Source organism: Microcebus murinus, chromosome 1, assembly GCF_040939455.1.
Source record: "Microcebus murinus isolate Inina chromosome 1, M.murinus_Inina_mat1.0, whole genome shotgun sequence".
NCBI classification, from domain to species: Eukaryota; Metazoa; Chordata; class Mammalia; order Primates; family Cheirogaleidae; genus Microcebus; species Microcebus murinus.
This window is the reverse complement of record NC_134104.1, coordinates 143,944,541-144,187,953: the sequence shown is the minus strand read 5'-3', so window position 1 is coordinate 144,187,953 and position 243,413 is coordinate 143,944,541. Positions and strand designations below refer to the sequence as shown.

The following is a 243,413-nucleotide window of genomic DNA, read 5'->3' as shown; positions in this document are numbered from 1 at the left end:
CCTGTGGAAGACACAGATTCCTGGAGTCCAAATTTACTCCTAACACCTGCAATCAGCCTACAGGATTCTAATATATATATATATATATATATTTATTTTTTTTTTTTTTTTTTTTTGAGACAGAGTCTCGCTTGTTGCCCAGGCTAGAGTGAGTGCCGTGGCGTTAGCCTAGCTCACAGCAACCTCACACTCCTGGGCTCCAGCGATCCTTCTGCCTCAGCCTCCCGAGTAGCTGGGACTACAGGCACGCGCCACCATGCCCAGCTAATTTTATATATATATATTAGTTGGCGGATTAATTTCTTTCTATTTTTATAGTAGAGACAGGGTCTCGCTCAGGCTGGTTTTGAACTCCTGACCTTGAGCAATCCGCCCGCCTCGGCCTCCCAGAGTGCTAGGATTACAAGCGTGAGCCACCACGCCCGGCCAGGATTCTAATATTTATGTGTGTAATTCATTTGACACCATGAACTTTGACCGCCTGTGAATTCTCAAATCCATCTCAGCAATCTCCCTTTTTTTTTTTTTTTTAGGCAGAGTCTCACTCTGTCGCCCTGGCTAGAGTGCAGTGTCCTCATCATACTTCACTGCAACCTCAAACACCTGGGCTGGGTTCAAGTGATTCTCCTGCCTCAGCCTCCCGAGTAGCTGGGATTACAGGTGCCCACCACCACACCCGGCTAATTTTTTTCTATTTTTTTGTAGAGACGGAGTCTCCCTCTTGCTCAGCCCTGTCTGGAACTCTTGAATATAAGGAATACTCCCGCCTCAACCTCCCAGAGTGCTAGGATTACCATGCCTGGCCCCTCAGCAACCTACTTCTGCATGTGTACCTTTGGTGTCATCTGAAAGTACTTACATTGCTTCAGATATCAAAACCTGACAGTATATGCTGATCACATTTTAGGAAATTTTGTTTACTGGGGATAATAGGAACAACTCTCTTAAGATTCCATGTTCTGATCCCCAAATGTATTAGAACCAGAGGGGGGCCTGGAACACTGACTTACCACCTTTCTTAAGTTCCCTTATATCTCACAGTGAACAATTTATATAATTACAGAGAGGTTTTTCTTTTTCCAGTAGTACTTATCTCTTAGCAGACTAAAGGTCGATAGGCCTTCAGCTGCTCCCAACTCCAGACAACGAATATGCATTCTCACCCCAACATTCACAATTATACATCAAAGATTGCCAATTTTACATTTATACATGTGTATATATTTGTGTGTATATATACCTATATGTGGACCCTAAAAATATATATATTTATACATATATAAATATATATTATAATATATATATGACTATAATAAATAATAAATGCATAAGTAGAGTTCCAAGATATCACCTAGAGAAAGACAAAAATCAGAAGAGGGCTAATTATGTTACCAAAAAAAAGGAAGAAAGAAAAGATAACCTTGCTAGGACACAAAAAAGAGGGAGAGGGAAGACAGGTCTGAAACTCTTCATCACGTTTAACACAATGTTGTTGAAACATTAAGCCTCTCCACGGCGTCATGCTGCCTCAGGTCTCTGCAAATTAACAGTCTGTAAACCTGTATATCCATACCATGGAATACTACTCTGTAGTATAAAGAATGGACTGTTGATACATGCAACAACCTGAATGGATCTCAAGTAGGTTTCGCTAAGTGAAAGAAGTCAGACCCAAAGGAAGCCATACATATTATATGATTCCGTTTATATGACATTCTGCAAAGGCAAAACTATAGGGAGGGAGAACAGATTAGTGGTGGCTAGGAGTTGACTGGGATGAGGGTGTGGTTAGCTACTAAAGAACAGCATGAAGAAATCTTTGGGGTGATGAAATAGTTCATATCATAGCTACAGTGGTAGATGTACAACTATGTATTTGTCAAAACTCAAAACCTATATGCTGCAAACTGAATTTTGCTATATGAAAAATTTTAAAGTTAAAGATCTAAAGCTCAGAGAGGTTAAGAATCTCACTTAAAGTTACACAGCTTAGACATGGTAGAGGCAGCATGTGAACATAGATCTTTCATGGCTCTAAAGCCCATGGCCATGCCACCATCCGCACCACCTCTGGATCTTTTACTGTGGAGGAATAAACTCTGACTGACATTGATTTCTCTATGCTCTCCAATTCTTTGCTCCAAAATGATTTACTGATTTATACTCAAGTTTCCTTGTCATTGTGAACTTTTTCTTGGTTGCAAAAAAATATATATGTATACATATGTTGTACACTCAGAACACTATTCTCAAGTGTGAGAGCACCCCAGTTGTGTTGTTGTTCTTCATGTACTATATTTCCCAACACTTGTATCAAGGAAGATAGATAGATAGATTAGATAGATAGATAGATAGATAGATAGATAGATAGATAGATAGATAGATAGATGGATGATGAGGGTGCGGTGGCTCACGCCTGTAATCCTAGCACTCTGGGAGGCTAAGGCGGGCAGATCACTCAAGGTCAGGAGTTCAAAACCAGCCTGAGCAAGAGCAAGACCCTGTCTCTACTAAAAAATAGAAAGAAATTAATTGGCCAACTAAAAATATATAGAAAAAATTAGCCAGGCATGGTGGCACATGCCTCTAGTCCCAGCTACTTGGGAGGCTGAGGCAGGAGGATCACTTGAGCCCAGGAGTTTGTGGTTGCTGTTGAGCTAGGCTGACACCACAGCATTCTAGTCCAGTCTAGTGGGACTCTATCTCAAAAAAAAAAATCAATAAAAATGATGAGGAGAAAAAGAAAAAGGGAGAGGGGAGAGAGAGATACTTTGATTGTAATAAGTGACAAAGACCTGGAGATTGAAATACTTTATTACTACAATGTTTTAATGTATTAGAACACTTCAAAATATGTTTTTAATATTTACTTTTGCAAGAGAATATTGTAAGGATATGTAAATTATAAAACAATTGGAAAATCTCCCATGGAAGAAAGGTCTACACATCAGAATCTAAACAGACTCTCTGGAATTTAGCCAACTTTTCATCCTGGTATAAGTTTAGGGTTTTGTGTGTGTGTTGTGTTGTGTTTAATTTAATTCCCATTGTAGGCATAAAATAAGTAAACTAGGGGAAAGTGTGGGGCTGTTTGATTACTGCTATTGGCCCTGTTTGAAAGTAGGCACAAAGAAGAGAAAAAAAAAAAAAATGACTTGCCCAGAGTCAAGTCATGTGATGTCAGTCATAGAATTGGAAAATGACCTCAGGCCTTCTTGCCCTTTATCCTGGTCTCCAACTATAATATATATAACACTTCCTTCTTTTCACTGAATCACATTCTGCTAATTTTTTAAAGCTGTTCAACTTAATTTTTAACAGCTTTGTGTTTGTTTACATGACATGTTCTAGAGATATTTATACAGCTGATGAGTCAAAACTTTAATGAGAACAATCATCTGCAGGAAAAACCCAACACTGAGCTGAGAAATAAACCTTATTTCAAGAACGAAGTCTCTTGGTAACAAAGAGAACTGTTGATAAAATAGAGGTGAGAAAGTGTCAAATTCTCCACTTCTTACTAAGTAACAACTTGCTACTCAGACTCCTAAGTAAACAAATTTGCTCTTGCAAACATTTGGATACTGTGTTTGACTTGTGACTTAAAAAAAAAAAAAAAATCCCAGAGTGTGGAGCCCCCAGCCTAGGCCAGGGAGGGAGGGAGGGTGGGAGAGGTGACAAAAAAAAGAGTGTTTGCCTCATATTGATATTGGGTGGTGGGTTCCTGTAGAAAGGCCGAACATGGTGGGCACAGTGGCTCACCCCTGTAATCCCAGCACTTTGAGGGAGGGAGGATGAGTTAGGAGGATCACTTGAGGCCAAGAGTTCAACATCAGCCTGAGCAAGGCCAAGACCTCATCTCTACAAAAACTAGAGAAATTAGCCAGACATAGTGGTGCTTGCCTGTAGTCCCAGCTACTAGAGAATGTGAGGCAGAAGAATCACTTGAGGTCAGTAGTTTAAGGTTGCAGTGAGCTATGATGACACCATTGCACTCTAGCCCAGGTGACAGAGTAAGACCCTGTCTCAAAAAAAAAAAAAAAAAAAGGAAAGGAAAAGAAAGGCCCTACAGAGTAATGAAAAAGCAAATTGGCATTAAAGTCAACTGACTATGTTTAGATCCCACCGACTTTGCCATTTGTTATTTGTGATGGGGAAAATTACTTGACTTCTCTGTTTCTGTATCTTCATCTCTAAAATAAAGACATGTAATTATATCAAACATAAAGCTCCAGTAAGGATTAAAGTGTTTGGATAATAGGTTGATATCTTGAAAAAAAAAATTAAGTGGATTCATTCTTCATTCCTAAAAAATGAAGTTATTGAAGTACTTGAAGAAAATGTAAGAGGATATTATAATCTTGGAGTGCTAAAGGACTTTCTAAGTATAACACAAAATCCTCAGGAGGCTGAGGCAGGAGGACCACTTCAGCCCAGGAGTTTGAGGTTGCAGTGAGCTATAATGACACCAATGCACTGTAGTCAGGGCAACAGAGAGAGACTCTGTTTCAAAAAAAAATTTTTTTTTTTTTTTTTTTTTTTTTTTTTTTTTGAGACAGAGTCTCGCTTTGTTGTCCAGGCTAGAGTGAGTGCCGTGGCGTCAGCCTAGCTCACAGCAACCTCAAACTCCTGGGCTCGAGTGATCCTTCTGCCTCAGCCTCCCGAGTAGCTGGGACTACAGGCATGTGCCACCATGCCCGGCTAATTTTTTTCATATATATATCAGTTGGCCAATTAATTTCTTTCTATTTATAGTAGAGACGGGGTCTCGCTCTTGCTCAGGCTGGTTTTGAACTCCTGACCTTGAGCAATCCGCCCGCCTCGGCCTCCCAAGAGCTAGGATTACAGGCGTGAGCCACAGCGCCCGGCCCAAAAATTTTTTTTAATCTCTGTATATTTTAGAGTAATAATAGTTTGCCAAGAAAACTAATAAATAGGCACCAAAAAAAAGAATGAGGCACCTCTTTGTATACAGATATGGGAAGATCTCAAGATTTATTGTTAAGTGAGAAGTCAATGTGCACTATTGTATATGTATTCAATAGTATGGCTACCGTTAGTATGACTAAAAATTATATGCATAAATATACATATTGGTGAACACATGGATATTACAGAATGTATCTAGAAAGACACATGAGAAATCAGTAGGCTGGGCAAGGTGGCCCATGCATATAATCCCACACTTTGAGAGGCAGAGGATCTCTTGAGGCCAGGAGTTCGAGACCAACATAGCAAGACCCTGTCTCTACAAAAAACTTTAAAAATTAGCTACATGTGATGGTGCCCACCTATGGTCCCAGCTACTCAAAAGGCTAAGGTGGGAGCATCGCTTGAGCCCAGGAGTTCGAGGCTGCAGTGAACTATGATTCCACTTCAGCCTGGGTGAGAGAATGAGATTCTGTTTCTTAAAAAAGAAAAGAAAAAAAGAAAGAAAGAAATGTAAACTATTAACAATAGTTACCACCAATGAAGGAACCTAGGTAGCTAGAAGGACCAGTGGGGAAGAGATTTACTTTTATATCCTTTTTACCTTTGAATTCATCCTCCAAGTGTGTATTAACTACTCAAACATTAATTTTAACATGTTAAACAGGCCAATACCTTTTATACATGTGTGTATGTGTGTGTGTGTGCATATATGTTTTAGAGATAGGGTCTCACTCTGTCACCCAGGCTAAAGTGCAGTGGCACAATCATACTAAGCTTCAAACTCCTGGACTCAAGCGATCCTCCTTTCTCAGCCTCTGAGTAGCTGGGACTACAAGCATGCGCCACCGCACCCAGCTAATTTTTTTTTTCTTTGTAAAGACAGGGTCTCACTATGTAACCAAAACTAGTCTTAAACTCCTGGCCTCAAGCGTTCCTCCTGCCTCGGCCTCCCAAAGTGCTGGAATTGCCAGTGTGAGCCACTGCGCCTGGCCCCTTCAATATTTTAAAGGAAAATGATTTTCAACCTTGAATTTTTTTTGAGCCAAATAATCAGTCAATTGTGTATGTGTCTATAAATGTTTAGGAAAATTATTGAAGTATAAACACCAAACTAGGCTGGGCGCGGTGGTTCATGCCTGTAATCCTAGCACTCTGGGAGGCTGAGGCGGGCAGATTGCTCGAGGTCAGGAGTTCAAAACCAGCCTGAGCAAGACCCCATCTCTACTAAAAATAGAAAGAAATTAATTGGACAACTAAAAATATATATACAAAAAATTAGCTGGGCATGGTGGCACATGCCTGTAGTCCCAGCTACTTGGGAGGCTGAGACAGGAGGATCGCCTGAGCCCAGGAGTTTGAGGTTGCTGTGAGCTAGGCTGATGCCATGGCACTCACTCTAGCCTGGGCAACAAAGTGAGACTCTGTCTCAAAAAAAAAACAAAAACAAAAACAAAAAAATACCAAACTATTAGTTGCAGATAGGTTAAATCTAAACAGTGTGATCAATCAAAACAGGGAGAGTGAAAATTTCACTTTTTACTTTGTGTATTTCTGTATGTTTTGAAATTTTAAAATGAGAATATAATACTTTTATATGACCAGCATGTAGCTGACCCCCAAGGGTCAATAAAAGCTGTACCCTTCCTGCCTCAATCTCAGAACAGCATACTACTTTAATCAAATCTCCAAAAAAAAGCACTCTACCACATACTACTGAAAAATGGATATTTTACTCTTTTTTAAAAATAAAATTTTAAATAGGGTCATAGATGTCTCTTCTGTTCTCGGTTCTTGATGCGGTCTTGGCCAAAGAACGACCAGACACACCAAAAGCAAGGCAAGCATGAAATGAAGTTTATTGAGGAAGGACAAGATAGATTTACAGAGCAAGAGCAAAATATGTTTGCCTCAAACAATCAGCTGACCCCTCTGTCTTATGAAAAGTGTGATATTTTACTCTCGAATCTAGAATTTCTAGAGTCTAGATTTTCTATAGGGAACAAAGGGCATAGTTTGCATTGTAGAGTGCACAGTATTTCACTTCAAATAATCTTATTAAAGATATCTTTTCTCCCCAAATAACTCTGCCCACTGCCCTCTGGGTTGCTGTCTTAATCCTCCCCATACAGACTTCGGCCATTTGGCTCAGCCTTCTCTACCCAACCCAGGGATTTTGGCTATCTCTGTCTCTCCTTTCCTGAAGCAGAGCTTTCTCTTTCCTACTTCTCCAATCGTGCATTTCTACATTTGTCACTTAACTCTGTCCTCCTGTGCAGGAGAGGCAATTGCTACAAGGAACTTGCCAGGAAGATTCTGCACTTAGCAAACAAAAGATCCTCTGGTTACTAGGAGCTGCCTCCTTAGGAGGAAGGGTAGAAATTGTAGACAATATGTTTTTTTTTTCCTGTCATCAATAATTTTTACAGTGTTGCAATCATAATTTAAGAAAATTAAATTTTAAAAATGAAGACTTTTTGTTGACGTTTTCTTAAATGTGGAAATTTATTTTCAGCATATAAGCCAAGGATTTTTATCTTAACCAAGGTTTCTGGGTTCTAGGCTCCTATAGGAATAAATGAAGAAAGTTCAAGGCATTGAGGTATTACTAAAAGGATCAAGCTAGACTTTTGTTTTGTTTTTGGTTTTTTTTTTTTTTGAAACAGGGTTTCACTCTGTTTTCTGGGTTACAGTGTAGTGGCATTATCATAGCTCACTGCAACCTCAAAATCCTGGGCTCAAGGAGTCCTCCTGCCCCAGCCTCCCAGATAACTGGGACTACAGTTGCACTCCACCACACCTGGCTGATTTTTCTTTTTCTTTTTTCCTTTCCTTTTGTGGGGCGCGGTGACAACGCCATTACAAGATGGCGCCGATTTCCGGTGGCCCGCCTGTAGTAAACAAGTTCAGCGCATGCGCAGAGTAAGTCCTGGCCCGTTCTATAAGTATGCATATGAAGGATCTTAGCTTGGCCTATCAGTAATAACCCTCGCACGCTTTTAACCTATCCCCATCACTTCCCTCCTTCCTTAGAGTATATAAGTGTGTGAGAGCTTGTGCTCAGGGTCTTCCGCATCATGCAAGTTTAAAGGGAACCCCATTAAAGCACGGTCAGAAGAATTCCTGTTGCCGCGTCTTCCTTGCTGGCGAGGCAGGCGCGACAAGTGGTGCCGAAACCCAGGAATTGAAACAACTTTGAGGCACCAGCGGAGACGACCTCGACAGAGGTGAGTTCAGAACTGACGTGTGGGACGGCCAAAACTCCCCTGCTTCCAAAAAATGGGTAATATTCTGCTGCGGCACCTTTTGTGGCCTATTATCATGAAATGCCTGTATGATGAGACTTCAGGCCCGCGCGTAGCAGCTAGCCAAAGTGCACTGAGTGACTTGCAAGAAGCAAGCTCAGAGAGAAGCAGTAAGGGAGGTACCGCGGTAAAAGGTGGAAAAAAGGAATATAGAGCTCAAAAAAGGAAAACGCAGGGAGGGAAAGCGCAGCCCGACCTGCAAAGGGAGAGAAAGAAGAAAAGGGAGAGAAAGAAGAAAAGGGAGAGAAAGAAATGTAAAAGTACCAGGAATAAAAATAACAAAGGAAAGGACAGGACAGAAGACAGAGGAGATAGCCTTTTTCTGTCAAAATTTAAAAAATTAAATATTTCTGAGGATGATTCCTCTTCTTCCTCTTCTCTTACTTCCTCAAGTTCAGGGGAGGAGGCGGGGGAGGAGCTAGATTCAGAGGAGGAAGCTACTTTGGAACAGGAAGCGGCAGGGTATGAGCGGTATCGCCCATCTCCGTCTGCCCCGCCTTATGAGGAAATAAGCGTTAGCCCCAGGCAGAGAGGCGCACTGTAGGGTGCTTCATTCATTCACCCTGAAGAGCGAAAAGAGCTGTTTCTTACCTTTCCTGTCTTTGAGAATGATAATCAAAGGGGCTGGGAGCCAGTAAACGCCAAGCAATTAAAAGAGCTGGCGGAGGCTGTCCGAAACTGGGGACATGGGGCCTCCTACACCTTATCTTTGGTAGAGAGACTGGGCAATTCAGCAATGACGCCCAGAGATTGGAGTTAGCTCGTCAAGGCAGTACTGACTACAGGTCAGTATTTAGATTGGAAGTCCATTAACCAGGAAGAGTGCATGGAGCAATCCCGGAGAAACGCCCAGCGTGGGCAACCAGCATGGAATTTTGACATGCTCACAGGGCAGGGGCAGTGGGTCAACAATCAGGTCGCCTACCCAGAGGAGGTATATGCCCAGATCAACTCCATAGCCATTAAGGCGTGGAAGAGCTTGCCCAATCGTGGGGAGGTCAGGGGTAACTTGACAAAAATTATCCAGGCCCCTGCTGAACCATTCTCAGACTTTGTAGCTAGGCTAGTAGAGGCAGCAGGAAGGGTATTTGGGGATCTAGACATAGCCATGCCGCTCATTGAGCAGCTTGCCTTTGAGCAGTGCACTACGGAATGCCGTAATGCAATTGCCCCTTGGAAGAATAAAGGCCTTAATGCCTGGCTAAAAGCATGCAGAGAGATAGGGGGTCCCCTGACCAATAGTGGCCTGGCGGCCGCTGTTTTAGCAACTCAAGCAAAGCAGGAACGCAATTGCTACAATTGTGGCAAACCTGGGCACCTTAAAAGGCAATGTAGAGCACCTCCTAAGCAAGGGAGCTCCTCTAACAAACAGCCAGGCATCTGCCCTACCTGTGGCAAGGGGCGACATTGGGCTTCTGAATGTCGCTCGATGAAGGATAAGGATGGAAATCCCATAGTTCGGGATCAAAATGGAAAGCCTGTACCTAAGCAAAAAAACGGATGGTGGGGCCCCCGACCCCAGGGCCCGCAAATATATGGGGCCATGCAGGGGAATACCCAGGAGAGGTCGCTCCTAGCACCTCCGGGGAGCCAAGGAGAGCCACTAAAGGTTCTGCAGGATTGGGCCTCTGTGCCACCACCACAACAGTATTAACCCCCCTCATGGGGTGCCAACCGGTCCCATCTGATTTTAAGGGACCGTTACCTAATAATACGGTAGGACTCATCCTCGGCAGGTCTTCATCAACTCTGCAGGGATTAATAATTCACCCAGGAGTTATTGATTCAGATTTTGAAGGGCAAGTAAAAATTCTTTGCTCTTCCACTAGAGGCATAGTTTCCATATATCCAGGAGACCGGATAGCACAGTTGCTAATTTTACCTAGCCTCCATTCTTTATTCCCTAGTAAACAAAAAATCAGAGGAGAAAAAGGTTTTGGCTCCTCTGGAGGAAACTGTGCATATTTGTCATTGAATTTAGATGAACGTCCTACTATGGACTTAACCATACAAGGAAAGACATTTACAGGCCTCCTAGATACAGGAGCTGACACTAGTATAATTTCTGAACGCTGGTGGCCAAAAACGTGGCCATTGGCCCCCTCAGCTCAGACTCTGCAGGGATTGGGATATGCATCCTCTCCAGTGATCAGCGCCCAGACGCTGAAATGGAAGGATAATGAGGGTAGAGAGGGTAGTTTTCAACCTTATGTTCTGCCTTTGCCTGTGAATCTTTGGGGTAGAGATTTGCTACGGCAATTGGACTTCAAATTGACCAATGACTATTCTGTTCAAAGTCAAAAGCTGATGAAGGGCATGGGCTGTGTCCCAGGTAAAGGGCTTGGGAGGAACTTGCAGGGAAGAACTGAACCTATAGAGCCTGTGCCATGACCTTCTAAGCAAGGGCTGGGTTTTTCTTAGGGGCTGCTGGGGATCCTCTGCCCATACCCTGGAATACAGAGGAGCCAGTGTGGGTACCTCAGTGGCCCTTACCCTCTGAAAAGTTACTCGCGGCCCATAAGCTAGTGCAAGAGCAGCTTACTCTTGGGCATCTTGAACCCTCTCATTCTCCTTGGAATACTCCTATTTTTGTGATTAAGAAAAGGTCTGGTAAATGGAGACTGTTGCATGACCTTAGAGCAATTAATGCCCAGATGCAGCTTATGGGGCCTGTTCAAAGAGGACTGCCCCTTCTCTCAGCTTTGCCTAAACATTGGAGTCTAATTATCTGGACATTAAAGACTGTTTTTTCTCTATTCCCTTGCATCCACAAGATAAAAGCAGATTTGCATTCACGCTTCCTTCCATAAACCATGAGCAGCCTGATGCAAGATATCAATGGCAGGTTTTGCCTCAGGGCATGGCTAACAGTCCCACTATGTGCCAACTTTATGTGGCCTCAGCTATCCAGCCAGTTAGGCAGAAGTTTTCAAAGGTAAGAATTATACATTATATGGATGATATTCTCTTGTGTCATTGTGATAATGGCGTACTTCGCCAAGCTTATGCGTCCCTTCAGGCTCACTTAAAGGAAAAAGGCTTGCTGGTCGCTCCAAAAAAGGTGCAAGAGGGAGAAGTAGGCGCGTTTCTTGGTAGTAGCATTCTCCCTGACAAAATTGTGCCTCAAAGACTGTCCATCCGAAGAGATGCCTTAAAAACATTAAACGATTTTCAAAAACTGCTAGGGGATATCAATTGGCTTCGACCTTTCCTATGTCTTACCACAGCAGAACTGAAGCCATTATTTCAGATTCTAGAGGGAGACTCACACATCACGTCTCCTAGAACTTTGACTCCTGAGGCCCTAAAGGCTCTTCATAAGGTAGAAGAAGCCATTCAAAAGGCGCAACTAGTGTGCATTCAACACCATGATCCTTTCTCCCTCTGTGTACTCCCTTCTCCTACGCTCCCTACGGCAGTGCTTTGGCAGGATGGTCCCCTTTTATGGGTGCATCCTCAAGCCTCTCCAGGAAAGGTGATTGGCCATTATCCTACCTGTGTGGCCGAGATAGCTTTAAAAGGTATTAGTTTGGCTGTGTCCCATTTTGGACGTCACCCTGATAGCCTGATTTGTCCATATACTGCCAATCAGGTAAACACCCTATGTGCCACTCTTGATGCATGGGCCATATTGAGATGCACCTTTCCAGGGAGCATTGACAACCATTATCCCAAACATGCCTTGTTGCAGTTTGCAATGCGGAACGAGCTTATTTTCCCAAGAGTAACTTCACTGCTACCTTTGGTTGATGCCTTGAATGTGTATACCGATGGCTCTAAGACAGGTATTGGGAGCTATGTCATTCAGGACAAGGTGTATACAAAACAGTTTAACTATTCTTCTCCTCAGCTAGTAGAGTGTGCCGTAGTCGGTCTGGTTCTCAGTACCATCACTGAACCTATCAACATCATCTCAGACTCCTTTTATGTGGTCAACGCAGTTAAACAGTTAGAGAACTCCTTTCACATTCTTGCCAAGAGTACTGTCTTTTCTGTATTTACAGAAATTAGGAATACTATTCAAAATAGGAAAAACCCATTTTCCATTCAGCATATCAGAGCTCATTCCTTGTTACCTGAACCTATGGCTGCGGGAAATGCTATGGCAGATCGCGCCACTCGCGCCCTCTGGGTGTCTGATGGCCACGCCGCCGCCATAGACTTTCATAAACTTTATCATGTGCCAGCTGAAACCTTACGACTTAAGTTCAGCATCACGCGTGCAGATGCTCGTGAGATTGTACTGCAATGTCCAAGTTGTGCTCCTTATCGCACTGTTGTTCATACGGGCGTGAATCCTAGGGGTTTGCGTCCTCTACATATGTGGCAAATGGATGTAACTCACGTCCCATCCTTTGGGAAGCTTCAGTATGTTCACGTATCTGTTGACACGTGCTCAGGCGTCCTTCATGCCACGCCTCTGGCTGGAGAAAAGGCAAGTTACGTTATCATTCACTGCCTAGAAGCTTGGGCAGCCTGGGGCAAGCCCCGGGTTATTAAGACAGATAATGGCCCAGCTTATACCTCAAAATCTTTTCAGCAGTTTTGCACTCGCTTGGGTGTGGAGCACCGTACCGGTCTTCCCTACAACCCTCAAGCACAAGGCATCGTGGAACGTGCTCACGGCACGCTCAAAATGTACTTACAAAAACAAAAAGGGGGAGATGCCCTACAGCTAGGGCTATCACCCAAAGGACGCCTTTCCTTTGCTCTCTTTACTTTAAATTTTTTAAATTTAGATGTCAAAGGACGTTCGGCAGCAGACAGGCATGTCACGCCTGCTCCGCCACAGAAAGAATTAGTGAAGTGGAAAGATGTGTTGTCTAATCTATGGAAAGGCCCGGATCCAGTGTTAATGAGATCCAGGGGAGCTATTTGTATTTTTCCACAGGACCAGGACAATCCCATCTGGGTGCCCACGCGGCTGACTAGAACGGTGCAGCAGCCTCCAGAGCAGCATGGGGACCCAGTGGCTACTCCTCCTGACGACAGTATGGATGATCGCGAGGATGGCAGTGGAGCCACGCTGGGGGATCCTGTCAGTGCTTCCCCTGCCGTTGCCTGTGACACATGACGCATCAGTTTTCCCCCGCCTAGGGAAATAGATCCTTCTCCTTGAAGGGGACTTTGTGTTTTGTGTGGGGTTAACGGAAGCTGCACGGACTTGGCCCCCCTGTCCATTGGTGGCTGGGGGTATGGCAGGGAATGCTAGTTTCGCATGGAATCTTAGCGACTCTTTTGAAGATTCTGTGAGGGTGATTGCGGGAGGGCGAAACTCGACCTTTGCCCCTACACCTGTCTGTGTTTGGCCCCCGTTTATCTGGGTGGTATCCACGGAAAAACCCTCTGGTACACATGTGAACTGTTCCTCTAATACGTGCAATTATACATTGTGTTAGAATGCCACGTTTCACCCCTCTGCCATTGTTACCCGCTTGCCTAAATATGACTCTGTTTCGGTCTTGCAGCCACGGCCGTCTTGCTGCTTGCTGCGGCTGGCTGTGGGCCATACTCTGTGTGGTATTGGCACAGGCATTTGCTGCGCTTGAACTGGGACAGCCTACATAGGTGTGGTTGACCATGCTTAAGGGTTAGCCTAGTTTTGGGTTGCACGCGCTCCTACCCCCAGGTATTTTGGCAGACATGGCCTTTGCACTCTGAGGGATCTCTCCCATTGCACCAGATAAGGCATGTCTCCAATCCCACAGCCAGCCTTTGCACACCTCCGAGTTTTCCTCATTGCACGAGGTAAGGTGGTTGCTGGTGAAAGTGAGGCTCTGCAACCTTGATCGCACGGTTGAAGGACGGTGCTGAACGGTTGCTCAGCTCTCATTAAATTAATAAAACAGGGGGAGATGTGGGGCGCGGTGACAACGCCATTACAAGATGGCGCCGATTTCCGGTGGCCCGCCTGTAGTAAACAAGTTCAGCGCATGCGCAGAGTAAGTCCTGGCCCGTTCTATAAGTATGCATATGAAGGATCTTAGCTTGGCCTATCAGTAATAACCCTCGCACGCTTTTAACCTATCCCCATCACTTCCCTCCTTCCTTAGAGTATATAAGTGTGTGAGAGCTTGTGCTCAGGGTCTTCCGCATCATGCAAGTTTAAAGGGAACCCCATTAAAGCACGGTCAGAAGAACTCCTGTTGCCGCGTCTTCCTTGCTGGCGAGGCGGGCGCGACATCCTTTTTTTTTTTTTTTTTTTTTTTTTTTTTTGTAGAGACGAGGTCTTGCTGTTGCTCAGGCTGGTCTCAAACTCCTGGCCTCAAGCAATCCCCCCACTTTGGCCTGTCAAAGCGCTGGGATTACAGGCATCAGCCATTGTGCTTGGCCAAGCTTGACTTTTCAACCTACATGCAAAAGGACAAGTGCCGTTCCACTTTGGAAAGGTCTGGAATGTTTATGGCTACACTTTACAGGCTTTCGGAGGAGAATGAGCATGTATGCCTTCCTTCTATCAGGGGTAATTACCCAATAGCTGCCTGTTGTCAGCCAGAAGAGGGTTGGGTCACCCTCTCCTCACACTGGGCAGATAGTTGGGCCTCTAGCCTCAGCCTAAAGCTCCACCTACCCCGCCCCAAGCCAACCTGCCTCTTCATCCTATGAAAGGTGGAAGAGAGGCGTTGCTTCTCCTGGAGAGTTCTCTTAACCCAGATGGCTCTTGTACCAGTTAACTCCCCAGTGAGGCACACCCAAAGACTGGCAGTTCCAGATCAACCTCCAGAGAACTCAAGAGACACCTTAATTTATGGGTGTCCTTATTTATGAAACTTCCCATCTGCCCAGCACTCTCAGCCTCAGTATTGTCTATACTTCATGCACAGTATAATTCTCATCTTCTGTCTTCATCACAGGACACTTTAAGGGTGATAGATTTTAACACACATACACAAATATTCATGCAATATTCTGAATAAACATATTTTACTAGTTTGAGACTTTAAGGCTTACATTTCATTGCAGAATCATCTTGCAAATATCGTGCTCAGTAAACTGGCATCTCTAATTGTCCCTGAAGCAACATATGGTTCCAGAATTCTATTCTTTCCCCATTTGAAAGGGCATTATGCAGAGTGCACTGACCTACCACTAGTTTGAACACTCTTTGAAAGAGGAAGACATGCTCTTATGTATGAAAATTTGTCCCAGGGCCAAGGGACAAATGCCATAGCATAGCAGTGTAGGATGACTGTGAAAATATTGACATTCAACAATAGGCCCCAGCCACCTAGTGTGACAACTAGCAGCTGTCCCAACCCAGGACAGGTTATAGATGTAGGCAAAGGAAGTTGTGCCAAACCTGTCCCCAGATGAAGAGGTTTCTATTGAGGGTCAACTCATCTAATCCCCACCACATGCAGCTGGATGGCAGCCCTGACTTATTTGTGGCTTCCTGACAACAACCAGAGAGAATCACTCATATGCAGGGAGATGAGTTGTCCTCTGTAACCTTCCCTGTTTTTCATTCATAAAACCTTACCACAACCCCTAGTGTAGAGAACATTAGCTTTCAAAGGAAAGTGCTGTTACAGTGATGGCTAGGTAAGAACTCATAAACATGGATGTACTACCATTGCCTCCTGGTCTCCACTCCTTTCCCTGCGGTGCCTTGACTTCAAGGTATTCTAACAAGTCAAGTAGAATTTGCCTGTTTCTCAAATATTCTCCTTCCCACCATCCCCTGTTTTCTAATACCACATGTGTCATCATCAGACAGGGTCAAATCAGGAAAATATAACCCATACCAGGTATGGGGAACTAGTTACATAGGTGTTGAAAAAGCCAAAGAGCCAAACAGGGGATGATGAGGCAACTTAAAGATTAGCAAGAGCAGGGAGCTGATACCACCCATAGGAAAAGGAGGTAGAGAGAACATTTGAGAAACAGAAAATTCGTGAGAATGGAGGGGAGGATAGGAGGGATTGCCTTAGGTGGAAAGAGACAGGTCTTCTATGAAAACAGGAGGGAATAAGAGAAGATATATACTCAAGCAAGAGATTTAGGGTCCAATCATTTTGAAAAATCCTTTTGATCAATATTAAGCAGATTTTAGTTCATATAGGTTCCTTAACTGCTCTTTCTTTCTGAACCTTTAATATACTAAAGTGTATTGTGAATCATTCAGTGGCTTCCCAAGCATAATTCACCACAAAACCCCTCTTTATGGGTCACCTAGGGGGCTTGTGCTCTGGAAAACATACCTTGGAAAACACGGACTTAACCCAACCTATGCCTGGACCTCCCTAGCTATTTATTAAATGGAGAAAATAAGATTTTATCTCACTGTAATTATTTTATAATGATATTATGAAGATAAGTTTGAAAAATATATATTTCATAGATAAGTTCTCAGTGTAGAGATTCAACTAGGGAAAGGCATATTCCATCAACACAGTCTAGGTCAGGCGTCCTCAAGCTATGGCCCGCGGGCCACATGCAGGTGTTTGTGCCTGTTTGTTTTTTTTTTTACTTCAAAATAAGATGTGCAATGTGCATAGGAATTTGTTCATAGTTATTTTTAAACTATAGTCCAGCCCTCCAACAGTCTGAGGGACAGTGAACTGGCCCCCTGTTTAAAAAGTTTGTGGACCCCTGGTGTAGGTGGTCATCTGAGGAAGTAGCCTGTTATCCAGGAAACCCCCCAAAGTGGCATTTAATTACCTTGCTGAATTTACCAAAGCTCTCAGTTTTACAGGCTCAGAAACTGTTTCCTCAAAACACTGAAAACAGGCATCTCTCCGAAGCAAGTGCACATGAACCAGCACCTTCAGATAGAGACACACACTAAAATTTATTAATTTACAACAATAAGAGCTGTATCTGTCACACAGGCTGCTATTATTCATGCAAGAGTGTTTATCGATTGTCTATTATGTGCTGGGCCATGAAATAGGCATAAGACTCAGGCGGCACTATCAATGTCCTTCCAGGGAAGTGCCATAGATAGCTTCCTGCTGGTATCGTTAAGGTAGAGAATATGTAACTTTTGGGCTGCTGGGGGAATTTAAGTTGTTGTAAAGGCCTGTCTGCCATCAGAGAGAATAAAATTAATACGGAAAGAAAAGTGGTGACAAACTGTGTTGAGAACTGGATAGAGAGTCTTGGCAGTGAGTCCACAGTTCCAGTCCCTGAGGCCTTAGATTCTTCGACTCTTCTTTCTACCCTCTAAACTAGCCCAGGATCCTTCCCAGTAATCCGAACCAAAAATTCTCTTTCTGCATAAGCTGGTTTTCCTTGGGTTTCTCTCACTTGTAACTGCCAGAGTCCTGGCGGATCAGGGCAAATTTTAAGTCATCGAAAGCAGCTTGTGTTCCTTCTTGATTGGTGAACCTTAACAGAGAAAGAGGGAGGAGGCAAGTTAGGCTTTTAAGGCTAATGTCTGTAAAATCTGAGAAAAGGGAGTAATGAATGGTATTTTCCTTTCTGTGGCTGGACAAAGCACATTGTTGCCCCTCTACAAACAAGAAGGATAGAATTGTGCCAGTCTTTTGAATACTTGATTGCAGAATCTATCAGTACCAGCCTGTTTTCTCCGTTTCTGTCCACAGCTGGGTTTACTAAGTCCCCAGCTGCAGCCCAGCCTCCTGCCCCTAGACCCAATCGTGGCCTGATAAGGAGGCATTTGACTAGCTCTTGCCCCACAAGCTATGCATCAGTGACCCAGTTCTAATAATTGAGCTCTAGTCTCATCAACAGGATTGCGAAACAACACCATGTGCTCTGAATATTTGGCTTCAGCCTTGTCTCTATTTCTAAATTCTTACGCTGGTATGCTGCCTACTACCCCATTCTGCCTCCTCCTTTACAGAGTGTGGATTAGGCCAGTGGCCAGCATCTGGCCACCTTCTGCCCCATCTCCCTGGATTTTGAATTCCTATCTTTTTACCATGCTTCTTATTAATGTAACAGTTTCAGGAGGCTCAACTAATGACTTCCCAGTCTCCTTTCAAGTTGTGAACCAATTGAGAGGTAAACACCGGAGTCAGACAATGGATAAGAATGTCCTAGCACTCTGGGAGGCCTTGGTAGTAGGATAGCTTGAGTTCAGGAGTTCAAGACCAGCCTGAGCTGGGAAGCTGAGGCGGGCGGATTGCCCGAGGTCAGATGTTCAAAACTAGCCTGAGCAAGAGCAAGACCCTGTTTCTACTATAAATAGAAAGAAATTAATTGGCCAACTAATATATATAGAAAAAATTAGCCGGGCATGGTGGCACATGCCTGTAGTCCCAGCTACTCGGGAGGCTGAGGCAGGAGGATTGCTTGAGCCCAGGAGTTTGAGGTTGTTGTGAGCTAGGCTGCCGCCAAGGCACTCACTCTAGCCTGGGCAACAAAGTGAGACTCTGTCTCAAAAAGAAAAAAAAAAAAAAAAGACTAGCCTGAGCAAGAGTGAGACCCCATCTCTACATAAAATAGAAAAAATTATCTGGGCATGGTGGTGCATGCCTGTAATTCTACCTACTCAGGAGGCTGAGGCAGGAGGATCGTTTGAGCCCAGGAGTTTGAGGTTGCTGTGAGTTAGGCTGATACCATGGCACTCACCCGGGCAACAGAGTGAGACTCTGTCTCAAGCAATCAATACTTTAAAAAAAAAGAATGATATGGGAGTGACTTGTATTATAATCTACTATTGTTAACAATCTTTACTCCAGACTTAAATTAACCGTTCTGAAGATGTGAAGGTACAGCATGCCAGCCTGGTCTCTGTGCCCTGCTGATGGTCCTAGGGCTTAAGCTAGGCAGCAGGCTGGCAGCATGATGCCCACATCACCCAGTCCCCAGTGACAGCTGCCTCTGGTGGACTTTATACAGTGCCTTAGTTGAGTATCCCCAGAAGCAGCTGCTGAGACATGACTCAAGTGCAACTCGTTCATTTGGGAGGCAAAGAAACACCAAAGGAGGAGAAGGTGGCAAAATAAAGGAGGCATGGATGTTATCAAGCCAATTACCATGAGGACAACTGTAGCTCAGTCACGATGGGAACTCTTGGAGCCAGTGTAGACTCACATGCTCAAGTATCCTACCCAAAGCATGAAGAGCTTTGGTATTGCCAACCTAAAATAATCAGAGGTCAGAATATAGTTTTTGTTCTCTGTTTTGTTTTGTTTTAAGAGACAAGTTCTTACTCTGTGGCCCAGGCTGGATGGAGTGTAGTAGTATGATTATAGCTCACAGTAGCCTTGAACACTTGGGCTTGAGTGATCCTTCTGCCTCAGCCTCTGAGTAATTGGGACTACAGGCAAGTGGCACCATGCCTGGCCAGTTTTTGTTGTTGTTGTTGTTGTTGTTTTGGTAGAGATAAGGTCTTAGTGTGTAGTCCAGGCTGGTCTCAGACTCCTCACCTCAAGCAATCCTCCTGCCTCAACCTACAAAAACGCTGGGATTAGGGTCCCTGGATTACAAACATGGCCAGAATCTAGTTTAAAAAGAGTTTATTCAGCTTGAAGCTCTGACTCAAGGGGAGACGGGGGACATGGGCAATATACACAACCTTAACATTTGTACCCCGATAATATGCTGAAATAATTTAAAAAAAGAAAAGAAAAAAGAAAAAAAAGTTTATTCAAATGCAAAAGTTGAGGATGGCCACCCAAGAGCATAGATTCAAGTTGCCTTGGATATGCACTATGATTAGCAGCAATTACAAGTGGGTTTTGGGGGAGGCTAAGGAGTCATAGTCTTACTCTGTTGCCCAAGCTAGAGTGCAGTGGCATCATCATAACTCAATGAAACCTCAAACTCCTGGGCTCAAGTGATCCTCCTGTCTCAGCCTCCCAACTAGCTGGGACTACAGGCATGTGCCAACACCCAGGCAAATTTTAAAATTTTTTATAGAAAAGAGGTCATGCTATGTTACTCAGGCTGGTCTTGAACACCTGACCTCAAGCAATCCTCCCACCTTGGCCTCCCAAAATGTTGGGATTACAGGTGTGAGCTACTGTGCCATAAGTAGGGTTTTTTGTTGTTGTTTCTTGGTTTGTGTTTTCTTATTTCAAAATATTAAGGATGTTCAAATGTTTTTGTTACATGGATAGCTTTCATAATGCTTAAGTCAGGGCTATTAGTGTGCTTATCACCCAAATAGTGTTCATTGTACCTGTTAGGTAGGTTTTTACTCCTCCCCTTGATTTCCAATGACTTTTACTTCTCTCCATGCCCATGTGTGCACCTCGATTAGTTATAAACTATTAGAGAGTACATGCCATGTTTGTTTTTCCATTCTTGAGATACTTCACTTAGGGTAATAGTCTCTAGTTCCATCCAAATTGCTGCAAAAGACATTAATTCATTTATTTTTATGGCTGAGTAGTACTCCATGGTGTACATAAACCACATTTTGTTAATCCACTCGTGAATTGATGAGCACTCAAGTTGATTCCACATCTTTGCACAAGTAGGTTTTTAGAGAAGAAAAGAGGCAATTTCTAAGTTGTTTACCAAGAATTTACATTAAAATAACATAACCAGTGGAAGGGCACGCCTCTAATCCTTGCTTGGGTGAGGCAAAGTCATAAAATGTAACCAAAATATTTGTACCCTCATAATATCCTGAAATTAAAAAAATAATAATAGCATAACCTATAGATGGGCTACATATTCTCTTTATATCATAAATTCCAGAAACATGAAGATAATGGTTAGGGCAGCTAGCCAGGACAAAATATCTTTAGGCATGGATGGGGAGGGAGGGGGCATGATTGTAGTCCTGCACTCAGGTCTCTCTAAGCCTGATAAATTTGGCATACCTCACATAGCTCAGATAGCTATTTCCTTTCTCAGTATTTATACACTAACTCCTACTAATCAATCATTGGCTGAAAGCTACTGGGGGACAGGGGCAGTAATTCCTGGTCATCTGCAGCTTGCCACACGGGTGAGCAAAGTGGGCTTCAGTGACAGCCCCTAGGCAACATTGCAGGTGGACATTGGGCTGATGTGCACTGAGTGGGTATGTCAGTCACTCCCTGGATTCTTTGACCTCAAGAAGAAGACTCTGAATGAGAAGCTCCTCTGCTTCCTGCTCAGGGGCATCTATGACTCCTCCCTCCTCCTGCACTCCCCCACCCCTAAACCAAACCAGTGATGGGACAGGGCAGTGAAGATTTGACCTGCGCTGGACCAGCTGCTCTGGTAGCCGCTATTCACAGGCCATGGAGAGTGAGATCACGTGGCTGTTTCATCTGAGAACTTTACGCCAGGCAAGAAGGGACCCCTGAGCAAGGAACTGAGGAAGAAGAGAGAGATGTGGCATATGCCATAACAAGTTGTGAAGCAAAAAGAAATGTTTCTAAAGTAGCAAAAATAAAAGCCAAATTTTGATCAACCATGCAAGAGGAGAGAGTGCTGCAAAAAACAAAAAACAAAAAAAAACAAGAGGAGAGACTGAATTATCTTCTATTCTTTTTATAGAAGATGGCATTACAAAACTGGTGTCACGCTGTGCACAGTGGCAAGTGCCACAGTCTCAGCTATTCAGGAGGCTGAGACATGAGGACCACTTGAGCCAGGAGTTTGACACCAGCCTGAGCAATATAGTGAGAACCTGTTTCTAAGAAAATTTTTCTTCTTAAAAAATTGGTGTCACATGAAAAGGTAACCAATGTTTAGACACAGGTATTATATTAATTGAAGCATGATGAGCACTTAATAAAAATTTATACCTTCATCTTCTTTCTTATAGGATACAGTAGCTGGATGAGACAGTTCCAGGGTCAGCTCCAAGTTCTGTCCAGAGTCACCAGCCCTCTTTGATATCCAGGCACTTTTTTCTAGGTCTTACTCATTGTGCCAGGTTCCTTTCTCTCTGAGAGTCTTCTCTCTGAGCTTCCATTGTCTCTCCTGCAATCTGGGCATCACTAGAGAAACCCATCCATCAGATATGCTTATATAGTTAGTATGTGTCTGAATCCCAGGGGGATTGTTAGGGATTAAAAGTGCTTCTCAGGAGCAATCCAGGGGATTCTAAATTCCCAATGTGGATCCCCAAGGAAGGCGTATTGCCCAACCACTCTGCCAATAGCATTGCATCCCAGCTTATGTCTGCTTAGACACCAGGGGTAGTGGTCACAGTTGGTTTTATCCCCAGATATAAAACTTTTAGCTGATGATGAGTTTGGAGCTAGTATGAGTGCTACGGCTAAAGAATTTACCTGTGGGTTTCTCCTGTGGCCACTGAGCACTTGGCATATGATGAAAGAACTGAACTTTAAAATTTTAATTCCTTTTAATTAATTTAAATTTAAATAGCTACCTGTGGCTAGTGGCTATCCTATTAACAGTGTAGCTCCAGAACTGAGACAGAGCAGGAGACCCCTCTTAAAGGGCTGTGGATAGGGTGGGCACAGCATGGAAATAAAAGAAAAATCTTGAGTCCCTTTAAGGGAAGTTCTAGGCACCTAGCTAGCCTTAAAAAGTAAATGAGCAACCTGATAAACAAGAAGATAGTAATAATAGTCTCCCAAGCAAGCCAGAGTCACAAGGTGTTTTGATTCTCTATAGAAACTAAAAGATAACAACTTAACATATGTTCTTGAATTGTTTTTCAGAAACTCCCACCAGATTAAAATTGCCATAGACCTCAGATAAGGGACAACTGAAAACTGAACTCTGACCACCACCATTCTTCGTTCTAAATTTCTTCCTGAGGGGCCTGGAGAGAGCCACATCCAGGTGCCAAACCAATGTATAACTTCCATGTATTGATTTATATTTTTGCCTACAATTTCTGCTTTCCTGGAATGTATCCCTGCCTTTAAAACTCCTTGCTTATAAGCCATCTGGAAGTTCAGGTCTTAAGAGTTAGCTGTATGGTCTCCTTGCTTGATGCCATGCAATAAAATGCCTTTTTCTCCTGTTGTAAATTTTGGTGTCAGTGTCTGACTTTACTGCACTGGGCGAGTGGACCCCAGTTCATTATGGTACCGGAACCTCCCATGGATCAGGCCAAGACCAGACCTTGCCTGAAACCACATCGTTGCTCATCTCTTCCCCTTTTCCTATTCCATTGCACTCCCTCCTTTACTGGTTTCTCCTGAGGGCATAGTCTCAATAACTCACATGCATTAAATCCTGTCTCAGGCTCAGCTTCTAGGGAACACACAAGAGACATTATGTTACAATTATGTAATAGTAAATTACAGAAATCTTAACCCCTGAATCAAAAGTGCACATACTAATTCAATACCACTCAGAATTTTTTTTTTTTTTTTTAGCAGAGAGTATAAAAGAATCCCATACCCATCTGGCTGAAACATCAAGTACATTTATTATCCTACATCTAGAAGTCCAAGAATAGGACAGATCCAGGGTTGGATAATTCCATGGCTCGATGACATGCTCAAGGTCCAAGTTCTTTCCATCTTGCTGCTCTGTCACCCTGGTGAGCAGGCTTCATTTTTGGGCTAGCCTCCCCCTCCTTGACAGTCAGGTGACTGTCCCAGTGCCAGACTTTACATCTGGATACAACCATGTCCAGAAGAAGAAAAGGCCATCCCCCGCAGACTTCTCCTCAGTATGATTGGTCAGAGCTACGTCACATGGTCAAGTCTAAACCAATCCCTGCAAAGGGAAACAGGAAAACCATGATTGCCTTAGAACAGTCCGGATACAGCCCCTGGGTCTCCGGCCAGCCTCTCCTGAAGCACGTGACTGAGCAGAGAAGGGTAGATACATAAACACAATACAACATCTGTTGTATGGGTTGGGGAGCTGGATAAAATGAACGTTAGAGAGATAACCACTGTATCGATTACAGGTTTCTTTAGGCCAGCTCCTCCTACAATGTGTTCTCTAAACCACCTGCCAAAAAATAATTCAGAGGGTTTGTTAATATGCTGATTCCGAGACCTAAGGCATTGTCTGATGCATGGCAGGAACTTAAGAGATATTTATCGGGAGGAAGGAAGGGAGGGAGACCTTTTGAATTAGAATCATCCTCAGATGTTTTTTCTGCTCACTGATGCTGAAGAACCACTAACTTAAGCTGAAAAGTGAAGATTCACCTCCAGTCCCTTCATTGCCAATTACCCAGCAGAAGGGACTGTATGTGATCATGTTGCCACATGCACGCCTCTTTGCTCTAACACTCTCGGTGATGTTAAGATGACAAGAGCGCCTATCAGTTGTACTTAACATGCATTATTAATAAGGCTTTCAGCTTCCCTCAGGATTCCTATTACAGCACCTCATGAAAAATGAATGCGATAATGGCTTCCACTTTGTGGAGTAATACACTGAAAAACCATCTGTGAAGTTTGTGGAAAGCAGCATCTGGGACCTTTTTTATTTTGATGCGATAAAAGATCTCAGGGGTGATTTTGGCATCTGGAAAGCAGCTGCCACCAGCAGGAAAGGCTAGCTGTTTATCTTCTGGACTCTAAATGGAGTTTGATAGAATGCTCACTCTCCAGTTAACTAACATCAATCATCAGTGGAAAGAAAGCCTGGGCAGGGACAGGCATTAGGCCAGAGGAGAAACTTGTTATTGCGAAACCAAACAGTGATCAGTTACATTTTATTGATTGTAAATAATTTGACTGTTTTTGTCAACTGCTTGCTTAACTTCTTCATCAGATATTTAAAAGACATTTCAAACGTAATATATCCAAAATAGAATTCTTTATTTATTTTCAATTATTTATTTATTTATTTAGAGACAGGGTCTTGCTCTGTTGCCCAGCTTAGAGTGCAGGGGTGCAATCATAGCTCACAGCAACCTCAAACTCCTGGGCTCAGGGATCCTCCCAACTCAGCCTCCAGGTTAGCTGGGACTACAGGTATGCACCACCATGTCTGGTTAACTTTTCTGTCTTTTTTTTTTTTTTTTTTTTTTTGTAGAGGCAGGGTTTCACTATGTTGCCCAGGCTGGTCTTGAACTCCTAGCCTGAAGTGATCCTCCTGCTTTGGCCTCACAATGGATTAGGGTTACAGGCATGAGCCACTGTGCCCAGCCCAAAATAGAATTATTGATTATATGTTCATTGCTGATGTTCCTGTCTAAGTTTTTCTCTCTTCCTTGTTCACTCTTTCACTTCTGCTCCCTGGATCATCTCCCTAATAAACTGCTTGCATCCAACTCCTTGCTTCAGGCTCTGCTTTTGAAGAAACTCAAACCAAAACAGGTGACATAAAAGGAAAAAAGATTTCTTAAAATATCACTAGAACACTATTTCAAAGAAATGATGAATGTAGTATTCGTAATTATAATTATAGCACAACTGATATCTACTTTGAAGGATATCTGTGATTAAGGATGCATAAGTAGCTGGCAATACCATTTAACTCTGGGGAAAGGGATTGGAACTAGAAGAAAAGTTGAGAAGGAAACTTACTTTTCACTGTGACCTTTTGAAACTTGAATGCTTTGGCCTGGTTAAAAGATAATTACCTAGTTTAAATACAGACAGACATGGTGACTCTAAAATCAAGTACCCAGGTTGAACTATCCCAGTATGGAATTTGTCTTGTGCCTGCATTTGGGGGAGTAAATTCAATGCTAGCTTGTTCCTCTTCTCTGGAATCTCTGTTTGATGCCATAATTGCAGTTTGTTTAAGTTGATTTGTAAAGAGAGCCCAATCATGTAAAGACCTATTAAACTTGGTGGACAGGGTAACAAATGAGAGTATTTGTCATATGTAAAGCTCCATGTCTCTTAACTAGGAAAGAAAAAGGCTACTTCTTGGTTCAGAGGTGATATCTACTGTGGTTTCCACTGTACAGTCTCACTGCTCTCAAGGTTTTTAGGGCTTTGGTCTGGGAGAGTGGGGGAATGGAATTACCATAGAATAATTAGATGATTCTCTACTCCAGAACATATGCTGCAAATGGCGTTTCCCAAAGGTTGGTGGGACACATATTTTGGGGAGTGCATAAGGTGATTTTAGATGGTCCTTGGTCTGTCCTAAGTATATCTGCCTTTCATGGTGATGCTTTTCATCCATTGCCCTTTGGGGAAAAGGGTATGCCAGTTCTGGACCAGGCTGGCAGGGAGAAACATGCTTGCAGGGCTGCCCACAGTCATGGCTCCTTCTGCTGATGGAAGCCTGGGGAAAGAGGGCTATACCCAACACCTCAATCACAGTCAGAGGAGAGGTAACTTTCTCTGCCCCCGGGATGATTGTGTAGAGCACTGGGGCTGATGGGAGGAGGGGGAAAGCGTCATGCTGCCTGCCTCCTCTGGGTCTGATGCTGCAATGATGCTGCAGTTGGATATACAGAAAATGTTATCCTAGAGGATGGATAATTCTCTATAAATCCTAACGTTCAAGGTTATCATATACCACCGTGCACCTTATTTAAATGAGTTGAATATTGGTTAAATACATTCCCTAAATTATTTTCAGATACCTCCTCATCTCCTATCAAGCTATCAGAACGCTCAGGGCTACTATGCTGATATTCTCAAGTTTTCTACATTGGTCACCTAACATTGCCTGTGTAACTACCTGGGTTCTAGGCTGTCTGCTTATCTCAGAATCATGTTTCTGTTAAACCTTGGCTGACTCTCTCGTGCCCTGGCCTCAGGCCTGCCCCCGGTCATGTTCAACCAAAGTTCTCTCTGTGGTGCTGAAAGAGGGGCAGCAACGGAATGGAAATTATTAGGCAGGGCAGTTAAAGCCAGATATTAACAGATGACTAGCCATCAGGCATAAAGAACAGATGAGGAAGTTGAAAGTTACCAAAGAGATCCATTCATCAAGACAAAGCAGAGAGTGCTGAGTCAGACAACGAGAGTTTAGATTCAAAGAGAACTCAGTTGGCTCAAATGTAAAACTAAAATGACAACATTAAATTTTAAAGGAATAAAAGTGTTTGTGTTTTTGGTATCATCATGCAATAAACACTAATGGAAGACACTTGGCTTGGGGGCATTTTCATGTGAAAAATATCTTGGGGTTTAGATTAGCACCACCAGAATGTAACCCTAACACTATTAATTGTAGGCTAAGGAGAATGAGATTGAATAGTCCCCATGAATTCTATCCATCAGACCACATCTGGGATATTTGGGTCCTGGTCTGAGCATAATGACCTAGGTGGGATATTAGCAGACTGTATACAGATCCCCTTTCCCAGGCACTCACTCCCCACATGCTGTGAGCATGGCTGTTAACTCTTGAGAATTGCCCTTGCCCAAACGGGAACCACTTCACTCAGGTTGGTTCCCCCTAACTCTCCTCACCTCCAGAGCCAATGACTGAATGACATAGAAGAAAAAAGACTGAAGTCCTTGCGTGAAGGTGGGACTAACTCTTTGGTGCCCTTCCTGCCCCAGAGCTCCCTGCTGGGACTACATCCTTGCTTAGCTCTACCCTCTTCTCTGACCTCCTTCCCTCTCTTTTACTCCTGGTAGGTTTCGCCTGAGGCCACTCCCCAGTATATCACTTGCCTGGGAATCACTGTCTCAAACTCTGGTTGAAGAGGAAGTCATATCATTTAAGGAGAGATCAAAGAGCTGAAATATTTAGTCTAAGAAAAAAAAATTGAGGAAAATATGATAAGCAGCTGCCTTCAGATATGAAAAAAAATTAGAAAGTAGAAAAAGATGGACATATTGGATAAAAAATTAAATCTAGGTAGAATTTGGCTCAGTATCAGAAAGAACTTTCTTTCTTTCTTTTTTTCTTTTGAGACAGAGTCTCACTCTGTTGCTCCAGCTAGAGTGCAGTGGGCGTCATCATAGCTCACAGCAACCTCAAACTCCTGGGCTTAAGTAATCCTCCTGCCTCAGCCTCCTGAGTAGCTGGGACTACAGGAATGCACCACCTTTCCCAGCTAATTTTTTCTATTTGTAGTTGTCCAGCTACTTTCTTTCTATTTTTAGTCAAGATGGGGTCTTACTCTTGCTCAGACTGGTCTTGAACACCCTGACCTCAAGCAATACTCCTGCCTTGACCTCCCAGAGTGCTAGGATTATAGGCGTGAGGCACTGCGCCCGGCCAGAACTTTCTAATAATCAGAGTTTTAGACCGCAGGTACAGATTGCCTTGCAAAGCAATTGGCAACCTGCCATTTGGAAGTATTTACCCAGAACTCAGAGGGAACTCCTACATTGGTGGTTCATTGGGACATCTTTCTGTGGAGCAAAGGCAGTATTCTCATTGTTATTACTACAAGTGGCCACAAGATGGCAGCAGCAGAGAATTCCTCAATCGCTGATTACACAGAAAATTCTAGCTGTTTCCATAAATTTGAATCAGATCGCTAGCCATTATAACAGTTGTTGTGCCTACCATTATAAGCCTTTATAGATTCATAACATGCAAAACTGAGAAGCAAAAACATTTCCCCCAAAATGCCTACTTTACTATTAGAAAAAATGGAATCTCAGAGGTAGAAAGAGGTAAACTCTGATCAGTGAAGTTTACCCTGAGTTAGAGAAAATATATTTCTTACATTCTGATCATCGTGCTACATCCATCTGGTTACACAGGTCCAACCATTGTGTGCCTTCCAAGAGAGGGAGTCTGTGTTTGAAATAGCGTTAATAATGAGGTTGCATGTGAGGCCTCAGCCAATGCTGGCTTATAGTTTTCACAGAAAACATTATCTACATTGCTAGGCCTCTTCCTCCACCAACCTCAAAGTCTACAGAAAGATGTCTCAGCACTGGAGCCTGATTGACAACTCTATTGGGGAACCTAAGTGTACCTGTGATTCCATGAAGCAGATTAATATCTGAGTTATATTTACAACCCTGAGGGCAGTTCATCCTACCAGGCCCCCAACCCTACCATGCCTGGTCCGCGTCTGTGATAGCCAGCCACCAAGATGACCCCCAGTGATCGTTTCCTCCTGGTATCTGTGCTCTTGTATTGTCCCTATCCAGTCTGAATCCTAGCTAGTCTGTGTGACTGATAGGATATATAGAAGTGACAGTGTATGTCTTCTGAGGCTAGGCCATAAAAGATACTTGCAGCTTCTGCTATGCTTTCTCTTGGATTATTCGATCTGAAGAAAACCACCTGCCACATTGGGATGACACTCAAGCAGCCCTATGGAGAGGTCCAGATGGAGAAGAACTGAGGCCTCCTGCCAACAGCCAGTAGTGACTTGCCAGCCACATGAGTGAGCCACCTTGGAAACAGGTCCTCTAGCCCCATTCAAGCCTTCAGATGACCACAGGCCCAGGCAATACCTTAACGGCAGCCTCAGTTAGGCTGCTCCTGAATTCCTGGCTCACAGAAGCTGTGAGATAATATTTATTGTTGTTTTTAGCTATTAAGTTTTGGGGTAACTTGTTTTGCAGCAATAGGTAACTAATGCAACACGCAAATGCTAGCCTCCCTGGCCATATATATTCTCTCCTCACTTTCCTCTCTATACTCTGCCTACTGTCCTTAACCACTCTGGTTAAGTAACAATAACCTGTTTACTTTGAAACACAACAGGCCTTTTCCAGGCCTCACATTACTGAATCTCTCTGCTTTATTTAACAATACAACTCCTCTTGAGAATTCCTATTCCCTGGCCTCCTTGACATTTTACCTGTCTTGACCTGTACTTGACCTGGTTCTCCTGATTTCCTCATTCAAGAATGATTTCCTCATTCATTCCTGCTTCTTTCTCCTTCAAAGAGGCTGCTTTTCCACATGACATATGAAATGTTGGTGTTGTTTCAGATTCTATCTTTGTTCCCTTCTATTGACCCTGAACCAAAGTTGTCTGACTGCTCCTCTGGCTCCAATGATCCTCACTCTGAAGATGACCACCAAATCTATGTCTCCAGCCCATGTCGAACTCTTAAGCTTCATACCCTTAAATCCACCTGCCACAGGCAGTGGTGAGCTGGAGTCTGCGCACATTGGCTTGCAAGAGCCAATTTTACTCATCTCTCCCCAATCCTATATTTAGCAATACCACATTGGTAGTTTGAAATTGGTCTAGGTGTAGGTATTTGTACCATGGAATTCAATAAATGCTACAAATCAAGGCTTTCCCTTTAAGAAAGCCAGTTGAGGCTGGGAGCGGTGGCTCACGCCTGTAATCCTAGCACTCTGGGAGGCCGAGGCGGGTGGATCGCTCAAGGTCAAAAGTTCGAGACCAGCCTGAGCAAGAGCAAGACCCTGTCTCTACTAAAAATAGAAAGAAATTAATTGGCCAACTAAAATATATATATATAGAAAAAATTAGCCAGGCCGGGCGCGATGGCTCACGCCTGTAATCCTAGCTCTCTGGGAGGCCGAGGCGGGTGGATCGTTTGAGTTCAGGAGTTCGAAACCAACCTGAGCAAGAGCCAGACCCCGTCTCTACTATAAATATAGAAAGAAATTAATTGGCCAACTAATATATATACAAAAAAATTAGCTGGGCATGGTGGCACATGCCTGTAGTACCAGCTACTCGGGAGGCTGAGGCAGAAGGATCGCTTGAGCCCAGGAGTTTGAGGTTGCTGTGAGCTAGGCTGACGCCATGGCACTCACTCTAGCCTGGGCAACAAAGTGAGACTCTGTCTCAAAAAAAAAAAAAAAAAAAAAAATTAGCCAGACATGGTGGTGCATGCCTGTAGTCCCAGCTACTCAGGAGGCTGAGGCAGGAGGATGGCTTGAGCCCAGCAGTTTGAGGTTGCTGTGAGCTAGGCTGATGCCATGGCACTCTAGCCAGGGCAACAGAGTGAGACTCTGTCTCAAAAAAATAAAAAATAAAAAATAAGAAAGCCAGTTGATAAACTTTTATCAGCACAGTACTGCTCTACCAGTTGCTTCTGCCTTCTGTGTCCCAAACTGAACTTTACTTTATCTTTCATTCATTCAAGAATATTTGTTACAGGTTTTTTGGGTTTTTTTTTTTGTTGTTGTTGTTGTTGTTATTGCTGTTGCCATTGTTTTGAGACTGGGTCTTACTCTGTTGCCCAGGCTAGCATGCAGTGGTGTCATCATAGCTCACTACAACCTCAAACTCCTGGGCTCAAGTGATCCTCCTGACTCAGCCTCCCATGGAGGGGGGACTACAGGCATGCACCACCAAACCCGGCTCATTTTTCTATTTTTAGTAGAGACAGGGTCTCATTGTTGCTCAGATTGGTCTTGAACTCCTGGCCTCACGCAATCCCCCTGCCTCAGCCTCCAAGAGTGCTAGGATTACTGGCATGAGCCACCATGCCCAGCCTACAGTTTTTTCAAGTTATGTGTGGACGAGAAATATTCTCTGCCTTCAATAAACTTAAGCTCTGTTGGAGAAGGCAGAAAGGTAAATAGGCAATCTCAGTAGCATGGTAAATGCTACAACAAGAATAAGCACAAGATGCCCAATGAGCACGAGGCAGAGGAAAAGCGGAAAGGAATTGTTTCATCTCAGCCAAGACATGAAGGATTAATAGGAAGTTTCCATGCACAGGAAGAACTATGGAAAGGTACAGTGTTAGGAGACAGCACCCCATGTTTGGGGAACTGCAAAAACTTCAGATAGGGGTGGGCTTGGCATGAGACCAGGGGAGTCAGCTTATGAAAGGCTTGATAATTCCTGATAATTGCCTTGGACTTTTTCTGAAGGCAGCAGGAAGTCCTTTAAGGGTTTTAAGCCTAATGGTATGACTTGATATGCTTTTTTGAAACATTTGCTGCAGTTGCAGTCTTGGAAGAGGACTAAATAGACTCACTCTCTCTATTGAGAGACTGTCTTCACTTGCCTTCCAGGAAAAGGGACTCTGGTTTTCCTCTGACCTCTCTATCCATTCCTTTGCTGATGTCATGTCTTCTCCCTGACTTGTTTATGTTGGTGGGCCCAGGGGTTTCTACCCTTGCTCACTACAGTCTACTCCCAATACAGCAGCCCTAGTTATTCTTTTAAAACATGAGTCAGCTAATGTCACTTCTCTGCTCAGAACCCTCCAATGTCTTGCTATTTCATTCAGAGTAAAAGCCAATGTTCCACGGGACCCTACACAATCTGCTTTCTTTATCTCTCCACTCCCTAGTTCACTCTGCTGCAGCCACTCTGTCTTGCTTGCTGTCTCCTGCACACACTAGGGATGCTTCTGCCTCAGGGCCTTTGCACTGGCTCTTCTGTCTGCCTGGAATCTTCTTTGCCCAGATATCCCATGGTTCAGTCCCTGACCTTGTTCAAGTTTTTGCTCAAATGTCATCTCAGTGAGATTTTCCCTGACTGCCCCATTTAAGGTTGTAACCTTTGGCCCTGTGCGGTGGCTCATGCCTATAATCCTAGCACTCTGGGAGGCTGAAGCAGGAGGATCATTTGAGCTCAGGAGTTCGAGAACAGCCTGAGCAAGAGCTAGACCCCATCTCCACTAAAAACAGAAAAATAAGCCGGGTGTTGTGGTGTGCACCTGTAGTCCCTGCTACTCAGGAGGCTGAAGCAGGAGGATCGCTTGAGCCCAGGAGTTTGAAGTTGCTGTGAGCTAGGCTGACGCCATGCAATCTAGCCCTGGCAACAGAGTAAGACTCTGTTTCAAAAAGTAAAATAAAATAAAATAAAATTATAGCATTTCCCATCCAGACACTTCTGATATCTATTTCCCACTCCCTTCTTTTCTTTTTCTTTTTTTGTAGCCCTTGTAAACATTTAACATCTTACATAGTCTGTTTATTTCTTATGTTTATTTTTTATTGACTCTTTCCCCCACTAGAATATAAATTCCACAGAGATGGGGGTCTTTGTGTCTTATTCACTGATATAATCCAAACATCTCTTAGGATAATTCCAGACCTATCCTGAGGTTTTCCCCAACAGTTCTCCTCTACCTAGAGGAGACTGTTGCCCAGACCCTGAGTCCAGAAGCTCCCTTAGAACACTACGACCTGGAGATGACAAGACTGCCCAGAATATAGCTGAATATGAAGGAGAGCACCCTGGATTTGAGGCAGATGAGATGGATGTGGAATTGACTAAACATTTGTCAGCTCCGTGATCTTGATGAGTCATCTCATCTCCCTGAAATTCAGCTTCCTTGCCTGTACAATGAGATTAATATTAGTTTCTCCTGCCTTGCCGGAGTGTGATGAAAGTGTGGCCCTTTAGCTTAAATCCTTATGCTTCAATGACCCAAAGGAAAGACCACTTGTTAGCTTATGATGACACAAAGGCTATGTCCATGTTTACCAACTTGCCTTTGTGATAAAATATCATATCTGGGGAGGACACGTTTGTGTTTAACATTCAGAGATCCTGAGACCATCTGGATGAGGTGGGGAAGAAGTGAAATTAGGGTCCTCAGGAGAGAGTGGGCCATATTCACAAAGGTGGAGGAGGGATGGCACACCATGGTCAGGTGATCCCAAGTTTTGAGAAGATCAACCACTTCCCAGAATTCCTGATAGACCTTCTGTGGGCTCCAGGACTTCTAACTCCCAAATCTGCACTTTCTCCATCACTCCATCTTCCTGAAGAGTGATAAATGAAATTATTTTCATAATACAGTTATATTTTCAGGTCCAGTTCCTTAGGCTCAGTGCCCAGCACTTCATGGACCATCACACTCCTGTTCAAGCAGCATGGGCTGCAACTGCGTCCAGTTTCCAAGGATCTTATCAGAACAGGAAGTAATCCCAGGTTCCTGTCCCAACTCTGCCAATCACTTGGTCCCTGTCTACTCCATAGCTCTGTGTCTTAGACCAGAGCTTTTTAACATAATGGTAAAAGTTTAAGTACGTTGGGATCTTTAACTTTATATCTTATTGGCTTTGTCTCAGGTTTATTAGTCTGTAATTTCAGGCTGGGCCTCAGGGTTATTTCTGAAATATAATTGTGTGTTTTGTGTGTATGTGGGTGTACATGCAGGGAGAGGCTGTGGCTTTGAGTCTGAAGTTTAACTGGAAATAATTATAATAATGATAATAATTAATCATTAACAATTTAGATTAATATAATAAAAATGTTTGATGAAAATAATAATAGCCATAATTTATTGAGTGCTTATTATTTGCCAGCCTCTATATTAAATTGAGGTAAGGACCATTTAAGGATAAGGAACTCAATCATACAAAATCAGTGATGGAGCCAGGATTGAAATCCAGGCAGAACAACTCAAGAGTCCATTCTATCCTTTACAATCACTGCATCTCATATACTCCTTTCCTCCAGAGCTCTTGTTTTTCTTTAGTAATGGTTCCCAACTCTTTGCTGCCTTAACAAGCTAGACAGATGCTATTTAGCCGACACAATCCGCTTCCTTGTCCCATCCCCACTTTTTAAAGTGTCCTGCCCAATTCTCTGTTGGCCAGCTCAACTTTCATCTGTAACTCTCACTGATTATGGCCTGGCCGTGTATCCAATAACATCACCAGAGCCTCTGCTCTAGGAGAAAGTCCATACGCTCTAGGCAGGTAGAAAAGGACTTTTCCACTCCAGCCCCACTTCGCTTCTCCTACCTGATCTCTCACACTTCCTCCCTGGACGTCTCTCCTTGGGCCAGGCCAAGCAGAGCTCTGGAGAAGCCTCACTCATGACGTGTTCCTCACCTGGAATAAGCTCTGCATCCTTGCCAGCCATTCACATAGGTTCACATCCTGCATTTTCCAGGAACCCTTTTTTTATCAAGCAAGATTCTCAGGTTGCCAACAACAGAAGCTGACCTTTAAAAGACCTTGTTGGAATGATATGGGAAAACTCACAGAACTTACAGAATCTAAACTGACAGGCCTCAGGAGGAAGGGCAATTAGGGTACCTGAGGAAACCAAGTAGCAGGAGTTAATGGGAAGTCACTTCAGGGAGCTTCCATCCTGGGTAGATTTTCCACCCTTATATTCCTGTACTCGCATTTAAATCCCTAGAAGAGAAAGTATGAATGGCCCTGTTTAGGTCACTGGGCCACACATATCCATTGGCCAATAGTCCCACCAAGTCTGCATGCAACTGGTTGGGGGAAGTTTCTCAAGGGATAATCAGGTGCTGCAAACAGAAGAAGGGAGTGGGAATACTGAGCAGGCCAGACACAAGGGCCACAGAATTCTCTGCCTTCTCTCAAGCCTTAGATCCACGTTTGCTGTTTTCCTTATTGATAGCCTCTCACCTACCTCCCTTGTCTGGGGTTGTCACTTAAAATTTATGTGGCAAAATCACTGACATAGCTATCATTGTGCTTGCTTCAGAGCACATATATTACCTTCCCTCAAAGTCAGTAAACTCCTTGGAGCCAAGAGCCGAGGCTCCTAATTCCTTAGTTTTGCTCAGAGCCCCACTATGGGCCAGGTAATAGGTCTTAGTGACGGGCTGAGTGACCAGCTGCATGTTGAGTGGAGGAATAGGATACCAAGAAGGTGAAGGGCTCTAGGTAAGTGGAAGCTTTCCCAGAGAACCTCTTAGCTCCAGAATATACCAATTCACAGGTGGGGACAACTAGCTCAAGAGATTCTAGGAGAATTTGATTAAAAAATCATAGCTAAAGACTGCCTCCACTAGGTCAGACTCTTCTAGACTTCCATCATGGTCATATGTGCTTCTGAAAACTGTCCCTATCCTTGAATTTCCTTTTATGCTTTTTTTCCCCCTCTTAGTTTCTTTTTAAGAGCCATTATGGAAAACACTGACATTCCCTCTGCTAACCCACTTTGGGAAAGAAGCTGGTTAGAGATTCAGGACATGTGCCATGTGGGACCAACTCTGTCCTTAACTGCGTAGCTGGTCCTTCATTTGACAAATAGGTACTGGGAACCTACCATGTGCCAAGCACTGTTTAAGGCATTGCTGAGGATATAGTGGTGAACCAAAGAGACCAAGTCCTTGCCCTGCTGGAGCTTCCATTTTAGTGGGGGATCAGACAGGAAGCAGATTATAAGGCAGGGAGCAGGTTGCCCAACCATCTGTGTCTCCACTTCCATTCTCTTGGAGGTAGGAGGCCTTCTTCATCAGCTCTCATGGCTTTCTCCAAGCTATCATTCTAGAGTTATATGAATGAAGGGAAAATAATTTTCTATACCTCATTCAAGGCAAAGTGTATTCAGGGTATCACAGAAGGTAAAGCATGGTGCTTGTTTGGAAAACTTCAGAATCTGGAAGAATGGAGCAGGGGGAAGAGAGAGAGAGAGAGAGAGGGAGAGAGAGAGAGACCGACTATATAATTAAAGGTCCACATAAGTTTGTTCATTGCTGTATCCCTAGCCCTAGAACAATGCCTGACATGTAATGAACACTTACCGTGTTTTCCCGAAAATAAGACCTACCCATAAAATAAGCCCTAGCAGGATTTCTAAGCATTTTGCGCAATAGAAACCTGACCCCGAAAATAAGACCTAGTGATGGGCATGGCTATGCAGCGCGTCTGCATAACCCATGCATTTCGTCGAGGAGCAGTAAAGAAGAGGATATAAGACCCTGTCTTATTTTCAGGGAAACGTGGAATTAAATACCTGTTAAGTGAATGAATTGTGTGGGAAAGGGGAAGGGGACTTAATGGGTGGTTCGAGGGAAGAATTTCCTCACCATGACTCTGTGCCCTCACATGTGCCTCTTTTCCTTGCTCCTGTCTTGGGGATACTGCTCCTTCTGTAACTCCTCCATCTCCTCAGGCATTTGGCCCAAGCAGGGTCCAGGCCCCAAGAGTCCAAATTAAAGTGTGGAATCTGCTTCTTCCCACTCTCCACGGTGCCAAGAGGCCCCGGCTTGTTATTGACTATAACCCAGAGTTTCCCCTCTTCTGAGGGAAACCTTCCTTCTCTTAACCTTCCTGTTTGTTCCTAAGAGAGAAGAATGTTTGCTTCCTCAGTACCTAACATAATCTTCCTTAATGGGTTTAAGCCTGGGGTCACCGATTCCAGTTTACACAGAAAGTGGCCAGGCAGGTAATGTTAATTGTGACAGACAGTAGGGAGTATAAGGGACTGGGGTGAACTAGAGAGTTGAGCCCTATGTGACCCAAATCATGCTTTACAAAAGTACTACTGTGTTTCCCCGAAAATAAGACAGGGTCTTATGTTCATTTTTCCTCAAGAAGACACCCTAGGGTTAATTTTCAGGGGATGTGTTACTTTCTCCTCAAAGCCTCAACTTGCAGCACGCACAGGATAGCCGGGACCTGACAGGGGGAGCCGACCTTGTTGGTGGGGCTGCCCACACCTTTCCGGTCACCTCTGGGATAGTGGCTGTCCCAGTGGGGCAGATGAGAAGGGTTGCTCATGTTCTTTACTGCTCCAGGACAAAATGCATGGGTTGTGCAGATACCATGTTTCCCTGAAAATAAGACAGGGTCTTATATTTATTTTTCCTCAAGAAGACTCCCTAGCGCTTATTTTCAGGGGATGTGCTATTTTTTTAAAGTACGATATAACAATCTGCATTTATTCAGATATAGTTAAGTCGTCTTCTTCTGGAACATCATCATAACTCTCCAAACCCTGAATTCCATCCTGAATTTCTTGTGACTCTATTTCCTTTAGAACCATTGGCCCCAATCTCTCATGTCGAGCAATAGAGCTCTCGTGGGGCAGATGAGAAGGGCTGCTGGTCTTCACTGCTCTGCGATGAAATGCACGGGTTGTGCAGATGCGCTGCGTAGCCACGCCCATCACTAGGTCTTGTTTTTGGGTTAGGGCTTCTATTGCGCAAATGCTTAGAAATTCTGCTAGGGCTTATTTTATGGGTAGGTCTTATTTTTGGGGAAACATGGTATGTAGGCCAGACAAACCTCATCTGTGGGTACTGGGAGACCCATGAACTATCAGTTTATGGTGTCTGTCATTTAGAAACAAGCAGAAAGACTGGTCACTTTCTCACTCATCACCCTGTAGCATGAATGGAGGGAAGGAAGAAATGGACATGCTCACTCGAAAAGAGAATGTAGGTTAATATCTTTAACAGTATCCTACCATAATCCACATTTGCCTTGGGTAGAAACTTGTCATGAGCCAAACTGCATAAAATTGCTATACAGGCACCATTACTGACTCAAACAAAAGCTGCCTTTGACTACTGAGAAGGGAGAGTCTGGGTCAGAAGGATCCATTTTCTGATGAATCAGTGAACAATTCTGAGTGGAACTAATCAGGCTTGTGTTGTGTCACCCTTTCTTTATAACCCATAGTTCCGAAATCTGACCACTCCTCCTCTGACTCCCCCACCCCCACTGCCTCTTCCCATTTTCCTCCTAACATGTTTGCAGATATACTGCATGTGCACGCACACACGTAGAGAGAAATATGAGAGTGAAGAAAAGCACATTTTAGGGACAAGACGGCTCAGATGCTAAAGCCTTCCTGGAAACAAAGAAAGATGTGAGAAGATGATGGCCAGTGGAAGGAATTTAGCTCTCCCAGCCTCCAGGGAATCACAAGGTCTCAGGGAAACATAGCCACGGTAACAAATTAGCTTCCAGCAAGGCAAATTCATGGAGGATTAAACACAGGGAGTGTTTCCAGCAACACTTCTAGTTACGGGTGCCAAGGGAATAGGAAAGGCAATCAATTAATTTTTCCCTCAGGATTCCAACTGATGTTATCCCATAAAAGCAATGGGTCATATATCCAAAGCCATGTTAGGTCAAACTTGGATGACCCATTGCATTAGTTAAGGTTATAATGGTTTCAGGGAAGAAAAATGGGCTTTGGCTGACTTAAAAAGAGGGATTCTTGGGAAGCTCCTGGAGGTATTGATGAAATTAAAAGGGAAGCCTAATAACCACAGCTCAGCTGGGGAAGAAACTGAGCACCAGCAGTTTATGGTTGTGTTGCCATTGCTGTGATTCTGTTTCGGTGTGCCTAGGCTCTCTGGCTTTTTGGAATAAGAGCATCTTATAAGCCCCACGACTTAACGCAGTTTCTTTAGAAGCAGAGGGATTCTGGTGTGATTTATTAGGGAAGTGCTCTCAGGAGAAACCTATAAAGGAGTGAGGGAAGCAGGAGGGGGCAGCAATGCTGCACCCCCATATCCACTAGTCATTGGCTGTAGGCAGCCGCCAGGGGGAGAGCGTGATTTCTCAAGCATTTGTGGACAAGGCAATTCAATAGAAGAGGGCAGCTGTGAGCTGTTAGCAGTCAGCATTACAGCAGCTGGGAAATGTGTACTGCCCAGTCAAGGAGCTCCAGCTAGAGCACCAACTGCATCTACTACAAGTGGGCTGGGGCAAGGAGTCCACCCAAGAGCAATCAGCCATTGAGAGAGAGAAGCAAAGCATTGAGGTCTAGACATGGCAGCAGGGGCTATTTCCAGAGGAAAGTAAACAAAAGAGTGATGGGCAGCTATGTCAAATGGTGTCCAGTGTACTCTCTTAAATAGCTTCTACTGGCTTCTGGCCATCGTGTACAGCTGGCCAGGTGTTTCGTCCTCAGAAGAATGATTACTTTCCAGACACTTAACACAATCTTTCTTAATGGGTTTAGGCCTGGGATCACAAATTCAAATACAAACAAAGAAACGCCAGCCAGGTTATGTTGCTTGTGATAAACTATAGAGAGTGAGGATAGCTCTCCAGTTTACAACAGTCCTTGACACTCCCTATTGTCTATCACAATTAAAAAAAATAAAATTTTAGAGACAGGGTCTCACTCTGTCACCCAAGCTGGAGGGCAATGATGTCATTATAGCTCAAACTCCTCAAACAGCCTCAAACTCCTGGGCTCAAGTGATCCTCCCACCTCAATCTTCTGAGTAAGCTGAGAATACAGGCACATGCCACTATGCCTAGCTACCATTTTTATTTTTTGTAGAGACAGGGTCTCACTATGTTTCCCAGGTTGGTCTTGAACTCTTGGGCTCAAGGGATCCTCCTGCCTCAGCCTCCCAAAATGCTGGGATTGTAGGCATGAACCACCATGGTCGGCTCTTTCTTGTCTTATTGCACTGGCTCAAACCTCTGGTACAATGTTTTTTGTTTGTTTGTTTGAGACAGAGTCTCATTCTGTTGCCCAGGCCAGAGTGCCATGGTGTCAGCCTAGCTCACAGCAACCTCAAACTCCTGGGCTTAAGCAATCCTCCTGCCTCAGCCTCCCGAGTAGCTGGGACTACAGGCATGTGCCACCATGCCCGGCTAATTTTTTCTATATATACTTTTAGTTGTCTGGCTAATTTCTTTCTATTTTTAGTAGAGACAGGGTCTTGCACTTGCTCAGGCTGGTCTCGAACTCCTGAGCTTAAGTGATCCTCCCACCTCGGCCTCCCAGAAAAGATTTTCTTATTCTCAGGAATTCCTGTATAACATAGGAGAATGCAGAAAAATCATACTAAATACTCAACTTCTTTGTAGTTGTTTCATCTTCTTTTTTTCTTTTTTAATAGTTTTTTTAAGGCTGGACAAGTAAAGCATTGGGAGTGGAGAAGGAACAAAGGAATCTGTAACTGGTTGTGATCAATGAATTGTAAACACCACTCGGACCAACCTGTAGTTGTTTCTTGTCTGTCTAACTTTATAATATACTAATTAAACATTTATTGTTAACATAGAATTAAGGGAAATAAGAGGCTTTAAGATGTAAATCACTTAGTCACTTACAGTAATAATGATGCCTTACATTTGTATACCATTTGATAGTCACGAAAATTATAGTTTTATATATTATCTCTTAAAATCCTTACAGCAACTCTGGAGATAGACAGGCATGGTATTATTATACTAAGTTAAAGAAGATCAACCTGTTCAAGATTACACAAGGGACAAGGGAGTGGGAGGAATACTCCGGTCACACCTCTGAATCATAGTCAAGAGTTGTTTCCATAAAATATAACAATATGATCATGCAATTCGAGAACTGGGTAATGAGTAAATTCTGCTTTACCAGCTGAAGAACACGTCGTCTCACCATAGGGACGTCTCTGGCTTGTCAACTCAAGCTCCACCTGCCTAGATTAGCGGGCAATCTGGACCTTTCCTTCTCTCCTCTTCACTCCACGTCCTTCCCCCAATATATTTAGGAATCACAGTGGTCACAACCATGGCTGATTGCTCTAGAAGGTGTAACCCTAGCTGCTGTAGAAGCTGGGAGCCTGGTGTTACTGACTCTGGAACATTCCAAAGCAATACTTTTGTCAAAGCTATTCCCTTGAAAAGGAATGCCCTTGTTAACATCTACTGCTGCCCACAGCATTTGTGCACAGTGTCCTTATATCTACTAAAGCCCCAGTCTGAAATAATTGCAGCCCAACTCAGACCCAAGCTCCAGCCACCACTACTGTGACCCTTGCTGACACTCAGGCCATCTGAAAAAAGTGACTTGGATTGAGCTTCGTGTCCTCACTGTAGCTGATACTGGTACACCTGCCCTCAGTGCGTTCACCAAAAAGAAAGGGAGATGCCCCTTTTCTTAGGATCACACATTTAAATAAGAGCACCCGACACCAAGTGGATTAGGGATCCCAATATTACAGGTTCTTTGGATCCATTTAATCTGTCTCTTTCCCAGGGTGTGAGCCAGGTATGGAAACAAGTTGCCCTAAAGCCTTTATTTATTTACTTACTTGAAATTTAACTTTTTGTTATGGAAATTTTTAAACATAAAAACAAAATGGGAAATGTGGTATTATGCTCCAGCCTATCCACCCCAGTGTATCCATGAAAGCTGAGTAGCTTTAATACTTATCAGCTCTCCCCTCTTCTTCTTTCTTCTGTCTTGCCACTACCCCCCCTCCCCTCTGGAGTATTTTGGAGGACATACTGGAGATAATATAATTTCATCCTTAAATCATTCAATATACGTCTCTAACAGAAAAAGATTGTTTTCAAAAACATAACCCCAGTATCATGATACTGACAAAATGATTAATCCTTAATTAATATTAATTTTTTAGTATCATGCAATATGCAGTCTCTAGTCACATTTCCCCATTGTTTCTAAAAGGTCTTTTTATAATTGCCTTGGCAAATCAGGATCCACATACCATATTTGTTTGTTATGTCTCTTAAATCTCTTTTAATTTATTAAGATAATTTATTTGTTGAAAAAAAATCTTATCATGTGTCCTATAGGACTTTTCGCATTCTGGATTTAGTTGATTGTACTTGATGTTGTTTGACATCTTCCCCTCTATTGTTTATTCTCCCTTCTCCTAATAAATTGGTAGTTAGATTTAAAGGCTTGATTGGATTCAAATTCAAAGTTGGGGGGAAGGGTGGGAAAAATACTTCACAGATGATTCATATGTTTTCGACTGTACCACATTAAGATGCATATGATTTATGATTGTTAGATTTTAGTGATGTTAAAATTGATTAGTGGATCCAGGTATTGTCAGCCTGATCCATTCATTATAACTCTACTCATCAATCTTTCATTTAATGATTTTAGCAGCCATTGATGATTGTTACCTAAATGTTATTTCATTAAGGGTTTCCGAAATGATGATTTCTTAATTGCATGGTTCCTTTTATATTTATTAGTTGGAAACGTCTTGTATAAAAAGACTTTTCCTTAACAACTCATTAGCTACACTGAAATACAATTTTGTGCAATAAAGGCAGAAAAAATGTCTGATTCTTCCCTTTTATTTACAATTACCATTCCCATGTAATTAGCAACTTACCAAAGCAACTTATATAGGTGAGTAGTGAGTTTTTTTCCTTAGTTCTTAGTATCATTATAAACTTGTAGATTTTAACGTCATTGATATGATGGTGATTTAGAATATATTCTGTTGGCAATGGTGAAGCCACCACAGTTCCCAATTTTCAAACATAAATTACCTGCATATGTACCTAAAAATCAAACAATAAACTTATTTGTTTTAAAGAGAAATGCTTTCCTAAGAACTAAAACGTAAGACCAAAATCTCTAAACATACATAAACTTTTAGGCACAACCTTTAATAGTAAGTATTTCCTGGATTCTGTACCTGTTCTCTGATTTTCTTCTTTTCCTTCACTCTGTTTACTGGCCTTCAATTAACAGATGTCTGTTTGAGGCTAAAGATTCATTGTTTCTAGCACACCTGATAATAATTTCCATCTTTCAATCATTCAAATTACATTTATAGGACCTACATTCCCTATAACGAGTATTTGCATTTTCATAAAATAAGAGCAAACATTAAAATAATTGAACATTAGTATGTGGACAACCACAGGGACATTATGCAAACTGAAGCTATAACCAACAGTGCCACTTTGTGTGAGTTCCACATGCTTCTCAGCTTGTGTACCAAAGCCAGCATTTGATGCATAAAAGATGAAGTAGGCATTTTGATGGACAATACATGAAATTCTGTAATTGACTGTGATATGCTGGATTGTTTCTGTTAGCTTATTTGTTGTATCTCCACTAGACAGGTAGTTTTAGAAGGGCAGGAGCCACATCTTTATGTTTATTCACTTGGAGCACCCAGTACATGATTTTCTTTTTTCTTTTTAGAGACAGGATCTTGCTCTGTTACCTAGGCTGAAGTACAGTGGCATGATCAAAGCTCACTGAAGCCTTGAACTCCTAGGCTCAATCAATCCTGCTGCCTTGGTCTTCTAAAATGCTGGGATTACAGGTGTGAGCCATGATGGCTGGCCCAGTACATGATTTTCTAAAATGAAAGAATAAATGATGTATGCAAGAGAAAAATCTACAATAGTTTTCAGCAGTAAAAATCATAATTAGATCTAATTTTTAGTTATATCTTTTGCATATTTTGACTTTGTGGTATTGGTATTTGTCATAGCCCATTTGGGTTGCTATAACAAGATACCACTGACTAGGTGGCTTATAAACAACAGAAATTTGGCTGGGCACAGTGACCTAATCACCTTTTAAATGTACCACCTCCTACTATCATCGCCTTGGTGGTTAGGATTTCAACATGAGTTTTGGGAGGACATAAATATTCAGACTATAGCAGTATTATAAACCATTTTTCTTTAAAAATTAACTTATCTGATTACAGATATAGTACTTTCATTTTGGAATATTTAGAAAAGCAAAAAAAAAAAAATTAAAATCACTGATAATTCCATTCTTTTAAGGTTACCATTTGGGTATCTTTTCTAGTATTTCTCTATGTCTCTATAATGTGAAACAAAATTGGGGCTGGGTGTGGTGGCTCATGCCTGTAATTCTAGCACCTTGGGAGGCTGAGGCAGGAGGATCACTTGAGGCCAGGAGTTTGAGACCAGCCTGAGTAAGAGTGAGACCGCTGTCTCTAAAAAAATCAATCTATCAATCAATCAATCAGCCCAGCACGGTATCGAGAACCTGAGTCCCAGCTACCACTCTGGAGGCTGAGGCAGGAGGATCACTTGAACCCAGGAGTTTTATGTTGCAGTGAGCTATGATGATGCCACTGCACTTTAGCCTGGGTGAAAGAGCAAGACCCTGTGTCAAAAAACAAACAAAAAACAACACCCCCCCCCCATTGGGATCACCTAGAACTGCGGTCCCCAACCCCCAGGCTGCAGACTGGCACTGGCCCGTGGCCTGTTAGGAACTGGGCAGCGCATTAATGCTCTGACTGCCCCACCCCGCCCCCATCCCGTGGAAAATTGTCTTCCACGAAACTTAGGAACTGGGCACACAGCAGGAGGTGAGCAAGTGAGGGAAGCTTCATCCCTATTTACAACTAATCCTCATCGCTGGCATCACCACCTCAGCTCCGCCTCCCACACCCCGACCCACTCCGAGAAAAAATTGTCTTCGGTGAAAGAGTCCCTGGTGCCAAAAAGGCTGGGAACACCTGATCTAGAACATATTGTTTAATGACCTACTTTTTACATTCATATATATGGTAAGCATTATCCTGTGTCACCTTCTCCTACATAGAAATTTTAATGGCTATAGTCCATGATTATTTCATTATCGTATGTGTTTTTAAAGTGACCAGACCCAATTTCCATAACACAAATTCTGAATGGACAAAACCACGGAGCAGGGATTTTGATCAGGATTGTGCTTGTTGATAGAAGCTGGCTCTTCCATGGCATACACAGCTCCAGGATGTGAGATTAACTCCAATAACTATTCTTTTAGTTTGGTTTGATTTTCTGCCAGTCTTATGACCAAACTGAAGCATGTCCTAGAACAGAGAACGTTATGTTTGGTGTCCATGGAAGCAGCAAACTAGAGAAGCCAGAAAAATAGAGTTCTCTTTACACCAAAGTAGTCCATTTTCTGCAGTAAATTTTCAGCTAAAATGTTTAAAAAATGTTATATAAGGTAGGCCAAACATCATGTGGGGTAAATACCCTGTTAGTGTAAAAAGGAAAGAAAGCTGAATAGAAAACAGACATATCTGTAGATAAATTTTCTTTTCAAGATTCTATCCTGTGTAATTTCCTTCTAGTAGAAGATGAACTTAAGCTGATTCATTGTCACTTGTTTCTGCAGTGGTTTCCCAGGCATCTTAGCAGCCACCCTGCCCCCAGGTACTAAGGGCCAGTAAGTATATTTTAAGCAGACTGACAATAGGAAAGAATTATAAGGACAAGAAACTACCTGCAGTACCAGGTGGGAGTGTCCTGAAGAGTGATGTGCTGAAATACTCACCTTTCTAGCTGGTTAACTTTTACACTCATGCATTTACTTTTTGTGGTGTTCACCCATCAATGACAACTAAATATATTACAGCTGATGATTCAGGGGGAAAAATGCAGTATTGTGTATTGAATTGGAAGAGATTCAAAGTGAGCGTCATGGCATGCATTACTAACTTCTTTTAAAAGCTTAAGGAAGAAACAATGCTTAGGCCTTTGAGTTACTTGGTGTAGTAGGTATTGTTTTTTTGACCATCAGTATTCATTTCCTTATTTTGGTGACAGTACCCCATTCCTTTTTTCTTCCGGGCGTCACACCTCTCGGCTAGTCCATGCTCTATGGGTGAATCACAGGTAAAGCATATGACTCAAATTTGGCCAATCACAGCAGAGAATTTTCCTTGCTACAGTGATTGGTTAAGGCAGCGGTCCCCAACCTTTTTTGGCACCAGGGACTGGTTTCATGAAAGACATTTTTTTCACAGTCTATGGAGGGGGGAATGGTTTTGGGATGATTCAAGCACATTACATTTATTGTGCACTTTATTTCTATTATCATTACATTGTCACTTGCCTCTCACTGATAGGGTTTTGATATGAGTCTGCATGCAATTGATTTATTATGGTCTCTGTGCACTTAAACCTCTCTGCTATTGACAATCTGTGTTTGTAGCCGCTCCCCAGTGCTGACATCGCTGCCTCAGCTCCACCTCAGATCATCAGGCACTAGATTCTCATAAGGAGAATACCTCGACTGCGCAGTTTACAGTAGTGTTCGTACTTCTATGAGAATCTAATGCCACCGCTGATCTTATAGGAGGCAGAGCTCTGGTGGTGATGCAAATGATGGGGTGGGGAATGGCTATAAATACAGATATAGCTTCCTTTGCCAGCTGCTCACTTCCTGCTGTGTGGCCTGGTTCCTAAGAGGCCACAGACTGGTACTGATCTGTGGCCCAGGGGTTGGGGACTGCAGTGTTAAGGGATGGAAAGGTAACTCATATTGGTTCACTGAATCCAGGGGCTACTGGCAAGGATCTCTCTCTTGCTGGACTTGGACTGGGGTGAATGTAGAACTGAAGTTGTTGGGAATTGTCTTACTACCACATGGAGTCTGAGTATAAAGCCAATACGGAGAAGAGCTGGGCTTTTTTGTTTTTCTTGTTTTTAAAAGACAAGGTATTGCTCTGTTGCCCAGGCTGGGTGCAGTGGCTATGCACAGGAACTATCATTGCCCAAGAGCCTCAAACTCTTGGGCTCAAGTGATCCTGCCTGAGCCTCCTGAGTAGCTAGGACCACAGGTCTTGGGCCTTTTTCATTGTTGTTTTTTGCAGAAGGCTCTCTCTCTCTCTCTCTCTCTCTTTTTTTTTGGTCTGACCTGAAATGGGCATGAGTTGCAACAGACTGAAAATTCTAACTCTACACTTATTTTCACAGGACAGCTAGAAGCATCTAAATTAAATATTTATAAGAAAATTGGTGTTTTATGAAAACAAAAGCAATGAAAATTCTATATTCAAATAGCTTTATTTTATGATCGTTGTAAATGTCTTCTAGGGATATGTCATTGTGGGGTGTATACAAGAAAATAAATCTTTTCTCAAAAAACATGTAATCTGCTTGGTAAGACAAGATCGACATTTTAGAGAAAAACAATGAAAAATAAAACTCCCTTAGAATATATGTAAATTGCAGATAGTAATGCATATAAATAATCTGAATGACAATATAAAGTAACTGATAACTATCTACAAACAAAACCAGCCTAGAACAAAAGCATGAGTATGGGGCTAAACTCTTGAGTATTTCCATTAATCTCTTTCTATTCTTAGTAGAGATGGGGTCTCACTCTTGCTCAGGCTGATTTTGAACTCCTGACCTTGAGCAATCACTCCTGTGTTGGCCTCCCAGAGTGCTAGGATTACAGGTGTGAGCCACTGCACCCAGCCACTCCTCTCTTTCTTTAGAACCCCTTATTAGAAGTTTTCTCTGACTCTTCCAAGTATTAAACTGAACCACCTGACCTTAATGTCACAACAATGGGATTGAACCACATGAACCTAATGTTTTCAGGTCAAAATAATTATATTTAATTTATTTTATTATGGTTAGATATGTTTATTTTTTTTTGTTTGTTTGTTTTTATTGAGACAGAATCTCGCTTTGTTGCCCAGGCCAGAGTGAGTGCCGTGGCATCAGCCTAGCTCACAGCAACCTCAAACTCCTGGGCTCAAGCAATCCTCCTGCCTCAGCCTCCCGAGTAGTTGGGACTACAGGCATGTACCACCATACCCGGCTAATTTTTTCTATATATATTAGTTGGCCAATTAATTTCTTTCTATTTATAGTAGAGACGGGGTCTCACTCTTGCTCAGGCTGGTTTACAAACTCCTGACCTCGAGCAATCCGCCCGCCTCGGCCTCCCAGAATTCTAGGATTACAGGCGTGAGCCACCGCGCCTGGCTGATATGTTTATTTTTATTTCAGCATATTATAGGGATACAAATGTTTAGGTTACATATATTGCCCTTGTCCCACCCCAATCAGAGCTTCAAGCACCTATCCCCCAGACAGTGCTCACCATACACTTTAGATGTGACTATACCCATCCCCTCCTCCCCACTCCCACCTGCCCGATACCTGATGAATGTTATTACTATATATGCACTTAAGTGTTGATCAGTTAATACCAATTTGATGGTGAGTACATGCTTCTTTTCAATTCTTGTGATACTTCACTTAGTAGAATGGGCTCCAGCTCTATCCAGGATAGTACAAGAGGTGCTTGATCACCATTGTTTTTTGTAGCTGAGTAGAACTCCATGGTATACGTATACCACATTTTATTAATCCACTCAGGTATTGATGGGCACTTGGGCTGTTTCCATATATTTGCAATTGTGAATTGTGCTGCTATAAACATTCTAGTGCAAATGTCTTTTTTATAGAATGTTTTTTGTTCCTTTAGGTAGATACCCAGTAATGGGATTGCTGGATCAAATGGTAGTTCTACTTGTAGTTCTTTGAGAAAAATAATTTTTAAAAACCAGTAATTTCATATGGCTCAAGCTAATAAAATAGCAACCCACCCTACCTTTCATTCTTACCCTGTTCCAATATTCTGTATAACATAGCACTGCCATCTTACATATTATTGGTATACTCTCCGTATGTTAAGATCCTCAAAGATAGGTGATTTGTCTGTTGTCCACTGCTATCTCCTCTTTGTATAGAATAGTATTTGGCCCATAGTAGGTCCTCAGGAAATATTTAAAGAATGAATTCTTCACACTGAAGCTAGAGTGATCCTTTGATAATATAAATTTCATCATGTAACTCTCACTAAAAATTCTTCAACTGGTTTGCGTTGATTAAAGAACAAAGATTAGAATCCTTACCAAAGCCTGTAAGACTCTGAGTGGTGGATCCTTAACTTAGGTCTCTAGACTCATCTCACATTCTCACTCTCATTTCAGTCCTTGGGCCTCTGCTGGTCCCATTATGAGGTCTATATATGCTCTTTCTTGCTTTTCTCCCACTTTTTTTTTTTTTTTGAGGTAGAGTCTTGCTCTGTCACCCTAGGTAGAGTGTAGTAGCATCATCATAGTTCATTGCAACCTCAAACTAAACTGCTTTCAGCCTTTTTCTCCCACTTCTGCATCTAGGTTACTATGAGGCACTTTTAATTCTTGGCTTAGGCCAGGTGTGGTGGCTCACACCTGTAATCCTAGCACTCCGGGAGCTGAGGCGGGTGGATCACTTAAGCCTGGAGTTTGAGACCAGCCTGAGCAAGAGTGAGACCCTGTCTCTACTAAAAAAATAGAAATTAGCTGGACAACTGAAAATATATAGAGAAAAATTAGCCGGCACATGCCTGTAGTCCCAGCTACTCAGGAAGCTGAGGCAGGAGGATCGCTTGAGCCCAGGAGTTTGAGGTTGCTGTGAGCTGGGCTGACGCCACAGCACTCCAGCCTGGCAACAGAGTGAGACTCAGTCTCAACAAAATAAAAAAACAAATTAATTCTTGGCTTAAAGTATCTCTTCCTAGAAGAGACCATTTATGATACCCCAGATTAGGTTGAGTCCCACCTCTTTCATGCCCTCATGGCAGTTATACCCCTTAGTAATAACTGTTAGATTGTAAAAATTAGTTTTGTGATATCTCCCTTATCAGACCGTAGTTGCATAAGAGAAACACAGTTCTCTTTTTGCTTTCCTTTGGATCTCTAGCATTTGGAAAGTATCTGGCACACAGTAAGAGCTTAATACTTACTTAAAACATATAATATATTGCTGAGCATAGTGGCTCATGTCTGTAATCCCAGTGCTTTGGGACACTGAGCAGGGAGGATCACATGAGGCCAAGAGTTTGAGACCTGCCTGAGTGACATAGTGAGACGTCATCTTCATTAAAAAAAAAAAAGAAAAGAAAAATTAGCCAGGCATGGTGCCTTGTGCCTGTAGTCCCTGCTACTCAGGAGTCTGAGGTGGGAAGATTGCTTGAGCTGCAGCAAACAATGATCATGTGACTGCACTCCAGCCTGAGCAACATAGTGAGACCTGTCTCTACCAAGAATTTCCAAAGTTTCTTTATGTGTATGTCTATACCATGTCTATATACATATACATAAACTGTGGAATTCTAGCTCCTTAAGGCCAAAGATCCTGTTTCATCCCTGTATTATGAGTGCTTAAATGGTTGCCTGTACATAGCAAGTGAATAGTTTGCTAAATAAGCCATACTATGAAGGATGTTTTATTACTCATTTACAATGAGTATATAATGCAGAAGAGCCATCACTTGATTATCTGTGATTAGGTGTTCATAACATAATTGATACCTACACAAAATCCCAAATTATCCCCTCCCATCAACCTTTCCTTACCACTAAGACTGAGGAAAGTAATTTACATTTTGTTTTCTCCCTCTTTTTATTCTCTGGTGGAGTAAAGGGTGAGCTGCCCTGGCTAGAAGCATCCATGTAGAGCCAGAATTGGCCATAAGTGAGATTTTACATATTGCCCAAGAGACCATAGCACTCTTGTTTGGACAGTTAGATGTTTAGAAACTTTTCTTTTTCCAGTTAAATGAGCAGCCTTGTATTCTTTCTCCTTTTACTTTGATAACAATCTCTTTGAAAATATTTCAGTGGTCAGGGGATGTATTAAAATACACAAACACGGGTTGTATAAATTTACAGGTTTATTAGGACAGGATGACATGGACCAGTATAAGCAGAAAAAGCAAAAACCTTACAAATTAATCACTTTCGATTGTGTTGACCCACAGAATTTTTTAATAAACTTGTAATTCGAGACAAGCATCATGGCAAGCTTATTAACTATTAACATTTGCTAATTTAGAAAAGGGAGAAGAGCCAAATCAAATGTAATAGAAATAAATTATTGCAAAATGATAACTTTTTGATACAGTGAAACATAAAAAGAAACTAAAAACCTAAAGAAGACAGAAAGATGTCAATTTCCTAGTTTTAATAATGTATTACAAGATTTCCCCACGTAAGATGATACCAATGGGGGAAAATGGGTGATACACAGGATTTCTCTGTACAATATTTGCAACTTTTCTGAGTCTGTAATTACTTCCAAATATAAAGTGAAAGAAAGAAAGAAAGAAAGAAAGAAAGAAAAAAGAAAAGATGACAGCAAGAAAAAAGAAAAAGTAGTAAATTTAGATAAGGAATTTTTAGAAAGAGAACTTAAAACAAATATGCATTGTCAAAGACAGTTACATTGCCAAGCTTCCATAAGTTTGTAGGGAGTTAATCAAAATTTAAAAAATGTTTCCAATACACACACACAGACACACTTTACTAATAAAAATATAAGGCTTTTAAAAGTGGCATCCTATTTTTAATGTCTGAACTAACGATGTTTCCAATGATGTGTAGAAGTAAAACATAGTATTATGTTTACAAAACACAATCTTGTGAAAACCACAAAAATGAGTATTCGCTTTTAAGAAAGGAAAAATTTTATTTCTTGGCATCATCAAGGAAAAATGTGAAGGATTCGTTATGAAAGGAACAAAAACGTACAAATTCTACCACCTCATTCTTGAAACTGTATAAACACTTGCAAAAGTTTCCTTCCTCTATTAGTACATCCCCAGAGCAGTCGCTAGTCCATGCAGACCTGAGGGCATTCACATGTCAGAATATTCCATAAAGATCTGGGAATACATATTTTTGACAGAAAGAAATCATTTAATGTGCAGGGAAGGCCTGCCTATGAAATAATTCAGGGTGATGCATTCAGTCAGGACCCCCTTATAATGACAAAATATTAGCATCATACATTCTTGGCAGCATTCAAACCACATATGACATTACAAACTCTTAAAACAAGTGGAGTCTTTTTTTCTGTTGCAAAATAGACAACAAATATTCTATAGAGGGAGAAGTAAACACAGAGAAGTTCCAAAACTGCTCCATACCTCTCCACCTTAGAGTATATTTTCATAGTAAAAATTCTAAAACCAATATAAAAGTCCGTTGCTGGACATTCCACTTATCTTTTCTTCTTAAAGTACAGCAGTATGATGTAAAGAAAAAGAGAAATTAGGGCCAGACCTGAGTTCAAATTTTGATGCTTCTAGTTATGTGTTTTGTTACCTTAGGCAAGTCACAATCTCTCTGAACCTCAACGTCTTTGTTGCTAAAACAGGTATATCTCAATGCTAGTCCTACTATTGGAAGAGGTAATACATATAAGTGCCTAGTACAATGCTGTGTAAGTAGTAGGTACTCAGTAAGTGTTAGCTCCCTCCCAGTCCATTTTCCCAAAAAGACATTGCAAAATATTTCTGTTTGGCATGAACCAAAACAAGTGGCTAAGGAGTAAAAGGGCAAGAGAATCTAACCCTAATATTATCCAGACAATCTATTAATTATAGAGTTAATATTTAATAAATATTGGGCTTATTGGTATATTCAAGTAATGCATTAGTACCTGAATAGATCCTTTTCCTTACAAGTCAGCATTTTGTCTTTGATTTAGCAAAAGATGTCATTAATCCTTTTATTCAGATCATAACATAGTACAATCTTTTGGGAAGATTGAGCTTTTCTTAAGCCAAAGTAAACATCATAGTTTTAGTTTTTACTCATGGGTCTGAGAAAAATAGTGACATAAAAAGAGAAATAGTGAAAAGTTAAAGAATTTGTCTCTCAAGACTTATGGATATAATTTTTGCTGTCTCTTGAACCTCCCATATTAGTGCTAGCTCCTATAAACTCTAAGGGTGATCAAGCTTTCTGAAATTGAAGAGGGAATGGGCAACACAGAGACAGCTTTTAGAAGGCTTTAGAGAAAGACTTTTAACATGCCCACCACCTATGACCCTACGACCAAGGCTGGTAATGTGAATTGATTCGTGTGCCAGCTCAAGGCTATACCTGTTCTGGTTCCCTCTAACCGTCTGGCCTAGTGGGCTGGGGTGTCGCTCCAACTGTAATAATGAGAATATAAGTGTGGGTGTGGCTGATATATGTGAATTTTGGCTTATTTGGGGGATTCTGGAACCTAGAGTCCCTGTACGTAAAGTTCTAAGTATATTGCGTGCCTTTTCGTCCGGAAGCTGCTCAACTATCACTTCCTCCTGGAGGTCTTCTCTAGCCATCCCATTCAGCCAAAGAGGTCTCGTCCACAAAATCTTTCTCATCACTCTGTGTGTTTCCTGCAGAGCCTTAATATAATCTGTCATTACCTTGTTTGTTTGCTTAAATCCCACTAGAAGGCAAGGTATCCAAGTGCCTTGAACCTGGTGGGCCTTGATAGATACATTTACTGTAATAAATGACAGGTATGTTTCTATTTGGTTTTTAACTGACTCTATACTCCTCCCTCCGCCCTCCCTTCCAAGCAGTCTTCTCCGGAAAATAATTTTAAGATCACACGTTTTCATTTGGGATATAAGGCTTCTGGCATTTCAACCACACCCACCCTCGTATAGTTCTACAGTCAAGAGCACCACCTCAGCCCACTTACCCGGTTTAGAGGCGACCAGAGCAGGTGCAGCCTCGAACCGGCACACGTAACAGTTCATATTACTGGCCCTGGTCCTGGGGTCGGAGGGGCTGGGCAGGAATCGCGGATCCCCAGGAGTCACCCCCATAGGCAGGCCCGGGCCTCCGCCCTACCAGCGGCCCAGGCCCCGCCCTACTGGCAGTCGCGCCCAGCCATCCTCCCTTCCGCGCAGCCCCAACGGCTCGCAATGGCGGAGCAGGGAGGCAGGAGCATAGCAGCTTGGGCAATGTTACCCACCTGCCCAGCGCGCAGCTCGCGGCGGGACAGCCCTGGGTACTTTGCCCCGCCGGGTTAAAGCCAGGCCCACATCGTGCGGCGCTCTCGGGCAGCCGCGGCCACAACTGCTTCCGGGTGAGCGGGTCGTTGACCCCTTGGCCCCGCCCCCTCCTTCGCCGCCTCTGCCTGCCGCTCCGGCCGCGGCTCCTCCCGAGGGCCGGTTCCCGCTGTCTCTGCCGCGGCGCCTGGGGCACACCGGCGTAACTGACCAGCTGGCCGCTGGCGTCGGGAGCTGCCGCGTACACTGGGAAGCCGGGACCGAGTCGTCCAGCCGCGCCTCTCGCCTCTTGCCCCAGCGGGAGCCCGGCTGGCGAGCCGCGCTCCGGCCCTTCCCGGGCGGCGACGCAGCCACAGCCCGCGCCCAGACACAGGTAAGGGCCGCTCCTCTCGCTGTCTCGGTGGGAGCGGGGAGCTGGGGGCCCCTTCCCGGTCTCCGCAGCCCGCTGAGATCCGTGCTGCCTCTGACTCTTGCTGTGGGCCGGGATTCCCTGGGGACTGGTATCCCCCAGCGGGCTACCGGGCCAGGGTCGCCCCCTGCCTGCTGCGTTCTCGGGTATCACTCTTGATTTCTAACGCTCATTCTCTCCGCGCCGGGGGAAAGTGTTACTCCCATTGTAGGAGAAATCGCACTGTGCAGCTGTCCCTCTGTTTAGGGTGCCCGAGGCTCCTTCTGTTCCTCCCTAGACGCCACACTCGGGTTCTGTCCCGGGACGAGCACCCTCAGGGAACGGTGTCAGGTCAGTGCAGGGCATAGCATTTTTATGGAATTTTACTTCTTCTTGACCCGAACTGAAGCGCGGGTTTAACAGGCGCTTGTTAGGAGGGTCGGGGTTAATACTTGACTACTATGGGGTTTTTACTCATACTCGGATTAAGTTCTATAGCTACAATCAGGCCTGGTATCCCTCTGCTGTGGATGTCCAGCAGGAAGCGGGGGGGGTTAAAGGAACCCATTTCTTTTTCTTTCTTAGGGGGAAAAGAGTTCAAGTGTTTGCTTTACTTTTTCCGCCGTGGGAGATACAAATATCAGGCTCCTGACTTATGGCTAGGGAAATATTGTATCCTAAACCTTAAATATTTGCAGTTAGTTTTGAGTTTCCATTTAATGATTCAGCATTTCTGCGGTAAACAGAAAAACAGTAGAGTAAGTTAATTGATTAAAAGAGGTATATTAGGATCACAGTGGTATTAATTTTTTATGTTATCCCGATGGGAAAAGAATGTGGATGCAGAATTGGAACAGGAGAGATGGAGAGCAGGGTATGGATGGATACGTTCTTTATAAGTGTTTAACAATTTTTTTCAAGATTGTATTTTTATTTTGGGGATGAATCTGCATGGAAAGGTGCAGTTGTTGGAGAGTGCATTGTTGCAGGTAGAGTTATTTGGCAGGGACTCCACATTTGCTGTGTTTTAAAAGTCTTGCAGAGTTAACCCTGTTTAACCAACGTCATGCTCTGTTTAGCAGATATAGAGATGATGACCTAGTATTATAATACACTCATGTAGAGTAAGAATTTCGGAAAGTATGATTCATTTGGAAGTTAGGTCACTCACTTTGTGAATCATTGATATGGATCTTAAAATTGAAATAAAGAAAAGCCAAGTTTGTTTCTGCCTATCTATTGAGATGCCTTTGCTAATAACATAGGAAGTGTTTATTAGGTTTTGTTAGGTTTGTTGCTGGACATTTATTGTCATGAAGTATGGTAAGGAAATAAAAGTTTTAAGTATTGCAGAATGCTTGGATTTAGAGCAGTTTGTTAGTTCCTAAGTGATGTGATTTTACTCCCTACCCCCCTTTTTTTTTGCCAGATGTGGGAAGATAAATGAAGGGGTCTAGAAGTAAGATAAACGTCAGTGGAAAGCACAGCTACCATCACTAAGGTATGAAAAAGTTCACTGAATGAATTTGCACTGTGCAAAATAGTCTTTTAAGTGGAAAGCATCGCCCGTTTTTGTGATTCTGTCCTTAAAAATGGAGAATGAGACGATAATTGAGTTCTTATTTAAGTTCTATTCTAGAAGAATGTGTGTATTGAAGTTGTGATTTATTATTAGAGTGGATTCATTTTAAACTAGAAATAACTTCTTATTGCTGAAATGTAATTTGATCATGTTTGGCTTTCAAAATGTGAAAAAAATGACATTGAAATCACTGAGTTCTTGATACTTGTTTTTCTTTTCCTTCTTTTGGAATTTTACCTTAATCTTCATTTATAAAGTACTTTAGTTGGTTATAAAGTAATAGCAGGCTTATCTTATTGTTCCATATTACCAAATTCCTTTAATTCTTTGATTAACTTTTGGCATTTTTTTAAACTTTAGATATCCATTTTTATATTCAGACTGTTTCCCAATGTTGATTTTGATTATTGTCCAGCTAATAGTGACTTAAGAGTTTCAGTTCCCTGTGAACAGAGATTCCCTTTTGGAAAATCCCTTGTGGAAACCACCATAACTGACAGTCTTGATAGGTAAATATGCAAGGGAAATCTTTTTTAGGTCAGGATTTAAACATTTCCATAATGAAAAAAAAAGTGATATGGAGAATATATTAATATTTGGCAAAGTATTTCTCTCTCTCTCTCAAAACAAAAACATCCTTACCAGAAATGAATTTAGCAAGAGAGAGGGAGTGATTTCTTGTGTATTGTTTGCTCCTAGTGTGAGAAGGAACAGAGTTAATGATATCTAGAAAAAATAATTCTTGCAGCATGCTGGGAATGAGGATGAGGATCATTTAAGAGTAAATGAAATTCTAACTGGGCACGGTGGCTCACACCTGTAATCCTAGCACTCTGGGAGGCCGAAGCGGGAGGATCGCTCGAGGTCAGGAGTTTGAAACCAGCCTGAGCAAGAGCGAGACGCTGTCTCTACTAAAAAGAGAAAGAAATTAATTGGCCAACTAAAAATATATAGAAAAAATTAGCCAGGCATGGTGGTGCATGCCTGTAGTCCCAGCTACTCGGGAGGCTGAGGCAGGAGGATTGCTTGAGCTCAGGAGTTTGAGGTTTCTGTGAGGTAGGCTGATGCCACGGCACTCTAGCCTGGGCAACAGAGTGAGATCTGTCTCAAACAAAACAAAACAAAACAAAACCAACAAAAAATAAAATTCTGTCCTTACCTTAGGAGCACTATTCATTGCACCTGCAAATTAGAGGCCATTTCATTGCCTTTTTCTTTTAGGTAGTTGCTTTCTATGTGGAGAATATAAGTAAAGAGATAGTTCCTTAACCAGAAAAACATACTGCAATAAAAAAAAATATATTGCAACTGTATTTATAAAGCAGTTAAAAACATTTGAGTGTCAGGTGGTTAATTTTATTTGTGACGGTAAGAGTAGAAATATTGTGGTTTGAAGACGAGTGGTGTCATATATAAACCATTTATATTTGGTAATAGTTAAATAGCTACATCTTATAGTAGGTTGATTCAGAATTTTATGACCAATATCAATTAAAAACATTGTATATAGTTTAAATTCTTGCCCTGCTGGAGTCTGCTACTATGTTATTAGTCACACCAGAAATTAATAACCCACCTCTTCTCTTCTTTTATCTTCTACATCCTAGTCTATTCATTATAAAATAAACCTCTGTGGAGTTTGACATCCAGAAATCCTTTTGCAAACAAACCAGAGTGCTATTGATGAATTAATTTCTTAAGGCAGAAAGTGGGTACAGATTGTCTCTGTTCTGCAGAGTGTTTGTGAACAGAACAAGGGAGATTAAAAAAATTTTTTTTATCATCTCCCCCACCCTGAAAAGAGGTTTAAATTTTAATTTTGATGTATTACAGGTCACTCCTGTAATACAGGAGGCCAGGAGGAAGTTCAGGATTCTTTTTGGCTTTTTGAAATGAGAGAAACTAAAGAAAAAAAAAATAAGTGCTGAGGTGCTAAACTATGATGAAGTTGAAACTTGTGAGTGGCAGTTTCCCTGGCTGGTGCCCAGGGTCTATTTTGAGACCTTGTCAAAGCTTGCCTGACAGAACCTACCACATAACTGTAATCTAGTCCGGCCTTGCTGCGAGTCAGGAAGACCTGGGGTTTAGGAAAAGTGGCAACCACAGAAGGGGGAGTTAGTTATAAAGGACATTTGGTTCAGAAGATTAAGGCTAAGTTTTGGGGTGAAAATCTATTTAGCCCGTATATCCTAGGCTCCAAGCTTTTGTCATCATCTCCCCTTCCCTTCTCCCTCCCCTCTTCCTTCCCTCCTCCTGCTCCTCTTCTCCTCCTTCATGATTAAGGAAAACTAAGGAGGGAAAATGTGCACAAGGAAGAGCATAGGATTATACCAGCATTGATGTTGTGTTCTTTTTATATGAGAATGTTTACCAAAAATCAGCCAAATGTTTTACAACAGGGAAAAAACATTACTGTTACTGGCTTAGGGAGGCCTCTAGTTGAAATGGCAGTCCAATTCAGAGACCTTCATACTTGTCACTGGGATCAAAAGGACTCTTGGAATGGTGGACTGTTTTAGAGGATTATTTTGAGTTCAAACAGATAAATTAGCTTCTTCCCAAATTCTTGTTCTGTTTTCCCCATAGAACTGTATAGTATGAAGTTACATCTTTAAACTCTTAGTTATTATTAGATGCTATCTATCAGATGCTATCTCCTAGTATAGTTGTCTCCCAGTGCTATGTATGTTTTGGGAAAGCCTGGATGTTTTCTGTACTCAGTGAAGGAAACGCTTGAGTTTAAAGTTCTTTAACTGATGTCACTTCTTAGGGTATAAAGCTGTTAAATAACTTAGTGCTCCACCCTTTGACTAAAGTTCATGTCACTGTATTTAACTGCAACTTTGTATTATAGTCAAGGTTGTTAGAAGAATTCTGCATACAGACTTAATTTACAGTTGCAGGCCTGCAGTCGGTTTTTCTGTCTTTTGCTTTAGATTAGGCTGTGACTCCAGGAAATTTAGTTTTTCCTTACTCTCAGAAATAGGGATTGTTAGCATTTTCTGGTGATGGTGGTGGTGGTGATGATGATGATGTATTTGGGATTCATTGTGAGGGGAAAAAATAAACTATAGTGGTTTTCTTTCTTCTTTACTGGTTTATTCCTATAATCCTATTCCTTTCCTGTCTCAGCTTCCCTCTCCTTTTTTTTTTTGAGACAGAATCTCGCTTTGTTGCCCAGGCTAGAGTGAGTGCCATGGCGTCAGCCTAGCTCACAGCAACCTCAAACTCCTGGGCTCAAGCAATCCCTCTGCCTCAGCCTCCTGAGTAGTTGGGACTACAGGCATGCATCACCATGCCCGGCTAATTTTTTCTATATATATTAGTTGGTCCCCTTTCCTTTTAAAAAACAATATAAAACAAAGCAAAGAAACAAAAAACAAAAAGAAAAGCAAGGTGGAAGGGTGGAACAGAGCAGAGGAAGAGAGAGTGGCAAAGAGGTTGGGAAAAGACTTGGGGTACCTATCAGGGTGCTTTGATTTTCTCAGGGGTGGAGAATTAAAATACCTTGTAAAGAATCATAGTTCAACTTTTTCCATTGTTTTCAGTATGAACTTGGTATATCTTAGTGTTCCTTCATTAGGAACATAAAATTTTTAACTAGTTTTGATATAACAGATATCTTTTTGTTCTGAGCATTTTGTTACTCTTTCTACATTCCTACTTTCTTAAGTAGAAATATTTTAACAGCTAGGAAAAATCTTTTGGCTTTCTGTTTTCCTTATGCAGAGGATTAGGCTGTTAAAATATTTATTTCCCTGTTAAATGGTTTAGATCGCTTAGGTATAACAACAAACTGAATATGTCTTGTTGCTCTTTTTAAAAAATTTTGTATTCTAGTTCAGTGACCCAAGGATTATAGGACTAAAGACAGAAACAAATTCAACTTTAGATTAGATGGTTTTCCCTCATTGTGAATAATGCTGTACCTAGGTGGACAGTCAAGGAAACAAGAGGACAGTGTCCTCCTTGTCTTGCCAAACACATCTTTTGCAATCCATCCAAAATTTTTTTGTTTTTTTAAAAAAATTGTGGTAAAATAGAGATAACATAAAATTTACCATGTTGACCTTTTTTTTTTCTAATTTTTTTTGTTGTGGTAAAATATAGTCATGCATTGCTTAATGACAGAGATATGTTCTGAGAAATGTGTCATTAGGTGATTTCATTGTGTGAACATCATAGAGTGTGCTTACACAAACCTAGATGATATAGCCTATTACACACCAGGCTATATGGTATAGCCTATTGCTTTTAGGCTACAAACCTATACAGCATGTTACTGTACTCAGTCTTATAGGCAATTATAACATTATGGTAAATATTTGTATATCTAAATATATCCAAACATAGAAAAAGTATGGTAAAAATATGATATAAAAGATAAAAAGTGGGCTAGGTACAGTGGTGTGTGTCTGTAGTCTCAGGTACTCAGGAGGCTGAGGCAGGAGGATTGCTTGAGACTAGGAGTCCAGTAGTTCTAGGCAGTAGTGCACAATGATTACATCTGTGAATAGCCACTTTATTCCAGCCTAGGCAACATAGCAAGAACCCTATCCTAAAAAGAAAGATAAAAAATGGCACACCTGTATAGGGTAGCTCTATTATAATCTTGTGGGACCACTGACATATGTGCAGTCCGTTGTTGACTGAAATGTTATACAGTGCATGACTGTAAAATTGGCATAAAATTTACCATTTAAACCATTTTTAAGTGTGCAATCATGGCATTAAGGACATTCACATTGTTGTGTAACCATCACCTCTATCTCTAGAACATTTTCATTATCCCAAATAGAAACTTTGTCCATTAAAACAATAACTCCTCATTGCCCATAGCCCTTGGTAACCACTATTCTACTTTTAATCTCTGTGAGTTTGACTATGGTAGGTGCCTCATATAAGTGGAATCATAATATTTGTCTTTTGTGTCTGGCTTATTTCACTTAGCATAATATCTTCAAGGTTGATTCATGTTGTAGTATGTGTAAGAGTTTCATTCCTTTTTAAGGCTGAATAATATTCCATTGTGTGTATGTACCATGTTATTTAATCATCTGTTGATGGACATTTAGCTTGTTTCCATCTTTTGGCTGCTATGAATTACATTGCTATGAACATAAGTGTACAAGTATCTGTGTGAGTACTAGCTTCAGTTACTTTGTGTATACACCCAGAAGTGGAATTGCTGGAGCATATTATATGTATAATTTTTTGAGGAACCACCATACTGTTTTCCACAACTGTACCATTTTACATTCTCACCAGCAGCGCACAAGTACTCTAATTTCTCCACATCCTCGCCAATATTTGTTATTTTGTTTTTTAAAAATTTATTATTTTAAAAATAAAAGCCACCCTCCTGGGTTTGAATTGGTATCTTGTGGGGTTTTTTTTTGTGTTTTTTTTTTTGAGACAGAGTCTCACTCTGTTACCCGGACTAGAGTGCCTTGGCATCAGCATAGCTCACAGCAACCTCAAACTCTTGGACTCAAGCAATCCTCCTGCCTCAGGCTCTCGAGTAGCTGGAACTACAGACATGCACCACCATGCCAGGCTAACGTTTTTTTTTTAATATATATATATTTCTGTTTTTAGTAGAGACGGGTCTTACTCTTGTTCAGGCTGGTTTCGAACTCCTGACCTTTAGCGATCTACCTGCCTCAGCCTCCCAGAGTGCTAGGATTACAGGTGTGAGCCATCTCGCCCAGCCAGTGTCTTGTGGTTTTGATTTGCATTTCCCTAATGATGAGTGATGTTGAGCATCTTTTCCTGTGCTTATTGGCCATTTGTGTATCTTTTTTGGAGAAATGTCTGTTTGTGTCTTTTGTCTGTGTTTTAATTGGGTTGTTTTATTTTTGTTGTTGTTGAGTTGTAGGAGTTCTTTATATATTCTAGATATCAATCCCTTATCAGATATATGATTTGCAAATATTTTTTCCTATTCCATGGCTTGCATTTTTACTTTGTTGATAGTGTATTTTGATGCACAAAATTTTTAATTTTGATGAAATCCAACTTATATATTTTTCCTTTTGTTGCTTGTGCTTTTGGTATTATGTCCAATAAATCATTGCCAAATGTGATGTCATTAAGGTTTTCTAACATGTATTCTTCCATAGTTTTATAGTTTTAGCTTATATGTTTAGGTCTTTGATCTGTTTTGAGTTATCTTTTTATATGGTGTTAAGGTAGGAGTCCAACTTCATTCTTTTGAATGTGAATATCCAGTTTTCCCAGGCATTTCTTGAAAAGACTGTCCATTCTCTATTGAATGGTCTTGGCACCTTTGTTGAAACTCATTTGACCAAAAACTGTGAGGATTTGTTTCTGGGCTCCATATTATAGTCTTTTGGTCTATATGTCTGTTCTTATACCAGTTATACACTATTTTGATTATTGTAGTTCTGTAGAAAGTTTTGAAATCAGAAAGTGTAAGTCTTCCAACTTTGTCCTTTTTCAAGATTGTTTTGTCTATTTGGGCACCCTTGAGATTCCATATGAATTTTAATTTTAATATAGGTTTTTCTATTTCTGGAAAATAAATCATTGGATTTTGATAAGGGATTTCATTGAATCGTAAGTTGCTTTGGGTAGTATTGACATTTTAACAGTATTAAATCTAATTCATAAACAGGAGATGTCTTTCCATTTATTTATGTCTCCCCAATTTCTTTGAGCTATGTTTTATTGTTTTCAGTATACAAGTCTTTTGCCTTCTTGGTTAAGTTTATTACTAAGTATTATTTTTGATGCTATTGTGAATCGAATTGTTTTCTTAATTTCCTTTTGGGCTTATTCATTGTTACTATATAGAAATGCAACTTTTTTGTGTTGCAAAAAACCATTTTTTTTTTAAACAGCATCTTGCTATGTTGTCCAGGCTGGAGTGTGGTGGCAGGATCATAGCTCACTGCAACTTTGAACTCTTGGGCTCAAGGAATCCATGTGCCTCAGCCTCCTGAGTAGCTAGGACTACAGATGCATGCCACTACACCTAGCTATTTTTTTTTATTTTTATTCTTTGAGATAGAATCTCACTTTGTGCCCAGGCTAGAGTGCCATGGTGTCAGCCCAGATCGCAGAAACCTCAAACTCCTGGGCTTAAGAGATCCTTCTGCCTCAGTCTCTTGAGTAGCTGGGACTATGGGTGCTTGCCACCATGCCTGGCCAATTTTTTCTATTTTTAGTAGAGATGGGGTCTCGCTCTTGCTCAGGCTAGTCTTGAACTCCTGACCTCAAGTGATCCTCCTACCTCAGCCTCTCCGAGTACTAGGATTACAGGTGTGAGCCACTGCATGTGGCCCACCTGTCTAATTTTTTTTTTTATAGAGATGGGGTCTTGCTATGTTGCCCAGGATGGATCTTAAACTTCTGGCCTCAAGTGATCCTTCTGCCTTGGCCTCCCAAAGTGCTGGGATTATAGGAGTAAGCTACTGTGCCCAGCTGTGTGTGTTGATTTTTTATTATTTTTTAATTTTTTTTTGGAGATAGGGCCTTGCTCTCTCATCCCACCTATAGTACAATGGCATCATCATAGCTCATTGCAACCTCACACTCCTGGGCCCAACTGATCCTCCTGCCTCAGGAGCCTGAGTAGCTGGGACTGCAGGTTGGTGTCGCCATGCCTAGCTTATTTTTCTATTTTTTTGTATAGACAGGGTCTTACTTTTTGCTCAGGCTGGTTTTGAACTCCTGGCCTCAAGCAATCCTCCTACCTTAGCCTCCCAAAGTGCTAGGATTTCAGATGTGATCCACCACATCTGGCTGTGTGTTGATTTTATATTGTTAAATTTTGCTGAATTTACTCATCCAAAGGTTTATTTTTTTATTTTTAAATTTTATTTTATTTATTTATTTTTTTAGAGACAGGGTCCTGCTTTGTCACCCAGGCTGGACTGCAGTGTTGCAATCAGCTGACTTCAACCTCAAGCTCCTGGGCTCAAGCAATCCTCTTGCCTGAGTCTCCCAAACAGCTAAACCTCCAGGCACCAGCCACCAGGCCCAGCTTACTTAAAAAAGAATTTTTTTTTTGTAGATACAGGGTCTTAAAATACTGCCCTGTATTTTAAGGGCAGGATGGTCTTGAACTCCTGGCCTCAAGCAATCCTGTTACCTTGACCTTCCAAAATTCTGGGATTACAGGCGTGAGCCCCTGCATCTAACCAATCCAAAGTTTTAAAAGTTAGTATATTAGTTTTCTATGCTGTGTAACTAATCACATAAACTTAGCAGCTTAAAAGAACATCATTTTATTTTTTCACAGTTTCTGTGGGGCAGGAGTCTGGTAACGGCTGAGCTGGGTCTTCTGCTCAGGATCTGCAGTCAGTGTGTTGAGGCTGTGATTAAAGTGTTGACTGGGCTGAGTTCTCCCCTGGAGACTTCAGGGGGGAAGAAATCCGTTCCCAAGTTCACTTAGGTTGTTGCCAGAATTAATTTCCTTGTAGTTTTAGCACTGAAGCTTCTTACTCAGTCACTTGGTCATCTAGAGGCAGCCTTTAGCTCCAAAAGGCTGCTCTCAGGTCGTGGAGAAAACTTACAGGTGTTCTGGCCCAGTGGTATTTCTCAACAGGACTCCTTCATCAACCCAGCAAATAGTCTCTAGAGCAGGCGTCCTCAAACACAGCTAGGACTGCCTAGCATGTTTATCCGGCCCTCCTGGTGTTTTTGCCGCAGCTGCCTGTCATGCTTAACAGCTCACTTGTCCCGGGCCCACAGTGCGCACTCTCCAGCGGTCTGAGGGACAGTGAACTGGCTCCCTGTTTAAAAAGTTTGAGGACCCCTGCTCTAGAGTAAGTCTTTTAGCAAGACAGTCTTATATAATGTAACATAATCATGGGAGTGACATCCTATATAACTTTTGCCATATTAGAAGTAAGTCACAGGACCCGCCTGCATTCATGGAGAGGTATTTATACAAAGGTGTGAATACTCTGGTTTCTCTTCAGATCATATAAATCTTTTGCCTTTTACACAAAGATGTGAGTAGGTATCAGGGTAGGGAGCCACCTTAAGAGATTGTCTGTCTGTCTCTTGATATACGGGAAGGTGTAAAAAAAAATTGAATAGAAATAATAATCTTTTAAATAAAAAATAGGAAATAAAAGAGTTTGTCTGCTATAGCCGTTTATCAGATAGCATGTTTTATAAACCTATTTTAAAGAAGTATACATGCTATTATAATAAGATAGGAGTATTTTCAGATGGTGGGAATTACTGGTGGTTTTATTGTTATTTCATATTTCTTCATTGTATCCTCCCACTTTCCCTTCCTGCAGCATTCCAATTTTGAAATTTTATTTTTATGTTTTTCACTCTGCCCTACCTCCCAGTTTTGAAATTTTAAAATCAATAGTTGATGTTTTTATTCTAACTAAATAAGTATTGCTTACTGCTCAGCCAAGTAGTGTATTATGATTATTTTCTTTCTTGTTTAACTTTCAGTTTTTTCAGGGGGTTAAAAGTTCCTAATTTTATTTGCATAATTTTCTATTCATCTATTATTGTTTCCCCCCAGTGCTCCAACATATATTTCAGGAGTCTTATCTCTTTAGATATATTAATTTATAATATAATGAATTTATAAATTATAAAATAAATTATTTTAAGCAAAATAATTAGTTTGTGAAATATAGAGAAATATAAAACAAAAATACAGTTTTAGGAAGAATAGTAAAATAAGCATCTGTGTTCTCACTACTAGGTCCAGAAATGACACTTTACAGTTACCCTTGACGTCCCCTTAAGATATCCTTTAATGACACCTCCTCCCAGGTAATCACAAGCTCATTTTTTTTTTTTTTTTTTTTTTTATTTTAAATCTAGAGAGAGAATACAAGCTCATTTTATACATTAGTCATTCTCTTGAGACTATTCCTTGACCAGCCCTGCAATTGCCCCTATCCCCCCACATATGTATTCCTAACTAATATATTAGTTAATTTTGAAAAACTAAAAAGCTTTGCCACCTTTTTGTATCTGTTAATTGGGATAGGCTAACCTACTTTAACAAATAATCCCCAGGTCTCAGTAGTTTAACATAATTAAAGTTTATTTCTCACTCACATCTTTGCTGTGAATTGGAAAGCAGTGATGGAGGGATAGTCTGTTCCACAGAGTCACTGAGGGACTCCGGTTCCTTTCATCTAGTGACTCTGCCATCCCCTGGGGTCTCAGAGACTTTCACCAAGTCTTCTATCTCTGGCTGGCATAGAGAAGGAGTGTGGTAGATTGCATGGAAAGTTTGATGCACCAGGCTAGGATGTTGTATACATCACTTTTGTCCATATCCCACTGGCCAGAACTGAGTCAGGTGGCTGCACTTAATTGCAGGGAAGGATGTGAGTGTAGCATAGCTGCAGGGTTCAGGCAGAAAAAGGAAATGGCTTGGTGAACAATAAGCCATTTTCTGCCATAGTTTGTATCCCTAAACGGTATATTTGGTTTTGAAATACTAAATAGCCATCATAAACCTAATTATGAAAGGATGGGTGCATATTTCTACTATTAGATGAAGGCTCCCAGGAGAAAATTAGCCAAAGACAGTGTTCCGTGAGTCCTTTATGGGTAAGTCATTGGGAAAGTTTATTATTGAGTCCAGAGAAACAAGGCTTACCACAATCACGGCATCTGGCAGAGCTGAAGTGTTTACAAGGTACTATAGTAAAAATCTAGAAGAAATACTATTGGGGGAATAGACTACTTTGTATGATTTTCCTTCTAAGTTCAGGAATAGGTAAAAGCAAAACACTTTTCCTGTGCTGTGAAATAAGTTCTCAGCCCATCTAGGTGATGGGGGAAGGGACAACAGGAACTTTATCAATATGGCGTCAAGACAAACTAAATTCTGATGAAAGAATGTGCCTGGACCAGGCACATCTCATGTTAAAATGTCATGAAGGCTGTGGGGATTTTGGTGGTGACTGTCCTCCATTACATCCCTTGAATCACATTGCTTCAATCTGTGACATTCTTTCTGGGCCATTTATCATCCTTTCGGGTGATCCCCTTTATCCTTCTATTTTAGATTTATTTCCCGTAAAGTTTCCCTCTCTCTTGATTTTTCCTCTTTACTTGATGAAGCATATTTTCTAGTAACTTATTGACAAAGCATATGAAAGAGGTAAAATTTTGAGACCCTGCATGTCTGGAAATGTCTTTAATAATCGAGTATGAGAATAGAGTGGTTTGATTGGGTATAGACTGCTTGTAATTTGTCTATAGTTTTCCTTCAGAAGTTTGAAGGCATCACCATTTTCTTCTGGTTTCCAGAATTACATTTGGAAGTCTGAAGCCATTCTCGTGGTTAAATTCTTTATGTGTGACCTGATTTCCCACCCCTAGAAGCTCGTAAAATCATCTTTGTTCCCAGTGTTTAAAATTCACTATGATAATCCACTATGATATTACCTTGGTGTGAACTCAGGATTTGTGTTTAACACTCTGGGCCCTTTCAGTCTGGTAACTCATGTTCTTTACTTCTTGGAAGTTATTTTATTAAGGATTTCTTTTTGTTTTCTCTTTCTCCACTTATTTGAATATTGGTCCCTCTGGACTGATACTTTAACCTTATTTTTTTTCTCTCTTGTTTTCCATCTCATCATCTTTTTTCTCTGTTTTCTATGAGACTTCTTGAACTTTATTTTCCAGCCTTTCTGAGTTTCTTTAAATTACCTTTTTTATTGAGGTAAAAGTCACATGTAAAATTTACTGCTTTGAAGTGGTGATCCTTTTAGTGGTTTTTAGTATATTCACAAAGTTGTACAACCATCCCCACTAATTCCAGAATGTTTTTATTACCTCCAAAATAAACCTCATACCCACAGCAGTCACTCCCCATTTCCTCTTTCCCCAGCTTCTGGAAAGCACTAATATACTTTCTGTCTCTATGGATTTGCCTGTTGTGAACATTTCACATAAATGAAATCGTACAATATGTGGCCTTTGGGCCTTGCTTTTTTCACTTCTCATAATGTTTTCAAGGTTTCTCCTTGTATTAATACAAGAGTCGGTACTTTATTCCTTTTTGTGACTGGATAATTTTCCATTGTATGGATATATTACATTTGTTTATCCATTCATCAGTTGATGGATGTTTGGCTTGTTTCCACTTGGCTATTATGAGTAGTGCTGCTGTGTATATGTTTTTGCATGGACATATGTTTTCAGTTCTGTTGAGTATATACCTATTGAATTGCTGAGTTCTATTGTGTTTTTAATTTCTCCCATCATGTCATAATTTCCAAGATTTTGTTTTTATTCTCCGAATATTTCTTTATAGCCCACTATTCTTGCTTCATGGTTACAATATGCTTTCTTAATTCTTTGAGGATATTAGTGATAGTTATTTTAGAAGTTTTTTTATCCTTGCTTTGTTTGTTTGTTTATTTTTTATTGATGGGATCTTGCTCTGCTGTCCAGGCTGGAGTGCAATGATGTGATCATGGCTCACTGAAGCCTTGAACTCCTGGGCTCTAGTGATCCTCCTGCTTCAGCCTCCTGAGTAACTGGGACTATGCACTACCATGCCCCTCCCCCTTTTGTAGCCATGGGGTCTTGCTTTGTTGCATAGGCTGGTCTTGAACTCCCAGCCTCAAGTGATCCTCCCATCTTGGCCTCCCACAGTGCTAGGATTACTGGCATGAGGCACTGCTCCCCACCACTAAGTTGTTTTTTTGAATTGGTGGCTTTTCACACATTTCTTGGTTTGAGAATAGGTGGGGCTGGTCAATTTTGAGCTTCCCTGGGACAGGGGTATGTACTATGGGAGCAGAGTGGATGGTTTAAAGCAGCAGTCCCCAGCCTTTTTGGCACCAGAGACCAGTTTCATGGAAGGCAATTTTTCCATGGATGGTGTGTGTGTGAGGGGGGAGTGGGGAGGGTTGTGGGGAGGAGGCAGAGCTCAGGCAGTGATTCATTCCAGCAATAATACAGATGAAGCTTCACTTGCTGGCTGGGTTGCTTGCCACCTACCCCTCACCTCCTGCTGTGCAGCCTATTCCTAAGCTTCATGAAGATTATTTTTCCATGGATAGGAGTTGGAGGGTGGTGTTGAGATGGGTGGGGAAGAGGCGGAGCTCAGGTGGCCCTGCTGTGTTTCCTTGAAAATAAGACCTACCTATAAAATAAGCCCTAGCAGGATTTCTAAGCATTTGCGCAATAGAAGCCCTACCCCGAAAATAAGACCTAGTGATGGGCGTGGCTACGCAGAGTATCTGCATAACCCATGCATTTCATCGTGGAGCTGTAAAGAAGATGAGCAGCCCTTCTCATCTGCCCCATGAGAGCTCTATTGCTCCACATGAGAGATTGGGGCCAATGGTTCTAAAGGAAATAGAGTAGCAAGAAATTCAGGATGGAATTCAGAGTTTGGAGAGTTATGATGATGTTCCAGAAGAAGACGACTTAACTATATTTGAATAAATGTAGATTGTTGTACCGTACTTAAAAAACAAATAACACATCCCCTGAAAATAAGCCCTTAGGGTGTCTTCTTAAGGAAAAATAAATGTAAGACCCTTTCTTATTTTTGGGATCTAACAGGCCAGAGATCGGTACCTTTCCACAGCCTGGGGATTGGGGACCTCAGATTTAAAGGGGGCTCGGGCAAGCCCACTTTTCAGTATACAGATTTTCACCTAACCCCTGACTCTCTACTCTATTGCCATCCCCATTGTTCACCTTTCCCTTCCCCAGAGCCACTTTAATCTATAGGAACTTGTGATCTCCTGGGGAACAGGAGATGAAGTTGTAGTTGCAGCAGTAGCCTGGTTATGGAGAGGGGACCTGGAGCTCCAGCTACTTAATATAAAGACTTTTAAGCCATCCTGCTTTTTGCCTGGGCCTCACTTCTGTTTCTTAGTGATACTGCACAGTTCTTTAGAGGCCAGATGACTTGTTTCTTGTTGGATTCACTCTCTAGAGGTACTTAGGTTTTAACTTTCACTGCTTTGCTATGTTAGTTATCTTTTTTTTCAGTTTCTGCCTTTCAAATATTTATTGAAATTGCTAGCCTCCAATTGTCTCCATTGTTTTTGTGGGTTTATTACCACTGCTGCTCACCCCACTTATAATTTAATGGCATTTATGGAAAAAAAATGAGATAACTGTGGTAATAATGTTCTGTGTTTAACTGGAACTCAAATCTTTTTATTATAATAACGGCTATTTATTTTGAGGGAAACATTAATGATTTTTGTTTGAAATTATGTTCATGTATGAGTTTAAATTAAGATTTGAATACTGAATTTAGATTAAGCTAAGAAGTTAATTAAGATGAACTGTTTTATTTAATTTTAAAATTAGACTTTTTGAGGCCTTAGGCTTTCTACAATAAAAGGTTAAAGAGAAACAAATTTAGTGATGAGGCATATTTTTAAAATTTTTTTAATTTTTGAGATAGAGTCTTGCTCTGTTGCCTGGGCTACAGTGCCGTGGCTTCAGCCTAACTCACAATCACCTCAAACTCCTGGGCTCTCTTGATCTTCCTGCCTCAGCCTGCCAAGTAGCTGGGACTACAAGTATGCACCACTGTGCTTGGTTGATTTTTTTATTTTTGGTAGAGATGGGTTCTCACTCTTGCTCAGGCTGGTCTTGAACTCCTGGCCTCAAGTGATTCTTCCGACTTGGCCTCTCAACGTACTAGGATTATAGGTCTGAACCACTGTGCCCAGCCAATGTTACTGGTTCGCATTCATTCAACATTACTTAACATCTTTCTGTGCACCTGGTACCTGACATTTTAAAAACATAGATAAGGTACAGAGTTTGTAGCCTCAGTTCTTACGCATTTTCCTAATTAGAAAACTTGTGTGTGTGTGTGTGTGGATGTGGGTGATGGGTGGTAGATGAGCAGGTATGGGAGTGGGGAAGTAAATTTCTCTTTATTTTTGTAAAGAGAAGCCACCAAGTGCTGGTATTATGTCCTTAAACAGCAGAGGTAATGTATCTAAAGTGGAACTGACTGCATGTGTCTTTAGATTGGGGATGGTACTTGGATTAGCTACTCACAGCTCTGCTGCAACTCTGCTTTCTTTTGTAATCATTCCCTCACGAACATTGTACTTATATTGCATTATATCTTGCTGACTTCTTCCTTTTATGTACCTGATTAATATACTGCTTACCATTTCAGGGCATTACTTTGCTCTTTCTATCTAAGACAGATTTTAGTTACACAAACCTGACCAACATAACTCAAGAGTGGAAAGATGTTGGTATCTTCCTTTCTGCAATGAAAATACTTCATGTCACTACTGTTCCCCCCACCCTGCTAACGAATGAGCTACATGGGTGGAAGGAATCACAGAGGTCTTCAGGGAAAACTGAAAATTTCAAAGGATTTTGCTCTGATAATAAAAACTTGTAGGCTTGAAAGTTAATTTTTCTTTTTTCTAGGACTGTAGAAAATGTTAATTGTTGCTTTTTTTGTTATAATTTTGACCTGTTGATTTTTGAAATAGATTTTTTATTTTATAACATTTTTAAGGTTAATCTGATAGTGCTCATTCTATTTAAAATTAGCAATGTATTTTTCATGTACTTACAGTTTCATTATATCTATAATAGTGATGGTTAATGTGAAATCATATTAGAAAATTATGATTTTCCCAGAGTTGACCAAGTTTTATAATTCTACTTTGCAGTTGCTTGGCAAACTAAATGGAACTTTTCCCCTTATCAGCTTGATAAAGTTTCAAAGTTTTTTTTTTTTTAATTTCAAAATATTAAAGGGGCACAAATGTTTTTGTTATATGGATACCCTTTGCAGCTTTTAGTATGTTCATCATGCAAATAGTGTTCATTATACCTGATAGGTTGGTTTTTAGCCCTCCCTTCCTCCACCAAAGTTGGTTATTCTTATAAGTTTATATTTCCATACTGTGAAATAGCTCCATAATTGTAGCTTTTAACTTGACATTTTTAACCTTATCATTTTTATAAGATGATTATCAACAGTATTTAAAACTTAAGAAAAAGGTAAATTTTTTTTCTGCCTTTGTCATTCATTATTCATAGTGCAAAGTTTTAACATATTTGCAATCATAGTTTACATGCCATTTTGTTCTTTTTTGTCCCTTCTGTAAGCATATCAAACTTGTCTCTTTCTTTGCTTTTTATGAGTTTTCTAATGCTACCATTTATTACATCATGCTGATTGGCCTTGAGATAATAAAGCTATTGTGGATTTAGGCCATTTTCAGTTTTGTGTTTTGTTTTTACTATAGATTAAAAAGAAATTGAAATTATCATGTTTATTCATGTAATTTTTTCTTTTGTTGCATTATGTTCTTAGTTTTATTTTTGTTCACATTAGAATATAGTTAATATGTGTGTTTATTTATTTATTTTTTGGAGACAGGGTCTTGCTCTGTTGCCCAGGCTGCAGCACAGTGACATCATCATAGCTCACTGCAACCTCAAACTCCTGGGCTCAAGTCGGCCTCTGGGTTCAAGTGGCTTAGCCTCCCAAATAGCTGGACTACAGGCACATGCCACCATGCAAGGCTAATTTTCTTATTTTTTGTAGAGATGGAATCTCGCTATGTTGATCAGTCTGGTCTTGAACTCCTGGCCCCACACTATCCTCCAGCCTTGACCTCCCAAAGTGCTGGGATTACAGGGATGAGCCACATTGCCAGGCTGAGTATTGTCAGTAGAGTTAATCCTTGGTCAGAAGGACAGCCTAACATGTAAGGCTAATTTAAATTTTTTTCCTTTGGGACTTAATTCTGGTCCCTTCTGTTTTATTACTAGTGGCAGAGTTTAGTTACATGCCGTAACATATTTGTTTCAATTTTCTTTTCTTTTGGTGGGAAGAAGTATTTAGTAATAATTCCGTATACTTGAGAAAGAATCACGTACTTGTGCAGTTCAGCAAGATGATTTCCACTACCTCTTAATATGGCTACTCATCTAATCAGTTGGAAATAGTTAAAAAAACTGTCTTCTCACTAAGTATACAGGTCTGATGTTGGATTGTATTTGTGTTTGAAATGTGTAATCCCTGACCCACCCACCATTGTCTTAACTGAAGACTAAATTCAGCCAGAGGATTTAGTTTTGAGTTTTACTTTACCTTCTCTTTTGCTAGTATGATTTCTGGTCTTTTTTTTTGGTATTAGTGATAACATATATTTATTTCTGTAGTACTTTATAGAAACTTGTGTCCATTTGATCTTCAAAATGACCCCTGTGACATAGGAATAAATTTAATAAAAGAAATGCAAGCCTTGCACATTGAAAATAGAAACATTGTGGAACAAAATTAAAGAAGACCCAAATAATTAGAAAGATATCTTATGTTCATGTATTGGAGTCTTTATAGTAGTAAGATGGCAGTAATCCCCAAATTGATCTATAGAGTCAATGTAATCTCTATCAAAATCCCAGCGCCCTTTTGCTATCTTTTTTTTTGTTTTGTTTTTTGCAGAAAGGACTTTTACTTTAGGACTTTTAGAAACTCATCCTAAAATTTTTATGTAAATACAAGGGATCCAGAATAGCCAACCAGTCTTGAAGAAGAACAAAGTTAGAGGACTCAGTTTTCCCAATTTTAAAACTCATTACAAAGCCATGTTAATCAAGATAGTGTGGTATTGGCATAGGAAAGACATGCAGATCAATGGAATAGAATTTAGTGTCTAGGAGTAAACTTTTACTTTTATGATCAGTTGAATTTTGACAAGTGTGGTAAGATATTTCAATAGGTGAAAGAATAGTCTTTTCAACAAATGGCGCTGGGACAAATAGATATCCACATGCAAAAGAAGGAAGTTAGAATCTTGCTTCACACCATATACAAAAATTAACCCCAAATGGACCATAGACCTAAATATAAGAGGTAAAACTCTAGAAGAAAACAAAAACAAATCTTCATGACCTTGGGGTAGGTAATGGTTTCTTGGATATGACACTAAAAGAAGCAACAAAAGAAAAAAATAGATAAATGGACTTGCTCAAAATAAAAACTTTTGTGCTTCAGAGAACACATTAAGGAAGTCTATGTAGAGATAGTATAAGAACCTTCTCTCTGGTCTCTTTACCAATTTTGTTTTCCCATTGTTTCCTTTTACAGTGCTATGCAAATGATGCCTTACAAATTTTCAGTAGATACTTGTTGGAAAGGGAAAAATTTAAAGCATATGATATATTTTATTTTATAAAAATTTTCTAATTTTATCACGCCTGTAATCCTAGCTCTTGGGAGGCCGAGGCGGGCGGATTGCTCAAGGTCAGGAGTTCAAAACCAGCCTGAGCGAGACCCCGTCTCTACTATAAATAGAAAGAAATTAATTGGCCAACTGATATATATATAAAAAAAAAATTAGCCGGGCATGGTGGTGCATGCCTGTAGTCCCAGCTACCCGGGAGGCTGAGGCAGAAGGATCACTCGAGCCCAGGAGTTTGAGGTTGCTGTGAGCTAGGCTGACGCCACGGCACTCACTCTAGCCTGGGCAACAAAGCGAGACTCTGTCTCAAAAAAAAAAAAAAAAAAAAAAATTTTCTAATTTTAGAACCTCCTTTATGTTAATTGCATTTAAAAAAATTAAAAAATTATATGAGCCAAAAATTATATGAGACTATGGCATGTGCCTGTAGTCCCATCTCCTCAAGGGGGGGCTAGGATGGGAGGATCGCTTGAGCCCAGGAGCTTGAGTACAGCATGGGCAACATAGGGAGACACCCTGTCTCTAAAATAAATAAATAAATAAATAAAATAATATAATAAAAATAATAAAATAAATAATAAAATAATAATATAAAATAATATAATAAAACAATATAATATAACAATAAAAACAATAAATATAAAAATAATAAAATAAATAATAAAAAATAATAAATTATATCTTTATTGGTCATCTTGGTACTTCTTTTCCTGTTTTCTACTTTCTTTCACACTTTTAAGTCTATTGTGTTCTCAGCAATATGTAATTTTCTCTCTCCCTTTTTTTTATCCTCTGATTGTATGTCTATCCATCTCTGAGATATGTGAAAAGTCATAGGAAAAGAAGACTATTTGAATGATACTAGAAAGTGGTTTGCTTCTCGGGGCATATTGAGAATGTAATTGTTGGTAAGAGTCCATCTTTCTAATTTGGGTTCTGCACAGTTGACTAAATAGTATTTTGAAGATTGTGTCAAACATATAAGCCTATTAGTGTTCATTTATAGACTAACATGGTTAGTAAGGAAAGAAGTACATGTCATTTTATGAAGAGAGGAAATGGAAAGATTATCAGTTGTGTTAAAGAAATGAGAATAGTATGTATTTAAAATTATGAGACTTTAAAAAACATTTTTGGTAATTCTTAGGACAACTGAATGTAGAAGATGAGTGATTATATAGATTCTCACTTAACCTTTATAGGCATTTTATACTTTATAAAATATGAATTTAAGTTAACAATGATAGGTTTGAGCATTCTTCTGAGATTTAGTTTGTGTTCAGCATCTGCCTTTCCTTGTTCTGCCAAGTCCTGCCTCATGTACTTTTTTTTCATTTTATATTTTGCCTCAGGTTCTAGATATACTGTTTATCTTTTTTGTAGGTTCTGCTAATGATTTATTCATTTTATGTAATGGTCTTATTTAGGTATTTGCAAGATTGATGTCTTCTTTTTTTTATAGAGATGGGTTCTCACTATGTTGCCCAGGCCAGTCTGGAACTCCTGGCCTCAAGCGATTCTTCTGCCTTGGCCTCCCAAAGTGTTGGGATTATAGGCCTGAGCCACTGTGTGCTTTGCCAGGGTCCATGTCTTTAACCTAATTGTAATCCCTTCCCTTCTCTCCCTCTCTCTTCCTCCTCCTCCTCCATCTCCCTCTCCCCTTCTCCTTCCCTCTTTTCCTCTTCTTGGTCCAGGAATTTAGGCCATTCTCTTCCTTGCCCATAATCTTTATTTCTTTTCCTTTCTTTTTTTTTAAACTAATCCAGTGACAGATTATCCATAATCTTTATTTCTAACATATATATAACTACTGGTATTCTTCAGGGCTGTGATTACCTTCGCCTTCCTTTTCTTTTTCAAATCAAGATTTTTTTAAATTAAAAAAATTCTTTTTATAAAAATTGTGTTTTGAGGTCTCGCTCTTTTGCCCAGGCCTGTCTCAAATTCCTACCCTCAAGTGATTCTCCTGCCTCTGCCTCCCAAAGTTCTGAGATTGTAAGCGTGAGCCGCTGTGTTTGGCCAAGATCAAGATCTTTTACTGCAGTTCCTAATTTTTATGCCTTATGTTCACATAGTCACATACCTTTCTCAACCAGTTACTTTTTTCCCAACATTTTATTGGAAATATTTTCAAACATACAGAAAAGGTGAAAGAGTTATACTATGAATATTGATGTACTTAACATCTGGATATCATTTTTTTTTTTTTTTTTGAGACAAGGTCTCACTCTATTTCCCAGGCTAGAGTGCTGTAGGGTCATAATAGCTCACTGCAACCTCAAACTCTTGGGCTCAAGTGATCCTCCCACCTCAGCCTCCCAAAGTGCTAGGATTACAGGTGTGATCCACCACACCTGGCCTGGATTCCATCATTTTATCTTTTATTGTTTTTGTTATTGTATTTCATAGTAAGTAGCGTATATCAGTACACTTCCACCTAAATATTTTAGCATGTACATCATTGACATGATAGTTTAATATTTGTAAACATGACTTTTCTTTTGAGGTAAAATTTACATAGAACAAATGCACACAGATTTTAAGTATACTGTTAAATGATCTATCTTCTGTGTCCTTTTAAGCCACTTGTGTTCTATTACAGAGAGTGGCAACCATCGTAAGGCTGCACTCCCAAAACTTTTATATTTATTCATCTAGATTTTCAAAAATAGACTTTTTTTTCCTATTTAAGCGGGGGTATTGTGAGGAGGGTTGTTCAGTTTCCTTTGTTGTTGTTGTTGAGACAGAATCTCACTCTGTCGCCCTGGGCAGAGTGCAATGGCGTCATTGTAGTTCACTGCAACCTCCAATTCATGGGCTCAAGTGATCCTTCCGCCTCAGCCTGCTGAATAGCTGGGACTATAGGCCCGTGAGCCACAGTGTCCACTGATTTTTTTTCTTTTTGGTAAAGAGATGGAGTCTCTTGCTCAGGCTGGTCTGAACTCATGAGCTCAAGCAATCCTCCTACCTTGGCCTCCCAGAATGCTAGGATTACAGGTGTGAGCCACTGTGCCCGCCTGGCCTCAAAAATAGACTTTGAATACCACAAAGTACCTTAAAATTCTCTCCTTTTATAAAGAGCTGGGCGTGGTGGCTCCCACCTATAATCCCAGCTACTTGGGAGGCTGAGGTGGGAGGATCACTTGAGCCCAGGAGTCTAAGGCTGCAGTGAGCTATTATCGAGCCACTGCGCCCCAGCCTGGGTAAGATCCCATTTCTAAAACAACAAAAAGATTTCTCCTTTTTTATTTTTGTTTTTATTATATAAATGTGCTACACAGTAGAATGATTATAGTTAAAGGCATTTTATTTTTTCCAGATTGCTCCATGCTTTAGCAAAAATTCTTAGCATGACTAATGATATCACACAATGCATGCTGGAGGAAATAACTTGAGGATGTTTTTGTTGAGTTAATAATATGAAATTGTAAAGAAAGGCCAAGATTGCACTTTTGTCAATTTTATAAGCTAAGTATGTAAAAGCAGTTGTTAATGCAAGACACTTTAAATATTTATGGAGTGCTTTATATTAAGTGCTTGTATTTATCTTACCTCATTTGAGCCTCACATTAACCATGTCAGATAGGTGGAATAGATAGACGATGAAAGGGAGGCTTAGGTGATGGGAAGGACAATGCACAGGTAGTGGTGCAATCAGTTGAACTCAGGGGCTCCCACTTTAAATTTTGTCCATTGACAACAACTGTAGTCACTTTGAGTCACTAGTTCAGGTGCCATTCAAGATACTGGATTTGTTTATGAATAACTACCAAATGTTTAATTGTGCACACTAGCATTAACTGTAATGGCAGATATGATGCAAAGACATACCATGACAATATGACAATATTTAGAGTTCTCCATGATGCAATACTTAGATATAAAGGAACTGTGTCTGTCAGGATCCAGTTGGGCACAGAACTATCTAAATGTGCTATATTTAGAATGTGACATGCTGATACTACATGTACATTCTGTTCTTACAAAAGTAAGCAGTGTCATGATTGAAGTACCACTTTTAATGTGGCAAAATGCCTATTGTTTCAGACATGTATTATGTGAGAAGTTCATTGGAGAAGAGAATGCTTTAGTGGTGTATCTATTTTGGAAGGCTTATATTCCACAACATCCTGAAGGTACTTCCCTTCTTTCCCTTAAGTAGACAAATACTGAATGACAAAACCATCTGGAGAAAATCAGCTTAACACTTTCTGGGTAAGAGACTTGACAAAAATGCAGGCATTTGTTCTTATCAATTGATGAAAGGTTTAGTTCTTTAAGTTATTTGATACCAGTAAGGAAAAGTTGGAAGAGATTAACATGGCTCCTGAAGAAAAGTGTTCTTGAAGAAACCTCATTGGGATAGAAATGTACTGAAAGTCCTTTAGGCTCAGAAAGCATATAAGCTATTTAATGTTGCCTTTGAGTCTATATCCTTATTTTTGTCATTTTGTTGAGAAGTAGTTCTCCATTGGCTATGGTAGGAATCTTATTTCTTTCAAGGTTTCCTCCATCACTGATACAGAATGGTATGGAGTTCCTGGAAGATAGATCACACAGGAACTTGAAATCTTTAATTTTTGTGATATTGTTAAGGATGCCTGCCTACAGAGTACAAATAATATAGTTCTTTCAAAAGTACCAGATTGTTCTTTGAAATGGGTAATGGTTTATCTGCCTCATGTGCAGCAGAAAAGGTGACAGGACCTGGCCAGTGATGTAAACACCTAGGTGCCCTCTGTATAATACATAGGAAGGACAAGGAAGATGGACAGGAAGTTGTTCCCATTTCCTGCCTATCCTGTGCCTTTGTCCCTTTCTTGTCATCTTTTCCTCAGGTCTGCCTAGCTGGGAGCTTATTAAAATAATTTTGAGGTAGTTTTAAGAAAGAATAATTTTTTTACATAAATTTGTCAGCCAGGAGTACCCTGGTGCTCTAAGGTGTAGACAGTGTTAGTTGAGAAAGAAGGAAAATGGATTATGGGAAGAGAGGAGAAAGATGAGAAAGAAGTACATTCAAAAGTGTGCCCTGGACAGTGGTTTCAGATAGTGTGTCTAAGTCGTATAGCATATTGTGCCTAATTTGGTGTGATCCATTTAGGGACCAGTTTATTCTTTGAGCTTTGGATCAGAATGCTTTTATGTTTTATTTTTTAAAGTATCTCTTCTTCCTCAATGCTATTGAAATTTTAGAGACTAAAGAAGAAAAAATGCATCCCGAATTCTATCCTCCTAACAAAAACACTGTTAAACTACTGATACGTTTCCTACCAAATTTATTTTTTCTTCTGTAATTATTTTTATGTATCTGGAATTAGAAAATGCTTACATTTTTGTCTCCTGCTTCTGTGAAATGTCTTTCAGTGTGTCTGTGGAAAACTGGCTGAAGGACAAATATCTATGATACCACTATATATTAGCTAAATTGTCACTCTAGTCTGAAAAGGAACTTTGAATTGCATGTTGTTTTTTTCCCTCAATAGGTGACTAATAGTTGTGTGTACCATTACTATTTTTTAAAATTTAAAAAATTTTTTTTATTTCGGCATATTATGAGGGTACAGATTTTAAGGTTTCAATAAATACCCATTCCCCCCTCCCCCCAACCATTACTATTAATTAAGTGAATGATATTTTAAATTATGCTGAAGATGAAGGTGATTAGATACTTCTGAGAAAATTCCCCTGTACTTTTCAGGAGTTGTCCTGATTTGTGGTTGGGATTTATCAGCTTCTGCTTTCAGATTTACATTTTTGTTTGTTTCCATTTAAATAAGTTCTTTTTTTAAATGATCATATTCAGATATATTGTCTATAGTGAAGTAATAAACCATCTTCAGTCTTTATTCTGGTTGACACATGTAACAATCTAGCTCTGGGGAATGAGAAATGGTGTTAAATAAGATGAGAATGGCTTAATTTTCACTGGAGAAAATTTTTTTTTGGTGGAAGTGGTTCTGCTTTATTTTGCCTAAATTAAGTAAATCCTAGTACATTAAAGTCACTTAGAGTTTTCATATAGCCAGTTCTGTTAGGACAGACTTACTTGAGAATTCCTTTGTGACTCATACTACAAAGAAATTTTGTCAGTTTATTTTGTTAAAACTAGGAAAATTTTTTTAAGTTAACTGGATATTTAGCTAAATGAACTATACTCAGCAATGTGTGTAGAAGATAGGGAGGTTATGCAATTTCAGATGCATTCACTCCTGGGAATTTTTTTTTTTTTTTTTTTTGAAACAGAGTCTCACTTTGTTGCCCAGGCTAGAGTGAGTGCTGTGGCGTCAGCCTAGCTCACAGCGACCTCAAACTCCTGGGCTCAAGCGATCCCACTGCCTCAGCCTCTCAAGTGACTGGGACTACAGGCATGCATCACCATGCCTGGCTAATTTTTTCTATATATATTAGTTGGCCAATTAATTTCTTTTTTTAGTAGAGACGGGGTCTTGCTCTTGCTCAGGCTGGTTTCAAACTCCTGACCTCAAGCAATCTGCCCACCTCGGCCTCCCAGAGTGCTAGGATTACAGGTGTGAGCCACCTCACCCAGCCTCTCCTGGGAATTTTTAATCTCAAATTCCATGTGTTAGAAAGTTTAGATGGTCTTAATCTTCCTTATTATTTAATTCTGGCAGATGAGTTTCTCTCTCCCCCCCCCCTTTTTTTTAAATTGAGACAGGGTCTTGCTTTGTTGCTGTGGCTAGAGTGCAGTGGCATCATCATACCATAGCTCACTGCAACTTTAAACTCCGGGGCTCATGTGATCCTTCTGCCTCGGCCTCCCAAAGTGATAGCATTACAGGCATAAGCCATCCTGCCTGGCCTCTTCTCTCTTCTGTAAAAATAGTTCTACTTAATAATAGATTCATAGATATATTCTTTTTTAAAATATATATTTATTTTTTATTTATTCGCAGCCCCCTGTGCCAGAGTAGGTCCGGAGTGACTCCCCTGTAGATGTATTCTTAATCATTCCGCTGTATCAGTTTTGTTCATCAGTGTATCTTCAGCACCTCCTGTAGTACCTGGAAGTAGCAGGTACTCAGCTGTTAGTTACATGGACAGTGTTGGTTATTGTTAATTGCAGAATAAGAAATCTTCATATTTTTTTTTTGTGGTCATGGTTTAATTGGAATTGTTTGAGTTTCACTAAAAAGCAAAGTTACTTTTGTAACTTTAAGGCTCAATATTAAAACCTCTTGAACAGGTTCTTCTAAAACTTTATGCTGAATGACTTCTCTGAAATGTCTTTCACTCTGGGATGGAAATAGATTTCAGAAATAGCTGTAGCAATTTAAACTGTTACATAGAATTACTGCTGACTGCAGTTTTCGGAGGCTAGTATTATAACGCACTGTCATAGGTTGCTGTGGGTAGCATAGTGAAAAAAGTTAGGAGGTTTAGTAATTAGTATAAATTTAACTATTCCAACATATATTGGAATAATTTGGTAGTGGGAAAAAGCATTTGGTGACTAATTTCTCTAAGGAGAAATATAATTTCTCTTTTAAAAATGAATTTATAAGGATGGGTATGGTGGCTCATGCCTATAATCCCAGTACTTTGGGAGGCTGAGGCGGGAGAATTGCTTGAGGCTAGGAGTTCGAGACAGGCCTGTGCGACAGGCCTAGATGACATAGTGAGACCCTGTTTCTACAAAAAATAAAAAATAGCTGGGTGTGGCAGTATATGCTTTTTTAGTCCTAGCTACTTGGGAGGTTGAGGCAGGAGGCTTGCTTGAGCCCAGGAGGTCAAGGCTGCAGTGAGCTATGATTGCTCCACTGCACTCTAGCCTGGGTGATGGAGTGAGATCCTGTCTCTAAAAGGAAAAAAATTGATATATATATATGTGTGTGTGTGTGTGTGTGTGTGTATAAAAACATTAAAACCACACAAGAGGAAATATCCTAAATTATTCTCTTTCTGTTTATTTCAGGACTGAAAACAGTGAAATCACTTTCAGAGTTAAAAGACTATTAAGAATTCAAGATGGGGACTCCTGGTTCTGGAAGAAAAAGAACACCTGTGAAAGACCGATTTTCTGCAGAAGATGAAGCTTTGAGTAACATTGCCAGAGAGGTATGTCTGGTAAACCCCCTCTCTGAACACTGACTTGCACAGATAAGAGCCTTGTAAAAATACTGCTATGACAGAGATATAGATATTCATTCATTGAGCTAGTTTCAGAATTTTTACTATGAGCAGGATGTTATGGCTGGCCTCTAAAATACTATGTTAGAGTAAAAAATACTTGAATATTATCAACTGAAATAAAATATAGAGATGAATCTCTAACCAAAACATTTTATTTGGGACAACAGGATTGTAATTCAGGGCATACACACGGACTGGGGTGGTCTTTGATATGTCCAAAACACAAAGAAAAAGCTGGGGGTTTTATTAGAGAAATGTTATATATTGTTTTGGAAAAAAAGTCATTAGCACTCATGAATTTTTCAGGAGGTGGCATTCTCTAATTAGTGAGTGACAGCGGTAGGTAAAACTAGTCTTAGAGTCACTGCAGTTCATTTCTGCAACTACTAGGTAAACCTGGTCTTAAGGTTGTAGCAGGTCATTTTGGCACTGGCTTGGGAGATAATCCCTGGGCAGGTGCTTTTGCTCCAGTCGCTTTTCTTTTCCTCCTCCCATCTTGACTATAACTTAATTGGATATGGTAGACGATTCTAATTCATATAATCAATTTTCACATTACCCAGCTCATCTAAAATTAATTTTTCATTATATTTTTGTGGGTTATTTTAGTTCTAGGAACTTGTCCTAATGTATTGAAATTTATAATTAATCTTCAGAATTTAGATTCAGTAATTAGAATGTTGAAGATATAAAATTATAGAAATGCTCATGGGCTTTAATATGTTAATATGTTCCAGGAGGTGCTAGATAAATGTTAACAGAAGCAATCCTTATTTGGTGTTCATTCAGATTCACTTGCTTAGCTGTTTTCTGAAACATTGCAGTGGAATTTTTATGTTTAATTTATGTTAATTTTTTAGCTAGTAATAGAGGTTCTGGGTTCTTTTTTTTTTTTCAGTTTGTTGACAACTCAGGAAAAAAAAAAAGGGAAGAGGTGTCACCTATTGAATCACTGGCAACATTTCCTGTTGTATATTGGAAATTTATGATAACTCCCAGCTGGAATTTCTTAGTAGAGTGCTAACTTAGTTTCTGACTGTGTTGGCAGCTACAGACTGACTATAAACTAATCTGGTACAAGAATTGCTTAGAGCATCATTAAATTATATTCTTTTGGTGAGAATGATTCTCTTAATCACTTCCTTTATGTTATTCTTAGTAAGTAGCTCATTTAGGACTAGTACTGTTTCCTTTTGACATATTACATAGTCTTCTTTTGATCCAGCTCATTGTTATGTTTTTCCTTTTCAAAGCTGCCTGGTTAGCTTTTGGATTAGAAGTAAAATCCTATAGGAGGGTATTTAAAGCAAAGTTATTATCTAAAAACTTATAACAAAATTGTGAAATTACTTTAAAAATCAATTAGATGTTTTTAAATAAAAAGTTAAAAGATACTTAAACATGAAAAAGTAGATATTACTTTTCAGTGATCTTAAATATTTGCATAAATGAAGCATTTTGGAAGCCGTGTAGCTTTAGTTGAAAATTAAAACTACTGCAAATGTTTATTTCCAAAATTGAAGGGATTTACACAGATTTCTCTAAGGGAAGAAAATGTCAGTACCTTCTAGCCTCCTTTTTTTTTTTTTTTTTTTTTCCTAGACAGGGTCTTGCCATGTCCCCTAGGCTAGAGTACAGTGGCATGATCATAGCCCACTGCAACCTCAAACTCCTGGGCTCAAGCTATCCTCCTGCCTCAGCCTCCTGAATAGCTGGGACTACAGGTGTGTGCCACCACACCTGGCTAATTCTTCTATTTTTTGTAGAGACTAGGTTTCAAATTCCTGACTTTAAACTATCCTTTCGTCTTGGCCTCTCAAAGTGCTAGGATTATAGGCATGAGCCACTGCACTGGTCTCTTCTGGGTTCCCTTTGTACCGTCACTAAGCATTTGAACTTTTTTTCTTTAACGATGTGGGGTCTTGCTCTGGTGTCTAGGTTAGATTGCAGTAGCTACTTACAGACATGATCCCACTACTGATCAGCATAGGAGTTTTGACCTGCTCCATTTCTGACTTGGGCCAGTTCACCCTTCCTTAGGCAACTATCTGTTCCCCTGCTCCTGGAAGGTTACTGTGTTTATGCCAAACTTACTGTTGACACTTGATGGACACAGTACACTACAGTCCAGAACTCCTGGGCTCAAGCATCAAGCAGTGCTGCCTCACCCTCTCCAGTAGCTGAGACTACAGGGCTGTGGTATTTAACTTCACCTGGCTTGTTTGTTTTCTTCATGTGATGCTTCCTTTACAAAATTGGGTAGGATTCTAATATCTAACCCTTGTTGAGTACTTACTGTTTGGCAAACACTATTCTAAGCATCTGACATGCATTAATTCCTTTAATCTTCATAAAATTCTGAGATCGATTTTTATCAATTATCATCTCCATTTAACACATGAGGAAATCATTGCACAGGAAAGTTAAGTAACTTCCCCAAGGTTACCAACTAGGAAATAGTAGAGTGTGGACTCAAGCACATGAAGTCTGTCACCAGAGTCTGTGCATTTACCCACTTACTATACTATGTTATTTAATACTTACAGTCTTACAATCAGTCTTCTTTACCTACCCCATTAGTGGCTTGTTTTTCAGTAACTTTTCATGGCTTTGAAAGCACTTTCACATCTTGATTCTCATAAAAATCTTGAGCTAGTTAGGATAGATATTGTTATTAGCCTTATATACAGCTAAGGAAACAGATGAAACTGAGTAATAACTGTCTAAAAGAGATAACTCTCTGAAAGTTATCAGAATCAGGGCCCAAATCCAGCCATTGTACTTTCTAGTCTATCATACTGATTCCAGGAAAGATGGGCTTTGGAGACTTAAAAGCATAGCTTTGAATTCTAGTTTTACTAGTTATTAGTTGAATACTTTTGTTAAGTAACTTTTCTAGACTTCTCTAGGTTTCCTCATCTGTAAAATGGGAATAATACTGTCTTCCTGTCTCATAGAGCTGTTATGATGATTAAAGGAGATAAAGCATGTGAACGTTAGCATGGTATTAGGCTTTGCAGCAGGCTATTTTGTTGCTTATTAAAAAGTAGAAATAGACTCTTTTTGTCAGAGAAATTTATTAAGGTAGGTGTTCTACAACAGGACCAATCACTGGAATCTCCCAAGGAGCTTTATCAATATACAGATTCCCAAGTCTTATTCCATATTTGCCAAATCTTAATCCATGGGGGTTGAGCTTAGAAATCTATATTTAAATAAACACACATACACAAACTCACTTTTATACTCCTTCCCATGGAATTCTGATGGCCAGTCAGATTTGGAAACTATGAACCAAAACACAGATGATCCTATCTTGAGTGGTCAGTTTTTTAATACTTAGAATTTTCCTCTCTGTATGTTATTATTTTGCTATGAAATAACTGAGTTTAATCCACTTATATTAGAACTTATAAGAAAAGTTATTAGAATAAAAGGATATAAAAAGCCAGTATTTCTAGTTTTTATTTCTGTCTTCAGAGCTCTCAATATGCATATGCCACTGTAGTAACAGAGTCAAGGCTCAAATTTAACCTGAAACATGAGAGAGAGCCGGTTTTCTTAAGATTCAAGATTTTATTTGCACGAGTACATAACGTGTGATTTAGTGGTTTTAAAAATTTGGAGGAAATATGTTTTGCAGCTTTAATAGTTATTCGATATGTTCCTTGTGATTCTTTCTCTTTCCTTTAAAGTTTTCATAGCCATTCATGCACTGGATGGTTGGCATTCACATATAGTTCCTAATCCTTATTTTCTCCAGTGGGATCATCCCTTTCACAAAAAAGCATTGCCTTAAGTTAGAAACAAACAAAAACTAACAAATTGCCAAAATAATAAAAATGACAAATAGCTTAATATTTTTTATGTTAAATTTTAAGAGTTTATCTTTCTTCATTTTAAATTGTCTTTTTTTTTTGAAGTGGAAAGGGAATGCCATAAATACAGAAAAATAGCCTCTTTTTCTTCTTACTTCATATGTGTTCTGGTTTCCATGCTTCTCAGTTGGCCAGAAAACAGCAACCAAAGTGAATAAGGAGGAAAAGAAACAGGGCATAAATAAATTCCACAAACTGAAAAATTTACATGCTAAGATATGAAACAGTACATTTTAAAAATTATAGTAAAATGCACATAATGTAAAATTTACCATGTTAACCATTAAGTGTACTGTTCTGTGACATTAAGTACATTTACATTGTTGTGCAACAGTCACCACTGTCCATCTCCAAAATGCTTTTCATCTTGCAAAACCTGAGTGCATTTTTAAAAGATGTTGAAATGTTTGAAGACTGTTTCGTGAAGGCAGGAATGTGGGTGGAGTTAGAAGTCCTGTCATGTCTGTAATAGGCCTGTTGTTGTCTTGCTCTGGGAGCTTTGGCTGTTTATAGCTCTTGGAAGAGCTCAAAGGAGCAGTAGTCAGAAGGAGTCACCAGCAAGTCCCATAGGTGTCAGAAGACCAATCAGAATGCTTACCTCTCATGTGTGTTTGGCTTTGATTGTTTCACAGGTTTGTGGGAGATGCAATTGGAGAGTTGACTTTTAGTGAAAATGATCTGAAAGCACATATCTGGTATATCAAATTGGAGGCCATAGGCAGCTAGCCTTTCAAAAGGAGAAAGATGAGGGTAGAATTTATGCTGTCTTGCAACAGTCAGTTTGGCAAGTGCTATTTTAAATGTTTCCTTTGAGAAAAAATTGAAGCCTCTTGAAGGGTTTACAATAGTCTTTTTAAGGCATCACTGAAGCCTAGATCATTGCTACTTTCTTTGTTTTGGAGCTGAAATTATGAAGAAAACATGTTTTATCACATTTCTTTAAATGGAAGTCATCAAAATGTTGCTTATTTTTGGACCTGATTATCTGAGATTCCTTCTGGCTCTAAAATTCTGTGATTTCTTCCAAGGTCCAGGACCCAAAGAAAATTGAAGTTCATATGCATAGTTCTCTCAAATCCAAAGAATGAATGTCAGACATAGAAACTGACTATCTTTTATAAGAATTGAAATCTAGGCCGGGCGCGGTGGCTCACGCCTGTAATCCTAGCTCTCTGGGAGGCCGAGGCGGGTGGATTGCTCGAGGTCAGGAGTTCGAAACCAGCCTGAGCAAGAGCAAGACCCCGTCTCTACTATAAATAGAAAGAAATTAATTGGCCAACTAATGCATATAGAAAAAATTAGCCGGGCATGGTGGCGCATGCCTGTAGTCCCAGCTACTTGGGAGGCTGAGGCAGAAGGATTGCTTGAGCCAGGAGTTTGAGGTTGCTGTGAGCTAGGCTGACGCCACAGCACTCACTCTAGCCTAGGCAACAAAGTGAGACTCTGTCTCAAAAAAAAAAAAAAAAAAAAAAAAAAAGAATTGAAATCTAGTACAGAAAATACCCAGAGATTTTTATGTTGACCAGAATTTACATATAAACATATTTGATGTACAAACCTATTTGTAATAATAAGGAAGAAAGGAAGCTCCATGGCTGTTTAAATTTGTGGCTGCTAGAACATTTGGATTTCTTTTTAAATGTACAATTCAGTGGCATTAATTACATTTACAATGTTGTGCAATCATCACCACTGTCAATTTGCAAAACCTTTCATTACCCCAGTCAGAAACTCTGTAACCTTTAAGCAGTAATTCCCCATTATCTGCTCTCAGCCCCTGGTAACCTCTAATCTACTTTATGTCTCTGAATTTGCCTATTCTAGATATTTTTTGTAAATGGAATTAGGCAATATTCGTCCTTTTGTGTATGTGGCTATTTCATGGAGCATAATGTTTCAAGATTCATCCATGTTGTAGCATGTATCAGAACTTCATTCCTTTTCTTTTTTTTCCCCTTTAAATAACTTCATTCTCTTTTTATGGTATAATAATATTCCTATATATGTGTATATATATATGACTTTTTGTTTATACATTCATCAGTTGATGCATACTTGGTTAGATTTCATTTTGTTGTCTAAGGAGGTAACAGCTGTTCTAGGTGTCTAGGAGTGAGAACCATTTGTGACTTTTGATTATGGACTAACAGCCTGAGGAGAAGGATATAAAGGGAAAGAATTGTGCTTAGTTTAAAAGATACTTTCCAGTGTTATTGCTTTTTGGAATTAAAATGATAATAACTTGAATTGCTATGGAGACTACTCTGAGAAAAACAAAAATTAAAAAAAAAAGCTTGAAGAGCTAATGGTCTTCTTACAATAATTTCATTACTTTGAATAATTTATTCATTTTTAGACCACAATAAATTAAGGATAAAAACTTTTTGGCAAGGGTAACAGCTTTAAAAATACAAAGAATTGCTATAATCACCAATAATTATGGGCATTAATACCACTTTTCAAGTAACAATTAGTTCCTTTTTTAAAATAACATAAATGTTTTAATGTCATTCATTAAATAATGAGCACCTACTATCTGCAGGTGCTGTGTTATATATGGAGGCTATGAAGTAGACAAGATTAGCATGGTCATTGCCTTTACGGAACTTAGATTCTTAAGGAGAAAATAGACACTAAACAAATAATTACACAGTGAACTAGTTCCTCAGTTTTGAAATATATTTAATGTGGTAATGTCTTGAAACTTATAATTGTCTGTATATGTCACAATCATTGGCAGTCTCAGGTTTGAGGAAATACAGTAATGTATAATGTTTATTTATAGCTGTGTTAAGTGTTTTGAGGGAGCAGTAAATGGTTTTATTAAAGAGTGTATAAATGGAGACTCAAAATGTCTGGGGGCTTTGGGAAAGCTTCCTTGAGGAAGCACCCTTTCAGCTGAGTTCAAAAGTATGAGTGGAATTACTTAAGGGAAAGGGAGTTGTCAGACGTGGGGAAGAGCTTTCCAGTCAGATGAAGAACATAAGACAAGCTCTTGAGATTGAAAGAGTATGGATAATTCAAGGAATAACAACAGCAACAGCTAACATTTAGTGAGCTCTTACTGTATTCTAAGTAAGAATCCAAGGCATGGAGAAGCAAAGTAACTTGCCCATGATGCCCTACCTAGGAAGGGGCAGAGCTGAGATTTGCACTTAGGCTCCCATGCTCTTAACTATAGTACTTACTGTAACATCACTGTAACAGTAAGTTACAGCAAAGAGGGGAATAGCCTGAGAATTAGTCAAGAGCCAGGTCAGGTAGGCCAAAAGTAATCAACCAGGGGAGTGATTTTATCCCCAAGGGGACATTTGGCAATGTATGGAGACATTTTTGCCTGTCACAATGCAGGAGGTTGTGGGGTGGGATGGAGGATGTGCTACTGGCATTTGTGGGTAGAGACCAGGGATGCTGCTGAACATCCTACAGTGCACAGTATGGCCCCCACAATAAAAATGATGTGGCCCAAATGCCAGTAGAGCTGAGATTGAGAACTCTGATGTAGACTCTTATAGACCTTATTTAGGATTTTGATCTGTGTCCTAAAAGCAATGGAAAAACATTGGAAAGTTTTGTGTAGGGGTATGACACGATCAGATTAGTGCTTTAAAAGGCTGAGGGTATGACACAATTAGATTAGTACTTTAAAAGGCTGATTTTACTGTAGGTTGGAGATTATATCAGCGGGAGTTATTTGTGGATGCAAGGAGATGTGTCATGTGACTTGCAGAGATGGTGGTGGTTGGGCTAAGAGCGATGACAGTGAAGGTAGAGGTGGTTGGAATGGAGAGGTAAGTAGTAGATGGTCAACGAGTGGCTGTGGTACAGTGGCAGGGAGGAGAAGTTTTAGCTTGTGCATGTGCATGGATGGTAGGGAACATTCAAGTGGGGAGGGAAGGCCATGAATTTATATTAGCACATGTTGTATTTAAGGTGCCTGTGAGACATCTAAGTGGAGATTTTGAAGAGGCAGTTTTGGGAATGTAGATCAAGATTAAAGGAGAGGTCTGGGCTGTAGATAAACATTTGAGACTTGTGAGCACGTAGACAGTAGTTGAGATCATGAGTGTGGTTGAAATCATCTAGGGAGAAAGTGTAGAGATTAAGATGATCACTCTTCTGACTGAACCCTAAAGTGCTATAGGATTTCAAGGTCATGTCTAGAGATTTTCCTAATTCTGACACTCTTTTTTGTTATTGTATATGTTTTGTTCAGATTGTTCTGTGCAAATTGGATTTGTCTGAAAAAATGACTCCACAGGACACAGAATTACTCCTATTTAAAACACTTTTATGTGTTCTCAGTGGTGGTACACAAAAATTCATAGAAGATTATGAAATTTGAGTTATTTTTTCAATTATGAAAAGTGAATGTTCTCTTTTCCATTTCTACCCAGTTAAAAAAATTGAAATTCTCCCCCTTTGTACTGATAGTTTTTATTAGACAAATCCTTTGAAAGGACAAATCTAAGTTGTGGTTTTAGTCACTTAGGATTCCTTCAAGTGGCATTAATGCATGAATTCAGCCAATTTCCTATGAGTGTGGACCTTTCTCCATGTTTTCCCTATTTACCTAGTGGAACCAAGGCAAAAGAAGAAGGTGGGGAATGTGATTAGGGTAGTACTCCCCTTGAACTTACCTGCTTTCCTTATGTACGGCCTGGCTCTGGTCACTGTTTGCGTGATGACTAGCGTTACTCTCTCAGTATCTTGGTTTGTTCCTCTAACTGGAATTAAGGGAGGATTATTAAGCCCTAAAACTTAGTTTTGTCTTAGTGTGACTGAAAAATATTTGGTTTAGCTTCCACTGTCATAATCTTTGCCATTTCTGTTACTTACAGGGATTTGGAGAAAAAAGATTCAGGTAGCATAATAACCATTAACCTAAATGTGAAACCATTACTAGTAGTACCCCTGAACCCCCAAAAGTATTTTTACTAGAACAATGATTCACATTTCCCCCTTTGGTTAGACATGTCATTGCAGATCCAAAGTTTCACTTATCCTATACTATTTATTAGGTTGTATTCAGACCTCAGGAATAAAATCCTTTACCTTAGGTAGTTTTTCTCATTACAAAAGAATATTTTTGCTGTCAAAAGGTCTCTAATAAGTGGAAGGTATAGTTGTTTGACATCAGAAAAAGGTGGGTTAAAATCCCTAGATTTTATCTAGTCTGTCTTGGTGTTCAGACTCAGAAAATTTTAAATATTTGTCCTCAACTACCAAAAGCTTTAAAAAAAGTGGCTAAACATAATTACATTGTAAGATCTAGTTAAGAAAAATGGTACCTAAGATTTTGTACTGAAGTGAAGTTGCTAGGAAATAGAGTAATAATTTTTATTTGTTAATTTGGAAACCATGGCAACACAATAAATATTATGTCTCTTAATTTGTCATTCAGTGTTCTTTTGGCATGAGTGTCATGGAAGAATAAACAAAATTAAACACAGTCAACTTTTGAGTCTTAGCTACCTGAGTTAGTCATTTTCTTCGAATGTTTCATTTTCTATACTTTTATGGTTCAGATTTCTTGAAATTAAAATATAGCCTGCAAATGGTCAGAGTATAACTTAGTTCTTTTCTCATGCTAGTTGCATAGATTTTATATTATGGATACACACGCAGGCTGGCAATTTCAGATTTTGTTGGCTCAATTCAATGCATTTCTGTCAAATTATGAGTTTTAAGTTTGCCTTCTTTAAAACTATGACATGATCACTGTAGGACAAAAGTTGTAAAGCTGGAAGAATCTCTTCTTTTGAAGGTATTTGAGTGTATGTTTTCATGTACTACTGTTTTTGAAAAAATATTAAATGCAGAAAGGTTTTATTAAGTATTCATGAGTCTCAGACCAAACATTAACAATTGTCAACATTTTGTCACAATTGTTTCAGATCTTTTTATAAAAAGATAGGAAGGTGGGTAGGTAGGGAGAGAGAAGATACAAACCAAGCTTAAGCCCTTTGTTTCACTCCTCAGACCTATTCCTCCCCCTTCTCCTCATAGGGAACCAGTGTAATAAAATCAGAAAGTATCCTTCTTGTCCTCCTTTTAAAAGTTCTGGTATATATCTCTATAAACAGTCTCATTTTATGTTGTTGTTTTTTTAAAATATTGATTTCTAAGTGCTCTGTAACAGACACAGGGGTGTGAAACAGCTAGAACCATGTGGGAAACTGCGAAACTAGTAGTTCAGTATGGCTGGAGAGGACCTGGAGAATGGAAGGAGTTGATGTTGGAGAGGAAGTAGGGATCAGTCCAAAGGATTACTGTGCTGAGGAATTTAAATTTGATTTTGAAAGCTGAGGGGAGCTTTTAAAGGGCAAATCCTTTTCCAGATTTGTATTACAGTATAATAGCTTTAGCCATCATGTGGAGAGTGACTGGTAGAAGGCAGAGTGGTTAGGAAGTTGGTGTAGTAGTCTTGGTGAAAGATGATAAGAGCCTGAATTATGGCAGTGACAGTGGGAATGCAGAGGAATGTTTGGATAGAAGAAATAGTAAAGAGATAGAATCTTGTGGGAGCTGGATAGTTGAGACTTGGTGACTGAATGTGGAGGTAGTATAAAAAAAGAGGGAGGAGCCTTATGATGGTTCTTCCATATTTTGAGTAGTGAGGCTGTTGATGGAGAATATAAAGAGGAAGAAAGATTAAGGGAAAGATTATAAATTAGATTAGGGATACTTTGAGTCTGATGTTCTAGTGGCCCAGCCCAAATTTTTTTTTTTTTTTTTTTGAGACAGAGTCTCACTTTGTTGCCCAGGCTAGAGTGAGTGCCTTGGCGTCAGCCTGGCTCACAGCAACCTCAATCTCCGGGGCTCAGTGATCCTACTGCCTCAGCCTCCCGAGTAGCTGGGACTACAGGCATGCGCCACCATGCCCGGCTAATTTTTTGTATATATATTTTTAGTTGGTCAATTAGTTTCTTTCTATTTTTGGTAGAGACGGGGTCTTGCTCAGGCTGGTTTCGAACTCCTGACCTTGAGCGATCCACCCGCCTCGGCCTCCCAAAGTGCTAGGATTACAGGCGTGAGCCACCGCGCCCGGCCCAGCCCAAATTTTTAATAGCCAGTTGGATTAGGATTGTGGGAGAAGTCTGGCTTGCACCTAAAGATTTTCAGGGTGTCAGTATGATCAAGGAGAGACCATAGAATGAAAAGAGTAAGAGATCAAGCCTGGAAGGGTTGATTATATTAAAATTTAAGGCACTGGCAGAGAAAAATGTGCTTACAAAGTTTTCTGAGGAAGATAAATCAGAGAGTAAAGAGGAAAGCCAAGAGACACTAGTATTGTGGAAAGCCAAAAAATGAGAGTTTTAAGAAGGAATGGGTGGTTAGTGATGTTGGAAGTCCAGGAAGGACAGATTATGAGATAAGAATAGAAATATTCTATTGGGTTTGGTAGTTAGTGGTGATTAGTGACCTTACTACGAGCAATTTCGGTAAGGTGATTTGGGCAGAAGCCAGATTGCAGTCATTTGGAGAGAATGAGAAGTGAAGAAGGAGGTGTGAGAAAGCTTAGCTTTAAAGAGAAGGTAAGGTAGAATTGAACCAGGGTGGGAATTTTTATTGGCTTTTTTTTTTTTTTTTTTTGAGACAGAGTCTCACTCTGTAGCCTGGGCTAGAGTTCTGTAGCATCAGCCTAGCTCACAGCAACCTCAAACTCATGGGCTCAAGCAATCCTTCTTCCTCAGCCTCCTGAGTAGCTGGGACTACAGGCATATGCCACCATGCCTGGCTAATTTTTTTCTATATATTTTTAGTTGGCCAATTAATTTCTTTCTATTTTTAATAGAGATGAGATCTCGCTCTTACTCAGGCTGGTCTCGAACTTCTGACCTTGAGCAATCCTCTCGCCTTGGCCTTGTTTGTTTGATTTTTAAAGATGGAGAGACTTTGAACCTACTTACCACAAGGAGAAAGAACCAGTAGAAGGAGACAGTGGAGACTGGGAAGAGAAGATCAGATAGTTGGGGCAAAGTTGCAGGGCAGGATGGAGTCTACATCATGACATGGAAGGGGCATGTGTGTGAGTTTGGGAGGGTTTTACCTTAAACAGCAGGAGGGCCAGCTCTTCCAATGGGAACACAGAGGAAGTAAGAAGGACGGGTACACAAGGGTACTGAGATGTATGTCAGTGCTTGGGAGAGTGTGTGTGGGGGGAATGTTGTCTTTAGGCCTTAAAATGTCTTCTGTCATGAAAACATTGGCACAGGAGGGGGTAAATACTAAAAGTATCAGACTGGAATAATGAAAAGAGAAAAATGCTGAACTGAGGAGGTTTTTTTTTTTTTTTTTTTTTTTTTTTGAGACAGAGTCTCGCTTTGTTGCCCAGGCTAGAGTGAGTGCCGTGGCGTCAGCCTAGCTCACAGCAACCTCAAACTCCTGGGCTCAAGCAATCCTTCTGCCTCAGCCTCCCGAGTAGCTGGGACTATAGGCATGCGCCACCATGCCCGGCTAATTTTTTGTATATATATTAGTTGGCCAATTAATTTCTTTCTATTTATAGTAGAGACGGGGTCTTGCTCTTGCTCAGGCTGGTTTCGAACTCCTGACATTGAGCAATCCGCCCGCCTCGGCCTCCCCGAGTGCTAGGATTACAGGCGTGAGCCACCGCGCCCGGCCTGAGGAGGTTTTTCATTGAAAAAAACCAATGGAAAAACCTTTTCCATTGATAATGAAGACTATTTAGACTGTATTTCTTGGAAACACCTTCCTGTTTATTTAAAAATATGCTGCAAATTTTTACTGTGACACAGCATTGAGTGGTATATCCCTTTTGTTTTTAAAAGCCTGTGTGGTTCATTGTGCAGTAGTCCCCCCTTATCTGTGGTTATGCTTTCCAAGGTTTTAGTTACTCTAGGTCAACCATGATTTGAAAACATTAAATGGAAAACTCCAGAAATAAACAATTCATAAGTTGTAAATTGTGTGTTGTCCTTAGTAGCTTGATGGAATCTTGTGCCATCCCATCCAGGACACGAATCATCCCTTTGTCCAGGGAGTACTACCATATACTTAGAATGTATGCTTCCTGAAAAAATAGACTCACTTACTTGTGGTTCATTAGATATAGTGCATTAAATACATTTATCTGATGAACCTAACAATTTAAAGTGTCAGAGAGGGAGTGTGTGTGTGTGTGTGTGTGTGTGTGTGTATATTTCTAATGAACTCTCTTGCCTTTTTGAATCTTAGGATGATGGATTCAGACTTTTTAAAAACAAATATGCCTTTCCCCCCCTTCCCAGATAGTCCCAAATGAAATTAATTTAAACATTTTTTTTCCCCCAGAGATGTGATATTACTCTGTTGCCCAGGCTGGAGTGCAGTGGCATGATTGTAGGTCACTACAACCTTCAACTCCTGGGCTCAAGTGATCTTCTTGCCTCAGCCTCCTGAATGCACCACCACATCTGGCTAATGTTTTTAGTTTTTGTTGAGATGGGATCTTGCTATTTTGCCCAGGTTGATCGCAAACTCTTGGCCTTAAGCGATCCTCCCTCCTTGGCTTCCCAAAGTCCTGGAATTATAGGTGTAGGATTACAGGAATTATAGGTGTATGAGCCACTGAGCCCAGCCTAAAAACAAGTTTAACTCAGCGCTTTCCAAACTTATGAGATTATAAAATTCTCTCTCATTTTATATATTAAATTTTATGTACTAGAATTTTATATATTTTAATATTTGTTTAGCTTGGGCATTTTTATGCACTTAGTCTCATCTATTTAAAAAAATGAATTTGAGATATAATTCACATACCTCCAAATTTACCATTTAAAAAATATTCAGTAGTTTTAAGTATATTCACAAGATGTGTAGCCTTCACCTATATCTAATTGGAGAACATTTCTTCAGCCCAAAAAGAAACTCCATACCCATTAGCAGTCACTCTCTATCTCTCCCTCCATCCAGCCCCTGGCAACCAGTAATCTACTTTCTTTCTTTGTGTGTTTACCTATTTTGGACACTTCATGTAAATATAATCACGTAATATGTGTCCTTTTGTGTCTCGCTTCTTTCATTTTCGAGGTTCATCCCCATGTTCTATCCCTGCGGTGGGGAACCTGTGGCCTCAAGGCCACATGTAGCTTTCTGAATCCTTGATCATGGCCTTTTGACTGAATCTAGCTTTTGTAGAACAAATCCCTAGGTGCTTCATTCCTTTCTATGGCTGAATAATATTCCATTGTATGGATAACCCCACATTTTGTTTATTCATTTATCAGTTGACGGATATTTGGATTATTTCTATTCTTTAGCTGTTGTGAATAATGCTGCTAGAAATGGATGTTGGGTTATATGGTATCTCTATGTTTAACTTTTGAGGAACTGCCAAACTGCTTTCCAAAGCAGTTGCACATTTTACATTTCTATCAGCAATGTATGAGGATTCTGATTTCTCTATATCCTTGCCAACACTAGTTATTTTCAGTTAGAAAAAATTTTTATTATAGCTATCGTGGTATTTGTGAAGTGATATCTGAATGTAGGTTTGATTTGCATTCCTCTAACGACTAATGATATTGAGCATCTTTTTATATGCTTATTGGCCTGTTTGTATATCTTCTTTGGAAAATGTCTATTCAAATCCTTTGTTTATTTTATTTTATTTTTTGAGACAGGATTTCGCTCTGTCTCCCAGGCTGGAGTGCAGTGGCCTCATCATAGCTCACTGCAACCTTGAACTCCTGGGCTCAAGCCATCCTCATGCCTCAGCCTTCACAGTAGCTGGGACTACAGGCGTGTGCTAGCATGCCCAGCCAATTTTTCTGTTTTTTTGTTTGTTTGTTTTTTTTTTTTGTAGAGAGGAGGTCTTGCTTTCTTGCTCAGGCTGTTCTCAAACTCCTGGCCTTAAGTGATCCTTCCCCTATGGCTTCCTAGAGTGTTGGGATTATACACATGAGCCACTGCACCTGACTTCCTTTGCTCATTTTAAAATTGAATTATTTGTCTTTTTATTGTATCTCATTTACTTTTTTTTTTTTTTTTTTTTGAGACAGAGTCTCACTTTTGTTGCCCTAGCTAGAGTGAGTGCCATGGCGTCAGCCTAGCTCACAGCAACTTCAAACTCCTGGGCTCAAGCGATCCTCCTGCCTCAGCCTCCCAAATAGCTGGAACTACAGGCATGCGCCGCCATGCCCGGCTAATTTTTTGTATATATACTTTTAGTTGGTCAATTAATTTCTTTCTATTTTTAGTAGAGACGGGGTCTCGCTCAGGCTGGTTTTGAACTCCTGACCTCGAGCAATCCTCTCGCCTCGGCCTCCTAGAGTGCTAGGATTACAGGCGTGAGCCACTGCGCCCGGCCTCTCATTTACTTTTGTTTTCTCAAATTATAAAAGAGCATAATATAAAATTCTGATTATAAAGGAAAAGTTCCTAATGTAAAAGTGCTCAAACCATAGTACATGTTTAGTTCTCATCTTTTTCTAGAAATTCTTTCTTAGTGATCATTATATGATTCCTAATTATTCATTGGGTGATAAAGTGAATATTCTATAAATTTGGAAGGTTTATGAGTTGAAACACAAACTGAAGCATTTTTTCTAGGAGTGATCAAAGCCCATGATTTTCACTGTCATATTATTTTTCCATATGCCCCAGCCATTTAGTGAGAAATAGATTTAATTCTATCCAGATATGTCTTTACTTTTTGTATTATGATTTTTACTACTCTAAGAAGAGTAGATTTCTATGAATATTCAATTAGATATTATATCGTTTGATCAGTCTTCCTGTGCCTCAAATTTGAAAGCATAACAATCAAACTCACTTTTAGAAATCTGATCCTACCTATGTCCATACCACCCTGAATGCACTGGATCTTGGGTCTGGTTAGTACTTGGATGGGAGAAATCTGGTCCTGTGACCTACCTGACTTCACAGGTAACTTCTGAACCTGAATTTCCAGTTCCTGAATTTTTATGTTAACTTTTAACAGTTGGGGTCATATCAGCTTAAAGACCACAAATATTTAAATAATTTAGACTTCTAAATACTTCTGATTTCATATCTTATGTTAACTTTTATTTTTATTTATTTATTTTGAGACATGATCTCACTCTCTCATCTAGGCTAGAGTGTAGTGGCATCATCATAGTTCACTGAAACCTCAAACTCCTGGGCTAAAGTGATTCTCCTGCCTCAGCCTCCCCAGTAGCTGGGACCTGCAGGCATGTGCGACCATGCCCGGCTAGTATTTCTATTTTTAGTAGAGATGAGGTCTTGTTCTTGCTCAGGCTGGTCTCGAACTCATGGCCTCAAGCAAATGCCTTGGCCTCCCAGAGTACTTATGTTAACTTTTAAATTAGGCAACTTTTCTTTGTGAAATATGCATATGATGAAATTTATCATTTTAACCATTTTTAAAGGCATAGTTCATTGACATTACATACATTTAAACTGTTGTGCAATCATTACCAGTATCTTTCTTCAGAACTCTTTCATTATCTAGTACTGAAACTCTGTGCCCATTAAATAATAACTCCCTGTTTTCCCCTATCCCTGGCTTCTGGCAACTACCATTCTACCTTTTGTCTCTATGAATATTTATTTGTTGATTGACAATTCCACCAGATCACTGGATGTCTCTATGAATGACTACTTTCCTCATATAAGTGAAAATATACAGTATTTTTCTCTTTGTGTCTGGCTTATTTCAGTTAGCACAATGTCTTCAAGATTTATCCATGTTGTAGCATATGTCAAAATTTTCTTCCTTTTTAAGGCCTGAATAGTCCATTGTATGTATATACCATATACTATAATTTGTTTATTTGTTCATCCATCAATAGACATTGAGTTGTTTCTATCTTTTGATTGTTGTTAATAATGGTGTTATAATCATTGGTGTGCAAACCTGCTGAGTCTCTGCTTTCAGTTTTTTTGTATATATACACCCATAAATGGAATTATTAGGTCAAGTGATAATTCTGTGTTTAGTTTTTTAAAAACCAACTTTTTTTTTTTTTTTGAGACAGAGTCTCGCTTTGTTGCCCAGGCTAGAGTGAGTGCCGTGGCATCAGCCTAGCTCACAGCAACCTCAAACTCCTGGGCTCAGGCAATCCTCCTGCCTCAGCCTTCCGAGTAGCTGGGACTACAGGCATGCGCCACCATGCCCGGATAATTTTTTCTATATATATTAGTTGGCCAATTAATTTCTTTCTATTTATATAATAGAGACGGGGTCTCGCTCTTGCTCATGCTGGTTTCGAACTCCTGACCTCGAGCAATCCGCCCGCCTCGGCTTCTCAGAGTGCTAGGATTACAGGCGTGAGCCAAAACCAGGCGTGAGTCAAACCGCACCCGGCCAAAACCAACTTTATTTTGAACTTAGTTATACACCTTTGTGTTCCTTGCAAACACGTTAGACTAACAAGAAAAATCTTTGTGGTCCTTTATTGTTATGTCCCATTTATTTTATATGTGTGAGGTATGTGGTAAGATGAAACCATAGCAGCTTTTTTATTTAATTGTATTCTGAGATAAAAATGCTAGTGTTACTACCTGTAGAAGCATGCTTTATGTACCCATAACTGCCTATTTAAGATATATGTCAGAATATGTTATTGAGTACGTTTTCCCTACTAGGTCGGAATTAGTGTTGGTTGCTTGCTACTCCTGTCAGCATTACTTCAGGCATCTAGTAGCAATGTATAGAAAGAACCAAATAACAAGCACCACATGTACTCATCATCCAGTTGATATTAACTGACCAACACTTAAGTGCACATATAGTGGTAACATTCATCGGGGGTCGGGCAGATGGAATGGGGGAGGGGAGCATACATACCTAATGAGTGCAGTGCACACCGTCTGTGAGATGGACACACTTGAAGCTCTGACTCGGGTGGGACAAAGGCAGTATCTGTAACCTAAATATTTGTGCCCCCATAATATGCTGGAATAAAAAAGAACCAGATAGAGTAATTTAAATCCTGTTTACCTCTTTTATTGTATTGATTGATTGAGACAGAGTCTCATTTTGTTGCCCTGGGTAGAGTGCAGTGGTGTCATCATAACTACTGCAATGTCAAACTCCTGGGCTAAAGCGATGCTCTTGCCTCAGCCTCCCAAGTAGCTGGGACTACAGACACATGCTATGGCACCCAGCTAATTTTTCTATTTGTAGTAGAGAAGGGGTCTTGCTCTTGCTCAGGCTGGTCTCTAACTCTTGAGCTCAAGCATTCCTCCTGCCTCAGTCCCCCAGAATGCTAGAATTACTTACAGGCATGAGCCACCATGTCTGGCCCTGTTTACCTCTTTTAGATCTTGTAGTTTAGTGGCCTTTTTCAACACCGTCTCCAAGAGAGTTAATATCTGAGTTGGCTAAGTAACAAAGGGAAGGGCGTTCGTGTGTCTCTGAAGCCTGTGTTCTTTCTGTTTCCTTCCCTTTTGTTGTGAAAGAAGTCTTATTAAAGAATAGATTTCAATTACATATAATTTAGGTTTTGTGAGGGAAGTCTCATTTTAGTATAGATTATGCAGAATTGGCCACATCCTAGAAGGATGAAATTGGCATTCTTGAGTTAAATTTCTAAGGGATGCTTCAAGTACAAAGCTACCATACATGGAAATGAAAAATTCCTACACATTGCTTTGCCTTTATTAAATTAAAAAGGTTTGAAACTTTTTATACTTTGTAATTTTAAAAAGTATTTGCTGTCTACTGAAGCATAAAAGCCTTGAGGTCTTTTTGTATTAAAATACAAACTCTAGTAAAAATGTAGTGTCTAATCAGAGAATTATAGAGAAGGCAGGTAACTTGAAGCAGAACATAGGTTTTTTTTTTTTTTTTTTTTTTTTGAGACAGAGTCTCACTTTGTTGCCCAGGCTAGAGTGAGTGCCGTGGCGTCAGCCTGGCTCACAGCAACCTCAAACCCCTGGGCTCAAGCAATCCTCCTGCCTCAGCCTCCCGAGTAGCTGGGACTACAGGCATGTGCCACCATGCCCGGCTAATTTTTTGTATATATATTTTTAGTTGGTCAATTAATTTCTTTCTATTTTTGGTAGAGACGGGGTCTCGCTCAGGCTGGTTTCGAACTCCTGACCTTGAGCGATCCGCCTGCCTCGGCCTCCCAAAGTGCTAGGATTACAGGCGTGAGCCACCACGCCCAGCCAGAACATAGGTTTTTTAAAGATCTATCTCATATGTAAAATTCATGTGAGAATACTAATTGCCAAAGTAGTCGCACATTTTACATTTTTACCGGCAATGTATGAGGATTCTGATTTCTCTATATCCTTGCCAACACTCGTTATTTTCAGCTAGAAAAAATTTTTTATTATAGCTATCCTAGTATGTGTGAAGTGATATCTGATTGTGGGTTTGATTTGCATTCCTCTAATGACTAATGAAATTGAGCATCTTTTTATATGCTTATTGGCCAGTTTGTATATCTTCTTTGGAAAATGTGTATTCAAACCCTTGGCTTATTTTATTTTATTTTATTTTTTGAGACAGGATTTCGCCCTATCTCCCAGCTTGAGGTTGGTAGATTACAATTTTGTTTTGTTTTGTTTTGTTTTAGACTTCTCATTCTGTTGCCCCGGCTAGAGTGCCGTGGGATCAGTTTAGCTCACAGCAACCTCAAACTCCTGGGCTCAAGCAATCCTCCTGCCTCAGCCTCCCAAGTAGCTGGGACTACAGGCATGCACCAGCATGCCCGGCTAATATTTTCTATATATTTTTAGTTGGCTAATTAATTTCTTTCTATTTTTATTAGGGAAGTGGTCTTGCTCTTGCTCAGGCTGGTTTCGAACTCCTGACCTTGAGCAATCTGCCTACCTCGGCCTCCCAGAGGGTAGATTACAATTTACTTTGCATGGTTTTTGCTATTAAAAGGGACATTTGCTATTAATTTGCTATTATCAAAATTGGGATAGTTGAATAGGAGTTAACTACGTAACTGTCTCTGCTTTAGAACCCTACCATGACCTTGCCAGGCAAAACTAATTTCTCCCTTTCTGCATGTTTCCTTCCCATGCACTTCTGTCTCCTTAAACTTGGATTATAAATAGCCTTATTTAGGGTAGAGATGTTGTATCTTACTCTGTATTTTCAGCACCTAGTATAATTGTTTACATGCAGTAGATCCCTTTAAACATTGGGTGAGTCTCTTCTTATCATGCAGCTTGGGCACAAATATGACAACATGTGAAGAAGCAACTACTGTAGTTATCACGGGATAATCTAAATCAGAGTTAGGATGTGGTCAAAAACAGGAAACCACTAAAAGACAGAAATCAGAGAGAAGATTTTTAAGTTTCATGTGGTACAGCAAGCTATTTCTTTACCTCATTTCCTTGATACTGTGGCCCAAGGCTTGAAATTCATTAGTTTATTTAGTAGACCTTGAGGCATGAAAGGTGTGGGGTGACAGATATGCAATTTTAACACAATGTAATAAAGCCACAATAGAGGCATGCATATAGAGTATTGCTCTATGAAAGAGGGAATGGGGGAAATCTTCATAGGATGTGATATTTTAGCTAAATAACAGTTTGTAAAGAGAGGCTTAACAGAACACAGTAGAGTCCAAGAACAGTGAGATATGGGGTGTACCTAGTACTTGTGGAACAAGTCGAGTAGTCCCTCCTTATCCATGGGGGACACATTCCAAGCCCCCTAGCAGATGCCTGAAACCTCGGATAGTACTGAAACTGATTGCCATCAATCGGGACACATTTTTATTGATATCTTCCACCCACACATGTAATGCCTTTTCCATCTTAATTAAGCACTCACTTATCACACTGTGTCTATAACTTATGCAGTTTGAGGTGTGACAGCAAAACTAGTATAAATTTCTTTTTCCCTCACAATTTCACAGATTGAAGATTTGTTCTTACTGTAGATCTTAGCAACCTCAGTGGATGATTTTTATTCTTTCCCTGTGAAGTCAAGAACTTTTACCTTTTCATTTCAAGGAAGCACTTTATAGCTTCTCTTTGTCATATCCAAATTGCCAGCATCACTCTTGCTCTTTGGGGCCATTATTAAATATAATAAAGGTTACTTGAATACAAGCACTGAGATCTGATAACTGAGACAGCTACTAAGTGACTAACAGGTGGGTAGCATAGACAGTGTGGATACACTAGACAAAGGGATGATTCATGCGCTGTGAGATTTTATCATGCCACTAGGAATGGTGAGAAATTTGGAACTTATAAATTCTTTCTGGAGTTTTTCATTTAATATATTTGGACCTTGGTTAACTGTGGGTAACTGAAACTTGGACAAATGAGGACTACTATATTGGGAAATAAAGTAAAGACCTGTCTGTTAAGAGCCTTATTTCCATTTTTGCCTCTCGTCTTTCGTCTCTTCTCTCTGTGCTGTTCTATGAAATTTTTGCTTTAACCATAAGTAATACAGAGCTAGTATAGGATTTTACACAGCAGAATGACATGATCAGAATTGTGTTTTGAAAGAGTGATTTGTCAGTCATATAACATGTAGAAGATGAATTATAAGGCAGATTCTGGAAGTAAGTAGATGGATTTGGAGGCAATTACAGTAGTCTGAGCAAGAGATGAGGAGTTCTTATGGTATGATTCCATTTATATGAAATGTCAGAATAAACAAATTCATACAGTCAGAAAGTAGATTAGAGGTTGCCAAAAACTGAGGGGAAGGATTAATGGGGAGTGACTATTAATGAGTATGGAGTTTCGTTTTTGGGTGATGAAATTGTTTTGGAATTAGATAGTCGTGATGATTGCATGTCCTTGTGAATATACTAAAAACCAATGAATTGTATACTTGGTGAATCTGATGGTATGTGAATTATATCTCAATTTTAAAACAGAGAGGTGGGGGCAGGGAAAGAGAGAGAGAGTGAGTGAGTGATAAAAAAAGTTCCTGAAACAAGCAATAAAGAAAGCTGAAATGGGTTTGAGAGACTCAGTCATAGAGAACTGATAGTAATTGGAGGCTGAATGTTGGCAACATCCAAAATAAAATAGCAGTTAGTTCTGAAGTTTCTAGTTTGTATAATTGAATTAATAGGGAAGGAAATGCTGGAAAAACAGCAAGTTTGGAGAGCCATTTAATGAACTGTGTTGAGTGTGTAATCAAGGCAAGCAGTTAAAGGTAAAGGCCTAGATCTGAGGAAAGACTTTGGGACGAGAGAGAGAAGTGAGTATACAGGAGTTGACTGAAGCAGTTAAGTCAAGCTTGCTGATAGATGATGTCTTGTCCCCTCTAACCCCTTTGGAAGTTAATGTCTCATTTGTTCCTTATCCTCAAATCTGGTGTAGAGATTCTTTTTGTTTTTGTTGTATAAAGCTGAGTTTTATATTACTTTTCAGGCAGAGGCAAGATTGGCAGCAAAACGGGCCGCCCGGGCAGAAGCAAGAGATATACGCATGAGAGAACTGGAACGACAGCAAAAAGAGGTAATTTGAGGGAATAACTCTTAATTTCATGATTGTCCCCTCCAAATTCAGTACTTGGCTAGTGCTGCTAAGTGCTGTACTTATATTAGTTAAAGTAGATTTAGAGATGACAAAGTTATTTAGTATAGCCCTAAATGTCCTAGGATTTTGATTATATTATGATATCTGTATAGTAAAACACTGTGAAGTCATTTAGCCTTATAATTTTGAAGCATATTTAATAATGAAGAAAAATATTCTTGTAAAAAAATGAGAAACAAAACCCATACCAAAAGAATTTTGGTAAGACCTCAATTGTGTGTTACAAAACCTAGTATCTATCCATATATAGCATCAAAAACTACTAGAAAAGTGATTATTACTATTACTTTGGTTTGTCTGTAGTAGAATTGTTGTTGGTTTTACTTTCTTCCTATGCTTTTCTATAGTTTACAGATTTTCAATATGCTTTTATCATCAGAAAGCAGGAAAAAAGTTAAAAAAGCAGGCATATAAAATTGAGCTAAGTAAAATGAAACGAATAATCTTTTGCTGTTCCCTTCTGACATAAGTTTACTTGGCCCTGAAAATTCCTGTAATAAATATTTTTGATGTTGTAGTAGTATGATGGGGGGAAAAACATGTGGGAACAGTATTATATACTTTCTTTTGATTTTGGTGGTGGATTTTCCGCTAACAAATTAAAAGGAAATTTATATATTCCATATTGTCATAGCTCAAAAAAACCCAGTAACATTTGATATGTTGGTATTTTTTTTAAACTCTTATATACAGTTTCAGATATTGAATGTAATTCATGGCTTAAAATGAAAATGTTGCAATGCATTGTCTTTTTACTCCTAAAATCATTATACTAAATATTATAAAAAGCAGATGAGGTAGTTATTAAATATAACTTCTATTTATGGTCCTCTAAGCTATAGAGAACCTTGTATCTCTTACTGAACATATTTAGCTTAGTAATCGTCTATATTTTGAATGTGTAACTTTGTGTCACCTATCATTGCCCTTTAGGACAAATGTATATGATTAATTAAAGGCTTTAAAAGAGAATGTAATATGTTGGAAACTGTTTAGTGTATGAAACTTTTGCATTTGTAGCACTCTCATCATTCTTTTGATCGGAAATGGGGACAGATTCAGAAGTGGCTGGTAGGCCAGGATTGCCTGTCCTGCATGTTGTGATCAGTTGCTGAAATAATGCAGTCTTGATGTAAAACATTGACTAATAGTTTGTCAAGTAGGAATGTTTGGCCTGTGTGAACCTAAAGGTCAGAATGTTTATTCTGTCTATGGTGGACCAAAAGTGTACTTGGAGTCCAGCTGTTTCCTGTTGTGATCAGTATGCTCACCTTCATCTCATGAATACTCCTGCTCAAAAAAGACCGAGAAAATGAATGTGTGTTTTCTTTTTATGGGTTTGTTCTTTTTTCCCCATCCTCTTCCTCTCCCTTCCCTTAAAAAAAAAAAAAGAAACACAAAAACTAAGTCCACAGTGAGAAATGACCCAAGTTATTCTGTCATCTCCTCTGAAAATTACTCTTATTATGTCAGCTCTCTCAGCTCCTTTTCAAGTCCTCTGCCACTACTCCCTAATTTGTTGGCTGCAAAAGCAAATTGTAAACCAGTAGAATGTTACTGTGAATCATTCCTGAGTTTGAGCTTTTTTCAAGGTTGATAAGTACCCCCATTGTCTCCTATAACAGGAGTTCTTAACTTGGTATGTGACTAGACTTGGGAGGTGAGATACGAAGCCTTAAAATCTCATGCAAACTTTTGAATGTATGTATTTTTATGGGAAATACCCACAGGTATATTTAACATTACTTTCTCAAAGGAGTCTGTGATTCCTAAAGGGTTAGGAACCACTAATTGCTGTTAAACAAGCAACTTTCATAAGCAGATCTGTTCTATAGCAGCATCTTAAGGTGCAACCAGAATTAAAATATTTATGACTATAATGACCTTCAAATTTAAAATTTTATCATAATTCTCATTTTGACATTGTTTTAGAAAAGAGAAAAAGGATATTTGGGCACTGGAAATTAAATGACCCTCTGTGTGTGTGTGTGTGTGTGTGTGTGTGTGTGTTTGGATTTTGCAGTGGAATCTGTCCTTTCTTTTAACTAAAGCTAGCCTTATTAATTTTATTTGACATGTCTTCTGCATGTAACTGGGTTAATATTTTTGCTGATGCAGTAAGAATGTTTTTTGTCAATGAAAGAAATCACTTTTACTTGCACGTTTTCCATGCAGATATTAGTTTGTTATTTTAATTATGTATTATAGTTGTAAAATTAAATTATATAATATTTTAATATCTTAGGGAAACCCCAAAAACCATTAAGTGAAGAGAAAAGTCTATATTAAAAGTTTAATATTTGACTTCTGTGTTCAAGGGCCATGAAGATAAACAATTAAAGAAAAATCTTTGTGAAACATGTGCGATTCAGACATTGAGTGTGCTAGATTTTCATAGATGGAGGAGTAGTTTAGGGTAGAGTCTTAAAATACAGGTGGTGACTAACTCAGAGTCTTGATTGACAGCTAGGATTTGGACATGCAGAAAAAGTAGAGTTTAGTTTCAAATGGGAGTAATTATCACTTCTGACCCCATCTTTTACTTGCTTTTAGTCTTTTTAAACTGATTGTCTTTTCTTATCCTTGTCTTTCTGGCTGCTTTGTCTGTGAACTCAGAGCAGAAGTTGCCATGTGATGGGCAGTATAAAACATAAATGGCTAATAAGTTTATAGTAAAATAAACAATACATATACATGCAATAGGATTGTCAGTTGCTAGAAGAAAGAATCTTTCCATATTAAAAATTTTCCCTAATTTTAATACTCTTTTGTGTGGGGGTGGGATGTTGAGATGTGAATAAGGAATGCAAGGGCATGGGGCTTAGGAATGAAGCTAACTTTGAGTGCGTACTATATACCAGCACTGTGCTAGTGCTTCTTATGTAGGTTTTAATTTCACATTATAAGATGGGTATTAGAATTTATAAGACAGAATCTATAAGACAGAGCCAGAGTTTGAAGGTGTGAGAAAGTGCCACAGCTGCTAACGAGTTGGAAGGTGAAAAGACCAAGAAGAAAAGGGCCCAGGTCTTCCTGGGCCTCCAAATAGTCTTAGTTTAGCCAACTTTCCATGAGCCTAATGATTCTGTTTTTAAACTGGATATCTTAATCAGTAGTATGTCTGAAAGAGTAAATGTATGTCTGGAAGAATAAATACAGTTTCTGAAGTTTCCTAAGTTGAAACTGAAGGAATGATTCCAAGCTTGCATAGTTGGAAAAAAAAAAAAAAAGAAAGAAAGAAACTGAAGGAATGACTTCAGCCCTGACTTAATATGATTTGTTGACAGATAAGATGGGCAATTGTATTCATGGGGCTGTAGTTTTCTTTTAATGAAACTACTTCATCCTTACTTCAAGTAAACGTTTCAAAACAGAGTATGTTTCATTTTCATTACTTTAAATGTATTAAAATGTAGTTTTCCAGAAGATTTTTAACAGATATACGTCCACTTTTTAAGACATTGCTGTTTGTTCGTTCTTGGGCTCTTTTGTACTAGTAAGGACTTCTGGCATAATGACAATGTATTGTTTTCCTGAGTAGGGAAGAAAGGGATACTCTGCCTTGTAATTGGCACATAGGAACACAGTTTGCTGTAATCGTTTCTATTTGGTCACTGGTGCTATTACTTCAAGAAAAGCCAATTGACAATGTAAATACTACTCTAGTAATACCTAGGAAATGAAGCCTTTTGTTCTTCCAGAGAAGGAGGAATCTCTGAGTGAAAACCAGAATACCTTGCCATTTTCTTCTTATTTTTTTTCTATGTAATTAGTGGAGATTTAGCCAGTGTAGGATGTTATCTTTATGGTTCAGTGGTCTGGTGAGTCAGAAGGTCTGAATGCTGGTCCCAGCTTTATGACCTTGTAGATTCTTACTTAATCCTTCTGTGTTGCAACTTTCTTTACTGTAAAATGAAGGGATCAGAGATGATCTCTAAGGACCCTTCTACCTCTTAAAAATAATTGTAGAGTTGCTACCAGGGTCTTGTTATGCAAGAGTTTCCTTTTGTTTCCCCTAACATTTGCCACTATGCAAACCTATTTGAGGTAGGAAGAGTAATTAATAACTACCCATATGCTTTGAGAGTGGTGCTATTTGGCAGACTCTTAGTAGCATACATATTTTGAGTTTTTTTGGTGTAGTTAAAATTTGCTTTGAGCTTGCCTTACTGTTTTACCTAAACGTATATTTGTCAGATAGATTTAGGCTGCTGTCCAGTATGGTATCCACTAGCCACATGTAGATAATTAAACTCAAATTGACTCAAATTAAGTAAAATTTAAAATTTAGTTTTTCAGTTGCACTTCCATCATTTCAACTGCTTAGTAGTCACATGTGGCTAGTGGCTACCGTATTAGTACAAATATAGAACATTTACATTGCCACTAAGTTCTATTGCCTAGTACTTACTTAAGGTACAGTTTATGACTATAAACTATATTCTCGGTCCAAATTAAGTGGCTTATATGGGGTTTATATTTTACTCTGTAGTTTCCTGAAGTCTTTTAGGCTAATTTTTCAAATGAAGCTAAAATGAAAAGCTGTTTAAATATAGAAGTACTGTAGATTAAAACTTAATGTGGTATTTTAATTTAGAATTATTTTCATAATTGGCAAAATTGAAAATAAATATAAATTCTTCTGTCTTTTGCTGCATCTTTGATAGGATGTGCTCTTTAGATGAATTTTTAAAAAGTGCTCTTGTGTGGTAGATGAAATAAAAAGAAAGGATAGAATAAAGGGAAGGTTGGACATTAAACCATGTATTTCACCCTAGTATCCCAAATAATACTGGGAGGGGCATGTAAAATTAACTCACATCTTTAGTGCAAGGCTTTTAAAACTAAACAAGCTAATTAGCCTAAAACTGGTTACCCTGAACCCACCTTGCTGGACTAATGCACATGCCCCCAAAACTTTTGTGGTATCACGTGATAAAGGGAAGAAATTTGCTTGGTTTCTTGCAGACCGCATGTGTTTGTTGCATAACAAAAAATGTAAATCAGTGATGAATTCCTAAAGATCAGAACACTTGATTGGAAATTGAATCATAGTGGCTCTTATAAACAGAATTCAGAACAGATTTGATCAGATGCATCTGTGTATGCAATAGATGTCAACCAAGATTTTTTTGGAGTTATCCTAAAAAATTGTAACCAAAATAGGGATTAAACTGTGGTGTTTCAGTTGAATTACTGTTTCTATTTTGAAATGTTTAGTCAGACTTAGCCACATCTATTTGTTCCGCTGGTGTAATGATCATGCTGGATTGCCATGGAGTGATGAGGCATTGATTGATTCATTTTGGCATTGATAAGTTGTGAGCCCAGTTGGACAGTTGTGTGTAGATTTTTAGTCAGTGCAAATTACTTTAACACCTTGGACTCTGAAATTCTAAAAGATCAGAAATTCCTTACAGTTTCAGGTGATTAGGTTCTAGGGTCTAGCCATTTGTTTCACGTGACTCAAGCCTTAATGCTCCATTGCTAATAGCTGAATATGGTAAAGTTTAGCATTGCATTTAATTTAGTCAACTGTTAGGCTATGGGTTCTTTTTGTTTTTTTAAAATCTGCTTAAGGCATGACTCCTAAAATAACTTTACGAGGGCCGGGTGGTGGCTCACGCCTGTAATCCTAGCACTCTGGGAGGCCGAGGTGGGCGGATTGCTCGAGGTCAGGAGTTCAACACCAGCCTGAGCAAGAGCGAGACCCCATCTCTACTAAAAATAGAAAGAAATTAATTGGCCAACTAATATGTATAGAAAAAATTAGCCGGGCATGGTGGCGCATGCCTGTAGTCCCAGCTACTCGGGAGGCTGAGGCAGTAGGATTGCTTGAGCCCAGGAGTTTGAGGTTGCTGTGAGCTAGGCTGACGCCACGGCACTCACTCTAGGTTGGGCAACAAAGTGAGACTCTGTCTCAAAAAAAAAAAAAAAGAAAAGAAAAGAAAAGAAAAGAACTTCACCAACTTTATGTAATATCTTGTAAGCACAGGAAGTTTTTCTTACTAACAACACATACTCAGGGTCTTGTTAATTGGACAGAATTGGATGATCTTGCACCTAGTTTTTTTCTAGTTGGTGAAAGGAAAAAAAAGAAATCTTTACAGTGAGCACAGAATTATAACCCAGGTATTTTTAAAGCAATATACTGTCTTCTTAAAATATATCTATGATAAAGTAAACATTTATTTCTGCCCACATAAACTTAACATTCACAATGAAAAAAGTAGATGTATGCCTATTTTTAATGCTGAACCCAACGTCTCTTTGTTAAATATACTTGCATAGTTTGATATCTTGGTATATTGAGCTTTCTTGGTCATATATAGATTACATCCTACAAGTGGTCAGACATACATTTACTTGATAAAACAAAAACATTGCCAAGATTATTTATGTTCTTTTCTAACTAAAGAATGTGGTTGCCCCATAGCTAAGTTATCTAAACCTAACTGCTCTCTAAGGAAGTGTTGCTGGGCTGTTAGCTGACTGATCTTTACTCAGTTGTTCTGATAAACTATCTGTTCAGTGATTAACTCTCCACATACTTTCTCCTTTTCCTTTCCCAGGAAGATTCGGAAAGGGCCAGGTATTCCCACCGGTCCAGTCATCATCGTCCTTATCTGGTTTGTAATAATCTACAAACTTGCCCCTAATAGTTTTCCTCATTAACTTCATGTAGTCACTCACAAACTTTTACTATGTTTGTTTTTATTTTTATCAGGGAGTTGAGGATGCAATGTCCATTCGAAGTCTTGGCAGTCACAGGGTTGGTATTTTAAGTTGTTTACACCATAGTAGCAAAGCTTATGTGCGAGCTTTCTTCAGCATCATTGCCTAAATAATCTGATGATGTTCATATATTCCTTTGCCTTTTTTAAAAAAAGTAGTAACTGTTGGCAAAGTCCTTTCATTGAAAAGTGATGCTTTCTCTCAAATTATTGCTATGAGTAAATCAATTCTAAAATCATGAGTATTTTAATCTATTAACATATCTATTCTCTTTTTCTGTAGGATTTGATTTTGGAAAAGTATCACAAAATAATAAGATTGATTTTATGGAATAGCATCTGTTTGGTTCTAACTTTCAGGTTTTCCTACTTTCCTATTAAAAAATGACTATTAAGTGAGAAACAGCTTTGGTGGTTGGGTGGCTAATTATAATTTTATTACATGGAAAAATTAAGCTATTGATTTGAAAAATTCCCTGTATATGTATAGGAATTATCATGCTTCAACATTTTGATTAATATTTTATAGAATATCTGAGATTTTCTGGTGTGGATTGTTATAAGTCAAGATAAATGAGAAGTTCCTTCTTAAAGACCTGCATATTGTGCTGAGACCCTGATCTCTCAAAGAATTTGCTTTAAGTCTTAAAGCAGTGCTTTTAATTTGCACATTGATAATGCTGTATATATGCTTACATTTACATTTTTATCCATGAGATTTTTATCATGTTGAGGTCTATATTTGTCAATTTTGTCTAACTCTAATTTTCTTTCTACCTTGTATAATGTATAAAAATACACTATGATAAACTGAGTGTGTTCTGGCGTACTAGTATAGTTATTGACATGTTTGCGTTCATAAATAGTCTTTCATGCTGGTTATTTTTCTTGTTGGTGAATGTAATCTGTCTTTTCAGAGTAAGTTAGTAAACTAATTTTTGAATCATAAATATTTCAGTCACAAAACATTCATTTTTAGAGACAGGGTCTTATTCTGTTTCCCAGGGTACAGTGGTATAGTCATAGCTCATTGCAGTCCCGAACTCCTGGGCTTAAGCAGTCTTCCCACCTCAGTCTCCCCAGGAGTTAGGACTACAGGTGAATGCCACCATACTTGTCAATTTTTTAATTTTAATTTTTATGAAGATGGGGTCTTGCTATGTTGCCCAGGCTGGTCCCAAACTCCTGGGCTCAAATGGTCCTCAGCCTCCCAAAGTGCTGAGTTTATAGACATGTGCCATCACCATGCCTGTCCTACTCACAAAACTTCAGATTTTTAATAATATTAATGAATATTTTTAGAAATCTAAGATAATTGGCAGCTTAAAAATGATTTTATAGAAGAAAAATTTAGTAAAAAATTCATTATGCTTCTCTCTGGAGCTACAGCACTTTGTTTTTTTCTCTTTAAATATTTTGAAAAGAATTGTATAGGGAGTTAGTAAATAAAAGCTTCCAAGTTGAATTTTAAGGCTGTGAAAATAATCCCCTTCTTGTTTTTAACTTATGGCTTTTTTCTTTGCTTTCCATTAAAATCTTCATAGTGTGAGTTTTCACACAGTTGTTATTAAGCTAGTTATTTTTAAATTTGTATATGACCTTAGGGGAACTTGATTAGTTTAACTTAAAGGTAAAACCAGCTAAATTTGAACTGATTTGGGAGCCTTTAAAACAAATCTGTGAACAAACAAAAATAAATCTGCAGTTAAACTGATAAGGAGTTATATCCCTAGAGTATAAAGTAATCATGTTGATTTTCTTATTATGGCAGTTGTATCATTAAACACATTTAAGATATAATTATAACTCTCCAGTATTTTATTTCATTATATTAATTTTGAAAATTTGTTACTATGGTATAGAATAAAGCTCCCAATATACTTTTTCCATATATCCTTTTCAAAGCATAGCTCCCAGTATTTTTAAAAGTCAGTGTGTGGGCCGGGCATGGTGGCTCACACCTGTAATCCTAGCACTCTGGGAGGCTGAGGCAGGAGGATCGCTCAAGGCCAGGAGTTCAGAACCAGCCTGAGCAAGGGCAAGACACCGTCTCTACTAAAAACAGAAAGAAATTAATTGGCCAACTAAAAATATATATAGAAAAAATTAGCCAGGCATGGTGGCACATGCCTGTAGTCCCAGCTACACAGGAGGCTGAAGCAGAAGGATTGCTTGAGCCTAGAAGTTTGAGGTTGCTGTGAGATAGCTTGACGCCACGGCACTCTAGCCCTGGCAACAGAGTGAGACTGTCTCAAAAAAAAAAAAAAAGAAAAAGTGTGTGAAATTCAAGATTAATAAAAGATCTATATCCTAGAAGAGATTCTAGTACTTTATTATGTGTGAGTGTACACCAACATAGTTTAAATGTTTAGACTTTCCTGAAAATAAGTCTAAAAACTCACTAATATTATCATTTAAAAAGAAATATAATTGAAATTTTCTTGTTTGGTTTTTAACAAAATAATATTGGAAGCTCTAAATTTCCATTAGATTATTTGCTTTTAAAAATAACTTTACCATCTTCATTAAGCTGAAATTGAAATGTGATGGCCTAAATTTTCTTGTGGTTTGCTATATAATTTTGAGGTTATAGTATTTCTTGGGCAGTTATTTAAAAAACTTTATGTGCTGTGTATTAAGAAGTTTAATAATGTTTGAACCTAATATTTGATATATGAATATTAGCAGTACCTGGATGTGAGTGAGGTGCATATATTTATAGTCTTATGCTACATTCTTAGGACTTTGATCTTTCCTCCTGCCCAATTAACTTTCCAGCTACCTTTTTGAAAGGTGGTTTGCCAGAAGCTATTTGGGCTGGAAACATTAGTGTCAATGCTATAGATATTCTGTATAAAAATAAAAAGAGCAAAGGTAGTTCAAGACTGAATGGTAGGGCTGGGGGAGGGAGGATTAACTTAAAGCTGTGAGCTTAGATTGAAACAGTCTATTAGTTATGTGTAATGATTAAATCATTAATAGTATAGAACATCAGTGACTGCCTTAAAAAAATCTTACAGAATGCTTGGTCATTGCTTTATATATTGAAATATAAGGAGACAATAAGGTAGACATCCAAAATTAGAAAATGAAGTGATCTTGAATCAGAGCAGTAGGGGATACATTGTCATTTCTCATCAGTGGAGATTTTTACTCTTACATGCATTCAGTTCCTATTTATATGTCAGTGGCCTTCGTATGATTTTAATGGATTTAATTCTAAAAATATGATTATAATTTTTTTTCATTTACTATTATACTATTTAATTCCATTGAAGAACCTATCGAAAGTATAACTGGGATACTTTGGCACAGAGCCAGTACACCCAAAAGGAAAGACACCGTGATGTGTAGGCCAGAAAAATGTGTGGTGTTAGTATTATGCATTCAGTTGACTTTCAGTGTCCTGGGAATTTGAGAAATAGGTGCTTGCTAACAGATATTGACACTTGCTGAACTTTGTTTCTACAACCTTTTTGCTGTATGTACTTTCTTTCTATTTTGTTTCCATGTGAAAACTTTCAGGTATGTTTGATAGTTGAAAAAATTTAAAAAAATACTATCATATCATATTTGGAAATGTAAACTGAGCCCTTAATATTTTCAGTTTTTCTTCCTTTGATGAATCCTTTTTTTAAAACAACATAAATACCAACTTTCCCTTATTAGCAGGGTTTTTTTTTTTTGTTGCCCAGTTATTCTAATAGTAATTGGTTTGTCCAAATTATGGATTGCCCTACCGGGTAGATACAACAATCTTTTAAATCAGCTGAATCTGCATTAAATTTTGGAAAAGGAAAATTGAAACAGATTATTTCAATTTAGCTTTTTAAATACTTTGCCTATGTAAAATGCCAAGAAATTCGAGAATATCTCTCTTCTGATGCTTGTTTAACTCATGCAGAACCCATCTATCCAGCTTCTTTACCTTGTCCATTTGTTTCAAATGCTCCCATAGTATTGAAATAGTAATGTCAAACCTTGCTAATTGACATGTAGGTTGAGATGGATCTGCTTCCAGTACAGCTTTCAGCTCATCATTATCCATCTTGGTCTCAGGTCATCCACGTGGCTGATTTTCAAGATGAAAATCACCAGAACGTAACTTCTCAAATTATTGATGTACTATTCATTCATTAGCCACATCCTTCCCAAACACTTCATTGTTATTTTGAGCTGTTTGCACTATATTGGTTCCATGATGGAACTCATATTTGAAAATAACAGGAATTTTTGACTTATCCATGGTTTCACAAAAATTGCTCTAAAAAAGTTTGAAAGATAATCACAAGCCAGAATACGTGCTCGAAAGACTGAGGATGTACCTTCATAATAAAAATAAAATAAGAAGTATCAAAGTGAAATGTCAGAGATATCAGCTGTCAAGCTTAGTACTTAAGGAAATTGGACATTTTATACTTAATATAAGAAAAGCATGCAAATGTAGATATTTTGATCCAATACTTTTTGGTATCTACTACAATAACATTTTCAGTGAATTTATACCAGTGGTGAAATTGTACCACTTAACCATTATACCTATGAAATATATGCTTTTTGAGGTTTCTGTATTATCTTTTGTAAATGACCCTCTCAATAGGGGCATAAAGGGATGGGCTATTATTTTTATGTTTTTTTAGAACTAGATTATATAACTTTGTCTTCTAATATATTTTAAGTTTTAAAAAATTGTTATCTATACAATAAGTAATAAATTTTATGCCATGAATCAATATACTAATGTAGATCTGTGTATGTGTGTTCATATGTATAAGTGTGTAAAACATTATTGAAACAAAAGTTTCACAAAATAATATTTATTGTTATTGTGCATAACACCTTCTAAGAAATAAAAGCTGTTTGAACCTGCCAGATTGATTTCATGAACCACTAATGACTTGCCAATGTTACTTAGGAAAAAGTTATTTTAAATTGAGTTTTTGAGTATCATTTCCTAAAATCCTAAATGAATGTAAGAGTTATAAAAGAAAGATATTTTTGCCAAACACAGTATTTAACTATGTGAGGAACTTGTTCATTGTTTTTATTTGTTCTACACATTGACTTTCAAGGTAAAATAGCCTTAAAAATGTAAGCTGGAATGCTTAGAAAACAATGTTAAGAAATCAAAAGTCTACATAGTTATTAAAACTATTTAATTTATTAATATTTTCTTGGATTTGAAATATGGTGTTACACATATTAATTTTTAAAGGATTCTATATGAATTGTGAGTTTTCTGGTCTTACCATGTATTTGGTATATTTTTCTTTGAGTTATATTTAATGTCACACTTGTATATGTACTTTGCATTCCATACTTTGCTCTAAATCTCTCATTTTATTCAGCATTTTCTTGAGGAAGGAAGTTTTTCAGGTGTTTGTACACAAGCAAATCCAAGGGAACTCTTCCCATTTGATGCTGCTATTCTTTTTTGTAAGCTTGATTGTGTCAGTTATGTGCTCCTGCCTTATTGCCTGTCCATTCCTTGCTTTTGTCATTTTTCACAGGATGGGAAATGATGGCAACAGTTACCACAATAAAAAGTAAAGCATCTTTGACCTAAGAATGCTTAAATTCTTGTGTTTAAAGGCTCCCTTATGGCGTTTTGTGCTAAAGTGTACTGAGATTGAATCATCACCATTACTGATTATGAATCTTATTATTTAAAAGAAAAATAAAAATACAGTTTATATACACATACCGGTTAGCAATAATTTATACTATGAATGAGTAGAAGGACTAATAGTCTTTAATTCAAATTATTAGCTTTCATGTTTAATAATTTTTTGCTTTTAAAATAGTGCTGTTTTTTTAATAACTATAAATGTTACTTCTTTCTCTCTTTATTTACATTTCTGAATTTGGAAATAAATCAACTTTCATGTTTTCTTGAAATCCAGTACGATATGCTCAAGGATAGATCATCAAGACTTTCATCATTAGTATGTAGTGCATGACTGTGTGTTTAATGTGGTTTTACTTTATAAACGCCTGTTATGCTAATCATAGATTCTGACTTTTATGGCTTTTTAGTGATCTTTTAGGGAAAATGTTTAACTAGCAAAGCAAAAACTATTGTTTTACAATTGTGACATAATTTATCATTTGAATAGTAATTTTTTCCTAAAGGAATTTCAGGATTTGATAAATGTATTTTCTTCCCTCTTGAGGACCAAGATTTGTAGTAACATTTTTTTTTTTAAATGATGAGCCACCTACCTAACACATAGTCATTGCCCTGAAAGACCTGTTTCTGACAGAGAACTGAACTACAGTAGCATAGGTCCAACTGTGTTTCTTGTGATGTGTCACAAGGTATCGTGTGAAGTTATTAAACAGAAAACATCCAGTAGTCAGAGATGACATATAAGACATCACTTATTGTCAGGCATTTTGTTTTGATTTGATTTGTTTTAATATGGTATGTCATATTAACCAAGGAAGTTTAACTTACAGCTTGTTTTTTTGTGTTAATATTATGTTAGTAGGTTTTCTGAGTTTCTAGACTATATAGATATCTCTTAAAATGTTGAGAGTAATATATAAAAGGAAAGATATGTATTTAAGAAAGGAAAAATAAGTTTATAATCATCGATTTGGGATCTAGCTATGCATATATGAAATGGTTCGTCTAGAGTAGACAGTCTGTTGCCTTTGGCTGTTGATAGGTAGAGCATTTCTAGCTGTAACCCCTCATTTCAGGCAAGCAGCATATGTACCTAGATTGGATTTCTTGTCTACCAATTGATCTATTTAGTAGTATTGCTGTCATTTATCCGCCCCCCCCCGCCCCCCGCCAATCCATACACTTGGCTTTGTACTCCTTGGAGAAGTTAAATACTGAGACAGTCCTGTCTTCAAAGGACCCTTGTAGAAGGTGACCATTTAGTAAAGCTGCTGCTATGCTGGGCAATCCATACCATCTTGGCTGTTTTCCTCCTGAGCAACACATGTTCTGTGCCCACTAACTTGAGTTAAAAGTACTGTCTGGGGCAATGCAATGTCATGTTCTTTGTTCTTTCAGTCCCATTTTGGTTGATCCATAGTAGTATTGCTTTTTGGCCTTTAGGTAAGGATGACTATAGAAGGAGGTGTGAACTCTCTTGTCACCTATACCTTTATAAAGAAGAGAGAGGGACTCAAATGAGATGTGGGTTGAAGATCCCTATAGATATCCTGATTGGCTCTAAGTCTTATTCATTTTTTTTTTAGCTAGCCAGACATTGAGCTGGATGCTAGGCACAGTCTAGGGGGTTGGTGAAGGGGAATGCAAATGTATAGAGAGGCCATATATCTTAGCTAGTCAAATGCAGCAAATCATTTACTAACAAGTGGGAAATAGATTGCATGTAAACTACTCTGTGTCTTATGTAAACCTTTGTATAATTTTAAGGTGAATTTTATTAAATTATTTTTATAATTTCACTTATGATCATTAAAATTAACTTAAAATATTTGCTTCCAGAATCATTCTTACAGTCAGTCTTCTGGAATGAAAAAGAGGTCTTCTGGTTCTCGTAAAGACCTGCTGGTTAGTTCTGTTGTGTCTCATATCATAATACATTGATTACTTTTAGGGAACTTAAGAATTACGACTGCTTTGGTGTGCTCCTAAGCCATTATTGAAACTTGATAATTTACTGAAACATTATTTATCAGAACCTTATGAAAAATAATTTTGTTGTCATTTACAAGATTTAATATCAAGTTAAAATATACTAATCCCAGGGGCTAAAGTTTGTAAGGTATCTCAAGAAACTCATTAACAAGTATTTTCATTTGTGAACCATCGTTTGGAATATACCTCAAGAATGGGTTTAGTGAGATTCTCATCCTTATTTTAGAAATTTGAACTGATCTAGTTATGGTATTATAGGCAGTACCAAACTCACAAATAGGTTTCATTCTGAAAGTTTGTTTCTTGGGAACTTGAAATGCATTTTCTGATAGAAACAATAAATATGTAATGGCAGAGTTCTCATGTTAGCTTACAGAAATCTCTTTAACCTATAATGTAATTAAACTATAGAATTAATATACTCTCTATTCCAGCCACCTTGCTAAGTGACATTTCTGTGGAGGAAAAATGTCTACAGAATGCCCATATGGTGCGCTAGGAAAACCTCTTTCCTGTTAGGTTGCAAAAGTACTGGCAAAGGAAGTGCAGTCCCATGCTGCCAGCCAGTTCAGGGTTCCCATGATAGGGGTCAGGTGAGGGTTGGGAGCCTTTGGATGGTAGAAGGGAGGAGAGAAGAGAGAATGGAGAGGACATTAACAAGAGGCCCTGGATTGTGTGGTTTTGGGATCTCTGGGGAGAGAGGAGCCATGGTGCTAGTTGAGGGTATGAATGGGAAGTGGTGCAGGAGGGCAGGGCCAGGAGTGGTAGGGCTGCCGTGGTTGGAGGCGTGTCCCTGACTGTAGTGTCAACAGTGGAGAAGGAGACTTTTAAGTTCAGAGATTGCCTAAATTTGCTTAACTTTGAGTAAAAAAGATGGTTAGAGAAGTTGAAAAGGGAATTTTATAGATAATTTTCTCTGCTTCAGAGAACCAGAGTGTATAAAATTATTGTTTGTTTTATGCAGTGTGTTAAAAATGAACATGCCGTAGATATTTTAGACCAAACCATATTTATTGCATTCTCTTTCTCTTTTTGGTAATTTAATTTGATCAGTTTCGTTTGACAAATACTGAGACTATGAAAAGTTTGGAACCAAATATAGCAACTCTTAATTATTTCTTGGCTTTGCCAAAGGGATTATAAAAGTGGTAATTATTCAGTTATCCTGTCCTGGTGTTTTCAAGGACATTCTTAAGCATGACATAAGAGTAAATCAATTATTTCCATTCCATTTTGTCTGGGAGTTTACTGTCTTGATTTTAAAGTAAAAAAAATTAGTAATCACTTGGTTTGAAAACAAATTTTAATACCAGTCTTTTTTGAGGGACTTGAAATAATTGTTACTTTGATTTTTACTTAATATGATCTAATGATTTAAAGGCTTTTGGGGGGGAGGAGAAGGAGTTTGGCAATGTCATATTTTGTGTTTGCTCAGATTTTGCTTTTTTGTGTTGTTAGGTTAATAATATTTAACCTAAGAAAAATGTGTTTAATTTTGCTTTTACAGAGTGGCCTGTACTTTGACCAGAGAAATTATAGCAGTCTTAGACATAGCAAACCCACCTCTGCCTACTACACTCGGGTTTGTTGGTTTTTGGCTTCATGTGTTATTCACCTTTAACACTTTTCTAATCTCCTGTTTTGCATTTTGACTAGTTATAACTAATCTATAAATGGTTACATATATATTAGTTTTTGGTAACTTATTTTGTACAGTCTGTGTGAGTGTCTTTAAAAAACAGAAACTAATAAATCACCAAGTTTGTAAATGACTACCATTTTTTTTTTCAATTTTTTTATTTGTTTGTTTTAGAGACAGGGTCTCGCTCTGTCACTCAGGCTGGAGTGCAGTGGTGTGATCATTTCTAACTTCATCCTTGAACTCCTGGGCTCAAGTGGTCCTCCCACCTCAGCCTCTGAGTAGCTGGGACTATAGGCGTGCGCCACCACACCTGGCTAATTTAAAAATTTTTTTGTAGAGACAGAGGTCTCACTATGTTGCCCAGGCTGGTCTCCTGACCTTAAGTGATCCTCTTATCTCCGCCTCTCAAAGTACTGGGATTACAGGCATGAGTCATTGTGCCTGGCTATCAGTTTTTTTAATAAGAATTTTTAAATATACAAAAAAGTTTAAAGAATTATATAGCAAACACATATACCTACCATTTAAATTTTGCAATTTATTATATTTCCTTTATCACATGATTATCTATCTATTCATCCCTTCTTCCATCCATCAATTCATCTTATTATTTGATTCATTTCAAAATAAATTGTAGGTTTCTATATACTTAATGGTGGGTACACTTTCAAAAAGCTTTCATGTGAAAATCTACAATACACAGGGGACAAGAAAAATGTAATTATTTGTTTAATGTTATAATATCTTATTTTTTCAAGGCATCTGACACATCATACATTTAAAACACATTAAATGTATGGCACACAGTACTTTTAAAATAATTCATTTCATAAAACCTGCACACAAAACTTCAGTACTCTTCTTTTTCATATCTGGTTGGGTTTGGTGGAAAAGAACTGAAAATTATGTCCTCAGATGACATCAGGAAAAGAAGATTTAATTCCTTTAAAAAAAAATGCTGTGCCCTCTTAGTGCATGGATTCATTGTGTCTGGTACAATTTATCTGATTAAGGTACTTTGTCCATGGCTTATTTTGAAATACAAAGTTTTCTAGTGTATTTGGAAAAGAGTGTTTGTAGTGATAACTTGGAGCTTATTTATCTGGTTCTCCAATAATCAGTCTAAGCCCGTTGAGAGTGTGTCATGAAATCACTGAAAATATCACAGGAGCTACTGGTGACTGTTGTGGCCTCCTTTAGCCACACTCCCTGTGCCATGGTCCTCTTTTCCTCATTGTTTTCTTAGCTTGCCATTCCATATCCTAACAATAATGTTTAAAGACCAATAGGACATAAACACATTTATAGAAAACTATTCCCAGTTATTTTTCTTATCCTTTACAGTTGGTATTCTAAAACATATCTAATGACTTAAGTTTTTCTTACTTCTTTTGTTTCTTAACCACCTTAACATTCAGGAATTGCTAATGAATTATGGAGTATAAAATCATAAACTTAAGTCTTCTGCTTTAACGTTGGTGAGACCAATTCTTTGTTTTTGTTTCTCTTATTTATTTTGTTTTATTTTTTGTCTGTTAGCAGTCTTCTTCCCTGTACAGTGATCCTCTGGCGACATCTAAGAGTAACAGGGTTAGTACTTTCTGAGGAATGTGTTGCCTTCTGAGCTACCAGTTGCTTTTCTTTGGGTTTAATGATGTGCTTTTTTCATAGGCCTCCCCTACTGCAAATTCTGGTCTGCTGAGAAGTGCCAGTCTGGTTTGTATTTTCCTCTTCCAGTGTGTGCATTGCTGGTGGAGGTCACTGTCATGGCACTAACTCTATGGCTTGATAGCTTTCCTCGAAAATAGTCAAGGTTACATGGCTTTATTCAGAATGTGCTGCCCTGTGCTTAAAATATAAAACTTGTTAAAAACAAGCATATCCCCTTCATAGAGGTGGATACTTCTGGCTATTGATAGTCTTTAATTAGAACCAGTTTTTTAGAGAGAAAATAGATTTGCATGGGTCCCACCACTCTCATATACTTTTGTAATATGGCCGCTCATGCAAGAGATACTGTATTTTTCTTGGGACAGCTATGATCTTGGCCTCGTTAATGCTAGGGTCTAGTAAAGCAAGCTAACTAGAAAAGCAAAAGCAGTAGTTCTATGTAATGTGTGAGTTGTGAGTTGTTTGTTTTTAAGCTATTGTTGGTTGTGTTGTGGCCTGTTCTAGTGGCCTGGGACCCTAAGATTTTATAACTTAATTTTATTGTGATAGTGGGCAAAATACTCTCTGTACCTCAGTTTCCTTTTCTGCCCTGTTTCCTCTTTTGAGGAAATAAATTCATAAATGTTAGTTCAACTAGTTTCGTGACATCATGATCAAAGAAAAAAGTATAACCAGTGCAATTTTTTTTTTTTTTGGAGACAGAGTTTTGTTCTGTTGCCCTGGGTAAAGTGCAGTGGTGTCATCATAGCTCACTGCAGCTTCAAACTCCTGGGCTCAAGTGATCCTCCTGCCTTGGCCTCCCAGAGTGCTAGGATTACAGGCATGAGCCACTGTGCTCTGCCAGCGGAATTTTTTTTTTAAGTTAAGTGTGAGATTGAAATTATAATGAGACTGATGTAGCATACAAATGAATATTATCACCTTTAGAGTTTTCACTTTGGGAGGCTATATACTTACACCATTCTTCAAAACGGTTTTGAGACTGAGTACTGCAAAAAAGTTTAGACATTTTCAAAACAATTTTTATGCTAAATAGATGAATGGAATTTCCTTTGTTCTTTAGGCATCATTGTACAGTGGTGGATCATATAACCCTTATGGTTCTCGAACTGTAAGTCTGCACAGGGGAAGGTGGTAAAGGAGGGGGAAGGTGTTTTTAAGAACAGTTTACTTACTGTTTTAAGAACAGTTTACTTACAAAGAAAAAGTCATTTAATCTGACCTATGATCATTCAGTTAGCCAGCTGTGACTCTCACCCAAGCTGTGAGAAAGTGCCTGCTAGGAATCATGGCTTAAAGTATAAGGGGAATGCATAGAAAAACCTCCTTTCTTATTCATTCATTCCTCTTGAAGAAGTTCTAAGCAGAGCTTCTCAGAGCATCCCCTTCCTCTTTTCTCCCTCCTGCCAAGGGTCGGTGGATCTTGAGGGTAGGAGTGAGGTAGAGTTCTTGACCAGGAAGTAACCTGGGGAATCAGGGGAAAGTTAGGTCTAGGGTGACTAATGTATTCTCAGCAGAAAAAGGACATGATCATTGTAAAACCTTTCTTCTTGGAAACTTTATAGCCATCTGAGTACAGTTACTACTCATCAAGAACAAGTTCGTCCCGAAGCAGTCCGGTGGTGAGCTGTCTAGTCTCTGCATGCTTTAAAGAAAGTTTTGGTTGTTTCATTAATCTGTACTCACTGTTAGAATATTGAAGATGTGGTGTGTTTCACTCTGTCATGCATGGATTATGTAGTTCCGTTAGTACACAAACTCAAGCACTAATTTTTCCTAATTGATGATTTCTGTGTGAATGTGACCTAGTACATAATTCCTTAAATAAGCCTGCAATGAGTGCTGCAAGAAATTTTTAAGTTTTTATATTTGTCATTTGTGTGAAACTTCTTGTCTTTTCAATGGTGATAACTCAATGTATGGGTTGGCTACCCTGTGTTTCTCCTTTCCATCTTCCTGCATTGTACCATCTCACTTGCTCTCTAGCACTTCCGTCAGTCGAGTAGAAGGAGAGGAAAATAAATACTCCAACTTAAGAAAAATTTTATAGAGAATATAAACCTGGGACAATTATGATTACCTAATCTTTCTGCAATATTCATTTATTTTTCAATTTATAAAAACAATATTAGTTAAAGGAAATCCAAAGTAACATTCCCCAGGCCTATCCTTCCCCATTTCCATTCTCCAAATGTAACCTCTGTTTTTATATAGCAGTGCTCTCTATGTTGAATGCAAATGGGTTCATATACTTGCTGTTCCTCAATATGTTTTCTTTGCTTAAAATAGGTTTCTGTATCAGTACATACAGATTTATTTCATTCGTTTTTTTGAACAATAAAACATTTTCTTTAACAAGCAAGCTGTGTCCCTTACTTTCTCCACTTAATGCCTCTTGGGGATAGTTTCATATCAGCACATTCTTTTAAATGGCAATATATTATTCCACTAGTGTGTAAATATACATTTTTAAAACCGTTCTCCTATTAATGGACATTTAGGTTGTCAGATTTTTGCTACTACAGAACACTCTTATCCAAGCATGTTTTTGTGTGCTTGTAAGTACATCTGCATGGTAAATTGCAAATCATGAAATGATGGGATCAAAGGGCATATGCATTTTAGTTATGATGTATATTGCTACATTGCGCATCCAAAAGACTGTACTAATTTACATTCCCAAGGGCAAAGGATGATTTCAGGAATTACCTTGTTATCCTTTATAGTGTCAAAACTGGAGAAATTATTAAAGCAGTTTTTTGATGGTCATCAAAGATTACTTTGTAGAGTAGAATAAGTAAGCTATATGGCCTTTCTTTTACATACATATTTGGCTCAGTTCTGCCATTTCCAGGTGGCACTTCTCAAAAATACCACTCCTATATTTAACAAAAAAAGTGCACAGGGATGTTTAAGGAGATAGAGGCATTTTTTCACATAAGGAGGAAGTTTAATTTTAACCCACCCTGTAATAAAGTTCTACTTGGTAGTTTTGGGGCGTGGTAGCATTTTTAATGTCCCAAGTCTGGTGGGCCCTTGCAAATAAAATTTGATAATATATTTCCCTTTTTTTTTTTTTCTTAAGAGATAGAGTCTTGCTAGGTTGCCCAGCCTAGATTTGAATTTCTTGGCTCAAGTGATCCTCCCCTCTCCCCTGCTCAGCCTCCCACGTAGCTGGGAGGGAGTATAGGCACCCACCACCATGTCTGGCTAATACAAACTGTCTTTCACATTACCTGTACCAGTGAGCTCTCTGCTTCTTGTTTTCAATTAAGTGTAGAATCTTGCCCTTGTAGGCTGGCTAAATCCTATTTTTTCTGCAAGTTGGGTTCACAGTTATTATCTTAGTGATGCCAGAATGGTTTCTTAGTGATGTCAGAATGGAGATAAACTACACATACCAAAGATTAGGCTTTGGCTGATGAAGCAGAAAGAAGACTGCTCCATCTTCAAAACATCTCCACTAGTTGCATAGGAATGAATAAAGGAAAATAAGAATCATCACTTCAGTGTCCTTGTTGGTAGGAAATTCTGTCTTTGACTTATATTATTTTCATTTTAAAATGTTCTTTTGTTTTTCTCTCCCACCCAAACTAAAACAGTAACTATGTTTATTGATCCCTGATAGTATCCAAAAAGGCGTGGAGTTTTAGAAAGCATGAAATCCCTGAATGGTTTTGGCCAGTTTACTCATCACTCCTTCTTTAATTTAACTTAAATAAAAGATAAGGTTCTACTTTATTCTTTGTACTTTTTGGAAATGTCTTTTGCTTTTTCATGACAGTTCATTATGCTTTGTAACAGCTTTTTTGTTTAATAAGACACAATAGATTTTGCAAATTATGCTGCTTACATGAAGTATTTGTATGCTTCCCAAAGCCTTCCCTCATGTGCTTACACCCAAGTAAGACCTGTAGTGAAATTACTTTTTTTCATTATCTGCATTTAACATCTATAGTTTACCAACGATGACAACGCGAGCATTGTGTCTTCTGATCGTGCCAGTCGTGGGCGAAGGGAGAGTGTGGTGAGCGTGGTTTGCATGCAAACAAATACGATGAGTTTTAAAATGACAACAATGTGTGACCACCTGAAATCTATTGGAAAATGAAATTTGCATTTGACAAAATGAGCATTTTCCTCAAATTTAGTTTATAATAATAATCTATCCTATAAACATGCTCTTGAGAATACATACTCTATGGGCTGTACAAGCAAGCTTTCATTAATAACTTGCCTGTTCATATCTCTTATGTTGGGTCATTATTTAAAAAGTTTTCACTTTTTATTCTTTGTAGCTGTTTTATGTACATGCATTTGTATGTACAGTTCACCAAGTTTCTCAAGCAAAATTAATGCTTCTATATTGTGTAAAATGCCTAAATATAGATTACAAAATCATATTGCCATAAATGGCTTTATTTACTGTTGTGTTTAAGTTTAGCCAATGTTTATCCATCTGTTAAGACCTGTGAACTTTTTAAGAGTTGCTGATGGCAAAATTTAAAAATTCTAGTCTCAGATGTTCAAATAGATAATAATTGTAGATGCAGAAAATAGCTATGCTGGGATACAAATGATATAATTTCAGGTTATTCTTTTATGAAACTTGAAATTGTACAGTTTTAAAGCTGTTGACATTTTTGTTATATTTAAGAAACTGATATGGAAATTACATTGTTTTGGATGACATGTCTGTTTAGAGCTAGAATAAGGAGCCCTGAGAAGCTATAATTCCTTTAAGAAAAATAGAATGCCATTTAATATGTCATGTTATGTGAAGGATTGTAAATTTGAGTTTTTGTAGAGAAAGGGGAACACCAAATGTTTGTGTGATTTGTTGCCAAAAATTCATTTATCTAATTAGAGCAGTTGTGGTCCTTTAGCAAACTAATTAATGCTCTTGTTCTCAGCTGAAGGAGAAAGAATAAGCCACAATACCTGAAAGCATCTTGGAAAGCAGTGGAGTGGAAAGGGCAGGGACTTTAAAAAATAATAATGACTTTAAAATAGTGGCTTGCATCCACTTCTACCTATGAGTTTTGTGAATGGCAGTTTCTTCTTTATAGGTAGTCTTAATGTATGGATTAAATGAATTAGCTGAGGTGTAAGGAATAGCTGTTGAGTGAGATACAAAATATTCACTTATTTATTAATTCAGTTAATGTTTATGGAGTATCTATTGTATTTTGAGGCATTGTGTTAAATGCTAGGAATAATTTGGTAAGCCAGACAGATCAAATTTCTGATTTTATGGAGCTTATATCCTAATGAAAGAGATAGACCATAAGCTAGTGAAGAAAAGAACAAAAAGAAATCCCAGGGACTGTTATGTGATTAGGGAACATTTAGGAGTGCGTATCCCTTTGGATGAGGTGGTCAGAGACGCTTCTCTGAGAAGTGATCTTTGAACTAAGACCCGAAAGGTTAGGAGCCAGCTACTTGTAGAGCTGCAAGAGCTTTTTAGGCCAGTGCCAAGGCCTAAGGTGGAAAAGAACTGGATGTGTTTAGGGAAGCAGAAAGAGGCCAGTATGGTTCCTTTCCTTCATTATTTTGTCCTGTATTTCCTGGTCTTTGGGAATATGAAAAAGAAGGAAGTGTGGAAACTGGGTAAAAGGTGCAGTAAGCACCCTGCAAATAAGTCTGCATTCAGCATACATATTCTTAACAGAGTTGGTTAGGTATAATGAATAATAGACTCTGTGAAATATAGTAGAGGGTGTCAGTACATACTAGAAACCTCCCCGTTGAGGGTGATGAATGTCTTAAACATGAGAGATTTGCTGGTTCTCAGACAGTAAATGATCTCTGTAGCATAGACTCTAGTTAAGATGGGAAAAGAAGTTTACTTTAGGGAGCTGTGATTTCATTTAGGAACCCCTCTTTTACTTTTTTGAGTAGGTTAATTACAGCAGTTTCCTCATTTCATTTCATAATACTTTCTCACACACTAATATTTAAAAAACCTTTCCCCCTATTGGCCAATGTTCTTATCTTTTTCTTCTCTCTTTTCTTAAGTTTTAAAGCATCTCATTTTTTATACTGAAAGGTTTCTGCTGCTGATTATTTTAGTCGCCGCAATCATAGGGGAAGTGTTGTCTCTGAGGTGGATGACATCAGTATCCCAGATTTGACCAGTGTGAGTGTATATCGCATGGGGTGGTTATGTTGTCTCAGGCTTGTGACTAACGGCTAACACATTATTAGCTATTTTAAAATTAAGAACTTGATTTACTGCCTAGAAGTTATTTATTTGGACATGCTAACATAAAATACAGTTATTTGTTTTGGAATGCATTCATTAATGTCCTTTTTTTAAAAAAACTTTTTTTCCTGTGGGAATTTTCCCTCATAGAACCCATCAGCAGCTTCAACAGTTATCAGTATTTTACCAATTTTGTTTCATTGATTTCTTCTCCTTTCTGTCCTTTTTTTCTGAATTATTTTAAAGCAATTCCACGTATCATGTCCTTTTCCAATAAATAGTTCAATATGTATCTCTGAGATTTTTTTCAGATCTATTATGCCATTATTATACCGAATGAAATAAAAAAATAATTCCTTAATATCATCTAATAGCTGGCCCTTATTTACACATTCCTGATTGATTAAAAAATCCTTTTCCCTTTTGGTTTTAATGAGTCTGTAAAGTTATAGGTAGGCTTTGAAAAATGAATAATAAAATATACCCTTCAGTAAAGTGTCACTAATTTGTAGTAACTGGGAAGAATCTGAATAGATTTTAAAAATTTGAATTATGGCATTGCTTTGAAGAAGTGTGCCTATCCAGGCCGGGCGTGGTGGCTCACACCTATGATCCTAGCACTCTGGGAGGCCAAGGTGGGCGGATTGCTCGAGGTCAGGAGTTCGAAACCAGCCTGAGCAAGAGCGAGACCCCATCTCTACTATAAATAGAAAGAAATTAATTGGCCAACTAATATATATAGAAAAAATTAGCCTGGCATGGTGGCGCATGCCTGTAGTCCCAGCTACTCGGGAGGCTGAGGCAGTAGGATTACTTGAGCACAGCAGTTTGAGGTTGCTGTGAGTTAGGCTGACACCATGGCACTCACTCTAGCCTGAGCAACAAAGTGAGACTCTGTCTCAAAAAAACAAAAAAATATGAGATACATCAAAAAAAATATATATATATATGTATATATATATATATATATATAAAGTGTGCCTATCCATTGCTTTCACAGTGATGGGGAAGTGAATTTAGGAAAGATTGTCCAGTAGAGATACCTTAGGGCATTTGTTTTAATGAATAAACTCCAGCCAACAAATTAGGATCTGCCTGCTGATCTCAGTTACAGGCTGATTTTCTCTCTGTGACACCCTCCATTGCTGGCATTAATGTTGTTTTGCCAAGGGACCAATGCTGTCCTGATTGTCACACACTTTGGAGAGGATAAGAGGTGGTATTTCTTAATAGAAAAGTTAGACATAACTTTTTAATGAAGAGATAATTATTTACAATTGGCATTTCACTAGTTGTATTTAAATAGCTATTTCTGGACTATTTTAATCTTAGAAAATAGTTTTAAGTGTGGATTCCAGATCATTGGTTCTCAAGTCTGGCTGTGTGACCCACAGCAATGTATCATCTTGCTGTGGGTCGATTCAAGGACTCTCTCTGCATACAAAGTTAGAAGACTTCCAAGTCATTCCCAGGAAATAATTGCCCTTTTTATTAATTTGCTTAGTGACCTCTTTTTTTCCCCATAGGCATCGACAGCTAAATTTATTGTATACACCAGTTCTTTTAAAAGCCTTGAATTCTATCAGCCTCTAATTTGTGTTTAAATTAGTGGTTATGTCCTACTTTCATTTATTTCTTGGTGATTTATTTTAGAGACTACATGGAACTGAAAAAGACAGTTTTTATTTATTTATCTTTTTTTTGTTTTGTTTTGTTTTTGAGACGTAGTCTCACTCTGTCACTCCAGGTAAAGTGTGGTGGTATCATCATAGCTCACTGCAATCTCAAACTTCTGGGCTCAAGTTAGAAGCCACAGCCTCCTCTGAAGTAGGTGGGACTACAGGCACCGGTGCCCGGCTGATTATTTTCTATTTTTAGTAGAGACGGGGTCTCAATGTTGCTCAGGCTGGTCTCAAACTCCTGAGTTCAAGTGATCCACCCACCTCGCCCTCCTAGAGTGCTGGGATTACAGGCGTGAGCCACCTTGCCCAAAAGACGGTTTTAAAAATCTCCCTCTGTCTCTATTGATTAAATGTACCTAACATAAGTAAAAGATTTTCTAGAGCAGGGGTTTGCAAATCTTGCCAGCCTCTTATTATTTTACAGCCTGCAAGGCACTGGTTTTTATATTTTTAAATGGCTATGTAAGTACCTTTATAATATCCTTACTTTTGTCTCTTGGCAAAGCCTAAAATATTTGCTAGTCCCCTCTCCAGAGCAAAAAACTTACTCTAAAAGTATTTCTTTTAAAGGGCATGCTATAACTCAGCTCATCTTGTAAGACAAATAAAAAGGGGACTTGATGTTCGTAAATGTCCCCTTTGCCTTCTACTTTTTTTTTTTTTAAGGTGACTGATTTTAAAGTGCTGACAATGAATTTTAGAGTTCTAAGACATTTTATGGCTACCCCATCGTGGACCAGATATTTATTTGCAGGCTGATACTTTATAACTTCTGAGGTAGGAGGTGCTGAAAAGTGTTCTAGCCCCTGTTTCTGCAAGATTATATAATATTTATGGACTCTAGCCTCTTGTTTTCTTTTGCATTGGCTTTGTTTCTGTTCTGTAAGTCAAGCTAGAGTAAAAGAAACAAATGTAAATGTGCTAACTTAAATTTTGCTGATTATTAATAATTAAACCCATTTCCTCAGCCATTTTTGGCTTTAGGAAATTATTAAAATTGATTGGTCTCTTCTTTTCTGTGGTAGGTGAATCAGATATTTTTTCAAACAAACTACAGTTTAGTACCTTAATATAGCAAACATGATTAAATTTTATTTCATTTACAAAGCTTTTTTAGGATCTGGCAGACTCTGTCAGCATCATGAACTTGTCATTGTAATGTAGCTATGTGTAGACCTCCTGGCTATTGGATCCCCTGAGACTTTTAGAATACCAGGTTTCAACTAGCTTTTTGTCTAAATGGAAGACAGCACATAATATAGCACAAGTAAGAACTGAAGAATCTCTGCCCAAGTCACTGCAGCCAAAATAAGTGGACTGCGGCATGACTGCTCTTGGCATTTTTTGCTGCCTTAACAATCCCTGAGGTTTGGCGCATGATCAGTTTGGGTTGCGACAGTTGGGATCTGTCAGAAGACAGTGAAAGCGATAGAATCAACGTTGCCATGGACTAGTTCAGTGATGCAGCCTCTGAAATGTAAGATTATTCCAAGGTGACATTTTATTTAAAAAATGGGTGGATTTGGGGGTCATTTTTGTGAGAGGTGGGTATGGAGAAAGGATTTCAAATAAACTTAAAAGAGTGTTTTAATTTTGAATGAATGCTGTTTGCTTTTCTTTTTTAATTCATTAGCAGAAAAGAGTTGGAAAATACTCTGAGGAAAACAAGCAGTTATTCAGATTTTTCTTTCACCTTGAAGAATAACACATTAAATATTAGGTACTACATTTTACTAGTACAGATGTGATGGAGGATTATTCCTTTTTATGGTAATACAATATTAAATTTTGACCACTGTTATTGCATGTTTTAAAATATTTCATATGTTCTTTAAAAATATCAAAATGAACTAAAATCAATTTTGCTTTGAGAGTATTATAGCAAGAAGTAACAAAAAGTTAAATATCTTAAAAACAGTATTTGTATTACTGATCTGGTACTTATCATAATAAAAGGTATTCATAAATATGAATGTGGGTAATAAAAGGAACACCAAAAAGTTTCAAATATGAGGAAGTTAGGGTCAAGTGATGTGAATAGAGCCAGAAATAATGACTTCCATGTTTTAATAATTAGCTGAGGAAGATTTTCAGATCTCTTCTCTAGATTGGGCTGGGAAGGTTGGTTTAGTAGTTGGAGTTTATTTAAATCCCTTTGTGACTTTTTTCCTCTAGTGGTATTTGGGATAGTATATGCAGGTAAATAGTGTGAACACTGGATTTAAAATTCACAAAACTAAGGTTTGTGAATGCTCTGACATTTGGTAGTTGTTTAACCTTCAGTAGCATCTTTCACTTCTGAATTTCATTCTCCTTAGCTATAAAGTCAGAGTTTTAAATTAGACTTTTAAGGCACTTTCCTTCTTGAAACACTGAAACAACAACTTTAAGGCCTGTCAACATAAGATAGATTAATTCAATTATAAGTTGACATAATAGGCTCCTATGAAGCTGTTAAAATAAATAAGGTAAGTCTGTTAGTACAGATGGGGTATGATTTATTCACTTACCCAACACATTTTGAGTTCTGTGGTAGGAGCCATTCTTGGTCCTAGGAATACAGAAAAGAAAATACAGTCATAGAGCTTACATTGAGACAGATCAGACAACAAATAGTGAATAAATATCATAGTGTCAGGGAGTGATAAATGCTTTGAAGAAAAATGAAGTCCTTTCTCAAATCTTTGAGACTTGGTGAGGTGGAAAAGAAGATATAGAATATGTGTGGTGTACACTGTTAGAATTTTTTATAGACTTGGGAGTTGGTTGCCCTTGAAGATTGGTGGTCAGGGTATGTGTGGTAGAGAGGAAGGCCTAACATACTCTTCTGTGCTGTTTGATTTTTTTTTTCCTTTGGCCATGTGTGCATGTATTACTTAAAAAAACAAAAACCAAAAAATCCTTAACGATGTGGGGGAAAATATTTTGATGATCTTTAACATGCTTTACTCCAGTCTGAACTTTTTTGGCTAAGTATACTAGTCTTATCTGTGTGTCCTAATAATGTTTAGAAATAAAGTCTTTTGGCTTTTGTTTTTATCAGACTTTCCTTTTGATATGTAGAAGTGTTTTTGTATTAACATTTGCAGTGCTAAAACTTGAGTTTATAAATAGCTTTCTTTAATGTACTTTAAATACTATGTAAAGAAAATTTATCTAAAAGTTCTAAACTTTTGAGTAAATACAGCTTGTTTACTCCACGTGTTTTTAAGGATAAGAAGTAAAATTCTTGACATTTTATCTTATGTGAAACTGAATTTTTTATTTCAGTTTAGTATGTTTATTTTTAGGTTTCAAACATCATTGAATTTGGAGAACTCAAATAAGATCACTTATTTTTTTTCCCCTAAAAAGTCACCATGTTAAGCATTTTTTCTGATTTTTATCTCTGTTCTTTTCTAGTTGGATGAAAAATCTGACAAACAGTATGCTGAAAATTATACCAGAGTGAGTATATAAATTCCTAAAGGAATTAAATTCTCAAGGTCAATTAAACTTACTATCTATGACTTATTCATTCTTTATTTTACAACAATTGGTCTGATGGAGTTACTCTTCCTCCTTCATCTATTTCCTGTCCTTGACCCTCCAAAATTCCTCCGAAGTTAAATCATGTGAAGCTCTGGGAACAGAAAAGATACTGCATTTTATTTCCTTGAATGTGTCACCTCTTAAGCTTTTTGCTGCTCTTTTGATTTTCATTCCTCTAGAAATTGATCCTGAGAAGAAGTGATTGAGAATGATGTGTCTTTAGAAATGGTGGTGATAAACTCTGAGACTTTTAAAAATTCTTTTATAGATAAAATATTTCTTGAAGTAAAATAACTTTCTAGGAGTTGCTTTCTGTTAAAGTCTCTTTCTTCTAAAAATATTTTTAGAAAGTCAATTAAGGAAATGGTTTATCAGGATTAATTTTATACTATACCCAAGAAAGATAAATCAGCTCTGTCCAATAAAAATTTGAACTTACATTTATGCTTACAAGTATAGCCACATTAAAAATGTAAAAAGAAACAGGTAAAATTAAGTAATATATTTTATTTAACCCAAATATCCTAAATATTTCAATATATAGTCAGTATGAAAAATTATTAATGAGATATAGTTCATTCTTTTTTTCTACACTAAGCTTTCAAAATCTGGTATGTATTTTAAACTAGATCTCAGTTTGGACTAACCAGATTTCAAGTGCTCAATGGCTGCATGTGGCCAATGGCTAGTACATTGGACATCACAGATCCATGCTGTTTATTAATCAATAGCATAATCTCATGTTTAAACTAATTTTGGGAAAAGCAGTATAAATTCATAGCAATACACAGTATTGCTGCTGTTAGCTGCAAATAGTATCTCTGTCTTTATCAACAAAGTATTAGAAAAAGAGGACATTTCTGAGAAATAGTTTCAGGAACTAAATTGGGGAAGGGCTAACTAGCACACCAGTTATAAATTTCTAAAATTGCTTTAAATTAATCTGATGTACTCACCCCAGTGCTGTTTACAGTACAGCAAAGATAAACTTAGAAAAGAAACAACTCCCATTAAAACTGTTTCCTTTTTGGTTGTTATGAATTCTAGATTCTGATAAGGTGTTTTGAGTTAATGAAATTATGCTCTGAGTACCTCCCCCCCCCCAAAACCAATCTAAATTGCCCATTGATTATACTTGATAACTTCCTCACCTGAAGCCCACATCTGCCCCCACCACCCTGCCCCATTTTTAGTTCTCACAGCAAACATTTTTAAAAGAACAAGACTTTCTGTCCAAATGACACATCAAATAAAAAAAAATAAAATAAAATAAATTCTGTCCAAATGACACATCAAATAAAATAAAATAAAATAAAATAAAATAAAAGAACAAGACTTACAAGTGTCATATTTCTCTCTAGCCTTCATCTCGAAATTCTGCCTCAGCAACAACCCCTTTAAGTGGAAACTCATCCAGACGAGGAAGCGGGGACACCAGCAGCTTAATAGATCCAGACACCTCCTTAAGTGAATTGCGGGTAAACCACAGCTTTTGGTTTTTTAAAAACAGTCTTTTGGCTTCTTGGTAGTATACTGGAACTTTTAACATTTAGTGTGACTTAGTAGAAAGAAAGAATATGAGTTCTTTCAAAAATGTTAACACAGTTAACATATATGTCTCAGGTGTTTCAGAACCTGAAAGGGAAGGAGATTCGTTAATTCTTTTTTCTTTCCGGAAAATTTGATGATATTGGAATGAATTCTGCTGATTTACAGATGCCAAAAAAACTTTGTAATGTATGTAAAAGTAATTCTCTCAGAACTATTTGGCCATATTTTAAATGGAAAATATGTGGATGTACAATGAACCAGACTGTGGGAACTTTTAAATTTATTTTTATTTTACTGGGTTTTTTAGAGACAGGGTCTTGCTCTGTGACCCAGGCTGTAGTGCAGTAGCATGATCATAGCTCACTGTAACTTTGAACTCCTGGGCTCCAGGGATCCTCCTGCCTCAGCCCCCCAAGTAGCTGGGACTATAGGTGCACTCCACTATCACTGGCTAATTTTATTTTTTTTGGTAGAGATGGTATCTCATTATGTTGCCCAGGGTGGTCTTGAACTCCTGGGCTCAAGTCATCTTCCTGCCTTAGCCTCCTAAAGTGCTCGGATCACAGGCACGAACTACTGCACCTGGTCCCACACTTTTGAGCCATTATGATGTTATTTGGCTGCTAGAATATAGTTATCTCTCAGTGTTTCATAGTATTAGAAGTGTCATGATATTTGGGTAACAGAAATACTTAAGATATTGAAAAGCTTATTTGACCCATTAGTTGAGTCTTTGTCTTTATTAACTTTTTTCTGTTTTGTTTTGGAGACAGAGTCTTGCTCTGTTGCCTGGGCTAAAGTGCAGTAGCCTCACCATAGCTCACTGCAACCTCCAACTCCTGGGCTCAAGTGATCCTTTTGCCTCAGCCTCCTGAGTAGCTGGGACTATAGGTGTGTACCACCACACCTACCTATTTTTTTTATATTTTTAGTAGAGATGGGATCTTGCTCTTGCTCAGGCTGGTCTTGAGCTTCTGACCTCAAGCAATCCTCCTGCCTTGGCCTCCCAGAATACTAGGATAACAGGTGTGAGCTACTGTGCCTGACCTTTATTAACTTTTTTATTTGGAAGATGAGAACTTTAAAAAATATATTTGAATGTTCATTTGCTGAACCTGCTATTTGTGAAGAATGGGGGAAGGGTAGTGAGAAAAATTGCCTTCATTCATTCATTCATTCATTCATTCATTCAATATTTATTGAGCACTTGGCCCTGAAGATTTAGATAGCAAACATATTCTGGCCTTTAGGAGGTCACTGTCTCATAGGGAAAGCAAACTGATACAAACCAATAATACTAGGTAGTGTGATACTATGGTGGTAGCAATAATGGGGCTAAGGTATTTCAGAAAAGTGTCATGTAAATTGGACTAGGAGAAGAGATAACAAAAGACTTTGCAGAAAAGACAAACTCTGGGCTAAGGTTTGAAGGAAGAAGAAAAATTAACCAGGCAAAGAGATTGGAAGGCAAAGGCTTTCTCAGAGAGAGAGATGCATTCAGAGAGCCAGCAAGTTATCTGTACAGCAGAGTTGCCAGAGGATAAGATGTGAAGTGAAGTGAGGAGTAGTGGTGAGTGAGAGAGAGGGCTGGAGAAGTAGCAAGTGGCCAAGTCACAAAGTGTCTTGTATGCTAGCCTGAAAGGAATTCAGTTTTACCCTGACAATTATGGGATATTAAATAGGGGAGAGATTTGCATTCTTAATAACTTTGAACACAGTTTGGAGGAAGCATTGGAGGCCAGGAGAATAGTAACCCTGTGGTTGAACAATGAGAATGAAGTGAGCAAGTCAAAACTGTGAGGGGAGAAAATGTAAGAAACTAACTCTGAAGTGAATATGAGACTGGGAGTTAGTTGGGCAATAGATATGGAAAGATAGAAGTTTAAGAGAAGGTTTTTGCTTTCTTTTAAAGGTGCGATTATTATTTTCATTGGTTGGATGGAGCCAGTAGAGAGAGAAGTTGAAGGTTGAGGAGGGAGAGAGGGTAACTGACAGAGCAGAGTGGGTGAGAGGAGCGTCCAGGGCTCAGATGGATGGGCTTGACTAGACTGGAGGTCACCTCCCACTGACATAGTAGATGAGGTAGGGACAGGTGATCACTAAGATTGTGTAGGTATGATAAGAAGAGGAGTCTGGCTTGTGAAATGGGCTGCCTGTGAAAGTTGGCTGGGGGTTAGGAGAAGATGGAGAGGTTTAGGATAGTAGCAGAGAAAGAGAGCTGACCCAGGCCAGCATGGGCATGACTTTGAAGGTGTCATTATTGTTATTTATTTTTTTGAGACAGAGTCTGACTCTATCACCCAGTCTAGAGTGCAGTGCTGTCATCATAGCTCACTCAGCCTCAAATTCCTGGGCTCAAGTGATCCTCCTGCCTCAGCCTCCCGAGTAGCTGGGACTACAGGCATGTGTCACAATGCCCAGCTAATTTTTCTATTTTTAGTAGAGATGGGGTCTCACTCTTGCTCAAGCTGGTTTCAAACTCCTGACCTCAAGCAATCCTCCTGCCTTGGCCTCCCAGAGTAGTAGGATTACAGGCATGAGCCCATGCCTGGCCAGTGTCATTATATATTGAGCTCTTATTATGTACTAGGCATAAATGCTGGAGGTGGAAAGCTGAATAAGATAAACACTTGCCTTTATATGCTACATTCTAGTTGGACAAAAGGACACAAGGACAGGCCTTCCAGCCTTAGACCTAGCTTGCTTCTGTCACACAGCTTGTCACTTACTTTTCTTTCATGAGAGAATGACCTCTTGAAGGAAGTGAGATTTTTGTATCCTGGCACCTGACACCTAATAGGCCCTCTGTAAATTCTTTTGAATGAATCAATGAGTAAAAGACAGACCAACACACCAGGGAGGGAACGAAGGGGGCAGGGAAAGTATAATAACAAAAATGTGTATAATCAGCCTTTAATAATTGATCCTGTCTGTAATTGCAGAATTGTATTAATATTTAGGGCCCTGTGGCAGTTATTTCCCACCTAAAACAGGCATCCAGAATAAACCTTATATAACAGGGTTGGGCACAAGGGAAACAAAATTTTCCATTTAAAATTTGACCTGTTTAACTTTTCTTATAAGGATTATGGTAACATTTGGAGCATATGCATTTCTCATTGTTTAAATTCTCATTTAAATGGTGTTCTTGGGATAAAATATTTCATTTGACATTGTGTTCAAAATGCTGTGTTTAATTTGCCTCCCTTTACTTCCTTTCTTCCAAGTTAATTGTAGTTAGTAGCCAAGTCATTGAAAGATAACTTTGTTTATAATCATGTATTATACTTTTTAAAACTTATGCATGGATGAGTAAAATTTGCTGCTTACAATTAATTTACCATATATTTTGCTAGTTCTATGTAAAACATTATGCGAAAAATTTAAATGGTTTAAAAATTTTGAATTGTGTTAAAAATGTTATAATTTATATAGCTTTTTTCCATATACAGCCCTGCCCCCATTTGCTATGTTGTTTTCAGTAGAATTTAATACCAAGACAGTGTTTAACCCTGTATTGATTACTCCAGACTTCGTCTCAGCCCCACTATCATCTGGCCTGTTTGCCCCTTTCAGTGGTTTGGAGTAGGAGTTATGTTTTTGTATTTGTATTTCTCTTCTGGAGTATACAAAAGCAAGTCATATTTCATCTGATTTCTTTGAGACTTAAGATATGTTTGTGCATGGTTTTATGCAATGGTTCATTCCTATGTCCTGCAGGATATCTATGACCTTAAGGACCAGATACAGGATGTAGAAGGGAGATACATGCAGGGGCTTAAAGAACTAAAGGTATCAGGGCCCATTCTGCAGCCCACGCATGCTGTGTATGCAGAAGTGTTGGTAATGGTGGTTTCATGAGTTCTATTAACCAACTGCACATAGCTTTACTAACAATGTTTGTCTTTCAAGCATGTGCTTAACCTGCAAAGCATAGGAGAAATGAACTTTTAATCTCTGCTTATATGTAAATGTCTCGTATTCAACAGGAGATATTATACCTTACAGTATTTTTTTTTTTTTTTTTTTTGAGACAGAGTCTCACTGTGTTGCTCCAGCTAGAGTGCAATGGCATCATCATAGCTCACTGCAACCTCAAACTCCTGGGCTCAGGTGATCTTCTTGCCTCAGCCTCCCAAGTAGCTGGGACAACAGGTGTTTGCCACCATGTCTGGCTAATTTTTTCTATTCTTAGTAGAGATGGGATCTTGCTCTTGCACAGCCTAGTCTAGAGCTCCTGACCTCAAGCTATCCTCCTGCCTTGGCTTCCCAGAGTGTTAGGATTACAGGCGTTAGCCACCGTGACTTGTCTATACCTTATAATTTTTAAACCTTGTAACATACTTGCATGTCCCTTGTCTTAGCCATACAAATTAAATTGGGCAAACGCCTAAAAAATACTAAGAATATATTTATTGAGAATTAGACCTTAAAATTCTAAATGAAAAAGTATTGTCTGTTTCTGTCACTAGATTCAGTCAATATTAAATGTAGGAGGAAGAAGCAAGTGAGAGAGCATTATTATAAATATCCCCTCTGGAAGAAGGAACCTTAAGGCAAGAGTCCTATATATTCTTTTTGTTTAGATTTTTCTTAAAACTTGTAAGTCAGAAAGGATTACACAGATCCTAGTGTCTTAAAGAATTTGGAAGTAAATTTAAGTGGGATTTATTTTTCCCAGGAGGAATAACTACCATTTTTCATTCCCAGGAGAAATAACTACCATTTTTCAATATGAATATGTGAGGCAGACATTCATATGTGGCATTTGGCTATCATGCTCTTTTTTTCCCTATGTTTCATTGTGAAGTTCAAGCCTGTTATGAAGAAACCCAAGGTTTCTCTGAACACATATGTGTCCAGATTTGAAATCGAAATCAGACCAGGTCTCTAAAAAAGCAAAAGCATCCAGAAAGGTAACTTAGGATATGCCCAAAGGACAAAGAATGGACCCTATGGACTAGGCTTTCATCATCCTCCCTCGCATGATTTGAAGCAGCCCAGCGACCAGCCAAAACCTTCATGCAGAGGGTATGATCTATAAGAAATTCACTGTTAAGACTCAGGACCAAAAAGGTGGGAAGTCTCTTGGGCAGTGCCCTCATATGAGGGAAGCCTGGAAACTGCTGATAGGGCAGTGCAGGGTTGTCAGTAAACTTCAGGAGAATTATAGAGTTAGTCAATGTTGTCATTTAGTCTGATCGTTCTAATCTTCAGGATTTAACCTCTCTTTTAAGATTTTAAAGACATGACTTTTGGAGATGTCTTGATTCAAGCAAATCTAGTACATTAAATAAATATGCTCATATTAAAGTATCATGTAACAATGTATCAGGAAAGCAGACAAGTGATTCAGAGACATTCTTACTGGCTTTTTCTTTTATTTAAAACATTTTTTTTCTTACATTTTAGATCTACCATGTATTGTTTTCTTTGTAGAATACAAAAGAACAGATTACATTTAAGATTTAAACAGATAAGATCCCATTTCTTAATGCACGCCAGTGTATAATTGAACTTGACTTCAGATTTTATCTTTGAAATGACTCTGTTAATTTTAAGAAAAATCATTTAAAAAGTCGTGTGATGTAGCCTATTAAGAAAGAATATTTGTTCATTGCTTATGACATTATTCTTGGTTACTATTGCCTTTGGGATGCTCTCACCCACTCTCCACTTCATCTTTCCTTTATTTATTTTTATTTATTTACTTATAGATTGATTGAGACAAAGTCTTGCTCTGTCCCCCTGGCTTGCAGTGGTGTCATCATAGCTCAGCACAACCCCAAACTCCTGGGCTCAAGCGATCCTCCTGCCTCAGCCTCCTGAGTAGCTAAGAATACCAGTTCATGCTACCACACCTGGCTAATTTTTTTCTATTTTTGGTAGAGGTGGGGTCTTGTTCTTGCTCAAGCTGGTCTCAACCTCCTGACCTCAAGCAATCCCCCTGCCTCAGCTTCCCAGATTGCTAGGATTACAGATGTGAGGCACCATACATGGTCTCATCTTTCCTTTAATCAGGAAAATTGCTCATTCATTACTATTACATCGTTTGCTGCATGCTGTACTACTGCATAGTGTGTATTATTACCCAGAAAATATAGTGAAATATTATTGTAAAACTTAAATGATGTAAAAGATCTATAATGATTTTATAAATTAAAGGACTAAACCCATTTTAAAAACTAGTAAGACTAGTTTTTGACTAAATTTTTGTATATAATTCCAGAAGTAAATAAAAGAACATAATAAATCTGTATCTGGTGACTGAAAGCATTCCAAGACATATTGAAAAAGGCAAATTGTAGAATAAAATGTAGCATATATAAATTGTGTTAAAATATAGATGGAGCCAAGGGTATATATGTAAATACTGTATATGGGTAAGAAGTGGCCTGAAACATACTCCACCAAACTGATAGCACTGGTGCTTATTTTTACCAAGCCGATGAAAATCTTAACATGTTTTGCTTAGGTACTTTTTAAAGCGGCTGTTATTTCAATTGATAGAGAACATTTTAGAATTACTGAAAATATTCTTTAAAAAATATAGGTTTACCATTTATTGACTATCTGACCAACCTTAAGTTACTTAGCCTCCCTGTCAGTTCTCTTATCTGTAAAATTAGGGATGATGAAAAATTGTACCTACCTTATGGAGTTACTAAAAGGATTAAATGCAGTAAGGTATGCAAAGAGCATATAAATGCTTAATGAGTGCTTACTATTATTTTTTTTTTTTTTGAGACAGAGTCTCACTTTGTTGTCCAGGCTAGAGTGAGTGCCGTGGCGTCAGCCTAGCTCACAGCAACCTCAAACTCCTGGGCTCGAGTGATCCTTCTGCCTCAGCCTCCCGAGTAGCTGGGACTACAGGCATGTGCCACTATGCCCGGCTAATTTTTTGTATATATATATCAGTTGGCCAATTAATTTCTTTCTGTTTATAGTAGAGACGGGGTCTCGCTCTTGCTCAGGCTGGTTTTGAACTCCTGACCTTGAGCAATCCGCCCGCCTCGGCCTCCCAAGAGCTAGGATTACAGGCGTGAGCCACAGCGCCCGGCCTTTACTATTATTATTAGGTATTATTGCTGTAACATTAGTCAAGAACCTACCTGAATGAGCAAAGAGAAAAAGTTTAGCCTTAAGAAATCCCCTTTATATATAGCCAGTACCATACTTCATATATGAATACTGAGCTACAAAGATGCGTTGGGTCACTGAACAGTTAAGATTTCTAATTAACTAAGGTCTGACCTCTACATAGCCTCATAGCACTGCTGATTTGAATTTGTACCTTCCCCAAATTATAAATTACTGTTTGTTAAAACCTTTGAGTTTAAGCAGAACAATCAAAATCATCAATTTTAAATTCTCAGAGGCCAGGGGTTGACTCTGTCCATTTCTAAAAATGTAGAATCCATAAATTCCTCTTGAGAATTTAAGAGGAAGTACACTTAATCCTCAATATACCTCCCTCAGGCTACTAGTAGCAGAGTCTCTGCCCCCTGATTAATCAGACCATAGAGGCACCAGTCTACTTCAGCGACCAGTAGTAGTGCCCTACATAATCTTGATTTGGCCAAAACAGACCCAGCTTTGGTAGATTTTGTTTTGTGAGAAACAGTCCAGGGTCCACTGAGGGTCCCAGCCTGAACTGATAATCTTTCACTCTCCTAAACTGCTGAAATATATATTGCCTTTATTAACTCTTGACATATAATTGACAGATAATTGATCATATTTATTTACTTAGCATGTGCCAGGTGCTGCAACAGGTGTTTTATGTTCAGTATCTCATAGGTTTGGAAATATTGATTAATTTTGTATAGTTTCATAGGCTGTTAACTAGGTTTTGAGATGTTGAGGACAAGAAAAATGTCTTACACATCTTTGTAAAAGTTATCTGAAATATGCACTTGGCTCATTTTTATTGATTAGTTTTAAGTTTAATTAAGGCCTTCCAGAAAATGTTCTTAAATATTGACCATGTTTTTGATGCTTAGAAGGATGGGAATAAGGAGAGAAATAGCTTTAACTTGAGTAATCCCAGAAAGAACTGTTGAGAGAAGAGTTAACAGGCTATAAGTGTAAGTCTTATCATCAGCTATACATTGGCAGATTTATGGAGTGTCTACTTTATGGAAGACACTAGGAATAATAATTATAAGATTATAATATTATAATAATAATAATTCTAGGATCATGTCCTAGAATTCAAGTAGTTCACAATGTTGTTGAGGATTTTGGTCACATAGTTGTGAGGCTTATTCTAGGGGTCTATGGGCATAGATCATCAAAGCTTAAATATTAACACAATGGCTTCAGAACTTCATCGTGCATCAGAATCACCTGGGGCTTATAAAATACAGATTGATGGATTCTACCCTCAGATTTTCTGATTCATTGGGTCTGGGATGGGGTTGAAAATTTGCATTTTTATCCAGTTCCCAAGTGATGCTGTTGCTGTTGCTCTGGAACTCATACTTTGAAAATCAGTGCCTTAAGAACATTTAAGTAAAACCAATTCCAAATAGGCATCAATATGTGAGTGAGATTAAAATCAGTACCTGGACACTTAAATTTAAAACAGCCTTTTGTGGTGTATTGTGTAAAGGAAGATTACGTTGCATAAATTTTATGTCAGGTTTATTGTGTCATATATTTTGTCCATGGATCTATTAATACTACTTGAGCTATCTTGGATTCTGGTGTTCATGCAGTTTGACACGGGACTGAGTTGCATTGAGGAATTTTTCCTGCTGTTAGACTTTCACATGGATGAGAATAATTCTAAATTCTGTATTATATTAAAATACCACTAAATTTAGACCATTATACAATTGACTTTGCTTGTATTCTTTCTTTTGGTTAAATTTGTTTCCAATCCTAATTTAAATCTTGCCTGTCAACCTAATTCTGGTTTATGAAGTATTAAAAGTGTGTGTGTGTGTATATGTATTAATATATATGTATTTTTATTGAGATACATACATACATTACATAAAAATTTACCTAAAGTGCAAAATTCAGTGGTTTTTAGCACAGTCACAGAGTTGTGCAACCATCACTGCAACCCAATTTTAGAACATTTTCATCATTTCAGAAAGAAACCCTGTACCCATTGGTAGTCATTCCCCATTCCTCCTCTTTCATTCCCACTCATATCCTGGGCAAGCACTAACTGTCTGTCTCTATAGATTTGCCTATTCTGGAGATTTCATATAAATACAATCATATAATATGTGGTCTTTTGTGACTGGCTTCCATTTAGCATGATGTTTTCAAGATTCATCTATGTTGTAACATGTAACATGTATCATGTAACATGTATTTCTTTTTAAATAGCTGGATAATATTTTACTGTATGGATGTACAACATTTTGTGTATCTGTTTGTCAATTGATAGGCGTTTGGGTTGTTTCTACTTTTTTGGCTATTATGAGTGAGTAATGCTGCTGTGAACATTTGTGTATAAGTTTTTGTTTAGATATATCTTTTTATTTCTCTTGGGTAGATAAGTAGGAATGGAATTGATGGGTCACATGGAAACTCTATGTTTAACATTTTGAGGAACTACTAAACTGTTTTCCAAAGTAACTGCACCATTTTACATTCCCACCAGCAATGTATGAGTTTCTAGTTTCTTCACATCCTCACTAACACTTATTATATCTTTTCTGTCTTTTTGATTATAGATTATAGCCATCCTAGTGGATGTGAAGTGGTATCTCATGGTTTTGATGTGCCATTTCTTTAATGATTAATGATACTGAGCATGTTTTCATGTGCTTATTGGCCATTTGTATATCTTCTTTGGAGAAATATCTATTCAAATCCTTGCCCATTTAAAAATTGATTTACATGTCTTTTATTGTTCAATTGTAAGAGTTTTTTATATATTCTGGATATAAGTCTTTTATCAGATATAATATTTACAAATATTTTCTCCCATTCTATGGATTGTCTTTTTACTTTAATGATATTTGGTATCATTTGCAGCATAAAAGTTTTAAATTTTGATATTTTGATGAAGCTTTTGTTTTTTTTTTGTTTTTTTTTTTTTGAGACAGAGTCTCGCTTTGTTGTCCAGGCTAGAGTGAGTGCCGTGGCGTCAGGCTAGCTCACAGCAACCTCAAACTGCTGGGCTCGAGCGATCCTTCTGCCTCAGCCTCCCGAGTAGCTGGGACTACAGGCATGAGCCACCATGCCCGGCTAATTTTTTTTTTATATACATATCAGTTGGCCAATTAATTTCTTTCTATTTATAGTAGAGACGGGGTCTCGCTCTTGCTCAGGCTGGTTTCGAACTCCTGACCTTGAGCAATCCGCCCGCCTCGGCTTCCCAGAGAGCTAGGATTACAGGCGTGAGCCACCGCGCCCGGCCTTTTGTTTTTTTTTTAATCAATAGTGCTTTTGGTATTGTATGTAAGAAACCATTGCCTATGCCAAGTTCATGAAGATTTACTCCTATATATTCTTCTAACAGTTTTATAGTTTTAGCTCTTACATTTAGATCTGTGGTCCATTTTGAGTTAATTTTTGTATGTGGTATGAGGTAGGAGTCCAACTGCATTCTTTTGTATGGGGGTTATCCAGTTGACCCAATGCCATTTATTCTTTTCCATTGAATTATGTAGACACCCTTGTCAGAATTAACTGATCATAAATTTAAGGGTTCTAGACTCTTAGTTCTGTTTCATTGATCTTGGTTTGATAAACATTTGTACTAGTATTTTTTGAGTTTTTTCCCAGAAGTGATTACATTTTCTATGTGAAACGTTTTTCTTTTTAGCTTTAAAAAAAGTTACTAGGCAGTAGAAATTACCAAATTAGATATACTTATTTTTTTTTTTTTTTTTTTTTTTTTTTTTTGAGACAGAGTCTCGGTTTGTTGCCCAGGCTAGAGTGAGTGCCGTGGCGTCAGCCTAGCTCACAGCAACTTCAAACTCCTGGGCTGGAGTGATCCTTCTGCCTCAGCCTCCCGGGTAGCTGGGACTACAGGCATGCGCCACCATGCCCAGCTAATTTTTTATATATATATCAGTTGGCCAATTAATTTCTTTCTATTGATAGTAGAGACGGGGTCTCGCTCTTGCTCAGGCTGGTTTTGAACTCCTGACCTTGAGCAATCCGCCCGCCTCGGCCTCCCAAGAGCTAGGATTACAGGCGTGAGCCACAGCGCCCGGCCAGATATACTTATTTTTTAAAATAACACACTTGTAAGCTATTTTAGGCAGAAAATTTTGAGGAATATAAGATTTTAGGCTTTTTGTGGTAGCTCTTTTTTTAGCATTCATTTTTGTTTGGCTTATTTAAAAATGATTATAATTTGGATAATTGCTAGAAAAAATGTACACATTTACATTGGTATTATTATGCAAGACAGAAAGTACTGAAAAGAAATGTCTAAGAAGTGGCAAAATTCAAATGAGTATGACGTTTACTTGTGTAAAGAGGCTGCATTCTGTTGTATCACTGCATTCTGAACACCAGTTTGTTAAAAACTATAGGAGTAATATTTCTGAAAATATTAATGAGTCTTCATTTTATGACTCTTACAAATATATGTTGTCTGCATTCCTTTTCATCTTTTCAGAGGCTACCTTGCTGCTTGATTTTTGTTTTCTTGGGGGGCAGAGAGCACATATTGTTCTTGGGAAGGCATTATTGGCTTATTATCATCTTCCTGTTTTATGTGCATGCCACTAAACAAGGTTCCCCAAACTGCTTGTATTTTGCAAAAATGCATCTTTATGTGTTTGTGCCAGTGCTATAATTTCCTGTTATATTGCATATATGCAGGAACATATTTTAGATATCAGGCTGATGACTTTAACTCTTTTTTAGGAGTCTTTGTCTGAAGTAGAAGAAAAATACAGGAAAGCCATGGTTTCTAATGCACAGTTAGACAACGAGAAGAACAATTTGATTTACCAAGTAGACACACTCAAGGATGTTATTGAAGAACAGGAGGAACAGATGGCAGAATTTTATAGAGAAAACGAAGAAAAATCAAAGGTAATTGCTCATCTTGTATTACACTATTCTCTTGGATCAGAAAAGAAAAACCTGCCATTTAAAAAGTGGTGGGATTGGTGGAAGATTCCAACATACTTACTTGGGAATGTTTCAGTCAAAACTGAATAGTCCAAGGGAATTGACAGAATATCATAAGATATTAAGCCCTGAAATATTTTCCTTTTTTAATTTAAAAAAAAATTATTTTCTTAAGGAAAAGTTTATGTCCTTCTTTGGGTTTCTGAAAATAGAACACAACTCAAGTTTTATCTTTATTTTCTATCTCTTAATTGGGACAATTAGAGTGAACTAATTTCTTCCTGTTGTTGTAAGTGGCCGGGACTCCCACAAAGCTCCAAAGACTCTCAGTAATGGTTCATTTATTTTATGAACTTCTAAAGGGTTCAGAAGAACCCATTTGCTAAATAATTGTAGAGAAGTCTTTAACCCATTATTTAAAAACAGCATTGTGGGTCAGAAATTGACAAATGTTTTCTTTAGAGGTTCATAAGCTATAATGTTAAAATGTACAGATGGAAAATAACAGCCACTGTCCAAGGTCCAGATTTGCTCTTTGACAGCTGCAGAAAACAAATTGGGTTGTTTTAAAAGCTTGTTAGACTTAGACTTTCTAAAGTGTTGATGTCAGTCCAAGCAGAGGACAAATGGATATTATTGGCAGAAATGAGTTGCTACTTCATTGCCAAAATTTAAAAAATCCAGAAAATAATTTATGAAATGTGTATTGATAAATTGTTAGAAAAAACAATTTGAATTTGCACATCATAACCTCTAAGGGGCCAGTATTATTACTGTAGTCTTTACAGGGATTTTTTTCCTTTGAGGACTAGAAATGCCCATTCCAATCTGTTTTGATCATGTTCAAAAAGTGTTAGAAAGTGTTTGCCAGGAGTTTAGGGGAGGGAGGAATGAATAGGCAGAACACAGAGGATTTTTAGGACAGTGATACTATTCAGTGTGATACTATAATGCTGGATATCTGTTATACATTTGTCCAAACCCATAAAATGTACAACACCAAGTGTGAACCCTAATGTAAACTATGGAATTTGGGTGATGATGGCATGTCAACATAGGTTTATCAGTTGAAACAAACATACCACTCTGGTGTGGGTTGTTGATAATAGGGGAGACTGTGAATGTGTGGGGACAAGGTGGGGGTGTACGTGGGGACTCTATACTTTCCACTTGATTTTACTGTGAACCTAAAACTGCTCTAAAAATGAGGTATATTAAAAAAAGGTTAGGATAAGAGGACTTGTGTTTAGATATGTGAAAAAGAGGGTGTTTTTATATTGGCTCCATAGTGGCCTGTTGAAAAGTATGATTTGATGGCAATAGGTGGTTTTCTCTTTGATTCTTCTTGTATCTAATGGGCCATTTTGGAGATTCTGAGCCATCATATACTTTACCTAGAGTCCTATGGACTCCTTTTTCGCTTTCTCACACATTTTCTTATCTATTTCTAGCTCTGTTTCTAGGAAATCAGAGGAAAATCTGATGCTAAGTATTTATTGGTACTAAAATGAGTTATCTTTCCATCTTCTCATATGTCCTCAATCATTTTTAAAAATAAAAAAAAACCCTGTGATTAACTATTTTAACCAACTTAGTTTTTCCCTCTATCATTTTCTAAGATACAGAGATAGCTTAGTATGCATAGAGTTTTTTAAAAATCTACTTTCAAACTTAAAATTCATAAGCTTTTTATTTATTTATTTATTTATTTTTTTTGAGACAGAGTCTCGCTTTGTTGCCCAGGCTAGAGTGAGTGCCGTGGCGTCAGCCTAGCTCACAGCAACCTCAAACTCCTGGGCTCGAGTGATCCTTCTGCCTCAGCCTCCCGGGTAGCTGGGACTACAGGCATGCGCCACCATGCCCGGCTAATTTTATATATATATATCAGTTGGCCAATTAATTTCTTTCTATTTATAGTAGAGACGGGGTCTCGCTCTTGCTCAGGCTGGTTTCGAACTCCTGACCTTGAGCAATCCGCCCGCCTCGGCCTCCCAAGAGCTAGGATTACAGGCGTGAGCCACAGCACCCGGCCTCATAAGCTTTTTAAAATACTCTGGAAATCAGTTTCCCATGCTGTGATGCAGAAGGCTTTTTGATAATCTCTCTCTCTCTAACATACATTTACCTTGAATGCTTTTGTTCTAGACAGATAATGTGTCATGCAGTAGAATGTTCACATTCAAATACAAAGAGGCTGGGTACTCTGGTATATTTCATGATAGCAGCAGATGGTGAGAATAGAGAAGGACCATTCAATAACAATAATAATGATACAATATTAATAACATTTTTCAAAATGCCTTTAGTGCTTCCTGTTGGAATTATGATAGCTATATTTTAAATATTGTCTCTATGACTACTTTAGAGACAGAATGCCTGATTGGGAATGTCTTGAGTATATTATTCTCTTAAAATAGCTATTCATTTTAATAGGATTACCTTATGTGACATTTTTAAAGTATGTTTTATTATGGATTTTAAAAGTACAAAAATGTAGACAGAAAATATGTTTTAGTGTGGATTTTAAACATACAAAAATGTAGACTGAGGAATGTAATGAACCTGCTTGAACCCATCACCTGCCTCCCAGTCACCATCAACCCATGGTCAGTTTTGCACTGTTCACTTCCCCTACTCATATTTTAAGCAAGTTCTAAGCATCCCATATTTTAATACAGATTGTGATATGGCTCTCTAGGCAATAAGGGCTCTCTCTCTTTTAGAAGCATAATCAAAAGACAATTTCATACCTGAAAATTAATAACAATTCCTACATATTACATATTCAATCATTAAGATTTCAGTAGTTTTAAAATGTCATAAATAATTTTTCTTTTTTACATTAAAAAAGTAATCAGGATCCAGATAAGTTCCACACCTTGTTATTAGTTGATGTCTTTTAAATCTCTTTTGATTTATAGGTTCCCTTTTATCTCTTTTTTTTCCTTACAATTTATGTATTAAAGAAACTGGATTGCTTGTCCTAACCATTTCTCAGACTTACAGATTTTTCTGCTTTCATCCCCATGGCATCTTTACGATGTTCCCTTTATAGAGGCTCAGTGAAATTAACTTCAGCTTTTTGGCAAGTCTGCTTCATAGGTGGTGCAGTTTACCTTCTTTCAGGAGGCCCAGATCTGTGGCTGTCTCTTTGTGATGCTTTCTCTGGCTGCTTAAATCCTTTAGTTGATCAGGGGCTGCAAAATGGCATATTTTGATTTTATCATTATGGATTGATTTATTTAATCTTATGGAAAAATTTTAAAAAGTTTTATTGAAATATTCACATACCATACAATTCATCCATTTAAAACTACCATCACAGTCACTTTCAGAATATTTTCATTACCTCAAAAAGAAACCATATACCCTTTAGCCTTTTAGTTGTCATATTCCTATCCCCCAACCCCCTCAGCCCTAAGTAACCACCGATCTACTTTTTGTCTCTATGGAGTTCCCTATCCTAGACTTTCATATGAATGGAATCAAATAATTTTGTGGTCTTTTGTAACTGGCTTTTTTTTTTTTTTACTTAGCATAATGTTTTCAGTGTTTATCCATTTTGCACCATATATCAAAACTTTATTCCTTCTAATTGCCTATTATTCCACTGTGTAGATATGCCACATTTTGTTTATCTCTTTGTGCTGATGGACCTTTGGGTTGTTTCTGCTTTCTGGCTGTTATGAATAATGCTGCTGTTAACATTGTGTACAGTTTTTTTGCATGGAGATGTTTTGATTTCTCTTAAGTGTATACTTGGGAGTGGAATCGTGGAATTATTGGTTCATATGGTAACTATGTTTAACTATTTGAAGAATGTCAGACCGTTTCTAAAGCATCTGCATCATGTTACATTCCCACTAGCAGTGTATGTGGGTTCTGATTTCTCTAAATCCTCCCAACACTTTTTTATTCTTGCCATCCTAATGGGTGTGGTTTTGATTTGCTTTTCTCCGGTGACTAATGATTTTGAACATATTTTCATGGGCTTATTGGCTATTCGTATATCTTCTGTAGAGAAATGTCTATTCAGATCCTTTGCTCATTTTAAATTGGATTATTTGTCTTTTTATTATTGAGTTGTAAGTGTTGTTTCTATATCTTTTATTGGATATATGATTTTCAAATATGTTCTCCCATTCTGTGGGTTGTGTTTTTACTTTCCTATGCTTTGTTAGCTTAAGTCCATCTTTAAAGAGAAGCATCTTTGTCTCTTTATTACTCAGATGAGACAGTTTACATAGCAAAGGTGAGATAAAACCCTGATTCTTTGCCTTTATTTATGAGTTTTCAAAATACAGACTTGGTTGTTTAGCATCCTTTCCTAGTGATCAAGTACTTTTCTTTTTAAAATACCATTATGAAGTCATGAATTCAAGCATTTGATATTTTCAATGCATTGCAGCTTTTATTCTTCTTGATGCTTAAATTGTCCCACCTTTTGCTAATATGAACCTCTTCAGGTTGATTACTAAGTATTTTTGATGAGTCTAATTGTTTTGCTAGCTTCTCTGCTTTCTGCTAGAAGATGTTCCAGTCTCATCTTGTACATTTTCTGCCCCATACTTGGAATCAGCCACTTGTCCAAGGAGCCCTAGTTGTCTTTTAGTGGAGCAGTATGGGTACTTATTGCCACCCAATTGGTCACTATTTATAGGACTTTTCAGTGGATATATCTGGGAAATATGTCTGTGGGGATTTTTTTGTTTGTTTTTTAACAACAATATATTATGAGTTCATGCTGATAGTTCCAATTCATATTCAGGGTGTTAGTGTTTTTACTTAACATCTTCTGTCTTACATCTGTATCTACTTTTTCCCACACTACAAATCCTAGTTTCAAAGTCACTGGGGAATGATAGTAATTATGGTGTATTCTATTCTTATTGCTTTATCCCACATTACCAAGAATAGCAGTACCAATGCTAACACCAACAATGTAATTACTGAAAATAGTTAAAAGTTAGTTATTTTGTTTTGTTTGGCTGTTATTTTTGCCACTAGGCTGTGCATAGCTAAACTATTGTTTTTAGAAGCTACTTCAAATAGTTTCTCTGTGCTTATGCTACTAACTGGATATACAGTTAGGTTCACTGCATTTTATTTTCAGTATTTAGGAATTACTTTTTAAATTTTTTATTTTTAATTATGGTTAAAAAAACATATATCACAAAATTTACCATCTTAACCATTTTAAGGTGTGCAATTCAGTAGTGTTAAATATATTCGCGTTGTTGTGCATCAGATCTCCAGAATGTTTTCATCTTATAAAACTTAAACTTTATACCCATTAAACAGTTGCTCATTTCTTTGTGCCCCAAGCCCTTGGCAACCACCATTCTACTTTCTGTCTCTATGAATTCAGCTACTCCATGTACCTCATATAAGTAGAGTCATACAATTTGTTTTTTTGTGACTGGCTTATTTCACTTAGTATAATGTCTTTAAACCTTGTCCATGTTTGTAGCATGTGACAAGAGTTCCTTACTTTCTAATGCTGAGCAGTGTTCCACTGTATATATACTACATTTGGTTTATCCATTCATCTGTTGATGGTCACTTGGGTTGTTTCCAGTAGGAAGTGCTTTTTAAACTTAATTTTGTTTTACAATTCTGTAAAATAGTTGCGTAGATCTTAAGTCAGATCAACAAAGGTATTTGAATAAGTTAATTGATCTGTCATTCATCCATATTTCCTACTTAGAGAAATTTTAAATTTAATGGTTTATCTATTTTTTAATCTAAGAAGATATATTAGCCATTTTAATCTAATGTGACCATTCAAAATATATATACAAATATATGTATTTGTAACCCTCCTTTCTTAGAAAAATAGTAGCATACTATAAATGTTATTCTGCACCTTGATTTTTTATCACCTTATAAATGTAGTATAGAGAAACTTTCCTTAATCTTTTTCACCACTGCATAGCTATTTCATTGTGTGGATGTACTACACTTTATTCTACCACTTCCCTATTAATAGATATTAAAGTTGTTTGTGTATTTTGCTGTTATGAAATAGTCCTGCAAAAATAACATACTGCTTAAGACTTTCTATATTTTTGCCAATGTGTCTATGATAAAGAGTCATTCTTAAGTATGGTGTTTCTGGATCAAAAGGCATGTAGTTTTGGAAGATACTGTCAGATTCCCCTTTGTAAGCAATAAACCATTTTGCATTCCCACCAAAATGTATGAGAGGGCCTGTTTCCCTCCCCATAGTTCTTTCCCAGAATATACTGTCAGATATTTGAACACAAAACTAGTGTTTTGGTGACACATATGGTTTTAGTTTGCATTTCTCTCAGTGTGAGCATCTTTTCATATCCAGAGCTATTTCTATTTCTTTTTCTATAAACTGTCCAATTCTTTAGCTTTTTTTTGTGTTCAGTTAATTTTTTTTTCTTTCTAATTTTAGAGGTTCTCTATATGGGGAGATAGTCACCCTTTGTCTTGATATAAATTGTAACTTTTTTTTGCACTTTGTCATTTGGTCTTTTTACTTTGCTTGCATCTTTTGCCATTCAAAAGTTTTAATTTTTATGTAGTCTAGTTTATTGTTCCTTTCTCCTTATCACTCGTGGATTTTTGAGGCATTTTTTAGTTAAAGTTTCCCCCACTCTTTGGCTGTTTTCTTTTAGTGCCTGTATAGTTTGTTCTGCTTTCCCTTGTCTTCCCTTCCCACTTCCCCCTTCCATTCCCTGCCTTTTCTCATGTACACTTCTGATCCATTTGGAATTTTGTCCTGTGTAAGGTATGGTTCCAATTTTATCTTTTTCCAAATAGATAGCCAGTTATCCTAACATCATTAATTTCAAAGTCTATTTTCTCATTGATTTGAGATGCTCTTTTTGTTATTGGTGTTTAATATATTTGTATATCTAATTGGATCTATCTCTGAATTTTCTATTCTGTTTCATTGATCTATATTCATGTGCCATTACAACATTGTTTTAATTATAGAGGCTTTATAATATGTCTTAATATCTAATAAGGCTACCTTCTTTTTCAGTATTTTTTTTTTCTGGCTAGTTTTTTTTCAAATAAACTTTGTAATCAACTTATCTTGCTCTGATGAGGAAAAAACTTGATGGTTTTTTTTTTTTAGATTAATTTAGGGAGAACTGGCATTTTTATGATGTTGAGGCTTTTTATCCAAGAAGATGGTATGCCTTTCCATTTGCTAATCCTCCTTCTCTGTCTTTTAAAAATGTTTTATATAATTTCTGTCATATAGGTTTTTGATTTATCTTGTAAGTTTATATGTGTTTTATTTAATATTGATTTTGATACTGTGTTTATTCTTTCGGATTTTGTTTGTTATCTACGAAGGTTATTGAATTTTATATGTTAATTCTATAATCTGTTACTATGCTAAATTATCTCATTGTTTATAGTAATTTTGCCATTGATTAGTCTGGGTTTTCTAGAGATATGATCATATGAAATGAAAATTTAAAATTTTCTGAACCTTTCCATAGACTACACAATTTTTCTAGGTTACTAGGAATCAGCAGTTTGGACCTGTTTTTAACGTCATATTTAGCCTTGACATTGTATATGTTTGCCCTGGTTGTGTGCCATGACCTGTGTAAATGATATTATTTGTTTAATCACAGGAGTTAGAAAGGCAGAAACATATGTGTAGCGTGTTGCAATATAAGATGGATGAACTTAAAGAAGGTCTTCGGCAAAGAGACGAACTTATTGAGGTATGTACATGAATGGTGGAAATGCTTCACTTTGAAAAAAAATGAGTTGGATGGAGAGGAGAGTTAAAATGCTACAAAGCGTTTACTTGTTTCTTTATATTTAGTTGTACTCTAAAATTTTACAAACGTGAAACATAAAGGCAAGCTTAAAAATTAATACTATGAACCCTATAAACATACCCCCTTTTAATAGCAGAAGTTTTTGTAATTGTCTTTATTCCTAAGCATACTCTTTTCTAATGACATCTTAGGAAATGGGCAGTAGGGAAAATTACAGAGTAATGTTATTCTTTGGGACCTAGTGAATGCCATCTTTTGGGGCATGATTCTTGGGGAATAAGTTTGATCTTCACTCAGGTAGATATGTTTCTGAGGTGGCTCAACGAAAAAGAATAAATTGTCAGGATACCTCATACACAAAAAGGTGAAGGTTGGCTAGTGAGGAAGTTAAAGTTTTTGCTCTGGCAGTGAAGGAATTCTGTGTGCCACATTGTTAGCAACATCTTAGGAAAGGGACAGATCATAGTCTATCAAGAACTTTTTGAAAGCATTTATCATCCTTGAGGACCTACTACCTTGCTTTCATCTTTGTTATTTTCTCCCCCCCCCCCCGCCCCCTGCCATCCCCTGCTTCCATGTTTGCAGGTATTCATCTCTGTTGTTCTTTAACTGTGGTTTTCCCTCTTGAGGGTGGTGGTTTTTCATAAACATGAAACTAAGTTTGAGGGGGATCCTGCCCACCATCTAGGTGTGGTTATCAAGGGCATCCAATGCTAATTTAGCATTAGATATTAGGAAGCCTAGCTGGTAATGGTACCAGGGGAGATACCTAACTTAACAAAATTCATCCACATTCCTGGCTACTCAGACCTCAGCCTCTCTTTTCCCTCCCTCTTTCCCCTCAGACCTGCCTCACTTAATTTCTCTCCCTGTAAGTGACTTAAAAAAAATTTAATAGAGGAAAAGAAATGACCATTTCTGTATTTGAGGATTGGTGTTATTTTTCATTATTGTTAAGAATAATTGAACATACTCAGAAATTGTGAATTTTAAATACAGGTACAGATAACCCTTTGGATATATCAGATTATATGTGACGTTAATTTTCTTAGTTTTTCTATATATATGGTAGGAAGCATATTATCCAAATTGTGTATCCTACTGGTATTTAAAAATAATGTGAAATCCTTTCTCGTATTGTCCTTTTATATTTTTGTGTCAATAAGCCAACTTTTTCTAGTTTAGATATATACTTTCCCCCTTTAAGTTTCAAAAGAATAATAAAATTACTTGAGGCCTGCTTCTTAGAGTCAGTAGCTTAAATTAGGATTGGTTAAATGTTCTAGTTTTTTTATTGTAATTGCATTTTAAAAGAATTATAATGCTTGATTTCTATAATTTGTCACTGTGACTTCTCTAAAAGCCCAGGATGCTGGCTACACAAACTTTAAAAACTTTAGTTTTAGGTGTTTTTTATTTTATTTTTTGTTTTTTGAAACAGAGTCTCACTCTGTCACCTGGGCCAGAGTACAGTTGTGTCATCATAGCTCACTGCAACCTCAAATTCCTGGACTCAAGTGATCCTCCTGTCTCAGCCTCCTGAATAGCTGGGACTACAGGTGTAGGCCACCACACCCAGCTACATTTTGTATTTTTTGTAGAGATGGGGTCTCTCTGTGTTGCCCAGGCTTGGATGTGTTTTGTGTCTAGAATTAACATCTTTTAGATGTTGGTATCTGTGGTTATACACAACTGAAATACCTTAAATATGACAAATAATGCCTTTTGATCTTTAGAATTGAGAATTGCATCGTCAAGTAGATAATATATGACTAGGGAAAGTAGGAGATGATAATTTGCCAATAATGCATAAGAGGAAAATTTGTTAATTGTAAGGGGGTATACATTTAGCATCATTACCTAATTGAAAGAGTCATTTAAGAATTGCTGAATGTTAAATTCTAGTTTTTCTAAAAACTGATATTTCCTTTATAATTGGTGATGTTCTTGCTTATATAGACCTCCTAATGGAAATTCAGAATCATCAGTTCTGTTTTAAAAAATAAAATTCAAAATTACTGCTTGTTCTCTATGATAAGGACCATTTGTTTATAGCAAACCTAAATTTCCCGCTGTAGAAATGTAAGTTTGTTATTTGAAAAAAAGGCAGTTATCAGCAGAAGACACATATGGAGCTAGATGTACACAGAAACCCTTGCTGGTTTGTAGCCACATAGCTGTGGTTGGGACAGTTATTCCCAGTTTTCTTGCTTGCTTTTGCAGGGGTAAGCCAATCAGAATCACTTGCCAAGACTCTGATGTCATCTTTCCTTTTAAAAAGCAAACTGCTTTTTCCTGTTCATCATAGACTTTCCCCTTTTAAGTTTCTTTATCAGCTGTATTTTTGTTTCTTCCCTCTAACTCCCTCCCTTTTTTCTTTCTGTTCTTTTATTACTTCTCTTCCCCTCTTCCTCTGCAGGAGAATCAGCGCATGCAACAGAAACTAGACACCATGACAAAAGAGGTGTTTGACCTCCAGGAGACACTTCTTTGGAAAGATAAAAAAATTGGGGTATGAGATGAAATTGGGCTTTAGAAGTTCATTGATGTTAGAAGTTCATTGATGAGGAATAGAACAATAGAATTTAACTTAGAGATTCCTAAGAAACCTGTCCTTTTGATTATTCCCGATCATTTATACAATGTGAAATAGGAATAAGCAGAAGACAGGCTTACATGGGAAAACCCGATACTATGCCTGGAAAAAACTCTTCTTTCCAGTCGACACTGGGGTTGTGCAACATACAAGTAGGAACATTTAAAGGAAGTTTCTCTTTATTCCCCAAGGATTCTTATTCAGAAGCAGCCACAGGCATTTAACTCTAACTCTGTGGTTAATTTGATATCCTTACAGTACAAGAATTTGGAGTGGGCGTGGGGAAATGCTATTAGCATCCTATAAATCCTTGGTGAATAAAATAGGACAAGATTAAAATCAGTTTAATTGCGGAAGTGGATAGGAATGTAAGACTTTCCAAAGTCACCATCTCTAATTATAACCCCAGAATCTCCCAAAGCAGGGGCCCAGATAAGGAAAAAGTCTTCATTGCTTTTTTTTTGTTAAGCTCTGCAAGTAGATTCTAAGAACATGGAGGCTCTGCAGGTAGATTCCAAGAACATGGAGGCTGAAAAAATTCCCATCAGTTCATCTCATGTGGCCAGTTCATCTCATAGCCTTTTGCCATGCCTGGCAATCCCATTGCCTGGCATGAGCTGTCTGTTCTGCAGGAGGGCAACCATTAGCTGTAGCTGACAGAGGCTTACCTTGTCAGGGAAGGGCTATGGCAGAGGAAACCAAATAAGTGAGAAAAGTCTTGTTCTTCTTGAGGTTAGGTGGGATAGAGGAAAGTTGGCAAAATCTCCTTAGAGCTCCTGTGAGAAATATGCGTGGATATGAGACCCTCTGGATCCTACCTCCGTTGTTAAGAGCATTCTGAAACCCAGCCAGCAGTATCCAGTCCTGTCCATCAATCACTACAATGACCCATCCTCTCCTTAATAAACACATGGAAAGACCACATTGTTTTTTAAGAGTTTGTAGACCAAAAATTTAAAGAACTGAAGCTACTTTTATAGATAGCTTTTCTGATGTTAAAATTATTGAGGTTTAGAAATTCCACCCAAATCTAGAAAAGCCTTCTGGAGGATAAATCAACAACTCTGTTAGGCATTTTGAAATTGTGATTGTGAACTAATGATTTTAGTTAAACTTTTACTTGGGTTATTTAAAATGAGATGTTGAAAAATATGTGGCACAAAGCAATTTGTAAATATTAGTTAAAATTTGGTCACTATCTACAATGGGCTTCTTTTAGGACCATATGTAATTTTCTTTAGCACAGATCTGTTGGTTCCAGATTTATAATTTGTATAATTGTCTTAGTATTTTAAACTGATTATCTTGGACTAACCATAGAAAAAACCCCAAACCAGTGAAATAGCTATTCAAAACAAAACAAAAACAAATTTTTTTTTGTTACCAAAAAGGTATGCTTATGGTTAAGATATAAATTATTTGGCTTTTTAAGTGTCTTGGCATTTATTGCGTGAGTGCGTGAGTGTCTTTATTCTGTGTGCTATGCAATAATGTGTTCCTTTGATTTTTTTAATTAAACTTTTTTATTTTGAGAAAATTTTAGATTCATATGCAATTGTAAGAAATAATACAGAGATCCTATATACCCTTTACCTAGTGTTCCCCAAATATAACATCTTGCAAAGCTATGATACACTACCAGGATATTGACCTTGATACAATTAAAATACAGAACATTTCTATCACCATAAGTTATCATTCCTCTTTCCCTGTTATAGCCATATCTACTACCACCCCACCCTCTCTCTGAAGCTCCGGGAACAACTAATCTGTTCTCCATTTCTATAATTTTGCCATTTTAAGATTGTTATATAAATGGAATCATATAGCATATGACCTTTTGGAATTAGCTTTTTTCACTCAGTATAAGTCCCTCAAGATTCATCCAAGTTGTTGCGTATATCACTAGTTCATCCATCCCTTGACTCTTTTTGAATTTGAAAAATTTTGCTAAAATACAAAAAGCATAATATTTATCATTTTAACCATTTTTAAGTGTACAGTTCAGTGGCATTAAGTACATTCACATTGTTGTACCACTGTCACTACCATCCATCTCTAGAACTTTCTCATTTTTCCCAGCTGAAACTCTGTACTTATTACACAACCCCATTTTCCCCTTCCCCCAAGACCCTGGCGGCCTCCCTTCTACGTTTTGTCTCTGTGACTACCTAGAGTAGTCAGATTCATAGAGACAGAACCTCTACCTCATATAAGTGGAATTATACAATGTTTGTCCTTTTGTGACTGTCTTATTTCACTTAGCATAATGCCCTCAAGGTTCCTGTTGCAGCAGATGTGAGAATGTCCTTACTTTTTAAGGCTGAATAATATTCCATTTTATGTATATACCACATTCATGTTGATGGGCATTTGGGTTGCTTCCACCTTTGCCTATTGTGAATAATGCTGCTGTGAACATAAGAGTACAAATATCTCTTCAAGACCTTGCTTCCAGTTGTTTTGGGTATATAATCAGAAACAGAATTGCTGGATTGTATAGTAATTCTATGTTTAATTTTTTTAAGGAACAGCCATATTGTTTTCTATGGTGGCTGTACCATTTTACTTCCCATCAGTAGTGCACAAGGGTTCCACTTCCTCTGTGTCCTCGCCAACACTTGTTATTTTCTTTTTTATTGATAGTAGCCATCCTAATGCATGTTTGGTGGCCCTCCTTTCACTTTTAAAGGACACATTTTCAGTATGGTTAGTGACTACCTAATGCATCACTTGTCTCTAACTTAATTTAGATTAAAATTTTAAGATTTAAATTTAGTAACTTAATGAAGAACATTATTCCTAGGTTAAAGTTCAGCTTTCTTTAGTTTTCCTTCTCTAGTCATCTTGCTTCCAGCTCTCCTGCAGTTCTGAGCACCAAGAGCCCATGTGTAGAAGAGGTGCATACAAAGAATGTGTATATCTTAAAGCTCAGCATAAACTCAGTCCCATTCTGACTAAAGATATTTATGCCCCAGGGCAATTATATGGAGAATTAACCTGTTTCCCAAAAGTTCAGCCCATTATACATATCCTTTTGGCTTCTTGATGCTAGAATTTGAGGTTAGGTCAGAGATAAAGAATTATTTCAGTCTCCACAAGCATGTACTTTTTACCCTAAAATAAAATCCACCATAGGAGCCATTGTTGCATGCAAACACAAGGGTGGTGGTTTTATGGTCAGGTAATACAGAGGATTTCAGATCCAGCGAGAATACATTTGATCCAATTATAAGGTATTTTAGTGGTGTTCAAACTTTGTGGTAAAATGGGTGAATTTACAGGATATATTTTATTTTCCCATCTATAATTATGGGAAGATGAAATTAAAAAGTCCAAAAGTAAAAATAAAATCCAGTGCTGTAAGATGTGGAAGAGGAACAAATGTCATGTCCTGGCATTTGCTAGAATTCCTAGTTCCAAATTGGCCTGTTCCTAAGAGGTATTCAGCAGTGTTGTGTATATAGAGCATGTTGTGACAATGATCATTTACTCAGTTATATGTGGTGATGCATGGCATAACTATGCACAGAGATACCAATAACCAAAAATATCTAACCCAATAAAGGTTAAAGTGACTTTCAACAGGTGGGAGAGTATTGCTGTACATTGTCCTCCTAATGTTTTATTTGTTATTAGTATAATGGAGAGTGAATACTAGCTTAAAGCATTATAGTAAATGCCTTATGGTGCTAGAAACCCAGATTACCAATCTGTAGGCAGATTTGAAACCCATCATACAGTTTTGAGTGTAAATTACTGAAAGGCAGTTAGATACTGACATTGCAGTTTGGGTAAGTGAAGAATAGGACTTGCCCTATGGACTGCTTTCCCAGCACCATCTGGGATGACAACAAGGGAATATAATGTGGCCTTCATAGGGCTGTGACGTAAAAAGAACTATGCAAGAGCTTTGGAAACACAAAGAACTGGACTCACTTGCTGACTTTGCCACTTACTGTGATTTTGGGCAAAAAGATAAACCCTTTGAGCCTCAATTTTCTGATCTGTAAAATGGGGATAATACAAGTACATACAGGAAGGTAGAAATTTCATATGTAAAATAATATATAAAGGAGAGATTATATGTATATAAAATAGTGCATGCCATATAATTTGGACTGTGCAAATGTTAGTTGCTATCATCCCAGTAAACAAGTAATAAATTTACTTATTCTTAATTTGGTTGCAGATTAGGATTATAATGATTTTAAAAATTGCCCAGCTATTCCGCTGCCAGTAACTAAGCAGTTTATTGTCCCACTTCTGAACCCAATAAACTGAGAGGAAAGTACCCATTATAGTTTAACTTCTTAGACTAATGGGAATGCTAGCAGAAAACTTTAAATGTATGAACAAATATGGGGAGAAAGGCTTTTCAAATAGGCCAGCTGTCAGGTTCCTACGTAGACTACTTAATTTGGGTGTGTTATTTTATTACATAATTACAGCAGATTTGATTTGTCACTGAAGACCAAATATGTTCCTCCAACTGCACTGTCCTCCTCAGCTCTGACACTTGTGAGATTCAGGAAATGGCAGGAAATTTACAAATGAAAACCCACCCTGATTTTCCTGAATCTTCTCTGTTAATATTAGGCACTGCCCTGCAGTGCTTTACCCTGAGTTCTCCTTGAAGCCCATAGGATGGGTGCTGTTATCCCTCCTGTTTTTCAGATGAGGAAACTGAGGCATAGGATAAGTATGTGCCAGGGCCCCAAAGCTTGAATCTGAGTGTTCTATATTCTGTTCCCTTCTCCATAGGTGGGCTGGATTTATTTTGTCAGTATTTTATTTTTGTTTTTTCACATTCTGAAAGTATCTCAGAAAACCAAATGAGTCTTAATTTTATTTAATTAAATTGACAGAAATAGATCCTTGAGAATCCTTTTGGAAATTATTTTGAATTAAGTAGTATTTGAGTATTTTGCCATACTACTTGGAGAACAATCATACAGCCAATATTTAATTAAAGTATCTTATGTTTGCTAGTTATTTTTAATTTTTTAAATCACATATATTCTTGAATAAACTGTTTTAGTTAAACATGAAATGTGGGGTTTTTTTGTTTCTCAAATGAAAATATACTGAGGAAGTTAGTAAGGAAAATTTTATTTTACTATTGCTGGTATCCTCATCTTTCTTTTCCTGTTCTTTTCATTGACTGGAAAAGAAAGATTTATTTCCCTGCTTGATGTGATAAGCATGTTTTGCTGAATTTATGCATGAAAACCAGTTTCTATTGAGCTCTGTTTTGGAGATATATTAATATTATACATCCATATAACCTTGTATTTCCTTCTACATCTGACTGCTTTGTTTCCAGGCTTTTGACTGCTTCCTTGCTTTTTATGTCTTTATCTTTGCTTATTTGAATTAGGAACTTCTCTGCTACCTTTCACCTGCTCTTTTTCTGTGCCATTCTTTCCCTTGCTACCCTGCCTAAAACCAGGCCCTAGAGAAACAAAAAGAATACATTGCCTGCCTTAGGAATGAGCGAGATTTGCTCAGAGAGGAGCTGGCTGCCCTGCAGGAGACAGTGAAGACGGGAGAGGTATGTTAGCACTAGCCTGGAGCTCAGGTCCCTCACTGCTTTACTCTACCTCCCCTTCCTTTCATCCATCCCGCCATCTTTCCAGCCTGCACACAAACTACAATGTTTATTCCCTAATCCAGATTTGGTAGGTTTGAGTCATTTCCTCCACAGAGCTATAGTCTATGTAACTAATTCTAACCAGGTTTTTGCCTGTGCCAAACATACATTGTTGCAGAGTTACCTCACAGAGTTTACTGCTTCTGTGTGAGCCATCTTTTGTGATGGTGAGTTTTTTTCTTCCCCACAGAAACATGGCTTAGTTATAATCCCCGATGGCACTCCCAATGGTGATGTCAGTCATGAGCCAGTGGTTGGAGCCATCACTGTTGTGTCTCAGGAAGCCGCTCAGGTCTTGGAGTCAGCAGGAGAAGGGCCACTAGGTAAGACTCTGGTTGCTATGTTGACTTGGATTAATGGTGCCCTGTTGGGCTTTCTGCTTTTTCATATCCCAGGTTGGAAAACAAAAACGACCTAAGGGCTGTCTGAGATTCAGTAGATCTTTAACAGGAAGAATCTGGGCACACTGTGTTCAGACATCCCTGACCTTGGGAAACCAGCATCTGGGTGATGTAAGGCAGTAAGTGTTACTGTAAGGAAGGCTGCTGGGCGGAAGCACTGTGGGTACATACACACTGCTTTTTCACTTCACTGCCAGCTGTTTGCAAAGAGATAGTCCAGTAAACCTGTCTCACGGAAGCAGTGGGCTGGCAGGGGACTTCCAGAGGATGTTTTAAGTTTCTTACTTCTGGAACATCTGGTTTTATGTTCTACTACTTATCCCAGGGTTCTGTAGCTCTTTGCCACCACATTGATTAAAGACAAGAAACAGATGACCAAGACCGTGGAGCAGGGCTTCTAAGCCTCTTAAAATCTAAGCCTCTTAAATTTAACTCTTTGAGAAACTAATGAGCCCTTTCTCTCCAGGAAACCACAAAGGTGCCCACCCATTGCCCCTTCTAAGAATCTACTCTAGAGGAAGAAAAATGCACAGATAGATACTGTATCCTCAGCCTACTTCTATTTTTTTAAAAATGTTCTTTTTCCCTTTTCATCTTGCTTTCATATATGCATAGGTTTCCTAGAGGAGTGGGAGATACTGTAAGAGTGAAGCAAACTGAAAAAACATTTTAAAGGTTAGCAAGTAAGCACATTCTGTAATGTGCAGAATTCCAGAAATGTAAAAGTAGAGCACTTTGATAAAGCAGGATGCTAGGTGAACGAAAGAGAAGAGCTACAGAATGAAATTGGTATATGGCTGTGAGCAGCCCAGGGTGTTTCCTAGGCCAATTGGAGGTGCTGAAGAAACCAGAACTGATATTTGGCTTTGACCCCGGTAGGTTTTAGGGGGTGGTTGGCCAGGTGTCAGCTGCTGCTTTAATTGAACTACAGATGTCTCCTCAGTGCCGCCTTGAGAAGCCGCAAACCTCTCCACAGGCTGGAGTAAGCCCTGATGATCCTGCTGTCAAGCCTCAGATTCACGCTTGGCTTCCCACATCTTACAGTGGTTCCCTTCCCTCCCCCCACTAGCTTCTGTGGGACTCTGCTTCTAGCCTTGTGCTCCTCTCTTTTCTTTGCTCTAGCTCTGCCTCCCCCCAGTTTCACTCTTACCCCCTGTCTTTTTCCACATATTTCTGTCTCTTCTGCTAAGGGCTTAACCTGTGGGAGCACCCTTGGCATCTGAGTTGTTTGCCTTCTGGTGAAAACTTGCAAATATTTGAAACAAGGAAATTATTTCCTTTGTACTTAAGTTTAAGTGGAAAAATCACTGTTTTTGTTTGTTTATTTTTTGAGACAGAGTCTCACTCCATTGCTGTGAGTAGAGTGCTGTGGCATCAGCCTAGCTGACAGCAACTTCAAACTCTTGGGCTCAAGCAATCCTGCCTGAGCCTCCCGAGTAGCTAGGACTACAGGCCCACACCTTGACGCCTGGCTCATTTTTCTATTTTTAATAGAGACGGAGTCTCGCTCTTGCTCAGGCTGGTCTCTAACTCCTGAACTCAAGCAATCCTCCCGCCTTGGTCTCCCAGAGTGTTAGGATTACAGGTGTGCCACCACACCTGGCCAAATCACTGCTTTTTTAAGCAAATGTATTTGATGCCCTGATAAGTAATCACTTGTATGGAAATACTATTGGATAATTAAGAACTTTTCCATAATACTATTAAAGCCTTTATTTCTTTTGATATTCAGAGCTATAAGTAATGTAATTTATCAGATAATGTTTTCTGTGTATGAGTTTTAAGAGTTTTTAAATTGTTTATATACTACATCATCGCATGTAGTTTTAAGCATTTTTCATTTGTTTTAGATGTACGGCTACGAAAACTTGCTGGAGAAAAGGAAGAGCTGCTATCACAGGTGAAGGCATTCTTCTCATTCAAGATAATATTAATTTTAACTAAGTTACATGACAAAATGACAGCAAACTAAAATGTTCATTAGAAAGAAATATGCTTATTTTAAGTATCAGTACTTAAGTGAGATTTGAAGGATAAAAAGATAACTCATACTTTTGCCTCTTTGTAGTTCTCTATTCTCTTAAGAAAACTTTTAGGACTCATAGTTTTAAGGAATCTAGTTATACAAAGCTTCTTAAGGAGACAGCAGTCCCCTTGGGACTTTTTCTCTTTTGAGATAGGATCTTGCTATGTTGCCCAGGGTGGCCTTGAACCCTGGGCTCAAGTGATCTTCCTACCTCAGCTTTCCAAGTAGCTGGGACTACAGGTATGTGCCACCATACTTGGCTGGAATGTTCCTTTTCTTTTTTTAAAGACAGGGTCTTGCTCCGTTGCCCAGGCTAGAGTGCAATGGTGCGATCATAGCTCACTGCAGCCTGGAATTCTTGGGCTCAAGCAATCTTCCTGCCTCAGCCTCCTGAGTAGCTGGGACTCCAGGAGTGCACCACCATGCCCAGCTAATTTTTAAACATTTTTGTAGAGATGAGGTCTTGCTATGTTGACCAGGCTGGTCTCCAATTCCTGGGATAAAGCGATCTTCCTGCCTTGGCTTCCCAAATTGCTGGGATCACAGGCATGAGCCACCATGCCTGGTCTGGACTTTTCCATTTTTAATAAAAGTAACAAAAAATACCCAAAGTATGTACTATTCCATGAAAACTTACACAAATAATAAAATATGGCTATTTTTATTGGTACACCTTGTCCTGTGGCTTGCTCCTTTTAGTATTTGTTTATAGCTTATCTCTAGCATTTAGAACAATATATGTCTCATAATAGGCAATCAAGAAAATAGTTTTCACATGAATAATTTGTGTGGCTGAATGACAAAGATCTGCCTTGTTCTATGATGTGGTCACTGGGCCAAGCATCTGCTTCATTTGAGAGATCGGATCTTGCTGATGAACCTTTATTTCCATTTCAGATTAGAAAACTGAAACTGCAGTTGGAGGAAGAACGACAGAAGTGCTCCAGGAATGATGGCACAGTGGGTGACCTGGCAGGACTACAGAATGGCTCTGACTTACAGTTCATTGAAATGCAGAGTAGGTACCAGGGGCCAGGCCAGCCCTGGTCTGTATGTAGGTCATGTCCCAGGAGTAGGATTGTGAGCAAGTTGCCAGAGTCTTGTAATACACTTTTTTCAAGAGGAGCTACGCTACAAAGATTGGTTAGTCTGTGGCTAGGCCAGAAAAGCAGTCCTAGTCAGTAATACAGCTGAATAGAGGCTTTGCTGGGCTGTGGGCTTCAGATGAGAGGACTGAGTTACTGCTCTACCCTTTCTGGGCAAAGTGATTTCTAGGAACTTTTTGCAGATAGTGCCTTTGACAATCTGACACTCCTTTTCCATACCCATGTGTCACCTTTAAGCTCCCATTACAGTTTTTTCCCCCTGTGAATTTATCTTGGATAATTGAAGGAACATATGTGGAACTAACTCACACTAATATCGAGCAGTTTCAGAATTTTACCAGAGGTATACCCAAATTAATCTTTTTTTTTTTTTGAGACACGGTCTCACTCTGTTACCTCGGCTAGAGTGCCATGGCGTCAGCCTAGCTCACAGCAACCTCAAATTCCTGGGCTCAAGCAATCCTCCTGCCTCAGGCTCCTGAGTAGCTGGGACTACAGGCATGCGCCACCATGCCTGGCTGATTTTTTTTATATATATTTTTAGTTGGCCAATTAATTTCTTTCTATTTTTAGTAGAGACTAGGTCTTGCTCTTGCTCAGGCTGGTTTTGAACTTCTGACCTTGAGTGATCCGTCCACCTTAGCCTCCCTGAGTGCTAGGATCATAGATAGGCATGAGCCACTGTGCCCGGCCCCAAATTAATCTTATATTAGGTGGAATTTAAAACAAGGCTGCAAATTAAAGTCTAGTTCACCCAAACTACTCTAGTTTTTATTCTTTTACTTTTGACCCTGTGTTATTATAAAATGACTACTGTATTCATATTAATTCCCACAGTAGAGAGATTTCAGCAGCCATTTGTATACACTTAGTTTTTGGTGATGATATATAATTAGCAGTCAGGGGAGACCTATTCCCCTCCCCCCTTTTTTTTTTAAACAACTCAAATATATTATCTCATACTTTCTGCTGTCTAGTCACTTGGACATGGCTTAGCAGAGCCATCTGCTTAGGGTCTCACAATGCTAAAATCAAGGTGTCAGGGCAGTTAGATCTATAAGATTCGGGGAATGGGCTGGCATGTATGTATGAATGCTTCCTAAAGCAGGAAGGTATTGTAAGCTGCTATTTGCAGAAGGTAGGGAAAAGTACCCAGGGTGGAGGTGGAGAATGATGTGATCTGAGTGGGACTGTGGAAAGACTGGGTCTGGCTGGTAAAGACCAAAGCAAGCAGCTCCGCTGGGCCCAGCAGGAAAGGAGCCCAGGCAACTCTCCATTCTGGACAGTGCCTCGGCTCTTAGGCATGGTGTTTTGGAATGGGATTTCAAAACACCATGAAATCACTGAGACAAGGGATTTACACATTTGAACACAGGAAGGAATGGGTGGCGTGGAGAATGAGAAGGAAGCAGCACATTTTGATAATCAATAGGTTGCTGAGAATGATAATTAAAAAATAAGATCCTGAAGTTTCTGTTTTAGAGCCCAGAAATAGGAATAGCTCTCTTTTACTACCAGAGGTGGATTTTGGGGAGATGGTTTTATAATCCTGTTACTTTTAAGGTAACTAACTGTCCATTTAGAAAAACTTCTTGTATTGAAGATTATATAGGTAATTGTAACCTTGGTCATGTGGAAATGTAGAAAAGTTTTTAAATTAGGTAATTTGAGTGTTTCCTTTGGTAGGTTAGATCTGGTTTATCTCCTGTAAGCATTATGATTCTGTAATCATTTCAGAGGCTGGGAATTTTTTACCTTCCCCATCATTTCTGAACTTTTCATTTCAGGCGATTTACTTCTCAGGTCAGATGTACATCTAATGAATTATATCCCTACCCAAAACATGGTATCACAACATGTTATTGGAAAGCAATGTTATTGGAAAGCAAATATTTATTAAGCATATATAATGTGTGCAAAGCACTTGACTCTAAGTACAGACGAAGATTTAAGAAGGCTAAGACAGGCCCCTGTATTTACATACGCATACAACATTTAAAAAGCTTGATAAATGTTATTTAAAAAGAATGTAAATAAAATGCTTACCAAGGGGAGAAGTTATAATTAACTAAGGGGGACTCATGGAGGAGGTAAAAATTGAGCTTGGCCTTGAAGGTTGGTTAAGATTTAAGTCAGAGGTGGGGTAAAAGGATCCTTGAGATAGAGAGCAGAAGGAAAACCTAGGAGGTGGGAAGGTACAGAGCTGGGTCAGGGAACCAGAAGGCCCAGTCCCATGGGCACAGAGGCTCCATGGGTCACAGAGCTGCACAAAGGTAGCAGGGGCTGCTGCTGCATTGGTGGGGCTCCTTTGTCAAAGCTCTGCTCACATACACCACAGGGTGAAGAATGAGTTTTCTTCTAACTCTTGTTCTAAGGGATACTGTTGCAACCTAAGTGCTAGCGCTTCCTGCAGTATGTACAGTCCAGAACCTGGGCTGCTGCAGATGCTGTGGTTGCTTCCTGTGCACTTGTATTTTGTAGTCTGCATGATCCTCTGTCCAGCAGAGGCATTGCCTGATGGTTTACACCATCTCTGAGAGGTGAAGATAATCCATTATTATCTTCTGTTCTAGGAGATGCCAATAGACAAATTAGTGAATACAAATTTAAGCTTTCAAAAGCAGAACAGGATATAACCACCTTGGAGCAAAGTGTAAGTACTTCTTTTATATGGTACCAGGTGATTTAAATTTCGTTTAATACATATCTCCTTCCTGCATCTAAGTGGCTAACCCCATGACTGCTTGGGTTTCTGTGGGCTGCTTTTGCAGTTAGATCTATAACAGTTCTATATTTAAATAGAAAAGCCAGCAGAGAGCACCTGGCAGGGGCACTTCAGTCTTCTGTTTTCTCTAAAAACACAGGAAACTGTAGCTATCATTTTTTTATAGATATTTCAAGAGAATTCAAGATCATAGTTTATAACAAAATCCCTTAGTATGTATTTTAAAAAGTCTAAAATGATTTCCATTCAGTGAGTCTCCTCCTATGATGTTACTTTGGGACTTAAACAATATGGTCATCATAACTCTTAACATGGGAAATTGGCCCTATAGTGACTCTACAGCTGTAATCCTCTCTGGGGGATACTTCTTGATTTATAAATAGCAGTTGGGTTCTAAGAGGACCTATGACTCACCCTGAGGGGACTTGTTAGTATTAGATCACTTGGAATTTATTATGACATTGTATTTCCATCTTGGCTACCAAAAAGTGGTGATTTCTAGTGCCCAACACTGGAGGCCTATGTTCTTATATTGACAGATTAGCCGGCTGGAGGGACAGGTGCTGAGATATAAAACTGCTGCTGAGAATGCGGAGAAAGTGGAAGATGAACTAAAAGCAGAAAAAAGGAAGCTACAACGAGAGGTACTTGTTTTTACTATGCTTCTTGAAAACTATGTTCCTAAACAAAAAATCCTTTGGAAATAAATTCTTTGCTGTATAAGAAATTTAATACTGATCAGTAAGTATCAGTATAATACTGATTTCAGATCTAAATGCTGAAATTTAATCAGATCTTAAGGAAATAGCAGTGGAATCACTTACCCATTTGTGCTGGTTTTTGACCCTGCACAGTGACTTCCATTTACCTGTATGTTTTGTTCAGTTAGACACTGAGTAAAAAAGACAGTTTTTATTTTTGTTTCAGATCAGGTCTGTCTCTCCAACTTCTGTATAACCTTTCTGTGATTTATACAAATAAACAATCTTCAACATCACTGTTCATCACCTCTAACTGGCAGGAAAAAAGAATTAGGCTCTAAGATCCTGTGCAAGGCCATCACAATTAGCAGTGCCTCCATTTCCAGAAAGCTGGAAGTAAAGTGCCCACGGGGTTTTGTTTCTGGCTATGTGAAGTGACTGAGCTCTCCTTGTCTCCAGTTACGAACAGCGCTGGACAAGATTGAGGAGATGGAGATGACCAACAGCCACCTGGCCAAGCGGCTGGAGAAGATGAAGGCCAATAGGACAGCACTTCTGGCCCAGCAATAGGGAGGCCACCCTTTGACCTGGGCGCTGCTCCTTGGGGCCCTGCCCAGAGGAACTGACTCTTTGTCCATTGACAGAAACCCCTTTCAGTAGTACTGTTTGAGTTTTGTCATTAAAATAGTCACCTTTGTATTTTATAATTTATGAGAGAATGAAGCAGGTTTGAATCTTCATGAATGAACACTTGGATTTTGTTTGTAGTTTGATTTTAGACTAAGAACCAGTCCATACTGTTATTTTTAATTTCCATAATTTCAGAATCACGTTTACTCTACATTTTCCCCCAACTGCCTCAGTGACTGGGCACCCGAGGCCTTGGCATGGGTTGTAGAGGACAGCAATTCCATGAGTGCTCACTGAGATGCTTGCTGGAGACCTCAGAAAACACAAGTGCCTTCTCCACGGTGCAGTTCAGACTTCAGCGATCTCCAGTGGTCAAAAGACATTTACCCTTAATATCAGATAGCATTTATATTTTGGTGAAGAAACAAGTTCACAGATGGGGCATCTATGTTTCACTCAAATTTATATGTTTGGAGGAAAAAGCTTTTTTGGTAAAATATTTAAATTTATATAAGAAAATGTTAGGAAAAAATATGGGGAGTGTTATATAAAACTTGCTTTATTGCATGGGGCAGGGGAAGTCCAAGGGCTAATACTCTTAAATAAGAGTAGGGTCCTTATTCTTCAATAGCAACTGTGCTGTACCTTGTAAAGTATTTCATCTGCTGCTTATTTGTGGAACGAAACCTCAGACAAGCTGAAGGGGGAGGGAAGGGCAGGGTAGGCAGGTAAGGAATCTGCCTAAAGATTCTATTAAACACACCCTTTTGCCAACCACAATTGGTACTGACACGTTCATTTTGTTATAGGAGCCTTTAAAACAAATCATGGCAACCACATCCCTCTTATCTTCCCCTCTTCTTTTATCTCTTTCTCATGGAAAAATAATCTGAAATTTTGAACTTTTTCTTTTAAGACCTTTATTTCATCTTTAAGGGTACCCAGTTGCAGAGGTTTATATATCACTGAGTGCAGCCACTTAGCAGGATTTGCAATTCTTTTTTGCTGTCAGAACCAAGGTGGTTTTATGGAGATGATAACTGTATCTTTAGAGTATTAACACAGAAAATGTACTGGGGAAAATCTAATGACTCAAGGCATATTAAGGTAATAAAACTAGACTTGAAACTAGATGAAGGTAACTCAGAAGTGAATAAAACCTGTCTCTAATAATTGTTCCCTCCCTTAAAGCAATCGTGGATACCAAACTTCTAAATTGAGATGATTTCCCATAAATTTTCTTGCTAATAGTAACAACGGTTGTGTGGTGGGGATGGGCAGGAGGGTTTTCTGAAGTGCAGGGTTATCCTAGAATCCCCTAGGTGGAACCAACATATTGTGTGGCCCTGCTCTTGTGGCCTAGGAAACCCCTCCTCCTCTCTACTCAAGGTCACTCAGCCTGTGTCCCCCCCTCAGGCTCAAGGAACCTCACTTCTGAGATCATCCTTCAAACAAGAATACCTAGAAACTTCTTTATGTTAAGCCGGTAATATTCATAACCATTAACAAAGTGGGCTAATGTAAAAACTCATACTTGTTATAGACTGAGTAAGGACTGTTTTCTTCCCTCAAGTTTTTTCCTTAAGAATAAATGAATTAGCTTTGGTTATTAAAGATACTATAGATGATCAGTTCAAGCTTCCTTCATAGTCAGTGTCATCAGAGCCTCTGACATGCTTAGGATCTCCTATAAAAAGCATCTGAATTTATATACCACCTGCTATTAGAAATTTATGAGAATACAGAAAGAATCAACTCAGAATGAGCTAGGATATCATCAAGGCCTTTTTAGGTATTTTTTTTAACATGCCAGCCTAGCCAAGATAGAATTCTTAATAGTGCTTGTACAATACCTTTCACCAGATGCTTAGAGGGATTTCAAACTTATATTGGGATTCTTCAACATAATCAGGTATATACTAGATGAAAATCGATCTAGAAAATCTTTCAAGGATAAGGGAATTAAATAAGAAATAACATTAGAATACATCTGACAATTTATTTATAATCAATCCACCATGCATGAAGGAATGCTACTAGTTAGAAGGCAGATGTGAGTCTTAAACTTTAAGTGCTACAACACTGAACTACAAAGAAAGAACAACATACCCCAGAGTCCATAAATGACCATATTTAACACCTCTCAAAGACTTTGTATAGGTCTGGCAGATTAGCAAGCTGTAGGACATTTCCATCTTCTGTGAAATGTTTAGGAGGCAGAAGGTGTGAGCGGAAGGCTTTATAGACAATGTGTTCTACAGTCCACTTCCAGGGGTGTGGAGTGGCGCCAGGCACATCACTCTGGAAAACACATTAGATGTCATAAGCCCTCTTGTTCATATCCCAGCATACAGCGGCTTCCTGGCTGATGGCATGTACACTGGGGCTGGAAAGTCTTGGTGGCTTGTGATGGGCTATGTCATCTAATGTTTATGAAGCAGCCTCTGTGGGCCAACCTCTCAGTGATCCCACAGGCCTGAAAAGAAGAGGTTTTTAAGGGAGAAAAGCCACTGCTCTTGAGGGGCTGATTCCATTCAGGTAATGAGGATTATTTTACCTCATCTTTCCTCTCCTTCTTTTAAGACTTAGGTGTCTCATAAACAAGGAAATGTTCTTTCTCTTCTGTCCTTCCTTTCCTTGAGGTAAATTTTTCCAGTCACCTGAGATACTCTTAGCATAGTTTGGTAAGTGTGCTGTTTTGCCCTCCACTGGAATAAAAAATTCCCTAGGGGCTTTCGCCAACAGGACCTAAGACTCAATCTCTGCTCCACCACCTACAGACTGGGAATTCTTGAGCATGCCAACCATTCTTCAGCTTCCTCATCTGTGAACTGGAGCATGACTGAGCAATCACTGAGATGGTTATGTATTAAAGTATACCTTTTGATTCTTACACTATTTCAACTCCCCACTTCCTCCTCCCCTGAAATATATGTTGATTTGGAACGCATTTTCATCTGACGGGGAAAAGTGACAATAAAACATTAGGAACCCAGGCCCTTCTGTGTCAAGTTGACCTATAAGGGGAGTTATAGAGCCCTGTTTTCCTGGCAAGGCAGCGGTCCCTAACCTTTTTGGCACCAGGGACCAGTTTCATGGAAGACAATTTTTCCATGGACTGGGGCTGGGGGTGGTTTCAGAATGATTCAAGCACATTACATTTATTGTGCAGTCAAACCTCTCTGCTAATGATAATCTATTTGCAGCTGCTCCCCAGCACTAGCATCACCGCCTCAGCTCCTCAGATCATCAGGAATCAGATTCTCATAAGGAACGTGCAACCTAGATCCCTTGCATGCACAGTTTATGGTAGGATTCGTGCTACTATGAGAATCTAATGCCCCTTCTGATCCAACAGGAGGCAGAGCTTATGCAACGATGGTAGCAATCAGGAATGGCTGTAAATACACATGAAGCTTCCCTGGTCTGCTGCTCACAACCTGCTGTGTTTTGTTCCAATAGGCTGTAGACCAGTATGGGTCCTGGGGTTTGGGGACTGCAGAAATAAGGCAAAAGCTAAGAGACTGGGGAGACAGACCCAGAATCTGAAGACTTTGGCTACACACTTAAGGGCCAACAATCTCCCAACAATGTGAGATTACGGATCCACCAGCCTTGGACAATCTAACTCAACCTCCAGTTTCTCACTGTGATGGCCTGTGTTTTACATTAGAGAGTTTCTGAGTTCCCTCTGGAGGTACATTCAAGACTGGCAGAAGTAAATAAAACTCATGAATAGAAGCTGACCATTGCATTTGAATCCTATTGTATACAATGAAATCCCAGGACTTAGAGATGGGCAAGCTTCATTTCCTAACGGTTGTGTGATGCCCGCCCCAGTCCTGGGGTGCCAATGTGTATCACCACCATACCTGCTGGCCTGAGAGCGTCGACTCCTCAGATATGTACTGCTTCCGGATAGAGTAAAACATGGCACATTCTTTACTGAGGCTTTCAAAACATTCCTTTTCTTCATCCCAGTTCACCTGGTTCAAAGAATTCAACACCTCAAGATAGGTACACACTTCAAACACATTTTCCTTTCTGAAAAAATGGAGATCACAGCCTACTTAAAGCCAAAAATACCTAAATGTGATGTTTAGGCATTAAAGCTATAAACTGGACTGCTGAATATTGGTGGGGATGAGAAGCTATTTTACTCTTGTCATTTCTGTCATTCTAAATGAAGGTATAGTCATGTGCTCTCTCCCTCCAGCACACATGCATGTGTGATATGCTTAGTATCTGTGTGATCACTTACCTCAGTGGCTAGTCGAAGAATGAAGATAGGCAGTCCCTCCAAAGGGGGCACATAGTTGTCAATCAGAAGGGGTAATCCAATCAGGTTCCCTTCCTGCTTGTGGAAAAAAGGCCGGCACAAAGGGACAGGAAATAATGCTGTTACAGTATAAACAAATTCCATTTCTTCAGTTCATTCCCAGGCCTTGTCCTCACATCTGCCACTCTGGGTGACTAGGTACTTGGCTGGGCACTGAGGCCAGATGAAAAAGTACTTTTTGTCCTGACATACAGTGGAACAACCCGCTTTGTGAATCTGCTCACCAATCAAAGAACATGTTAAGACAGAAAGCCCCAAAGACTGAGGGGTAAGAGGAAGAAAGGGGAACAAGGGCATAATCTCATTTGCAATGGCCTGCAGGGATGTAGCTCTCCCTTGCGTCTGGGTCCTTCCCCGGGGAACAGGAGTGGATATGAACCAATAATAGTATAGTAGTGTAACCCAGAAATCAAATATGGAGTGGAGAGCATGTCATGTATGTAACATGCTGCCTCTGAGGGGAGGCCCAGTCTTGATCTTGGAACTTGACTTTTATCTGAACTACATAACAGAGGTGTAATAACGGTCACACCTCATCAATTTCCAAAGAGAAGTAGTCTGCAAGCATCTCAGCCTTCTTCTTCAGAAACTCAACAATGTATTCAGCAAGTCCTTCTTTGGGACCATCTTCCTCTGTCCAGCCGCTCTCTGGACTGTCTAAGGCCAACATGGCGAGGTCAAAGAGTGGCGCTGGCTCCTAGGAAGGAGCAAGACCATCAATGGGCAAGCATTAACAGCACATCCAAATAAAGCCTGAATTCCACAAAACCACTATCAGAACAGCAAGTGAGAAACCACAAATGTTACACTTATTCCCCATTTCCTCCAAAAGAAATACCATAACAATCTTCAACAGGCCAGGCAAGGTGGCTCACACCTGTAATCCTAGTACTCTGGGAGGCCGAGGTGGGCGGATTGCTTGAGGTCAGGAGTTCGAAACAATCCACAACAAAACCTCTGCCTTACCTTGTCAATGGCCATTTCAAAAGAGAAGATGTGACAGACAAAAAGCATGCTGAACAGGTGGGAAGGGTGAGGCCACGAGGAGGTAGGTACTTTCTTTCTGTGTAGTCTTAAGGACTCAATTTAACTTTCATATTTCTAGAAAATCACTAGGCATATCATTTATTTCTTTCTACGGCCTCAGCTGTAACTAAAGCAAGGGGGATGAAGAATAAATTAAATCAAATGACATTTCAGGTAAATGATCCAGTGAGGAAGAAGAGTGAAATCTATGGTTAAAAATAAGATGCCTATAATCCCAGTGCTTTGGGAGGCCAAGGCGGGAGGACAGCTTGAGCAAACGTGAGACCCCCATCTCTACAAAAAAATAGAAAAATTATCCAGGCATGGTGGTACACACTTATAGTCCCAGCTACTCGGGAGGCTGAAGTGGGAGGATTGCTTCAGCCCAGGAATTTGAGGGTACAGTGAATTATGATCATGAGATTGCATTCCAGCCTGGGTGACAGAGCAAGACCCTTTCTTGAAAAAAAATTTGTGAATTAAGTAGCCAGTGCAATCAGTTAAGAGAAAGAAAAGGCTTCCAGATTGGGCAGGAAGAAATAAAATTTTCTTTACTCTCAGATGACATGATCATCCATGTAGAAAATCTGAGCATCTATAAAATTTGCATTAGAGCTAGTAAGTGGGTTTAGCAGGGTTGTGAGATACTATATCAATGTATAAAAATCATGTGTATTTCTATATACTAGCAATAAATAATTGGAAATCAAAATTTTTTTTAAAATGCCATTTATAACATTAAAAAATGTGAAATACTAAGGGATTTATCTAACATAAGATTTTCTCCCCAAATTGATCTATAGATTCAACACAATCCCAATCAAAATCCCAGTAGATTTTTTCACACAAGTAGTATGATTTTAACTCTAAAATTAGGCATTGAAAGAGTCTTAGAAGAAATAGACTAAAATTGTTAGTAAGGGTTATTTTTGGACCATGGCTTTAGAGAATGCTTATTTATATTTTTATGCCTTTCCACATATTAACTTCTATAACTTCTATAATAAAAACCACTTGTTTAAGTTAGCTACCAAATGACTATTTGACTAAAAAGTATAAAATTTTATTAAGATTACAGATACCTCCAAACTCAAGTAATATAATACAGAAAGTATCATGAGCATATTTAGAAAATTTAATATACTATAAATAAGATATTAGTGTAGAACTACGATTTTCAGAAACAAACAGTTGTTGAAGTTTCAGAAGTGAGAAGAAGATAAACTTACCGATAACCTCAGAACACCAAAATTGGCAAAATCATAAATGAGTATCTGGTAGAATAGCTCTTCACTGAAAATAAAAATGAAGTGACTTTAGACTGAGATGGTTCTGCCTTGCTGTGGAACCTGGTTAACAGTCTAACAAAAATCTCTTATTCCTCCAAAGAGCTGGGAGTCCCAACATCTGCTGTAACCAGGGCTGTGAGTGGCCACCCTCCACAGACAGGTTCAAGCGCTGAGACTAAGGCTTGCTTGCTATCGCTCACACTCTGTTCCACCCCTTTGGGGCTGTAAAAAGTTTCTGATACCCTGAAGTGAAATTTAAAGAGTTTTTTTGTTTGCTTACCTTTCCCCCACTTACAAAGAATACTATAAATCATTTTTTACAACTCACCATTAAAAATTATATGAAATATACAGGGAGGCCAGGAAGTCTTCCTAAATAATCAAAAGCAGACATATGGCAGGATTACACTACACTGATGTATGGTTTAGGGTGACGCACTAGCTGGCAACAATCCAAAAGCAGCTGTGAAGTATGCAATGTATTGAATTATTTACAAAAACGCAGAATTGGAATGAATGTCACATTTATGTGGTACTTTATAGTTGGTAAAACAAATTGAACCATATAGGTCTTGCTTGAAGATTTCATTATCAGTCAAAGCAGACAAAGCATCTGTTATGCCTGCATTATGGTAGGGAAACTGAGGTACAAAGTAAGTAGCTGACTTGTCTTATGTCAGTAAAGTGCCAAAGGAAGAAGTTGAATTTGGTCATCAAACTCTGAGACTAGTTCTCTCCGTGTCTTTTTAACTTCTCACTGAGAAACCATTCACATTTATGAGCTGCCATTCTGGGACTGGCCTGGATTTGTACCTTTGAGATGAAAGAACCTGAAAGCAACAGTGATCTGGAGCCTTAGGAGTCATGTGCTTAGTCATGCCGGAAAAGCAAAAGCAAGAGGAGTAGAATTCCTAACAAATTAGCAAGTGGCAAATCACTATACAAGCCCAAGGAATCTCAGAGCAGACAATGGAACTTGAACAGACCTGCTCCCAAAGGTTTGCCAAGCCTAGAAGGAATGAGTTCTGAATGCACAGGAGGAAATGTGTTGCCAACAGTCAGTTTCTGGACTGGGGCAGTTTCCAGGGGTGGCAAACAGGCTTTTGTCTCATGTGCTAACTTCAAGCAATGTATAGTGGCTGCCTCACAAACAGGGCCAAAAAGCATTCTGATGTAATCCTAGCACTCTGGGAGGCCGAGGCGGGCGGATTGCTCGAGGTCAGGAGTTCGAAACCAGCCTGAGCAAGAGCAAGACCCCGTCTCTACTATAAATAGAAAGAAATTAATTGGCCAACTAATATATATATATAAAATTAGCCGGGCGTGGTGGCGCATGCCTGTAGTCCCAGCTACTCGGGAGGCTGAGGCAGCAGGATTGCTTGAGCCCAGGAGTTTGAGGTTGCTGTGAGCTAGGCTGACGCCACGGCACTCACTCTAGCCTGTGCAACAAAGCGAGACTCTGTCTCAAAAAAAAAAAAAAAAAAAAGCATTCTGAGGCCACAGCAGGGCTTAGAGAGAAAGAGTCCCACAGTGGGTAAGTGATATCTAGTAGAATCAAGGTGGCATCATCATCTCATGTGTACTACCTATCTGAGAACAGTATTTAATACAGGTTCTAGACTGAACAGGAGCTAATCCACCAAGGTGCCTGGAAACAAACAAGAGAAATGTCACCTGCTATGTAATGGGCAAATGGCACTGCTGGGGACACCCTTCTTGTGCTGGTCAACCGCACTTGGGTAGTTTGGTAGCTGAAGTGAAGCCTTTGCCACATTCCCAAAGCTGGGAGAAAAACAGGCATCAAGTCTTCTTTCTCTTGCATCCCCTACAGTATCCTGCTGCACACAGCAGATACTGGAATTCTCTGACAGCACTAAGCCCTCAAACACCTGGTTCACAGCCAACATTTATTGATCACTGAGCACCTACCCAGGACTAGGCTTCTCAGGTTATTTCTTATCTTTATATATATATAAAAAAAGCCCTGTAAGTAACCATATCCCAATATACAGATGAGAAATCTCAGATGAAAAATCTGAGACATAGTTTAGGAGAGTAATTTGTCCACAGTCATAAAAATGGGAAATAGTAGAACTTAGATTTAAAACCACACCTGTCTGATTCCAAAGCCTGTACCCTTTCCAAATACCTTGTGCTGCTCTTCCTAGCTTTTTGTGCCTGTGGTCCCTGGACCATTCTTCTAGTGGCTCTGTTTTTTCACACATTCACTGATTTACCTCAGTTTGGTGGTGTTAAGAAGGTATAACTTCGTCTGATGCTGTGCCAAGGCCCACTGAGGATTCACACAGCCCACAAAGGAGTGGTTATGCAACATCTCCCGTAGAACTGGAAAACAAAAACAAAAAAGAGGTAAGTAATGGAATCCTCCCAACGCCTCTTCACAGCCCACAGCACCAAGCACTGGAAGTAGAGACACCAAACAAGTAAAGATGCCTGAACTGAGCCTTCTGCTGAAAACAAACACAAATGAGGTATGAAATATAAACTAATCTTTGAAAATGCAACAAGGAATTGCTAAAAGATTAAGGAATACTCAAGGATCAAGGTCTCAGACAAAGCAGGAACCCAGAGAAATAATGATATCTCTTAAAGCTAGCTTTATACAAAGATATTAGAGAACCTCAGGAATCATGCACTTTAGTTTTCTCAGGCTCTGAAGGAGGCAACAGGAGGACAAAAGCCTAGGAATGGTTTAGCATGGGGAGTCTAATAGGTGACCACTTCCCCAACACATGAAGCTGAGACCCCAAGGGCTGTATCCTCTGTGTAAATGAAAATAGTATTATGCCCAATGCCCACTCACCTCCCCTTCAAAGGGCAGTAAGCAAAAAACTAACACCTCAAGCCTTGGTGTTGGAAGTAAAAAAGGACATTCCTGAGAATCTATAAGCATAACTGGCTCTCACATGTTTTTGCAGCCAGAATTCATTCAGGTTGCCTGGAAACCTTGAAGTAGAAATTTTAAATTGATACCAAGGCTGATTGTTCCTCCAAGTCCCTGGCAGAATCAAATGCATATTCTCTCTGGAGAAACTCATCTTTAATCCCGACTTCAAGTAATTCTCCACGGATAAAGTACCAGGAACTAGTAGTCACAAAATTTACAAAATACCCAAACAAGGCACCAAAAATTAGAATCAAGTAGAAACCACAGAATGAGATATGTAAAGGTTTCAGGGATTGGAAATATCAGCAAAGAACATAAAATAAGTATGCCCAAGAGGTATTAAAACTATGAGTAAGCAGTAGGACACTATCAAAAATGATGGAGAGTTCAAAAAGAACCAAATAAAGTTTCTAAAATTGGAAAATACAATAATTGACATTAAAAATCAAGACAGACTTAACAATAGATTTGGTAAAAGGCAGTGAGGTAATAAACTGTAAGGTAGATCTAAAGAAATTATCCAGAATACAGCATAGAGAGATAAACACATGGTAAGTATGAAGAGATAGCTAATGCAATATGGAGGATAGAAAATATATAACTCAAGTTCCAGAAAGGGTTGAGGGGAAGGTAGGGAGAGGATAATATATGGCATTGAAGAAAAAAAATATCTGAGACTATCTCAGAAATGATGAAAGATGTCAAGTCTCAGCTCTAGGAAGCCCAACAAAATCCATACTTGACACAGAGTGTTACTAAAGAATTTTTTTTTTTTTAAGAAACAGGGTCTCACTACGTCACCCAGGCTGGTCACAAACTCCTGGCCTCAAGTAATCTTCCCACATCAGCCTCCTGAGTTGCTGGGACTACAGATGCATGCCACTGTGCCTGGTTTGCTATAGGATATTTTTAAAAAGAGACCTTAAAAGCACTCAGAGGCTGGGTGCGGTGGCTCACGCCTATAATCCTAGCACTCTGGGAGGCCAATGCGGGAGGATCGCTCAAGTTCAGGAGTTCGAGACCAGCCTGGGCAAGAACGAGGCCCCGTCTCTACTAAAAATAGAAATAAATTAATTGGCAAACTAAAAAATATATATATAGAAAAAATTAGCCAGGCATGGTGGCGCATGCCTATAGTCCCAGCTACTTGGGAGGCTGAGGCAGAGGATTACTTGAGCCCAGGAGTTTGAGGTTGCTGTGAGCTAGGCTGATGCCACGGCACTCTAGCCTGGGCAACAGAGCAAGACTCTGACTCAAAAAAAAAAAAAAAAAAGCACTCAGAGAGATTATCTACTAAGTAACAAAATACAAAACTTCTGGCTGAATTTTTAACAGCAACAATAGAAATCAGAAAATGACAGAATATCTTCAATGCACTAAGAAAAAGTAATTTCAATCTGGAATTTTATTTAATTTTATTTTTGAGGCAGAGTTCAGTGGCGTCAGCCTAGCTCACATCAACCTCAAACTCCTGGGCTCAAGCAATACTCCTGCCTCAGCCTCATGAGTGGCTGGGACTATAGGCACGTACCCCCACACCCAGCTAATTTTTTCTATTTTTAATAGAGATGGAACACAATCAATAGAGCAAACAGACAATCTACAGAATGGGAGAAAATATTTGCATGCTATATGTCTGATAAAGGGCTAATAACCAGAATCTACAGAGAACTCAAGCAAACCAGCAAGAAAAAAAATCAAACAACCCCCTTAAAAAGTGGGCAAAAGACATGAACAGAAAATTTTCAAATAAAGATAGACTTAATGGGCAGAAAACACATGACAGGAGTCACTATCTATGACACCTATAGCCTTATGAAATATATTTCATAGATAATAAGACTTACAATTTGAAACTACTCCTTGATCTGTGGACTGCAAAATGGATATCATGTTAACAGGCATGAAAACATTCATCATCTTGTACATCTCCATCAGAGCTCTTGTGTGACCAGGTGCATTGTCAATGAACAGTAATATTTTGACAGGAATCTTTTTTTCTGAGCAAGTAGGTCTCAACTGTGGGCTTACAATACTCAGTAAATCATCCTATAAACAGATGTGCTGTCACCTAAGCTCTGGTGTTCTATTGCTAGAGCACAGGCAGAGCAGATTTAACATAATTCTTAAGGGCCTTAGGATTTTCAGAATGATAAATGAGCACTGGCTTCAACTTAAAGTCACCAGCTGCATTAGTCCCTGACAAGAGAGTCAGCCTTTCTTTTGAGGCTTTAACACCAGGCATCGACTTTTCTCTAGCTAGGAAAATCCAATTGACATCTTCTTCCAACAGAAGAGTGTTTCGTCCACATTGAACAGTCTAATCTGTTGTGTAGTGTAGCCACCTTCATCAGTCATCTTAGCTGGATCCGGATAACCTGCTATAGACTTTCCATCAGCAGCACTTGCTGCTTCTCCTTGAACTTTTATGTTATGAAGACACCTTCTTTCCTTAAACCCCATGAAACAACATCTGCTTGCTTCAAACTTTTCTTCTGCAGCTTTCTCACTTCTCTCAGCCTTTACAGAATTGAAGTGAGTTATGGCCTTGCTCTAGATGAGGCTTTGGCTTAAGGGAATGTTGTGGGTTGTATGCTCCTGTATCCACACCACTAAAACTTTTCTTCATATCAGCAATAAGGCTGTTTCACTTTCATACCATTTGTGTATTTACTGGAGTAGCACTTTTAATTTCCTTCAAGAACTTTCCCTTTGTACTCCCAACTTGGCTCACTATTGGGCATAAAAGGCCTACCTTTTGGCCTGTCTCAGCTTTCAACATGCCTTCCTCATAAGCTTAAGCATTTCTGCTTTTGATTTGATATGAGAGACATGCAACTCTTTTCACTTGAACACTTAGGGCCATTTTGGGGTTATTAATTGGCCTAGTTTCAATATTGTGTCTCAGGGAATAGGGACGCCCAAGGAGAGGGAGAGAGATGGAGGAATGGCTGGTCAGGGAAGCAGTCAGAACATACACATTTATCGATTAAGTTTGCTGTCTTATGCGACAGTGGTTTTTGGCATCCCAAACAGTTACAATAGTAATAATATCAAATAAAACTGAGCACAGATCACCATAACAGATATAATAATAATGAAGAAGTTTGAAATATTGCGAGAATTACCAAAATATGACACAGAGACACAAAGTGAACACTGCTGTTGGAAAAATGGCGCCAACAGACATGCTATATGTATGGTGGCCACAAACCTTCAATATATTAAAAAAACCCAATTATCTGTGAAGTGCAATAAAATGAAGCACAATAAAACAAGATGTGCCTATATTAACATGGAAACTGCAAATCTAACATCATACACAAAAAATCAATTCCAGGGGGGCTAAAAACTTAAGTATTAGCCTTTAAGGAAACAATGTAAGAGCATACTTTAATTATCCCAGAATTAAGAAGGATTTCTTAAGCTAGTAAAGCCAATCTGTAAAGAACAATTGATAAGATCTTCCTACTTAAATCTAAGGATTTCTGTTCATAAAACAAATGTTCACCAAAAATGTTATTAGATGATCCCTAAACTAGGGGAAGATATTTTCAGTGTAACTGATTATTATCTAGACTACATTAAGAACTTCTAAAATCAGTTAGAAAAGATCAAAAATCCAACATAAAAATGGACAAAAAACTTGAATATGCACTTAACAGAAAAGAAAATATATTTACTCAACTTGATTGTAACCAAGAAAATGCAAATAAAACCCACCATCATATACCGTTTCATAATCATCAAACTGGTAAAAAGTTTGACAATATAAAATATTGGACACAAAGTAGAGCAAATGCAAATTCTGTACATTGTTGATGATAGTATAAACGAATATGACCGCTTTGGAAAACAATTTGTCATTTTATGACCCAGGAGTAACTCTTCTAACTATTAATATATTAATCTACCCTATAGCAGAGCTTCTAAACCAGTGTGCTGGGCCATTGATCAATTAATTCATGGATGGGAAGCTAGGTGGGATGAGGAGGCAGGCACTGAGGCCGTATGAGTTCCTCAACTGTCCTTCAACAGTAGAATGAATGAACTGTACATTCATGGAGTGGAATCTATTATACAAAAAAGGTAAACCAGAGCTATATATAACAAGATGGATGAACCTTAGAAACATAATACGTGTGTAGCTATATATAAACTTCAGAAAAATTAAACTTACAGTATAATTCCATTCATATGAGATTTAAAGCTTGCAAAACTGAACACATTTTTTTTAAGGCATATAAAAGTAGGTGGTAGGCCGGGCGCTGTGGCTCACACCTGTAATCCTAGCTCTTGGGAGGCCGAGGCGGGCGGATTGCTCAAGATCAGGAGTTCAAAACCAGCCTGAGCAAGAGCGAGACCCCGTCTCTACTATAAATAGAAAGAAATTAATTGGCCAACTGATATATATATAGAAAATTAGCCGGGCATGGTGGCGCATGCCTGTAGTCCCAGCTACTCGGGAGGCTGAGGCAGGAGGATTGCTTGAGCCCAGGAGTTTGAGGTTGCTGTGAGCTAGGCTGACGCCACGGCACTCACTCTAGCCTGGACAACAAAGTGAGACTCTGTCTCAAAAAAAAAAAAAAAAAAGTAGGTGGTAAAACTATAATAAAAAGGAAGGAAATAATAATCGCAAAATTTAGAGTAGTTACCTCTAAAGGAGAAGGGAAAGGGATAAGATTGGGAAGAAACACATAAGAACATGTAACCATGTAACCAAAATGTTTATAACCCATAATACCCTGAAATTAAAAAATAAATAAATAAAACTATAAATTTTCAGTAAAAAACAAAAACAAAGGTGATGCTAAGGTTCTGTTTCTTAAGTAGGTGGCGTTTTCACAAATGTTCGTTTTGGTTTTTTTCTATAGATGTTACATATATTTTATAAATATGATTTTTTATTTATTTATTTTTTTAGAGACAGGGTCTCTCACTCTGTTGCCCAAGCTGGAGTGCAGTGACATGAACATAGCTCACTATAACCTCAAACTCTTGGGCTCAAGAGATTCTCCTGCCTCAGCCTCCTGGGTAGCTGGGACTACAGGTGTGTGCCACTATGCCCAACCAGTTTAATTTTATTTTTTTTGTAGAGATCAGGTTTTGCTATGTTGCCTAGGATGGTCTTGAACTCTCCTGGCCTCAAGCAATCCTCTCACCTTGGCCTCCCAAAGCACTGGGATTATAGGTGCAAGCCACCACGCCCAGCCATAAACATGATTTTTTAATTTACCAATATATCTGCAAATGTTGTGTGTACACATAACATACATATATATATTTAATATATATATGTATTATATATATTTAAATGAAATAAGAAAGAATATCATACCGAAAAAGAAGCAGAGGGATGCAAGAGGGAGTAAAGAAAATAGGGCACAGGTCTGGGCACAGCAATAAACCTGTATATCATGCTTTTGCTACACTCTTTTTTTAAGCTTGGGCATCACAAGTGAATTCTCATACTGTTATATAAGTGCTGCAACGATTATCCCCCCGCCCCATAAAAAGAGACTTAATTATTTTCTTCATTTTTAGAATAAGTGTTCTCCACTGTTCCCACTGGAAACTCAATGTCTCTACAGGATGTTCTGCGTAGGCGGAAAATGATTACTTTAAAAGCTGGAGAACATCAAATAATCTTGAATAATGAGGCACTGGAGGAAAGAGAAAGCGGTGTAATCCACTAGGAAAGGGTCAGAGATTTTCCACACAGAACGTTCACGGACTGCTCTGACGCACTCAGAGCTACTGAAGTGCAGCCCTGCCAGCAGGGCAGGGAAAGGAGGCGGTATCTGCTCACCAAGCACAGGACTTTTCTTTATTGGGTTTCGTGAGGCTTCTTGGACCTCTTCCCAGCCTCTAATCAGGACTTAAAGGACCTCTATTTCATCCCTAACCTAAATGTCCCCATAGCCTTAGTATGTAAGCATTTCTCTGCCACTCTGTGAACAGCAAAATGGGACAAAATCCTTCTGTGCTTCAAAGCCACACCACACATCTGAGTTCACAACCAAGGCCTTGGGTCTCAACATGTTTTCTGAGAAGCAGTAAGCAAAACCAAACCTGAAAGAAGGGCAACCAGTCGTCTAAGTCCTCATGTCCATGTGCAGGGTGGAAGCCCCCATGCCCTTTGGGATGCCTTCCAGTAGCCCCTATATGCCAATGCCTTCACTGTTGCTGGAGATGATCAATATACCCTCTCGGTCCTCTTAAGAGGTCTCATCCTGGGTTTCTGCTGAACTGGAATAATATCTTAGAGAATTTCTTTCATTCTGCCTCATGTTGCAGCCAGTTCTTTACTAAACAATCCCTACACAACACCTTTAGGGTAGCAGTCATGGTTCACTCATCACACTTTCTACCTTCGAGCTCGGCACAATGCTTTTTGTACAGAGAAGATACTTGCCACTTGACAAATGTTTACTGAACTGATCTCTTGTACCAAAAGAAACTTTCACCTGGTGACAAACCACATTAAGAGCATGTACATTTAGATCCATGACTGTTTACCAAAGATCAAGAAAATACAATTAAGTGTGGATATCTGGAGGCAAAAATGTTAAGCAAATTTTCACATTCAAATGGTAAGAAGTATCTTAGCTTATGATATTCCTTACCCTCATTAATTAACAGATCAAAATTATGGGACTAGCAATAAATAAGTTCAGTCATTACTAATCTCTAGAGATGAGCCTAATTCTATAGAATGCTTGACTGGATACTGGACCTTCCAAAATTACCTCACTTGTTAATTGAAGTGTGCCCAGCAGGGATGGGTAAATCCCCAGACTCAAGATAGTTGTCTAATTGAGTGTTTGATTCCCTTCAGGATAAACATTCTAGAGCTTCATCTCCCAGGTTGCTCCTCTCAAATCATTTACTCACTCCTTTAGCAAATACCTACTAAGTACACAAGCCAGAACTCTGCTGGGATGAGGTGGTAAACTAAATTAGACACGATCCCTGCATAGATAACACACTGATGAAATAATCACACAAATAAACAAAACTACGAATGTTGTTACAAGGAAAGTATCTCTTACTTCTTTCCTAGCCAAGGGGAACGACTTCATCAAGGAGCAGCCAGGCTGCTGTTTCCGTTAAGGTTAGTGGCACTTCTCACCAAATCTGAGCCTCACACGAATCTCTGTATAACTGTCAACTCAGAGACAATCAGCTTACCCCAGTTTGGGATTATGGTGTAAACCAGGTGCCAGTGGGCAGGGCCCATGGCAGAGGTCCCTCCCCTTGAGCAGTGCCTTGTAGCTTACCAAGCATGCACATGGTATCTTCTTATGTGTTCATCACAACGGCTCAATAATGCTGTAGTGGTAGCACATTTTATAGAACAGGAAAATCATGCCCCAAAAGTGAACAAATTTCTGACTGGCACTGAATGGTGTAGGTGGCAAACGTTTCATCCCTAACCTAAATGTCCCCATAGCCTTAGTATGTAAGCATTTCTCTGCCACTCTGTGAACAGCAAAATGGGACAAAATCCTTCTGTGCTTCAAAGCCACACCACACATCTGAGTTCACAACCAAGGCCTTGGGTCTCAACATGTTTTCTGAGAAGCAGTAAGCAAAACCAAACCTGAAAGAAGGGCAACCAGTCGTCTAAGTCCTCATGTCCATGTCCAGAGTTCTCTGGCTCTGAAGCAAGTGCTCACTCTATTCCCCACATCTAGGACAGCTAGTCCCCTGTGAGACCTTACCCTGGCATGTTTGAAAACACTAGCTGCTGTCTATGGGATCAGAATCACATGGCGTGCATGTCCTGATAAACACTGAGCTAGACTTTCTGTGTGAAGGCTATTGCCAGTAACAAGCCACCACCAACAAGGCATGTACTTTGGCCTGTTTTTTTTTTTTTTTTTTTTTGAGACAGAGTCTTGTTTTGTTGCCCAGGCTAGAGTGAGTGACGTGGCGTCAACCTAGCTCACAGCAACCTCAAACTCCTGGGCTCAAGCAATCCTGCTGCCTCAGCCTCCCAAGTAGCTGGGACTACAGGCATGCACCACCATGCCCGGCTAATTTTTTTTTTTGTATATATATTAGTTGGCCAATTAATTTGTTTCTATTTATAGTAGAGACGGGGTCTCGCTCTTGCTCAATCCGCCCGCCTCGGCCTCCCAGAGTGCTAGGATTACAGGTGTGAGCCACCGCGCCTGGCCTTGGCCTGTTTTTGATTGTTGGGATGCTGCAACTAATCTGTCCTCTCTCTTCCATTCCACCTTGCTCATCTTTAAAATAGAGGTAACGGCATCTGCTCTGCCTCCCTCACAAGACTATTCTATAATTAAATGAGATAACTTGTATGAATATACAATTTTAAACCATTTAGATTTATCATCTTAGCTTCGGCAAGACTCCAAACCTGACCAAACTTGATGTAGGTTGGTTTTACGTTGCACTGAAAACAGTTTGATTCTATTTAAAGATTTATTAAAGCTATAACTTTAAACAGCCTGCTTTGGATGAGGGAGACAAACCCTTAAGGAAAACTCAGTAATTTCTTCTGTTTGATCTAATCCGAAGGAAAAAAAAAAAAAACTCAGTAAATTCCAAATCTGAGGGAGTCTCAGGAAGACTGTTAAATAAATCAAGTAACAGCCAACCTTTCTTATATTATTTAAAATTGCTTTAAAAGCTCCCAGCTTGAAAGCTAAAAACAGAGGGAAAGTTAGCAACTGGAGCAAATCTTCATGGAAATAAAAACCAGAAGCCAATTGGCAGCCACTTCTACAACTGGCAAATACTTAGTTACAGGAAGTTTTTATCCTGCCCAAGTGGAGAGACAACCTATGTACCTTTTCCCACATGTAAACAAAGGCCCAGACGCTAAGAGAAGAGCATGAACAGGGAAAGGCAAGCTTATGTCTTCCTGAATTAGCTCAGACAAGCAGTAACTGAGACAGAAAAAAATTTAAGAGGCCACTGAGTCAGAAGCAGCTAGTTTAAAAGGTTAAGGATTAGTGACAAAGATACAGATTGCTCCTTAGCTACTCATTTTCTTTTAAAAATCAATCCAGATTGTCATATTTTGAGATATACTTTGTAACAGTGTTGAAATTTGACTATTTTAATGAAGAAATGCATAATAGATGAAAAATAGAAAGGTCATGGGTAAATTATGCAGACTCAAGTGCAGAGCTGCCAACTGGAGTCTCGGGCAATGATGTCTACATTTGGAACATTACTGTCTGACTCATAAAGTGGGATGGGGTAAGGAGGGGTAAATTGGCTATGAGGGCCAATTTGCCACTATACACCTCAGTCCCTGAGTCAGTCTATCCCAAGATGGAGTTCTATATTCAGGTATTCTCAAAAGCTATTTCTGATGAAGATGATAATAATTTAACTTTATCTTTAGGATATAAAAACATCTATTGACTCTTTCCTCTGTAATAAGTGTTTTATTTACATTTTATCTCTAATGAGCACAATGACCTTTAAGGGTAAAATTAATCCTATTTTACAGATGAGAAAAAAAAAATAACTGAGGCATGAAAAGTTTAGGTCATGAGTCTAAGGTCACACAATAAAAGTGGTAGTGTCAGGATCTGAACTCACAGCTATCTCCCAAGCCTGTGCACTTTCAGCAATAGCACATGCCATTCATTCCATAGGATAAGAATTTTGGTGATCATTACTATGCTGCTAAGACAGAAACAAACTGAAATTACTGAAATGACTGCTTTACTCTGACTCCTATGGTTTAACGAGAATACCAATTAATTCTAACTGAAACAAAGAGACTATTTTCCCCCTTCTCTCCTAATTAAAAATTGTCCTTAAGCTGATGTTATTTTGAGTTAGTAAAGGAAGAGAGGTTTTCCTAGCACACTGTAGTGGCCACTCTGACAACCTGAATGCCTCCTGCATTTCCATAACCCTAAGGTTAGCAGTTTAGGCCCAGAATCCCAGGCAGGCCTCAGCACTTACGTACTCTCATGTCCTCGCTCATTAATTTCTTCCTGGAGACTCAAAACACTGGTGAGGTTAATGATCCTTCTCCGGGGGGTACAAGCTGCGGTCATATCCTTTCGGGAATCATCCTCCACCATTTCCACGTCAGAGTCTTCCCGAAGTCTCTTTCTGCAATGAAAAAAAGGAACCACTGGCAGGTCGTTAGTATTCTTTTTTTATTTTTAAACTTAGCCAAATTTTGTGTGTTGCATTTTGGAAAAGGGAGTAACTTTATCAGTCTGTTCTCCAGCACACTGCTTATCTGACAACCCCCAGATCCAAGCAACTGGCCACACAGCCAGCCAAAGTAGGAATCTGGAGTCTAGCTTTGTCCTACAGAGCTGCAGGGCCTTGAGCAAGAAAGCTGACCTTGTCAAGTCTCATTCATTCATTCCCCCACCTATCCACCCTTCAGACACTGTTTCATACCAACTACAAACAGCAATGAACAAAACCGACGTGGCACACCTGCCCTCACAAGGCTTACCTTCTAGTGGGAGAGAAAGCAACAGACAAGGATTATTTTAAGTAGTGGTAAATACGAGAAAAAAAAAAAACCAAGGTAACATGATAGAACAATGGGGAGGTGAGAGGAGAGGGAACTTTAGACTAAATGGACAAAGAAGGCCTCTGGCAAGAGATGACATTTGAGTTGAGAATTGAGTAACAAGAAGCCAGAGCCTTCCTAGGCTGAGGGAAATTCAAGGGCAAAGAGGGTGGGAAGCTCAGTCAGTTCAGATTAGTCACCCGAGGCATGCTCATGCAAAGCACCACGAGGGAGAAGGAAAGTGGAGGGCTGGAAGGAGGGCAGGGGGAAGGATTTAGGTTCTATCCCAAGTGTAATGGGAAGCCACTGAAAAATTTTCAACAGAAGAGTGATACAATCTGATTTTGAATTTAAAAAATTCCTTTCCAGTGTGGTAAATATCACTTAGTTCCCCAAGTAATAAACAAATATAATACTTTCCCTGCAGGGCTATAAAGAACATTAAATGAGAGAATGTATGTATCTGGCACACAGTAGGTGCTCAATAAATATTAGCCTCCTTTATTATTTTCTGGAAAAAATTCTTAGAAGTCATCTTGCTAGGCTGATTCAGAAATGAGCAAATTGGAGTTAAGTAACTAGTCCAAGTTCAATGGCCAGGTAATGTCACGGGTTTTGGTTGTCACATATCACGTCCGTGCAGCCTTGGGCAAATGACTTCACTTGAGCTCCAGGTTAATATGAGTACACATTAAATAAAGAATATCTACTTTACCGAGCTCAGTAAGACAACGTCTTAGAGTACCTACAGAGAGTACACCGGAAATGTTCAAATTTAAATGACACCCTTTATTAGTACCATTCCCGCCCCTTTTCTGTAGCTCCCTTTCACTGCTAGCTCCCATACTTCAGGGCGTTTTACAAATTGGATTCAGAAAGTGTGTTTCTTTGGAAAGAAGTAAAAGCAGCTTTGGGTAAGATGGATAACCCTTGGGATATTTTAGGCTTCTCTCTCTTGCCATGTCTGGGGTTGAGGTTTTATCAAAATTCTTTACTAAAAATAAAAGATAAATCTGCTTTTTTCCAGTTTTTTTTTTTTTTTTAATTCATTTGGACTACTACTCCAAAGTCTAATGTTTTTTTTTGTTTTTTTGTTTTGAGACAGAGTCTCGCTTTGTTGCCCAGGTTAGAGTGAGTGCTGTGGCGTCAGCCTAGCTCACAGGAACCTCAAACTCCTGTGCACAAGCAATTCTCCTGCCTCAGCCTCCCAAGTAGCTGGGACTACAGGCATGCGCCACCATGCCTGGCTAATTTTTTTTTTCTACATATATTAGTTGGCCAATTAATTTTATTTCTATTTATAGTAGAGACGGGGTCTCGCTCTTGCTCAGGGTGGTTTTGAACTCCTGACCTCGAGCAATCCGCCCGCCTCGGCCTCCCAGAGTGCTAGGATTACAGGCGTGAGCCACCACGCCCGGCCCAGTCTAATGTATTTTTAACTAATGCCTGGAACTATGGACATTTAAACCATTTCAAAGAATACCATGGTGGGTGACGCTAAAGCCATGGTCAAAGGCAAACAGTGGACAAGGCCACAGCCCCATCCTAGTGAAGACCACAGCCCCATCCTAGTGGAGGGCAGGTCAGGCAGAGAGAAATGCAAATGGTTCATGAAAAGCCAAAGTTAGAAGGCAGTTTTATTATAGAGCAAAGGAGGCAAGTGGCACTTTTCAAAGGCCATACCTGGGGTTGCCTGGGCTGGAAGTGGGTCCTTTCTTCTCTGCTGTTTCTGAAGTCCCCTTTGATGCATTCCCCTCCAAGCTCTGATTCTTGGCAGCCACTTCGACAGGGGCTGGGAGTTCAAGCATCTCCTCATCTTCCTGCCTGGCCCTGCCACTAGAAACATCTGTGTTATCTTCTGGGACGATGGTCTGGGGCTGGCTTGACAGGGGCTTGCTTAGAGGCTGCAGAAAAGCATCGAGCTTCTGTTCCCGTGAATCAGTACGAACCATCTGGTGGGCATAGACTCTGTCACCATTTCCAGAAGTAGATGAGGTCAGACTTGTTGTGGATTTAACCACCTCCCCTGAGGGGCCACCAAGTCCTGGTAGCAAAGTCTGTATCAAAAAAGAAGATGGTGGGGTGACTCAGAATACTAAGTATAGATGTGCAGGTCCCCAAAAGGAGCAGTATTGGAGAAAGAAGCTAGAACCAGAACAGGCATAGTTATGATTATAGAATTATTACTACAGAAGGAATTCTTACTGAACTTTGGAATATAAAATGAAAGGTTTACATATAAAATTCAAGAATTTGGCCGGGCGCGGTGGCTCACGCCTGTAATCCTAGCTCTCTGGGAGGCCGAGGCGGGCGGATTGCTCAAGGTCAGGAGTTCAAAACCAGCCTGAGCAAGAGCGAGACCCCGTCTCTACTATAAATAGAAAGAAACTAATTGGCCAACTGATATATATATATAAAAATTAGCCGGGCATGGTGGCGCATGCCTGTAGTCCCAGCTACTCGGGAGGCTGAGACAGAAGGATCGCTCGAGCCCAGGAGTTTGAGGTTGCTGTGAGCTAGGCTGACGCCACGGCACTCACTCTAGCCTGGGCAACAAAGCAAGACTCTGTCTCAAAAAAAAAAAAAAAAAAAAATTCAAGAATTAAGCAAAAATCCTTACAATCTTAAAATATGCCTAAATGGAAATATCAGCACAAGATTCTTAAATTTTTGTCTATTTTATTTTGCTGCCATAAGAGACTTTATTTTTTTATTGTGGTAAAATATAACATAAAATTTACCCTTTTAATCACTTTTAAGTGAGAGTTCAGTGGCATTAAGTACATTCACATTATCACTACCACCCATTTCCAGAACTTTTTCATCTTCCCCAAATTGAAACTCTGTGCCCATTAAACAATAATGTCCCATTTCCCCCTCCTCCTAGCTCCTGGCAATGAGTATTCAACTGTCTATTTTTAAATATACATATTTCCCAGCTCTGTCCCCAGAAACACCTAAAAGCAATGACTACCAAGTAGCAATAAGGACCCCCAGATCCCAGATTATAGTCTCTACCGTTCCCACTAAAATCAACGGCTCCTTGGAGAAACGGCCAGTTCCAGTATTGGACTAGCAAAGTATAAAGTATGCCTCCAACATCTTGTCTTGCCAGAATCAAGGAAATTATCAAGACTAATGGAATTGGGTCAAAAGGTAGAAGGCACCAGCTTCAAGGGGCTTCCATTGGACTGAGATGAAATAATTTGAGCATAAAAAGAAAAATAACTAAATTGATTAAACTGTGTTGCTTTATTAATAGCAATGACAAAATACTGAGCAAGAGCAAAAGGGAAAGTGAGGAGAGAGGGAAAGAGTCATGGAGGGGAAGAGAGAAGGAGAAAGAGAAAAGAAAAAGTCATTCAACACCACTGGAAACTGCTAGGCCACCAACTCATTCCTTTGAAAACTGGTAACTAAAGAGACAGAATTCAGCATTTGGCCTTACTTTCTAGGATGAACTATGTTTCGGGATAACCAAATAGTTCTAACAAATGAGGGAAAGTTCTTCTATACAAAAGAATTATAGACAATGAATACAGAAAAAAATGATAAAATCAGAAAATCATAATCTTGTGATTTAATGAGATAACTGATTTGGGTAATCTGTCATCGATGAATGGTGAAACCATTAAGCTAAATGGTGATGGGTAACTTTACAATGAGGGAACCAGGCTGTCACCAACTGAGCCCATTGATGAAGCTTATCACCATAATGACATAACAAGTCATTATGCGCCTCCTGCTGGATCATGATAGAAAGCACAGGGCCAATGGAAATAACAAAAAAAGTTAGAGTGACTTCTAGCTTCAAAGACTTAGATGTTTAAGAGACATAACCAAATATAATGAGTACAACTTGACAGAATACAGATTCGAACAAAACTATAAAAGATCTTTTTCTGATAACTGAGATATTTAAATGTGGATTGGATATTAAATGATACACTTACTATTAATTTTACTAGGTGTAAAATAACATTGTGATTATCTAAGGAAAAAATATTGTTAGATGAATGAGGTACAAGGGAAGAAATAATTGTTTGGAATATGCTTTAAAATACTCCTTTCCCGACCCCAAGTAGAGGAGAGACTGAAAAAATAAATATAGTAAAATGCTGACAGTTGCTGAAGCTGCGTGAGAAGCATATAGATATTTGTTGTATTATCTACTTTTATGAGTACTTAGAACTATTCATAATAAAAAGTTAAATAAAGTAGCAACTCTGTTCAAAAAGGTAAAGCCTTTTTCCTCCAGGACAATTTAAGACTGTTGAAATACATTTACTTCATTTGCCTTTGCAATATCAACAAGTGGGTTTTGGGGAAGCAGAAATTAACATAACAACTACTTTGCAGACTATAATTTTAAAGTCTGGGAAAGTGAAATGCCTTATCCAATATGACAGAGTTGGAACACATCTGCAAGAATCCCCATGGTTCCTGATTTCCATACCAAATGGATTCACTGCAAACCAGGGCTTTTGATGTCCTGGCCCTGGGCACTGGAGGGCAAGACACAAGCTGGGGACCAGAAAGATGACTCCATGGCCCAAAAGTCAGGAGCCAGTGTGACCTGCTGTTGGCATGAAGAGAAGGTATTCTAAACAACCTGTAGGAACAGGAACAGCTCTAAGCTTGGATCTCACCACCCACAACAATGCTTTATGGTAGCAAGGTGCCCGCAAAACCGGCGTCACCATACCAACAGAGGTAGGCCTCTGATTCAGAAATGCACTTTCCTTCTGAAGACACACTGGTCAGGACTATGAAAGTTTTATTGGAAAATAAAATGTAATCTAACTAAATGAATCTGACTCATCCAAGATAAGATGAGGCATGCTGAGAGGTTCTTTTCCCTATGGAGCCACAGACTCCACGATCTCTAACAAATTTCTCTTTTTTTTTTCTGAGACACAGTCTCACTCTGTTGCCCAGGCTAGAGTGCCGTGGTGTCAGCCTAGCTCACAGCAACCTCAAACTCCTGGGCTCAAGCAATCCTTCTGCCTCAGCCGCCCAAGTAGCTGGGACTACAGGCATGTGCCACCATGCCTGGGTAATTTTTTCTATATATTTTTAGTTGGCCAATTAATTTCTTTCTATTTTTAGTAGAGATGGGGTCTCACTCTTGCTCAGGCTGGTCTCGAACTCCTGACCTCAAGCCATCCACCCGCCTTGGCCCCCCAGAGTGCTAGGATTACAAGCGTGAGCCACTGCACCCAGCCCAAATCTCTTCTTTTGGACCTCAATTGGGACAGAGCAAAGGGCTGTCACTCTGGGCCAGGCCATATGCTGTGCATCTTCATCTCACACTTTGGCCCTCTCCTCTCACTTCCCATCAGCCAGGCCACTTCCAGGTCCTGCAATACTAAATTCTCAACTATTAGTGAATGGAGCTACTTCTCATATCCTGGCCTGCTCACAACTTTTCCCAAATCACTGCAGTTTCCACCTTGCTCCTCTTCAATCCACTTCTGACATTGCAACCAGAGAGCTCTTCGTAAAATGCAAATCAGATCCCATCAGTTCCCGCCAAGTTGAAATCTAAACTCTTTAATATCTTGATGAAATGAAAACCCCTCCATTTGGTCTGAACTATTCCACTTCAACTCCATCACTGCCACCCCCTAAGTAGGGCCACCACGGCTTAACCCTGGGCTGCACATGACAGCACCTGCTCCGGCCCCACCACCCAAGAATGATTGGTTTGGGGAGGACCCAGACATTGGTATTTTCTCAAAGCTTTCCAGGTGATTCTAATGGCAGCCAGGGGGTGGAGAACATCAGATCCACTGTACTGAACTTTTAGACCCTCAAACACATGTTGTCTTGCACCCCAGGCTTTTGTCCTTGCCATTTCCTCTGCCTGAAACACTCTCATTCCCCCTCCCCTTTGGCCCAGCAAACTCCTACTGAGCCTTCAGGTCCCGTCATCCATGTCCCATCCTTCCCTTCCCTGACTGCCCAAGGGCAGGAAAGGAACCGCTCCTGTACACTCCCCTGAGTCTGCTTTTCTCTCTCATGGGATGGATTCTCTAGGACACCGTGAGTGCCTCTGTGAAGGCAGGAACATCTAAGCTGCAACCCCAGGTACCCAACACAGGGCAGTCCCACAGAAGAGTCTCAATGCATATTTGTGAAGGAGACAGAGTAAGAGGAGCAATAAAGGGGCACTGAGGCTAAGCAAGCAACAGATTTCAAAGCAACTAATATTTCTCGGGCACTTCCTATGTATCAGATACTGCTCCAAGGGCACTAACCACACTAGACATAGTAACCCTCACTGGAGACATATGTGGGCTCATCTTGTCTGTGGGCACTGCAAGGCCTGGTGCACTTATTACCTCTAAGACCTGGGACTCATGTTGGTACCAGGGGCTTATCAAAAGTAACAGAGGAATGAGAGCTGGTTTCTAGGCAAAACTCCCTTCTGCCTACCTGCCACATACCCCTGTCAGGTGTCATCAGTAGCAGCCTGTGGGGACTCACTCCCTCTCTGTCCTAACATCTTCAGGTGTGTGGGTTCCAGGGCAGTGGTGCTGCCCTGCTCTCTCACTGCTTAGTCCCCATGCCTTCTCCCACCCAGGCTCTTTCCAGGTGGGTAGCTGAATTTTCATATGGAAAACATTCATCTGCTTGGTGATTTAAAAAGTTTTCTAAGAAATATAGTCTCACAGAAGCCCACTTTCAGCTTGTAGGATCCAGTGTAACGTAACAAGAAAATATTTCTATTTTTGTAGTTTTGGCAAACATACCCTCACCCTGAATAAAGGGCTGCCCAGAACCACATCATCTTAGAACTGGGAAGGCAGACTGGAGAGCATATTATCTAACCTGCTTAGGATAACCATGGCCCCAGGGAAGGGAAGTAACTTAGAATTATAGGCACTTAGAACCTGGACAATTATAATAAGATGAATAGTGCCAGGCCTCGTATCAGACACTTTCTGTTCACTGTTCACCTACTGCTTGTAACTGTCCTTGGATGTGGGGATGACCAGTTCTATCTTTACTGAGGTAGACATGGAGGCCAGGGAAGGTTTGTCACATGGCTGATAAAATAGCTCTGATACTAAAGCCCCTGCTCTTTCCACTCTTCCCACTGCTCCCTGGAACCCAGCCCCTCTACTCTGCCCTGTGTAGGTGGGACCAGCTTCCTCCTGAACATCTTCAGTGGAGAAGAACATACTGAAGGAATACCTTATCCCATTTTCAGATGGCTTGTTTCCTAGGAAGTTGGTCTAAAGTTTCAGATGGAGACAAAATCAGAAAATGAGCTCAGGCCTCATGACTCTAGGCCCAGGATCAATGGCACAATACCTTTATAATTAGGTTCAAAGAAGAAAATATTCCTAAAAGAAAATAATCAGGATGGGGCATGGTGGCCTGTGCCTGCAGTCCCAGCTACATGGGATGATGAGGCCGGAGGGTTGCTTGAGCCCAGAGTTTGAGACCAGCATGGACAACATAGGAAGAACCTGTCTCTAAATAAATAAATAACAATAAATATAAGAAAACTACTGGCCGGGCATGGTGGCTCACGCCTGCAATCCTAGCACTCTGGGAGGCCAAAGCGGGTGGTCTGCTTAAGGTCAGGAGTTCAAAACCAGCCTGAGCAAGAGCGAGACCCTGTCTCTACTATAAATAGAAAGAAATTAATTGGCCAACTAATATATAGAGAGAATAAATTAGCCGGGTATGGTAGTGCATGCCTGTAGTCTCAGCTACTTGGGAGGCTGAGGCAGTAGGATGGCTTGAACCCAGGAGTTTGAGGTTGCTGTGAGCTAGGCTGACACCACGGCACTCTAGCCTGGGCAACAGAGTGAGACTGTGTCTCAGAAAAAAAAAAGAGAGATTTGTTAGAGATCGTGGAGTCTGAAGGAAAGGAAAGGGAAAGGGAAAGGGAAAGGAAAAGGGAAAGGGAAAGGGAAAGGGAAAGGGAAAGGAAAGGGAAAGGAAAGGAAAAGAAAGGAAAGAAAGAAAGAAAGAAAGTTACCAAAGTAATACTTGCAAAGAAAGTTCTAAAGTAACAGGCAAAAATCTCGGCTCTCATGTCTGACAGGGCACATTTCAAAGTGGCAAAGGCACTGGAGAAACAGCTGGGTGAGAAATGCCCTCACCTGGGTGAAGTACATCCTGGAGGAGTTGGAGCCCAAGAGCTTGCTCTCAATGTGCTGCTGCACCCGTTCCAGGATGCTCTCCTCATGCAGGAAGTGAACTTCATGCTTTGTGGGGTGTACATTGACGTCCACATTCTGGGGGCTGATTTCTAAACTGGCAGAACAAAAAGAGAACAATTACCTTAGCTGGTGGGAGATGGGAGGAAAAATCTACACATGGTATGTGCAATGGCCAGAAGGCTTGGGGGCGCCAAATGACACTGCGGTCAAAACCTCAAGATCAAGTCTAAGTGACTGTGTTCAAATATTGGCTCTGCTCCTTAAGAGCTGTGTAGCTTTGGGTAAGTTATACCATCTTTCTTTGCTTCAGTTTCTTCATTTGTAAAGTTGACATAATAGCATTACCTATCTCAGGTTTATGGTGGGGACTAACTTCATGTGAAGCACTTTGGATGTACCTGACACATTTATTACATGTTAGCTATAATTATCTTCATTTTAGAATGAGTGGAATTTCTTATCACATGACCTTGGGTAGGGCACTTAGCTTCTCTGGATTTGTTTTCTCATCTGGAACCATGAACACAGGTTTCCTACTTACTTTTCAGTATTACATGAGGATCAAAACAATAATATTTGCAAGAGTACCTTATAGCATTAAAATGTAATACATAAGTCAGTTTAGAGGCAATGCCAGCTATTAATATCAATGTATTTCCTCACTCCGAGTCCATCTTTCATTGCTTGCTGTGATAGTGGAGCATTGCAATGTGAAGCTTTGTCAGCAAAGAGCTGGAGGGACACTGGAGGAGGAAGGGGTTTCTATGCCAAATTAGGGCACACTTGTTTCTGTCAGACTTCTGCAAGTTCCTTTGCACAGGCTGCCAGCAGCACATGGCCCCTACTTGTGGGCAGTTCCCTCCAGCACTCCCTTAATGATGCCAGGAAGCACGCCTCATCGACTTCCCCACCATGCAGTGAGCCACAGCTGCATTCTCTCAATAAGGTTTGCATCTCAGTCAGGGCGCTGACATCCACATTCTGAGTGTGGTGACGGGTAATGGCTGCTCATTATATTGGCTATTCCTGTCTTCACCTCTTACTATCCAATCTCCGATTCCTCTAATCCCCTGTTTGTAATTCTTTATATTAAACTCTCCCTGTTAAAAATGTTATATAGTCTCTATCTCCTGTTTGGACTCTGACTAATATAGAGAAGGAACAGAGTGATAACTTGACCAGTTAATTACTTTGCAAGGGAAAACAAGAGCAAGTCAGAAATTCTACATTTAATCTAAAAACTACCTTTAACAACAATTTTTACACACATACTCCCTTTCCAGTTCAATCAAAACTAGAACAAAGAAGTCACCTGTGGTGGCTCACACGTATAGCCCTAGCTACTTGGGAGGCTGAGGTGGGATGATCACTTGAGCCCAAAAGTACGAGGCTGCAGTGAGCTTTGATTATGCCACTGTGCTCCTGCCTGGGTGACAGAATAAGACTCCATCACTTAAAAAAAAAATAAAAATAAAAACGACTAAAACAAAGAGAAATTAACATAATTTCAATTCAGAGGGTTTCAGACTTAAGACATTTTAATAAGAACCATGCCCTGTACAAATAACAGCCCTGTTACTAAGAGAGTGATCTTTTGTCATACTATGATAAAAATGCTAAGAATGTGAAATAGACACGCTAGTAGTAGAACCAGAAACAATGCAAAGAACATCTTCCATTAAGTCAGCCCCTAGACTAAATTTCTTTAGAGCAGGAGTATCTCATATTTATTCTGTATTTCAAATACCTACTATGGGGTTTAGTCTGTTTGATGCAAATGCTAAATTATTTATGACTGCTAAATTATTTTAGTGAAACTCTTGGCATATCAACAATGGAGAGGCTAAGATGAGAATCTCCATAGAGCAGAAGACTGTCTTTCATGGAAGGAAAAAGCTGTTTTTGGCTTCGTTGATTGACCCTGGCAGAAATAATATCCAGAGCCTTCTGAGCACATCCCTGTCTCTCCTTGGACCAATGGCTACCAACCACTCCAGAAGGACGAGACACGTCATTCACCTTTGTGTCCCGAACATGAAGCTGGCTGGCACCTGGGAGGCTCTCAGTGAGGTTCTGCTAAATTAGGGAGTAATGTGCCTTTTACCTGTGAGAAGGGACAGAACATCCTTTGGCACTGGTGTGTGGGATCTACTCTGACTGGGCTATTAAAGAAGCTAGGCCATCTCTTTCAAACAGGAAAGCCTCACAGAATTTCTGTTCCTGTGAGTCTTGGGTGAGGATTTTGATTCTGCGTTACCTGAGGTACAGGAATGGATGTGTGTTTTTGGGCAAATAAGCTGCATACACCGTTTCTATGGCTTTTCTCAAGGAAGTTGATTCTACCAGACGATCTAAAAAATAAAAAGGAAGTAACCAGTTCAAAACTGTCCAGAGGGGTGAGATCACAGATGCACATTCATGTCAAGCCACAAAATCACCTGAGGAGGAAAGGATCCAGAATGATGTGCACATCATATCCCCAGGAAGAAAGGGCCCCCTTTACCTGCTACCACTTCCCAGCATCTCACTATGGGCTTGGGACTCTCTCCTTTCAGCTAAGTAGCAGAAAACATGATAGGACAATAAATTCTGCCTCCCTACTTCCCTTCCCCTCCATCAGCCCATGTGGGACTAGCTTTGCCCTTGTTGGGCACAATGGGAAGTATGACATCAGCTCTCAGACTTTTCATTCTGCAATACATACTGGCTATCACATGTGCCAAGTGCTGGGAGACAATACAGTGGTGAATAAACTAATTCCCACCCCAAGTGGTCAGCACTATTATAGAGGGGTTTGTGCTATATGGTGAGATGAGGGAGCAACTGACTCTGCTCAGGGAGTTCCAACAGTGGTGCATCCACACTGAGTACTGAAGGATGAGTATTCCAGACCTTCAGGCAGTACAAATGCCTGTATGTGTGTTTAAGGCAATTTAGGAAATGAGGCAGGTTTGGAGAGGGCAGAAAACAATAAAGGCTGGGAGACAGAAGCCTAAAACCAGTGAAAGATGTATTCTGAGAAAACATAGCTCTCCCTTCTTTCTAGACAGGTTTTAGATGACCTGTTGATGATCTGCTGTCCCGTGTCACTGTAGCCAAGGGTATGTCACGTCTTTTTATTTCCAACAAGAAGAGTGGCCATAATTTTATCAGCAAGGAGACTATTATTCTTTGAATGCTCACCACATCCACGGCCCCTTCAATAATGTAACTGTACCCTGTAACACGTGTCCTGACCACACAGGCCTGGAGTAGGTGTGGGTCCCTAACAAAAGCACAGTTGGAGCCCCTCTGCTGAGATTTCTGAGCTCCAGACAAGCTCAAGGAGTGTTCTTTGTCCCTGCCACCTGAGTGAGCCTGCACAGTGTGTAGATAACTGAATGGCATGCTTAAGAGTCTGACCTGTCTTTGCTATTGGGAACTTGGCATCGTGGACAGATTAGCTAATGGGAATGCAGAGACTGTGGTATGCAGCCCCCATGGAAACCCCGACAGAGGCCAGTCTAGACAGCACTTACAGTGACTTTGTCTGTCTACCCTATAGCCAATGTATGTGTTATGAAGCAGATATTCTTCACGGTTAGAAAAAAATGACTGAAAAACATATTTTGAGCCTTGATTAAAACAAGCTTTGTTATGTATCAGGCTTTGTTATATATCAGTCCTTCTTAATGAAGTAGGAAATAATCTTGCTAATATAAATCAGTTTAACAGAATGTGTCTGTAAAATGATTGGCTCTCTCTGCACTGTTCCTGCATTGCTCTGAACACGGCTGTAAAACATGCATATTTTGAGACACTTATATCCAGTTATTGCTATACAGAGAAGGAGGGAATAAACCATTTCCAATAGCAAACAAAGCAAAAATATTAATATAAAATTATTACAAAATGCTTTAAAAATAAAGATAGAACTCATAAGATAAAAAGGATGAAAACTGAACATTTGGAAAGATGCATCTTGTTTCTGAATGAAAAATGAAGAAGTGTCAGACTGTGGGATTATTTGCTATTGCTCTATCACTATCAAAACCTTGTAATATACAATTAAGTTATAAGAAACAATGCAAAATAGTACTTACTTTGTAAGTGACTATCATGTAAACATATGTCAGCAGAGAGATAAGGACTTGAAGGGAATTTGAGAAAAATCCAAATTCATTTAGTTAATTTCCTTCCTAATTTCTGGAACTGTTCTTTGCATCATATATCTCATTTTTTTTAAAAGAAAACTCTCAAAAAGGGCTTAGCATTCAATTTCTTTAGTTTAATGACAATATCCATACCCAAGGTAGCCCTCTTGTGTCCTGCTGTCCAATTTCAAACAGTGGCCCATGCTCTAAGGGCAGAGCTTTGCTGTGCCTGGGCCTGCTTATAAAGCCTCCTATGTCAGCAAAAGAGGAAGGTGTACTGGCTCACAGGGGCCTGTGATGCCCTTGGCTTCCTCTTAGAGTTGAGAACCAGTCTCTGTAACAACATGTATTTAAAGGCTAAGTACAGACTTGGAAAAAAAAATTTATAAATACCTCCTAATCAAACCAAACTTTGGCATGAGGTTTCCCTGTGTATAATCAAACCTGTGGATTAGGAATTTTTCCAGGGTCCCATAAAATTCTCTGTGGATGGATTTCCCCATTTGGTTCCTTTTCACTTACGGTTGATGAAGAGTAAGAAGATGCACTTCTTCACTGAGTAGTTTGCATTGGATATGTAGCCGTTCATTTTGAAGGCCAAAGTTTTATCCTCACATCCAACTTCTATCAGTTCTCTGGTTAGAAAAGAGAAATTTCAAAGCTTTTGAAAACACTGGAAGACTCAAATATTATAAAAGAATCAGAATGAGAAGACATAGGGCTCCTTCCCATAAACTAACTTTGCCAAATGAGGACCCCAGAGACTTGGTTAATTAAGGTCCTCTGGGATCACCCATCCACCTATCCATTATCTGTTCATGCACCCCCACACCCACTCATCTGCCCATCCATCCATCTATCCACCCACCTATCTACGCAGTCAGTGTTTTCAAGCACTTATGCTATATGCCAGGCACTGCTTTAATTATTGGGATTTAACAATGAGTACAAGCTCTGAGACCTTATTTTGCTGAAACTTCCATGTATCTTAGTAATTATCTCTCAAAGACGAGATCCAAAAACTCATCTCTGCCGAATTACTATACTGAATAACACCACGATGTGGTTCCTGTGTGGTGTTCCCCAGAGCGTGTTTATTTGGGAGGGGAGGTTAGTAAGTAGAAAAGAAGTCTTCAGACAAGCCACACATTTCTTTCCAGGTGCTGGTCCCTCTGCCTGGAAATCTCTACTGCTAACCTATTGCACAGCTAGTTAATTTTTATTTATCCCTCATATCTCAACGATGATTACTTCTTCAAAGAGCCTGCTCTGACTATCCCTCTCTCTGACCCCAGATACTCTCTCATCACTCACTGTATGTTTCCTCTGAGGCATCTAGCACAACCTGCTAATGAAAGGCAGAATTATTTCATGTGTTTTTCCAACTAGAAAGTTGTCTGAGGGCAAGAATCATTTCTGCTTTTTTCTATCTGCACCTGGTAAATAGCAGGCATTCAGTAAGAGTTTACTGATTGGATGGGGGAAGCTTTTCATACAGTAGTGCTCAGAATCTCTAAGTGGAGGGTATGGCTTGCAGCATTTCCTACACACTGAATCAGCAAACTCTTTTTCCCCAAAATGTCTCAAAAGGCTAGTGTTCTGGAAACCTGCTTTGGCAAATGCTGCTCCAGGGGATTTCTAATCTCATACAGTCCCTCTAAATTTCATAACAACTAATTCTGAGTCTTAAAATTTAGTCAAGAAGCTCTTAAAAGTTACACTATAAAAGCTCACTCTGGGAGCACAGTTAAAAAAAAAATTAATTCATTAACACTTAGTTAGAAAGAAAAGGGTAATTAAAAGCAAACTGGTTGTTCTCTAATTAGGAATTTGATTTGGCTCAAAGAATAAATAATTTGTTCTTCAAAGTAAAGATTGGGTTCTGGGACAACTGCTGTTGCTTTTACGATTTCTAGCAAAAGTGAAACGAGGGACTGTGTCAGTCACCTGTGTATGCACAGTGTCTGGTGCATGCCTGGCATATGGAAGGGTCTCAGCATTTTCCCTTTCAGATTATGACATAGGCACTTTGGGCTTTGTAAAAATCTTGAGATTTAGCTAGGAATGTGTGATGGAAATGGTGGATTTTACACACGGAGGGGAGCACAATGAGGAATCCATAATGCAAGCAACTTCCCTCTTATTATGATCATGAATATTTGATGACACTTGCAAATCTAGTCTTTAAGGGCAAGAAATATTTTATTTATCTTAATATCCAATAACTTCTGGCACAAAGCCTGGAACGGGAGATAACTAATAAATGTTCAAAGATAGATAAATAAATGAAATCCTAAACTGATTTCATTTTACTTTGTATCATCATACTTTAAATGATGATACACACTAAATCCTTTAAATAATGATACACACTAAATCCTAAAATGATGATGGAAACACAAGGAAAAGAGGGAGCATTGGAGGATAAAAGAATTCTACTACACTATAAATATTCTGAAGACTAAGACCTAGAGAGAACACACTGATTTACAGCCACAGCATCTAGGAGATAACATGCACCCAGGAAGCACTGATTATATGAATGAATGACTCTATTAATGAATCTGAAGCCTAAAAACAAGCCTGTGTATCTGACTAAAGCAAACTGTTAAGACAGGTACTATTTTGACAGATTGTAAAATGATGTGATGGAATGAAAAACCAAGACAAGAAATGCAAAAGGTTTTTTATATATATCTTATCAACATACCGACTAACAGCATTTCCAAAGATAGAGCGAATATTGTCCACGGTTGTGGCATTGGGTAGTGTTCTAATGTCAGCTACTGTTTCACCTTGCTGATAAACAGAACAGAAGATACAGATACAGACAGTTACTGTCTCACAGTTGTAACTGACACATCATAAACCATATCTCCACAGGCAAAATATATGTTAAAAATCCCCCCTTTTCTTTTCATAATACAAAACCATTCTCCATAAATCAAGAACTTACTTTTTTAACCAAGAAACTAATACCCGAATTATGTATTGAATACCTGGAAAAGAAAAACAAAAGGGTAAGTAAAGAGTAGCCAAGTATACAACAGATGTCAGAGCCCCCTTGTAGTTAAATCAATTGGTGGAGTTGAGTGATCTAAACAAAGGTATATACAAACAAAAACATCTCAATACATCCTATTTTACTAGCAGAAAAATAAACCAACAGACCTGATGGAGGTATCAATGCTAATGTGACTCAATCAAACAAAAAACAATATCCTCTGCTTTTATAGGCTGCTGATTAGACTCAAGGATATCTTGCCACATCTCTTTAGTTTTATTTTCAGTGTCCCAAAAGGTCTGTTTTGCCTCAAGGACACCTTGAAAACCCAGCACTCACAACACCCACACACTTCTATTCTCTGTCAGAGCCCTTAATACACCCCACTCTTCACTGGCTTCTTTCTGTCCCTTCTTTCTTGTTTGGCCATTATTCACTACTCCTCCCTCCATGGCCGCATGAACCGAAGGACTATATCTACCAAATTGAATTTATTAAGTAACAATAACTCACTTTACCATACCTAGAGCCAAAATAGAATGCCTTTATTTTCAGTAAATGAATATTCTGACACTGATTCATACAATTTCAGGAAAAAGCAAAAAACTTGATGTATGAGCCTTTGCCATTTTATTATGGGCAAATGTTTGATTCATTTCAGATTTTTTAGAAATAATGAAAAATAATTAACACACCCCTATTCAATACATTCAAGGATATGTGGGTTTAGACAGCCTATGCTAGAGCCATTTGTACCAGCAGATTAAGGTATTGTTTTCACCTGCCCTAAACCCCCTTTCCTCCTTCTAGAAACAGCTTCTAATCTTCCTTTGGAAAACTACCTCTGTTATCCCATTCCACTTGATGCACCCTTAGTCAGATTGTCAATCAAAAAACCTACTCCCCATAGATGTGAGTAATGATGGTGTGACCCAGGCTATGCCAATCAAAATACTCTCCCGGCAAAAAGACTCTAAAGCAATGTCAGGAAAAGAATGAAAACAATTGGAGCAGGGTCATGACATTAAGTCCTGGAAGGCACTCTGATTCTTGCCCTCTCCAAGGAGCTGCTATCCATACTTTTTTCCACTTGGTAAGTAACTCCTAGCCTTCTAACACATTTCTTTTCTGCTCAAGTTAACTAGAGTCAGTTTGTTTTGCTTGCCACCAAAGAACCTCATAATATAAAGAAAGACCAACTGCTCTTTTCTGGAGAGATGAGAGAAAGCCCAGAATTGGTGACTAAACCTTGACCAGAAATAATTTGTAAGCTAGTCTTGCTGTTTGTCACCAATCTTAGCAATTGTTCTCAATTTATAAGTGCTGGGACACATTCCTTTGGTGACAGATCTCAGAGACCCACCTCCCAGATTCTGGACTGTTACCTGCCAACAACTTCCAAAATTTTCCCATACTCTTCACTTGGATGTTTTAAAGCTTTCCTCCTCGTGGATATGTTGTAAAAAAGGTCCTCCACCTGAACAGAAGATTGATTTTTCTAATAAATTCATAGAAGCACATGGAAATGAAAACCCAAGTTGTCTAGCTATAAATCTGGGTCTTAAGGTAGTGAATCCAATTATATTTACCAATAGCACAGTTCTAATCCCTGACTGGGGGAGGGAGTAAGGGATAAGACAGAATTAACAAAGGAATTAAAGAACATTTTTCCTGCCTCGTACATGCATTCATTGATTTCTCAAGTATGTACTGGGGGCTCTCTCTATGCCAGGCTCTTTGCTTTGTGCTGAAAATATGAAGACAAATAAAGCATGATCTTGCTCAAGAAAGCATATGAATTAGTAGGGCACACATGAAAATTTACAAACAATTATAATAGCACATGGCATCCAAAAATATTTTTCAAACAAAGAATAATCATAAAACTTCTGAAATCATTTGGAGTTCTTGAAAATCATACTGTGGTAACCCTGGTACAGGATATCTCTGAACATGCACTGTGAAGCCCACATTCTTTTCTGTCTCCTGCCTGTCTCCTCATGCCTGGGAGTTAGGCAGGTTAAAGTGGCCTTCAGGGAGATGTGCTCTAGCTGGGACTAAGAAGGTGGAGGGGCAGGATGCATAGTATTACAGTGGGGTGCTTTGTGGAATCACAGAATGGAAAGAGACCAACTGAGGCACCATAGACATAGGCAGCATGGTGGACTTCCTCCTGCCTAAAAATATAGTCATGTCTCACCAAACACCCTTTAAGGCAAGAGGGCAAGTATTCTTTGTTCCATTTGACAGACAAGAAAACTAAGGGTAAGGAATGTTAAGTAATTTGCCTCTGGACACACAACCATTGAGTGAAATGGCTGGGGCTCTAACCTACATCTTCTAAAACCAAGCTTAATCTTCTTTCGTTGCCAATTACTCTGCCACTGATTTCTGCCATACTGATAAAGAATCTCCCAGCCCCTTCAAAACAACAAGGGGGAGCATGTTGCCATGCCACAAAAGCCGATAATCATTTCTCTTGCTTAGAGGGTGATATCTTGGGGCTTCTATTAGCTATAAAAATTCATCTTATTATTACTCTGAAAACTCAGACAATTTTATGTTTTATTTCAATATTTATACAAAGCTCTTTTTCAGTAATTTACTTTCCCATCTACCATTCTTACCGTGATCTGGGTCCCCTGATTGCCTGCACATGGTTTAGGAGGAGCTTTTAGTTTTCCATCTGAATAACTTGCTCTAATGAGAAAATATATGAAATTATCAATATCCAATAGATAAATACTTATCCAAGGGGAAAAAAGAATATCATACTAACATCAGACTAAAACACAGCCATTTTATATGTTGTCATAATTACTTATCATTTTCCTGTTTATTTTTCTACTACTTCTATAATCATTCCAGTTAGATTAAGAAAATCTGTTCATCTAGCAAAATTTGCTTTCTAGTTGTTGAGTTCTCAGCTACCAAACAATAGTTTTGCCATTGCTTAAGATAATGATGCAATTTTTCAGTAATTTTGCAATCATTTATTTTGCTGAGCTACCACATGTCAGGCCTAAGGAGGTCTTGGTAATAAAGAAAGGTCTTGGAAAGCTCTTTTCTAGCAAGGGAATAGATTTTTACCTAAGTGTAGAACAATGTGCTAAGTGATCTAGAGAAGGAACCATTCAGCCTGGCATGGGAGCAAGAGTGGGTAAAAGCATCCCAGAAGAGATGACAATTCATCTGGCCTTCAGGGAAAAATAGCTTCAGGTGGAGATGGCAAGAAAGACCACCCAGGAAGGGAAAAATATAAACAAAAGCATAGACATTACAATATATGGTAGCTGGGAATGCATGGAGAGAAGAGGCTGGAAAGGAAGACTGAGAACACTAGAAGGTGCTGGTTGCCACAGAAAGGGAACCACTAGAGGACCCAGGTAGGAGCAAACACAACCCCATAGATCAAGAAATGGGACTTGTGTCCTAGGCTACCTAGGGGGACATTAACTCACAATTATTTCCCCAGTTTGTGAGAGAGGATTCTAATCATATCAGCCCACCTAGACCATAGGGCAATTACAGTCCATACAGAGTCAGACTCCCTTAGCAGTAGGGTTATATACTCTGAAATCTCCACCTTCCATTACTTGACACAGTTATCTGTTAAAGAAGACTGAGAAACAAGCAGGACTGTGCTTTGTTGAAGCTATTTTCCCTTTTAATTTACAATCTGTATAATTAAAACAAAATTCTCTTTTTTGGCATGAATTAGGTACTTCTACCAGTTTTCAACTAATGAATGGCCAGTGCTCACAACAACAAAGGTATGAGTTTCATTCTTTGAATCCTGTTTTTGTTCTGTTCCAAGGCCATCCTTCAGCCTCTGAAAACTGTGCCAGCACAACAGCCAGGCAGCAGTGACTCACAGGAAAGCAAGCCATCATAGGTGACAGGGAGCTGATGGCTCAGGAGTCAGCTAAGGAAATGTGAGCCTTCAGCATCCCAGTTATGACCTGGTAATCAGCCCAAAGCAATATCCTACTGAAAACCAGAAACAACATCACAGCTATCATTTACTTAGAATACCTATGTGCAACAGACACTTTGCTAGGTAACTGTAGTATGTTACATCTTATCTTTTAAGAATCCATGAAGTAAGACTATCACATAATAATCATCCCTGTGGATTATCAATTTATTCATAAGGAGGAAAGAAAATTTATGCAAAATCTCAGCCAAAAAAAGATAACACTGGTGTTTAGATAGGATGACTCTGAGATCCAGGCAAAAAGTACATTTCAGGATGAATACATAGGAGTAAAAGAAGTCAGCACTCTACCTGTATGCGCACTTTCCATCAGCTGTTTTGGTTGTAATAGTAACATGAGCCACATGGCTTATGCTAGCCAAAGCCTAAAGAAGAAAAGGAAATGGAGTGAAAGAAAAACTCATTGCTAGGTCACCCACTGTCACCTCATCAAAGGGAAAGGTTATCTAAACTACCTGTTTTATTTTGTATTAACATGTGGCAACAATCAGCACTTTGCTCATTCCTTTTGATCACATGTTAAAAATAAAGGATATCAAACTGAATCTGTATCACAATTACTAGAATTAGGGAAAAATATATATAAAAAAGTCTAAAAGGAAACAGACTAAACATTAATGTGTTAATAGCAATTGTGCTAATGTGGTAGAATAATAGGCATGTTTAATAATATTCTCAATGATGTGTCTTTCAATAATTTAAAAACTTGTTTTCAGAAATTGACAATAGAATCATTTAAAATAGTGTTGTATATTATTACTCAAAACTGTTTTATATAAGCAATTATAAGTTTAGAAATGTAAATTTAAAAATATGCAATTAAGATAAAACAAATTTTAAAAACCCATGACTAGTTTTTCTCTCTTATAAATCATGGTGGTTTCTTGGCCCCTTGGGATCTGTATCTCTTTTCATAAGAAGGACCTCACAGTATGTAACAATGCAACCCAGGAACTGTGATATGATGGTGTCTATCTGAGAGTATTTCAGTAAACAGTGAATTCAGCCACAGCAGGTTCATTTCATTAAAGGAAACATGGCTCAGGCTTAGAGATGACCAGGTCCTAGCTGGATTTCCCTAGTTTATGTAATAGAGCTAATTTTCATTATTTAAAAATGTACATGATTTGAGGCCTGTGTAAGGAAGGACATTAAAAATGCACAGTAGAACAATACAGTATCACACCAGGAAGAAATAGTGGCACTACACATAGCACAGCACACAGTCCTGCTGCTTCAGGGACCTTTTCATCAGCAGTAGAGCAAGTGGACAGCAGCAGACTGTGAGTTAAACTGTCCAAGTTCTATTCCCCACTCTGCCACTTTCTAGCTTTGTGCCTGGCCATGTTTCTTAATCTCTGTGTCAGATTCCTCATGTAAAACAGGGTAAGAAATGAACCTACTCTGCAGGGTTATTGTCAGGAGTAGGAGTTAATATATACAAAGTAATGAGGACCATGCACAAAGAAATCCCTCAATAAATCTTCCCTGTGTAATTACAGTGAAATAATAACCTCAAAGATATCCTACAGCTGGGCTAAGACTCCAGGGGCTTAGAAACTGACCCAGGGAATTGCAAAGACAGAATGAAACTGCGTTCCTAGAGCTTGACCTGAGGCATACTTAAAATCAGGTGCGGCCTCAGGGTGAACCATCTCTTGGAAATTGCCTCTACCTGGAACAATCTGAGGGTTACTGTGAGAAGGAAGGTACTTGAGACCACCCAGGTTTGATCTAATTGATCCAAATTAGAGTATTGGGTCACAGCTGCCTTTTATTTTCTAAAAATTAAAGTAATACACGTACATGATAAAAAAAAAATTAAAAAACTACAGAAAGGCCCCAAATGAAAAGTAATAGGCTCTTTTCCTCTCTCCCATCTTCACTTTCATTCCCCCAAAATAACTACTCCAAATAGTTTCTCTGGTCTGCTAGAGCTTCCAGAAAGGAACACAGCCCTGCCAAAACCTTGATTTTTAGTCCAGTGAGACCCAAATCTTCTGAACTCCAGAACTGTAAGATAGTAAATTTGTGTTGTTTTACACTATTAAGTTTGTAGCAATTTTTTTGGCAGCAATAGGAAACTAATACAAATAGTTTTTAAAATATGCATTTTTTTACCTAAGAATATTATTGCTATAAATGTATACTAAGGAAATATTAATAAACAAAACATAGATGTGTGTATAAGAATATTCATCAGAGCCTTAAACAGGAAAAAATGGCACAGTGCATAAATGTTCAACAGGAAACCATTTAAACAAAGTACATACATATAATAGAATACTATGTAGCCATGAAAAACTCCTTAGGCCTATATTAGGTGAAAAGATATCCATAAGGAATCAAGTCATAAAGTACAAGATCCTATTTTAGGCTTTAAAATATTTGTATCTATTTCTATATCATATATTCCTATGATACATCACATAATTTCATCCACAAACATTTCAGTATGTACCTTAAAAGATAAACACTCAAAAAAACCCCCATGATAAAATAAAAATACCAAGAAAATTAATAATCTCTTCTTACTACCATCACATAGTCAATCAAGATTTAGGTAAGATCTACACATTAGGCCTCATTCTTATCAAGTCTTTTGTCATGTGGTATTATTTACCATGCTTCCCTGTCCCCTATTTTCCATATGTTGGTACTTAGATCTAAGTACCGATCAGATTCACATTTGCTTTTTGAGAAGAAAACTTCAGAGGTAGTGTTGGACACTTCCATCAAGAGACACATAATATCCGAGGTCTACTATAAAACAGTTTATTTATGAACAATTCTGAGTCTTGGAAAGTTAAAGTTAATTAAGCTTGTTCAGATTTGCATTTATACAACAAGTAAAAAGTACCAAATCTTATTTACCTCTGTTGAGAAAGATATACTGACAAACGGCAGTCTCATCACAAGACAATATTTCACATATTTGTTTTATTCTTAGCTTACCTCACCCCGAAAGCCATAGGTGGAAATACTGGATAAATCCTCAAAGGAATGCAGTTTGCTTGTAGTGAACCTCTCACATACAATATCCAGATCTTCTTTCTATTAGATACAAAAAAATGAGTAAATAATCATGTTACTCATTTTTCCAAATCTTTTTGAATTTTTTAAATGAGCAGTAACTTCCTCACTTGGCATTCAGAATACCACATTAACCCCTCATCATCCTTTCTTATTAGGTTGTTCCTTCTTAGTGTCATTTGCTGTCCCCACCTCATGTCCCTACCACCTGACACTGGAGTCACCCAGGACTCCATCATTGGACCTCTTCTCCATCTACACTCACTCTCTTGATGATCTCATTCAGTCTCATGGCTTTTCTTTTTTTAATACAAAACGTGTTTATTCAAAATCTACAGATAATTTTTTAAATTGTAGTAAAAAATATATAACAAACTTTCCCATCTTAACCATTTTTAAGTGTACAGTTCTATGGCATTAAGTACATTCACACTGCTATGAAACCATCACCACCATCTCCAGAACTTTTTCATCTTCTCCCCAAAACTGAAACTCTTTACCCATTAAAGAATGACTTCCATTCTCCTCCCTCCTCCCAGGCCTTGGCAACCACCATTTTACTTTCTGTTTCCGTGAATTTGACTACTCTAGGAACCTCATATAAGAGGAATCATACAATATTTGTCCTTTTATGACTGACTTATTTCACTTAACATAATGTCTTCAAGGTTCATTTACATTGTAGAATATGTCAAATTTTCATTCCTACTTAAGGCTAAGTATTTTTCATTTTGTTTATCCATTCATCTGTTGAAGGACACTTGGGATGCTTTCACCATTCAGCTATTGTAAATAATGCTACTAAGAATGTAAATGTACAAAAATCTGTTTGAGTCCCTAGTTTTACTTCTTTTGGGTATATATCCAGAAGTGGAATTGGTGGACCATATGATAATTGTGTTTAATTTTTTGAGGAATCACCACACCATTTTCCACAGTAGCTATACTATTTTACATGCACACGAATTCCAATTTCTCTACATTCTCATCAACATATTATTTTTTTTAATAATAGTCATCCTAAAGGATATGAATTGGTATCTCTTTGTGGTTTCTATTTGATTTACCCAGTGACTACTCAATACTCAATATTACTCAAAATACTCAATATTACCCAGGAAATATTGAATATTTCCTCATGTGAATGTCATGGTTTTCAATACCATCATAATAGAAACCTCTCCCCTGTACTCCAGACTCACACACATATTCAACTAACAGGGAAATTAAACTTAATATGCCCCCAAATCAATTTCTGATCTTCCCCCAACCTCTTTCTCCATAGTCATTCCTACCTTGGTAAATGGCAACTCTTTTTTCCATTTACCATACGCAAAAACCTTAAAGTCATTCTTGACTCCTCTTTCTCTCACACTCTATGTCAGCAAATTCTGAGAGCTTTGCCTTCATAAGTAACCCAGAATCTCACTGTTTCTTACATCTCCACTGTGACCAAACTGGTCCACTGTCACCACCCCACTCCTGGATTGCTGCTAAGAGTCTCCTCAACATTTCTGCCCTGTTCTTCTGCAGTCTATTTTAGTAGACATAGTAGACAAAGGATTTTTAAAAAAATAAAACTCAACCACACCATGTAATTCTCTTTGCTTAAAACTCTCTAATAATATCCTACCACATTCATAATAAAAGCTGAAAAGATTTTACCATGGACCACAAGGTACATGTTCTTTCTTAGACCATATCTGTTACTCTTCCCTCCTTACTCTCTAGGCACACTGGCCTCCTTGCTGGTCATGTCAGCATACTTCCATCTGGAAGCTGGTCCTGTCCATCACCAGATGAATGGATAAACAAAATTAAATGATAGCCAGCCTTAAGTAGGAATGAAAACTTGACACATTCTACAACATGGATGAACCTTGAAGACATTATGTTAAGTGAAATAAGTCAGTCATAAAAGCACAAACATTGTATGATTCCTCTTATATGAGGTTCCTAGAGTAGTCAAATTCATGGAGACAGAAAGTAGAATGGTGGTTGCCAGGGCCTGGGAGGAGGGAGGAGAATGGAAGTCATTCTTTAATGGGTAAAGATGTCAGGCATACCATTTCATAGTCTTTGCATTTATTGTTCTCTCTGCCCAGAACACTTATCCTTTAAACAGCCTCATTGCTTGCTCCTTGACCTCCATTAGATCTCTCCTCAAATATCACATCCACACTGACGCCTTCCTGAATGATTCAATTGAAATTGTGTCCCTCCCCACTCTCCCACTCCTAACTTCCTCCCTGCTTTCGTTTTCTCCACAGCACTTAATGCTGTTTGACATACTATTTATTGTACTTATTTATTGGTTGTCTCCCATCACTATAATGTAAGCACCACAAGAGAGAGGATTTTTTGTCTATTTTATTCATTGCTATATCCCCTAAACAGTGCCCAGTAAAGAATAGATGCTCAATAAATATTTACTGTCGGTGTTGAATCTTTCAGTCAAAAAACCTCATCTGCAAAAGCCTAGAGTTTTCAGAACAGGGAAAAGTCCTGTCTACAGAGGTACCACACAAAGCACACACCTGCTCCTCTGCGGTTTTTACTTACCCTGATCCCAGTGCCATTATCTTGGATCTGAATCAACTTCAGGCCTCCCTCTTTAACAACTACTTGAATACTTGTGGATTTTGCATCTAAACTGGCAAATCAAACAGAGAAAATAATTTATCAGTCTGCAACTACTCTCTAATGCACATATTTAATATAAGCAATAATAACAAACTCTAAATATAAGAGTGCTTCATTAATGTGTTTTTCACTTGTCTTATAGGCTCAGTGACTACACTGTATGAGTTTACATATTGTGTGAAGGAGAGGGAAGAGAGGAACAGAAAAACTATCACTCTCAATAGGACACTCAGCATTATTCCTGTTCCTCTAGGAAAGATAGTAAGTAAAGTTAAAAGTAGGATTCTTTTGGCATATGCCTTTCTTACCTGCTTCTCTGTTGCTTCAACTTTATTCAGCCTCAGCTTCCTAAGTGATTCTATTAAAATGTCATTAAAAAAATAAAAATTCTAAGATCTTTTTCTCTATTATACCCTTTTAAGGAAATATATTTATGAGGGAGGAAAGAAAAAAATGGCAATGCAGAAAGTTCTTTAAGAAACCAATAAATCTTGTGTACTTTCAAAGGGTAACCTACAAGCATACAGCACCTGCTAGGGAAACAAATTCTCTAGTAGGGGCTACATGAGAAAGAGCAGTCATCAACTTCCTACACAGATAATTCTTTATTCAGAAATAAGACAATAAATTACTTAAATATTAAAGACCTTTCTCAGGAGCCCCTGTATTGAACCTTGTATTAGCCATTTTGACTTATATATTAAAAAGAGCATAACTGGACTCAATACAAAAGCTAAGTCACTGAGCTAGCATATTTAGCTTTACAGTACTCTGGCACAGGACAATAATTGGCCCAAGTTATTCTTTCAGTTCATTCGAACGTAGTAACACAGCAGAAACAAAAGCCAGTCTACTATTACTGCTACTACCACTCTAAGTAAAAAGGAGAAAATGTCCCTACATTCCCTGCTTCTTTTGTCTATCTTCTCTTCCTTTTCCCTAATGGTCCTTTCTGCCCCTGTTCTTTCAGTCCCATTGCCCTAAATAGTTTATGTGTTCACAATAGATCTATTTACAAACCTACCATTCTTCACTGTAGCATTTTTTTTCTATAATATTCTAAATTCACTAACATCAAGTGAATTTAACACAAAGAATCTAACGTAACATTTAGGTACATATGGGCATCTGTAGTTTTTTTTCAAGTTTACAGTCCACACCCATTTTCTTTCCACATGTATTTAACCTCTTCCGTCCACAATATCTGTGACAGTACTAAGCTTCAGAATCCATGGATGACCCATAAAATCAGGTATCTTCGCAATGTCCCCCCGCCAAAAATAAAGAGCAGCAAAACACTAAGTAAAGTCAGTAATTTAACAACAGAAAATATTTAACAATTTAACAGCAGAGGAAATACAAGTTAAGTCCAAAGGCCATCAGCCTGTCCTAAAACTCTGACGACTTAAAATGAATTGTGCCCATGCAAGAGTACGAATGGTTTCTGGAATAAGCAAGAAACTGATAACACAGAAGATTTTTTTCCCTTCATCATAAACCTTTATGCATCTTTATTTTTGCATCTTCTGCATATATAATTTTAAATCAAGTAACTTCCTTAGTTAACAGTACCATTAAAAACAATACTGGCCGGGCGCGGTGGCTCACGCCTGTAATCCTAGCACTCTGGGAGGCCGAGGCGGGCGGATTGCTCAAGGTCAGGAGTTCAAAACCAGCCTGAGCGAGACCCCGTCTCTACCATAAAAATAGAAAGAAATTAATTGGCCAACTAATATATATAATATAAAAATCAGCCGGGCATGGTGGCGCATGCCTGTAGTCCCAGCTACTTGGGAGGCTGAGGCAGGAGGATCGCTTGAGCCCAGGAGTTTGAGGTTGCTGTGAGCTAGGCTGACGCCACAGCACTCACTCTAGCCTAGGCAAGAAAGCGAGACTCTGTCTCAAAAAAAAAAAAAAAAAACAATACTAAATATACCGCTCTACTTGAGCCACAAACAACCCCAGAAAGTCTCGCGAGAGCCGTCAAGAAGCACGCAGTACGCGGGAAGACAGAAAGCCAAACTGGCGCGAACCCCAAAACCCCGCGGCCCCGGTGGTTATGGGCATGCGCTTTATACGCCTCCGCCCAGAGGAGGGAGGCGTGCCCACGGCAGTCACAGGCGCTGCCCGTTAAAGCGTAATCTTTAAGGGAGCCCGGCTCGACTCCGTACCAGTTTTCAATCATCTCTTTGATGGCATTAGCGGGCCGCTGGATAACTTCCCCCGCCGCAATACGGTTCACCACTGTCTCGTCTAGCCGCCGGATAACCCCCGCCACGAGCGACATTTTGGCGCCAGAAGAGCCCAGGTCACGTCCAGAAGCTTACCGGAAGTGCCTTCAACCAATCACTTCAGTGCCTCGCACTCACGTCATTCCTTCAACTCTGGCTTTTACCGTCCTGCCCCACTCTTCAGTGGCAACTGTTGATTGGGCAACTTGAATGCCAGTCAAGTTTCTCAACTCCGTGGGTTTCTGGGTCTCTTCGTCCCTCCCTAAAGCGCCCGCTTCCATGCGCTTGCGCATTAGAGATCGCTGTCTGCTCTTCCTATTGGTTCGTTCGTAGGAGCTAGGGGGGAATACGAAATATCCATCCAATAGGAGCAGAGATGCCGTGCCAGGGGTTGGTGTCCGTCTGCTGAGGTGATCTGGCGCAGAGCTGAGGGGGTGTTTGCCTCTGCGCTGGCTCCTCCTTTCTCCTTGCGGCCTGAGGCTGGCCCTGCTCTTGCGGCCCAAATGTGGATGACGCCCAAAAGGAGCAAGATGGAAGTCGACGAGTCTGGAGTTTTCCGGCCCGAGTGGACCGAGCGTTACTTGATGGAGAAGCCTGCGGAGGGCGACGGGGCCCTGTGCCTGGTCTGTCGCCGCCTCATCGTAGCTACCCGCGAACGCGACGTCAGGCGCCACTACGAGGCTGAGCACGAATACTATGAGCGGTATGTGGCGGAGGGCGAGCGCGCGGCCCTGGTGGAACGTCTGCGTCAGGGCGACGTGCCGGTGCCCTCTCTCAGTCCTGAGGAGAGGGCTGCCCGTGCAGGCCTCGGGATCTGCCGCCTCTTGGCCTTGAAGGGTTGCGGCTGGGGTGAGGGGAACTTTGTATACCAGTGCATGGAGACACTGCTAAGAGAGGTACTGCCTGAGCACGTAGGCCTCCTGCAAGGCATTGATTTGTCTCCAGCGGTCACGAGACAGAGGATCCTGAGCATTGACAGGAATCTACGCAATCAGCTTTTTACCCGAGCCAGGGACTTTAAAGCCTATTCTCTTGCCTTGGACGACCAGGCTTTTGTGGCGTATGAGAACTACCTCCTGGTCTTTATCCGCGGTGTGAGCCCTGAGTTGGAGGTGCAAGAAGATCTTCTGACCATGATCAACCTGACTCATCACTTCAGTGTCGGTGCGCTCATGTCGGCAATCTTAGACGCCCTGCAAACAGCAGGGCTTAGCTTGCAGCGAATGGTTGGACTAACCACGACCCACACTTTGAGGATGATTGGTGAGAACTCAGGACTGGTCTCATACATGAGAGAAAAGGCTGTAAGCCCCAACTGTTGGAATGTTATTCATTATTCAGGATTTCTTCATTTGGAACTTTTGAGCTCCTACGATGTAGATGTTAATCAGATCATAAATACCATATCCGAATGGATAGTTTTGATTAAGACCAGAGGAGCTAGGCGACCCGAATTTCAGGCTTTACTAGCTGAGTCTGAATCAGAGCATAGCGACAGGATTAATGGACGATGTCTGAACAATTGGCTTAGAAGAGGGAGAACTTTAAAAAGAATATTTTCTCTAAGAAAAAAATTGGAAGCATTCTTGGTTTCAGTAGGGGCAACAACAGTCCACTTCTCAGACAGGCAGTGGCTTTGTGACTTTGGCTTCTTGGTGGATATTATGGAACACCTTCAAGGGCTCAGCAAACAACTGCAAGTTAGTAAAGTCTTTGCTGCTGCTGCCTTTGACCATATTTGTACCTTTGAAATTAAGCTGAATTCTTTTCAGAGACAAATAGAGGAAAAAAATCTAGCAGACTTTCCTGCCCTCGGAGAAGTTGTTGATGAGCTTAAACAGCAAAATAAGGAAGATGAACAAATATTTGATCCTGATAGGTATCAAATGGTGATTTGTCGTCTACAAAAAGAATTTGAGAGACATTTTAAGGACCTCAGGTTCATTAGAAAGGACTTAGAACTTTTTGCAAATCCATTTAACTTTAAACCTGAATATGCACCAATTTCAGTAAGGGTGGAGCTAACAAAACTTCAGGCAAACACTAATCTTTGGAATGAATACAGAGTCAAAGACTTAGGGCAGTTCTATGCTGGACTGTCGGCCGAATCTTACCCAATTATCAAAGGGGTTGCCTGTAAGGTGGCATCCTTGTTTGATAGCAACCAAATCTGTGAAAAGGCTTTTTCGTATTTGACTCGAAACCAACACACGTTGAGCCAGCCATGGACAGATGAGCATCTTCAAGCCCTGTTTCGGATTGCCACAACTGAAATGGAGCCTGGTTGGGATGATCTTATGAGAGAAAGAAATTAATCTAATCCATAAGCCTTTGTAGTACAACATTGAAAAACTCAAGAATTCAGTTCTAAAAGCAAAAATTGGTTTGATTTTTTTCAAGTTTACTAATCTGAATTGTGAGAAAGCAAGTTTATTACCAGCTGTCCAAACTGATCACAATTCAAATCATTCTGACAGTTGCCTTTTTTTTTTTTTCATCTCAAATGGCAGCATGGGACTGAAACATGAGACTGCCACCTTTTAAACTTAGTTTAATGACAAAGTCATTGTGTTTTACTTTTACGATATAATTGATTTTAAAGAGGTTTTAGTATTGGTAATGTGAGTTGAATTTGCAGTCTGTTTTTAAGGTGTTATGAAGATAATATGCCAAATATTTTAGCTCTTATTTTAGTGAAGTGTTAAAATTCTGACACATATAGTCTTAAATTATCAGCTCAAGTGTGTTTGAACCAGTTTGCAGAAACTCACATAGCAAGTTCATAAATTTCCAGAAAGGAAGAACATAACATATAGTGAAGGTATTTTGTCTTAACTATCAAAATGTTTAAGACTATTTTTTTTAAACATATTTCTGAGTTTGAAGTAAATATTGACAGATTTCCTCCCTCACCACCCCTTCACCCACCCTAATGGTAGTGATATTGCTAATAGAGGAAGTACTCAAATAAAATTTTAGTCACAGGAGCAAGAATCCTTTTTAAGCTGCTGATTTAGGAGACTTCCTATAATTTGGAGATAAGACTAACCAATTTGGGGAGATTTCCCCTTAATTTTTTTTTACAACTAGGAGCTGTTTTATCAGCTTGCCTAATAAAGGACTATGGTAAGTAGAGAATCTTAATGGTTGCTAGTTAGTAATTCTTTTTTCCTACTCTAGACAAGTTTGGTCCTGTTAAAAATAGGCAAGAAAAAGATTTTTGTACTCCACAATTGGAAGTGGGAGATATGTTAGCTTTTTTGGCCTATCTGCATGGGTGTTACTGCTTTATTAAAAAAAATCTTGCTTAAAGGAAATACTTTATTTTAAAAGTGTTATCAGATTTTGTTAGATGTTCAAAATTGATTTAATCTAGAATTTATAACTGTCCCATTTATTCTGCATTTAAGTGCACAAGTAGAAATATTTAAGAAGCAGCCTTATTCATAGATTGTAGTAATTCCATATCTAGTAGCTTTGTGCCAAAACAGTAATTTTCAAATTTATGTTAACCATGAAAAGGCAATTGTACAGTAAAGTCAGATATGTAAAACTAATTATAAACAACTCAACTTGTATTTATAGATCATCTCAAGTACATTTTGAAACTCTTGTGCTAAATAAAATCCTGTCTTAACTATTGCGATGCATTATTCTATGGTCACTAATCAGCAGATTCAAGGAACTAGAATACAACCAAGAATTTACAAGGAACTGGTGCCTGGGCAATCAAAATAGATGCCATAAGAGCCTAAGAACCAAAGTTCTGTCAGTGGTTTTCAACCAGGGGCAGTAACTCCTCCTTTCAGAGAGGATGCTGAGAAATGTATAGGGGCACTTTTTTGGTTGTCACATTTACTAGAGTCTTCTGCAGGCATTTAAATCTGAAGACCCCTACTTCCTGCAGTGCATAAGACAGGCTGGCACAATGAAGAATTACCGCTCCCAAAATGTAGATTATTTAATTTTGAGGGACAGGGCAAATTACCGGTAGAAGCAAAATTAGAAGGGCACCTTGGGCACACTGACAGGGTATTTGACAGGGGAAACTAACTCCAACATACCAAGTTAGGTTGGTAAGGTGCGATAAAGGCATTGATAAGTTCCAGTAGCTCACAATCGCACTTAAAACTCAGTAATTAATTTTGAATCAGATTAAAGGGCTCTATCCTGTTACACATAATTAGGGCAGAAAAACAAGTGTTGTATATTGACAAGATACTTGTCAAGAATAGTGAAGGTGAGATTTTGGTTAATAGTATAAACTTAAATATCTGGAAAAATAACACAGTAGATAACAAAAATAAAAAGCAACCCAAAATCTACTGGCAATTTTCCAGTAGTTTTGAATATTCTCCTTCCTGGCAGATGCTTTATTACTTGAGAGAAAGATCGGGAGACCTAACAGGCACTTCTACCTTCTAACCCTGGTTCCTCAGATATTGAAATCTTGTACATTTTGTGAAGTTGCAGTATGTTTTGCTTAAGGTGATAATAAAATTAGTTTGCATCATATAGTCACTGATTAGGGGGAAGATATAAGCCAACTATTTTAAATTGACCCTCAACTATAGAGAATTTGCTATAACTAGTCTTGTTTGTGTAAAAAGAAAATGTATATTTTATTGTTTTCTGTATTAAGTAATTCTGTAACTGCATGGCAGTCTTTCATTTTTTATAAATATTATAGTTGTTACTGGTCCTGTTGTATCAGTGAATATAGTTAAAATAAGCATCGTTTTTTAAAACTCTGTGTCCTTACCAGTTACTGCCCTATATCTCATTCCTACTAGTTTTCTTGAAAGATTTGTGTTCCCATTCTCCCATATTGCCAAGCTTGCTAAGTCTTTGTCAATATTCTTACCTTTTTAAATATTTGAGATTACTTTAATTTTGAGGAGATACCACCTCCAGGTATGCTTCCTCAGTCTTTTTTTCAGGCACCTCTTTCCTTAAATAATCTGTTCTTAGGATTTTTAAAAAAATTTGTTTTAGGCTTTGTTAGTCTATATCATCTCCCTAGCTGATCTCATCTTCCATGGCTTCAGTTACCACCTGTATGCAAATGACTTTCAAATTCGTCTCCTTTCTAGACCTTTTCTAATTTATATATCTACTTGCTAACATAAATACACTTTGCTGTCTCACAGGTACTACATGTCGTTGATCTTGCCTCCAACACTGCTCCTCCTCTAATGTTCCCTCTTCTAGTAAATGGCACTACCACTACCAACTGTTCATTTGCCCTTGCTCAAGCCAAAAACTGAGTTCATGACTTCCCAATTCTCCATTGCTAGTAGTATCCTAATCAGGCCATCAATTTAAATTATAGCAACAGCCTCCTCATTAGTCTCCCTTTCTCCGATTTTTATTCCTTCCCACACTGCAGCTGAATTGTTCCAAAAGACTTGTGTGATTATATCACTCTACTGCTTTCACCTTTGCTCTTAGGATACAATACAAATTTTTCTTTATCTTTTAGGTGTCTGTTTATATGCCATTTCATCTAGGAAGCTTTCATAGATGCCCTCTAGACTAGGTGCCCTTACTGTGCACTCTCTAAACACCCTGTTCTTCCCTATATACGTAGCACATTTTATTGTTGCTTACTGCTTATTGATCACTGCTAGACTGTAAGCTTTATAAGGGCAGGGACCATATAAGCCTTGTTCACTGTCTTCTCTCTAGTGCTTAGCACAATGCCTGGCATTTCAATAAATGTTTGGATAAATGAATATTTGTGTAGTGTTTTACAATCTTTGAAGCTCTTTCACAGTCTCATTTAACCTTTACAGTCATCCTGCCTTAGACAATTTAATTAGGTAATTTTTGTCCATGTAGTACAAATTAAGAAATGTAGCTAAGTTCTTTGTGACTAGGGACTTTATTGTTGTATTCCCAGAATTTAGTGCAGTACTTGGCTTGGCAAGTGTTTCAGATATTTATTATGTGAATATTATTATGGAAAGAAACTGAAATTGCAATTTTCCCTAGTAAACATAGTAAGTAATAAAGTCAGGATTTAAACCCAGTTGTACTCATGTAAGTCCACTATGTGGTATTAAGTTTGTGTATTCATGATACGGAGTCTTAATTTTTTTCCTGCCCTTTGTGAGCAAAAAGATTCTTTTTTTTTTTTAATTCCCAAAGGAACCTATATATAGAGGGAAAAGATTGGATGACTGTTTCGTGACCTAAAACAATATTTCATTAATTAAAAAGTTACATTCAGTATTGGGAAAAGATAGTGCTATTAAGAGTTAATAATCATTTTTCCTTTCATAGGCATCAACACTAGGAGAAAATGGCATCTATTTACTTGCTACTTTCCTTTACAGATGATTTTTGGTTCCTCTGCGATTTAAAAGTAAGTAAATCTAAAAAAAGAGAGATCAACTGAGCCCTTCTGGCCACAAGATGTTCACTTCATTTGCTTTCATACTTGCAGTATGTCCTCATCACCTCACCATGGGAGATGACCCAAAAGTGACATGTTAGTTAATTTGTACTTTTTAGATTTGCTATATTTCTTTGCCTTTGTGTTCCCATGCATCTCTGAACTTAATTTTGGGGTACCTGAGGCCTTTCAGGCTTAAGTGGGAGAACCATATCCTTAGTCACTTTTTCCTTAAGCTATTTTGTCCAATTAAGGGATTAATTAGTGTTGTGTAATCTTTGTTGGACTTTTAGTCTGAGGCACATTAACTCTTGCAGAATACTGAACAGTAGGGCTTTATGATCCTTGCTGCAAAACTGGGTTTTAACCAACCTTTGGGCTCAAAGACTTCTCATTTTTGTCTTAAATTTTGTTATCGAAAAGTTGCCTCATTCTACCCAGTAAGTATTTGAATTTGTGAATTCTTTCTTCCCTTTCACTTCTGCCTGCAAACTGACCAGTTATTTTCTGAATTTATCTCTTTTCTGTACATTTTGTCGAGTGCAGCCAACAACGACTATAAAATATTTTGTTTTTCTGCCTTTTTCTTTAGTAAAGGGTAGATTATCTGCCTTTCAGGTTATCTCAAGGAGTAATTTCACTTCTTCATAGTACAAATTGCCCCAATTCATTTCTTCCATCCTCCAATGGCAATTTTCTGAATGCCTGTCAACTAACAATTGGGCCAATGTTTAGTATTTTAGGGTGTTTTTTTTTAAATGGGGAACATTTTCAGTGTTAGGATGGACCATGGTGTCATTGGGTAACAACTGCAATATCTGATTGTCTCATACAACTTGTCTATTGCAGTTTGGCTAGGTCAGGGGTTGGTAAACTATGGCCCATGGACAAAATCCATCTAGCTGCCTGTTTTTGTAAATAAAGTTTTATTGGAATACAGCCTTGTCCATTTGTTTAGATATTAGCTGTTGCTACTTTTGTTCTACAATGGCAGAGTTGGGTAGTTGGACAGAGAATGTATGTCTCACAAGGCCTAAAATATTCTGTGGCCCTTTACACAAAAGTTCATTGATTTGTGTTCTAAGTTGCCCTCATTCTGGGACTCAGTGTGACAAAACGGATAGGTTCTTACTCTGGGAAATGAACAAAGAGTATGGCAAATCACTTAAACTCCCTTAAAGCACCATTATTGGCCATAGCAAATCACAAAGCCACAAGAAAGTTCTAGGAGGAGTATAATCCTTCCATGTACCTGGAAGAAAGACCAGAGATGTTTGGAAGTTAACACTACTGATTAATATAATATTATATCTCTTCATAATTTATATACTTTCTTTCAATACATTTTTTCCATTTTATTGAGGTAAAACTTAAAAGTATACAAATACTAAGCATACATCTTAGTAGATTTTTATATACTAAATATACTAAAAATTTGAAGGTACCACTACAGTCAACATACACACTATTTTTTTTTGAAAGGATAATTTTGTCTCTAAGATACACACTATTTCTAGACCTCAGTATGTGCCCTTATGCTTTTCTGACACACAGATAACCACTATTCTGACCTTTATCACCATGGACTAGTTTTGCCTGTTTTAAAACAAGTGGTATGATTATATGTACCCTTTTGTGTCTTTTGTTTCAACATTATGTCTGTGAGAGTAATCCATGTTGTATGTAACAGCAGTTCACATTTCACTTCTGTGCACTATTCCATTGCATGACTGTACCACAATTTATTAATCCACTCTATAGTTGATAGCAATTTAGGTTGTTCCAGTTTGTGGTCATTATGAATAAAATTGCTATGAAAATTATTTTTATCTGTCTTTCAGTGAAAACATGTACACCTATTCTTCTTGGTATACTCTTTGGTATATACCCTACTTCCGTATTTCCCTTATACAGTTTATTCTGCACACAGCATCTGGAGTGATTCATATTTAAAAATATAAATCAGACATTGCCACTTCACTGCTCAAAATCCTCTAATGGCTTTGTATTAAAATCAGAATAAAATCCAATGTCTTTATCATGGACTATAAAGCCCTACATAATCTGCACCTACACGTAACCTGCAAACATATCCTTTTTCCTACTCCATCTTACATCATATCCCCCTTTGTCCTTATATCTCCTCACTCTGCTCTGTACCAGACATAGTGCTTGTAAATTTGAGAATCAAGATAAATGATTTGGGCCTGTCCCTAAAAGAAGGTGTAATCTAAGTAGATAATTTTGACATAAACCATAAGTTTATGTTAAATCAGTTACCCCAGTTTACTAATGTTTAACACCTAAGAGATTTAGAGATTAAAATACAAAACCTTGATAAATTGAAGAAATGTGTACCATCTTGCATTTTACTTCTACTGATTATGAATTAAAGTATGCCAACTCAAGACACTATTATAATTGTTCACTTCTATGAGGGTTAGGTGGGGGTGGGTGGCTGGGTGAGTAGGAAGGCAGTGAAATAAAAATACTGATATTAAATCCAAAATAGCACAGGTTACAAGGAACTTCCGTAAATGTACCATTGTTGGTGAATTGGTTGTTATAAAATAACTGAAAGAATCCAGTTACTAAGCTCTTCACATTTTTTTACTTTATTGAGGTACAAGAAACGGCACATATTTAAAGTATAAACTTTGATTTGTTTTGACATACATATAAAAGTGTGAAGCCTTCAACATGATCAAGATAACAGACATCATTCCTAAAAGTTTGCCTTTGGTTTTGACTAATGAGAAGGGAAATTTACTCAAAGAGGAAAGGTCATTAATCAAAGGAGGTGTCTCAGTGCAGACTGCTGTAACAAATTACCATACACAACAAACACATTTCTCAGTTCTAAGAAGTCCAAGGTGCCTTTAGACTGGGTGTCCAGTGAGGGACCACTTCTGATTTGTAGATGACTGTCTTCTCATTGTATCCTAATATGGCAGAGAGAAAACAAGCTCTCTTGTGTCTTTTTATAAGAGCAACAATCCCATAGTGGGGGCTCCACTCTTATAACCTAATTGCCTGCCATAGGCCTCACCTGTTAATACCATCACATTGAGGATTAGGATTTCTATATAAGCATCAGGAGGGGCACAGTCTATGGCAGGAAAATATGGGGATGTCTCAGAACCATGATCATCTGCTTCCTTCTCTGCATCTACTTTCTCATCACTTTTCCAGCCAGACTTTGTACACCTCCCTGGCTTCTATCACTACTCTAGTGCTACTTACCAACTGACCCAGTTTCCTTATGTGCCAATTCTATCTTCCTGGGCAGGAACTTGTGGCAGCCCAGTCTTTGGTATTGTCTTTCCTGAGGCCTGCCATATACCTGTAGTGAAATGAGTAGTGATGGAGGGGGAGACCTATAATGCAGTGGTCCCTAAACTTTTTGGCACCAGGAACCCGTTTCATGGAAGATTATTTTTCCTAGGGTGACAGGAGGGGGGCAGGGGACATGGGCACAGGAGGGAGACAGGACAGGGAGGAGGAGGCAGAGCTTGGGAGTGATGGGGAGCAGCTATACATAAGCCCACTCCTCACTCGCCTGACCAGGCTCACCTCCTACTGTGCTCCCCACCCCCTACCCCTGTTCCTAAGTTTTATGGAAGACAATTTTTCCATGGACAGGAGGCTGGGGACAGGTAGTGGAGCTCTATGGCCCAGTCTCTAACAGGTCACAGATTGGTACCAGTCCATGGCTTGGGGTTGTGGACGGCATCCATAATGTATTTGCTAGGGCTTTCTGGTTGTAAGAAAGCAGCCTGCACTAGTTAAAGGGGGAAAAATATAGGAATTAGAGAAATACAGGAGTAACTCATGGAAGCAATGTGGAGGAATGAAATTCAATGGTTATTTAACAATTATTCAATGAAGGCCTGCTAGGTCTAGGCACTGATCTGGGCACTGGAGATCCAGCAGTAAAGCAAAATGAATTTCTTATTCTCATGGTTCTTATCTGTGACCTTTTGCACATCTGCTTCATTTTCTCTGAATACTAGCTTCAACTGCTTATTTTTCTCTTTTAATATAGCTACAGATTCCCAGTCCTGTAGTTGGGATGGGCTGAGAAAGGAGACTTTAGGAGGGTTTGAGCTGGGCAGGCACACCAAAAGTTGTCTTATTCAAAGCCGTCCAATGAATTTATTGTCTTCAATTATCAGGGTTCTCATTGACTCCTCTGAATAAGAATTTATGGAGCTGAGTATTAAAAGATCCATAGAAAGATAGTTTATTCCAATTCCTTTGCAATGTAAAGAGATTGGGTTTTAGAGAGGTGGTTAAGATTATCCTGTTACACAGCAGACCCAAGACAAAAGCCTAGGTTTTTTTGTTTGTTTTTTTTATCTGTTCCAGTACTTTTCTCACTCTATTGCTGTCATTTCTCAACAGGCCCCATCCCTCCATTTCTTTTAAGAAACTGTTTTCTTGGTGGAAGACCTCAGAATCTTCACAGTTTTCCCTTTGGTTCTGGCTAGCAATGGCTAAGACAGGGTGTCTCTCAGTGCTTACACAGAAATCCTTTAGGAATCTAGAATTCATTGAAATTATCAATATGTTAGATATATAATACAAATTAGAAAATTTTATATTTTGATGTGTATTCTGAAATGTTTAAAAAGCACAAATATTACCTGTTTCTAGAGAGTTTGAAAAAATTTATCTGAAAAGAATAGGACTGGCCAGAGCAATTAGGCAAGAGCAAGAAGTAAAGCACATCCAAACTGGAAAGGAAGAAGTCCAATTAGCCTTATTCACAGATGATGTGATCTTATACTTAGAAAAACCTAAAGACTCCACCAAGAAAACTATTAGAACTGATAAACAAATTAAGTAAAGTTGCAGGACACAAAATCAACATACAAAAGTTAGTAGCATTTCTTTATGCCAATAGTGAACAATCTGAAAAAGAAATCAAGAATGCAATGCCATTTACAAAAGCTATCAAAAGTATAGAATACCTGGGAATCCATTTAACCAAAGCAGTGAAAGATCTATACAAGGAAAACTATAAATCATGAAAGAAATTGAAGAGGACACCAAAAATGGACAGATATTCCATGTTCATGGATTGGAAAAATTAATACTGTTAAAATGATCATACTACCCAACACAATCTACAGATTCAGTGCAATCCCTGTCAAAATAGCAATGACATTGTTCACAGAAATAGAAAAAAAAAATCCTAACATGTATGTAGAACCTTAAAAGACTCTGAATAGCAAAAGCAATCCTGAACAAAAAGAACAAAGCTAGAGGCATCACACTACCTGACTTCAGAATTCACTACAAAGCTGTAGTAACCAACTCAGCATAGCACTGCCATTAAAACAGACACACCATTGGAACAGAATAGAGAACCTAGATATAAATCCATCCAGCCAACTCATCTTTGAAAAAAGTGCCAAGAACATACAATGGGTTACGGACAGTCTCTTCAATAAGTAATGCTGGGAAAACTGGATGTTCATATGCAGAAGAATGAAAACAGACCCCTATCTCTCACCATACACAAAAATCAGATCAAAATGGATTAAAGACTTAACTCTAAGATATGAAACCATGAAGCTATTAGATGAAAACACTGGGGAAACGCTCCAGGACATTGGGCTGGGTGAAGATTTTTTTGTGTGTGAAAACTCAAAATCACAGGCAACCAAAGCAAAATAGACAAAGCTTCTGCCCAGTAAAGGAAACAATCAATAAAGTGGAAAGACAACCCACAGAAGAGGAGAAAATATTTGCAAACCATCCAGAATAAGGGATTAATAACCAGAATTAGGAGCTCAAACAATTCAATAGCAAAAAAACCCTAATAATCCAATTAAAAATGGACAAAAGATCTGAATAGACATTTCTCAAAAGACATACAAATGGCCAATAGGTATATGGAAAAATGCTCAACATCACTAATCATCAGAGACATGCAAATCAAAACAACAATGAGATATCTCCCCTCAGTTAAAATGGTTTATATCAAAAAGACAGGCCAGGAATGGTGGCTTACATCTGTAATCCTAGCAATTTGGAAGGCCAAGGTGGGAGGATCACTTGAAGCCAGGAGTTTGAGACCAGCCTGGGCAGCATAGCAAGACCCCGTCTCTACAGAAAAATAGAGAAATTAGCTGGGCATGGTGGCATGTGCCTTTAGTTCCACCTACTCAGGAGGCTGAGGCAGGAGGATTGTTTGAGCCCAGGAGTTTGAGGTTGCAGTGAGCTATGATGACATCATTGCACTCTAGCCTGATCAATAGAGTGAGACCTTGTCTTAAAAAAGAAAAAGACATGGCAATAAACAGATACTGGCAAGGACGTGGAGAAAGAGGAACCATTATATACTGTTGGAAATGTAAATTAGTATAGCCACTGTGGAGAACAGTATGAAGGTTCTTCAAAAAATAAAATGAAAACTATGCTATGATCCAGTTATTCCACTACTGGGTACATATCCAAAAGAAGGGAAAACAATATATGGATATTGCACTCCTGTGCTTATTGCAGCATTATTCACAATAGCCCAAATATGGAATCCACTTAAGTGCCTATTGATAGATAAATGGATAAAGAAAATGTGGTACATATACACAATGGAATATTATTAATCCATAAAAAAGAATGAAATCCTGTTGTTTTCACCAACATGAATATAACTGTAGGTCATTATGTTAAGTGAAATAAGCCAAGCACAGAAAGACAAATATCGAATAATCTCACTCATATTTTGGAGCTAAAAAAGTCGATCTTATGAAGATAGAGAGTAGATTAGTGGTTATCAGAGGCTGGGAAGGATAGATGGGAGAGGAGGATGAAGAAAAGTTGATTAATGGGTACAAATATGTGGTTTGATAGAAGAAATAAGATCTAGTATTTGATAGATCAGTAGGGTGACTATATAATAATCTATTGTACATTTCAAAATAGCTGGAAGAGAATAATTTGTAGCATAAAGAAAAGACAAATATTTAAGATGATGGATATCCCTAGGAAACTGATTTAATCTTTACAAATTATATGAATGTATTAAATTATCACATGTACCCAGAAACTATGTGCATCTATTATGCATCAATACAAAAACTATTTTTTTGGTTTTTTTTAAAGAATGGGACTGGTGCCACTTTAGGTGGTTCTTTGATAACTTATCCACTTCTTCTCTTATACATATTCAATTAATTTCAATTTTTTTGATTTTCCTAGGGAATTTTCCATTGAATTAAGGTTTTCAAGTTTAATGAGTTGTTTATAGCATTTTTGTTTTTTCTCTTGTATATCTCTAGGTATATTCTCTCATTCCTAATATTTGGGCTTTCTCTTTTTAATTAGCTTCACTACAGATTTATTTTTGTCCTTTTCAAAGAGTTTGCTACTGCATTTATATATTAGTGTTATTTTCTAATTTATTGATTTTTGCTTTTTAAAATTCATTCTTCCTATTTTCTTTTTTCCATTAGATTATATTTTCTGTATCCTTGAGTTAAATATTTTTACACCTTGTTTAGTACAAACCTATATTCATTTACATCAAACCCCTTATAAAGTAAATTTCTAAGGCCTATATTATGCCTTTTATTGCCTTGAATTCTCATTTGACTCGTAGACAGCGTGTTGTGCTACTCAGATACCTTCTTTAGCACTGAAGATCTTATTTCATCTCTAAAAAATATATAATCTTATTAATTATAATCTTACATAAAATTACAATGCCATTGTTACACCTGATAATAACTTTTTGGCAAAAACTAATGCCTACATAATATTCAAATTTCCCCTGTTGTTTAGAAAAATGACTTTAAAAAAATGACTTTTTACAATTAGTTTCTTCAAATCAGGATCCAAACAAGGTCCACACATCATATTTGGTTGTTGTGTCTCTTAAATCTCATTTAATCTATGAGGACTGAACTCTAATTTTTTGCTAAAAACTCTGTCCTAAGGAGGCCAGCTGGGTTAGGCTGGCAAATGGTAAGGAGGCCAGCAGGGTTAGGCTGACAAACAGTAAATTCCCACTAAGCGGCTTTTGTTAACCAAACGAAGCAGTGGTTTACTTCCTGACCTGATTCTGGTATGGCATTAACATCACCTAAAAGATAAGAAGCCCCTGTCTTAACTCAAACATCCTAGCAGATGCCTATTCTTAAATTTAAACCATCTTAAAACATCCTAGCAGGCGCCTATTGTAAATTTAAAGTGTCCTCCTGTCTGGACCTCCCAGAGTGCTCATACCCTTATCTTAAAGTAAGCATATCCTTTCTGGTCTTCTAGATAAAGACTAACTCTCTCAGCCAATTGCCAGCCAAAGAATCTTTAAACCCACCTATAACCTGTAAGCCCCCGCTTCGAGATGTCCCACCTTTTTGGGCCAAACCAATGTATGCCTCTCATGTATTGATTTGTGACTTTGCCTGTAACCCCTGCCTCTCTGAAAATGTATAAAACTGAACTGTAACCCAGCCACAGCGAGTCCACTTGCCCAAGGCCTCTTGGCAGTGGCTCCGGGTCATGGTCCTCAAATTTGGCTCAGAATAAATCTCTTTAAAATTATTTTACAGAGTTTGGCTTTTTTCCGTCGACATCTAGAAGAGTTCCTCTGCCTGTTCCCTGTTTTTTTCCATGCAATTGTCTTGTTGAAGAAACCAGGTCAGTTGGGTAGAATATGCCACATTATAGATTTGTCAGTTTTCTTCCTTGTTATGTTATTTAATTTGTTCCTCTATCCTCCATATTTCATGTAATCTTGAAGTTAGTTCTAAAGACTTGATTGGATTTGGATTTAACTATTGTGGCTAGAATACTGAAAAGGTGGTTTAGTAACGATGAGATTGTTCAGTGGGTTCAAATAGTTAAAGCCTGATCCTGCCATTAACAGGTTCCCTATTAGTCTTCTGCCCAGTGGCTTTGATCCATTGCTTATTGTTGTCTGTGTCTGTTGTTTCATTAGGATTTGCAATATAGTGATTTTTCTAACTTTATCATTCCTTCCACACTTATTTATTAGCTGAAATTTTTCTGTAAAGTAGAACTTTTTCTTATTAACTATGACTGTTTGGTTATTTTGAAATATTGTTTGAAGTAGACAGGCAAAGGAGTCACAGACAAGATCCATGAGAAATTTTATTTTGCTTTCCTGCTGAACCTCCAGTGCCCAGAACAGTGACTGGCTCTAAGAGGCCTTCATTAAATAATTGTTGAAGGCAGGATGAATGCTTAATTCTTGCCCTTTAATTACTAATTTTCAAAGTTAGGATTGTGAACTAAAATGCTCAACCCCTACCAGCTGACTGAATGGACCCCCTCTTGGCCAGAGGAATATTCAGGGGCAAAGTTGCCTGCCAGGAGGAGGGAAGTCAGACAGGCCTTATCATGCCCCCCTCCCTTCTTTGAGACTTCCTTTGTAACTCATTAACAGGCCTGAGGGTATCCAAGACAAACCTGCAGGCCCTCAATTTGCAACAAATGGTGGCTTATCTCTGGTAAACAGTTTATGTTAAAACATTCCTCATCTTTAGACAAAGTTTCATATCTTTAGCCAATTACAATCTAAAGAATCTTTAAACCCACCTATAAGCCCCCCCCCCACCCACGCGCGCTTCTAGATGGCCCTCCTTTTTGGGCCAAACCAATGTATGCCTCCCACACATTGATTGATGGCTTTACCCATAACCCTTGTCTCTAAACTGTATAAAAATCAAACTGTAACCCAGCCACAGTGAGTCCACTTGCCCAAGGGCTCTTGGCAGTGGCTCCCAGTCATGGTCCTCAAATTTGGCTCAGAATAAATCTCTTTAAAATTATTTTGTAGACTTGGCTTTTTTCCGTTGACAGGATTTAGTGTCTCTGTCCTGTTTTTCACTTGTGGATTGTTTAATAATATATAAACTTACGGATTTTTATATTTTCATAATATGAAAAATATTTTTATATTTTTAGTTATTTCAGTTTGCAGTCATTATTCCTTTTGGTGCTTATTACTTATGTTGCCTCATCTTTGAGGAAGGCACCATCACTGGGACTGTTTTTAAAAAAGTCTGGCTATGTTTTCCAGCTGGAGTGCAGTGGTTATTCACAAGTATGGTCATGGTACACTACAACCCCAAACTCCTGGGCTCAAGTGATCCTCCTGCCTCAGCAGGAATAGCTGGGGCTACAGATACACACCACCTTGCCTGGCTTGGGAGCTTTTTTTTGAGTTTCCTCCTGTATCCTTTGTCATAACCTCATAAGTCTTTGATAGTTTTCATATATTTCTGCACAAGATGTTTCAGGCTCATCTTTATATTCCTACTCCTTACATGGTAGGAAGCCCTAGCTCCTTTAAATAAAGAATGGTAGTTAGAGACCACAACCAGGATGTTAATGTTGCTTGTTTTTCATGTGTTATCATTGCTTCTAGGTTTTTCCAGTTTGCAGGGCTAAGAAATACATATATTTTTTTTCTTTCCTTTTTTTACTCTCCTTGTTTCTCAGGTGAGAAATACATATTATTGATGAGAAAAAATAAGGTCACATTGACTTTTCCAATGTAACATTACAGAAATTTTACTTAACATCTTTGATTTTGTACTTGTATTTCTTTTTCTTGTATGCTTAAACTATTTGTTTCTAAAATGTTAGCAGAATATTTTTCCTATACTACCAAAAGTTTCTCCTATATCAAAATACTTTCAAAATAACAATATTTTAAATAATTTAATAATATTACTAACAGATTACCAAATGAAGTTGGGATTTCTGTATAGTTCAGTTGTCTTTACAATATATTCCACATTCTTGTAGTCAAAATACTGGGCTCGGCCGGGCGCGGTGGCTCACGCCTGTAATCCTAGCACTCTGGGAGGCCCAGGTGGGTGGATTGCTCGAGGTCAGGAGTTCGAAACCAGCCTGAGCAAGAGTGAGACCCTGTCTCTACTATAAATAGAAAGAAATTAATTGGCCAACTAATATATATACAAAAAAAAATTAGCTGGGCATGGTGGCGCATGCCTGTAGTTCCAGCTATTTGGGAGGCTGAGGCAGAAGGATCGCTTGAGCCCAGGAGTTTGAGGTTGCTGTGAGCTAGCCTGACCTCACGGCACTCACTCTAGCCTGGGCAACAAAGCGAGACTCTGTCTCAAAAAAAAAAATACAAAAATACTGGGCTCAAAAGCCAATTAAAATAAGTATTTTTGTGTGTATGGTTATATCACCAACTTGATATTCATTTAAGTTTGCTTGTTACCTTTTGGAGCAAGTTTCGGGTTCCTTTTTATTTTTTATTTAATTTTATGTTTTATATATAAAAAGGAAGTATTGTTTCTCAAGAAAAAAACTATATAATAAGTCTCATTTTCATTTTTTATTTTGTTAACAGGGTGCCAGACTATCTGGCACCCAGGAATTAATCCTGGGTTCTCACTATCTGGGATTAATCCTGGGTTCTCACTGTGGATTGTCCAGAGAAAGAACTAGATAGGCTCTCATCCTTTTCCTTAATGGGATGAAGGCACCTGTGGAGAGAGAGTCAACTGCAAAATGAGAAAGGAACACATCTATACAAGATTGCCCTCACTTCTAACACAAGTGGAAGTTCAGAGGGCTCCCCAAACTACACTGAGGTTTAATAATTTGCTAAAAAGACTCAGAGAACTCACTGAAAGCTGACATACTTATGATTATAGTTTATTATAGGAAAAGGATACAGATTAAAATCAGTCCAGGAAAGAAGCAAATAGGGTAGAGTTTGGGAAAATACCAACAAGGAGTTTCTAAACAAGAAGTACCAAATATGGAGGTGTTACTTTCCTGGCATTAGTGTGGGACCATAGGCACAGAGTATTGTCAGCCAGGTAGGCTCACCCAAGCCTCAATGTCCAAAGTTTTTACTGGGGCTCCGTTATGTAGGTATGACTGATTGCCCAGGTGACTGACTTCCATCTCCAGTCTTCAGCCCCTCTGAGTATGACCCAAAGCCCCCAACATAAATCACACTGTTTGTCTTTCTGGTGTGGTCAACCCCCACTCTAAATCATATTGTTAGACTATTGGGTGTGGCCAAAAGCCCCAAGTAAAAATAATCCTGTCAGGCACAGTATTTCTAAGAGCTTAGAAATTACTTCCCAGAAACCAAAGGGAAAGGCCTGATCTCTTTTTTGGATAGGGTTAAAGCGTGTACTACACAGCTCATAAACTCAGTTTGTCATGGCATCAGTAGCTCCCTCCCTTATCAAGGGCTTGTAGAATACCACAGGATTTAAGGTCCCCAGGTGCAAGGTAGCTGACTTTCCTAGACAACTCTTATGAATAACTGTCATCTCCAATCCCAGACTGCCTGGCATCAAACAGCCTGTTTACTCTGCCATTGATGAGGTCCCTTCATCACTTGTCCTATAAGAAAGGAGACCCACAGTGGGGAGGAGTTCCTTTATTGGAATAGAAACAAACTATATCCAGCAGATACACACACACACACATATATATATATATATATAATTATTTTTTTTTCTACCAGCTACCAAATGTTAATAATTCTTAAATCTTGTGGGTGGGTACCTGGAGGTCTCTCATCTTTTGTTTCAAACATTTATGGAATGTTTGAAAATTCCATAATGAAAATATTTTAAAACATGAAATGCATTTATACCCAATAGGAGGGCTACTATCAAAAAATCAGGAAGTAGTCTTAGTGTGGTGGCTCACGCCTATAATCCTAGCACTCTGGGAGGCTGAGGCGGGAAGATCGTTTGAGCTCAGTAGTTCAAGACCAACCTGAGCAAGAGCAAGACCCCATCTCTACTAAAAATAGAAAAAAATTAATTGGCCAACTAAAAATATATAGAAAAAATTACCCGGGCATGGTGGCCCATGCCTGTAATCCCAGCTACTCAAGAGGCTGAGAGGACAAAAGGATTGCTTGTGTTTGAGGTTGCTGTGAGCTAGACTGACACCACAGCACTCTAGCCCGGGCAACAGAGTGAGACTCTGTCTCAAACAAAACAAAAAAACAAAAAACAAAAATCAGAAAGTAAATGTTGAGAGGGATGTGGAGAAATTGGAACATTTGTGCTGTGTAGTTGGGAATGTAAAATAGTGCAGCCACTATGGAAAAGAGTATAGCATTTACTCAAAAATTAAAAACAGAATTGCCATATAACCCAGTGTAACAGAAGTAAGGGCCTGAAAAAGGGCAAAAAGTATTGTAAGTTGTATCTTTAACAACCTTCCCCCCATTTGGGGGAATTAAAACCTGCATTCTTGCCTAAGTTCAGTAATCAGAAGGGCAAAGGGATGTTCTTTGTTCTTTGTATCACAGGAGATGGCTCAACGAAATTGTCTGGGCAGAGGTTGTCTTCACTGGAGATGCTATAGTTAAAAAATAATAGCCCGAAGCTAAAAACTCCCTTTAAAAGCTTTGTATTTTTGTTTAAAAGGAGGATGGTATTACTTTAAGATGAGAGTCTGCCATCCTCCTCATTTGCCAGCAAATTCATAAACTTCTCTTTCCTTTTCCTCAAACCACTTGTCCTCATTCTTTGTTTGGCTACAGGGACAAGTACCGAACTTTTGGTAATACCAGCAATTCCACTTCTAGGTATATACCCAAAAGAAATGAAAACAGGGACTCTAACATTTTAATAGCAGCATTATTCACAATAGAAAAAAGGTGGAAGCAACCCAAGTGTTTGACAGATGAAATGCATAAACAAAATGTGGTATATACATACAATGGAATAGTATTTATCCTTAAAAAGGAAAGACATTTTGATATATGCTACAATATAAATGAACCCCCAAGGGCATTATGCTAAGTGAAATAAGCTTGTCACAAAGGCACCAAATGTTGTTTGAGTACACTTATATGAAGGTACTAGAGTAGTCAAGTTCACAGAGATAGAAAGTAGAATGGTGGTTGCCAAGGGCTTTTGGGTAGGGGGTCATGTGCATTATTGTTTAATGGGTACAGAGTTTCAATTTTGCAAGATAAAAACAGATCTGGAGATGAATGGTGGTAATAGTTGCACAACAGTGTGAATGTACTTAAAGCCACTAAACTTTACAGTTAAAAATGGTTAAGGTGGTAAATTTTATGTGTATTATATCACAATTTTTAAAAAAAGAATCAAATTTAAGTGTGCTATAAAGTTAAACATAATCCTATCCCATGCCTGAGCAATTTCACTCCTAGGTATTTACTCAAGAGAAATGGAACCATGTCCACAGAAATGTTCACTGTTTAACTATATTCAGAGCAGATTTTTAGGGGGTAATAACCAAAAACTGGGAACAAACCAAATGTCTGTCAACAGGAAGTAGATAAACAAAATGTGTTATATCCATACAATGGAATACTAATCTGGAACAAATTACTGATATACTTAATAATATGTATGAATGTCAAAAACACTATTCTGAGGAAAAGAAACTAGACCTAAAAGGAAACATACTGGTTTTATGAAGATCGACAGCAGAAGAATTCAAATAATGGTAATACAATCAGAGCAGGGGTTGGGGTGGGGTTGGGTTGGAGTGGAGGCCAAGATGGGGGCTTGGGGGTGTGGAAGTGTTACTGACTAGACAGGTCCAAAAAGGAACTTTCTGGGAATATTTATACTTGTCAAACTGTATACTTAAGATCTGTGAACTTGACTGTATGTTTTTTACACCTCAACATAATTATTAATGGTATATATAAAAAAAAGAAGGTCTTCATCTTACTCTCCCTCTTTCCCCCTGGGGTCAATGAAGCAAGTATGGAAAAAGAAATGTGGTTTTGATGTTATTCTGTGTGCTATGATGTACATCATTTATAAAATGACTGCTATTCATTTCTCATGAGTAGGTTTGCTTATAACAAAGCAAGGCAGCAGGTCACTGCTGACTGGTGTAGCCCCTTAGCTAGTGTCACAGGTGACAATGAGGGAAGTGAGAGATAGCAAGTGTGAGTTTCCTGGAGCTGGATAGCAGCACACTGGGGCAAGAGAGAGTTCAGGAAGCACAGCTCATGAGGAAGGTTGCTTGGTGAAAAGCAGGCCTTAGCATTATCTTTGACATCAGTGAAGAGCTGGTTTCCCTGGCAACAGGAGCCTACTTAATGAATGGTGCCAGGTAGCAGGCACGAACATATCCACAGCAAGTGTACATAAACAAAGAAGGCCTCTTCACCGAATATTCCCTTTTAGTCTGCATACTCAGGTCTGTCAATGGTTTTATAAAAAAATCAGTGTGCCGAAAGACATAATAAAGAGCTTCGGTGCCCTTACCCATTTCTCCCCTCCCTCATTTCCTACCCCCTAGTAACAACCACTTGTAATGTTTTCTTTTATTAGTTCTTTTGGTTTCATATATTGCTGAATTCCTGATTTATCAACTCTAGTGTCTATTTATTGCCTATTATGATTAATAAGGATTTAGCTAATTTACTCCACTCTATTTCTCCTTTTCTTCTTACCATAGTTGTATCATTGGTTTTCTTTTCATTGGTTACTTCTATGAATTTAGATTCCATTTTAAAAATATTTGTTTTTTATTCTGTCCATTTTCACCAGTGTCGCGTAGCTTTGTCCCTGCTCTTTCCTCCCACATCTACCTCCTAGTTTCTGTGAACGCCACTCTTGTATTTACATTTTCAGGGTTGACAAAATTTACATTCTGTACATAAATCGTAACTGAACCCCCATACTTGATCTATAGGTTGATGATACAAGTTAAAAATTAATAAATAATATTAAGTTGTTATGACATATTATGTTTTCTTCTATACTTATAATGTCACAACCTTGGACTCCTCAAAGGACAACATTCCTAGAAAGTTGTAAAATAGATTTTCTTGTCTTAAACTACCACAGTTGCTCAAATTTATACCACATTTTAGTTTACTTCAAATTTGGATAATAATGTTTGGATAATAATGTTTACTTCAAATTTGGATAATAATGTTTCTGTCTTCTTAGAATAGCCTTCTTCACTAAAGCACTGCTATCTATTAGTTTCTTTCTGATTCTGTAATTTCTTAGAGTCTATTTTAGAATTCTCCTTAAGAACACCTTTTTGTAGCCCATGGGCCTCTTTTTTTACTTTGGACCAATTTCTTTCAAACCCCACTGCAAGCTGTCATCTGAGGTTTCTTTTTTTATATTAACAAGGTTAGTTCCGTCAATTCTTGTTTTCTACATAATCCTCACACTTGATTTGTTGGCCAACATCTTCAATTATCTCCTTTAGAAAGGGAAAATAGTAGATAAACTCTCTGAATCCTTATAGGTGTAAGAATGGCTTTAGTTTGTTCTCAATCTTGATAGCTAGTTTTGCTAGGTATAGATTTCTAGGTTTAAAATTATTTTTCCATAGAACTTTGAAGTGTGATCCACTAAGTAATTAAAAATTTTAAAAATTGAGAAATAGAACACATATATACGAAAAGTATGTAAACACAAATGTGTATCTTAATGAATTGTTTTAAACTAAACAATTCATTAAGGGTAGAACCAGCCTAAATAAATATATATCAACAGTTGAAGGGATAAATACATTGTACATCTAGGCATAAAATAAAATTTTGTCAACACTCTAGAAGTCTGCATTAACAATCTCCACCCCACCTCCACAACTCCATATGCCCCTTTCCAATTCCAATGTTCCTTTTCCCTCTTAGAAATATCCACAAGTCTGTGAATATTTATGAAAATAACTTTCTTACTTTTAAAAAATATTGTTACCATATAAATATGCATCCCTACACATATAATCTAGTTTGCTTATTTTTGAACTTCACACAAATGGAATAATGTAGTATGTATTATTTTGTGTCTGGCTTTATTTATTCAATATTATGCTTTGAAATTCATCCATGTTGTTGCATGTAGCTACAGTTCATTAATTGTCATTGCTGTGCAGTATTTCATTGGATGAATCTAATACAATGTATTTATCCCTTTAACTGTTGATATATATTTATTTAGGCTGGTTCTAGTCTGGGGCACCTATGAATAATGCTACTATGAACATCTTCCTATGTGTCTTCTGGTCCCAATGTGAAGGAGAATTTTTTACTACTTTTCTATCAATTACTGAGATACTTTTGTTCAAATCTCCCACCAGCATTGTGAGTTTCCGTTTGTTGTTCTGACCACTTTAGCTTTGTACATGTCAAGGCAATATTATTTGGTACATATATATTTTAAAATGTTAATTCTTCTTGGTGACTTGAACATTTTATAATAATGAAGTGGCCTTCTCTAATGCTTTTTTGTCCTAAATCCTTTTTTGTCTCATATTAATATAGCTATACCAGGTTTATGTCTTTTATTTTATTGTGGTAAGATATACATAATATAAAAATTTCTATTTTAACCATTTTAAAGTATACAATTCAGGCCGGGCGCGGTGGCTCACGCCTGTAATCCTAGCACTCTGGGAGGCCGAGGCGGGCGGATTGCTCGAGGTTAGGAGTTTGAAACCAGCCTGAGCGAGACCCCGTCTCTACTATAAGTAGAAAGAAATTAATTGGCCAACTAATATATATATAGAAAAAATTAGCCGGGTATGGTGGCACATGCCTGTAGTCCCAGCTACTCGGGAGGCTGAGGCAGAAGGATTACTTGAGCCCAGGAGTTTGAGGTTGCTGTGAGCTAGGCTGACGCCACGGCACTCACTCTAGCCTAGGCAACAAGTGAGACTCTGTCTCAAAAAAAAAATAAAAAATAAAAAAAAAAATAAAGTATACAATTCAGTGGCATTTGATACATTCACAGTGACCACTATCTTGCTCCAGAACTTTTTCATCATTCCAGACAGAAACTCTCTATCAGTTAAATAACTGCCCACCTCCCCATCCCTTCAGCTCCTGGTAACCACAATTCCACCTTCTGTCCCTATGAATATGACTATTCTAGGTACCTCACATAAGTGGAATTATCCAATATGTTTCCTTCTGTGTCTGGCTTATTTCACTTAGCATAATGTTTTCAAGGTTCATCCATGTTGTAGCATGCATTAGTACTTCATTCCTTTTATGGCTGAATAATATTCCATAATATACCACATTTTACCTATTCATCAGTTGGTGGACATTTGAGTTGTTTCCATCTTTTGGTTAAGAAAAATAGATAAATTGGACTTTATCAAAATTAAAAACTTTTGTATCTCAAAGGACACTATGAAGAGAATGAAAAAGCAAGCCACAGAATGGGAGAAAATATTTGTAAATCATATACCAGATAAGTGATTTATATCAAGAATATATAATGAACTCCTATAACTCAACACCAACAAAACCAAACAACCCAATAGAAAAAAAAATGGGTAAAGGGCTTGAATAGCCATTTCTTAAAGAAGATACAGAAATGGCCAATAAACATATGAAAAAGATGCTCAACACCACTAATCATTAGGAAAATGCAAATCAAAACTTGAATGTGTTGCCACTTCCCACTATTCTCACCCACTAGGATAACTGTAAAAAAAAAAAAAAAGGAAAATAACAAGTGTTGACAAGGATATGGAGAAATTGGAACTCTCATATATTACTGGTAGAAATGCAAAATGGTGCAACCACTTTGGAAACAGCTGGTGTTTCTTCAAAAAGTTAAACAGGCTGGACGTGATGGCTCACATCTGTAATCCTAGCACTCTGAGAGGCCGAAGTGGGCGGATTGCTCGAGGTCAGGAGTTTGAAACCAGCCTGAGCAAGAGCCAGACCCCATCTCTACTATAAATAGAAAGAAGAAAAAGTTAGCAGGGCATGGTGGCGCATGCCTATAGTTCCAGCTACTTGGGAGGCTGAGGCAGAAGGATTGCTCGAGCCCAGGAGTTTGAGGTTGCTGTGAGCTAGGCTGATGCCATCGCACTCACTCTAGCCTGGGCAACAAAGCGAGACTCTG

At 38.8% G+C, this 243,413-nt stretch overlaps 3 protein-coding genes across 23 annotated transcripts; 2 read left to right on the top strand and 1 right to left on the bottom strand.

Annotated features, from left to right (window-relative positions):
* The first annotated feature begins 53,851 nt into the window (after nucleotides 1–53,851).
* LRRFIP2 (LRR binding FLII interacting protein 2) lies at nucleotides 53,852–171,625 on the top strand. Of its 21 annotated transcripts, none has more exons than XM_012745387.3 (29): nucleotides 53,853–54,250; nucleotides 55,695–55,766; nucleotides 81,951–82,093; nucleotides 104,368–104,454; nucleotides 105,556–105,606; nucleotides 111,108–111,164; nucleotides 111,263–111,307; nucleotides 117,173–117,214; nucleotides 118,738–118,803; nucleotides 120,398–120,472; nucleotides 122,075–122,122; nucleotides 122,204–122,248; nucleotides 123,267–123,314; nucleotides 123,769–123,825; nucleotides 126,162–126,230; nucleotides 128,253–128,342; nucleotides 133,493–133,537; nucleotides 134,983–135,099; nucleotides 138,893–139,015; nucleotides 147,020–147,190; nucleotides 154,855–154,947; nucleotides 157,427–157,519; nucleotides 163,056–163,157; nucleotides 163,447–163,579; nucleotides 165,508–165,557; nucleotides 166,581–166,701; nucleotides 169,363–169,442; nucleotides 170,054–170,158; nucleotides 170,675–170,963. In XM_012745387.3, exons 3-29 carry the CDS (start codon nucleotides 82,004–82,006, stop codon nucleotides 170,783–170,785), a joined length of 2,214 nt encoding a protein of 737 aa, XP_012600841.1. In that variant the 5' UTR covers nucleotides 53,853–54,250; nucleotides 55,695–55,766; nucleotides 81,951–82,003; the 3' UTR covers nucleotides 170,786–170,963. The 21 variants fall into 21 exon arrangements, with proteins under 21 accessions (XP_020141131.1, XP_020141143.1, XP_012600841.1 ...); XM_020285539.2 differs by having other exon boundaries at nucleotides 122,072–122,122; XM_020285544.2 differs by having other exon boundaries at nucleotides 53,856–54,250; nucleotides 122,072–122,122; nucleotides 138,893–138,964; nucleotides 170,675–171,625.
* MLH1 (mutL homolog 1) lies at nucleotides 151,299–218,436 on the bottom strand. Its single transcript, XM_012745380.2, has 19 exons — nucleotides 218,094–218,436; nucleotides 215,842–215,932; nucleotides 213,202–213,300; nucleotides 210,538–210,611; nucleotides 208,877–208,949; nucleotides 207,635–207,726; nucleotides 206,202–206,244; nucleotides 205,956–206,044; nucleotides 203,768–203,880; nucleotides 201,370–201,463; nucleotides 199,053–199,206; nucleotides 192,616–192,989; nucleotides 190,366–190,514; nucleotides 179,737–179,845; nucleotides 177,440–177,503; nucleotides 175,717–175,881; nucleotides 175,107–175,199; nucleotides 174,718–174,831; nucleotides 151,299–173,146 (listed from the first exon to the last, which is right to left on the bottom strand). The coding sequence occupies exons 1-19, from the start codon at nucleotides 218,207–218,209 to the stop codon at nucleotides 172,979–172,981; spliced, it is 2,274 nt and encodes a 757-aa protein (XP_012600834.1). The 5' UTR covers nucleotides 218,210–218,436; the 3' UTR covers nucleotides 151,299–172,978.
* A 92-nt stretch (nucleotides 218,437–218,528) lies between these two features.
* Nucleotides 218,529–223,888, top strand: EPM2AIP1 (EPM2A interacting protein 1). Its single transcript, XM_012745390.2, has one exon. It carries the CDS (start codon nucleotides 218,657–218,659, stop codon nucleotides 220,466–220,468), a length of 1,812 nt encoding a protein of 603 aa, XP_012600844.1. The 5' UTR covers nucleotides 218,529–218,656; the 3' UTR covers nucleotides 220,469–223,888.
* The last annotated feature ends 19,525 nt before the right edge of the window (nucleotides 223,889–243,413 follow it).

Coding starts and splice junctions, on each gene's coding strand:
- EPM2AIP1 (XM_012745390.2), top strand. CDS start 218,657: ATGTGGATGACGCCCAAAAGGAGCAAGATGGAAGTCGACGAGTCTGGA.
- LRRFIP2 (XM_020285542.2), top strand. CDS start 82,004: ATGGGGACTCCTGGTTCTGGAAGAAAAAGAACACCTGTGAAAGACCGA. Junction 105,607..111,107: donor GACAGATTCAGAAGTGGCTG/GTAGGCCAGGAT, acceptor TTCCTTTCCCAG/GAAGATTCGGAAAGGGCCAG. Junction 122,249..123,266: donor TGCTGAGAAGTGCCAGTCTG/GTTTGTATTTTC, acceptor TTTGTTCTTTAG/GCATCATTGTACAGTGGTGG.
- MLH1 (XM_012745380.2), bottom strand. CDS start 218,209: ATGTCGCTCGTGGCGGGGGTTATCCGGCGGCTAGACGAGACAGTGGTG. Junction 177,504..179,736: donor CTTAACACCACCAAACTGAG/GTAAATCAGTGA, acceptor TTTTATTTTCAG/TGAAGAGCTATTCTACCAGA. Junction 175,200..175,716: donor TCTCTTTGGAAATTGATGAG/GTGTGACCGTTA, acceptor TTCCACAAGCAG/GAAGGGAACCTGATTGGATT.